The following is a 204,662-nucleotide window of genomic DNA, read 5'->3' as shown; positions in this document are numbered from 1 at the left end:
CAAGCTATTCCCCTCGGAGAGGTGGAGTACTTGCAGCACTGCGAGAGAGCTCTCGCAGCGCTGGTGGCGCGACTACACTCGCGAGTGTAGCCAAGGCCAAGGTGTTGGTCAGAGAGATAAGCTTTCAAGCTTACACAGAACTCTTCTTCAGGTCTGTGAAAAGCAATGTCTAAGCTCAAAAGCTCTGTCTCTCTCACCAACAAGTCCAACAAAAGATAATATCTCAGCCATTGCGTCTAATTTGATATACAATCATTGGGGGAAAAAAGACTTAAGTAGTTTCAAGTGTCCTGGTCCTGCACTCCACCTTAGGAAGTTTATGATTTTACAACTAAACATTCCACTTTAAAAAAAAAAGTTTCCTTTCCTCTAGTGTGTGTGAAAGGCCCCCACAAAGAGGAAACAGACAGCTAATACTGCAAGGAGTTCCATGTTAATAGTTCCTTTGCACTGACTGCCCCATTATGCCTGGGTCTGCCCACACCACCCAGAGTTCTTGACAGGATCAGGACACATGTGAGGTTGCAGGGGAAAAGGAACCTGACTATGCTGCAAGTGCTGTCAGATGCACAAAGGAAACAAGATGGAAAAAAATTCTTCTAATCTTTCAGTTTCAGTAATCTTAGGTATTGCTTCTTGTAACTGTAGAAAAAATGAGGCATAAGAGTGATTAAGACAACGTACCTTGAACAATTTGAACTAAAGTGTATATTAATCCAAGAATCTCAAAGAGATTTACAAACATTAATAAAGTAGGGTAAGAAATAATGATCTGGATTATCGGACACGTTAGTACTACTAATTTGCATATGCCTAGCATCATTCACCAGAAAATGTTAAAGTACTTTACAAACTTTAAGTAGTTTTACATCCTTGTTAAGTATTATTGTACCCATGTTATAGTTTAGTGACTTGAGACATAAAAAAGTGTAAGGTCAGGCTATGCCAAAAAGGTGTTAATGGCTGCCATCAAGAGAGTCTTTGATTCAAAGACACTCGTAGACCTAAGTGGTGGTGAGAATACTAACTGAAATGAGCAATTAATCTCCTTTATGTAGTAGAGACAGCTACAAAAACTGGAGGAACCACCCAAGGCAGGTGACAAGTCAGACCCAAGCCCTATGGACTGAGAGCGTTTCTCTGATTGCAAAGGCAGGGGCTAGGATATTGGATCTGAACCTGCATGCTGGAGCAACGAAGCCAGAAGACAAGTTCTGAGGCCTGGTATACACTACGAGTTTAGAGTAGCAGCCGTGTTAGTCTGTATCCGCAAAAAGAAGAACAGGAGTACTTGTGGCACCTTAGAGACTAACAAATTTATTAGAGCATAAGCTTTCGTGGACTACACTGGGCTGTAGTCCACGAAAGCTTATGCTCTAATAAATTTGTTAGTCTCTAAGGTGCCACAAGTACTCCTGTTCTTCTTCTTACTACGAGTTTAGGTCGACTTTAGCATCATTAAATCGAATTAAGCCTGGACACGTACACACGATGAAGCCCTTTCTTTCGACTTAAGGGGCCCTTTAAACCGGTTTCTTTACTCCACCTCCGACGAGGGGATTAGCGATAAAATCGGCCTTAGCGGGTCGGAATTGGAGTAGTGTGGACGGAATTCGACATTATTGGCCTCCGGGAGCTATCCCACAGTGCTTCATTGTGACCGCTCTGGACAGCACTCTCAACTCAGATACACTGACCAGGTAGACAGGAAAAGCCCCGCGAACTTTTGAATTTCATTTCCTGTTTGCCCAGCGTGGAGAGCACAGGTGACCACACAGAGCTCATCAGCACAGGTAACCATGATGGAGTCCCAGGATCGCAAAAAAGCTCCAGCATGGACCGAACGGGAGGTACGGGATCTGCTCGCCATATGGGGAGATGAATCAGTGCTAGCTGAACTCCGTAGCAGTAAATGAAATGGCAAAATATTAGAAAAGGTCTCCAAGGCCATGAAGGACAGAGGCCATAACAGGGACGCACAGCAGTGCCGCGTGAAAATTAAGGAGCTACGGCAAGCCTACCACAAAGCCAGAGAGGCAAACGGAAGGTCCAGGGCAGAGCCGCAAACATGCCGCTTCTACGCGGAGCTCCATGCCATGCTAGAGGGTGCAGCCACCACTACCCCAACCGTGTGCTATGACTCCGTCACTGGAGAAACACACAGGGAAGAGGGTTCAGGGTACGAGGAAGAGGAGGATGAAAATAATGTAGATAGCTCACAGCAGCAAGGAAGCGGAGAAACCAGTTTCCCCAACAGCCAGGATATGTTTTTCACCCTGGACCTGGAACCAGTAACCCCCGAACTCACCCAAGGCGTGCTCCCAGACCCTGAGGGCACACAGGGGACCTCTGGTGAGTGTACCTTTGTAAATATTACACGTGGTTTAAAAGCAAGCGTGTTTAATGATTAATGATTAATTTGCCCTGGCAATCGCGGCCAATACAGCTACTGGAAAAGTCTGTTAACGTGTATGGGGATGGAGCGGAAATCCTCCAAGGACATCTCCAGAAAGCTCTCCTTCATGTACTCCCAAAGCCTTTGCAAAAGGTTTCTGGGGAGGGCTGCCTTATCCCGTCCGCCATGGTAGGACACTTTACTACGCCAGGCCAGTAGCACGTAGTCTGGAATCATTGCATAACAAAGCATGGCAGCGTATGGTCCTGGTGTTTGCTGGCATGCAGACAACATCCATTCCTTATCACTCTTTGTTATCCTCAGGAGAGTGATATCATTCACGGTCACCTGGTTGAAATGGGAAGATTTTATTAAGGGGACATTCAGAGGTGCCCGTTCCTGCTCGGCTGAACAGAAATGTTCCCCGCTGTTAGCCACGCGGTGGGGGGGAGGGGTGAAGTGATCATCCCAGAGAATTAGGTGGGTGGGGAGGGGGTTAGTTGGGTTTGTGCTGCATGTTAACCAGGGAACCGCAGCCCCTCCTTTTACATTGCAAACCAATTTTAAATGGCCAACCCAACGGGTGCTTGGTATGGGAAATGAGAGTGCTACTGTTTGAAACCATTCCCACATGTTAAGAAGGTTAAAAAAGCCAAAAGACTGTGGCTTACCATGGCTGCCTGCAAGCCGAAATCTGTTGCCTGGCACTGCGTGAGTGATCTCTCACATCAAACTGGCAGGCCCTCAATATAAGAGGAAAAATGCGACCTTGTAACGAAAGCACATGTGCTGTGTAATGTGAACAGCAAAATTTAACGTGAAAGAGTGTACCCATTGTTCTCTAAAATGTGTCTTTTTTAACCACCTCTCCCTTCTCCTCCACCAGCTGCAAATGTTTCTCCTTCACAGAGGCTAGTGAAGATTAGAAGGAGAAAACGGCGGACTCGGGATGACATGTTCACGGAGCTCCAGATGTCCTCCCACGCTGAAAGAGCACAGCAGAATGCGTGGAGGCAGTCAATGTCAGACTACAGAAAAGCACAGTATGAACGAGAGGAGAGGTGGCGGGCTGAATCGCGGGAAGAACAGAGCAAGTGGCGGGCTGAAGATGATAGGTGGCGTCAGCTTGCAGACAGAAGGCAAGAGTCGATGCTCCGGCTGCTGGAGCATCAAACTGATATGCTCCAGCGTATGGTTGAGCTGCAGGAGAGGCAGCAGGAGCAGAGACCGCCGCTACAGCCCCTGTGTAACCAACAGCCCTCCTCCCCAAGTTCCATAGCCTCCTCACCCAGACGCCCAAGAACATGGCGGGGGGGCCTCCGGCCACCCAGTCACTCCACCCCAGATGATTGCCCGAGTATCAGAAGGCTGGCCTTCAATAAGAGTTAAAGTTTTAAACTGCAGTGTGTCCTTTTCCTTCCCTCCTCCCGCACCCATCCCGGGCTACCTTGGCAATTATCCCCCTAGTTGTGTGATGAATTAATAAAGAATGCATGAATGTCAAGTAACAATGACTTTATTGCCTCTGCAAGTGGTGCTCGAAGGGGGAGGGGAGGGTGGGATGGTTGGTTTACAGGGAAGTAGAGTGAACCGGGTGGGGAGGTGGGGCGGAGGGTTCATCAAGGAGAAACAAACAGAAGTTTCACACCGTAGCCTGGCCAGTCACAAAACTCGTTTTGAAAGCTTCTCTGATGCGCACCGCGCCCTGCTGTGCTCTTCTAACCGCCCTGGTGTCTGGCTGCGCATAATCAGCGGCCAGGCGATGTGCCTCAACCTCCCACCCCGCCATAAATGTCTCCCCCTTACTCTCACAGATATTGTGGAGCGCACAGCAAGCAGCAATAACAATGGGGATATTCTTTTCGCTGAGGTCTGAGCGAGTCAGTAAGCTGCGCCAGCGCGCTTTTAAACGTCCAAATGCACATTCCACCACCATTCGGCACTTGCTCAGCCTGTAGTTGAGCAGGTCCTGACTACTGTCCAGGCTGCCTGTGTACGCTTCATGAGCCATGGCATTAAGGGGTAGGCTGGGTCCCCCAGGATAACTATAGGCATTTCAACATCCCCAATGGTTATTTTCTGGTCCGGGAAGGAAGTCCCTTCCTCCAGCTTTTGAAACAGACCAGAGTGCCTGAAGACGCGAGCATCATGTACCTTTCCCGGCCATCCCGTTGATGTTGGTGAAACGTCCCTTGTGATCCACCAGGGCTTGCAGCAGCATTGAAAAGTACCCCTTGTGGTTTATGTACTCGGTGGCTTGATGCTCCGGTGCCAAGATAGGGATATGGGTTCCGTCTATCGCCCCACCACAGTTTGGGAATCCCATTGCAGCAAAGCCATCCACTATGGCCTGCACGTTTCCCAGAGTCACTACCCTTGATATCACCAGGTCTTTCATTGCCCTGGCAACTTGGATCACAGCAGCCCCCACAGTAGATTTGCCCACTCCAAATTGATTCCCGACTGACCGGTAGCTGTCTGGAGTTGCAAGCTTCCACAGGGCTATCGCCACTCGCTTCTCAACTGTGAGGGCTGCTCTCATCCTGGTATTCTGGCGCTTCAGGGCAGGGGAAAGCAAGTCACAAAGTTCTATGAAAGTGCCCTTACGCATGCGAAAGTATCGCAGCCACTGGGAATTGTCCCACACCTGCAGCACGATGCGGTCCCACCAGTCTGTGCTTGTTTCCCGGGCCCAGAATTGGCATTCCACGGCATGAACCTGCCCTAGTAACACCATGATTTGCACATTGCTGGGGCCTGTGCCTTGTGAGAGGTCTATGTCCATGTCAATTTCCTCATCACTCTCGTCGCCGCACTGCAATCGCCTCCTCGGCTGGTCCTGGTTTTGCTTTGGCATGTCCTGGTTCTGCATATACTCCAGGACAATGCGCGTGGTGTTCATAGTGCTCATAATTGCCGCGGTGATCTGAGCGGGCTCCAGGATCCCAGTGCTATGGCGTCTGGTCTGAAAAAAGGCGCGAAACTAGTATCTGACGGAGGGAGGGAGGGGTGAGTGACGACATGGCGTACAGGTACAGGGAATTAAAATCAACAAAGGTGGCTGTGCATCAGGGAGAAACACAAACAACTGTCACACAGAATGGCCCCTCCCAAAGATTGAACTCAAAACCCTGGATTTAGCAGGCCGTTGATTTCACGGAGGGAGGTGGAAGCAAATGAATACAGAACAAATCTGTTTTTTACATCAAGCTGGCAGACGACGGTGCAGTATGACTGATAGCCCTCGGCATCTTCTGTGTGCTTGGCAGAAAATTCTGGGCGCTTGGCAGAAAATAGCATACTACGACTGATAGCCATCATCGTCAAGACAGTTCGATAGGACTGAGCATGTCTGCCCAGGTGCCCATGATTGACAGCCACTGCAGTACGATGACGATGGATACTGGTCGTAATATACCATCTTCTACCAAAAGGCAAGGGGCTGCTGTTGTGTGCAATGCAGTCCCACGTCTGCCAGCCCGTCTGCCAGCAACCAGATCGCCGATGAAGGCTACCAGTCATACTGCACCTTCTACTGCCAAAAGGCAATTAGCTGCTGCTGTGTAGCAATGCAGTACCACGTCTGCCGGCACCCAGAGGACATATGGTGACGGTGAGCTGAGCTGAACTGAGCAGGCTCCATGCTTGGCGTGGTATGTTGTCTGCACAGGTAACCCAGGTAAAAAGGCGCCAATCGATTGTCTGCCTTTGCTCTGACAGAGGGGGAGGTGCCTGACGACATGTACCCAGAACCCCCCGCGACACTGTTTTGCATCATTCAGGCATTGGGATCTCAACCCAGAATTCCAATGGTCGGCGGAGACTGCGGGAACTGTGGGATAGCTACCCACAGTGCAATGCTCTGGAAGTCGACGCTAGCCTCGGTACTGTGGACACGGTCCGCCGACTTAATGCACTTAGAGCATTTTATGTCGGGGGGGACACAATCTGCTGTATACAACCGATTTCTATAAAACCGGCTTCTATAAATTCGACCTAATTTCGTAGTGTAGACATGTCTACACTACATGGTTAGGTTGATGTAAGCTGACTTGTGTCAACCTAGCTGTGCAAGTGTCTTCACTTAAATTTGACTCCCGCAGACATAAGTGCCTCTCTATGCTGATTTAGGGCCTGTCTACACTTACATTTTATAGCGCCCTAACTTGGTGGCTCAGGGGTGTGAAAACCCTGAGTGCAGCAAGTCTGAGCGCTTTAAAGCGCTAGTGTAGACAAACTCCGAGCACTGGAAGCTGTGCTCCCAGTGCTTGGAGCTAATCCCCTCGTGGAGGTGGATTACCAGGAGTGCTGAGCGAGCTCTCTCCCAGTGCTCATACGCAACCACACTTGCACTTCAAAGCGCTGCTACAAGCGCTTTGAAATTTCCATTGTAGACATGCCCTTAGTAACACCACCTCTCCGAGCAGCGTAGAGTCATGCTTACATTGACTTTTACTGGCTTTCAGGAGCTGTCCCACAATACAATCAATACAAATACTCCCGGTGAAGATGCACACCACTGACACAAGTAGCTAAGTATGCACACACACAAGCAATTTAATAACTTAAGTTAGGTTGACATAATTTTGTAGTGTAGACATGGCCCTTGAGAGGAAACAAATGGAGTTCTTTGACACAGAGCTCACTTGAGTGACACATCTGGGGATTTATGAGTAAGGAAACTGCTTGCTGTTGTTTATTTTTACTGTGTTCTGGGAAATTGGACTTTGTTAAAAATATTCCTAATATTACTGATTTCTCATCCCAATAGAAACAAACAGGCCATAGGCCCTGAATTACTTCCCAATTATTTTTCTGTTTATATTATCAAAAAGAAGATTATGGGGTGATTTGATTAGAGTATGAGAACCTTAATGGGGAGAAAATATCAGGTGCAAATGGGCTCTTTAACCTAGGGGCTGCTGTGTGCTAGAAAGTTAGGTCTGTTTAACTACATTGGTCAGGACTGTGAAATATGTCATGCCCTGTGTAGACACTGGTAGGTTAATAGAAGAATTCTGTCGACCTAGCTACTGGCTCTTGGAAAGATGGATTTACTACCATGATGGAAGAACCCCATCGCTGTAGTAAGTGTCTACGCTATAGAGTTACAGTGGCGCAGTTGCAGCAATGCAGCGGTGCTGCTGTAGGGTTTATATAGAAAATTAGGTCAGTTTAACTATGTCACTCGGGGGGTGTAAAAAGTCCACACACTTGAGTTGCATTGTTATGCTGACCTAAGTCCCTGTGTAGGCCATGCTAGATTGATGGAAGAAATCTTCTTGGCTGGGTCCCAAGGGGGCCCCCCCCCCCCCCCAAATGAAGCTGCGGACCGGGCCCCACTAACTCTAAATCCACCACTGGAGAAAGACATAACAAGAACCAATGGCTGGAAGTTAAAGCCAGACAAATTAAAATTAGAAATAAGGCATTAATTTTTAAAAGTAAGGGTGATTAACCATTGGAACAACAAATTTCTAAGGGATGTGGTGGATTCTCCATTCCTTAAAGTCTGGATGCCTTTCTGGAAGATATGCTTTTGTCAAACAAGTTATTAGGCTCAATACTGGATTGAAGTCTATGGCCCGTGTTATACAGGAGGTCAGACTAGATGATCTAATGGCCCTTCTGACCTTAAAAGTTTTGAACGTTGGTTAACTGCATGTAGGCAAAAAGATTGAAGTCTACACTTCAGCCCACCCCTTGCACAGTCGTAGCTGCTCAGCTGAACCATGCCTCCATCCCCCACAGGGCTGGCATCACCGCTTGCCCCCCTGCACATTCCTCTGCACTCCAGAAGGGGTGTATGCCCCACTTTTGTTGTTGTTGTTGTTGCAAAAGTGGGCATTTGGCCTGTATTGCTCTTGTATATGCAACCAGAGAATCTATATAATAGTGTGAGGTGAGGATAAGAAGTAACCCTTCTAAAACAGAAATCATAAATGCCAACGCTGGGGACCTGATTCTGTTCCAATCCGAATCAATGGGAGTAGTTTTGTCACTGTCACTCTTTTCACTGGAAGCAGGACCTAGAACAATCAGAATCAGCAGTTTCTTCCCTTTTCAGATGTTTTCCTACAGCAACCCACCTGCCATCTCTCAAGAGCCTAGAGAGAGAGAGTTCACTGGGGCTCTGGCAGCTTTAAACCTACCGACACACTGCAAAATCCTTCACAACAGTAGGGAAGTGCAGTGTGAAACCTGTGCCCAGTGACCAATCCCCTCCCCCCACCAAGAGAATGCGGTGCGTGCGGAGCAGGACTTAATGCTTCCCGGGAAAAGGTGTGGTGGCTATTTGCAGGCGTGATTCAGACGATGGCTGGCCCGAGGGCTGGCCGGCTGAGCGATTTGGTGCAGCTTCCACTATATTTGAAAAAAAGCCTTAACAATGAGCCCGAAATGCAGGCGCCGCCCCGGGGCCGAGGACGAAGCCAGCGCGTAGCAGCCCCTGCTGAGGGCACGACGCCTCCACCTGTGCGCGGGGCGCGCTCACCAAAATGGAGCGGCGGCGGCCGAGCCAGGCAGCAGCGAGCGAAGTTCCCTCCCGCAGCCAGCAGCCAACTCTCCCCGAGCCGGGGGGCGGAGCCACGAGGCAGAGAGAGGCTCAGGTCTGGGGAGCGCTGCACCAATACAAGCCAGCCCAGGAGAGCGGCTCCCTCCCTGTGTGTGACCCTCCCCCACGCTGTGCAGTCATGGCGTGTGAGGAAGGAGAAACTCTTCCAAGAGCTCACAGGGCGCCCTAGCAGCCCCCAGCCTGGTCACCTCCCATGCCCAGGAGAGGGTGAGAGCGCCCACACCCAAGCCGGACCTGCCCAGGCTCGCGGGGGCGGGCGCCCCCTCCCCAGGGCTCTGGTCTAAGGCAGTGCCTCCCCTCGCCCCCGGAGCGCGTCGCTGCGCCTGTTTCAATGGAGCCGCCTCACGTTCAGCCCGGGAGCAGCGTGGCAAGCTGCAGCCCCAGCATCGCCCCGTCCAGCCCCCCGAAAGGCAACACGCCTGGCAGCCTCCGGCACCGCCGTGTCCCCGGGGAGCCCAGGGCCCAGCTGCCAACTCGCCTCCCACCCTCCCGGGGGGGCGCCCTAGGCGCCGCTGGCCGGAGGCTCCCGCACCTGCGTTGAGTTTGCAGCCCTGAGGGGGTAGCTGGGCAGAGCCCAGCCCGGCTCCCCGGGAAGGGACCAGCCCGGGCACGTGGCCTGGCCCGTCCCTGCACCGAAAGCCCCGGGGCGGCTGCGGGCGGGGGGTTGCGCGGCAGCCTGGGAGGGGGGTTCAGGGCGATCGCTGCTGCTGACACCTTGTTACTTCCTGCTTCGCAACCCCAGGGCCCGACCCATCTCGGCGGAGGGATCCGCTCGCCTCCTCGAGCCTCCGCCCATTTCTGCTTCTGCTTTTTTTTTTTCTTTTGCAAGAAAATAATTTGACAGCGATTTGCTGACACTGGGATTTTGCATCAGCGATTACAAGAAAGAAACCCCCCAACAACCTCTCCCCCGATCACTAGACGGGGCGCGCAAAGGAGGATCATGCAAAAGGTAAGTCCAGGTTCTTGGAGCCTTTCCTAGCGTGGGGTTGCAAAGTGTGTGGGGAGGTGGGTGGATATTTCTACCACTCCTTCTTCGCTCCCAGTGCAATTGCTTAGGGGAGGGTGTATTGCATGGGGGAAGGGGAGGGAGGAGTATGTTTCCTGGCGGAGCGATATTTGTTTACAGGATGAGATCTGTACTGTAAGTAAAGTAGGACCGAGCAAAGGCAGTTCTGTAATAAATTAGTATTTAAATTGCACCATCAACGACCCCCAAAAAGGGAAAAATTGTGCCCAGTCCGGCCAGGTCTGTGCTCCCGGATCCTGCATGCACTTGTTGCAGATTTACACCAGGTAGGCAAATGCTTAACAAGTTTCATTTTGCATTAGCTGGGGCACCCCTAAATAAAGAAAAAGTTTGCAGCTCACTCTCGCTCTGTAGTGCTGAGTAGGCGAGGCCCTCCCTGCAGCCTCTTCCCTCTGTTGTAAGACATCCCAGCAGGGAGAAGAGGACAGCCGGGCTGGCAGTTTATTACAGTGTCCTGTGCTTGCGCCTTTTTTTGGGGTGGGGGTGGGGTGTGCGCGTATGTGCAGGCCTTAGGGAATGTAATTAAAGGAATGTATGTGATAAAGTTCTTAATCTGCAACCGAGAAACCGCAGGACTCCTTAGGGATGAATCTTTTCACAGGGTGCATTTGTGTCAATGCTGTGCTGTGGCAAGTTACTGTATGCGTGGATTTGGCACTTGATAATATGCTGCCATACCTGCCTACAGTGGAAAATAGAAAAACCTGAGATTTTCATCTTGGCCACTCCCTAAATCTCTGCCCTATGATTTCTCCTTGGCAAGTGACAAAAAATATTGCCTAAGATAAAAGTGTGCTTTTAAAATCAGGAAAATAATATGTTCCAGTACTTTGTGATTCCGAAAAACGTGGCTCTTAGAATTGCCTTTTTGCAGCCTGCCTGTAGAGGTTCCTCCCATATTCTATTCAGTGTCACATTCAGAGCTGCAATACTGAAAGTCCAGAGACTCTGGAGGCAGGCCCCAGAGTTTGAAAAATCCCTACTTCTCAGGCCAAATGCTTGACATTAAGTAGGGGTGTATGCTGAGGGCTTTGCATTTAAAAGGGGTTTGGGCTTGATGTGCACCCCTGAAAAGGGTTTTTAGGATTTAAAGTAATGAGGGCTGGTGGTGGTTGCTTCTTGGGGAAGTTGGAAAGGGATGTGGATTCAGGTTCTGAAACATTTTGCTGTAATTGTACTTTATCTTGCCCTATGAGATCACAATATAATGGCTTGGTTCCTACTTAATGGCCAGTAAATAGCTTGAAAATACTGGAGAAGAAATGGTACTTTGAATTAGCTGTACAGGGTGGCTGACAACATTCAAGTGATCTGTGTGTCGCATACTTGAAATATTAATTTGCTAACTTACTTCAATGTTTGTGAATCTGTTTCTAACAAGATCACATTTAAATTTTCTATCTGAGATTATTGTCTAAACGGGCTGTTGCAGCTGAATCACATGGTTGCATAAGAATTTATTTTTTTATATTTTTCTTCTTTGACAATTATATTATTGCTTTCCTCAGATAAGGAATGCACAGTAGACTGGTCACTGTCACTGAGTTTTAGCACATAACTACTTAATTTTGTGGTCTCTTGAAATGTGTGGAGTAAAGAGCAGAACTGTACACCAGATGTCTAAATACGAGACAGATGTTTTACAAGTAAAATTAATAATCAGTTAACCAGTTAATAAATGCATAATGCTTTCTTCCTCCTTTGCTTGCTTTATAGATTAGTTTTTCATGTGTCAGTCAGTTACCTACACTTGACTCTTCACATGTAAACTTTGCAAATTTTGTATTTTAGGTCTAATAAATTAATACACCTTTGCTGTGCCAACAAATTGCTTAAGATAGGTGCAGATCCTTACAGACTGAAATAACAGAGCATTAGAAAATGTGAATAATAATGAAACTATTTGTGAGAAAATGTTGTGATTATTTTAGTTGCCAGAGACATACAAGTTTAACCAGTGATTAACTGGTTAAACTTGTATGTCTCTGGCAACTAAAATATTACTTTAAGACATGAATATGGAGTGAGCCCTGCACAGGGGTCCACTCATGTGGAGAACTTTGCGGGGTCAGAGCCTAAATATTTTCCTTTTTTTCAAAACCTGTAAATATGTTTTGTGCCTTAATTAAATAACCTATCTTTATGGTATCAGTGTACGGATGAACTATTTGTATGCGTAGTTTTCATGCACAGAACATTTTTTTGTATCATTTATTTAATTTGTGGTCTTGACTGGACATTAATTGGCCTGGAGCAGAGCTATTTCTCTGACGTCCTAGGTATTACAATCTTATGGGTATTTTAGATAGATGAAAGAAAGTTCAGGCATTTATTACATTTCAAGGCCTTGACTGCCATGCTACTATGGGCCACTCCTTTTGAGGTATGTTCACTTTTGTATAAGGTTTGTTAAGGCATACATTTAACATCAAATGTACTACTTGGTTCAAACACTCTATATACGTTATGAGACTTTGAAGATGTGAATTTAAAAGGCTTTGTTATAAATAAAGGGAGTATACAGCTTAACAAATAGGCTTGTTTTTATTTAGTTAAATGATTTCCTCTATCACATGAAAAAGTTGCATTATAAACTTTCCTTAGGGTAACATTTGTGAATTACCAATTAACACTGTTATTTCCATAATTTTTATATATGTGTATTTTGAGAGAATTAAAAGTCAATACATAAGACATGCACACAAGTTATGTAATTAACTAATATCTTTTTTTATCCTTTCTGCTATGCTTGAATAACAGTGTATGTTTATGTAACAAAATGAAGCCAGAGAACTTCAGCAAGAAACTGAGCAGTGTTCAGACATCAGACTACCTAGTCAAACTGATGAGTGACAGACTGTATATAAAAGAAAAGATGTGAATAATGTAGCTTTAAGGACAAAAGTGTTTTTTAAAAATGAGCTGTGCAGTGGGAATTTTTACATGAGTATGCAGTGCAGAATCAGGCCTTAAGTGAAATGATAGGGCCAATCTTGATCACATTGTTGTAATGTGTATTCTGCCATTGACTTCAGTGCAGGAGCAGGCTGTTGAATAGTTCACTAGATGTCCTGCCCTGCTGTTTGACCCATTTGAAAATGATGTGGTATTCAAGTAAATAAACCAGAGCATGACTAAATTCTTTGTCTGATGTTAAGTGATTCATTTTGCATTGGGATGGACTCAGGCTTTATTTCCTATTCATTTATTGTTTTAGGTCTGTATATTGCTCTTGGTCACATGCCTCCAAGTGCATTACAATGATGTTTCAGTTTAGGTTTATTTTTGTGGAAGGCACATCCATTTAACTAGGAAGGTAGTTCCTAGGTTTTTAAACTTAAATTCCATCAGTTTAATTTTTCTGGCTAGTTTAGTCTTTTCAGGAATCCAAGAAAGTAACTATCATTATTAGATTGTTAGATTGTTTAATGTAATTGCCTCCATAACAGGTGGAGAATAGGAGAAAAATGTAAGGATGGTACTCTTATATGTCCTGTGTACTTCATGGAGTAATTCAGTATTGAGACATTTTTATTAATGAGAGAACATCAACATTTTTCTAAAACTTGATGATAAACTCCCTGTTTTTGCAACATATTTTGCTGTTTGACTAGCTGCATTTAGGCTAGGGACAGCCGTTCAATATAAGCTCCACCCTCTTTTTTTTTCACCTACCCATGCTCCTTAAAGGTTGGGAGCTTTGAACCCGCACAGTTTTCATGGAGGTTCCTTGTCAGATCCTTGAGCTCATGTTCTCGGCCCTTCCTTATGTACTGGCTTGGTTTTGTCAATATCCAGTCAGATTTCTCCCACTTTCTGCTTGTATTTTGATGGAATGATTTAGTTCTGAGTTTAAACCCCAAATACCTTATTTTAAAACTATGGTAATAGCGCAGTATAAGGCTTACTCTGTTGTGAATAGTTTAAAATTTGGTTTTAAATTTGCCAGGGAATGAAAAATTTAAAAACTTAAGTTATTTTGGCAAAACATTTGAGAAGAATATTTGTGCTCTCTTTTGATAGTTCAGCATACAGTAGCTAAGCAAAACACTGTTCTCAGGTCTGTACTGGCACTGGTATATGAAGATGTCTGTGTGACATGGCAATGCCATTTAAAAGACACTGCCTTACTGTATAAAAGATGTGTTATTAGCTCCATTGAAAACATGAATTTAAAAAAATGAAGGTGTGATAGTTATGAAAGAGTAGTTTTCATTTCTGCCTCCCCTTCCCCCCCCCCCCCCAAAAAAAAACCCTCCTGGGACAGTATTGGCACCAATGACAAAGCTTAATCAAAATTTCATGTTTAAAACTCTAAAATATTGTTTGACACTGTCTGTTAGATATAGTTAAAAATACAATCTTTGCACATATACTAATTCTCTCTTTGTGACTTCCATCCTACAAATGTTTAACCACTTGAATAACTTTATTCATGTGAGTAGTACCGTTGACTTTAATTAAGTGAATAGTCCCACTAAAGTTACACAGATGCTGGAGTGTTTGCCGGATGGGGGTCTTCAGTTTAAACTAAATATCCAAGGAAGCAAATTCCAGGTATTTAGCCACATACAGTGCTATAAAACTTGTTCGTAAATCATGTTTAGCCTTGAGAAATGTATTAATATTCTCTTAATCAATTTCAGGGTAATGGGGGAAATTCTGCCTTCTAAGAGAAACAGAACATAGCACATTCAAATATATTTTAAGAAGGGCTGCTCTTCCTTTAGAGGGTATGGCTGAATAGGATAGTTTAAAAAAAAAAAAAAACACCTTACTTTTCCTTAACCTTTTTCTGGGAGAAAATAACTGAAGAGATCCAATGTGGTTGCTCTTCAGTGGCACATAGGAGTGTGTAGCACTTATGTACAATATTCTACAGTCCCATTCTACGTTGTTGGGAGCATGTTTGCCCCTAGCTCTTAGGCAGGTGAGGGGAACAGCTTGCCCATTCATAGAATGTATAGATCTAGGCAGTTGAGTCTGGCCCTGGCAAGAGAATGGAATGGGGGATCCAATTGGTCAATGAATCTGCATAGGTCTGGATCCCTAAACTCTACTAAGGCAAGTACAAGTTTAATATTCATGTCCAGCAACTTGCTCTGAAGGAGTGAGTAATGGTCATATTGACACTGGGTCATTGAAAGTGGTAGTAGGTAGTATAGAAAGAATAATAGTGGACTCTATTTCCAGTGCAGTACTCTTTATTTACACTGCCCCAATTAGCTGTGTCTAGGAACTTCAGTGACCCTCCAGGCCAGGGCAGAATTTGTCCCCCAAAAGTACTGTATTATATTCTGCCCTTAAAATAGGCTTGGTAGAATTATTAATATTATCCACCAAAACTATATAAAAAAGGTTTATTTTTAAGCACTTTTTTCTATTATGTATTTAAATTTTCACAGTTGTGGGGAAATTATGGGGCGTTCAGACAATGGGGACATCAGAGAATAATTATTTAATGACATTCAATGTTGAGATTAAAAAAGCTAAAGCTTTATAACTATTAAAACACGAATTGGCAACATCATGTCAAAATATACATAGTAAATCATCTTAAATCAAGTGCAATAAATTCTCAAGCACCATTTTTCTTACTTTGCATATCTGTAAATTTTGATTATTATCAATGGAAATATTTTTCCTCAGTCTGTGTTTGTATGGTGAAATCAGTATTTATCTACATTCTTCAATTAAAAAAATCTAATATTTCCAAGCCCAAATATGTATACTTAGTTTTGCCAACTCTCATGAGTTTGTTGTGAGTCTCATGATATTTTGTGAATCTGTTAAAGTCCGAGCTCCTGCAGTGCTGTGAATATATGATCTCGGCTTTCATTATTTAAAAAGAAAAAAAATATTGTAGACCTCATGGTTGCAGAGACAAGCTGAAAAATGTGACCTGAGACTGTCCTAAAGGCTCAAAACCAAGAAGGCAAATGAAGAGAGTTCACAATTATTATTTTTTTAAAATCTTGTGATTTTTTTTTTTAAGCCAGTCTCATGTTTTTTTGGGGCCTGGCCCATGATTTTTGAATGCATGGGGTTGTCAGTACTGTATCCTGCAGTATTCTACAACAGTAGTCCAAAACACTTCATCTTACAATAGAGATACTGCAGCATTCTGGATGATTTCTGTAGTATTTTTATAAGTGCATTTTGAGGTTCAAAGTGAAATTAGTTTTGTGGTTTTAGCTTACTTTGTAATGAAGTGTGATACAGATCACGCAAACAGCCCACCTAAGTTTGCATAGTTGTCTAGTTCTGTGTTACAGAAAGACCCAAGATACTGCTATTATGTAGACTTGTATGAAAAGGTATTTTTTTCCCCACATCACTGTTGGAAAATTTGTCAAATTTTTATCTGGAGCACTGGGTTCTTCAGTACTCTTCACTGGCATAGCCTGCCTGTGGGTAGGTCATTTTCTCAGCCATATGGGCACAAACAAATATTAAATTTTCCCTTCCTGAAAATAAGAGACAATTGTTAATATCTCACATTTTCTAGTGTTTAACATTTTAGACTAAATAGAAAACAGTCTTTTTCCCCCCCTTGTCAGCTGCTCATTCTAAGATTTCTGAAAGAGGCTGAGTTGTGATGTGTCCTTGAAGTGCTGCATGGAAAAAAATTGCAATACTTTGACTCCATTGTCTCTATACTGAAGCAGCATTGCTGTTTTTTGATATCTGGATTTTTTTTTTAAGATACCTTATGCATGCCAATGGGTGGAGGGAAAGTTGTGGCTGATAGCAGGATATTTTTTTGGGCCCTATGATAAAACTGTCGAAATATAGTGTTGGGAATATATTAATTTGGTAGGCAAGTACAAGTCTAGCAGCAGCTTACCCTAAGCAGTGAGGGATGGTCATACTGACAACTGGGTCTTTGAGAGTGGTAGTGACTAAGTGTAGAAAGAATAATAGAATATCCTTAGGGATTCTGTATTTACATTGCTCCTGATTAGACATCCCACTTTTTAAGGTTGTGTGTATGTTTGGGGTTACAGAGCTTACACCATATTAATTTCTCTGTAAAGCAAAAGAATACTGTAGAGGTTTCCATGATAGTCATGTGAAAATGACCTTGCTTTCCTGCCCTCTAAAGCAACGAGATAACTATAGAGATACTTTACATTTTTGTTATGTTTAAACACATCCAGGATTTTCTTCTTAAATTTTATATCTACAGAAAAAAAAGTTGCATAACACTTTTCTGACCAAAATAAGAAAATGTGCTGCATCCCTTCATTTCCCCCCTTCTTCTAATTGATGTGGGGAGTTTGCATTTTCCCCACTCTCCCCCTGTGTGTGTGTGGAAATGTTAGCATTCTCTTTTTATATAAACAATCTCGGGGTTGATGTGGTAAAATGTGGATGCGGAAATCTATCTAAGTCCAAAGGTACAATAGAAACTTTTGCTGGTATAGCAGTGTCAGTTAGGGAAATGTTTTTTCTTTTTGTTTTTTGGGTGTCGTTTCTGTACCAGCAAAAGCCCTACTGTAGAAGCAGTTATACCAGCATAAAAGTGCTTTTGCATGTATGGTTTATTTCACTCACCAAACTGGGATAAGCTGAACTGGCAAAAAGGACTTTCTTGCTAGTATAAGCTGCATGTACACTAGGAAGATTTTGCAGGTAAAGATCTGCCAGTACAGAAACTTTTAAGCGTAGACTAGGCTTAAGCAGAAGTTCTGTTCTGTCTGAACAGAGTAATGGCTGTCTCCCCAGATGTGTAATGTTGGATAGGTGAATAAGGTAAATATCTAACACAGTGATTCTGCAGTGGGAATATTCATGTGTGTATAATTAAGTCCATGCTTACTTTTTTGCAGGGTCATGTCTTTAACTATGTACTGTATCCATAGAAATTGTGAAATAAATATATTTATTTGAAAAGCTTCACTTGAAGTTGAGTAACCTTCTGCTATTCATACAGAATTAAAATGGTCATCAGTTTGCATATGAGACAATGTGTAGTATTCAGTGTCATCATATATCCCGTTTAAGTGACTTCAAATGCTTGGTTATTGTATTGTATGTGAAAAATAAAAAAACCCAAATTGGGAAATACTGTATTCATTTCTGAAAATGTAGAAGTGAAGACAACTGTTTTAAGGCATAAAAGTTACAATCAATTAATATTCAGTTTGGTCACAGATTATTCACTGTACTCAGACTAGTTAGCAGTATATGAAGAAAGACTACATACATTGTAAATGACCCTGCATATTCATTGGCAAATCTGGGACCCATAACTCAGAAGGGTTGCAGCATCACCAGTGGTAGCAATGGTGCAAAATGTAGTGAGGACAGCAGTAGGATATTTTTTACTGCCATCATGTCCCGCCCATTTGTACCATCAGTGGGTCTCCACTGGTGGAAAATTACAATTCTTGGTTTTTCTAGTGTAGACACAATCTTTGTTAATAGATTAAACCTGCATAGTTATTCACTCTTTCAGACGAAGATTAATTTGTCTCTTTTTAGTAATGATATCTATTTATTGAATAAGAAATTAAACTTGACTTATTTTTTATATGAAGTAATAGTTTTACTTCTGCCCCCAAACTATAAAACTTAGAAGGTCCCAGCCAGCCAAATATGGATTTTTCTTTACCTCCCAGGTAGGCTGATGGAGCCCTCATGTCCACAAGGCCATTACTTTGGCTGTATTATGAGATCCTTAAATCTCTTGCCAGTCATATCATTTTAGTTTGCCTTTTCTCTTGTTTCGTGTCATCCCGGTTTTTAGGAGCTGTACTTACCTTGCAGACAGGCAGTCTTCCTTGAGATGGAGGCAGAACTTGCCATTTGTAATATGTGAGAGAGCATTTCATGTTGTTTTCCTTCTCTGAAGGCTGAAAGTCTCACCTTTGTGATGGCTCCTAGACCACAGTAGAACTTTAAAAAAGAGTTCCAGGATCAAAAACAAGACTCCCAGGATCACTACCAAACCTGGGGCTATTATGTAGCTGTACGAAGGGCTGTCCTCTTGGTCATCTAACAGCCATTTTTCATTATGTTTAAAACGGCATCAGCAGTTTTGTTGTTGCTTCACACGCTTGGTGTGTCAGGTGCAAAATAGTTTCATTCCTGACCCATGTGCTATATTTGTGTGTGTTTTCACCTTTGAAGTATAGATACTCCATGTTTCAAAGGAACACCAGTGTACTTCAATATACCACCACAAAAAGCAGCAGTAAGTGTTAACACACATTGTATGGTGCAGGTCTCAACAAGGGCTGAAATTTTAGTTGTCTATTCAGCATCCAGTACTGTACAAACTCAACTAAATGTCTCCCACGTAGGTAGCTGCCTGTGTGTTTGTTCTTCTCTGTTTTAGTAGCTGCAATTTCAGTATATACTTCCAGAATTATTACTTTTTTTGTTGTTGCTCATTTCCAATCAGAGATTAAAGATAACTGATGGAAATACACTAATTGTGATTTCCCAGTAATAGTTCAAAAGTGTCTATAATCTGTTTGTTTTCTTAAATGGTTTTTCTACAGACATGGTCTATATTGTGGGATGTGTGGGGTTTTTTATTTGTAAATTTTATATTGCTCAATATATAGATTGAGCCAACAAACAAGTCCTGGAAAAAATAGGTCAGAAAAACACCTTAGAGATTGACATATGTCTTGTAGACATGGTAAAAACATGAACCAAAGTGCTTCATAGAACATATCTGAGGTCCAAGTTTGATGCTTCTAAATTGCTTCTGCAACATAGTTGATGTGATCATCAACACCCAGATCACAGTAGGGCAGGGAGCGCTAATTTGTACATGAATTCGGGTGCCTATACTGGCATTTTTGCCTCCTCTCCAAAGGAATACCACCTGCCATTCCATTGCTTCAAGGTAGGGCAGTTTGTAGGAACATGGCAATCAATACTGTTGGATGTCTTTGAACATGAGCAATGATGAGTCTGTAATAAAAGCAGTGCATCAGCAGGAATGAGAGGGATTTATATACACCTCCCAAACTCGATGCAATGACAGTAGGCACTGCATTTGCCAGACCATGAAAGCTTGATAAACTTCTGTGGCTGAACATAGAAATGTAGGGCTGGAAGGGATCTTGTGAGAACAGTTAGTCCATCACTCTGCATTGAAGCAGGACCAAGTATGTGTAGCTCATCCCTGCTAGGTGTTCGTCCAACCTGTTCTTATAAACCTCCAGTTAGATGGGTTCCACAACCCCCTTTGACAGCAGTAGATTGGCACAACCTGCCCCCTTTTTTATTTCAGATTTCTTTCTTGGGTTGGATATGAACTCGCAGTGCGTGGGGTGACACTCAGATTTGATGACTATAACATACCATGGGAGCCATGCATGTCCAACAACATCTGGGAGGTCTGGTTCTAAATCAGCAGACAACTTTTTCAAATGTAAAGTTGTTGTGAATAGGAGTTGCTGGCATTATATTACACCATGTTTATAAGTATTATTTGGATCTGGCTATATGTCAATCTTTGGTTTCAAGGGTGTACTGGTAATTAGAGCTGGAAAATTTGTGAAAACTGTAGTAAAGCTCTTCCCCCTTTCACTTCTCTCTCCCCCCCCCCCCCCCACTGCGTGATCAGTAATAGTGCTGAGTCTTTGTACCTTTTCATCAGAAGATCTAAACCCACTTTGTACTATTACAAGGCAGGAATTCCCAATGTGGTAACACAGCGGGTGGCACTCCACGTCTAATGGGCAATAACCTGATCAGCCATGGATCTCTATAAAATAATAACGTTGCCTTTTTTAGTACAGTTAAAAATAGAGAAGGGGAAGCGAAGTACATTAGGAGGGGAGGAGAAGAACCTTTTTTTTTTTTTTTTTTTTTTTTTTGAAATTGAGCTCTTGAAAAACCAGATTATAGTGAACTTTAACTGAAACATTCCTAAAGGTGTTGTTATAATAATAAAAAGGAAGGACTATGGGAATATGCCTATTGGGGAAAATGAAAGGATGATTTCTTTGTTCATATGTTTGAAAATCACAGATGCATTACAGAGGATGAATTTTATACTTGATCTTGCTTATGGTAAAAACAAGAGGTTTTAGAGCTATGTTTTAAAAGCAAACATTGATTTAAGAAATAATGCACCTAAATAGAAAATTCCATAGAAAAATTGTAAAATGACATAGAGTTGAATTGCTGCCCTGACTGTTGGTGAATAGTACCTTACTTCTCAAATAGTCCCACAGACATAGTCTGGCTACTTGCAAAGTAAAGTACTACAAAACATGAGCAAGGATGAAAGAATCTGGTCCTAAACTATTTATTTTTAATATGCATTTTTTGTAATCCAGGTTTTAATAAGAATTTTTAATATGAATATTTAATATATATGAGTGAATCATACACACATTGATTCCACTAATCATAATGGCTTGAAAAAAGGCATTGCAGTCTCTCAGACTGGGTGATCTCTGTACTAACAGAGCTATGTTCTGATGTTTATGTTGAGATGTTATGGGGACTTTCTCAGAATAATTTGGATCCAATTTATTGAGTTGATTTAAAAGAAGAAAATCCAAATAACCCTTTAAGTGATGGCCCAAAACTAGGGAAGTGGTAATCCAGACTTGGAAGAAGTGTGCATGTAGAGCCTTATCCAACACTTTGACTTCAGTGTGTTTTGGATTGGGCCCACAGGGCCCAATTTTGTAATCTTTACTTATCTGAAGTAGTCTTTCCTCATATGAATAGTTCCGTGGACTTCACATGAGTAAGGATTTACAGCATCGGGTCCATAGGTTAGTGCTTCTGTTACATGCGTAATTATAGCTGTTTCTTTTAGCTGCAGCAGTGTTACTGCCTACTTTGTAATTATATTCTATAATTTACCTAAAGATAAACTGTCAAGTTTAAACCCCACACTGTGCTTACCATAAATGTTGTCTTCACATGTAGCACTTAACTTCTAGATTCTTCCAGGGAATCTTTAAAACTAATCCTTTTAAGGCATAAGAAATAAGAGAACAAAAGAACAACACAACTTATTCTAAGTTCCATCAACTGTAAAGCTGTATGTACCAGCTCTAACAGCATATAGTGCGTGCGGCTAGTATTATTTCTGTTAGCAGTAAACCAAGTTCATATTTTTTAGAGATGTACGTACTTCACATATGTATTGTGCAGTTTAGCTCTTGAAACTTCTAGCTGAATGTTGACAATCAGTTCAGTTCATTCAATAGCAGGGCCAGCTGTAAGCAACAGCAGATACTATCTCTGCTGGGATCCCCCTATTATACAGCAGCCCTTCAAAGGAAGCAGGACAAAAATATTTTTTCACAGTCTAGTGGTGGGCACGATGGCACCTGTTCTGCTTTTTGTAGGGAATCTAATAAACTTTAGGCCAGCCCTGTACGGTATTAAGCTCTTGAATCTGCTCTGTTGAAGTCGGTGGGAGTTTTGTTGTTGATTTTTAGAAGGAGGAGGATTTGGCCTTCTGGATCAGATTAAAAAAATAAGAAAGAGAGCCTCAATTTTCATGTGAATGAAACAAACTTTCAGATTGAGTCAGTGACACACATACTATGTGTGAAGTACTGGTAAGTCACTGCTTACTGTAAATCTTTATGATGCTTGGCAGATGTATATCTGTACTAAACTACAGTTAGATGACTTTGTAGATTGGGGAACTTAAGTAAATATTATTTCCACTGTATATTCAAGTTAAAAATACTCTGAGACATGTAATTTACTGAGCTAATGGCAGAAAGAAGTCTTTCAGCTATCTCAGTGTTGCTTTCTGTCTTAACCTGTGAAACTGTGGTATGAAAGTTAATAAATTATGCAACAAAGTTTTTAGAAACTTGTGCTTACATGTTATTAGTACTGAACATTGTTCTGCCTGTCCTGTGTAGGTAGGCTTAATTTTTATTGGGAAGTCTTCCATCTGCTTTAGTGTAAAACACCAAATTCTGATGTCATGGTAGCAGTGCTGCAGTTATAGAGGAGCTCTGTTTGTTTCTATTATAAACTCCTGTTTTCATTTGCCAAGTTGAAACTTTAGGAAAATTACTCTTTAGTGCACAACAGGTGTACATGGCAGTTTACAAATACTTAAAGCAAAGTCCCTGCTTGGAGGAATTTACATTTGAAAAAATACTTTTTATGCAGTGGAAAGTTTTTGGTCAAATTGCGTGGCTGCTTTTGAGTTATCGGAGCGTGATAAAAGTAACTTTCACGCTTCCAAAAATTTTCAGTGGTATATTTTGAATTCATCTAGACTTAGTTTAGATCAGTTCTAAGTTTTGTTTAAATTTTTAGTTAGAGAGTTTAATCACCCATGGATCCTCACATCTCTTCCAGTCTTCATAATTTCTGTCATTATTTTGATCAGTTGCCTCAAGTTGTCCTTACTCAGTTGTTAACTTCAGCTATATTTGTTACAAAATCTCTTCGACTGAGATTAGAGTGGACTATGACAAATTACTTTGGGGAGGAAGTAATTCAAACATCCCTTTGAAGGCCGAGGGCCAAGATCATTGTTGGCATAATTGGGTGTAATTCTGTTGAAGTTACACCTGCCAACACTAGAGGTTTGGCGCAGTTCTCAATCTGATCTGGTTGTACGGCAATGATAAAGTTCTCTGAAGATCAGGAATGCGAGGTTGAAACAAGTGGTGAAGTTCATTTTAATGTTTTGGTTTATCTTGCACAATCTCATTGAAATTTGACACCAGTCTACATATCTGCGTGAGATCCTGGAACTAGAAACAGAGTTCCATCCTTCCCATCTCTCCTCTTTTCCCCCTTAGGATTTTGTACAGAAATCAGATGACATTTTATCTCGGGCCCTGTGCAGATCTACTTGCCGTATTATTAACACGGTGCTAGTGCTATATTGTATATTCACTTCTACACATTGAAATAAAAGCAAGTGCATTTATTTCCCTGAGACAATCAAAATATCTGATGAAGTACACTTAAATTGCTAATTGCAACTTAAACACACACACTTGTGGGCTCATTTGAATCTCGTACGATAACGGCACATTGGAAAACAAGGCTTAATCTAAAACCCATTGTCATCAATAGATTTAAGTTGGTTTTAGATCAGGCCCTCAGTGCATAAAAAATCAAGGATTTTCATTCTTGCATAGTTTCTAATTTTAGATCACTCCTTTAGCCTAGCTTTCTTTCAGCAGCAACCATATGGGAAAAATAAGGTAGGAGGAAATTTAGATATATTCACATAAGAGAGAGCACGAGTGTGCAGACGCATATCCCTGGGTAGTCTCTGAATATCGTTGTGTAGGAGGAAGCTATCTAGGCCGAATGTTAGATTTATCCTTCATGTTTGTTTATTTAAACTGTAAAGTGCTTGGATGCTCTTGGAACAGGCACAATATAAAAATGTAGACAAATAATAATTTTGCTCCGCTAGAGTTTAAAGGAGTAATGTTTAATTTTGTCCTCTTCAAGAATAAATTATTGGAACAGGGATTAAAAATATTCCCAGATGATATCCCATCGTTATGTCCATCACAGGAGTTTATTATGTTGACAGACTGCCATGGGTAAAAATCAGACAGTTTTAAGTATGAAAATATATTTGTTGTGAATTTAGTGTTAGTAAAAGGTGCCAGATTGACAGTTCTGGAAGCCGAAGTCCTGTTTCTCCTTGGAACAGGTGCAGCAGTGCCAGCTCACACAGCTGCTCAATCCTGACTTGGAGGCGTGACTTCCGGGGGTGAGAGTCAATAACTCAGTTTGTGTCCATTTAAATCCTCTGAAAACGTGGTGGTGGTTTGTGATGTGCGCACTACTTCACAGGAAACTGTATTGAAACTACTTAAAATCATTTTACGTAGGCCATCTAAGAAATATCTGGTACCACCAGTTGCAACTTTTGGTTCTCACCAACTGGCCGGGGGGTGGGACCCCAGCAACCCTACACCATTGCAAGTCTCACCGATGCATTCTGTCCTGTAGTCCCTCCTTGTCTCAATTGTAATGGTGCAGCTGAATAGTTGCCATTCCTTCTGCAAATCTGTTGTGGACTTTTAGTGAAGTGCAATAGACCACTAAGTGGTCCTCAATTGGTAAAAACTTTGAGTCATTACTGCCCTGGATTGGATTTGGACCAGTGATTTGGAGGTAGAGATCTAAAATTTAAGAGCCAGTGGGGACTTAATTTCCCTGAAACTATTTTTTGCAGTTTTGGCTGAAAATTAATACAACATGGAGCACATATGGAAATGGCAGATGCTGGGTTTTTTACTCATTTCTCTGATTTCTGAAATTAAGCAGAAAGGAGGTTGGAAGATCCTGCACAGAAATCAGGTGATACAAGTTATTGTACAGTCATGTGCTCAACCAGTCATTTTAATCTAGGCACATATCTAATAACCTGAATCCCAACAGAAAATTGGGTTGCAGAAGGGAAAGATGAACCAAATGGGATAAACCGATAAAGAAAAAAATCGTTGTTATAACTTTATATATAATATAAACTGTAACTCTCTACTTTGCTACTGAGTGCTACTATTTTTTATATTTCTCACCTTGTTCTTTATGTAAGAAAATAATTTGTATTGTGGTCATTTCTGTTTATTTTTATTTTGATAAAATGTTGGTAACTGAAAATTAGGTTACACGACCACAGTATTCCCTGTCTATATTACAAAATTTGCCATATCAGGACACTGTGTGGAACATTATTTGGTCTTACCTATGTAGACAGAATATGAATTCACTAGAGTTGCATCTACTTATGCCAGTGGTGAATTTGACTCTGAGGCTGAAATATGGTTCCAGACCATGGTTATGATGACATAGGCTTTATCTTGCTATTTGTCTGTGCATGGAGCCAGTGGCATTCAGCATTGGTGCAGTGGTGCATCTGGGCACAGCCAATTGGGGCCATGGTTTGTCCTATTTGACAAGCAAATCTTCTGTCTTAAGGTACAGTAATATGTAATTTATTGACATATTAAATTCTGTAGTATAGACTGGCCTTAAATATCTATTGTAAAAACAACTTGACCTCCCTTTTAATACCACAAGCATGGATATTAAACTGGTACTAATCCTTTCCCCTTTCTTTTTGTATTAATTTTGAGGCAGATACTGTACCAGTTCAAAGCATGCTTTATCCAACTCACAGATATTAAAGTCGTATCTATGATTTTGTAATTGAAAAACATGTATAGTGTGTGATGATTTTGTTTTATATGTTTATATTTCTGCTAAATATACAGTTGTAAACAAAATAAACTCAGAAAACTGTTATAGAAAAAGAAAATTTGGGTAGACTTGGAAGCCAATGGATTTCTACTATACAAAAATATTGACACATTTACAGAAGTTTTTCTTTTCCTTCTTTTTTTTGTTCCTTTTTAAAAATTATGAACCTCTAATTTTTGTGTGTATTGCAGTTTGGCCCTTTCTGCTAGATTGAGCCTCTTATATTTAAAAAAAAAAAAAAGTTTGATTTATAAAACAGTGCATGGAGAGGAGGTGCAAAAATCCTATTAAAAATGGCAGTTCTGCACCTACTGTATTCTCTTAGAACCAGGCTCAATATATTTTAAACTCAGCCTTTTAAAAATTATGAGAATGTTTCTAAAATATCACAATAAATCCATAAAATTAGAACTTGGGTTGTTAGAATACACCAGAATTCAGCTAATGCTTGTTCAGAATCCCCATTGTTTGCCTCAAATATTAAACTAAATTAGCCCATTTTAGAGCTGCTTATTGCCATTGAAAAGTTACAAATTTGAGTCTTGTGGCATTGCATGAGAGTATCGAAAGGCAGAGTTTTGACTCCCACAGAGTGAGCGTATTTGTAGGTGTATAAGCACACGTGAATAAACATACATACACACATGTTCATAAGCTTCTATTGTACTTCATCGTAGCTAGCTGCTCTGCTTAGCACACATTACGTTATTAAGAGGAACTTGTACATAGACATGCAAATAACTGTAGAATGTATTGTTCAGTTCGGCAGTGTTTTTACACGGTTGATGTATTCAGAAGCATGCAGCAGTAATGTTACATTGCAGATAAATGTGTCCTTGTGCTCATAAATGCCGAAATGAAGCTGAAGGGCTCGTGGAGCAAGATGTGTTTATAGTAGAGTGAAATGTTTTGTAGTAGAAAGATACCCCTTATTCAGTTCCAAAGGAATAGAAAAAGAAATGGTGAGTTCCCATGTGGGTGGAAAAGGGTCTGCATTCTTTAAAAAGAAAGTGTATAGACCTTTAAGGATTAGGGAATCAGGTGCCACTATCCCTGCTTCATAAAAAGCAGACTTCTCAGGCTGTAGAGGACTTTACGAGATAGGCTGTGGGAGAGAGCAGTGGGACAAATGCTTGTAGAAGCAGTGGGAGCGGACCTGCCTACTTAGACTTGACAGAAAGCAGGAGAGAAATTCAAACTTAGATGACATTTGCATACAGTATAAAATATCTGCCCCTGCCACACAATCATGTTTCCTGGTCAGTTATCCTCTCACACACTCAAGTTCATTAATCTATATTTTTTACATTCTCTTATGCCAATTCACCACCTGGTCTCTCCCTCACCGTCCACGATCTTCCCTTCCACTAGTGCATCCACATCCCTTTCCTGTCCCCACACAGAGTACAAATATTCCACCTGTATTTCAGAGATTGTTCTTATGCTTAGGTCCCCTCCTTTTGGAAGGTGGGGGTGACTACTCTGCTGCTATGTGACACCTCTTTCCTCCTACCAGCTGTGCTCCCTCAGCTCCTTCCTCCTTTACAAAGTCTGAACCAGAGAGCAGCTGAGGGTAGGGAGAGTGCTGATTAGAGAGTGTCTTGGCAACTGGCTTCACTGGTCATGGACTGAAAAAGCCAGTCTCAGGGGGGTGGCTGGAAGCCAGAGGCTGGTCTGGAAAGCTGGAGGTTTAGGTGGGTTTAGCTGAGAGCTGTGGAAAGTATGAAGGTGTGTTAGTTGAATAATCTGAACATTTGTGCTGTTTTTCTCCTCTTGAGAAGGGCGGTGTGTTTTTTTTTGGGGGGGGGGGGGGGCATTATTTATTTGTTGAATAATGACAGTGGTGAGTGTTGTCCTGAGGAGCTTACAGTTTAGAAATGGATGTCATGGTCCTGAAGTACTTTGTGAGCGATGAACTCTGCTGAATCAAACTACTTGAGTTGGGCCCAAAATTGTAGCCTGGTCACAGGCTGAGTCCTTCAGGTTTGCCTGATACGTGGATAATAATTCTATTAGCTTCTAAAATTCCTTCAGGAGCAATGCTGGCAGCCCTTGAGGTGATGTAGTAGCAGATGTGGAACCATGTGAGTCAATACTACTTCAAGCAGATGACAAATATGTGGTGCCTGGAGGGGAGGATGTCTGTGGTGGTCATTCCTAGTAACCAATATTGTATTTTTGTCTCTCTCATGCCAACTTGACACCGGAGGAAACCCCCACCCACTGAGCTGGTGAAATTGACTGCTGTGTGAGCGCACATGCACCTCAAAAACTTACCCCCAGCAGGTCTGTCCTATATTGACCCCCTGTCCTGTACCATCCCAGACCTTCTTTGTGTGAGTCCTTAAACCAGTCCCCTCCTGCATCTAGAGTCAAATCCACAGAATATCGGGAAAGGAGTGGGGCGTCAGTGGGCATTGCTTGGCTGGTAGATCTCTCTCTCTCTCTCTCTCTTCCTCCCCGCCTCCCTTCATGCACATCTTGCTAATGGCCACTAAAACTGCCCCCTAAATACTCCCACCGATGACTAATTTCTTGTTTTTTATTTTGAAAATCTGGTCACCCCAGGCATGTAGTGCAGTACAGCTTTACTTGACTCTGTTCTCTCATGCACCCCAAAACCTAGAAAAAATAGCTGTGGGGAGAGGTGGTGGAAGAGTTTCCGTGGGATCCCAGGGAATTGGGGAGCATGCCTTGGAACTGACATTTCCCCCTTCTGTGTCTCCTGACCTGAGTAGTTTGAGTTCACCTCTGCAGGGGAGAACTTGATCTTTAAATGTTTGTAAAGCACTTTAAGATCTTCTGATGAATGATGCTCCTATGTATGTGCAACATATTATTATTTTACCTTGTGTGCTGCTATAGCAGCTGGAATCAACAGGTTTGGGTTTGCTGACTATCCTACACCATAATCTTCAGAGGTTAGGAGGCAGGGCTTCTCCACTGAGATCCTGTGAGTCTGAAATACTCTAAGCCAGCATTTCCCAATCTTGGAACGCCGCTTGTGGAGGGAAAGCCCCTGGAGGGCCGGGCCGGTTTGTTTACCTGCCCCGTCCGCAGGTTCGGCCGATCGCGGGTCCCACTGGCCGTGGTTCGCTGCTCCAGGCCAATGGGAGCTGCTGGAAGCGGCGGCTAGCATATACTTCGGCCCGCACCTCTTCCCGCAGCCCCCATTGGCCTGGAGCAGAGAACCGTGGCCAGTGGGAGCAGCGATCAGCTGAACCTGTGGACTGGGCAGGTAAACAAACCGGCCCGGCCTGCCAGGGGCTTTCTCTCCACAAGCGACGTCCCAAGTTTGGGAAACACTGCTCTAAGCCTACTTGTTCATCAATGTAAATTGGCCCAGTAGATGGTCTAGATTTTTCTTCAGTAATTGGCCCAGACTTTTTTCAACGTTCTGTTGGTATAGGTGGTGGTAGGTTTTTTTATTTTTGTTTTGTTTTGTTTTTTTGTGATAGCATCTAGAGGCTCCCAACTGAGATTGGGGCTTCTTTATGCCATGCTCTGGACAAACACTTTGCTTAGCAAGAGTATCCCTGCCCTGAAGAGCTCACAATTTAAGTAGACAAGAAGAGAAAGAAAGTATTATTATCCAAGTTTACAGACTGGGTACAAAGTGACTTGCCAGAGGTCATGCAGGAAGACTGGCAGAGCCTGGAGTTGAATTTAGTTTCAGTCCTGCATTTCTGTCCAGTGCTTTAATCAAAGCATCATCCATCCTTCCTCACATCTCTATTTGTTGAATGTTGGAAGGCAGGTTAGTGAAATGTTCTGCAGCTTAGTTTGGGGTTTTATTGAGTAAAGTTGCCTTCAAGTTATATTTTTGTTCGCTATCCAGAGAGTTTTGGGCATAGCATAAATAAAATACAAATATTAACTGCATTCAGTTTGGAAAAATAGTGAGGGAATACTCAGTGTCCATCGTGTCTCCCTGATTTCAAAATTGTAATGAAAGCTACTTGTTGTGAATAGTGGTTGGCACAAAACTGGGTTAGCCAGCCATGATGCCCTTATTCTCTTAAAATATTTTTAGTGTCCATTATGCAATTATGTGTAACAATCCTGTAAAAGTTATTTTTGACAGATCCTACATGAATAACAAATATTAGCGATCCTTTCTTTTTTCTCTGCCATTTATACAAATACTTGTATCTTGTAATATCATAAGCACAATACCTTTTGTGTAAATGTGTGTTAGCATTTAGAAAGTAGAGAAAATACTGAAAGTATGACTTGTAAAAACTCATAAAGGGCAATACTGGAGAACATTTCCTCATAATACTTTTACTTTTGAAAATATATAATGTTTTATGAATTTGGCTAGTAGTTAATCTTAATTTTTTATTACAGTTTTCATGCTGGTTCCCTGAGCTCAAAAGAGGCAAAACTTAATGTTCAATATAGCATAAGAATAAATACCACTATAGTGGGGAGGGTTTTGCCTTTTAAAAAAATATTAATTAAATCAAAGTCTTAGTCTGAAATATTTTTAGTGGAGTAGTCATATTTAGTAAACTTTTGTATGTACTTTTTAAACTGTTTTTACCTTGGGCCAGACGTTTAAACGTATTTAGGCATTTAACTTCCATAAATACCTTTAAAAATGTACAATGATGTCTGTTTGCCTGCTGTAAATAAAAATAGAATGCACATAACAACCATTCGTACAGCAGAGAAGACATTTTCAACATTAAGGTGAATCTCTAAATCACTCATGTGGAGTACAATATGAGTAAAGTGTAAAATACTGAGCAGAATCACAGTACCAAACTCTGATTGTACTACATGCATGGAAGTCCGTGAAAAATCTAAACAGGGTTAGACTTTAGAAGACTGGAACAAAGATGATTCTGAGCTGAGCAATTCTGTTTATTGTAGGAAAAGAGAGCAGAATTAATCTATTTATTAAAAGTATCCTTTCTCGGGCTTGAATGTTTTTCATCACTAAAGTCTCACGTTTTTACAACCTCTGAGCAGATTCTGATCTCATCATGGAGTAAATACAGAGTAATTCTACTGATATTGGTGGAGTTACTCTATATTTACATCAATGTAACTAAGATCAGAACTTAGCCCCATTTTCTCATTGACTGGAGAAGCCAAATAGTTTCTCAAAAACAGTGGGAAACTGGCTGGCATTAACCCTAGATAAAGTGGGTTCACGTAGAAAAACTGTGGTTCCAACAGATCAGTGCCTGGGGAGTGCTAGGGCGAAAATGCCCCTGTATTGGTAAAATGTCTCCTATTACCAACCTTATTAGCATAGTATTAGACATAACATTAGTCAAAAAAACCCCTAACCTCTCGGCAGTCTGACCAAATCCTCCAGATATCCTCCGCTTCACCGCATCCACCGTAACATAAACAAGGAGTCAGATTCATATTTTTAGGACTAGTGGAGAAAAGACATTTAAATAGTTTGGGAACTGAAATAAGTGGGAGGCTGCTGTTTCATAACGTGAACTACAAAAGCAGCAAAGAGGTTGTTGTCAGTTACTGTGAAAACTGAGTTAGTAATGACGGTTCAGCATTGTTGGCACAAGAACATCTTGTAAAGGAAAAGATAGAAATTACAGAAGTGTTTTTCAGTATCATTCTTGTAGTCAGTGAGGGATTTTAATAGGTAAGAAATTTAGGATTTGATTAATTTTAATTTGAAGAAAAATAATAAATCGATAACATTGAACAACATTCTTATGCTTTGGCCATTTGTAAACTGTTTTTTGTCTTTTTTTTGCATTATGATAGTTTATTTTGAGACATCAACTTTGGAACAAAGCAACAAGCTTGGCTATATAGAGACTTTATTAGTTTTAAAATTGCACTGAAAATATATGAATGCAAACTTTGAAGTCGTTGTGACACTCACTATCTTGTCTTAAGCCTGCGTCAAGATTTCACACCAAAGAGTGCAGTCATGAGATAAGCTGGCCTGTTGCTCGCTGCTGCGTCTTTCTTTTTTTAATTGCAACATCTTTGTTTTTAGAAAACCTCTAGGGACACTGTTAATGGCAATTCCGTGGGATTGGGCCTCAGTTTTTACCCTGTCAGCAGCCTTTGTCTGATGGAAAAAAATTATAAAATGCACATACCAAAGTATTATAAAAAGAACAGGAGTACTTGTGGCACCTTAGAGACTAACAAATTTATGTGAGCATAAGCTTTCGTGGGCTAAAACCCACTTCATTGGATGCATGCAGTGGAAAATACAGTAGGAAGACACCCACCCACCCATGAAACAATCGGTGTTACCATACACAGGTAACACCCATTGTTTCATAGTGTGTGTGTGTGTGTGTGTGTGTGTGTGTGTGTACTGTATTTTCCACTGCATGCATCCAGTGAAGTGGGTTTTAGCCCACAAAAGCTTATGCTCAAATAAATTTGTTAGTCTCTAAGGTGCCACAAGTATTCCTGTTCTTTTTGCGGATACAGACTAATACGGCTGCTACTCTGAAACCTGTTAAAGTATTATAGTGTACATGAATACTAGAAGTATAGTAAATAAGTCTTTAATACACTTCTTACTTTATTTGATTGTTCACAGTAAAGTTGTGGCACCACGCCCACTGACCAGTCGTTCAAAAATCTTGTCCTGAATCCTTATCCTGATACCGAAATGCTGTAGAATCAGTAATGTAATTTTTGTTTGAAAGAATGAAAAGCAAAGAGGAGAGATAGTAACAGGAAATGGAGATGTAAACTGAGCATGCTTCTCAAAAGCTTTTAGAAAAATGCCAGTTATTTTGCAAATGATGACGCTATCTTGAATTTATTATATTAGTCTTTTAAAGTCTTTATAAAAAAGAATGTGTGCGCTGTAATGAGTGTCACTACATTACTAGCTTTTACAGTGATGCTTTGGTTAAAATTTTACCCAGACTGATTACAGTAAATGGTCTAAAATGGTTTCTGTTTTATCAATGACTTGATTTGGTGGGAAGAAATGAGAGCTATAGCTTTATTTAGCAGCATTTTCCTTTTCTGAAGGATAGTTTATTTTCTCCCCTCCCACCTAAAGCAGATTCTTTCAGGTGTTTGAAGTTTAAAGCCCATGTGTGTTGCCAGATGAAAACCTTTGTACCCAAGACAAGTGTAATCAGTTTCTTTACATGTGGTAATCCTGTTTTGGTATAACATTGTAATGAAATGTGTACGTGTTAAAGTGCAATAATACAATATCATTTAAAATTCACATTCCAGAAGTAGTAGGTAACTTGATGACATCTTTGGCGGGAAAATAATGGTTTAACCCATTTCTGTCCTCTGGTTATGTGTTTCCCATGGCCGAACCTTTTCAGGCTGCTACTTTTGCTTTTACTGGAAAGCCATACCCTGTGAATGCATATAGGATGATGCAGATTCCTATATAGAATGCACACTGACCACCCTGCAGAACCAAAAGAGTAGTTAATTATACTTTGTCTATCTTTGCATTTAAATGCAGTCTACAAACTTTCTCCATGCAAAGAGTTTGAAACAGTCACATTTTTAAAACTACAGACATATGAAAACAGACTATAAAACAAATTCCTATTTCAGGCAATTCTTGACAAGTAAAAATTAAAAAATTATAGACTATTAAATTATTAGGCAGTTTTAATACTATGTAAGGAAGATTTATGTTGTGATGAATAAATATTGCTGTAACCCAATTCAGAACTTGTCAAATCCAGGTTTATAAGGCTAAAATATAAGGGATACTTTATTATTTAAGAGGAACATTTTTAGTGATATTCTTTGCTTTTTTTCCCCCCTCTCCTTGAGTTGGGATGTTTAAGGGTTGCTTTCAGCAAAACTATCTTCTGTAGATTCTATTTGTGAGGCACATTAAAGAATGACTCCATAGTCAAGGGTTCATTATGGCAAACACTTACTGCCAAGCGTATTTCCACTGACTTCAGTTGAACGCTCTCAACTCCCCAGAATTAGCTCAATACACTTGGTTGTAAAACAAACCTTTTTTGCCTTAGAAGTAACATGTCAACTAGATAAAATTAAATATTCCTTTGGCCTACATATATACCCTCAATGTCTCTTTTTTAAGACTCAAATTTACTTTTGTCCTGCACAAACCCTAGTGTGATCTCACTTTGTTATTATTTACGTCAGAGTGCTTGACTGGTAAGAAAAAGTTACTTGCCAAATCTGTGATGCATCATTTTGAATAGAGCTAGGCAAATATCACCAAAAAAAGTCTGAGATTAATCAAAATCTAATTCATTTAGGCTACACTGACACATTCTTGTATTTGCTCTTCACAGATATTCAGGCAATTTAGTTTTATTCATATGAATACTTGCAAAAAGCTAGCTTTATGCTCAGACATTCAAGTACTTGTGAATAGCAAATGTTAATCTTGTGCAAATATTCACACTGGAAATAATATATTTCGTATGGAGTGATGGGTTTCCCATCATCCCTCCCATAGCCTTGAGGCAGTAAATTAAGCAAGCTACACAGCGTTCAGACCATACTCTCTGCAACTAGGACTATATATACACATGTAAATAAGTAAAAAGCAACAGAGGGTCCTGTGGCACCTTTGAGACTAACAGAAGTCTGTTACTTCTGTTAGTCTCAAAGGTGCCACAGGACCCTCTGTTGCTTTTTACAGATTCAGACTAACACGGCTACCCCTCTGATACTTGACACCATGTAAATAAGTGTGAGCCGAAAGAAAACTAAATTTAAATGATGAACCTAGTCAATAAATCTTGTAGTGGAGTATTTTCCCCCCCCCCCCTCCCCGGAATAATAAGGTAAGAGGAAATCAAGGCAAGGCCTGTGTAGCCCAGAAAGGAAAAGGTTTAAAGTGTTACAGTATATACTTTCCTGGTCCTGTTTATCTGCTACTCACATCATGACTCTTCAAGCACTTTTCCTGATAGGATGAGCACAATACTTATCAGATAACAGAGACAATGCCACATGACTTGCGTGACAAGCTATAACTAACCAACACAAGTCAGGTTTAGAATGTTGTATCAGATAGTCCGTGACCTGTTCACAATCAGTTTTTTTTTTTTTTAAATCTTAAACTGTCAAATATGAATACATTCAAGAATATTCTGTAAATAGGGAAAGGGCAAAACTAGTTGAGCATATCTTATGCTATTATTTATTTCCTCAGCTTTAATTATGACCCCCCCCCCTTTTTTTTTTTAACTCCAGTGTTTAGTCTTTGTTTCACTTTTGGGCTTTAGCAGACAGTATTTTGCCTACATTTTTATCCTCAAGTCATTTTTTTCCCTGCTAATAATGTAGTCACTAGTCAGATTGTTTACAAAATGAGGACATCCTCTTGGACTGAATGTGTAAACACTAAAGTATGCATGTGTGTGTGTGTGGAAGAGAGGTTTTCGCAAATTTTATTTAATGATAACAAGATAGGCAAAATACATAAAGCTGTGTTTAAATAAAGTTAGAATAATGGCATAACTTAATAGCAAGAAATTTCACTGTTAAGGAATGAATCGTAGTATCAGCCTTTTTGACACAAACATAATTTCAGGATGGAATATGAGTCTTGAGAGAAGGTTGGTGCGTGGGATGGGGACTCACCATGCCAGTGGACTAGAAGAGTTTCAGACCAAGGAATGGAAGGGGATTGTTGATAAGACTACTAAACGTTTTTCTTCTTGATCACTGGCTTATTTCCAATTTAAGGGCCGGATCATGATCTGACCTACCTGGTCATTTGCGGGGATACAGTCATAGGAGGGATGCACTCATAGTACTAGGGTTGCCAGGTGTCCGGTTTTCGACTGGAACGCCTGGTCGAAAAGGGACCCTGGCGGCTCCAGTCAGCCCTGCCAACCGGGCTATTAAAAGTCCGGTCGGTGGTGCAGTGGGGCTAAGGCAGGTTCCCTGCCTGCCTTGGCTCCGCGCGGCTCCTGGAAGCAGTGGCATGTCCCCTCTCCAGCTCCTACACGTAGAGGCAGCCAGGGGACTCTGCACGCTGCCTGCGCCCCAAGTGCTGGCTCCACAGCTCCCATTGGTCGGGAACTGCGGCCAATAGGAGCTGCGGGAGTCTGCACCCCAACCCCCTGTCCCAGCCTTGATCCCCCTCCCGCCCTCGGAACCCCTCGATCCCAGCCCGGAGCACCCTCCTGCACCCCCAAACCCCTTATCCGCAGCCCCACGTTAGAGCCTGCATCCCCAGCCGGAGCCCTCCCCCTTCCCCCCCCACCACCCTCGCATCCCAACCCACTGCCTCAGCCTGGAGCCTTCTCCCACACCCTGAACTCTTCATTTTTGGCTCCACCCCAGAGCCCTCATCCCCTCCCGCACCGCAACCTTCTAATCCAGCCCAGTGAAAATGAGCGAGTGAGGGTGGGGAGAGTGAGCGACAGAGGGAGGGAGGATGGAGTGAATAGGGGGCGGGGCAAGGGTGTTTAGTTTTGTGCCAGTAGAAAGCTGGCAACCCTAACTCATATATAGGCTCTCTGAACCTGGGTCTGATGCTGTAGGAGTAAGTGGATGCTATGCCCAGTCTCTTCCCTTCCGAAGTGAATGGGCAGAAGCTTGGCTCCTCACTCCAGCCTGGTGCAGGGGATAGTAATCTGCTAATGGTAAGGAATCCTATCTCTCTGAGGCCCAGTTTCTTCCCTGCATTGCTCCTAGAGTGCTGCACATCGTTCTGGACATTGTTCAGGGAAAATTGTATGAGCACAATCAAGCCCTTAGTCTTTAGTAACCACAAGTTGTACCATCCAGAGAATTCTTGGTGATATGTTAAAGACGTGAATAGTCTCAATCCATTTCCTGGCAGCTAGGTGTTCACATCCTCAAGCCCACTATTGCCCTGGCACTGATACTTGGGGAAATCTCTCCTGGCCACTGAGACTAACCTATCCTCTCACCGATAGAGGGAGTCCCTCTAAGTGAGGGTTGTTCGTATTGCCCTGGAGGGGTGCTGTGCAAGTGAAACATTCTTGCTGCATCTATTCTGGACAGGAAACTCCAGCACAGTCAGCCTGGTACCTTTCTTGATGGCTAAATTCTGTCAAAATGGGGGTTGGGTGGCGAGGAAAGTAACATTGTCATGTTTGGAAGCTCACAATTTGATATCTTTTAAAAGTTTTACCCATCTGTTGCTGAGGAAAATTTGATTCCTGTAGTTTGATTATTTTATTTTTAATTCCAAATAACCTCTTACCTCATGTCAGTAGGGTTTGCAAATCAAAAACAGATGTGAACATACCATTACATTTGGGTGAGCTGTGCTAATCTAATGCTAGCTACTGTTTCCTGCTTAGGGCTTCTTCCCCATCCTTGTATATGGCGCATATACAGTACTGTGCATAGTCAGACTCCATTTGGAAACGAAATATAGCAATGTGTAGTAGCCACTGCTCAAAGTTTAATATTTCATCCATTGATATTTTACTGCATACTCCTTTTTATAAGCTTGTCGTGAAGAGATGGGCTTGTTTACAGAGGGTGATTCCTAAGCTCTGGGGTTGACATCAGGAGTATGGTAAGATTCTGTCCATTTAAATTTGCATGATCACAGGTTTTCATATAGCTTCCCATGTGCCTTCCTCTGTCACTTCATTTAAAAATTTCTCATAGGGAGAGTCTCACAGCTGGGGTACCACCTATGCTGCCTGTCCTTCACAAGATACTTACATAGCAGATTCTGCAGGAACTACAGAGTGAAACTGATCCAATCTTGGGTCAGTCCAACTCTGATGTTCCTGCCAGGCTATGGGACAGGTTTGGATTAAGGGCCTTGCATTTTTTTTGAAGACTCCATAGACTGATCTTCCATCAGCAACTCATTGACTGGCTTTAGCCTTGCTTGCAGCAGCGGAACTGAAGAGACAACAGGCTGCAGCCATTTTTCAGTCATTTTCCTTCAGCATCTTTGGGCTCCGCAGATTTTATGGCCTTCCATTCCTTGGGAAGCCTCTCTGTGGTAGAAGCACAGACTTCTGCTGGAGGGGAAGGAGGAGAGATTAACATTCCTCTCTTCTTTTCTCACTCTCTTTTTCCATCCCGTGGGCAATGGAGAACTATGAATGTGCTGCAAGGAGCACTTCTCATGGCTAGACAAGAAGACCACAGAGAACTGACAAGATAATATCAGTTTCACATTACTGATTACACAGAAGAATTGGGAGCACAGAACTCCAGAACAGGAGTGTGCCAAGGTGCTGCAAGGTCAGAGGGAAACATGGAAGGACAGATGCAAACTGGGTTGTATCGAGGGTATATCCCTGCAGTCTAGGAACAGCACTTCGATTTTTTTTTGGGCCAACTTTGGTTTTGTGCTTATGGTGCTAGCAGGGCTGGGAGTGCACTCAGACTCTAGGGGAATAACATACCTCTCATCACAAGGTAACCTCCCTTCACCTTAGACTCCTGAAGGAAGGTTGTGCAGTGAAACCAGGAGCAGAAAAGGGATTTTTAGTAGGGTGTTCTAAGTGCAGAGGCTCTTGCCTCTAGAATGTGATTTCTTCCATTCCAGGGGCTTGGGTTTACTTTCTTTGAGTATGATGCAAGGACTATCTCTTAATTCAGGCCTTTCCTGAGTAGTGGTGTAAATTTCTTTTGTGGGCTGGGGAGTTCTGTGTTAAGCAGAGTTGTTAAAAAAGCCCTTACTGGCATTGAAGGTGAAGCTTAGATCATAAATGCATGTACCGAGATAATGATTGATATCACTCCCCATTATAAGGTCAGGAGTTCTTGGTTTCATTTTGTGAGGTTGGCAGGGAGGGAGGGAGATCTTTCAAACACATGGTTGTAAACTGGTGCTGCCACTGTAGTAGTTGCTATAGGTGGAACTCCCCTTCTCTGTCTTCCACCAGCATTTTCCCATGCACCTTTAGAGATAGGATATGTTGCCCCTCAATAGGACATGGAGAGATAGCTCAGTGGTTTGAGTATTGGCCTGCTAAACTGGTTGTGAGTTCAATCCTTGAGGGGGCCACTTAGGGATGTGGGGCAAAATCAGTACTTGGTCCTGCTAGTGAAGGCAGGGGCTGGACTCGATGACCTTTCAGGGTCCCTTCCCATTCTATGAGATAGGTATATCTCCATATATATTTTTTTATTTTTTAAAGAAGAGACAAGGCCAAGATGTTGCTGTACCATGTCAGGGTGCCACAGCTACAACAGCCCCCAGCAGTACCTCCCTGCCCAGCACTGAGATCAGAGTCTGTACTGGGAGGGAGCCTGAAGCCCCATTACCTGCAGAGGATATCTCCATTACTACAGCAGGGAAAACTGCATGTTTTGCAACTGATCCAAGCATTTCCCCCGGCCACACACACACCAGCTATGGTAGATAGTCCCTATTTAGGAACCAGAGGGAGGGGGTGCATTCTCCCAATGGACCACTGCCAGGAGACCCCACTCCCCATCTAACCAATAGCCCCCACAGCCAGAGGTCACAGGATAACCCGCCTGCCATTATGGCTGTTGGTTTCAGCGGTAGCTGCCCTATATGGCAGGGGTTCTCAACTTTTTTCTTTGAGTCTCTTCCCCCCCCCTCCCCCCCACATGCTATAAAAACTCCATGGCCCACCTGTGGCACAACATCTGGTTTTCTGCATATAAAAGCCAGGGCCGGCATCAGGGGTTAGCAAGCGGGGCATTTGCTTGGGGCCCCATGCCACAGGGGCACCTGTGAAGCTAATCTGCTCAGGCTTTGGCTTCAACCCCCAGTGGTGGGTCTGAAGGCCTCGGGCTTCAGGTCCATGCAGTGGGGCTTCAGCAAATCTAATGCTGGCCCTGCTTGGCAGACCCCCTGAAACTTTTTCACGGCCCCCCAGGGTACCCTGGACCCTGGTTGAGAACCACTGCTATACAGGAGCCACCTGGAGGATCTAAGGCTCTGGGGAGTGGGAAGTATGATGGCTTAGAGGTGGAAGGGTTGTTGCATTTGGATGGGGTGGGCGTAAAAGGATTGTTGGATTTGAGGGTTGGATGAGTATGTAAATAATGTGTGGTGTGTTTTATTTTATTATTATTTTTTTTTATACCAATTAATAGTTTGGGGTTTTTTTGAGAGCAAGGGAGGATGGGGCTGTTTTATCCGGGGAATATCACATGTATCCCTGAATGAGATATGAATCTTATGGAACTCCTTGTTGGTATTTTGGCAGCACGTCACTGACCAAGGCAAAGTGTGATAAGGACAAAATCTGAGAGTAGAGGTCAAAATCTCCTAACTAGGTATAAATTGTGGGGAGGGGAAAGGATTTCTTCTGCTCTCTGAGGAGCAAGTGAGGTTTAAATAGTCCATATTGCATACTGGATTAAGAGTCGATAGACCATATGTTTCCTCTGCAGAGATGCCAGCCCTCACTAATTTTCCATAATCCTCCCACTTTTTACATGTAATTACAAAGTTACTAATTCAGCATAAATCTACTAATTTTGCAAACATGCACACACGTGTGTTACTCCTCACCACTCGTGACAAAAACAGCAGATAACGCCATGACAGTGCGGGGGGTGGGGGGTGGGGAAGGAAGCATTCTTCTCCATCAACCTGGAGCACATGCACAGACTGCGTGGTGAAGGCCTGATCGGAGGCAAGTTGCAGTGATTTTGAATGGGTTGGGGCACTGCTGGATTCACCACCCAAGTGAAAGGCTATGTGCTGCACGCTAGCTGTTCTGTGTGGGCTCTGCTGGACTATGTTAATGCACTCTTGGTACCTAGAGCACACCAGCAGGGTACACATGGGCAGTTAGTTCTGCACACAACCTGTGGCCTGGATGGTGAATCTAGCAGTACCCCAAACTCCACTGACAGTCCCTGTGTCTTGCCTCCTCTCAGACCTGCACTATACAGTCTATGGGGGAGGAGAATCCAGAGGGGGCAGGAAGAGGCAGCAGAGGAGGAGAGGGGGATGTGACAAAGGAGGGATAAGAGGAGAAGAATCATCCCAGGAAGGAGGCCCAGGCCTGGGACTGGCCAAAGTAATTAAGGGCCCTTGGCAGCATAGGAGGACAGCTTTCCTAGGGCTGTTCCTCCTTCTTTGGGGGTGGGGGTCAGGGACACGACGGGGAGGGAGTCTGGGCCCCCTCCCTTGGCCGTAGACAGGGTGAGGAGAGGTCCTGGTTTCTCTGGGGAGAGGGGAGCATGGGAGAGAGAGGTCTCAATTTCTCTGGAGGAGGAGAGGAGAGAAGCAGGAGAGAGAGGTCTAAGCAACCTTCCTAATTTCTCCCTAATTTTTCTTTTCATAAACATCCCTAAAAGTGTCAGAACAAGTGTCCCTGACGCATCAGAAACTCCTACATCTTGTATAGGTTGAGCTCCCCAGCTCAGTCTCATCCAAGCTCACATTTCAGTCTGGTTTTGGGAAAACAAGGACACCTCTGTCCTACTAACAAAGGTACACCTTGGCTGCCACATGATGTGGCATTGCAAGTCAAACAGCCTCTTAACCTCAGGTCCGTCTGTACATGCCTCCTTATACATGAGAATTGGTGGAATAGAGACATGTGGTGCTCTGAAAGAGACCGCCTTCAGGGTAGAAGAGCAACTTCCCAGAGCTACTCATAATTAATTCCATCCACTTCTGTCAGTCAACAACATTTTGCTGTATCAAAGGCTTTGGACAGACCTGGAAGACAGCATGGACACATGGCTTTTGCTTATTAGTAGAAGAAGATTGATCACTGAGACAATACGGCAGTGGTTCCCAAACTTTAACAACCTGTGAACCCCTTTCACTAAAATATCAAGTCTCATGGACCCTTTCCTAAAAATGAACATTTCCAGGGATTTTCTCCTTTTACCTGAGTATAAATTATAAAAGCAGTGAGCTTGGAAATATAAAATTTGTTTTTATGACATGCTTATTACACACTGTTATTATTATTTATCATTACAGTATTTTTATTACATTATGAAAACAGCAACAATCTTCCAAGATCTCACTTTCGTAGCTTGTATCACTTTGAATAAGTCTGTTATAAGACAAGGCTCCTATGTTTCATCAAGGAGTATCAGATGTGTGAGTATCAGTGGCTATTGAAGGTTGTCTCCATGAGTATGCATTCATTCCCCTATATCACTTGCATCAGATCTCAATCATGGCTGCCAATCTTCGTGTGTGTGTGTGTGTGTGTGTGTGTGTTTAAATCTTGCTCTTACATGGACAGAACAGCTGATCCTCATTTAGAGAAAATAAAATTATAGTGAAGGCCACTTGTTTACTCTTGTCTGGTAACAGCAAAAACAAATGATCGGTTCCTAACAACAAAAATGGGTGAGTAGTGCAAGTGATAACTAAAAAGAGGAAATAGTGACAATGAATTTAGTCTATGAAGGATGAGGAAACAGCATTCATAATATGAAGCATTTTTAATACTTAGTGTTGTTAGTGTACATTTTTTCATCTTCACGGTGCTTTACAAAAATGAATAGTCACAGCACCCCTGCTAGATAGGAAACTGGTACTGTTTCCATTTTACAGATGGGAAATTTGAGGGACAGAATGGTTAAGGGATCTGCCTTTTCAGAGGTTCTTAGCACCTGCAGCTCCCATTGACTTCAGTTGGAATTGTGGATGGTTGGCATCTTAAAGTGTGAAGCCCTAGCTACTTGTCTGAAGTCATAGTTGTCAGAGCTGGGAGTACACCTCAGCATTTCTTAGCTCATAGTCTGGTGCTCAGAGTGGGGAACACTAATTGTCACACACATGAAATGGGGAGTTACAAATTAAGACAGACTAAAAAACTTGATATAGTCTCTTTATTTAAAAAACAAAAACCCTCATGATTTTGGGGCCAGTCTCATGACTTTTTTTAATTTTGAGGATTTTGTTTTCTCAGTACATGGTATGTTAGTTTATTTAAAAAATTACTATGTTTAATAACTGGTTGCTTATACATGGACTGTGCCTTAGGCTGTAGTTGGAGTGTTGCATATCAGGATTTAGATGCATTGACGGGGATTTGTAGAAACATCTACAATATATGACACGAGTACCTCTGGCCAATTCTGTGAGTCCCTCATCTTCATAATTACATAATTTAGCTACGTATATTTCATGTGATGGTTGTGTGTTTTATTAGATTGACATATCTAGTCATAAAATTGCACCATTTGACCTTCCAACCCCTTTCTGGGAGGGGAATCTCTTCCCGTATTTCTTACAGAGCATTTTGTAACAAAAATTCTTATTACTTTTATATCCAGGATTGCAAGACCATTGCAGGGGATTCGATTCCCTAACGCTATCTAATTAATTTGAGGGTAGAAATCGCCCTTTTCCTAACTTATATAAAAAAATCTAATAATATTTTATATCTGAATTGCAAGGCTTGTATGCTGCTGCTGATTTGCTTTCAGATGGTGGTAAAAGATTTTCTTTATTGCAAATGGAATCAGGATGTTTTGACTTACTGTATTCTGAATAGGGTGAGAAGATGCGCATGGTATGCAAAATATTTGTCCATAAAAACCCACACACTGCTAGTGCAAATTGTTCACCCTGCCTCTGTTCCCAGTTTCTCTCCTCCCCCTGTAAACTACACTGTGCCAAAAATAATGATATTCATTTACTTGTATATTGTATCTCTGTCTCCAATCCTTTGTCTGTTCTTGGGCAGGGGCTGTCTCTATCTCTGGGTATTCCTACACTGCAAGTGAAAGTCTGATTGCAGCATACCCATGTTGGCTTTAATCTAGCTGGCAGAAATAACAATGGTAGTGAAGATGTGGCAGTATGGGACAGCCACCCAAGTACAAGCCTGCAGGCGATTCTGGATATGTACTTGGGTTGCTGGCCTACACTGGGGTCCATGTCGTCACTTTCATTGTGCTTTTCATTTTCACTGCTTTTGTTGTCCATGCTTGCTAGATTAAAACTAGTGCAGGTATGTCAGCCCATGCTACAATTACACCTTAATTTGCATTGTAGACATACCCTGTGTTTGTACAGTGTCCATCATAATCCTTTGGTAACTACAGTAATGTAATTTGTTGTTATTAATAAGTATACAAAATGTAGGCTTTGATCCTGTGAGCTAACTTGTGCTGGTAGACTGTTACATGAAACCCAGGTGAAGTAAATGGATCTGCTTGCAGGCACAAGGATCTTCTCATGTACATGAGATCTTTAATTCCTAGAATAATGGAGGCCAGTATTTAGGTTTAAGAAGACTAAGATAACTATACTCTTCTGATGCAGGGGGAAAATGAATACTAAAACTATAAAATATTTCAGTTAATCCTGGTGAATATCTTGGAACTTGAGTCCTTGATAAAGTAACAAATAAGGTTAATGTATTTTTGAAGCATTTACAAAAACAAAACAAAAAAATAGTTAAGCTATGTTAACTCTCAACATTTTTGTTTTTGTTCCCCTGTTAAATAATCACTTCAGATTTGAAATATTGCAAGAGAGGCTGAGTAGTAGTAGGCATAGGACTTGCAGTTCTAAGCTGAAACCTGCCTTTTCTGTTACCGGAGTGCTGAGGAGAGGTAAAGTTTGCTGACTAATAGTGTTAATACTTGGAAATAAAAGGTAACCTTCAGTCAACTTTCAGTATCTAACCCAGACATTCAGCAGTTTCATGGTGAGGAATGACGTGGGAGGTGTGCAAGTGAATGTCAAAAATCCTAGAATTGGGCTTACATTCTTATTTCAAGTTATATTTGCTGTATACTGACTTTAAGTACTGGAATCCTAAAGTCAGAACAATGAACAGTTAGAATTGTTTTGGATAGGAACTGATGCAGAAGAATTGTTTTATTAATTTGATCATTAATTTGATAATCCGCCACCACCCAGTGCTGTCACTTCTGTACCTAATGTTATCTTTTCTGATTCCCTCAAATCTATATAGTTTATATGCCACTCATGACTTCCTGTTTGTTTTTTGGCTGTTGGAGTGCATTGTGTGAAGTGAATAGCCCTGATGCTCAGATCCAGCTAATCGCCTAAACTCCTCAGTACCACAGGTTCAAATCCCTGTATAATAAACTCAGCCCTTTTTTCTTCCAAATTAGATTGAGTTCTTCTTCGAGTGCTTGCCCATGTCGATTCCATTCTAGGTGTGCATGTGCACAGTTGTCGGAAACTTTAGCCTTAACAGTATCCGTAGGGCCAGCTGTGGCGCTCAGGCCTCAGTATATCAGGCGCCACTGGCCTGATGCCTTCTCAGTTCCTTCTTACTGCCCATGATGATTGGTTGGAATGCCTGGTCTTGCTTAGCAAGAGCATTAGCGGTTCTTCACTGTTCAGATCGTTCTCCTTTTGTTGTTTAGTACGTGATTAGTTAGTTGTTAAGTGTTTTAGTAGTAGGTTAGTAGTTAGAGTCCTGACTGGAACTTTGTCCTGGAGCGGGACATGCCCCACTCCCCAGGCTTTAAGCCATGTTCTGAGTGCAGCAGGCCGATGCCCATCAGTGACCCTCATGAGAGTTGTCTGAAGTGCCTGGGGGAGTCCCATTGAAAAGACAAGTGCCGGATCTGCAAACATTTTCATCCCTGAACTCAAAAAGAGCGAGACATTCGGTTAAGGGCCCTCCTCATGAAGGCTGCTCTGCGCCTGGCATCGGAGCCCTTGCACTCTGACTCCACGCCTGGTATTTCAGCATCAGCCCTCAGTGCACTGCTGGCACTGGGATCCGCCCAGCACCGTTCCCCCTTGCCAGTACCAAAGAAGCAGTCTGTCGTGTGGTCCGCAGGCACCACACAAGGGAACTTCGGGCAAAGGACCTGAGCTAGGCTTTGTGTCTGCCATGGAGGCTCTCGGGGGCACTGCTGTGGTCGGACCCCCTAGCCGAGCCAAGGACCCATCTCTGACTCTGGGGAGCAGTAGGGGGTCCCAGCCCATCGCAGAGCCATCTGCGCCTGAGGTGGGCCCGGCAGCCAAAGAACAGTTAGGCTGACCGGCACCACAGACACCTCGTTGCGTGGCGGATCCCGCCAAGACACCAGCTCAGACGACCACGCCGGTGACAAGCCACCCCCAGCACAGCTGGCACCGGCTTTGGAGCAGAGGGCCCAGTCTGAAGTGGTGATCTCAAGGGAGGCCCCGGCGACCATGGAGCAGTCCCCGTTGCAGCAAGGGGATGCCCTTCCGGCGGTGCAGTCATCCTCCTCATCCCTGTATGAGGAGGTGGTGGGGCGCTCGCAAACTGATAGGCCTCCCCCACCCCCCGGTGACTTCAGGGAGCACCAAGCCCTACTTAAAAGGGTGGCAGCCAACCTGAACTTGGAGGTTGAGGAGCTAGCTGAGGAGCACAATGACCTCTTCAATGTCATTCTGTCGTCTGCCCCAGCCCGGGTCGCATTGCCCGTTAACCCAGGGGTCCTAAAGATTCCCAAGTTGGTGTGGCTGACAATCTTCCATTCTGCCCACATCCAAGAAGGCGGAAAAGAAGTACTGTGTCTCCACAAAGGGGTTTGAATACCTATACACGCACCCTCCTGTGGGGTCCCTGGTCGTGTCTGCCGTCAATGAAAGGGCCAGGCGAGTGGCACCCCCAAAAATAAAGATGCCAAGAGGCTGGACTTGTGTGTCAGAAAAATTTATTCCACAGCAAGCCTCCAATTTAGGGTCTCTAACCATCAGGCCCTACTTGGCAGATACAATTTCAACCTGTGGGACTCTGTCGGAAAGTACAAAGCAAGCCTCCCAGAGGATCAGGCGCAGGAGTTCGCCACTCTCCTAGAGGAGAGTGTCCAGTAGGCAGGAGTGTCCTCCAGATGGCCTGGGACGCCATGGACTCGGCATCCAGGGTAGTCGCCTCTGCAATAGCCATGAGGCGTAGCTCCTGGTTACAGACCTATGGGCTGTCCCAGGCAATGCAATCCATCCTCCAGGACCTCCTGTTCGAGGGAACAGGGCTCTTCTTGGAGCTGACTGATGCTAGAGTCCCAGGCCACCCTCTGCTCCTTAGGCCTACATACTCCTCAGCATGCCAGAAAACTGTTCTGCCCCCCGCCGCCTCTGCTGTCGTCGAGGTCTTGGGGTATGCCTCGTACTGGCTCCTACAAAAAGGAGGACAAAGACAGGGGTTTTAAGCGATGCTACCGGTCATCCTCTCATCCACCTGCCCAGCCTGATCCTTCCAGGGATCAAGGCAGTGAGAAGCAGTTATTTTGAGGGTGCACCCGAAGACGGCGCCCCAGTCACTGCACTGGATCCATTCCCCGTCTTCCTCAACTGCCTCCGCCCTTTCCAGTCGGCCTGGTCCCATATCACCTCGAACCGCTGAGTGTTCGTCATCGTCTCGTCTGGCTATACCCTGCAGTTTATAGCCGACCAACCCTTCCACCCCCTTTCCCTGTCCCTTGTCAGGGACCCTTCTCACGAGCAACTCTTCGTTCAGGAGGTCAAAAACCTCCTGTGCCTAGGGGCAGTGGAAGAGGTTCCCCAAGACATGGAAGGAAGAGGATTTTACTCCCGCTACTCAGGGGCGTAGCCAGGTTCTAACATCAGGGGGAGCGAACACATAAAAAAAGGCACCACCCGACATATCAAATTACTAATTACATCCACTCCCTCCCACTTCCTGCCCCCCTCAAAGCCCCAACACCCCCTGCTCGTTGTCCCCTGACTGCCTCCAGAACCCCACTCCCTAACTGCCCCCCTAGAACTCTACCTGTCCCCTGACTGCCCCGACCCTTATCCACACCCCTGCCCCCAGACAGACCCCCAGGACTCCCACACCTATCCAACCGCTCCCTGCCCCCGACAGGAACCCCAATATACACCAAGACACACCCCATAATCCAAAGTGTGTGTGTGTGGGGGGGCGAGGGACCACACACCGCTCCTGCCATTGAGGGTACATGGGCAGCTGCTTCTGCTCTAGCACCTGGCTTTAGTGTTTAGCCAGAAGCCTTTGCGAGCAGGCAGAGGGATACTGCTAGAGTCTGGTTCAAACAGACTTAGCAGAGAACACAACAATAGCACTGCCTCTGCCCTCCCAGCACCGAGCCCCTCAACAAGAGAGGCGGAGCCGTGCTTAATACAATGCATGGGGTGGGGAGGGAGGAGTACAGACAAAGGGATGGGCATGGAGAAAAACCACAGAGACGGAGAGAAGGAGAAAGTGAGGAAGAAGGAGAAGCCAGGAGGCTGTGTCTCTGGAGGGAAGGCCTGGGGGAGGGGCATTTGGCTGCAGCATGTTAATGAGACCCTTGCAAACACAAGGGAAAGAAGCGGGGAAGGGATTGTGTCTGGGCAGAGGACACGAGTGGGGCTACTCACTCAGTCTCCCCTGTGGGACTGGATAGCAGGGCCCAGGAAATGAAAATCTCTTAACCACACAGAATTGTTAACTGCTCCCAAATCCTTTTTTGCCATGGCTGCAAATTTAGAAGAGCTTAAGCTGTAAGATGCATGAACTTCCTCAATAAATATCTCTTGTGCGGTGCCTCAAGCAGGTTTGCATTGTATTACCCAGATGAAAAGCCCAGCATAGAAAGCTTGCAACTTTCCCAGCTCTTTCAGCAATGTTTGGGGCCTTCGAATCACTCGGGATGCATCTTCCAGCCCTTCTCCACACCCCCATCCTCAGAAAGTTCCCCCCCCCCACCATCCAACCCTCTCCCTGCTCCCTGACTGCCCCCCGGGACTCCCCTTACCACTTTGCAGCTCCAGCCGCAGGCTGCCACTGGAGCCAGTGTTAAACATGCTGCCAGCACACAGCCCCTCCCCTGCGGTGTGCTGAGACGGGGGGGGGGGGCGAGGGAGGAGGGAGTCTGGCTGCTGGAGGCCCAATGGGAGCGGCTCAACTCGGCCCAGGCGGCCAATCAGCAGTGCCGCACTCTGCATGGGGGGGGGGGAAAGGGGAGAGGGGAAAAATCCCGGACCTTTTCTACTAAGGCTCCATGTGCTCAGTGGGGGAGCGGCCGCTCCCCTTGCTCCCCCCCCAGCTACACTACTGCCGTTACTTCCTCATTCTGAAGGCGAAAGGGGGCCTCAGACCTATTATAGACCTGCGCTGCCTCAATGAGTCTCTCAAAAAATGAAAGAAGAACAGGAGTACTTGTGGCACCTTAGAGACTAACAAATTTATTAGAGCATAAGCTTTCGTGGACTACAGCCCACTTCTTCGGATGCATAGTGGGCTGTAGTCCACGAAAGCTTATGCTCTAATAAATTTGTTAGTCTCTAAGGTGCCACAAGTACTCCTGTTCTTCTTTTTGCGGATACAGACTAACACGGCTGTTACTCTGAAACCTGTCAAAAAATGAAGTTTCGTATGGTCTCCCTGACCTCCATCATCCCGTCCCTGGATCTGGGAGACTGATACGCCCTCCTTGATTTTAAAGGACGCGTACTTCTATATTCAGGGCTGGCTCCAGGGTTTTGGCCGCCCCAAGCAGCCACAAAAAAAAAAAAAAAAAGCCGCAATCTGCGGCGGCAATTCGGCGGAAGGTCCTTCGCTCCTAGCGGGAGTGAGGGACCGTCCGCCGAATTGCAGCCGATTAGCTGGACCTGCCGCCCCTGTCCGGAGTGGCCGCCCCAAGCACCAGCTTGGCAAGCTGGTGCCTGGAGCCGACCCTGCTATATTCCTGGGGCACCGGCGTTTCCACTGTTTCACATTGGGCCAGCACCATTTCCAGTTCACGGTGATGCCCTTTGGTCTCTCGTCGGCCCCAAGAGTGTTCACAAAGTGTATAATGCCAGTGGCCACTTTCCTGTGGTGTCGGGTAGTCCAAATTTACCCATACCTTGCTGACTGGTTGATAACTGGCCAGTTCTCAGATCAGGTGCAGAGGCATCTCGATCTGGTCTGTTTCACCTGCTGCAACCTGGGCCTAATAATAAATGACAAAAAGTCGACCCTCATCCCAGTGCAATGTATAGAATTCATTGGGGCTGTACTTGACTCCACTCAAGCCGGAGCCTTCCTCCCCAGGACGCGGTTCCAAGCCAGGGTGGACTCATCTCATCTGTGTGTGCCCAATCACTCACCACCGCCCACATGTGACCCAACGGTCTCAGGTACATAGCAGCAAGCATTTACATGGTCCGGCACGCGTGACTCTGCCTCAGGTCCCTACAGGCGTGGCTGGTGTCAGTCTATGCCCCCAACCGGCACAGTGTGGACCGGGTGATAAGGATTCCGGACAGTGTACTGTTGTCTCTTAACTGGTGGCAAGATCCTGCGTCGGTGCTGAAGGGAGTCTGATGTACACCTTCCCTCTGGTGCAATTGCTGTCCAGGGTCCTCAGGAAGATCAAGCAGGACAGGGCAAAGGTCATCCTCATAGCGCTGGCATCGCCATGCTAACACTGGTTCAGCACTCTGCTGGACCTGTCACTGGTGACCCTGTTCCGGATGGTTCTCAGGTCAGACCTGTTGTCCCAGAACCACGGCAGTCTCCTGCAACCAGACCTGGCGGCACTTCATCTGATGGTTTGGCTGCTGCGTGGCTAAATGTTCCAGAATGGCAGCGAGTCTGGTTGGGCAGTAGAAAGCCCTCCACCAGGGCCACCTGTCTGGCCAAATGGAAGTGCTTCACTTGCTGGATGGCAAATAAGAGGCTCTGTCCCAAGCGAGCCACATTGCAGATCATTCTAGATTACCTCCTGCACCTCAAGCTTCAGGGCTTGTCGCTCTCATCTATCAAGGTCCATCTAGCGATCATCTCGGCCTTCCACCCACTGCTTGAAGGCAGGTTGGTTTTCTCTCAGGATATCACAGCCAGATTTCTCAAGGGCCTGGAGTGCCTCTACCCACACGTCAGGGATCCTGTTCCTCTGTGGGACTTCGGTCTGGTGCTGTCACGGCTCATGGGTCTCCCCCCCCCCCCCCTCCCCCCACCTTGGAACCTTCGGCTTCCTGCTCTCTCCTCCTCTCCTGGAAGGCCGCGGTCATGTTGGCCTGCTGGGTATCTGAGATTCGGGCGCTCACCTCAGAGCCGCCTTACACGGCCTTCTACAAGGACAATATCCACCTAAGACCGCACCTAGCCTTCCTTCCTAAGGTGGGGTCTCAGTTTTATTTGAGCCAAGAAATTACTGGTCTTCTGTCCAAAGCCACATAAGTCGGAAGAGGAGCGCGGGCTACATGCCCTGGATGTCAGGAGGGCTGTGGCCTTTTACATTGAAAGGACCTAGCCATTCCGCAAGTCAATGCAATTATTCGTTGCTGTGGCCAACAGGATGAAAGGTCAACCTGTTTCCGCTCAGAGAATTTCCTCGTGGATCTCTGCCTGCATTCGCTTTTGCTATGATCTAGCAAAGGTGTCGCTCCCGGAGAAAGTCAAGGCCCACTCTACCAGGGTGCAAGTCTCTTTGGCAGTCTTTTTGGCGCTGAAGGGCGGCCACCTGGTTGTCGGTCCATACCTTCACGTCCCACTAGGAGCTTACCCAGCAGGCCCTGGACGATGCTGGCTTCGGTAGAGCAGTACTGCAAGCCGCCAAGCAGTGAACTCCGAGTCCACCTCCATAGATACTGCTTGTGAGTCACCTAGAATGGAATCAACATGAACAAGCACTTGAAGAAAAAACATTTACCTACTTTTCGTAACTGTTGCTCTTTGAGATGTGTTCCTCATGTCCATTCCATTACTGCCTTCCTGCCCCTCTGTTGGCGTTGTCGACAAGAAGAAACTGAGAAGGTGTAGAGCCGGCGGTGCCTGATATGCCGTGGCATAAGCGCGGCACTCCAGAGGGTGCCACAGTCGGCCCTACGGATACCGCTAAGGCAAAAATCTCTGACAGCTGGGCACGTGGGCGAACGCACACCTAGAATGGAATGGACATGAGCAACATATCTGGAAGTACAACAGATATGAACGTTTTTTTTTTCTGTGTGGTTACCTATGTATATGTGTGGATGTCCATAAAAGAGCCAAAAAATTAACTGCATGTCAGAGCTGTATGGGCATGAAAGAGCCAAACATACTTGTTGAAAGTTGTGGGAGTTTGCCCTGCTGTCCAGTCAAATTTCCCCCTTTGCATCCACTGTTGGGCAGTTTAGTATATGCTTTTTAGGTTCCACCCTCAGCCCCAGCAGTGGCTGCATTCCAGTAGTGATATATGTATATAGTTAGTGGAGTGATGTAGTGGGCCTTCAGGTAAAAGGTACCATGTAAATATATAAATAGTAGTATTTTACACTTTTTTTTTTTTTTTTTGGCAGGATGGTCTTTTCTTTGCTAATTGTTCTGTCATTCCATGTCAGAAAGGTTTTCCTTGTATTCTATCATCTCTTTATTCAGCCCTTCTAACTCCCCTGCCCTCTGTTTTTAATATGATTTCCTCTCTGGCCTTGTTAACTTTAGAGAATGTTACCGTTCTGAGAGCCATACTGACCACCTAGATTTACAGGGGTCATCGCAACAAATTATTTGATAGCCTCAGAATGCGGCCACCAACTCTTGCTGGTGGCCGCACTGACACTTTCCCTAAAATTATTTGTTTTTCTTATATTAATAAAGTGATATGCACACATGTACATCCAAATCATTGTAATTTATTTATGCAAGTGGTCTTTTTCTTCCAGACTCAATAATAAAAATAATGTACAGTTATCTCTATTCTTACTGGACCTAGCAGAATAAAAACACAAATAAGGTGCTTTGCATGTTCTTGTATTTTTTTTTTATTGTTGTTTCTTTTGCTTTTTTGGTAAAAGTGGTAGTACAACTATTCTGAAGTAAATTTAAAAATGCTTTGACATCATAGAAGAAGTCCAGATAATAATGAAAAACATATCTGGGCGGCTTGGGTCTGGGGAGGGGAGAGGAGGGTAGGCACAGCTGTGGCTGCAGCTGGCCTGGGGGAGCGGGTGGCGGGGCTTGGAACTTTGGCCGGCCCTGAGGTCCTCTGGCTAGGGGGTGGGGGTGCTCCAGGCTTCAGCCAGTCCGGGGCTCCTCCGGGCAGTGGTGGGGTTAGGTGGTGGGATGGGGACACTCAGGGCTTCAGCCAGCCTGGGGGTCCTCCAGCTGAGCGGGAGAGTGCGGGACTTCTTTGGGTGGTGGGCTTGTGGCTCCAGCCGTTGGGGGGGGGAGGAGGAGAGGGGCAGGGGGTTCCGGGGGTCCAGCTGCCATGGGTGGGGTGGGCGGAAGGGGTGGAGTTGGGGGCTAGCCTTCCCAAAGGGGGGCTCCACCCTCTGCCCGTGCGTCCGCCACTTGCCTCCTGACTCCCCTTGCCTGCCGCTTGCCTCCTGTGTCCCTCTTCACCCCCCCAACCGCCGCTTGCCTCCTCTCACCCCTGTCCACTGCGAGAACCCCTGCTCGCTGGTGGCTCATCGCTCACCTCCTCACTCCCACGCTTGCAGCCAGACCCCCTCTCTCCTACCCGCCTCATCCTGCTGCTGGCTCGCCGCTTGCCTCCTTTCTCCCTCGCCACTCACCTCCTTGCTCGCTCGTCTCCTCACCCCCCCCTCGCCTCCTCACCTTGCTCCTTAAGCGTTGTGTGTCCCACCTGTGTCTCCAGAGAGGTGGCGCAGGGAGGAAAGGGAAGCCGTGTTCCCTCTAATTTTTCCTATTCATGTGTGAAATGGATTTTATGTGCACCAACATGGAGGTGATGTCATACATCACCTTCATATTGGTGCACATAACAAAATTCAGTTGATGGGGGTGGGGCCGAGTGGTTCGGAGTGTGGGAGGGGTCTCAGGGCTGTGGCAGAGGGTTGTGGTACAGTGGTTTGCGGGCTCTGGGGTGGAGCCGGGGATGAGGGGTGCAGGAGGGTACTCCGGGTCTACGGCAGGGAGAGAAGACTCCCCGCAGCTCTCTTTCCCCGCAGCAGCAGCACTTGGGCTGTGGGGGGAGAGGCACCTCTCTCCGCCACAGCAGCTCCGGGGCTGGGGCTGCAGGATAGGCGCCCCTTTGCTCCAGCAGGGCCGGGCTCGGGGAGGGGTGCCTGGGCTGGGGCTGGGTTCGGGCCAGAGGAGGGATACCGGTGCCAGGGCTGGGTTTGGTCTTGGGGAGGGGCGCCTGGGCTGGGCTACTCTGGCCGAGTCTGGGGCTATGCCGCCCCAGCTCCAGCAGGACCAGGCTGCAGTAGAGTTTGGGCTGGTGGAGGGGCGCCCTGGCCGCAGCAGATTGGGGGAGGGGCGTGTTCCTTGAGCGCTCGCGCGGTGCTGAAGAGGCTGCTGCGCAGCTTACAGGGAACTAAGGGGGGCGATGCTTCCCCCACCCAGGAAACTGCCGTGGCCGCAAGGAAACCCTCTGGTGGCTGCATGCGGCCACGGTGGCCGCATTTGAGAAATGGTGACCTAAAATGCTTGTAAATCATGTCACATGTACATGTGTGTGTTCCTAGAACCGTGTAGATTAAGCTTGCTTTCAGAAGGTCTACTGAACTGGTTTAGTGCTAATGTGTGCACAAAATAGCTAAAATGGTTCAGCTAGTCCTCCTGCTGGTGTCCCACAGTGCATAGGTGACCTTTTTAATCTTCCATTATTCACTACCTCTGGAAGGTTCCAAGAGGGCATTGCAATTGACATGGTTTAAAACAGCAGAGCTGATGTGCAACTGGTGTTCTTAAATTGAAACATCATGGCTGATATGGACAAAATAAAAGGTTTGTACTCAAACTGGGTTGTTCCAGCTGATTCAGTTACAAGGGGTTTGTTTGTTGCTCTGAGTTACAGCCCAAAATATCATGATTAAAAATCAGATTAAAACAGTAAATAAATTACATTTTTGCCTGCTTTTGGATATTTCTCACCTTGTATGGGGAAGCTCTCCACCCCTAACTTGTGGGAGATAATTTCAGGATCAAAAATAACCTTAAATATACACAAAATATGGCTTCCCTGTTCACTGCTTGGAAGGGGCTGCACTTACTCTCTCCTATCGTATGTAAGAGGAGGTGGCACTCAGTGACTCATAATTCCCCCTCCCCATCCCTAACAAGACAGCTATCTCACTCATATTCTCCCTTCATGATCCCCTATAATAGCCAGTCCCCCATCTACCTCATTAACTTGCCCTCTTATCTTTCCCTCTCTTAACCTTCTGTCTCCTACCACAGGTTCTCTCTCTGCCGCACCATATTTCCCTGCATCCTCCTAGTCTGCCTCCTATTTCCTCCCCTACTTGCCCCCCCTCCCCACCTCCCCGGGTCATTTCCCTGCTCATCCCTGCACATCCTCTTTCTTAGCACATTTTCCCTTGTTGCTGCCCCCATGGTCTCATTCCTGAAACGCCGCATTCTCCTGTCCTCTGCCTGGCGTTTGTACGGAGACCGAGGAGCCACCATCTTCCCTCTGTTAGCCCCATTTCAGCCAATGGAAGATGGCATCCATCTTTGCTGGGAGCAGCTTCACTTTCCTCTAGAAAGGTCAGAGACATGGTAGCTAGATAGCTAAGGGCAGCCTATAGCTTTGGTCCTGTTGACAGTAATGAGAGATGCTGTCCCCTTTGGATAAGGGCAGATTTCATAGGGTTGAAGCCAGCAGTCAGAAATTCATGAGAACCCTTTTAAAAAACAAAACAAAACAGAAATTGAGATTTACAATAAAACTGTGAGAGTGGGTAATGCTGCATTGTGTTGGTGGGTGCCAGACTTGCCACCAGAGCACTTTTCCTTCCTCTCACCAGTGGTCTTTTATTCTTGTCTCTTTCCAGAGCCTGGGGCCCTTGTAAATCTTAATTCTGGTTGTGCAAGTTCCACTTGGGGGCCTCGCTGACAAGTTGGTCAGAAGTATGAAAGCATTATAAGAAACACTGTGAGATGAAATCACTTTGTTCATTGAAATTGCACTGTGGGATTTTGGAAGGAACTGGCAAGGAAACAACAGTGACCGGGACTTCCTGTCCCCACTAGTTTGGGCTTGATGAGTTGCAGCGCCAAGGTTACTTGTCTTAACATGTCAGAATTAGATTACTGATTAATACTGATCATCTGAAAAGTGTTACATTTATGTATATTCAGATTATTTTTAAAAGCCATTAATGGCTGGGAGGTACTGTGTTAATGCATTTTGCAGTAACACTCTGTTTTGCAAACTTTTTTTTTTTAATGGGTCCTGGCAATGAAAAACTCTGATTTAGTAAACCTACAGTGTAGTAAGTAAATAGAGTAGTAATGGCCTGTTACTGCATGATGAAAGTTATTAGGAATTTAACTAGACGTTCTTGGGAGCAGGATTGGGGCCTAACTAAGCAAGTGTTTTCTGACTAAATGGATATACTGTAGCTTGTTTTATTTTGTTGGTTGGTTAATTCAAAGGAACACAAAAATCTTTTACTACGCTGTTTTGAATAATTCCCCTAAACATATGATATGTTTTTGTCCCCACAGAAGCCAGCTCAGGAAGACATTAGAAAGTTGATCTCAATAATACAACAACAGGTAACTTAAGTTACAGTTTTATTTTCTTTGCTACAAATTATGGAGAATCTGTGGCAAGTATTGAAAAAAAATTCTTTCTTCTGCACTTGGGAAAACTCACAGATCCATTATTTTCTAAATTTTCTAACTTGAATACATGAAGATAGCTGCCTCCAACGTGAATTTAGAGAGCTAAGTAAAAGTTGCTTCATTTCTCCCCACTGCCCTTCACCCATAGATGCTGAGCACTTGCAGCTCCCATTGACAACAATGGAAATGTGGATGCTCAAGTCTTTTGGAGAAACAAACCACTTAAGTGCCTAAATGTGGAGTTAGATGTCTAACTTCAGGCAGTCAAGTTGGAAAATATGCCCTATATAATTACAAGTAATATCCTAAGAAATGTGAATAGGTTAATAGCTTTCCTGTTGAGCAAATTATAGGAAAACTACAAGGGAACGTGTTTAACATCAGTGGCTGAGAGGACTAGACATGACGTTTCTCCACAAATTTAGTATATCTTTGGTATATTTAAATAAGTACCAGGTTATGAAAGAACAGAGTTTATGCGGTTCTGCTTTTAATGTAGAAATGGAATATCCACTTCCCCCTTCCCATCTTTGTCTCACTAGCTTTCCCAAGTTTAAATGTCATGAGTATTCTGTTATGAAATATTGGGTGGGGGAATTAGGACCCTGTTTAAGATTCTTATCTTGACTTTTTTACCCAAATGGACGGTTTTATTATGGATTATCGGGCCCAACTATACTGTAAACTGTTTAGGTATCTAAAATTTCTGTAACCTTATTTGCTCTAGTCACTGAATAGTTGACACTGACTTCAGTTTCTTATAAAATGTTGATAAAGATGTGGAAATTAAACAGAGCCATTTTCAGTTTTTGCCTGCAAAGCACACTGATAGGCAGTTTTCCCCCTGTGTTTGTAATGCACATGTAATATAGGGAGGTGGTGTGGTATAGCTATAAGGGATTTAAAATGGAGCTGGAAGGTAGGAACTTCTAAGTTTTAACTGTGGCCCCACCAATGACCGTCCCTGTGGCCTTCGGTAACACACTTTAGTTCTTTGAGTCAGTTTGTCCATCAGTGAAATGGTAGTAATCCTATTTCTTTTTTTCTCAGGGTGTTGCAATAATTAGTTTAATTATTTGCAAAATGCTGTGCACATGAATGATGCTGTTATATAAGAGGCAGCTGTCATTACCATTACTATGGAGAGGGAGCAACCTCTTCATAATTAAGCCTGCATGTTCATTTTCATTAGAAACCCCTGCTCCTAAATACCACAAAAAAAGAAATATCTTCCTTTGAACTGGTAGGTGAGTGAGGTCTTTGGCTGTTTTTCCCCCCCCCCCCCATGGATTTCAAAGTAAGTCAGAACAAGGATTATTTACTTACAACGCCAAAGTAACAAACATGTTCACCAGTTTCCAAAAAATCTTTTTTTTGTCACTTGCAGCCAAAACCCCTCCAAAAACACAAAAGTCAGGAAAATGCAGAGAGAGATAAAATTTAGTTGGCGAAGATTTCACCCCTAGTATGGGAAGGTAGGAGTGAGTGCCTCTACCCCAGGCTTTACGCCCAATCCACGTTCAGGCTGTCTTTAAAGAATAAGTAATATCAGAGACAATAACTTTGCTGAGGTGAAATTAAGGTTGATAGAACGTATAAGTAATTAATGATAAAAATCCTTACAAGAAAGTTGGACCTAACTGTGGAGAAAACAAACCAATTGGAGATGACAGAAAGTGTTACTTGTGGATGCTGCTATGAGAGAACTTAGTGTCAGTGAGGAATCCAAGAGTACTTCTAAATTATGGACTGATTTGACCAATTGTGGGTCTGTACCTTTAATCAAAGGAGATTGCACTGTGGCAGCTAACCCTTCAAAATGTTTTCCTCTGCCCAGCAGTATCAGCTCAGTTTTGCTCAGGTTCAGCTTCAGCCAACTGTTTTCATTAATGAGCTGATCTTATTGAAGCACTGAGCCGTCTTGGTGGTAAGTCACCACCTAACCTTTCCCTCAATAAAGTAAATAGATTGAGTTTCTTAAGTCTCACACTAGAAGGCCTATTGAGACTTCAAATCATTCTTCTTATACTTTTGATGCTTTCTAGTTTTTTAAATACAGTTTTTGAAGTAAAAACACCAGAACTGGACACAGTTTTCCATTAATGTTTTCACTAATACCATATACAGAGGTAATACCACCTCCCTACTTCTCTTGCTTATGCATCCAAGGTTCATGTTCATCGTCTTAGCAACCACTTTGCACTGGGAACTCATGTTCACCTGATTATTTACCATTGCCACTAAAGTATGTCACCACAGCAGCCGGGAGGCTGCTTCCCAGCATGGGTAGACAGATGTGCTAGCTCGAGCAGAGCTAGCGTACTGAAAATAGCAGTGTGGCTGTAGTGGCATGGATGGCGGGGGGTCAGGCAGGTTTATAGTTGGGAGTAGCCTGAGTTGCTGTGGCTACCGCGCTATTTTTAGTGTGCTAGCTCAAGTAGAGCTAGTGCAACTGCCTGCCCATACTGGGAAGCACCATCCCAACTTCTGTGGTGAGATACCCTAAGTCCTTTTCAGTGTCACACTTCATTCCACAATACAGTCCCCTGTCTTGTAAGTGTGACCTATGCTTTTTATTCCTAGAGATATGACCTTGCATTTGGCTGTATTAAAACCTATGTTCAAATAAGCCCACTGAACAAGAGATCTAGATTGATCTGTATAACTGACCTGTCCCTATCATTATTTACTGAACCAGCAATTTGTGCATCATCTGCAAGTTTTACGACTATTGATTTTATATTTTCTTCTAGGTCATTGATAAAGATATTAAATAGCATTTGGTCAAGAATATATCCCGGCAGGATCCCACAATTAACAATAAAAGAAACAAAAGAGGGGAAATGGGAAGTTGGGATTGCTAAAGGGCATAGTTAAGATAGTTTGGGTATCTTGGTTGAATTTCCATATCTTCAGATATTTGGATTTCTTGTAAATTTAACCATAACTCTGAATCTTCTGGCTTTGTCTTTTTAATACAGTAGTTTGTTTTTTTCCTTTTGCTAACTACAGCATTCTTCTAAGGAATTTTATTCATATTACTCATGTGTGCTATCAACCTTAACTTCACCTTTACAAAAAAAATTTGTTTAGTAAAATATAGTAATTAAAGTTTAAATAATAAATTCCTACTTCAGACGGTCTATTGTGGATCAAATGGTTACTTAGCTTGCAGATTTTCTAAAACCAAATAATATATTTTAACATATACCACATTTTTGCTCTTTAACAATGAGGAATATGGAAACTTTTCACTTCAGGTCTGTTTTTTTAGGTAGCACAAAACTCTTATTACTTAAGCCGTTCAAACTTGTTCTGCTGCTATAAGGTGTGCAGACAGGTTTTTCTCCCCAACAGGATAACTGTAACATAATTGCTTATATTAGTGCTCTCTTTGCTGCTTGATTTCAAATAGAGTGCTGAATTCTACAATGTGATGTTCCTATTATTATTAATTTACCGGTGCTCATCACCATAGTATTATTTGAATGCTTTGTAAATATTAGAAAGTTAAAGCTCACAATATCTGTGATGTAGGGAGGTGTTATCCTCAGTATAAAGATGGGCAAACTGAGGCACATAGAGGTTGAGTGACTTGCTTAGAGCAACCCCGGAAGTTTGTGCACAGCTGCTAATAGCAGAATCTTAACCCCAAAGTAATCTTTCAGTGGGTATTCTGTGCTTTTACAGACGTCTTGCAGGTTCATACCTCAAATTAATTTTTTATTCCATTATTGAATGCCGATATTTTACTTTGACCCTACCTCTCCTTTTTTGAAAATTTGAGTCTAATTATAATAGCAACAAGTTGCATATTTTCCTGTAGAAGTAGAAACAAATGTTCATTGGTCCTTATCTGAAGCTGTATAAAGAGAAGAATGTCAACTTGTTAGTCTTCATCATGTCACTCTTAAACATCCTTCAAATTTGTCTAATAGCTTTGGGGAAAAAAATCCTGTGACCCAATTTCCTTTCTCTCCCTGCTTTTTCTGCTGGCTTCCAACTTGAGATATCACCCTTTCTGTAGTTTTTGGAAGGACCGATGAAGCCAGTGACTCCATCTCCCTTCACTGGAAGCTTTCTTTGAAGTCCAATGAACTTCACAGTCAATCCCACAAACCAGCTGAGTTTAAGAAGCACATCTTGTCTCAGTGATGTCCTGTAGCCATCAGTTTTAAAACATCTAAAAGGTGCTTAGAATTTCTGTGTCATGTGATATGTAACTCGTTCATGTATCGTCCCTTGGATGGACCATGTCACCTAGAAAACTTACTGTTACACTAAGTTATAATACAGAAGGTGCTGCAGAACCTTAAGTGTTGTCTGCTTTATCTCCATGGTAATTCACAAATGCACATTCCGTGTATCAGTTAGTCAGAGGGACTAACTGGTTTTGAGGTCAGAGGGACTAACTGGTTTTGAGTTTTGATCTGAGGGTGGGAACCAGACTGAGACAGTATTTATTTCTGTGACTTCCTGGCATGGTATTAGGGAATGAAAGGGATAAGATGGGATATTCTGAATACCCTAATAAAGGTTGGAGTTTTGAACTACACCTCGCTATTCTAAGACTACTTGAAAGACTAAAGCTGGCAAACATTTGTACTTTCTCCAGACTGAACTGGCTCCAAGGAGTCATCTATAGAGTCGTCTGAGTTTCAGCAAGAGGCTTTGGTAAGACCTATTATGGAAATAGGTTTAGATAAGAGATGTCTTAGTTGACAGTGGGGAGTGATTTCAGGCCTTGGCACAAGAATTGCAAGCTCTGATTACTTGAACTAAAAGACATAAGAATATAAGAACAGCCATACTGGGTCAGACCAAAGGTCCGTCTAGCCCAATAGCCTGTCTTCTGACAGTGGCCAATGCCAGGTGCTTCAGAAGGAATGAACAGAACAGGTAATCGTCAAGTGATCCATTCCCTGTCACCCGTTCCCAGCTTCTGGCAAAGAGAAACTAGGGACATCATCCCTGCTCATTCTGGCTAATAGCCATTGATGGACCTAACCTCCATGAATTTTTTGAACCCTGTTATATAGTCCTGGCCTTCACAACATACCCAGGCAAAGAGTTTCACAGGTTGACTGTGTATTGTGTGAAGAAATACTTCCTTTTTGTTTGTTTTAATACTGTTGCCTATTAATTTCATTTGATGACCCCGGTTCTTGTGTTATGAGAAGGAGTAAATAACACTTCCTTATTTACTTTCTCCACAGCAGTCACAATTTTATAGACTTCTATCACAGTCCACCCCTTAGTCGTCTCTTTTCCAAGCTGAAACGTCCCAGGTTTACTAGTCTCTCCTCATAATGAAGCTGTTCCATACCCCCAATCATTTTTGTTGCCCTTTTCTGAACCTTTTCCAATTCTAATATATCTTTTTTGAGATTGGGTGACCACATCTGCACGCAGTATTCATGATGTGGGAGTACCATGGATTTATATAGAGGCAATATGATATTTTCTGTCTTATTATCTATCCCTTTCCTAATGATTCCCAACCTTCTGTTAGCTTTTTTGACTGCCGCTGCACATTTTATTGGATGTTTTCAGAGAACTATTCACAATGACTCCAAGATCTCTTTCTTGAGTGGTAAAAGCTAATTTAGACCCCATATTTGTATATGTATAGTTGGGATTATGTTTTCTAATGTGTATTACTTTGCATTTACAAACATTGAATTTCATCTGCCATTTTGTTGCCCAGTCACCCGGTTTTGTGAGATCCCTTTGTAACTTTTCACAGTTTGCTTTGGACTTAATCATCTTGAGTAGTTTTGTATCATCTGCAAATGTTGCCACCTCACTGTTAACCCTTTGTCCAGATCATTTATGAATGGAGGAGAATGTTAAGACACTCAGATATTGCAGTGTTAGTGCTGGTATGAGAACCTAGATAGATACATTCTTTCAGTTGTGAGTAAGTAACAGGCTGTTGTATTTGCTGGTGCAATTACTAGAGTAAAACATGATCACACTCACTAAGTCTGAGCATTACATTAGAGCAAGTGATTTGTTTTTGGTGAAGAAGAGTTATATTTTAAGGATTTTGTTTGTATATTCAGTGTGTTTCCTTGTGGTATAATGTGTTCCCCTCCTTGTTTGTAGTTCCCTCTTCTCTTGTACTTGCTTATATTGTATCTCTTCTGTTGAATTAAAATAATATTATTTTTCATAAAGAGCAACCTGAAGGAATAGCTATTTAAGGTAGGAGAGAAACTTTCTCCTGTGTCCTTTGAAACATGTCACTGTTACAGCATAAAGGAATCAGGGAACCCGCTGCTTTGCCCAGAGAAACAAGGGAGGGAAACAGTATTTTAAAAAAAAAAGGCCAGTCCCTGAGAGTATTGCTTCCAAATGAAAGTGATTAATGTTTGCTTTTTTTATGGGTTCAGCTAATGTGGCCATGGCTGGGTATCTGGAAATAAAAAAGCCAACAAGGCTGTTAATGTGACTGGTGAGTTCTGCCAGATTATATAGTCTTTTGAATGATAAGGTAATATGGTGAAACATGAATGAGGGGAAAGTCTGCTTTTGCTCAGGATGAAGGTAGAGGAACCTTTCATTTGTAGTGTAATTCTTAGAGCAGGAATTCTGGGAGTCAGGGCATATGGATCCTCTTCCCAGGTAGGCTAATGACGCTGGGCAAGTCACTTAACTTGTCCCTGTCTTATTTTCCACCTCTGTAAAAGAAATGTAATACTTACCTCAGAAGGACATGGTGAAGCTAGGTTAATGTTTACAAGCCATTTTGTGGTCTTCTGTTGAAAGATGTCTTACATGTACAAAGAGTATTACTATAAATACTAAATGTATTTATTTTTTTTAAATGAAAACAATACTGGAATGTATGAGATTTGTGGAGTTTGGAAAACCATGACACATTATTTAAAGGATTGGTTAGAAAATTGGAGGCAGAGGGCAGTGTGAAAAGAGGATGAAATTAGAAATATTTTCTGATTGAACACTGGGCACCTAATAAGGGTGAGGAAGAAATTGTCAGTTTTTGCTAGAGATGAGTGAATTGTTTCAGAACAACTTATCTTATTGCCTCCTTTTTTTAAAGTCCATCTTGTAGCTTTTCTGAGTGTGGTAAAAGGGAACAGAATGTTCACCAATATAGAAGAATACATCATAGAGGAAGCTGCTGCTCACACTTTTTGTTTGAAGAAAATGTAACAAACCAGGAACTGCTATACTGTAGGTCCTTTTTCATAAATAGGAAATACATGAAACCACAAGACGCAGTGTCAGAGCAATGCTAAGTGCCTGGCTGGAACCCAAAAACAAATTCATCATTAAAAGGGACAGCGACATGAGTTAAAAAGGATGCTATGTAATATAATAATGATCTGGTTGCCAAGTTGTGGATTGACTGTCTGTTAAACTTGCTGCCCGGATCTGAACCCCGTGAGATTGAAACATTGGTCTGAATAAGAACATGAATTGATTGGATGCTCAGTAACTTTGATAGTCCAGGAATCTTATTAGAACAAGTAAGCACTCTTTTTGGATATAGGAACAATCACCTGCTCCCCCTCTAATGATCCAGAGGTGTTCCTGATTGGCAAATGGTTGCTCTTTTGACCTGTTATCTGTGTTAACTAGTAAAAGCCACCCAAAGTACTGCTACGTAGGCTTGCCATAGCTGACTTAAATACATTAAAAATCCCAGAAAGGATTTTATGGCTGGTGACTCTGATAGCAACAAATTCAGGGTACACTTAAGGTTTTCAACAATAAGGGCTTATCTACAGTTAAAATGCTACAGCAGTGCAGAATTCTTCGGAAGAATTTTTCTGGTGACCTAGCACTGTCTATACTGGGGGTTGGCTTGGCATTTGTAGTGTAGACATACTTTATGGCAGTAGTTCTCTACCTGTGGTCTGTGGACCCTGGGGGTCTGTAGACTATATCTAATGGGTCTATGAAAGACACTGACTGAACAGAATTTAACTATATATACAGACAATAGATTTCCAAAGGGGTCCGCACCTCCCTTTGAAAATTTGTAGGGGTCTGCAAATGAAAAAAGGTTGAGAACCAGTGCTCTGTGTTGGTCTGTACTGGGAACTTACACTGACATAGTTGCATCTCTCAGGCGTGTGAAAATCTATACCCCTGAGAGATGAAGCTATGCTGACCTAACCCCTGGTGTAGACAGTGCTAGGTTGATGGAAGAATTCCACACTCCTAGGGGAACCCCTCCTGTCTTGATAGTGCTGGCTATAAAATTGGGAGAAGCTAGTGATTTTTTTTTCTTTGCTGAATCTTCCTGTTTTTAGTTCATGACTTAAATAATTGTCTTTTCTTCTTTAAATCTTGTCCACACACCCACATGGAAAAGGGCATCTGCACAAAGAGCAGACATATTGTTTTTCAGTGTGTTAAAAGGAATGAGGTGAATCTTGCATCAATCCAAGTGTCTTTCTGTAAAAGGCATGTTCAAGTATAAGAGGTATCTTAAAAGGAAAATGAAGTGTTGAGCACTCAATGAAAAATTGATGATCGAGAGAGGTGTCTGCGTGTGAAGTAAATACAATTTGATAAGTGTAAAATTAAGAGCAATATGCCATCTTATGAATATTCACCTGTTTTGAAATTAGGCTTCTAAGCTGATTGTAATAAATGATTGCTATAACCACTTCTTGCCTGCTGTTTTGTGAACTGCATATATTTGAACAGGCCATGATTTCAAGATGGAGAAATGGGGAATGAATGGCACCAGGCTAGAAAAGCGTGAAAAAGTTATATTTTTGTTTACAGTACTTTTGATTTAGAAGTTTATCTTAAATAGGACCGAGTCTGTGCATTCTGGCTGAAAGAAAAATTGATGGGCAATTGTCTGAAGATAAGTTTCAGAGTAACAGCCATGTTAGTCTGAATCAGCAAAAAGAACAGGAGTACTTGTGGCACCTTAGAATGGAACATATATTGAGGAGATATATATACACATACAGAGAGCATGAAAAGGTGGAATTTGTCTTACCAACTCTGAGAGGCCAATTAAGTAAGAGGGAAAAAAACCTTCTGAAGTGATAATCGAGCTAGCCCAGTACAGACACTTTGATAAGAAGTGTGAGAATACTTACATGGGGAGATGGATTCAATGTTTGTAATGGCTCAGGCATTCCCAGTCTCTGTTCAGGCCCAAGTTGATTGTATCTAGTTTGCATATCAATTCCAGCTCAGTAGTTTCTCATTGGAGTCTGTTTTTGAAGCTTTTCTGTTGCAAAATTGCCACCCGCAGGTCTGTCATTGAATGACCAGACAGGTTAAAGTGTTCTCCCACTGGTTTTTGAGTATTATGATTAATTCTTTTGCATAGATATTGTCCGGTTTGGCCAATGTACATGGCAGAGGGGCATTGCTGGCACATGATGGCATATATCACATTGGTAGACGTGCAGGTGAACGAGCCCCTGATGCTATGGCTGATGTGATTAGGCCCTATGATGATGTCACTTGAATAGATATGTGGACAGAGTTGGCATCAGGCTTTGTTGCAAGGATAGGTTCCTGGGTCAGTGTTTTTGTTCAGTGATGTGTGGTTGCTGGTGAGTATTTGCTTCAGGTTGGGGGGTTGTCTGTAAGCGAGGACAGGTCTGTCTCCCAAGATCTGTGAGAGTGAGGGATCATCTTTCGGGATAGGTTGTAGATCTTTGATGATGCGCTGGTGAGGTTTTAGTTGGGGGCTGAAGGTAACCGCTAGTGGTGGTCTGTTATTTTCTTTGTTGGGCCTGTCTTGTAGGAGGTGACTTCTGGGTACTCGCCTGGCTCTGTCAATGTGTTTTTTCACTTCAGCAGGTGGGTATTGTAATTTTAAGAATGCTTGATAGAGATCTTGTAGGTTCTTGTCTCTGAGGGATTGGAGCAAATGTGGTTGTATCTTAAAGCTTGGCTGTAGACAATGGATCGTGTGGTGTGTCCTGGATGGAAGCTGGAGGCATGCAGGTAAGTATAGTGGTCAGTAGGTTTCCGGTATAGGGTGATATTTATGTGACCATCGCTTATTAGCACAGTAGTGTCCAGGAAATGAACTGCTTGTGTGGATTGATCTAGGCTGAGGTTGATGATGGGATGGAAATTACTGAAATGGTGGAATTCCCCAAGAGCTTCTTTTCCATGGGTCCAGATGATGATGTCATCAATGTAGCACAAGTAGAGTAGGGGCGTTAGGGGACGAGAGCTAAGGAAGCGTTGTTCTAAGTTAGCCATAAAAATGTTGGCATACTGTGGGGCCATGCGGGTACCCATAGCAGTGCCGCTGACTTGAAGGTATATTTTGTCCCCAAATGTGAAATACTTGTGGGTGAGGACAAAGTCTGAAGATAGTTGTTGTTCTCTTCCCAACCCACACCCTGATATAATCTTGCTTTTCAGTATCCCTTTCAATTTTGTTTTTTTATGAGCACATTTCAGTAAGAAAATGTTCTCTGGGTGGGTGGAGGGAGTTAAGTTCCTTTTATGATGAGAAGACGCAGATAGCACACATGCTATGTGCATTCTCACTGATTTGGGGCTATGTGGAATCAGGCTAACAGACGATGCTTAACTCTGTTATTAATGCCAGTGTTTACATTTTCATACCAAATAAGTAGAAATAATTTTTTTTGTTAGTTATATGAAAACATGCAGTGCTAGAAAAAAGTTAGTATGAGTTAGGAAGATACAGTATGTTCATTCTAACTAAGAACTTAAAGAAGTGGGCTGTAGTCCACGAAAGCTTATGCTCTAATAAATTTGTTAGTCTCTAAGGTGCCACAAGTCCTCCTGTTCTTCTTTTTAAGAACTTAATACTGGCTCTGTGTGGTGAGCATACCAGGCCCTTCACGGTCCCCTGATAGAAGCCCCACAATCCTACTACACTGTGACCCAGGAAAGGAGGTGGGTCCTCTGGGCCTGCCTAAACAGGCCTCATGTAAACAACCAATCAGAGCCCAGCAGGCTCTGATAAAAAGGCCTTAGCAGGGCAGTTCTTGGCTGGGACCAGAGGGACAAGGCAGGTATTCCCCTCTGGCCAAAGGCGCTTGAGAGAGAACCAGTTTGTTTCGGTTGTATTTGCTTAAGCTGCGTGAGAGAGGACTTGAAAACTTTAACCCTAAGAAAAGGAGTCAGGTGGGAAGAGGCCCGCGGAAGTAGCAGCAATTAATTGAAGTGAGCGATAGGGTCCCTGGATTGGAACCTGGAGAAGTGGGCAGGCCCAGGTTCCCCCACTAACCACTGGTGAAATGGTGTAAATCCCAAGAAGGAGACAAGGTTTGTTTGGAAGCTCGAGCAAAGGGCTGCATTTAAAGGGCCCAGAGCTGGGGCTGAAGACTGGTAAGGACAGATACAGCTTTGTTAGATTTTTGTTAACCCAGAAGGTGTTCATTTGGATTGTGTGACCCAGCAAGAGGGTTGAGCCACTGAAGATTTGCCAAGGGAGGCTGATAATCTTCAGGGGGCATGCAGCAGCAGGAGGGAGTCGCTTAAGAGGTGAATGTCCCCTGTTTACACTCTGCCACTGACTCGCTGGAACAGTTAGAGTTCCAAATTACACCTCATGGAACTCAGATGGGTTACGTGCCTGTGTAATCAGTGCCTAGTTTGGCTGGCTGTGTGAACTTGTGGGACATAACCTCCTCAGTCTGTCTGTCTATCTGTAAAACTCACAGCCCTTCTCTAAAGATTCCATCTGTGTAGGGTTCTCATGTGTAGGGGTTCTTCTTACCAGGAGACTGGTGTAACTCCTATAGCTTGTCATGATTTTTGACCTTTGAGGGCAACAGTAGTAGCATGTGTGCCACCCTCTGCAGAGCACTGCAGTCACTTTTATCTGGACCACAGTTGGTAAAGGAGTCTATCCTTTGTTGGCCGTTGCTCCAACCTCTTCACCAGATCCCAATGGTGCTTCATTGAATATTCTGTTAATAGCTGTACCTTGCCTTCCAGTCAGTTGCTAATTGTTTGTAGTCTTTGCCTCAGGTACTTTGGCACATTTCTGCAGTGCTAATGAATTGAATGGTCATGTGGGAGATCTGGATTTTGTTTTTGGTCTGGCCTGGAAGTACTGTGGAGACCCAGAAAGCTGTTCCAAAATAGGGAATTCAGAGGCCTACTCAGAGTCACTGAGCTGGAAAGATGGTAGCTGTGCTGTGATACTGCATTGGTGGCGACTGTACAGTGACAGAAAATGGAATTCTCTTGCTCTGACATACCAAGAAAGGCAAAGGACCACACAGTCTTAGTTGAAGGGGAGGGGAAAAAAGTTTCTATTAAGTGACATTCTGTAAATTCCCCCATCTTCGAGGTGCAGCATCTATGGAATAGAGAACGAGGATCTGATGCCCTGGTGTTTCCCCAATTCTATGTTGTTCCTAACTTTTTTTCCCTTTTCCATAATTACTCACAGGAATTTGATCCCAGTTATCAGTAGTCAGTTTCTATTTTTTTGCAGGAATGATGGTGTTCAGTCTTTGAATTCCTTCAGAAGAGAAACAGGTTAATGGTTGATGCCTTCTGCCATTACGCTATGCAGTGTTGTTGTAGCATTGTCAGTCCTAGGATATTAGATAGACAAGATGGGTAAGGTAATATATTTTATTGGACCCACTTCTGTTAGTGGGAGGGAAGCTTTCAAGCTTACATTGAAGAAGAGTTCGGTGTAAGCTCAAAAGCTTGTCTCTCCCACCAACAGAAGTTGGTCCAGTAAAAGTTATTAGCTCACCCACCTTGCCATTACACTGTTATAGTTGCCTAGTAGCCAGAGGGAGCCATATAAGAGAGTGAATACACCCTTAATTGAATAAGCATCTGTATAAGAGAAATTAAAAGGATTTCATTACTAGAAGGCCAGGAATACACTACAAAATTATGTCGAGCTAAGTTATGTTGGCATACATCTGCCGCAGTTGTTACATCGTTTGTGCACGTGCACACTTGGCTCCTTGTGTTAGCAGTGCATGCCCTCACCAGAGGTGCTTGTATCTGTGCAGTGCATGATGGGTAAGTATCCCACTGTGCAGCTTGCCACTGTGCAGCACAGGGTGTTTTGGGAAGCCTTTGCAATGCCGGACAGAGCCGATACAAGTCACACACGGGTGACTGGGAGCAAGGGGTCAACTTCCTATAATACAGCATTCTTCATGCTATAATTTCATTTGCATGCCATAATATTTTGCACCGTCTTTTCAAAACTCCCACAAACCTGCATGTCCACCATCTCTGACAGAAGCGTGGAGCCTGCACAGGTCTGCACTATTTTCATGAGCGTTTCAAGCACAGGACACAGGATCCTGTAGTATTTGCGGAGCCGCTGGGAACATGACAGTTCCTTGGAGGCTAGATTGTTGTGGGAGATTGAAATAATTCAAGGTTGTTGGTGACGTTCACGGAGCAACTGGAGATGATGGAACATGGATTTGGGGCCTGAGAAACAGGCACCTACTGATGGGATCGCATTGCGATGCAGGTTAGCAGAACAAGCAGTGGTAGCAGAACTTTCAGATACACAAGGCCACATTTCTAGATCTGTGTGCTGAACTCTCCCTCGCCCTCCAGCACAGGGACACCAAAATGAAAGCCTCACTGACAGCTGAAAAGCAAGTGATGATTGCACTGTGGAAACTTGCAATACCAGATTACTACCTGAGAGTCGGGAAATCCACCGCAGGGGCCATTGTCATGCAAGTGTGCAGGGCCATTAATCGCCTCCTGCTAGGCAGGACTGTGACTCTGGGCAATGTTTAGGACATAGTGGATGGTTTTGCAGCAATAGGCTTCCCAAATTGCAGTGGGGCGGTAGATGGCATGCATATCCCTATTTTAGCAGCAGACCACATTGCCACAGGGTACATCAGCAGTACTTTTCTATGGTAATGCAAGCACTGATGGATCACTGGGGATACTTTACTGACATTAATGTGGGCAGTCAGGGAATCTGCATGACATATGCACCTTTAAGAACACATGACTGTTCAGAAAGCTGCAAGCAGGGACTTTCTTTCCTGACTGGTAGATTACCTTTGAGAATGTTGAAACTCCAATAATGATCCTGGGAGACCCAGCCTACCCCTTGTTCCCGTGGCTCCTAAAGCTGTGTGTTGGCCACCTTGACAGCACCAAGAATGCTTCAACTGCAGGCTCAGCAGGTGCAGAATGACAGTTGAATGTGCCTTTGGTCATTTGAAGGATCACTGGCGTGGTTTACGTACAAGATTGGACTTCAGTGAGAAAAATAGCCCAATGGTCATAGCTGTCTGCTGTGTCCTGCATAATATCTGTCAAGCAAAGGGGGGAAGTTTCCACAGGGGTGGAGGGCAGAGGTGGAGCGGCTGTCTGCTGAATTGGAACAGACAACAGATACAAGGGCTTTTAGAAGAGTTATGTGGCTCAGAGAGACTTTGAAAGAACATTTTAATAGCGAGCCAGAGTATGGGTATTGCTGTAGTGTGCTCTACATGCCCTTGCTTTTTGCAGCTCGGTATAAATCTTGTTGTGATTGCTCTGTATGTAGGAATATAACATTGTCCGTACTCCTATATTGTCTGTGTAGGATGTTACGGGTTCAGTGACAAAGTGAAGTAACAGGAAATCGGTGAGTGTCAGACCTGCTTAGCACCAGACAGCATATGTTGTGAACTAATAAAGATGAAGTTTGTACCCCCCCCCAAAAGTATTCTGTAACATGAACCAGGCAATTTAAAAAAAAACATTTAAAACTTCATAAATTAAGGGAACAGACCTTATGAAGGGGAAAGAACAGTCATTTCCATTTCAGGTACATGTACACTGACCGTGGCTTTCATGGGTCAGTGTATGTGAAGCTGTGATTGTCTGTACTGTCCCACTGCCCCAGATGGAGTGGTAAGGCTAGTGCATCGACCCCTGATACCACGTGGAATGTTGAAGGGGGGTATCGGGATATTGAGTTCTTTATGGGCTGCAGAGGGAGGTGAGCACGGGATTGTTGAACCTGCAGGTCTACCAGAGTCTGCAGCATCTCTTTGCTGTCTGAGAAGCACAAACATCTCCTGCTGTGTATCCCTCTCCTTTTCCTGCACCTTTCTCCCTCCACTCTCTTTCTCCATGCTGTCTGCAATGGTGATACTCCAGGCCCTGGTCTCATTCTCTCATACAACAATGGCTTGCAGGATCTCCTGGAGCACATCATCCCGAGTCCTCTTCTTTCTCCTCCTTATCTGGCTCAGGCATTTGGCAGGTGTGGAGAGGGAGAGCCTGAAGGCCACAATGGCAGCAATTGCAGATACAATAGAGGTACCCATTATCAGTGTATTCACAATGGAAATAGAAACGTAAGATACCGAGCTCACTCCCCTTGCTCCCCAGAAGTTGTAAGCACTACCATCTCACTTCTCTTTGGGATTGATAGAGCACAGTGCCAGTCACAGCACCAGCCATGGTGAGTATGGCCCTCGGGAGGCTTGGGAACATGAGGGGGGAATAGCTTGCTGGCATAATTATAGTTGTGTAGGGCAGTGGAACTGAAGACTGGCACTGTTTTCCACAGGCGCTGGTGATTTCAGCTGGTATCTCGGTCCTGAGGGAAACAGGCAGAGAGACCACAACTGCTGCTGGTATCTCGATGCCACCCGGGCCAATATGCTGCTAGCCTGTGTACTGCAATGGTGCCTGCCGAAGTAATTGCTGAGTGGCGTGGGAAAGTTCTACCACAGTGAAAGAAATAAGGCAGCCCTCCCCAGAAACCTTCGGCAGAGGATTGCAGACTACATCCGTGAAAGTTTCATAGAGATCTCTATGGAGGCTTCATAGGACATCCCAGTGCACATAAACAAACTGCTCCACGTGGCCCCTCTGCCTAGCTCTACAGGAGAATGAAAAACAGATAGCAACTCTACCTCTTGTGGTTGTTCCACTACTACTTCCAGCACAAGTAAAAGAAAAAAGTAAATCAACAGATGTGTCCTGCTACTTCGGGGGTGCCATCCCTGTAATTTCAAAGCAAACTGCATACTTACCAGAGGTTCCTTCCCCTGCATCGGGCTTGCTTGTGCTCGATTATCGGGACTGGCTGGACTGCGGTGGAGTCAAAAATGTGTCCTGGCACGTTGTGGCACTGGATCTCCTGGTTGCCTATCCCCCTACGCTTCCTCTTCCTTGTCCTCCTCCTCCTCGCTGTTCATGGCAGGGGCCTGTGACTTGGGCTCCTTAGAAGTATCCAGAGTGCTCTTGGGGGTGGGGTCGGGTTTGGGATCTCTGGTGAGGATGGCTTGCAGCTCTTTGTAAAAGTGACAGGTCTGTGGCTCTCTACCAGCCTCCCTTACCTTCTGGTGTGCCTGCCGCAGCTCCTTGGCTTTCATGTGGCGCTGCTGCTGGCCCCTGTTGTAACCCTTCTTCTGCATCCCCTGAATAATTGCTTGTAGATGTCCGTGCTTCTTCGTCTGGACCAGAGCTGTGCCTCCACAGCCCTTCTCCCCACAGGCCCAAGAGATGCAATTCCTCCTGTGTACTTCAGGAAGGAGCAGGTCTGCAGCATGTAGCTGACATGGTCAACTGGGCAGTTACACACAACACTGGAGAGCTGCTATGTGTGCTTGCCAAGCTGGGCAAAAGGAAATTCAAAAATTTGCCGGGCTTTAAAGGGGAGAAGCGGCTTCCTGTCTACCTGACCCCTGGGCAGCGGAGTTCCCAATGGTGACCAGAGAGGTCAGTGTGGGACAGCTCATAGAGGCCAGTAACAGTTGACGTAATTAATGCAGCGTCTACACTGCACCGAACCTAACTACATCGACTGTGACATAGTGCTGCTCTTGGAGATAGTGTTAAGACAGTGGGATGCAAATTTAAATGAAGACGCATCCACAGCTAGTTCAACATAAACTGCCTTGCGTCGACCTAACTGTGTAATGTAGACCAGGCCTTAGATTTTGTAACATCTTTGTCACTTTTTTCCCCCACTTACCTAACGCTGTCATTTTCTTTCTTAAAAGAGACCCCAGTTTGAAACTTATGGCTCATTTGAAGTCCAAACCACAACAACTTCTACAGTTGATGGTAGGTTGTTGCAGAGAAAAGAAAATTCTAATTTTAGCTGGCAATGGTGAGGTTTCTACCATGCTGTCACAAATGTGCTAATTTTTTTAATGTAGCTTGAAAAGAGCAGAGTTGGTTTGTTCACTTTATTTGATAGATTTGTGGTTTTTGCCCTTCATTTGGTCTTTGTTTAAATAAAAAAAAAACCCACATTTTTTTAGATGTAGGATGTTTAATACTTACTGGCATTCTCTTAGATGCCTGTGAAAGGACTGAATGCCTACCCCATCATCAGCAGAGCACAGAGACCCCTGAGTTAGTGTTCAAACTCACACCCTTTTTGGAGTTTCTTTGTTGGTAAAACTTAGCCTAAGATTCCTCAGTGAGGTTAGCTGTTATGAGTTTCTCTTCAGGGTCACCGCTATTCTACTTCAATCTCCCTTTTAGCCCAGGTGGCATTAACAAGTGCCACAACGAGTTAACAGAACTCCAGCTGCTCTGTGTAGGGTTCTAACGCCTGGATCAATGAAAGAGTCCTGTCACCCTGTTATAATACCATTCTTTAGATGCTGCTCTAAGTAGCATTTCCTATATAATATATGGAGATATACCTATCTCATAGAACTGGAAGGGACCTTGAAAGGTCATTGAGTCCAGTCCCCTGCCTTCACTAGCAGGACCAAGTACCGATTTTGCCCCAGATCCCTAAATGGCCCCCTCAAGGATTGCACTCACAACCCTGGGTTTAGCAGGCCGATGCTCAAACCACTGAGCTATCCCTCCTTGTTTCCTTTGTTTCTCCCTCTTTTGCTACTGAAGAACTGGTCGGAGATGCCTCTGAGATCTCTTGGAATACTTGTCCAATCAGCAGGAGTCAAATGTATCCTTTTCTCTGAGCTTCTTATCTTAGTCAAGTGAAGACCAGCCCAGTCTATATTATAGCCTTGTTTGTATACCCCCGTGCCATTTGCAGACTTGCTTCCATTTTATCAGTAGGGTTGTTGTGTGCAGGTGAATTGAGGAGAAGAGAGAAAGGAAGATAGAATAAAGAACTCTGCCAACTCTTGACATTTTTACAGTACCTGGTTGTTACTTAGGTTGAGAACCACTGATCTAATTTAAGCTATTTACCATTGTGGGCCACCTGTGCAGCTCTCTGTGTGTTATGTGAGGCCTCATCCACACAATATATATATACTACCTGTATAGCCCTCAGGATGTCACATGGGCTGCAACTGTGTGCTGATTGGACTGCAGGTTGAGAACCACTGAATTAGATAGTTCCTGCTCCGAAGAGCTAAAAGTCTTTTAATTATATAGGTGTAGTTCCTGGCAGTGAGAGGAGGGGCTTATTCTTGATTGGGGGCCTCTTGGCACTACTGCAGTACAAATAATAATAGGTTAATGATTACAACAATCAAATTAAATAATTGCTCTGTATGGCTCTTTACTTTTCATATAAAGATACTCTGGAGTGGCCATAATCCTGCAACGAACCCTGAAATGGGAAAGAACATATGATTTCTATTAAGAAAGCACAAATGGATAACTTCTTGGATTTTCTTCTAAGAAGGATAACTAATGTGATAATTTGTTTGAGAGGCACTTATCTCCATGGGATTGATTTGTTCTTCAAGTGCTTGCTCATGTCGATTCCGTTCTAGGTGTGTGCCAGCCCACGTGCACAGTTGTCGGAGAGTTCTGCCTTAGCGGTATATGTAGGGTCGGCTGTGGTGTCCCCTTGAGTGCCGCACTCATGTGTCAGTATATTAGGCGCCACGGAACTTACGCCCTCTCAGTTCCTTCTTACTGCTCATGATGGTGGGTTGGAGTGCCTTGTCTTGCAGATCAAAAGAGCAATAGCGGTTCTTTACAGCCTTTTGTTCTCTTAACTGTACACGGTTTGTAAGTAGTTAGCCTTTAGGAGAGTTAGGTTAGTGTACTTAGAGTCCTGGCTGGGACTTCATCCCCCAGTGGGGCCTGCCCTGCTCTCCCGGCTTCGTCATGCTCGACATGCAGCAGGCCGATGCCTATCCGCGATCCCCATGATAGTTGTCTGAAGTGCCTGGGGGAATCCCACAGAAAAGACAAGTGTTGGATTTGTAGAAACTTCTGATCTCGAACGCAGAAGGAGTGGGATATCCGCTTGAGGGTCCTCCTCATGGAGGCTCTGCTGTGGACCCCACGCCAGAGCCCTCCGCTGTGGACCCCATGCTGAGTCCTTCTGCTTTGGTGCGGAGCGCACTGCCGTGATCGGGCTCCACCCGGCACCTTTGCCGGTGCTGAAGAAGCGGGAAAAGAAGAGGCAGCCCTCAGCACCAAAGAACAAGGGGACTTCGGGCAAAGGACATGTGTCAGGCCTTGCACCTGCTTTGGGGCTTCACGGAGGTACCGCGGAGGTCAGACCCCCCTCCCCAAGCCCGACCAGGGATCCACCCCGGGAAGCAGCAGGGGTCCCCACCTCTCCAAGAGCCATCAGTGCCCAAGGCAGCCCTGGTGGCCAAAGACCAAAGGAGCCGATCGGCACTGCAGGCACCGTACCAGGTGGCGGACTCGGCTAATGCCCCCGGCACCGAAGGGCAAGCTGTTTGTGATGCAGCCTCAGAGGATGGCGGAGCACCCCCAGTCGCTGGACCATAGGCACAGGTTCTTATCTCTGCGACCTCTGACCCCGGCACCGTATCCTGGCTCTCTAGCTAGAAGACCCAGGTCCTTGACACGCTCTCCACCTATTAGGCATGGGACTCCGGAGTTGAGGCATCAGTCTCTGTATTGCTGTCATGGGCGAGCATCTAGCCACAGGTCCCCTAGGCCTCAGTTGCCCTCCCTCTGGTGGTCTCCTAGACATCAGTCCTTGCCCAGGAGGGGCCGTTCACCGTCACGGCACTGGTCCCCCTGGTACCATTCCTCCAGCAGTCGTCATTACTCACCCTCGCCTCGCCGGTTGCTGACCAGAGTCAGCACACAGACTCAGGCCTTGACAGCTCCACTGTGGTCGCTGGAAGAACAGTGGTCTGAGTCAGACTGAGAGTTCAGCCCTTCACCTCAAAGCGGGGATTCACCACCAACGCAGGAGACTGGTGCGGCACCTGCCACTGTTACTTCGCAACAAGGGCAGTGGCCCTCCCAGTGGCCGTACTGGAATCCGTGGGGTGTACCTGGGGTGCCAGTCCCGTACTTCCACCAGCCCTCCCTGGCAGCCTGGGATAAACTGGCCTTGGCACCGCAGTCAGAGCATGGTGCCAAATCCACTGCGGGGGCAGAGCAAGGGTCCCCGGTGCCTAGGAGCCCCTCCCCGCACAAGGAATGGGAACAAACTCTTCTACAGGCGGCGCAGTCATCGTCGTCATCCCCGGATGAGGAGGTGACCGGGCCGTCACATGCAAGCAGTCCCCTGGACAACATTAAGGAGCACCAACCCCTCTTTAAAAGGGTGGCTGAGAACCTGAACTTACCAATAGAAGAGGTCATGGAGGATGCTGCCGACCTCTTCAACATTACTTCAGCTACCACCCCTGTCCAGGTCGCATTGCTCGTTCACCCGGAGGTCCTCAGCATTGCCAAGTCACTGTAGCAAAACCCCTTGTCTATTCCACTGACTTCCAAGAAAGCAGAAAAGAAATACTATGTCCCTATGAAAGGTTTTGAATATCTGTACACGCTCCCCCCAGCGGCATACCTGGTTGTGTCCGCGGTGAACAAAAGGGGGACACAGTGCCATGTTAGTGTCCCCCCAAAAATAAGGGACTTATAAACCTTTCTGCCAAATAAATATGATGGCCAGTCTTCAACGTAGGGTGTCGAACTACCAGGCCCTGTTGGTCAGGTATAATTTCAACCTGTGAGACTCGCTGAATAAATTAAAGGAGGTGCTCCTGCAGGATTATGCCCAGGAGTTCCCTGCGCTGGTGGATGATGGCATGGCAGTGGCCAGGGGAGTCCTGTAAATGGCCTGGGATGCTACTGACTTGGTGGCCAGGGTGGTCGCATCTGTGGTGGCCATGAGATGCAGCTCCTGGTTGCAGTCTTCTGGGTTGTCCCAAGAGATGCAGGCCACTATCCAGGTCCTCCCGCTTGAGGGAATGGAGCTCTTCTCTGAGCTCACAGACGCGAGGCTGCACGGCCTTAAAGACTTGCGTGCCACCCTCTGCTCCTCAGGCCTTCACACCCCTCAGCAGGCCAGGAAGCTGTTCCACCCTCCACCACTGTCTTCTCTGCACTGTAGGTCCTGGGGAGCTCCTAGATAGTGTTCCTACAGGAGGAAGGACAAGGGGCCTAAACAGAAGTATACTTCATCTTCCTGCTTGGCTGCCCAACCTGACCTTTCCAGAAACCAGGGAGGCCAGAAGCAGTTGTTTTGAGGGTGCACCCGAGGACAATGTCCCAGTCAGTCTGCTGGATCCATCCCTCTTTTTCCTCAACCGCCTCCACCCTTTCTGATTGGCCTGGTCCCATATCACCTTGGACCATTGGGTGCTCGACATGAATTTGTCAGGCTATACCCTACAGTTTGTAGCCAGCCCTCCTTCCCACCCCCTTTCCCTGTCCCTCTTCGGGGATCCTTCTCATGAGCAATTGCTGGTCCAAGAGGTTGAAAACCACCTGTACCTGGGGACAGTGGAGGAAGTCCTTCAGGACAGGTCGGGGGGAAAAGAGTCTACTACCATTATTTCCTAATCCTGAAAGCAAAAGGAAGGCTTAGACCCATCCTGGACCTGCGTTATCTCAACAAGTCTCTCAAGGAGTTGAAATTAGGCATGGTCTTCCTGGCCTCCATCATCCACTCCTTGGGTCCAGGAGACTGGTATGCTTCCCTCGATGTAAAGGATGCATACTTCTATATTCCTGGGGCACCGGCGTTCCCTCCGTTTCATGTTGGGCCATCGCCATTTCCAGTTTACGGCGATGCCCTATAGTTTCTCATTGGCCCAGAGAGTGTTCACAAAGTGTACAGCGCCAGTGGCTGCTTACCTGAGACGTTGAGGAGTCAGAATTTGTCCATACCTCGACGACTGGTTGATAAAGGTCTGGTCCCGAGATCAGGGGCAAAGGCATCTCGATCTGGTTTGTTCCACCTGTCGTGACCTAGGGTTGGTAATAAATGAGAAAAAGTCAACCGTAACCCTAGTGCAACGCATAGAATTTATCAGGGCAGTCCTCGACTCAACTCGGGCCAGGGCCTTCCTCCCCGAGACCCGGTTACAGGCCATGGTAGACCTCATCTCGTCTGTGAGAGTCCACCCACTCGCCACTGCTCACACGTGCCTGAGATTGGTGGGTCACGTGGCGGTATGCACTTATGTGGTCAGGCACGCACGGCTCCACCTCAGGCCCCTGCAGGTGTGGCTGGCGGGCTTCCAACCAGCACAGCATGGACCGGGTGGTCAGGATTCCGGACAGTGTGTTGTTATCGCTCACGTGGTGGTAGGATCCCACATCGGAGCTGAAAAGGGGTCCCCTTCGCAGCTCCATCCCCATCATCGACAATCATCTCAGGCTCCCCATCCCTGGTCCGAGGCATCTATCTGGGCACTCTCAGCACGCAAGGTCGTTGGTCCAGATGCATATCAACGTCAGGGAGCTCAGGGCAGTTCGCCTGGCCTGCCAAGCTTTCCTGCCTCAATTGCAGGGCATGGTGGTGCCAGTCCTGACTGACAATATGGCGACTGTCTTCTATATCAACAGGCAGGGCAGAGCCAGGTCGTCTGTCCTCTGCCAGGAAGTCCTCCGGCTCTGGGACTTCTATCTACAGCACAATATCCATCTCGTAGCCGCTCACCTCCCTGGGGCCAAGAAGGCCTGGGCAGATCACTTCAGCAGACCTTCTTGTCTCGCCACAAGTGGTCCCTCTATCCGGACATGGTCAGCTTGCCTGAGCGAGCCTCGATGTAATTGATCCTGGACTACCTTCTGCATCTCAAACTCCAAGGCCTGTCCCTTTCATACATCTTAGCCTTCCATCTGCTGCTCTTGGGTAGGTCGGCTTTTGCCCAGGACATGATGGCCAGGTCTCTCAAGGGCCTCGAGAGCCTCTGCCTGCATGTCAGGGACCCCGTCCCCCGGTGGGACCTGAATCTTGTGCTGTCACAGCTCATGGGTCCCTCCGTCAAGCTTTTGGCTTCCTGCTCTCTCCTTCTGTCCTGGAAGGTGGCATTCCTCGTTGCAGTGACCTCTGCCTGCCAGGTCTCGGAGATTAGAGTGCTCACCCCAGAACTGCTCTATTCAGTCTTCTACAAGGACGAGGTCCAGCTCAGACCACACCTGGCTTTCCTGCCCAAGGTGGTCTCCCAGTGTCTGGCTCATACTAAATTTTCTTATCTTTTTCCCAGAGCCACATAAGTCAGAGGAGGAGCATAGGCTACATTCCCTAGATGTCAGGCGGGCATTAGCTTTCTACTTGTGAGGACCAAGCCATTCCATAAGTTGATGCAATTGTTCGTTGCAGTGGCCAACAGGACAAAAGGCCGGTGAGTGTCTGTGCAAAGAATTTCTTTGTGGATCACTGCCTGCATTCATTGCCACTACGACCAAGTGAAGGTGCCACCCCGACGATTGTGACCGACCACTCGACCAGGGCGCGGGCCTCTTTGGCAGCCTTTCTGGCCCAAGAGCCTATTTATGACATCTGCAGGGCGGTCATCTGGTCATCTGTCCATACGTTCATGTCCCGCTACATGCTGACCTAGCAGGCCCGGGACGATGCTGGCTTTGGTAGGGCAGTACTACAAGCCGCCAGACTGTGAACTCCGAGCCCGCCTCCAAGGATACTGCTTTTGAGTCACCTAGAATGGAATTGATATGAGCAAGCACTCTAAGAAGAAAAAACGGTTACACCTTTTGTAACTGTTACTCTTTGAGATGTGGGGTTCATGTCCATTCCATTACCCACCCTCCTGCCCCTCTGTCGGAGTTACCGGCAAGAAGGAACTGAGAGGGCATAGGGTTTGTGACGCCTAATATACTGATGCATGAGCGCAGCACTCAAGGGGGCGCTGTAGCCCACCCTACAGATACTGCTAAGGCAAAGGTCTCCGACTGTGCATGTGGGCACGCACACACCTAGAATGGAATGGTTGTGAGCAACACATCTCGAAGTACAACAGTTACAAAAGGTGAGTAACCATTTTTTTTAATTAACTTGGGCTATCTGCAGATTAAATAGTCCGTATAAATAGGAAAACAATGGGGACTGCATCGGTAGTGTTTGTATTGCAGGAGAGTTGACTCATGTAAATCAAGAGCTGCAGGGCTGCCATTTTACCCTAGTTCTGGCATAAGTGCAAGTTAGTTTCTAGTTGTGAATCTCTCCTGCTCTGCTTTAGTACACAGTTCTTATCCTCAGGAATAAGTTTGTAGAGGATACCCTGTAATACTACTAATAATAATTAATAATACTTAGCTCTTGTAAAGCCCCTTTCGTCTGAGGGTGAAAATGTTAGTTACACAACACCGCTATAACCAGTGTCATTGAGCCAGTTTGTGACAGTGCACTACACTGGTGTTTCCCTCATGGCCCATCAGTGTCAACAGAATTTAAGTTTCCATTTAAAAGTAAATGTTACTAACCCTAAACATTGCAAATATCTCCGCTGAAGAGGATCCAGTGTAAGTGCCAAGTCTGCAGACAGAATGAAATAACTTTCAGGGGCAAATGATAACTCTTGTTAGCTAGCAACAGTGGAATCTCTCTGGTTCCTTGTATGGGAAGACTTTGGATGGAGGAGTTAGGCAGGGGCATCATTTGCTGTGGGTTGACCCTGCCCCCTGACCTTGGTTTGCCTCCCACTCCTGAGTTTTCATAGGTCTATATGCACCATTGTCCTTTACTACCCCCCCCCCCCGCCCCGCTGCCCTCTGAATTTTTCTGAAATGACACACCTGGAGTTAGGTGTGGCTGGGGCAAGGCAGAGTATTGGCTTGTAGATCCACCACTGCTGCTACTAGGATCCATAGCGCTAAGCCCCACAAATAAAGGGGATTATACCATCTCAGGTTTTTGTTGCATTGCTATGGAGCAAGCTGTAGAAGCACGGTTCTGCAGTTTTCTGATGTAGAACATGGGAATTGTCATACCAAAACAGACCAGCAAAGCACGAGTATCCTGTCGCTGGTAGTTTGTTGTAACAGAGGCTTTAAAGTGCAATTAACCTTATGGTGGGCAGTTATGGAGTGAAGTTGCCCATAGGGGAAGTTCCAAACCTAGTCAGTTAATGTTTGCCTTATGACCTGCTACGTATGAGGTTTATATATAATATAAAAAATGTGTGTGTACCCACACCTATCTAATGAAACTGTGGATATTTTCATTAGCTACATATATGACTAATCCTTTTCTGTATCTTACTAAGCTCAGTGATAGCTTGTGGCAGGCAGTACTATTGAGTTCATAGGAAATACTTTTTTTTTTTTTTTATCAGTTTAAAATTTTTTACCATTCAACGTAATTGAATATTCCCTTGTTTTTGATCAGGAAAGTGGATAAATAGGAGCACCTGATTGTCTAAACCATTCTTTATTTTAAATACCTCTACCGTGCCTTTTGTCGTGTCTATAAACTAACAATCCCAAACTTTTCAGTCTCTCTCCGTATGAAAGTCATTTCATGTCTCTAATAACTATCTGCCTCTGAATGCCTTTTGACATGAAGAATTGTTCTGTGTAGCTTGAAAGCTTGTACCTTCCACCAGCAGAAGTTGGTCCTATAAAAGATATTACCTCACCTACCTTGTCTCTGTCATATTATGGGACCAACACAGCTGCAACAACACTTTGAACCCTCTTCTACTTCTGCTGTATTCCTTTTGAGATAGTGACCAGAACTGAACACAATATTCAAATTGAGGGCATACCAATGATTTTATGTAATTCTATTATAATATTTTCAGTATTATTTTTAATCTCATTCCTCATACAGCCTAACATTTTATGCACTATATTTTCCTCCTTAAGCAATACCATTGCACTTTTAACAGCAGTTTTCATTTAGTAGTTTACACTGATGCCCAGGCCTTCTTACTGAGTTGTTACATTGAGTTTAGAACTCAGCAATACATAGGAGTAGTTCAGATTATTCCTTTCAGTTTCAATATATATTACTTGTAACTTGTTTAATTTCATCTGCCATTATGCTGCTGATTGGCTTAACTTTATGAGGGGTCTTAGAAATTCCTCCCACTTTCCGCTAATTTTGACTAACTTTAAATAATTGTGTATAATCTGCAAATTCAGCCACCTCACTGTTTTTCCCTTTTCCAGATCACTTAGGAATATATTCACACTCTTAACCTTTGCATGTTGAAAACTGATGATTTGTTCTTACTCTATGTTCTGTATCTTAGCCAGTTTCTAATCCATGTCAATATTTTACCTCTTGCCTCAAGGCAACTCGGTTTCCTTAATAGCCTTTTTCGGGGATTTTGTCAAATGATTTTTGAAAGTCGGATCCATTGTTTTTTCTTCATCCATTCTTTTGTTTACGAGCCTAAACAAATATGAAAGAGAGAAGAAAAAATTACTGTAGTATGGATTCAGAAGGTTGAGAAGCCCAGGAAGACAGGCAGGAAATGTTTATCCACTTGAGAACCATTTAAACCATGTCCTTTGAGTCTTCATTTCTCTCCTGCTTTCAAGATACCCTTGCTTGACTTTTCAATTGTAGGCACCTTATACACTAGCCCTTCCACCTCCCATAGTTCTGAATTTGCTTTGGATGCACAGAAGTCCTTGAGGATCTTGCTTCCATCTTTCAAAGTATTCTTTTCAAAAGTAATTCTCCTTCCTTTATAGCTGGCCTGCCTGAAGAATAGTCATGGCTTTCATAGAATACAAGCAGGTCCTTCACCTTTTCCCTCCTCACATTAGATAAGCAAACCACCTGCTTTGGCTAAAATGACTCCCATTGTTTTTTCTTCACCCAAGGCTAGGCCATCTGTCTATGCTTAGACATCTGTAGCGAAGTCGAGACTCACCAGCGTGGCGCCTCCTGCTCGTCTTCTGGGAATTAGCTCTTTTCCAGCGTATGGAGTGCCCTCTAAAGGCCAGTGTCTCGCCTGCCATTGGCCCCAAGTCCCTCCTGGACCTCGGTGCCCTTTACCTCGGGGTTCTGCCCCAGCAGTACCCACACACACTGGGTCTCCCCTCCCAGGGGAATCCCCATCCCTCTACACCCAGCTTGCCTCAGTGGCTATTGCCAGTCATCATCTAGCTCCCGTTCACTGGGGCAACTCATCATTGACAAGAGGTTAGGACCAGCTGCCTCTGCCTATTCCCAGGCTGCACCTCTGTTGCCCCAGTACCTTTGTAGGCCTTCACCAAGGCCTGCAGCCTGGGGGTTTACCAGGCTGGAGCCCCCCAGCTCCTCTTGCCCTTCCCCAGCACTGCTCTACTTCAGGTACCCTGCTCCTAGGTAGCTAGCCCTCCCACTCCAGGGCTAGAGTGAGACTTCTCCTGCTTCTGTCCCCCAGCCCTCTTATAAGGACCACTGGGCCCTGATTGAGCTGGCCACACCTGTGGCTGCTTCCCCAATCAACCTAGCTGGGCTGCTTTTCACACCTGTTCTCCAGGAGTGGGGCAGCTGCCCCACTACAGCATCTTATTAGAATGTCACACTCATTCTCTTTGGAGAAACTTGTGGAGAAAGTCAAAAATATTCTTCTCTCAACCTCTGGAACCGGCGGTCAAGCTTGCTAATACACCAAACATTGTGGCTAACTCGAAAGAACATCTCAACTCCTCTTAGGCCTGACCCACACAGGTTTTTTTGTACTGTTAAAATTTTATCTGTCTAGAAACCTATATACTTAAAGTAGTACAACCCCCTAATATGGATCCAGTTATATTGGTGTATAAGTTCTTATGCTGGTATCGCTTATTCCTATAATAAGCTAAACTGATATAAGCACCTTCAATCTCTATGACATGGACCAAGACTTGGTATCTTGATCCATAATTCGACTGCCCTTATGGCAGTGAGCAGAGTATGTGGCCCTTCCACGTAGGACAGGCAGCAAAGGGATCCCCTGTTCAGGTAACTGGTAAGTTAAGATTTTGAAGACCGGCTGGCTTGAAATCATATCCCTATAATATCAGAAGCAACATTTCATTATTTCTCCCCCGTTATAGTCCAAGTAGGGGGTATTCTCAGGGGACCTGCCAAGATAACTGGGAAGAGTTGGAAAAAAAGGAGAATGCTAAACAGATTTTCAGAACTGGTAAGTATGTTTGTTTTATGCCAGGGAACTCTGGAGATAGTGGGCAGACCAGACCCATTTCTAGAGCAGCAACTATTCTGTTTTCATAGCATTCCAGGGGTATATAATTTCTAGACATATGCCTCTCTCTTACTATGAATAATAATGGCCTCTGTCTCTATCCCCAGAAAAACTGGACACCATTTTAATTGTTTTTCAAGACATTCAAGTGCTCTCAGCAGAGAAATTCTCCTACCTCTTTGCCATTTATTTTACAATATTTGAGGAACCTGGAGTTTGTTTGTTTATTTATTTCTTTATTTATTATTTGTATTACAGCACTACACTTTAGACTTGAAAAGGTTAAGTGAGTGTTATCCCATTTTTATGTCAGGGGAGTGGCTTTCATCTGTCCACCTAAAAAATAGATGACTTGACTATAGATCCAAATACAATTTACCTTTATAATCTTTTTATCTTTTATTTCTTAATATTGTCATATAAAACAAATATAAGGAAGTATTTCTTCACACAATGCGCGTCAACCTGTGGAACCTTTGCCAGGGGATGTTGTGAAGGCCAAAAATATAACAGGGTTAAAAAAAGAATTAGATAAGTTCATGGAGGATAGGTCCATCAATGGCAATTAACCAGAATGGGCCAAGGGATGCAACCCCATGCTCTGGGTGTCTCTAGCCTCTGATTGCCAGAAGCTCGGAGTGGACAACAGGATGGATCACTCGATGATTGCCTGTTTTGTTCATTCCCTCTGAAGCACCTGGTATTGGCAGCTGGGATAGATAACCCATTGGTCTGACCCAGTGTGGCCATTCTTCTCTATATACTCATTTGATACAAACCATTTTGCAAACTGCACATGCAAATTAATCAGGAAGGTGCCAATGTTTACTGGATGTTGTCCACAGGGAATATCTTCCCTCTGGTCCTAAAAAACCATTTCACCTGTAACAGACAAGAAGATTTGTTTTTCCTTTTACTGTATGAATATTTAAAGCAGTTTTCCTGTTACACTCATAAAACTGCACAAAACAGATTGCCTGAAAGATGTATGTGTAGGGTTGTACTTGTTTGAAATAAAAAAAATTCTCACTGAATTGCTGGGAATCTCCAGAAATGGCAGAGGGTTTGTTTCTCTTCTCCCTTATATAAAATATAAATTCCTTTCTCTATTTTTTTAAATCGTTGGCTGTCTTAGAAACCTGTACTGCTGCCTTTTTCCTCCCTCTCATTTCCATCCCCACTTGTGCCTCTCTGCTCCTTTCATTGTGTTTTCTTTCGACTCCTAGCTATGACACCTGTTAAAATGACCTTGGACTTTGGATAGACAGGCATATTTGCCTGCATTGTGTTCCTGCTGCTTTGCTCTGTGTGTGGGGTGTGTGTGTGTGTGTGTGTGTGTGTGTGGCGGGGGGGGGGGGATTTGTATTTGTGATAAATTTGCTTGTCACACTTGATATGCGGAGATCTGAAGAGTTTCTCTTCACTGAGTTTACACAGTTTGTAGTGCTAGAGAAAGTTGTTAAAGTTAGGTATGTCCAATTCACAGAGCAGATCAAGCAAACATGCTTAGAGGAATACTTACTATATTTTGTATCTGCCACTTTTGATTTAATGGGCACAATTTACATTAATTTCTATTAATTTGAATCTTGTGAATTCAGAAAAAAATATTAAATAGATTTTTAATCTACATACAATAATGCAAGATTATGCAATGGGCCCCATCAATGAGATGCTGAAAGAACACCAAGAGTTACTTTTACTTGTCATTTAAATACAATATGAGAGAGATGCTTCCCTCCCCTGCTTCCTGCCGCCTTTTATGTTCTTTGCAATATGAATTCACTAACACCTTATTTAAAAGTTATTTTTGTCAGCCAGACCTTTTCCTTCACATCTGACTCAGAGACAATGCACTCATTTCAGTAACGTTTTTTCATCTGACTTTGAGCAAAACTGAATAAAGTCTCATAATCAAATGGCTGCAAAAGGAATAACAATAGTTGGCTAGGAAAGGGAGTACTGTGCATTTGATTTTAAATATACTTTTCACTTATTTTTCTTAGTTTTCTGTAAACATTTTTTAAATACATAAAGTCATTAGATACTTGCTAGTAATATATGCGGAAACTGTATTAATACCAGTCACCCTGTACATGCAATATAATTAAGGAATTTTGGGTCTGATCCTACAATGCTGAGTGTCTTTGACTTGGGCAAGTAGATGGGATAGAGTAGGAGTTCATTCTCTCTTGCTTCTTCCCTTGAGTCCCCACCACCATTGCGGAGGTGGGGAGTGGTCAAAGATGATGGGGTAAGATTTGCGTAGATGTGGATGGAGCCTGCTTTTTACATGTTAGAAATGTTAAAGCTAATTCCCCACTCTGGCACTCCAAGTGCAGAAGGTGGGGGCCCAGGAGGATTGTAAAAATTAATACCGGCCACTCCAGGATTGTATTAAATTCCCAAGGTTACAGCTTTTCTCTGATCTTGGATTGGTAGATGCTGCCACCACCACCCAAGTGCAGAACCCCTTTGAGAGCCCAGGAAGGCGTACTTGGGAATTCCTTCCTATGGGGTACTCTCAAGCTCTTTCACCCCCCTCCCCTCTGGGGAAGAGCTGAGAAATAAAAACAAAGGAAATCAGCTGTTGCCACCAGCTAATTAAACAACATGCACAAACCTTGTAGGACACAAAAATCCAATTCTGTTCTTAAAAAAGATAAATTTTATTATTAATTTAAAAAAAAAAAGAGAAAATACATCTGGGAACTCAGGCTATTGCTAGATTTAAAAAAACAACAAGGATTAAGAACCAAGAATAGCTTTCTTAAGGTCCAGCTTAAAGGTTACAAGCAAAACAAAAGCATCTGGGGTTAGCACAGAGGAATCCACAAGCCATAAAGAAATAAAAGATAACCTAATTGTGTTTTCCTAGACATTTCCTGATCTACTTACATATCTGGGGTTTTAAATGAGTAGTTCTAGGTATGATACTGATGATTTTTTTCAGACCTGGCCCAAGGTTCTTAGAGCATAGCTCTGCCCTGTCCGCCTCTCCCTAGAGAACAGACAGACAGACAGACAAAAGGGGAGGTTTTTTTCTCAATTTTAAAGTTTTAGCCTTCCCATTGGCTTTTTTAGCCAGGGTAGCAGGGAGACTTTTTAACCCTTTACAGGTAGAGCAATTAGAGAACAGCTACTAAGAGGGATTTTATAGCTGCTGGCTGGCTGGATGTTCATAAAAGGGAGCTTCCCTGACCCTCTTTCATTTATCACAACATACATTTTTTAAAATCAGGCTCCAGTCACATCCGTGTGTGTGTGTGTGTGTGTGTGTGTGTAAGAGTGTGTATATACATATACTGTCTCTCTGCAGAAGTGGGGTACTATATTTGATAATTCAGAGATAATACAAAAGTTTTGGGGATTGCTGAAATGCTTACAAAAATTATTTATCTCGTAGCTCTGGTGAAAAATGTCAAGCACCTAGTACATTGTTATGTATGTTATAGGGTGACTATGGACAACTTGCTACACAATTTTAGCTCATGATATTATCTCTAATACATTCAGCATTTTGTTGTGGCTTCAGTCATTGCCAATTTTTATTTTTATTTTTCAAATATGCATTAGAAAAGAGCCCCAGAATATCTCAAAGATCCTGGAGAATTAGCTCAGACCCTTCCCTAGTGAAAACCAAACAAAAGAAGAAAATTGGTGTGAGAAGATATTGGGTCGCTGAGTTTTCCTTTGTAGAATTTGGTGGCTCTTGTATGGTCTTGAGAGAGATCTGTAAAATTACATTTGCTTCATTGGAGCTGGCTTTCCTGTAACTTGCACAAATTTACCACACTTTTCCACTGACAACACTTTATTTTAGTTTAATGTAACCATAAAGCCTAACAGATTATCTAGTCCAAAACCAGTTTTTATCAGAGTGGGCATCAGGAAAGTTTAATTGAATTTACCACCACTGTCCCTTGAAGGTTGCGCGGTGGTTACCCACGTGGTGGGTGATTTTCTCAGACTGCAACAAGAAACAGTTCTGTGGACGTCAGGGACTTGTAGGTACAGAAATGTTGTAGGGAAAGACAAATGGTCCTTACTATTGTCTGTGAGACATTCTCAAAGAGGAATGATAAACGGAGTGGTTCAATGTGATCCCCTGGTTAAAAAATAGCTTACTCTGGGGGGCGGGAGGGAAAGTATATTAATTTTTTTTCTTTGGTATAAACTGTTTTTTGTATTGTAGAAGGAACTCTTGCTTTTTACAGCAAATGTACAGCCATGCAGTTCTTACTTCTATGGATTTGTCCACACAAGGAAGTTATTTTAAATTAAAATAGGGTTTGAATTTAAAATGGAATAGCTATTCCTAATTAACTCCCAGGGTAGACATGTTTATTGCAGAATAAAAGTGCCTTGTTCCAAATAATCGTAATCCATGTCTTAATTAGCTTAATCCACGGTGTGCATACCTCACAGAGAAGGGTTAGTGGGAGACTGGAAGCTGTTAGCCCACCTGGTTGTATGTGGGGGGATGTCAGGTATTTCTGTTATCTGACCTGGTGGATGCACTGGTTGATTTATTTAAGGTAAGGAGGCCCAAGGCACTGGAAGAAAGGGAAGGTGGGGGAAAGGCATAGAGAGAGACACTGACACACGCACCGCCTGGGAAGAGGCAAACAGGAGCCAGGTCTCTAGGATGAAAGCTCTGGGAGAGGCATCATTCTGTACAAGAGCAGCAAAGAACTCTGCAGAGCCCAGGGCGGGGTAAAGAGTCTGCATAGGAGTGAGCTGAGGTAGGAGCTGTGAAGAAGGCCTAGAGAGAGGCCAAGGTAAGAAGCATTTCAGGTATGAAGCTAGGGGTCAGAGGAAACGGACAGTAGCTACTTGATTACAGGATCCCTGGGCTGGAACCCAGAATTGAGGGAGGGCCTGGGTTCCCATACAGGCCCACTGAGGACGGTAGCGTGAAAACCTCCTGATAGAGGTTAGGCCATGTCTACACTACAGGGACTCTAGTGGCATAGATACAGAGCTGTAGCTGTGCTGCCATAATGGCATACTGTAGACACAGACTCCGTGTCAGAAGGGGTTTTTCTCATCACTGTAGGAACTCTACCTCGGCAAGTGATGGTAGCTTGGTTGACAGAAGCAATTCTTCTGTTGGTTGACCTAGCGGCATCTGCACTGGATGTTAGATCAGTATTGCTACAGCTCTCAGGAGTATGGATTTTTCACAGAAATACAAGATCAACTTCTAAGCATAATGAATGTGTAAGGTGCAATATAAAGGCACAAGTATTCATTGTTAAATGAGTTCTAGAAAGTAACATAAATCCCGATTACACTTTTCAGCTAGGTGCTAGCTAATGTATGATATAGTTGCGTATAAACAGAAATGTTCTCCATGACCCTCTCTTCTCCAGCATTTAGTGGTAAAGATATGCATTCTCTGTGGCTTTTTACAAATACTGCTTCATAACATTCTGTTGCTATAGGAACATTTATGATGTTCTTATCTCAAACATTCCTTGAGCAACAAACTGTAAAGTTGCAGATTATTGGGGGTATGGTGTGGTGTGTGTGTTTGACACAACTGCGTGAATTTGCAAAGAAGGAAGCTCTTGTGACACAGTTTTATCTCAGAAGCATCTAAAAAACTAAGCTGCTTAAAAAGTAGACGCATACAATTAGTTTTTGTTTTTTTTAAGAGAATGAATGAAAAATTGTCTTTCAGTGTTTCTCAAAAATATTTAATTGTGAGTAGTGCCTTACCAATTTGGACATGGATGAGAGGCAGCTAGCTGAACTTCAATCTGGATAAGGCCAGGGTGATGTAGGTAGGTTAGGGGGGGAGCAATCAGAAGACATGGCAAGGATTATACTTGGGCCCTTTTATTGAAAATATGTATCTACCATTTGCTACCTGCATACATAGTTTGTGAGTGTCTTTGCATCCCCAACTGCTATTAAGCGATCATGTAACAGCAGTGAGTGAGGAATGTTATTGTTTCATGATGGTCTTGTGAGGAAATTGTCAGATTTTTTATTTTATTTCCTTATGAAGACCTTGCTACTGTAATCCATGCCGATGTTACCTTAGGACTGGACAGCTGCAATGCGCGATATGTAAGGCTACAACTTAAATCAACCCCAAAATTAAAGTTGATGGCGAATGTTATGCTCTTGTTAAGAGGCCTGTCTCAGGAGATGTAACACCAGTGCTCCATGACCTACACTGACGTCCTGTTGGTTTCAGAGTGGATTTTAGGATGTTAGTTTTGATTGATAAAAGACGTAGCTGCCTGGGACCTGCCTGCTTGAGTGATTCCCTCCTTATGCTGTTGCAGCTGCAGTCAGTGGAGGTGCTCAACCTGGGGTCCCTTCATTTTAAAAGTTGCCAACTGACTATTTTCTTTGGGAGGCCCTCATTTTGGGAACGGTTTTTCACTCTGATGTCAACTTAGCACTTGTGGAAAAGGTGGGGTATCTGAGTTTTGTTTGTTTTTCACTCTCTGATTAGTCATTTTCTGGTTTTGAGGGTGTGGAAAAGCTGCTGGCTTTATCTTTTGTATGATTGTATTTTTAATTTATGTACGTGTCTAGATCATGAGATAAGCATTTTTGTATTTATAAATGAGCCATTTCAGATACATTTAGTGCAAAGGAAGTACTTGTGATGGGGCCATCATTTTCTAAGTTACTGAGGCACACAAGTGTAACATTAAATACATTCAGAAATAAACAATACAAATGTCTTGTTTCCTGTCTGATTATGGAATGTCATAAATTGTTCGAGGATTACCTTTTATTTATTTGAGTTGGGAATTGCATCAAGAGCAATGTACACATCTGCAGAACTGTGATGTGAGAGCTGTAAATAAAGTGGTTTCTAATTCAAATACAGGTGAACCACAGAACAGTTTTATTTCTTTACTATAACTAAAACACTGCTTATTTTTTAATAAATAACTTAACATTTTTTTTTTTTAAAGCAGGGAATATTCCTTTTCCTCCCAATTACATTTACCTTGGAATAGTCCATAGCTACTCACAAGTGACTGTGCAGTGCTCCAGACCTCTCTTTCATGTTCGTTAGGGCTCCCAGTTCTGTCTGTTGCTGATATTATCAAGTGCTCCTTTGCGTTGCTTTCGCTATAAAAAGTGCCATGAACCACATATGAGCAGTTTTTAGAACTATGCAAACCGTAAACGAGAGCAAGATCCATCTAAAAATAGGAGTAAAAACATAATCGGGGGAACCCTAGCAATTATATGATAAAATGTTGAAATGCAGGCAAGCAGATATTATTTAGAATAGATTATTTTTTTGACCAGGCAAGGAAAAAACTACAACCCTACCCCCAGTGCCCCTTGTGGTTTTATGCTGTAATGGAATGTCCTATATGCAGTGCAAGCGTGTCTCTCTTTTGAAGATGAAGATTCTACAGTAACTCCTCGCTTAAATTATAGTTATGTTCCTGAAAAATGCGACTTTAAGCGAAACGATGTTAAGTGAATTCAGTTTCCCCATAAGAATTAATGTAAATGGGGGGGAGGGGGAGGTTAGGTTCCAGGGAAATTTTTTTCACCAGACAAAAAACTATATATTTTATAGATATACACATAGTATACGTTTTAAACAAACAATTTAATACTGTTCACAGCTATGATGATTGTGAAGCTTGGTTGAGGTGGTGAAGTCAGAGGGTGGAAGAGGGTGGGATATTTCCCAGGGAATGCCTTGCTGCTAAATGATGAACTAGCACTTGGCTGAGCCTTCAAGGGTTAACACATTGTTAATATAGACTCTCATCAAGGCAGCACGAACAGGAGGGAGGGGAGACAGCATAGCAGACAGAGACAGACACACAGTTTGTGTGTGGGGGAGAGAGAGAGAGAGATGCACACTGCCTCTTTAAGTAAGCTGACCCGCTCTTAAGTGCATTGTCTTTTTAAGTGGATCAGCCTGCTGCCCCAGGCTCTCTGTGTCTCTCTTCCTCCATCCGAGTCCCCTCCCTGCTCTATATGGAGAAGGGGTAAGTGGGGTGCAGGAGCAGGGGGGAGGGGAACACCCTGACATTAGTGTCCCCCCCCACCCCACCACAGCAAGCAGGAGTCTCTGGGAGCAGCTCCAAGGCAGAGGGCAGGAGCAGCACATGGCAGTGGGGGGAGGGACAGCTGAACTGCCGGCAATTGATAGCCTGCTGGGCGGCTGCAGAACAGGGAACTTGGGGGAGCGGGGAGCTGATAGGGGGGCTGCCGGTCCACCCTGGTTCCAAGCCCCCACCAGCTAGCTGCAACGGGCTGCTCTTCCTGCAAGCAGTGGACAAAGCAGGCGGCTGCCAAATGACATTAGAAGGGAGCATTGCACAACTTTAAACGAGCATGTTCCCTAATTGATCAGCAGTGTAACAACGAAACAACGTTAACCAGGACGACTTTAAGTGAGGAGTTACTGTACAGCCCAAGGTAACAACATCCCTTTAGGAAGAAGGAGGTGCTCAGAATGATGGTGTGCTGTGCTGTATTGGGTTTCAGTCATAGGTGCTGGAACTAAGGGTCCTGGGGGAGCTGCTGCACCCCCTGGCTTGAAGTGGTTTCCATCATATGTAGGGTTTACAGTTTTGGTTCAATGGCTCTCAGCACCCCCATTACACAAATTGTGTCAGCACCCTTGCTTCAGGGATGTCTCCTAAACAAATAGCAATTTAGGACTGCTCAGTGAATTGAGTTGATTACATTTGTTACTATACTGTTACTTGCAGTGTCTGCTGAGCACCCTCGGTTCTCACTGACTTCTGTGGTTGCACTTTACAGGATCAGGACCTTAGTGCTTTTGTTCGTTTTGGGAACAGATTGGCCAAATGCTGTGTACATTTAGTCACAAAAAGCAGTTTTGTTGGAACACTTTGGTCTGGTTTTCTAATTTTTGACATCTGCTTTGTTCATATTAAATACTCTGCAAAGAGCTGAATGTGCGTTCGGTTCCTGTCTCCTGTGATGAATGAATCAGTTATTTTTATCATTTCTGCACAAGATAGTGAGATGTCATAACATTTTGCATTTTCAGAACAATTAATCCACTGCATTTTCTGAAGATCTCTTTGGCAAAGTGGTAAACCTCAGAATGCATAATATGCATGCACTGATTTAATCAAGTCCAATAATCCCATTTTCAGATTTGTTTATTGACATGAGCGTTTTTGTTCAGATGGTGTAGTAATCATTGAGGATTACTGTTGGTTTGACTTGAATCTACATCCTTTTAAGTATTCAGTTTGTGGGATGACAGAGGGTTTTCTCACCTCTCCTCCATTCCCAACGTTCTGTACTGAGGGGCAAACCTCTCCCCCCTCACAGATTGGAGGCAGAGCAAAGATTGATAGACAGCCTGAGGTCAGAGCCACCCCTCTGGAGAACCCCAGACTTCTCTGCCTCCACTCTTGAGCAGATAGCAGACCAGGAGTCTCCTCTTGCAGAACCTTTCAAGATAGCACTACCAAAAAGATAAGAAAAAGCAGGTCTGTCTTTTGTCTGGGGGCTTGAGTCAGGTTTGCCTTGGACCCTGTCCTAGGTGTCAGATTACTGCTGGAATATACTTGTTTTCCACTTCTCTATTGGCCCATTGCAGATAAGGAGAGGAAAAAATAGCTGCAAATGCTCCTCAAGTTTTACCCTTTCCTGACCAAGGACACTAGGACTGGTCTGTCCCAACTGCAGAGAGGAACCTGCAACCACACCAAAAGGCAACATGGGGGCAGGCAAGGTCCCCCTGTCACCCTTCAAACATAGGACCTAACCCTCTCAGCCAGTGTGAGGACCAGGTCCTTGCTGAACTAGGGAATTAGGCCACGGAGGACCATCCTACACCTCATCTTCCAGCCCATTCCAAGAGGTAGTGCAAACAGATCCCATAATAGGTCTGGAACCTTTCAGCCTCATGGGATGAACTGTTAATCTCAGTTGGTCCCTTTAGCCATGGAGCAGTAGTAGCTCATACAGGGACCATCACCCTCCTTAACCTCAGTGGTAAAGTAAGGAAGTGGCTCTACTTCTAGTGTGGGCAGACAGGCGGGCTACATGCCGGTGGAGCCTTTACCGACAAAGGAAATGGAAAAAAATGCTTCTCAAAGCTCCTTCCCCTCTGTGGGGACATTCAGTGGAACACTTGTGGAAGTTCCTCCCTCTACCTAAATTATAATGGCCCATGTCCAACAAGATCTCTTATCTAAGGATGTCAAGTATCAGGGGGTAACCGTATTGGTCTGTATCCACAAAAACAACAAGGAGTCCGGTGGCACTTTAACAGATTTATTTGGGCATAAGCTTTCATGGGTAAAAACCCACTTCTTTAGATGCCTGGAGTGAAAATTACAGATGCAGGCATTATTATACTGACACATGAAGAGAAGGGAGGTACCTTACAAGTGGAGAACCAGTGTTGACAGGGCCAATTCAATCAGGGTGGATGTAGTCCACTCCCAATAATTGATGAGGAGGTGTCAACACCAGGAGAGGGAAAGTTGCTTTTGTAGTGAGCCAGCCATTCCCAGTTCCTATTCAAGCCCAAATTAATGGTGTTAAATTTGCAAATGAATTTCAGTTCTGCAGTTTCTCTTTGAAGTCTGGTTTTGGGCTTTTTTTTCCTCAAGTATGGCTACTTCTAAATCTGTTCTAGAATATCTAGGGAGATTGATGTGTTCTCCCACTGGCTTTTGTATGTTACCATTCCTGATGTCAGATTTGTGTCCATTTATTCTTTTATGTAGAGACTGTCCGGTTTGGCCAATGTATATGGCAGAGGGGCATTGCTGGCACATGATGGCATATATCACATTGGCAGATGTGCAGGTGAATGAGTCCCTGTTGATGTGGTTGGGTCTTCTGATAGTGTCGCTAGAGTAGATATGGGGGCAGAGTAGGCAACGAGGTTTGTTACAGGGATTGGTTCCTGGCTTAGTGTTTCTGTGGTGTGGTGTGTAGTTGCTGGTGAGTATTTGCTTCAGGTTGGGGGGCTGTCTGTAAGCGAGGACTGGCCTGCCTCCCAAGGTCTGTGAGAGTGAGGGATTGTTTTCCAGGATAGGTTGTAGATCGTTGATGTTGTGCTGGAGAGATTTTAGCTGGGGGCTGTATGTGATGGCCAGTTGTGTTCTGTTATTTTCCTTGTTGGGCCTGTCCTGTAGTAGGTGACTTCTGGGTACCTGTCTCGCTCTGTCAGTCTGTTTCCTCACTTCTCCAGGTGGGTATTGTAGTTTTAAGAATGCTTGATAAAGATCTTGTAGGTGTTTGTCTCTGTCTGAGGAATTGAAGCAAATTTGGTTGTATCTTAGGGCTTGGCTGTAGACAATGGATCGTGTGACGTGTCCTGGATGGAAGCTGGAGGCAGGTAAGTAAATATAGCGGTCAGTAGGTTTCCGGTGTAGGGTGGTGTTTGTGACCATCACTTATTTGCACTGTAGTGTCCAGGAAGTGGATCTCTTGTGTGGACTGGTCCAGGCTGAGGTTGATGGTGGGGAGGAAATTGTTGAAATCCAGGTGGAATTATTCAAGAGCCTCCTTCCCATGGGTCCATATGATGAAGATGTCATCAATGTAGCACATGCAGAGGAGGGGTACTAGGGGACGAGAGCTGAGGAAGTGTTGTTCTAAGTCAGCCATAAAAATGTTGGCATACTGTGGGGCCATGCGGGTACCCATAGCAGTGCCGCTGACTTGAAGGTATAAGTTGTCCTCAAATCTGAAATGGTTACGGGTGAGGACAAAGTGTTAAAGCTCAGCTACCAGGCTTGCCATGGCCTCATCAGGGATACTGTTCCTGACAGCTTGTAGTCCATCCTCATGTGGAATATTGGTGTAAAGAGCTTCTACATCCATGGTGGCCAGGATGGTGTTTTCAGGAAGAACACCAATGCATTGTAGTTTCCTCAGGAAGTCGGTGGTGTCTCGAAGATAGCTGGGAGTGCTGGTAGCGTAGGGTCTGAGGAGAGAGTCCAAATAGCCAGATAATCCTGCTGTAAGAGTGCCAATGCCTGAGATGATGGGGCGTCCAGTGTTTCCAGGTTTATGGATCTTGGGTAGCAGATAGTATACCCCTGATTGGGGCTCTAGGGGTGTGTCTGTGTAGATTTGTTCCTGTGCTGTAGCAGGGAGTTTCTTGAGCAGATGGTGTAGTTTCTTTTGGTACTCCTCAGTGAGATTGGAGGATAGTAGCCTGTAGAATGTAGTGTTGGAGAGTTGCCTGGTAGCCTCCTGTTTGTAATCCGACCTGTTCATTATGACTACAGCACTGCCTTTGTCAGACCCTCTGATTATAATGTCAGAGTTGTTTCTGAGGCTGTGGATGGCGTTGCGTACTGTACGGCTGAAGTTATGGGGCAAGTGATGCTGTTTGTTCACAATTTCAGCCTGTGCACGTCTGTGGAAGCACTCTATGTAGAAGTCCAGTCTGTCATTTTGACCATCAGGAGGAGTCCACTGATGGGTGGAGACTTCAGAAATTTGCCATGTGTGAGCAACTTCTATCTTGGACAAGTGGGTACTAGAGTCAGTTCAAATTGACCAACCTCCCTCCCCCCCAAAAGACAAGTTCACAGTGTCACCTATGCCAGCGGGTGTGGTCCAAATTGGAGAAAAGGAAGAGTATAAGATGCTAGACCTCAGGGCCATTGCATTAGGACGTCTCCATTTTCAACTGAGAGTTGATCAACGTTATGTAATCATCCACACATACACTGCTACTACAATGGCATAGGTCAACCAATAAGGGGAAATGAAGAAGGCAGATTTTATTCTCCCTTGTTAGTTGACGTATGCCACTGCAGTGGTGGTGTCTGTGTGAATGAATACTGACTTGCTCAGAACATCACCTTCTCTCTCGCTCTTTCTGAAAGCTATCCACATACAGGAGAGGGAGAACATAGTGGTGGAGTGGCTCAGCAGGAGGGAGACCTGGACATGAAGAAGTGGAGTCAGAATCCTTCAGTATTTCAGGAGGTGTCAAAAAAAAGTTCAAGGGTCCAGTCCTAGGCCTTGTCTACACAGAGAGCTTTAAACCAGATTAAGTAGAGTTAATCCAGTTTGTAAATGCTTGCATTCGCACAACGTAGTTCATTGTAGAGCACTGTCTCCGCATTTTTTTGTGAGCTCTGAGTATTTCAGTGTGCTCTAAGTTCAGTGTAAATTGAGTTAATTTTTTTCTGTTTGTGTTCACCCAATGCTGCTGCCCGCTACTTTGTCAGTCCTCCAACTGCTATCCCACACCACTTTGCAGACAGCTGTTTCTGACCTATTTACCTCTGTGCTGTTTCCCATTTAAAAACTGGCACAGGGCCAGAATTTGCCCATTTGCGCCTAGATATGAGTATCTCAGCATTGCTGAGACATTACTCCAGAGTCCTTACAACGTACCTCAAGCAGCTGCTTGGGGTTGTGCTGAGACCGCCGATCTCATTGCCTTCTAGAGAGAAGCATTGGTGCAGCACGCTCTTGTGGCCAGCCACTGGAATAAAGATATTTTTGTGCACATTGCTAAGCAGGTGTCCTGGTTCTGACCCTGCAGACACCAACCAATGCAGGATAGAAAGCAAACCGCTCAGGAGGACTTGCTTTAGAACCAAGGATACCAGGAAAAGGTCTGACAGTGGAAATGTAACCTTCCTATTATTTAAGGAGCTGCACAGGATTTTGATCAGTTACACGACTACTGAACCCAAAAAGGTTATGGTCTCTGCTCCCCTATTCTTACCACCACCAAGGACGAACTGGAAGAGTCGTTGGAGGTAGACAATGAGGAGGCCAGTGAAGAGCTGTCCCTGGAAAGGCAGGATCTCTTTGGGACTCAGGACTCTGTTCTCAATTAACATGAGGTAGACATTTAGCATTGCATGACCATAAAAAAAAAAAAAAAAAAAGGCTGTAGCTCCCCACTATATATAACATTCATTCTTACAGGAAAAGAGCTTTATCTTAGGGTTAGCAAAGCTTTTAATGGCTTTAAACAATCTTACATAGAAAAAAAACCTGGGAACAGTGAATATTTTAGACAATCTGAGCAGACCCCTGTATATTTTTCTCTGCACTTTCACCAGGAGTGCAGGGGAAATGAAACAGAATCTAAGACTGAAAAATTGCTCCGTTTTGGTCTGGATATTATGTGGGATAGCTGCATGGTAAATCCCCCAGGTATAGTTTTGCAATTCCCTTTCACTCTAGTGTTTCTGGGGGAACCATCTTGGTGAATAACATCACAGCGTATCTTGCTGGTCTGCCCTTTGTCTTTTTGAATAAGGCTATTCCCTGTCTCCTACTAGTCACCTGTCTCAGCATAATGTCATTGAGAGTCAGGACAACCTAAAGAGGATGTAGAGGGGATTACTATCCAGCTCGCCCTCAGATGTCCCCTGCTGTCCCCTCCAATACTATAAGTGCCTCAAAGGCCTAGCAAAACTGAGAACATAATTCCCATCCCAGCCCCAAGACCCAACAGCAAACCCAAACAGCATATACTGCAGTCAAAAATCCCAATCTAGCCCTCCTCCACCATGCAAACACACTATTTACCATTACTGAGGTTCCTCCAAGACTGGCAAGAATCTCAGGGAGGGAAGGTCAGAAATGCATATAAAATGCTATTGTAGCCTCTCCTGAATATGAGCAATAATAGTGTGTGGTGGGATTTGTTTTTGTTTTTTCTTGCTCCAACCATGGTGCCTGCAGTGGCCAGACCCTAAAAGACAGGGCTTTTATCAACAGCTGAGTGGCTGGCTAACTTGAGGCAGAAGAAATGAAAAACTCAGGATGAAATGTTCTCAGACCTCATTGCAGACTTCCCCCCCCCCAAAATGGGGAGATGGAGGGTTGTACTTCTGGTCAGAGAGAGAAAAAGAAATGGAGCTCTCCAGAGCAAGTGTTGGAGTGGCCAGGGATTTCTTTGCCTTGGGGAATATAGAAAGACCATGAGGTTCTTCACAAGGAGATGAGAGCCTGAAGCAGAAGCAGTCGATGCTCTATCTCAGAGGTGACCACAGGACCTACTTTATGCCTTTCCTCTTCTGGAAAGGGCAGTAAACAGAATCTAAAGGAATAGGCCAGTCATCCTGATTGCCTCAGGCTGGCCTCAGAGACCATGGTTCTTGGACTTAGGTTACAGCTGGAACCCTCTCTCTGAAACGACAGCCTCAGAAGGAATTCCAACCCAAGAACTGATCCACTGCCAAAATCTGCATTTGCTAAAATTAGCATTGTGAAAGCTGAAAGGGGAGAACTGAGGTATCTGGGATACTTGGAGAGATTTCTTGATACATATTTGGTATCCTGAAAAGCATCTACCAACGAGATATATTGGATCAGTCGGACTAAATTCTGATACCGGTGCTACAAAAGGTGGATTAATAACAAGACAGCCACTGTAAAGGATGCCTTAAGAGTTTCTACAGGATGGGCTACCAAACAGCTTCAAACCCAACACATTAGGGAGACATGTTGTGAGAGTCGTGATCAAAAATCTGCTTTGGTTCATTACAATTGAAGACCCCATCAAAAGATTCCTTAGCAACACTTGACACAGGTTTTTGGAGCACGAATTTGGTGCTAGATGCCTTAACCAGATAACTGTTTGAGCCACTACACTGTTTCAACCTTCTCTCTCGCGTGCACATGCTCTCTCTCTCTCGCTCTGTCTCTCGATGTGGCTTTCTTTGTAGCTAGGAATGTATTGGAACTTGGACTCATCTGTGTATTTTCTATTATGACAAAGGCCCACATTTTTAAAAGGTATTTAGGCATTACTGCTGTCAACGTTGCAATACCGAAGTCTCATTTTCATAAGGGATTTAGGCACTTAGGAGTCTAAATTCCAATGACAGTGGGATTTAGGCTCTTAGTGTGTCAAACCCTTTTGAAAATGAAATGTGTATATATTGAGTTTTATGTTCTGGAGTTCTCCACTGAGGGGACAGTCTTGGCTGCAGGCTCTCTGTCAATCTTTGCTCTGCCTCTAACCACCTTGGAGCGGGGGCATGCCCTGTAGTGTACAGATTGTCTAACATTTAGAGTGTTAGAAGGAAAATTCACAGGTGAGAAGGAAATTTTCCTTTTGGGATTTTTTTAGTTGTAATTCTTAAGACCGGGACAATAAAAATATTCAGTGCCTGAAGAAACTTATATTAAGGCTGTATTTTTCTATTGTTCTTGTTTAAAAATAAGTATTAGTTCATTTTTAAAATATCTTCGTATGCTTGGTGCTTACTGGAATTTCAAGATGCATATAATCTGTATTTGTTTTAAAGAGCTTGTTTTTCACTGTAATTTTTTATTCAAGAGCGTTGTGTTGATTTTTTTCATGCAAATATTCAATTAATAATTTGCATGGATTTTCAAAAAGATGCATTATCTGAGTCCCTGCTGCTTATATCAATTCTAAAGCACTCTGCAGAGAGCAAATCCTGGAACTTGTAAGGAATACAGGATTTGGTCTTGGGAGAACAATGGAGGTTCTTAGAAGTGGTACTAATGTATAGCGGTTGGACAGTAGAAAAGAAATGACGTACTTATCCATCTCTGTAATCTTTATCGTTAAATTGTATCCATTCAGAGGCAATACCAGCATTTATTGGGATATCGGCTGCCATTGCTTTTGCATGGCTCTGATTTTATAGTGAAGGCTGAAGAGTAGTTCTCATAGATTTATACTGCTGCTGTCCTGAAGGTTGGCATGTAATATTCCCTCCCCCTTTACCCCCCTTCCAGGGACATAAGGAACTGTAGAGGTTCCAGTGTGACTACACCATGTTGGTGTTCCAGGGAAATATGCAATTGCTCAGCCTCTGCAGCAGAAAGTGTAGCACGGCCTGCCCTCTCATTTCGGTTGCAGCTGTTTTTATTTACTGTTTAGTTTTGTTAGTCTTACTCAGAGCAACTGCACTCCCCATGTTGCCTCTGCGAAGGAAAGGGCTTCTTAGAAATGGCACTGTTTGCTGTGTACATAAAACGTGGCGGAACTAATTAAGAAAAAGTGTGGGTGATGGCTATTCATTCTCCCCTATTTCCAGCCAGGCATCTTAGAAGTATGCTTCAAAAAAACACAGACCAAGCGTGAATGAAGAATATAAGGAGAAAAGCCACAATGTTTCTTTTCTTTCAAGGAGCACGTAATAAATTAGACATCAGGTCTGAGAACTGGGCTCTCGTTGATTATTTAAATAGCATTCTCTTTTCTGTGCATCTCATCAGCTGGCGCACAAATCTGATGTGGGAATTGATGTTGTAGGGCAGGGGTTCTCAAACTGGGGGTCGGGACCCCTCAGGGGGTCGCAAAGTTATTACATGGTGGGTCGCAAGCTGTCAGCCTCCACCCCACACCCTGCTTTACATCCAGCACTTATAACGGTGTTAAATATATATAAAAAAAATTTTAATTTATAAGGGGGGGGGTCGTACTCAAAGGCTTGCTATGTGAAAGGGGTCACCAGTACAAAGGTTTGAGAGCCACTGTTTTAGGGGGTATGGATTTGGGTTCCATGGATTCAGGGGGTGCTAAGTGTCCATCTGCTCACTCTTCCCCACCTCATAAAAAGCAAACAAATCTAAGTACTTAATCTCAAAAGACAACATATTCTGAAGAGAGAGGTCAGATTGCTTTCATGTCCTCATCAAACGCAGTCTGAATTTGATTTGGAAGACAGTTTACAGGGATGAGATTAGTTATATGATTGATACATAGCAATGCATTTATTTATTGTAAGGTCCTGAGCAAGTTAAGATGACCTCTAGGGTTCCTTTTAAAAAATTTCTAAGACAGGATAAAAATGCTTTTCTTACACCAGAACTTCTGCAACACTTTGATTATGGGGAAGTGTAGTCCTGAGAAGTATAGCTCTCTTAATAGGCTCACTCTGAAACTTTACAATAGCCAACTAAAACAAGTCCAGAAAAATGTTCATATAAAAATAGCCTATTCTATTCTCTAGAGATATAGTAGAAAAGAAAGAGTTAGGAAAAATGAGATGAAGGAAATTGTTGGTACTTGCAATATGATTGCTTCCAAAGCACGAGATCAGAATCTTTCACAGATTGTGAAATCTGGCCCAGTTCTAAGCACCCGAGAACACTGACTGGGGATCCCCTCAACTAAGACAGTGCTTAAATGAGGTATGTTGTCTGATTCTTATGGAAGAGGTGAGAGCTTCTCTTTCAATGTTTGCAAAAGACCTACAGGAACTGTTTAAAGCAACAATTTTTAGAGGCCTGTTTAGATGCAGACGTGGGAGTTGGCAGATTTTAACAATTCTAATGCCTCAAGAGAAGAGAGAAAAAAAGATAAATGGAATATAGAAGATATTACAGCAACCAGCCAAACAGCTCAGGCAAACCAGACTTTAGAATGTCTATTGCCACAGCTCTGCAACCAAAACTTTGATGAGGTCCAGTTGGCTCAGATCCATTTGATTGTAGGATGATTATACATTTCTTTTAGAACAGGGTCTCTGTGACCTCAGACAAGTGGTCAGTCAAAATTACAGAGAATATATTTACATTCTGCATTTTAGATGAACCAGTTTCTTACTTTCATGCAAAGTATTGTGCCAGAAGAGCCAGATAACCCAGCAATGTGAAAATGCTGAGAAAATATTTTAGATATTAGATCGATATCCCCTACTTCTCTTGTGAATGTGTGTATACGCAGGACCTTGTTTCTGAATTAATTTAATTACTAACAAATTTCATCCTGTGTTGGATTGCTTGTCTCTATCTCCCTGCTTTTCCATTCTGCCATTCATTAAATCCTCCCAGGATATCAGATAAAACTTCCCACCAGTTTACAGTTGGGGAAAAGGAGTAAAGTTCCAAGCAATTAGTCTTTTCAAGGCTCTTTCTTGATGGCTTGTTTTATTGTCCGCAAATCAGTTGCACAAAAAAAAAGCAATTTAAAACACAGCAAAAATGTCTCTAAGCTTTACCAACATTAAGGGTCTAAAAGAAGAGAGGAAACCCTTTGATCCAGCTTTTCTTCCTTTTATACTCCACCCTCAGCTGTCACATGACAGGCAGGGACTTGTTAACCTTCTACAGACTGCATCACCTTTATCTTGTCACATAATCTCAATGGCAACCTTAATTGTGGCATTTTCTAACTTTTGAGTACTTGACTTTGAAACCTTAATATTTTATCATTGTGTGTAATATACATATATATATATTGCTCTCTTCTTTTTCCTCTCATTTATAAGGATGTTTAGTTCTACTCTTTCAGTCAAATGTTCTTTAATCATGACCCAGCAATTTAGATAATCAGATGCTCTATGTAGCCTTTTATTGTAATAGAAATAATGGCAAAAATACCAGCAAAAAACCTCCAAATCTCAATGAGTCAAACCTGCCATCAGTGAAGTTGATCAGAATTGTGGGAAGACTGCCAAATGTATTTGTATGCATTCCTGGTCATTAGATGCCATTTTAAAAAAGGACATTGCACTTCAGTATTTACCTTTTATCTTTTGCCATTGGCATTTGTGATATTCTCTATATACATAGAATTGGAAATACTGTAGTAAACTTAGATGCTGTGTGCAGATGGTAGATGTCCAGTTTTTAATGGAAGCCTGTGTAGATTTATTCCACACGAGCAGAGAAAATTTGTACCAACATTTTCTTATTCTTTGCTGATCCTTAGAGTTCTGCAGACTACTGTTGCTTTTGCATAAAATTTTGTTACATAACTGCAGAAGTGGATTTATGATTGAGGAAGCTGGAGCACGGTCGTACTTGGAAAAATGAAATAGTAAATGAAAACTTAAGTTTTTTCCCCAAAGTCATGAGTCTTTCACGGGTGTTAAATAGCACACAATTCATGATGGTCAACGAGGAAGTTGAAATGTCTCCCACCTCTTCTCTGGTGGAACGTGTCTTAAAGCATTTTGCCTCTGGGTGATCTGTCCTTAACTTCAAGGTTTTAAGAACATAATTTCCAATCTACATACTTATCTCCTTACATATTATCCGCACATGCATTTCGCAAAGATGATGACGACCACTGTGAGACAGGTTTCAGTAGAACACTTACATAACGCTCTTTGGTAAACTAAAATGTAAATACCAGATCCAGGGGATCCCTGTAACCCTTACCCTGTGCCCTCTGCCAGTTGGCATCAAGAGGTCTTTGGGTCACAGCGATTTATAAACTCTCTAATTATGTTAATTCATTTTGGCTTTCTATGAATGGCTAGGCGTCTCGCTCTTTGCATCCTTAATGAAGGGCTTTATTTTGGAAAATTTGACTTGTGTTTCTTTTACATTTATATTCATGTCAGCTGCATCTAAAAGCTTTTTATGTATCCCAGTAATATAAGTACAGTATACAAGGCCCCCATCCTTACTACATCTGATTCTTTTTGAAGACCAACATCTATCTATTGCACTGCCCACTGCAAACCAAGATGACATGTACACTCACTAAAAATAAAAAAGGGGGGGGGGGGGTTGGGGGGGGGAGTTATGGTCCAAATCTTCAAAAGTGTTAGTGATCTTTGTGTACCTCAATTTTTGGGTACCCAATTTTCAGAAAGTTCTGAGTAAGTATCCTCTGAAAATCAGTCACTTTAAAGTGGTTTCAGGTGAATCATCCAGAATGACTTGTCACTTTTGAAAACATAATCGTATATGCTGTTTCCCATTTCCTCCTAACCTCTTCTGTATTTCACCTGTCTGTCCCTATAATGTGAGTTCCTCAGGATAGGAACCTTTTGTTCTTGTTTGTCTTGAAAAATCCTAGCATTTTGCAAGTACAATCATAAGCAATACATAAGTATAGAAAATGATTAATTTTAAAATTATAATGTAATATGACTCTTTAACAGCATATATACTTGTGGAAGCTAAGAAAAAGACAATCCATACTCAAGCTTCAGGCATAATCAGATCACCTGCAGGGGTCAAGAAGGAACATGAACATTGCCCAGTTGGCTAAGTGCATTAGAGATATTTGCCTGGCACTAAAACAAGTGTTGGTCATTGCTAGAGGCAGGATACTAACTGGTGGCATCTGAAAGGGAGAAGACATTCAAAACTGTGCCCAGCCCCAGTTAGCAGCAGTGAATAGAGCTCATACTATGTCTGACAAAAAGGATAGGCAAAGTCTAGCCTGCCTTCCTGGAGGAGTCTCCACTGCAGTGGCTTGATCTAGTTTGGCAAATCATCTCTTCTAAAAATTAGGATTTCAAGAATAGGAATAAATAAAAGATAAGCCTTAGGGAAAACCTGATGAATTCCCCTATAATGTACATATCTTACAGGAGGCAAATTTACGGCACAATCCCTGGCATAAAGCTCAGTAGAGAGGGCTACAAAACTGTTTACGTAAACATTCTCTACACCCAGATCACTAGAGGTCATTCGCCATCCCCCCCAAAAAAGAGTTCAAATACTACTACTTCCATTGCTCAGATGGGCAGCAGCATAATGGAGAATATTAAAAACCATCTTGTTTGTATCAACGGTGAACCAATCTTTTATTAAATCCTATCTGGTTCTTCAACAGTTGGGAAACGTGCCACTCAAGCCCCTTCTCTAAGGCTGTAGTAACGATCTTTTGCATCCACATTTTGAAGCAATCCTGTAATTTTATCTTAACCTTGTATATGAGTAATACAATAAAGATTTCACTTGCAGTGCTTAGAATTATTTGATTCATCTGAAAGTAAAGAAGCAATGTAACAACAAAGATGACAAATGAGAGAGTCACAGAAATGCCCCCAATTTCTTTTGGAATGAAGAAACTATCTCTTTTTTCACTAAATTGAGTTAATAATCTTGACTAGAAATTAACCTCTTCCATTTGGATTACAAGAACATTGGTAATTCTATGAAAAGCTTAAATTAACTGGCCAGTTTGAGAACATTTTGTTTATTATCTATCAAAAGAAGAGGAAATTCTCCCCATATATATTTTCTCTTTTTTAGCAGCTTTCCAGAGATGATGATCGGTTATTTTTCAAAAATAGATTTAAATGGAGAAAATGTTAGATTCTTTTCCCCCACCCAATCCAATAATTTCTAAACTTAGTTAGGATGTTCTAGTTCCTCTTAAAGAATAAAAACAGGAACTGCTTATGATGTCAGCAGCCACATGAGACTACAACAACCTTTCATACTTCACTGGAACAAGGAGCTTTGCTGTAAAAGAAGACACACTATTTTTTCAGGGTGTGTGAAACTACTGAACACTTGCATCATTAATTTTTAAAAACGTATTTTAAAAAATGAGTAGATTTCATGATATCCAGACTTGAAAATCGGATTATCCCACTTAGCATTTTGCTTCCCCTCCAGCCTCTCTTCAACTCTGGAATTATTATAGCTGCCAATGTTCCCATGATCCTCCAGAATTAGGGCTTTAATGCTCTATATCTTTTTTTATGTTGAGTTACGAACCTTTGAGATGGTGTGCAGCACTGGGCCTGGTTCTAACAGCCATCCTGAACTATCAAGAACAGAAAAAAATATGTTTCCAATCTTAATGGTCGTGAGATATACGGTATTGAAATGGTCACTGTTCCCTTGGACCAATAGAGGTATTTTGGCACCGTCCAAGACTTAAAAGAGCAACTCCCAGACCTCGGACCAAATTTTCACTACCTGTTCCTGACAGCAAATCTTCCAGTTGCATTACCATGTTCCTACATGTCCTCAAGGTTGACAAATGAATTTCTATTTAGGAAAAATAAAACGTCTTTGGCTCCCTTCCTCACACCTGTGTCCTGTTCGCTCCCTGTCTCACGGCTGACCCAGATAGCATCTTTTCATGGTGTTACATGATCTCCATTCTGTTTATGCACTATGTTTACTTCTGATATGTTTATTGTATATGCAAAAAAGAAGCTGGGAGTGGAGAACTAGCTACAAGAAGCATTGTGGGAGTGAACCCGGTGTCAGAGTAGCATAGAGAAATGTAATATAGCCTTGAATAAGGAAATCCTATTACTCTTCCACTGATGCAAAGTATAAAGCAAATTCAAAATGCCTTTAGTATATGGAAAAGAATGAGGGAGAGCGTCAGAAGATCAGTATCCCATGAGTTTCAGTTTAACCATTATTGAATACTAGTAGCTGAAAGCCCATGCTGTTGCACAGATGTGGCAATTGGGCCACGTAATCCACCATCTGTGTAGTCTCTCTCATACAACCCATGAAATTTGTTGCATGCAAATTACTTGTAGAATAGAGGTGGTGATTGGTTGAGTTACCTCTGCTATCACAATGGTTTAGGACTCTTGGCATGGAATAAATATATGCTATACTACAGCTGTACTCTGAACGGGTGTAATTGTAAAGTCAAAATAACTGAGAACAAACTGGATAGTAAGATTGTGAACCCAGTGATAATTCAGCCTGGTGATATTTTAACAAAAAGCTTCCAACCTAGCTTGTAGCTGTTTCCATCACGTCACATTGACTCCAGGCATTCTGGGCTTCAGAGTAGAGTGACAATTCTGGAATCTTATTATATAGGCACAAAACTTCATATTCTAATATCAGAAACAAATACACTATGTCCCCTTCTGTCAGATTGAAGGGTAGTGAAGCATGATCAAGACACATTAATGAGCCGTTTCCAGTTTAGGGGAGGAGCAAGGAAGCACCTATATACACACAAACTTCTTGATTTAAGTTTTATAAAAATATTGTTTGGATTGCTGAGAGAAGTCTTACATTATTTATTTATTCTTTGTTAAATTATGACAGCATGTTTATTGCTGTACAAGACAAAATACAGAAGGTCCTGCTGCCAAGGAATTTACAATCTTTAAAACTCTATTGCTTGTTAGTGAAATTAATTAAAAATGCCAGATGAATCCTACAGATCCTGTCCAGCATGGAGGCCTTTTTGCACCTGTCTTCCAAAGTATGGAAATATATATTGTTTCAGTCCTCTCTTTCATGCTAACTCTTAATTATGAGAAATCGCACCTATAAAAGTGTGTAGACATTTGATTAATATGACTGCTGAAAAACCTGATATACAATGGATAATACGTACGATCTGATTACATTTTGATTCATAGCCATGCAGAGCATTGGGCAGTTTAGGTCCTTACTTTACTTTAGTAGCTCTGTGGCTTAATGGGTCTGCTTGCCTCAGCTTTCTCTGTCCTTCAATCTTATGTTAATTCTCCATTAGCTTTGTAGAAATCGAAACCCGACTGGCATACAGTACTGTTCCCCAGCCTCCCCACTCAGTTTTTAACACTGAATTATTTTTGAATTAATATTTTGCTCTGGAATTTAAATGGGAACCAAACAGGCAGCTGTATAGGTCTATAAATGTGACCCATCTATTATTTATACATCTAGAATAATTCAGCAAGTGTGTTTTTAAGAGTCTGGTTTTTGTACATAAAGCTGGGAAGGATACAGGACCATCTCCCTAAAGAACTGCCAACTGCCCCACTTTCCACATTGTGATTAAAACATTTGGATCCAATGATTGTCTGATAATCTAATTTAGAGAGGATAGAAAAGCAAGGTCTCCTTTTTTTGAGAGCCCACAATTTTGAAATATTCTCCCATTTAATGTACGCCAGAATTAATTTGTGGCATCCTTCCCGGGAAGACTGAAGATTTATTTTCTTTTTAATTTGTGTGAATGGGGGGAAGGGAGTTGGAATATATGATGGTTATTTTGGTGTGCTTGGGATAGAACTGTTTGTGTTTTATAACAGTGGTTCTCAAACTATGGTCTGTGGACTACCACTGTTATATGGAACTTCTCCTGTGGTCTTCAGAATGGAATATTTATACAATCAAGCAGTACGGGGACTAGTAGCTTGGGAAGAGAGTTGAGGTGAAAACCTGATCCCCATTTAAATCTATTGAATTCCCATCCAAAGGGGCTAAGATTTCACCCACAGTCTTTAAGAGGATATTTCTCTTGCCAAGTAACTTGCAGAAATAGTGGTGATGGCAGTGTTACTCTTTTTAATTATTTATCTCTGTATATTTAATGCTCTCATCGTTAGGCTATCTCTGTAGTACCAAAATGTCCGATAGGTGACTGTAGAAATGTATTTTGCAGAATGTAGAAGCTGAAGTTGTAGCATACAGTGATTCTAGGATTTTTTTGAGCATTGGCTCATTTTTTTGCCATTTTGGTAGCTATTGATTGTTGTCCTATTGTTAAGACACGCCAGGGCTTTCAGGCATGAGCTCTTAAATAAAAAGTAGTTATTATTTTTATTTCTTTCATAGGTAGGGAAGTAAACTCTGTTATTACACTTTCAAAAGTTTCTCAGTTAATTTATCAGAGATCAGGTTCCTCAGTGCTTCTAGAGTCTAATTAATGGCTTGTAATAGGGAAAAACGCTGCTCTCTATTTAGTGCTCAGTCCTGTGAAGTGCTGCATACTTTCCCCTCCTGTTGAAGCCAGTGTAAGGTGAGGGTGCTCACACCATGCAGGATCAAGCCCGTAAGTCATTAGTTCTAGAAGCCTCAAGATATTTTCAGAAATACTGCTCTTGCAGGGATGTGTGTTGATATTAATATAGATGTGAAGGAATAGTTTAGCTTCTTAAGCAAATGAGAGCTCATTTTACAATTTATTTCTATAGTTACTGAATTCTCTACTCGCTCTGTGACTCAGTAGTTGGCATAATAATATAATATTTCATAATAACTTTTTCAGGTTGGTACACAAGTAATCAGTATCTGCGTGACAGTGATGGCGACATTGTAGACTATACACAAGAGGACCACATGCCCCACCTCCCAAGCTGGAGGTAAGTTGTAAGGTCTGCTGCAGAGAGAGAGTGTCTGCGAACATATATGAGACATTCAGGCTTACTTCTTAAATACAAACCTTTTTATGTTTTTGACAATGTTTTCTGATACCCTGGCACGTTATGGGCCAACTCCTCACTTCCTGCTTACAGCCATAATAAATGGGGTCTGATGGATGTTCCAGGGAGATGGAATTCCCTCTTGACCATAATGCTAGTTGCAGTGATGCTGCAGTAGATAGTAATGTCTGCTGCCCTGGCACTCCCCTCTCAAATGTAGGTTTTGGCCAGTAAATTCATTTTTGTAAATAAATTATGTTGATATTCTCTGCCGCCTTGAGAAGAATTATACATGCTTTAATACTCTCTCGTATTTTTGAAATTGTAATAGTCTGTTAGTACTTAATTATCTGTGGAGGACACTTGGGCTACACTCATTAGTTGTGTCAGTAATATGACTCATAACCAGTGACTAAAAAAGAATATTTGTCACCTCAAAAAAATTAACAGGCATGAGAATTCTTACAGAATGCAACACAAACCAGTGCTATTAATAAACAGAGAGAGCTGCCTAACCCATTTTTATGCTATATATACAGCAAAAATACCAGGTATTCTCTTGTACTCTCTGTATGTTATGGAAGCACCTGCTCACTGTTCCATAGTTAGGTGTTAGATATACATTCCTGTTTTTCTCTAACAGTAGGTGGCTTATCGGTGTGAAGAATACACCATGTTTATGCCCTTTGAATATTCTGTGTAGGTTTTGTTTCTCTTCATAATTTTTAATAGGAAGTCTTTGAAGCTTTGCTGTGGCTGAAATCTCTCCTGGGCTGGCTGACCTTTTGTGGTTGACTGGTATCCCGCCCCCCCATCTTCACCCCCCCCCCCAAAGTCCATCTACAAAAATTTGGTAGGGAGGTGTATTCTGAGATTATCTGGTCCAATGGATCAGTTTTTTTGGAGGTAATACTGTTATCCTACTATGGAGAAGGTTCTATGGACTGCACCTGGCATAAGAGTTTGTGCAGCATTGTATAAACATGTGTTGTTTATGTGCAACTGGTGATGGTTAAAATGTTCCTCATCAGCACCTGCACTTCTGCCCCCGCATGTCAGCCTCTTCCCCCCCCCCCCCCCCCGAGAATTAAATCTTAAAACATTAATACACAATCTTTGGTGGGGAGCAGTTAGGTTTGGGAGAAGGATGGGTTGAGAGGGCAGAGATAAGCTTGCAGCATAATGATAATGTATGTAGATGCCTGTGTGTAGTAGTAACTCTAACTGCTTCGCAACAAGTTTGTGTGTGTGTGTGTGTGTGTGTGTGTGTGTGTGTGTGTGTGTGTATAGAGAGAGAGAGAGAGTGTGATCATTCCCATCCACAAAATGATAGACATCCCAAGAACACACAAATGTATTTTCTTTTTTTAATTGCATCCAAAACAGTACAGACATTTTTAAATCAGTTAATTCCCACTGAATTACAGTTCTCATTTGTCATCCTTATCTTGTAAGCATTCAGGATAAACCAGTCTGCTAAAATATTAAGGAATTGATGGACAACCTGGGGGAGTGGGGGGGAGGGAGAGGGCAGAATGGAAGTTAAACTTGGTACCTACTAGATACATCAAGAGGTTGCTTATGACAAATACGTGCTGTTACCACTTGACAATTTGGACAGCTTGATTTGTCTTAGCAATTACTAAAAGTCCATACAGAAGATGAGTAAATGACTCTGTGTGTACAGAGGTGATTGGTGTAACTGCTCTTCTGATTTTATTGTCACTTTAACAAGCACACTAGCCTTGCATATTACTCCTCAGAGATATACACAATGCTGTATCTTCAACCCAATAGCAGACTTCTTGTTCTTCATTCCACACCACTGTAAAGATAATATGGAATAAAACAAGCCCTGATGTTGTGTGGCGGCGTTGGAGCCACTATGTTAATTCTGAATCAGAATTAAATCATACTGTCCCCCATCTTCCCCCATCCCTACTACAACTCAGTGCTGGCACTTGGATTCCAAGCCACACTTCCTTTCAGTTGTGTTATCAGACATAGTAGAGCCATCTGTGATATCTTCAGGAGTTTGTGAATTAGAGTTTACTATACATGTGTATGTTATCTCTGACTAGCAGACTGGGAACACTAGAAATGAGTCTCTTTCTCATAGTTTAGTCCAGGGGTCGCAACCTTTCAGAAGTGGTGTGTCGAGTCTTCATTTATTCACTCTAATTTAAGGTTTTGCGTGCCAGTAATACATGTTAACGTTTTTATAAGTCTATAATATATAACTAAACTATTGTTGTATGTAAAGTAAATAAGGTGTTTAAAATGTTTAAGAAGCTTCATTTAAAATTAAATTAAAATGCAGAGCCCTCTGGACCGGTGGCCAGGACCCGGGCACTGAGAGTGCCACTGAAAATCAGCTCATGTGCCGCCTTTGGCACGCGTGCCATATGTTGCCTACCCTTGGTTTAGTCTCTGGTTAAAAACTGCACCTGAGCGCTATATATGGCCAGCTAAGTAAAAGTAAGTGTGTGTGTGTGTGTGTGTAAAGGAGAGGTTTTGGAAGCACACCTTCATTGATGAAGCAAAGTGATTTTACAAGAGAACTGTAGAAACACTATAATGGGATGAAATAAAGGAATAGTGGGATGAGATGAAGGAATCCAATTGCTATGGAATAGCCCAACTGCTACAGCTGTTCATAAGATTATATCTTTTTCCCCATTAGGTTGTTGTTACATCAAAGGAAACAGCAAAAGTTGTGTAGAGTGCACTTAAACTATTTCTCTCTCACTTCACAGGTACCTGGCATAGTGAATCTATTGTTTTCGTTTAAGATTTGTGTTTTGGACTTTTTCAAAGATGTGAAGCAGCATTAATCTGAAATTGGAATTGCAAACAGACCAGAAGGAATTAGTCCTTGTAATGTAAATGGACAAGCTGAATAATAACAAATTCTAGCAATTTTTTCCCCGTACTTGGAATATCTCAGGGTCTACAAGTTTATGGTTTTTGTGCCTGTAAGATCAGGATAAAGGTGACCAAAAATGGGGGACCAGCAGTTGTACAAACCTAACCACACTGCCAACAGCAATGAGAATTTGTATTACCAACCACACCAAATGAACTCTCTCCCCCCTTTAAATCACAGCTATGGAACATCAGGCATGGATGCTTCTCAGGCTTCTCCCCTCTCTCCCCAATTCCCCCAGGATTCAAGAGACAGCATAGCTTTGAATGTAGGTTCAAAAAACATTGGGTCAGTGGACTCCTCTAGACAAACAAGTTGGACACATACTGGCTCAGGAAACCACGTTCCAGTAAGGAACAATCAGAATGCCATGTGGAGCCCGTTAGGGCAGAGTGAATCTGCTGATGGATACCAATATTCCTATTCTCAAGCCAATGAACTTCGGTCACAAAAACTTACTAGTGGAGTTTTACATAAATTGGACTCCTTTACGCAAGTATTCGCTAACCAAAATTTAAGAATTCAAGTCAACAATATGGCTCAGGTCTTGCATGCTCAGTCTTCAGTGATGGATAATGCCAGCGACAGTGCACTTAGACAGCTGCTGTCTCAGAAGCCTGCTGTTGAGCAACAATCTGTAACTTCCACTGTGCAAAGATATCAGCAAGGGCCACAGCAAGTACACCAGAATTTTGCAAGCACTCAGCAAAAGCAGCAAATGCAAGTCATGCAGCACCAACAACAGTTGTATTATGATTACCAGCAACACTTATCTCAGCTACAAATGCATTCTGCAATGCAACAAGGACAACCACATGTGCAACAAATGCAGTCTCAGCAGCTGTTACCGCAACAGATACAACAGTTGCAGCAGACTCAATATTATATGCAGCAACAGCCGCAGCAGGGACAGCAGCGGCTCTCAATACAAGAGATCCAGCAGCAGCAGCAACAAAGTCGGCAGCAACAGCAGAGGCAGTGTCCAATGCAAATAGCTCAGTATTATCAAACACAACCAGTTATGCAGCAGTTACAGTTGCAGCAGCAGCAGCAGCAACAACAACAACAGATGCAACTGCATCTTCCTGCCTATCATAGGGATTCTGACCCAAAAACTGTGCATGAAACACACCAGTACTCCCAGGATCAAGCTCATCCTGTACAGCTTATACAGTTGGGGACAATGCCTCAGTATTTCTACCAGGATCCACAGCAGCAGTATAGGCATTTGTATCCACAAAGTGTATTGCAACAACAGCAGCAACAAGAAGACACCGATGCGCAAAAGCAATACCAGAATGACAATAGGTCTCAAGTTCTGATGAACTCCCACGTTGGTCTGAGTGTGGCAGAGGCACTAGAGGATACTACACGGCAGGAAATTAATTCTGTAGGTAACGCTGGCTCTCATCGAACTCTTTTAGCACCATCGGGTATCCATCTAAATAACAAAGGGTCCCAGCAAGAGTCTCCTAGTGCTATTTGGCCTCAGGTATGTAATGATTTAGATTTCCATTCACGCAGGCTTGTTTTGAATAATGACTGTACTACACACAAATGAAATAACTGCAGGGGAGTCAATGGGTCAGGGCATGGGCAGAGCTGAGCTGTTTCAAGGGACTGGAAATGGGTCTTTCACCTCTAGGTCACTGATTTACATGGGGGGCTCCCGAGCTGCCAGCCTCCACTCCAAACCCTGCTTTGCCTCCAGCATTTATAATGAATGGTGTTAAATTTATAAAAAAGTGTTTTTAATGTATAAGGGGGGTCATGCTCAGAGACTTGCTATGTGAAAGGGGTCACCAGTACAAAAGTGTGAGAGCCACTGCTCTAGGCTGAGTTATTACCAGCAGGTGGCTATTCATTGGCCAGTGTGAAATGAGTTTGGCAGTGTCAGTCCAGTTCCTGATGGACAGATATCCCAAGCTCAAAAAATGCTACCAGATTTGTCAATAGTTTGCAGCTTTCCTGGTAGCTCCTCAGAAATAGCAAGGACACAGACCCTCCATTATGCTATCACATAATCAGGGCTGAGGAGCATGTTAGCAGGTAAGTGTAGGGCAACTTGTACTGACATTGCTCAGAGGCATACCCATTTTGTGGATAAATGTAGGATGGCATTCTCCAAGGCTGTCTCAGAGCCTTTTACCATCACTTACTTCATTGACATAAAAAAATGTAAAAATAATTAAATAATAATAATAGAACTGTGAAGACTCTTTATGTTGCTATTGCTTGAAAAATACTTTTTCTTTTTTCCCCTCTGATAGCAGATTCAACTGTCTGATGGCAGACTGCAGCAGCCACTGACCCCTGAACCAAGGTATTATGAGTTTGGCCTAGATTTCTTAGTGAAATTATGTTATGGTTAAATATGAATGAGCTCTGCAATTGAATAGAGGTGTTCTCAGCTGGTTTTGGAAACTATTATGTGAAGCCATGGTTAAGGATGTACACACTAGATGTAAAATTGTGCGATCTCTGCAGCAATACATTTAAATTACTTTGGAGTGTTCTTTTTCTTTAAAATAAGTTAAGGCAGGGGGACAGCATGCTTTTAATGCTGCTCAGATTTACGCAGTGGATCAATGCTATATTGTTTAGACTTCCATCTTTGGCAGCAAATGTCACCAAGGAATCCATTAGTTTTTCTAAAGGCCCATCAGTACTATGAGGAGAACCACATGCTAGCACAATTCTCTGCCAGTTAGTGGCTCTCATGTTCTGGCGCTCTTTTTTTGTTATTGCTAGATGGGTAGGGAAACATGAGTCACTAAAATACAGTTCTGGTTCTAGGCCGTAATGGTCTATATTGTGGACCACATCTTGAGACTTTCAAGATGGTCCGGGTGACCAGGTGTCCAGTTTTCGACTGGAACACCTGGTCGAAAAGCGACCCTGGCGGCTCTGGTCAGCACCACCGACCGGGCCGTTAAAAGTCAAGTCGGTGGTGCTGCAGTGCTAAGGCAGGCTAGTCCCTACCTCTCTTGGCTCTGCGCTGCGCCCCGGAAGCAGCTAGCAGGTCCAGCTCCTAGGTGGGGGGGCCATGAGGCTCCGCGTGCTGCCCCGGCCCCGAGCTCCGCATTCCCATTGGCCAGGAACCTCCACCAATGGGAGCCGCGGGGGCGTTCCTGCGGGCAAGAGCAGTGTGCAGAGACACCTGCCGTGCCTCCGCCTAGGAGCTGGACCCGCTGGCCACTTCCAGGGCACAGCACGGAGTCAGGACAGGCAGGGAGCCTGCCTTAGCCCCCCTGCTGCGCCGCGACTGGGAGCTGCCAGAGGTAAGCCTGTGCCCCTGCCCAGGCCTGAGCCCCCCTATACCCGGAGCCCCCTCCTGCACCTCAAACCCCTCATTTCCGGCCCCACCCCAGAGCCTCCACCCCCAGATGGAGCCCTCATCCCCCCCTGCACCCCACCCCAAAGCCCCCTCCCACACCCTGAACCCCTCATTTATGGCCCTACCCCAGAGCCCACCTGCCTCAACCTGCAGTCTCCTCCCACACATTGAGCCCCCCAGCCCCACCCCAGAGCCCGCACCCCCAGACAGCCCTCACTTCCTCCAACCCCCTGTCCCAGCCCAGAGCCCCCTCCCACACCCTGAATCCCTCTGTCCCACTCCCCAGCCTGCAGCCCCCTCCTGCATCCCAAACCCCTCATCCCTGGTCCAATCCTAGAGCCCGCCCCCCCCAAGCTGGAGCCCCCACACCCCAGCCCGGAGCCCCCTCCCACATCCTGAACCCCTCAATTTTGGCCCCACCCTGGAGCCCACACCCCCAGTTACAGCGCTCACCCCAATCCCATGCCTCAGCCCAGTGAAAGTGAGTGAGGGTAGGGGAGAGCAAGCCTCTGAGGGAGGGGGAATGTAGTGAGTGCGGGGCAAGACTTCAGGGAAGGGGGGCGGGGCCTCAGGGAAGGGGCAGGGCTAGGTGTTTGGTTTTGTGCAATGAGAAAGTTGGCAACTCTACTTGAGAGAGAGTGTCCTGTTTACCACTTTCTTTCCCCTCCAGTTTGGGAATCAATGAGCTAGGCTATAGCACATATCTCTTTAAGTCTATATCCTGGTTTCTTTGCTTACCTACCTGAAAGAAGTGCTTTATGGCTTAATTACAATTTAATTACAAATTGCTTTTGAAATCCTCAGATAAAAGGCTCTTAGTGAAAGGGAACATCTGGCAAACTGATTTTTCCTTTATCTCCCTGTAAAAACAGTGGCCCAAACAAAGGAACGTTTCCTGAGAGATCCCATATAAAGAGCAAGCTAACATGTTCAATATGCTTGAAGGAATTTAAGAGTTTACCAGCACTGAATGGTCACATGAGATCACATGGAGGAGTAAGAGCATCTCCTAATTTTAAACAGGTAGCCATTCATTTTACTTTATTTGGCTCTCTTCTTTTCATGTTGATGTTTGCTGCTTGCTTTGCTTTTCTGTCAACATTTTTTTCCCCAATTTTGTTTCAGTTATGCTACCCTCTACATTAGTGGAAACATGTATAGTTGTGCCTATACATAGGCCAAGAGCCTTTCTTAAAGGTGACTGTCAAAGGGGAGAAAAAAATGTTTTGTGCCTGTGTTTTTGTAAAGAATAAAGAAGCCCTGCAAAACTAAATTTTATTTTTCTATTTGTTTCATACATTAGAAATTTCAGGAATGACAAGTCTGTCTTCCTTATTTTTAGCTGGACTCCTTGGGTGACTGACAAATGTTGGAAATGCTTTCAAGTCTTAATTAAAGGATCAGGAGTGTTGAATCTTTTTAACAGAGAGCTTTTCTCTCAAATGTTGAGTTAAACAGATGTTAACAAAAAACAAACACAAAATGAGTTTAATTGTCCTGAATAAAAATAACTTATCCTCTCAATCAGGTTTTTCTGCCTTGGTATCTCTGATGGCATAATCATACTAGTTTTTCTGTTGTCTATTGTCTTCTGTGTTAGACAAGATCTGAATTTCTAATGCAAAAAACAAATATTTTTGAAAAGAGATGTTTTTACCTTCTACTTTCAGCATAAAGAAGCAATAAAAAGCACAAACCTATTTTTCCTCTTTGCAGGTCATCTTTAAAAGAAATGTTGTATGGTTCTTTATCACTGAAGCTGAATCCTATGTATAAGTCATAATTATTTGGCCAATTTTATTCAGGCCAAATATGCAATCTGAGAAGGGGCGCTACTGTTTGTTTCACACCAGAGCCATTTCTTTCCAGATCACGATGAATACATTTTCATACTATTTTTATAGTCTGTAAATCCAATAGGAACCCTCTAACTGAGGCTGAAAGCCTGTAATTGTCTGTACAGGATGAAGGAGAGAAACCACCACCACAGCAGCCGCCTAAAGAGGTGGATAGCCTCGCACCTATCGTCATGCCCGTTTCTGTCCCTGTAAAGCTTCTGTCGCCTGAGCCCAGTGCGCAGCCCGCTACCAACAGTACCACAGTTAAAGACAAGCCTGCCAATTCTGTGTCAGATGACGAGATGCCCGTTCTCATGAGGATGACTTACTCTCCACCGTGCAGTCCAAAAGTGGCCACCCCCTGCTCATCTTCTGTGAGTGCTGCCCTTCTTGCTACTAACTGTGCTGTGATGCTTTTAAATCCCTTTGGTTTTAGTGCAATTACATTTTTAAGATATATACATACACACATACTCTGGGATAGTTTAATAAATCAGCGTGGCTCACACCTAGCAGCGAAAGGTGAAGGCCTGTAGTACCTTGTCAGTAATTCCTCTTCTGTCATCCAGGAATATTAATTTCATCCTTCGTGGAAGATCAATACTCAGAAATAAAACAAACCATTTGAAACATTAGTGCAGGGATTTTCCATCCCACTAAAACAAAGGGATTTATTACCTTTCGTTTTTTTACTATTTGTGCTTCTTTGTGTTTGTTTTGTTGCTTAAATGCAGCAGCTACTTTCTTCCTGTTCTGAAGTAAAATATATTTGTGTATCTTTTTTGCGGTAGATTAAATAGCACTGTATGGTACTTACTGAAGCGGTACGTTCTAATAAGAAGCTGCGCGGTGTTGCCTGGCCACAGGCACATACAATGGGATCATCTTTTTTTTCTTTTCCCCCCTTCAGCATGTATCTTAACTATGTGTTAAAACATTGGGACTTCATAAACCCAAAAGGAAAAGTAATGATGATTCGTATTTTCTGACTTTCATTTAACTCATAAATCTGATATCACCAGACACTAGGTGAAAAGCGCATTAGACGTGAATAAGACAGAGACTGTAGGACTTCAGTGAAGCATGCACTAAAGCTTTTTGCTGAATGAGGGCTTAGCAAACAGTTTAATTTACTACACTTTCTAGTGCAACAACATTAGAAATCTGCCACACGAGGTGTGACTACTGCCCATACAGTGAAAAGTAGAACGTCTACCTCTCTCTCTCTCGCTCGCTCGTTGAGTGGCCTATTGGGGATAACATGAACACTTGTCAGTGATCTCTAAAAATATTTGTGGATTTATTCCCCCCCCACACACACACACTTTTTTTTTTTTTTAATGAATTTCCCTCCTTTTTCTTTTAGCTAGTGCACACTTCCACCTTCTGTAGTAACACTGAAGTCAGCATCTCTGCATTTGCTGATAGCTCAGCAGTGTAGTTTCTCCTTTCTATTTCTAATCTCCTGAGAGGGATGGCTGAAGCCTTGAGCTCCACTATGTGCTGTGTGCAGATTTCCTCTGGAGGTTCTGGGCCAGATGTTTAGCATTGTGCATGCACATTTACCACAATTGCGTATGCAGTTGCAGTGACTGAGTCTGCATTGGCCGGTTAGGCATCTGATTGGCCACTTGTGCACTCCGCCACCCAGGATTATGCATGCCATCCTGTTTATTACATGTGCAAATTATGAACACACAGTTCTGAACTCTGGACCCCGTTTTTTTTTTTATACTAGCAGTGGAAATGTATTGGAGTAGTGAAGGAGCTACATTCCCTTAGAGATAGGGTGAGCAGATTTCTGTTGATCTAAGGAACAGTAACTGTTTTGCTTCAATCACATTGTGTCTCAAGCCTTAAAATGAAGGGGTCCCAAGGATTGATTTGTAAAGTCAGTTTTTTTTAGTGAATGCCTTTTTAATGAAAGCAAAAGGAAACTAAATACCCTGCAACAGCAGTGCACAGTGAAGTGAATCAAATAGTAAATGGGCATTCCATTGTGTCCCAGTGTTAAACATTTAGGTTTTTATAGAGTACTAGAGAATGCATCCAGTGCTGGATCTAAGCAACAGTGTCTGGAACTTCAGGGAATTAGAGAGCTAATTCTGAGCTGTGAGGCCAAGAACATCGGGGACCTATTTAATATTCAGTGTGAAGATTTTTCGAAAATGCCATATTGCATTTCCTATACTGAGAGTGCCCTTAACCATTTGATGTAGTGGCATAGAGAGCAATGGCTCATGGGAATTTAGTCTTAGTGCCTTATTTCACTCCAGCAGGAGCTGAGTACCAGGTATTCTGAATTAAAAATAATAAAAAAAAATACTACCCCTTAAACAAAAAAGATATAAATAATAATCTGCTCTGTACTTTTTTTGGCTTAATTTACCAAGGTTTCTAGTCAAAGAGGTAGATACGGAGCAAATAGTAAAACTGAGGGTCCTTCTCCCACCCCCAAATTGAAGACTGACTGTTATAATGAAGAGGTGATCAAAGGAGGCTCAAAAGTTCTGTTTTCTCATTCTGGGTACAATAGCACAAATACCTGGACATGTAACTTTTGCTCACATGAGGCGTTCCAATGACTTCAGTGTATGAGAAAAGTAGTTATAGGAGGGAAAAGGCAGAAATGTTTCTACTGTTACTACACAGAGAAAGTCACTAGCAAAATAAAACATTTGTCAGATGAAGGAAAAAAACAGCGAGAAAAGTTCCATTTTGACTTCATGGGGACTATTCATGTGAATAAGTTACTCGTGTGCATAAATTTTTTTTGCAAGACCAGGTTCCAATACTACTGACATGGAAGCTGTTACAAATAAAACACAGCAACTGATTTGTACCCTTTATATTTCTGAATTCCATCATCCATACTGTTCCAGTTTTTTTATTTAAAACTGGTAAACAGAGTTTTAAAAAAAATTATGCAAAGCATAAAATGGAAAGTTTAAGAAACTATAGTTAGCGTTTGTATTACAGTAGTGTCTAAGGTCCCCAATGGAAATTGAGGTGGCATTGTACAAAACCTAGTGAGACAGAGAATCTCTGCCCCAAAGAGCTTACGGTCTGAATAAACACACACAAGATGGGAGTGAGGACAGAGGCTCCTAGAGGTAAACTGTCTCACTCTAGGTCAGTGGCTGAGTTGGGAATAGCTCCCACATTCCAGGGTCCCAGCCAGTGCCCTAGCTTTTGTACCACGCTGCCTCTTTGCAAAAAGGAAGGAGCAAACACTTAATTTGAGGTTCTGATCAGACTTCTGCTATATTTCTTGATTTCCCCCCGCCCCATCTTTTCTTTCTCCTTTTTGACCACTGGATGTTCACCATCATGACTGACTCTGTAGTACATGCCTATGTTTCACACTCCCCTGTGATTTTTCATTGCTTTCAATGTTTTTACACAGTCCTCCTTAAAGATACATTTTCCTGCAAAAGAAAAATATGTTCAGAACTTAAATTTTTGGGGAGGAAAAATCACCAGATGTTGGAAGGGATATAGCCATGATCTAACAGAGAGGGCAGGACCTCTGCAATAGAGAACATTTCCACAAGCTGGAATGTGTTAACAGCAGGAATAAAAGGTGACAGTGTTAATCTTCTTTTAACATACTTTTTATTGGGTGAGTATGCTTGTCAAGAACCACCCATGGTGTTTAGATATATTATCTAAACATGTTGAGTAATAATTTATTTTTATATAGTAGTAATATTAACCAGATGATATAGAAATTTTCGTATATCTTTATCTAGCCAAGAAATTCTCTCCCTCCCCCCCATGTTTATCATAAATGAGATCTTAAAACCTAAGCACCTGAAAGTAGTATTTTTAAAACTAAGAATGTGTACCATCATTGTGTGCGTTCTTAAAAAGCTACCTAACCATTTGCCCTGAAAATCAGATTTCAGACTTGCATAACCCCAATTGCTGTCACGTTTTATAGACCAGGGTGGTACAGTGTTAAATGTCTTTAATCTCCAAATTATTGGAATGTATAATGCTGTTATGTCCCCAGTTCTCATCTGCTACCATTTTCCCTGCCAAGAAAGGAGAAAATTAATACAAGATTCCTTGCAGCTGGATTCCACCCAGCAGATGGAAATGTAGTGATAAGAGACAAAGAAATTGACTTTATTACATTTTTTTCCCTCTCCTGCCAGTGACAATGCTGCATTTATTCCATTGAGCTCAAATGTGTCCATCCTACTAAAGCCAAGTAGATGTATTGGAAAACATTTAACTTACTAATAAACTCAGACATTGGGAGGTAGATGGAGCAACTCCCAGATGACCAATATAAATTCTGTGTAGTTGGAAATAAGTGTGAATGTGAGGGGTGCTGGTAAAAAATGCTGCATTGACATCTTGGAGCCAGGTCCTGTCTTTAGCCACTAAACACTGGCAGTGGCAAAGGCCACTCTTTTACTGGCCTAGCCAGCTTTTTACAGTCCTTCTCTGACCTGGAGTGATGATTTCTGAAGCTGGAAAGGTAATGAATTCTTTCTGTCTTAAGATTACCAACTAGTACCAGTTGTAGTGTTGGTATTTTGTCACACAGGCACCTGTTGGCTTAAAAAAAAAAAAAAAACCTGGACTGAAACTGTCAGACTTATTCCCTGTAGGGCCCTGAACAGCCATCAGTTGATAACAGCTTTCCGGTCACCATTGGCTGTGGGAAATTATAGGTAATGTAACCCAAACTAATCATAGCTGTATATTTGAATGTTATAAATTTTCATTTAGGAACTTGGCAGAAAACAGCATCAAAGTGCTACAAAATTGGAAGAAGACTTCAAATCCCTGCAGGACAAGAAAAAATATCGACATAGACCTGAACCACTCTTCATACCTCCTCCTTCCTTCAACTTCAGTGCATCCTACTCAGGAGCTACTCTGTATCAAAGCCAACTTCGCTCTCCCCGCATTCTAGGAGACCATCTCCTGGACAGGACACATGCGTTTCCTCCCTATACCCCACCACCTATGCTTAGCCCAGTACGCCAAGGATCTGGGCTCTTCAGCAGCGTTATCACATCTCATAATGCATCTCACCCCCAGCTGCCGCTTACTCCTTTGACACCCACTCCACGGGTGCTCCTATGTCGATCTAGTAAGTATTTTATTTAATGTAACACTTTCTCTGAGCCCAAATCCACATCTTACATAAAACACTATTATGTTATGTTATATTCCCTGTGTGCTTTCTGTTTTGAAATAATCATCTTTGGAGAAGGACAAGACATATACACAAACTACTGTTACTTTTCCTGTTCAACAAAGTCTGTTTTTCCAGATGCGTACATCTCTTCTAGATATTACAGTGTTGGGTTTAAACTAGGAAATGGACAGGTTAATTTCAAATGGAAAGATCAGAACATATTTATTTCAAAGGACACAGTGTTTATAACTAAAGTGGAGCCTGCTCAAATGGGCCAAGTGGGACACACCTGTTTTGGGATTTGACAGTTTGGTTTTAAGCATTTATTCAGTTCAGGAGAAGAAATTTTTTATTATAACATCAAGCTACATGACTGCGGTAGCAAATATTTTGTTTAAAGCCCAACATACATATATCTAGACACGGTTAGTTTTTTATATATATATATATATATATATATATATATATATATATATATATATATATATATATATAAAAAAAACACTAATATAGCATAAGCATAGAAAAGATCTTTAAGGTGTGTATGGGGGATAATCTATATTAGCTATACTGGAAGAGTCTGTCCAAGGTAGAAATAACATCTTAAAGTGTGATTAAGTAACTTAGAAATGATCCCCAGTATGTTAGAGAACTTAATTTACTTTCTATTATAAATTAACTGTGCAAGCAAAGCAATTCCTCAAAATTGCCAGAGACACATTTATGTTTGTGTAGTGTTGCAAAACCTATAAACTAGGTATTTAGCAGCATGGTTCAGGTGATGAATTAAGATTTTACTTACTGGATCATTAAATTTATCCTGTAACCCAAAAGAAAAATAGGTGTTTTTCAATTATCTTCTGTCTTGGATCCTTGAAGATCCCCCCCCATGTTTTACAATTTTACATCCACATTTTCTTCCCAGCCACCAGCCTTCTGGTCAAAAAACACTAGATGATGCACCCTTCATAGTCCATCAGTAGTCCTCAGTTATCCTGACATGTTGCTGTTCTGTTCTATCCCCTCTCCTTGCTTCCCCTTCTATATTCCCATCTTCTGCGATCAGTCCCCTTAATAGATTAAAAAAATTGACTGCTAGCTTTCTCAAGTTAGCAAAATGGATAAATCAAGTTGCCTCTTTGATATGTTCTCTAGTAGGCACTGAATTCCAATTTATAAAACTGTATTATTGGCAGTCCTAGTCCTCTATCCTGCAACATCTCCTCTTCCTTCATGCTCTTTCTAGAAGATGATCAGAACTTGGTTTTGGCCTTCTCCTAATTCTAGGAAGTAGTCCAGGGCCAGCTGAACCTTCTGTCACCATTGTACCCCCCTTAATCTCTGGTCCTTGGTTTCTTCAGAGATACAGTAACAAGGTGACAGCTGATCTGGATTTTGGGGGTTTGGCTGTGGTGTTTTTTCTTTTTTTTTTTTCCCTTTTGTTTGTTTTGTTTTTGTAACTGTGTTGTATTTCACTGATTTGCAAAATCACCTATACAGTGCCATAAATACATTCTCAATGCTTTACTAACAGAATGTTAGTACATGTTTCCTGACCCATATTTTACAATTTAAACAAGTCACAGGACAATAGATCACTTAAGGGAGTCTGTGGGGGTTATTGATGAGAAAAGGAAGTAGGAGAGATTTATGGAAGAATTAATTTTAAAGAGGTATTTGGAGGAGGAGGAGGAGTGTGTGCACTTAGCATATGGTAACGGGAGACCATACTAGGCATGGGTGGCAGCATGATAGGAGGTACAAAGCTAACATGTACAACCAAGTGTGTAGATTATAAAGAAAATCGTTCAGCATGACCATCAGTGTGGAAATTGGTGCTATTGAAAATTGCAGCTAAGCCCAGCTGCACTGTACCTAGTTTCTTAAGCCCCCTGGTACATTCAGGCCAATGCACCAACTATAGCCTGATGTTTCATTGATTTCTATGGAACACTTAATAGAAGGATAGCAACACAACGGGGGGCAGTGGAGGACCAAACACGATGTCCTAGTTAAGAAAATAGCTTTCTAAACAGAAAATCAAATCCCTGTTTCTGTTTCAGATAGTATTGATGGAAGCAGCATTCCAGTGACTCCAGGGCCTGGAGAACAGACTGTTGATATAGAACCGTAAGAAACATTTATCAATGTGTATCACTTTACAGCCTACTTCAGCCAGCTCACCCTCTCTCATCTAGAGAATGTGGTCTTGTATATTTTGAACAAGGCAGGTAATATCATACTTCTTGGCTGGAGGCACTCAAGGCTATACCAGTGTAAACATTGGCTGGGTCACTGACAGCAGAAAGTCTGCCAGAGATGAGATTGTGGCACTGCAAACCAGCCATGGCTTCAGGGGAGAGCTATAAAGGGCCAGTGAAGTCACAAAAGTAGCTGGTGCTGGCTTGAAAAGAGTGTGACCACTGCATTCGGGCAGCGTGTTGATTCAGTACTTGCCCTGGCAGCCCTCCTATGGAGTTCTGGGAGATGTTAAACTTCCCTCCCTCGTGAGATACCAAGAGAGGACAGAGACAGTGTTATCACCGCCAGCCTTCTCCTGAGGTGTGTCATCCCCTATGGGGCAGGGAGGTATAACTGACTGCATCTGGCCTGTTCACAATACTGTAATGATATCCATAATCTCTCTCTCTTCTGGGACTTAAAACCTGCTTCCCAGTCCAATTAAACTGTGTTGGAATTGTCCACAGCTTTTTGAACATTAGGTCTTTATAATACGCTATTTGCCTCAGTGAGAGCAGAGTTTACTGAATATTATGTTGTAAGATAGTCTGACACCATTTCACGTCAGACCATTGTGACGTGTGACGCGAGGACCTCTTGATGCCCACGGGCAGAGGGCACAGGGCTTCCACAGGTTTACAGGGATCCCCTGGCTTTACCAAAATGGATCATGTGTCATGCTGGTGGTCATAATCATTGCAAAATGTACGTGCAGATAATGTGTAAGGAGTTATATATGCATGCTGAAAATTATGTCTTTAAGGCCTTGGCGTTAAAGGCTGGTCACTCAGAGGTAGCATGCATTGAGACAGACTTCTCCAAGTGGGAGACACTTATCTCCCTGGCTGACCATTGTATTATCTTGCACTGGAAATCTACTTGCATATTGAATCAAGTGTTAATGAATAGATTGTGAGTGCTGCAGGAAAAAAACAAAAACAGCAGGGATTATCCTGTTTACAAGTAAAGACAATGAATTTTTGGGAGTGTGACGGGTATGGAGGTGCACCTGGGATCCTTCAGGCTGTGAAGACAAGCTGCCAGTGGGCTTGATCTAATGAAAGGACGGTCTCAGACATCCTGGTTTAAAACACTGGGGAAAAGGACTTGGGATGAGCTATCCTGTAGGAGACGGGAATATTTTATGAGTTAAGTTTAGGCTCTAGCAAGCATGTTATAAGTTTGTTTTATATGTAACCATTTGTTTCTGATATTCTTTCTTAGTATCATTTGAATCTCTGTTCTTTGGTAATAAACATATTCTTGTTTTCACTATAAATATATCTAAGTGCTGTGTGTTAAGTGGATGGCTATCTTGAGTTATAACTAGTAATTTTTGTGTACTATTCCTTTAGGAGTAGTGAATCTGTGAATTTTGTGAGTGTTCAGTGGAACAAGGGCTGGGCACTCCAGAGGGATCTTGGAGGTTGGTGTGTACCTATTGCTTGCCTGCAGAGGACAGTGGAGCCCATGGGGAGTACTTGTTCTGTTTGTGGCCTGGGTTGTCAGGGAGCTGACTACTGGCAGGTACAGACAAGGCTCACTCATGCTAAAGGTGCCTCACAATCCTGGGTATTCCTGGGGAGCGTCTAAACTGTGTAATTATATTTTGTTTGGCATTAAATAAAAGGTAATCTTACTCTTTTCTCTGTAAATCTTACAGCTGAGATCTGTCTTTATTTCTTTATAGACAGATCAATATTGGATCAAGATTCCAGGCTGATATTCCTGAACTTCAAGACCGATCATCAATGGGGAGAGATATGCACAAGGCAACTTTGGTTTGGAAACCATGTCCAGAACTGGAAAACAAAGTCTTCCAACGAAGAGGTACTGTATTTTGCCATCTGAATTGTTTACTGAAAACACTATATTCAGTATAGAAATCTCCACTTATTTCTCACTCTCATACTTTTTTTTTACTTTGAAAAGGTTATACAGATGTTGCAATATCTGATCACTTTTAATTTGATGCATTTGAGAATTGTTACAGAAAAGTGCAATGCAAACATCAAGAACTGTGTGCGCATTTCAGAATGAAAACTTTACACTCTATTGTGTTTGAGTTGGCTTTGCAGAATCCTTGGTTTTAGGGATCTGGCTGACATGTTGCAGTATTTAACAGGATCCCTTTTGTTTCTGACAGTGGAAGACCTTTTAAATATGTGCTGTTCAAGCGTGTTACCTGGTGGAGGAACTAACTCAGAATATGCATTGCACTCCCTCTTTGAGTCCAAAGGGGATATTATGGTAAGATAAGAAGCTGAAGAGAAAGGTTCACTTCTCCTTTACCTTGGCAGCATGGGAAAATGAAGGTTATTTACTTGTATTTACTCTGCATATTGCCACTTATAGATTTTGCACTGCCTGGTGCACCTTAAAGGTAGAACCTTATCCAAGCAGTATCTGTTAGAGCTCGCATGTGCCCCCTCTCCTCCCTCAGTGTCTCTGAACATTATGAGGTTGAGCTATATAAGGGAGCACTGCACCCTCTACTGCCTCAGTTCCTGCCACCGCCAACCCAGAGAAACCGCTGTAGGACTTTGAGAAAGAGGGGAAGATGGGGTGGGGGGGGTGAGGGGGTGTGTGAATATGCAGAATAGTCTTGAAGAATTCTGGTTAAGCGTAACCTTCCTTTCTTCTGCGAGTGGCTTTGCATATCCCTGTTTGTGGGTAAGTTCTGTAAGCAGTGCTGAAAACTCAGGAGAGTGAAACAGAGTCCTAATTAAAGGACTGAAGTGCTGATGTACCAAATTTAGCATCCACACTTGAAGCAAAATCCAAAGCATAATGTTTAGTAAAGGTATGCATGGGCACAGACTTTCTAATGTGCTGGGGGGTGCTCAACCCCCAGCTCTATCCCAGGCCCCGCCCCCACTCCACCCCTTCCTCCAGGGCCTCACCCCCACCTTTTCCCGCCCTTGCTCCATCCCTGCCCTGCCTCTTCCCACCCCTGTTTCACTCCCTCCCCCCAGTGCGCCACACCCTCACTCCTCCCCCCTCTCCCAAAGCAGCCTGCACGGGGAGGGCGAGGGAAGCACTGATCAGTGGGGCCTGCCGGCGGGTGGCAAACAGTGGGAGGGAGGATGGGAGCTGATGGGGGGTGGGGGCTGCCAGTGGGTGCTCAGAACCCACCATTTTCCCCCTGCTCCAACCCTAGAGCACCCACAGAGTCGGCACCTATGAAAGTATGGACTCACTTCCAAGTAGTAGCCATACAGATTTCTCCAATAGGAACATGTTTAAGGCAAGCAAAAGATGCTGCCCTATCCCTAGTAGAATGAGATCTTCAACAGTAGGCACAGGGACTGCTGCTAACTTGTAACATTTAATGAAACGTTGTTTAACCCCTCTGGAAATAGTTTTAGGAGATACTCTATGAGCCATATGGGTTTTAGTATAAGAAACAAATAACCTAGATGACTTGCTAAAACTTAGTTCTGTTTCAGAGTAGCAGCCGTGTTAGTCTGTATCCGCAAAAAGAAGAACAGGAGTACTTGTGGCACCTTAGAGACTAACAAATTTATTAGAGCATAAGCTTTCGTGGACTACAGCCCACTTCTTCGGATGCATATCTATGCTCTAATAAATTTGTTAGTCTCTAAGGTGCCACAAGTACTCCTGTTCTTCTTTTTTTAGTTCTGTTTAAATCATATGCTAAAATCCCTTCTAGCATCTAAAGTATATAACACAGATTCCCTTTTATTAGCATGTGACTTTGAGAAAAATTCTGGTAAATTAATAGACAGATATGAAACTCAGATACAGTTTTTAGTGGAAACCTGAGATCAGGTCTAAGAACCACTTTGTTCTTATAAAAAATAGTAAATGGCAGATCAGCCATCAAAGGATAAAATTCGCTCAACCCTCTGGCTGATGCTATACCAATAATAAACACAGTTTTAATAGATAAGTAAAATAAAAAATACTCTGCCAAAGGTTTAAAAGGCAGCTTCACGAGCATAGATAGAACCAAATTAAAATCCCGTTGTGGAACTGGTTCCCTCGAAAGGGTATATATATTAGATAACTCCTTCATAAGCCTTTAAATTGTATCACACACAAATATTGGTCCTTGCCCTGTCACTTTAGCAACCTGTCACTTTAGCAACCAATTGTCCAAATATGGGTTAACAAAGATGCATAGTTTTCAGAGATGGATCGCTACTACAAAAAGGTACTTTGAAGACTCCTGGCATTGGGAAAAGGCTAAATGGAAGAAACTTGTACTGAAAATGTCTTTGTGTCACTACAAAATGAAGATGGAAAGGATGATTTGTCCAGAGAGAAATATGCATCCTTTAAATCAAGAGTTGCGAACCAATCCATAATTGAAAGCAAAGGAATTGTGGAGGCCTGGGTTAGCATTCAAAACTGGAACTTCCAAGTGAACCTGTTCAATTTTCTTAAATCTAAAATTGGATGGAAATCTCCATCTTCCCCCCCCCCCCCCCGCACCCCCCGTACCAAGAAGTATTTTAAATAAACCCTTGACCTATAGATATGTAGATACTTCTTTGACTGCACCTGTCAGGATCAATTTTTAAACTTCTGACAGAAGAATAATCGTGAGAGAAGGTGTCCTGAAAAGTGAAGGATTAGGGGAGAATAGGTAACTTTTAAAATTGTATTGTATAGCCCTTTTCTATAATTACTAGGACCCTCTTTTCCAAGGTAATAGACCTCCAAATGTCAGTGAAATGGGCTAGCTTGTCTCCATACAAAGAAAGGGAGGCATCCTTGCCAATTGCTCCACAACTCTTAATCCTCAGGTCAAAGCTCAGACCTTAGGTCTGGATTGGAGAGCAGTCAGCTGGACAGACGATGCCTTCGACATCTTGACGGGTTTAATAGGAGAATCCAACAAAACAGGAATAGGAGCCAGAACCGACAAAAACCCTAATCCCTGGGATCGTTTAGGCATTTTATTCTTGCTAGTCAAAGCAACTGGAGCTGAAACAGGCCTCTTAGTCTTCAGCTCTGGTGATCTCCCAGAACCCAACAGTTAGCAGCAAGAGCTTCTTTAAGCAGGAGCGCTAGCAGTCTGTGTTGTGTCTCCTGTAAAGGTCTGGGAAATAGAAGGACAGGGGCCTTCCCCAAGGCACTTAAGGCACCTAACATGATTGTCTGGCACTGGGAAGACATCCAGGCATGAAGCACCACTCTTAAAACCTGGCTGCTGCTGTTTCTTCAGTTCCACTGTTACAAAGAACCGACCCTACAAACTCTGCTAGCTAACTACACTGTAGCTGCCTTAAACTACACTTAACACTAAAACAAACAACTATTGCAAACTATCCAAAGGTACTGAATAGGAGAGAACCCCGAATCTGATAGACACTTCCATCTGGCACAGTGGCTGGAAGGTACTGAGACAGTAGAGGCCGCAGCGCCGCCTTGTGTAAGCTCACTATCGGAACGTTTGGAGATGCTATAGGAAGCCGCAGGAAGGGGCGCCACAAGCTATAGCAGCCAGTGCTTGGAGAAGGTTCTACCATTAGGCTGCACTGGGCAGTGCAAAACCCATAAGCGGGCATGTGCAGAGCCAGTCGAAGCAGAATAACAAGTTGTTCTTCGAGTGCTTGCTCATGTCGATTCCATTCTAGGTGTGTGCGCGCCCACGTGTGCAGCCGTTGGAGGTTTTTGCTTTAGTGGTACCCGTAGGGCCGGCTGTAGCACCCATGCCGTGGTATGTTAGGCACTGCTGGCCCTCGCCCTCTCAGCTCATTCTTCAGAGCGCCTTTCTTGCTTGTCAAGAGCAAGGGGTTTTCTTCCATCGGACTTTGGTCCTTTGTTAATTGTAGTTAGTGTTAAGTAGTGTAGTTAGCTGTTAGCTAAGGTCCCTGCTGAGACTTTGCTCCAGGCGGGGCATGCCCCAAGCTCCCAGGTTTAAGCCCTGCTCTGTCTGCGGCAGGCCTATGCCTGTGAGTGTCCCCACGACAGCTGCCGTAAGTGCTCAGGGGAATTACACATTAAGGAATGTTGCTGGAAATGTAAGAACTTTTATGGTACCCAGAAGGAGAGGGACATTCGCCTCAGAGCCCTTCTGATGGAGTCCACTCTCCGCCCGGCTTCCAAACCCTCTGCGCAGGCCACACCAAGTACTTTGGCCTCCATGCGCAGTGCGCCACTGGCGCCCAGCTCCTCTCGGCACTGTTCGTACATTGCTACAACGCGGCCATTCCGTAAGTCAACACAGTTGTTTGTTGCTGTCACGGACAGGATGAAGGGCTGCCCAGTGTCAGCCCAGAGAATTTCGTCTTGGATCACTGCATGCATCCGCCAGTGCTACGAGCTGGCAAAAGTGGCCCCGCCAGTGATTGTGACAGCTCATTGCACTAGAGCGCAGGCGTCTTCGGCAGCCTTTCTGGCACAGGTGCTGATTCAAGGGTTCTGTCGGGCTGCCACCTGGTCGTCTGTCCATATGTTCGCGTTGCACTACGCGCTGACTCAGCAGGTGTGAGACGACGTCAGCTTTGGCAGAGCTGTAGTACAAGCTGCACGACGGTGAACTCTGAGCCCACCTCCATTGATACTGCTTGTGAGTCACCTAGAATGGAATCGAAATGAGCAAGCACTCGAAGAAGAAAAAATGGTTACCTGCCTTTCGTAACTTGTTCTTTGAGATGTGTTGCTCATGTCCATTCCATTACCCGCCCTCCTGCTCCTCTGTCGGAGTTGTTGGCAAGAAGGAACTGAGAGGGCGTGGGCCGGCAGTGCCTAATATACCGTAATGGGCGCGGCACGCCAGAGGGCGCTACAGCCGGCCCTAAGGGTACCACTAAGGCAAAAATCTCCGATGGCCGCACACGTGGGCGCGCGCACACCTAGAATGGAATCGACATGAGCAGCACATCTCGAAGTACAACAGTTACGAAAGGTAGGTAACCGGGTTTTTTTATTAAATGGCTTAGATTTCGCCACACAAAAGAACTTTTCTGATAGATTGGCAGTGATGCCATGAACCTGTCCTGTAATCATGCTGGGGGCTGACCACGTCCTTTCATTGTTAATAAATTAAATCTCAAGGCAGAGCCTTTCTAGAAGTTTATTGTACTGCTTGGGTGACTAATAGCACTTAGTCCTTGGCTTTGTGTAGGCATTCTCCTGTGCTGACATTACCCAAGGTTTCTCTTCATTTCAATGGAAAGACCCACAGGACTCAGTCTTCTTCCATCTCCTGTGAAACCTTGTCAAATCTTTGTTTAATTGTCCAGAATTGTAGTGTGTTATTGCTTGCTGTTCTCGTGTCGATAATTCACTTAGAGTTGAACGTTTGGAGGATGATGGTGTTATAGTAGCATCCAAAGGGCTGTACAAACAAATAGAAAAATAAAGTCCCTCTCCAAATAACTTACCATCTAATTTAAGGCAAGATGCAACCAGTGAAGGTAACAACCAGGAGGAGGAAATAGGGAAGGGAAGATGAGGGGAATTGTAGAACAATCACTTGGTTACATAGGCTAGTTGTGTGCACAACTGAGTTGTTCTGAGTAAAGGATATTTATTTTTGTTTCTGTAAAAATAAATAATATCCTCTTAACACTGGCCGCACATCAGCCTGGCCATCTTTAGTTGATTAGTTGGGGATGATTTCTTGTAGGGGAGGAAGCATAAGTAGGTCTTGGAGAGTAATTTGATGATGATTTTTAGTATAAGGAAGTAAAAAATAAACCCAGTTGATTCTGAATCCTGTCCCATACTGTAATACTTGTTAAGCTTGTTCTGTGCACATTTATACAAAGTAAATAACTGAGGGGTTTTTTTTAATTCTGTTCTTCTGTGTTTGTTTTGTAGGTTGCCCTGGAAATGCTGCTGTTGAGGAAGCCAGTAAGATTGAAGTGTCATCCTTTGGCAAATTACCATTATGCTGGTAGGTGTTTCTTAACAATCTGTATGTATGTATTTACATTTATAAAAAAGCACAGGGCAAGCACACATAATTTTGAGTAAAATTAAAGCTACAGGCCACCTGATTCTTTTATTCTTTCTCTTTGTTTAGAGTAATGGAGGTTTTTCCTCTCTTTGGCATAATTTCTGGTCAGGTTTTTGTAACCAGACAGTACTTGGCTACATTAATACTACTTTGGTTTGTTTCATGTCAAGGAAAAAAAGATGGTGAAATAAACTATGTTAATTTGGTATATTAATCTGTAAACTATGCTGGTGTATAAAATAAAGATTCTAAATAAAGAGTTGATGCTACAAAAAACATCTGGTAGCACCTCGAATTATCATCTCCTATAACTAAAAGGGAAAATTCTTAATAATGGAGAGATGAATCTTTAGATTGCAAGAATACTCTTCCTTGTTTTTTGTGGGTTTTTGGTACATCATTGTTCTTAATAGATATTTGTAACAATTTAGGCTAATTTCTGCCATTAATTAAGATCCAAAACTGATTGAAATTCTTGGCGTTCTTGTTAAAGATCTAGCTTGCTGTGTAACTTGGGGCTGGTCCCTTAGCCTCTTTATACCGAAGTGTTATTGTTGTACAATCTTACCTTCCTCATATGGAGGTTGTGATGCTTAAATATTTGTAAGGACATTTATGGTCATTTCATGAAAAGTGCAAAGTTCAGCTTAGAGTATAACACTTGCAAGAGTTTTCACAGTTACTGAATGCAGATTCATTGTTTGCATAGATCTAGCCTAAAACAAACAGATTTAGCTCTTCTACTTAAGAATCATAATGGGAGTCTCCTCTTGTTCATAGTTTGAAAATACTTTGTGATACATATACCCTGGCCAGCTATTTAGATGTATGTGCTGTTACTAAAGATTACACGATAAAAACGATAGGTGAGGGCAGGTCCCTTCTCACCCCACAACCTCACATCCTGTGTCTAAGCCAACCCAGGTTCTATAGTAAGATTTCTTGTCTGAGCCTAGCCATTGTCTCCAGCTTGCACTCAAAAGGAAACAATCCAGGAATCTCCTGATGCTTGGATAATCAAAATGTACGAGGCCAAATTCTGGCTTCGGGTCAGAGCCCATTGTGCTACCTAGGTAGTGCAGATGAGCCCAATTTTGTCTGTGGCAACCCAGGGTAGAGCTCTCCACTGGTATAATGTTTGCAGCCTGGCACGTATGCCAGCTGCCATCCCAAAATAGGGGCATGAAGAGTTACACTGTATTATGGTGATTCTCCACTGGTGTAACTTGGAGCAATCCCTAGGTTGCTCTAAAACACCAGGAAACACTCATACTGTCCCAGTTTATCAGGCAGCTCCATGATTGCCATGCCTCTGCTCTTGGCCAAATGGAGCTTAGATGCAGGGGGAAGTCTGGTCCACAGTTTCTCTCCTTTTAAGGATAAATTAACAGCTTGAAATTCATTATGAAAGTATGTGTGCAGTCTTAACAAGATTAGGAACTAAAAAGACACTGTGCCTTTATGTGGGTGCTGTTTGGATGGAAGGGGGGTGGCAGGTGCTTTTCCTGAGCAGTTCCTTTGAGTGGAAGATTCTCTGTCCCACCAAGAGAAAACCAATGGTCATTCCCACAGAAGACTGAAGAGAGAAAATTGTCAATTATTTTTTTCTTGCAGAAGAGATACTTCTATTGCAAGAGAAGTCCCTACTCTGTTACTTGGTTACTGCCAGTGATGTCTGCAGCCCTGGTCTCTAGTCACCTAATATTGTTTGGATCTGTAATTAGCCGATAAGAGTGAAATAAAGATCAGAATCTTGGTTAAAGGCTGGGAAATGCTAGATTTTAAGAATTCATCTTCATTCAAACAAATTTCTATCATTTTATGCAAGCGGGTTCACAATGACAAAGGCAACACACGAGGAGGCTCTTGTTTTCTTCACATTCCTCACAAGATAGAATTCCAGTTAAATGCTAATAACTGTCAACTAGTAGTACAGCTGTGGGCATCCGAGTACCCTGTTTTTTGCCAGGTGGAGTGAAGGGACCAGAATTTCTCAAGCAGACAAAGAAACCTGAACATTAGAGTCAGTACAGTACATGATGAATTATAATCTCTCCAATCCAAGTTTAAACCCCATTAAAATACAAAAAGCCAAAGTACAAAACTGCTCTCTGAAGTTCTTCAATGCACTATACAGTTGTATCTCATATTGACAATCCCTTTCTGGTTAGTTACAGGGTTTAAATGGTAGTTTATTTGGTGATTATTGGTCAGTCAGCTGCTCTAGGCATATGGGATTTGTTATTGCAGGAAAATAATCTAACTGCAAAAATTAGTTGAATTCAAACTTTATATGTTTAGTGGCATTTGGATTAATAAATTGTATGTTTTGGTCCGTGTTCTCTCTTCCCCCCCCCCCCCCCCCCATATAAATTTGATTTATCACGGCTCCTTGGTGCCTATGTATACATTAAAGCAGAGCTAGATCAAAACAGAAACAGTTCTGACTCATGAAAATGCAAACAATTCCCCAAATATGAGAGATTCATAATCCCCCTTAAAATACATTTCAGGCAAAAGAATGAGTGAGTAAGTGGGCTTTGAACTGTACTTCGAAAGTCAGACGTCGTCAGGCTAATGAGGGAAAGAAATTTCAGGGGGTAGCCGTGTTAGTCTGTATTTACAAAAACAACAAGGAGTCTGGTGGCACCTTAAAGACTAACGGATTTATTTGGGCATAAGCTTTTGTGGGTAAAAATGTCACTTCTTCAGATGCATAGAGTGAAAGTTACAGATGCAGGCATTATATACTGACACATGGAGAGCAGGGAGTTACTTCGCAAGTGGAGAACCAGTGTTGACAGGGCCAATTCAATCAGGGTGGATGTAGTCCACTCCCAATAATAGATGAGGAGGTGTCAATTCCAGGAGAGGAAAAGCTGCTTCTGTAATGAGCCAGCCACTCCCAGTCTCTATTCAAGCCCAGATTAATGGTGGTAAATTTGCAAATGAATTTTAGTTCTGCTGTTTCTCTTTGAAGTCTGTTTCTGAAGTTTTTTTGTTCAATGATAGTGACTTTTAAATCTGTAATAGAATGACCAGGGAGATTGAAGTGTTCACTTACTGGCTTGTGTATGTTACCATTCCTGATGTCCGATTTGTGTCCATTTATTCTTTTGCGGAGGGACTGTCCGGTTTGGCCAATGTACATGGCAGAGGAGCATTGCTGGCACATGATGTCATATATAACATTAGTGGATGTGCAGGTGAATGAGCCCTTGATGGTATGGCTGATGTGGTTGGGTCCTCTGATGGTGTCGCCAGAGTAGATATGGGGACAGAGTAGGCAATGAGGTTTGCTACAGGGATTGGTTCCTGGGTTGGTGTTTCTGTGGTGTGGTGTGTGGTTGCTGGTGAGTATTTGCTTCAGGTTGGGGGGTTGTCTGTAAGCGAGGACTGGCCTGCCTCCCAAGGTCTGGGAGAGTGAGGGATCATTTTCCAGGATAGGATGTAGATCGTGGATAATGCGCTGGAGAGGTTTTAGCTGGGGGCTGTATGTGATGGCCAGTGGTGTTCTGTTAATGTCCTTGTTGGGCCTGTCCTGTAGTAGGTGATTTCTGGGTACCTGTCTTGCTCTGTCAATCTGTTTCCTCACTTCCCCAGGTGGGTATTGTAGTTTTACCAATGCTTGATAAAGATCTTGTAGGTGTTTGTCTCTGTCTGAGGGGTTGGAGCAAATTCGGTTCTATCTTAGGGCTTGGCTGTAGACAATGGATCGTGTGATATGTCTTGGATGGAAGCTGGAGGCATGTAGGTAAGTATAGCGGTCAGTAGGTTTCTGGTATAGGGTGGTGTTTATGCGACCATCACTTATTTGCACTGTAGTGTCCAGGAAGTGGATCTCTTGTGTGGTCTGGTCCAGGCTGAGGTTGATGGTGGGGTGGAAATTGTTGAAGGAAATATGAAATTTTAGAGCTCCTCACCCATCCACCAAGAATGGTGGACATTCTAAACTGAGGACTATTAGCCATAACACTCCAGTTTGTTTATTTTAGAGACAATTGTGACATTCAGAAAGAGGTGGTCTCTAAAATAGTCCAGATCCAAAACAAAAGCTCTGTTATAGTCCTTTGAGCTGCACCAGGATTTTGTTTGTTTGGGCATTGGAACTTCTCAACTCTGCAGTGCTCTCACTTTAGGAATACATAAGAGAGACAGACCACATTAAACAGCAATGTGCTCCTATCAGAGTCTGTAGACATCTAATACATAGGGCACTTTTTGTATGTAGGCCATATACCATGTTATGTGTTCCTCATGCTACACATAGTGGGCCTGAATTGGCCCACTGAAATGATTGACTCAGAACCAGTGCTTCCTTCTCTCTCCCCCTCCCCCCCATTTTGCAGAAGAGCTTTACTGTCAGTCAGTCAGTGCAGTAACCATCTCCGTATGGCAAATACAATGGAATATAGGATGAATTGCTGAAATATAAAGACCTGCTTTAAAAACTGATCTGTATTCCAAGGTCTCAGTTCTATCTTACTGCATTGCAGATCCTCTATACGCACTCTGTTTCCCACAGCCAGCAAGTACAAAGTCAGTTTCCCAGCAACCAGAGTTAAAAACAGCTTTTCTCCTGTTACTTTTCCTACAGAGGTTTTATCCTAGTTAATTAGGCTGCTTTAATTAATCCTAATATTCATATTAGGGCCCCTGCTGATAACACCACAACTTCCAGGAAACAATACAAAGCCTGAATCCCCCTAGGTGTACAGTAAATTAACCTTTAGTTCATTGTAATAATTCATAAGAAAAGAAGAGACAAGAAGGAGTTTGCTGAAGCTCATGCTTCAGCATCTTTTTTAAAAAGCATTAAAGATGTACTAGTTTAAGTAATAACTCACAGCAGTTTTCATACCAAGATCTCAAAAGAGCAATAAAAAATAACTAAACTTCACTACGTTCCACTGAGATAAGTATTGTTCCCATTTTAACAGATTAATAAAGTGAGGCACAGAAGGGTGGAGTAGTAAATTTGCACAAGACCACGTCAGGTAAACAAGCAGAGAGACTAGAGTGATGAGCTGCTCAAGGGGAGAATTAGGCGTATATGAAGGTTATGCAAATAGGGGAAAATACTAAGTAGTAGAGATCCAGAATTGGAGAAATGGCTGCATACAAAGCAATGAGTCAGAAGACAATCCTGAGGGGATAACAGAACAATGAATGAAACTCATCCTGTGAGGTCAGTCCCATTGTACAAGGGCCATACAAAAAGATTTCATATAAACGTATATAGAAATTGCTAATATTGCTTTCTACCTGATATGAGAAATTCCTTCAGAGAACAAGAGGATAAATATCACTGAAGAGAAGCGAAATGCTGTCTCAGTCGTCACAACTGAAGATTGGGAAGATAGGTGTTCTAGGTCTACTCTTTTCAGTTAATAAAATTGAGGCACTGTTTCTTCGATTAAGAATGTCAAAAGGGAGGTGCAGGAGCAAATTGATAAGTATAGGATGAAACTGAAAAGCAATAAAAACTGAAAGTTGATAAAAGGATATACATTTTTATACAAGGCATAATTAGTCCATGGAGCGCAGTGCCACAGGATGGCAGAAAGAACTTAGTAGAACTCAGAAAAGGGTGATATATATAATGAGAACATCCACAGTTGTATTACACAGGATTTTTTAAAGTGCTAAAAACCCTGAAGTTTTGGAACATAAACCAACTACTAACAGAGTTAAGAAGCAACATCGGACATGGGCAGATTATCCTACAACTGTCCACTATAAGGTTTCTTGCACCTTCCTCTGAAACATTTAGTGCTGTCCACTTGCAGAGAGAATACTGGTCTGATCCAGGAGAGCAGCTTCTGTGTTCCTCCTTTTTGACTAATACCCACTAAGGATTTCAGCGAGAGCACCAACTCGCCTTAAGTGGTCCATACTAGATTTCAGCACTGATATTCAGAGATTAAAATTTATTTTTTCCTGGGCAGTCAATCTAGCAAAGTAAATACATAATAATAATACTTGGTGCCTTCCATCCCAGCATCTCAAAGCACGTTTCCATTTCTGCCACACTCCTATGAAGTTGTTAAGTACCATCCCCATTTTGGAGATGGAAGGGACTGAATCACAGAGAAACAATTTGTCCAGGATCTCTAAATGAATGTTTCATGGCAGGGATTACAAGCAAGCAGTCCCGACTCCCAGTCCCCTGCCCTAACAGACTGACTATCATACGAACAAAGATGGAGGCTGGCAATTAGAGGACAAGTTGTTTATAATTATTTCATTTGTTTTAGGATCTGACATGTGGACACCTCTAGAAAGAAGGCTGTTTAACAAAGCATTATCCACTTACAGCAAAGATTTTATTTTTGTACAGAAAATGGTAAGGAGGCTTCTCTTTTGGTGTTTGCCATTTATAATCTTTTGCTCTTTATTTGCCACATTCAGTTTGAATCTGACCTCCTGCTCTTCACCCCTTAGTGATGGACTGACTCATTGCAATCACAGAACCAATGGAAGTTAGAGATTGCATGATGAATGAAGAATTCAGCTCACTGTGTGTGCGTGCGTGTGCGCACACGCACCAATATGACATTAGAAATTTAGTTACATTTTCAAGTAACAATAAACTCTAGTGTTCATGCTCAGTCTGTTTTTAAAACCTAAATCTGTCAACATGACTCTCAGAAGCCTGAACAGAACAGCACAAGACAAAAATAAATGGCGGAAACTGGTTGACACCCTGTGCACCTGAGAGTGTGGGAGGAGAAAGAAAGAAAGAAAACTCAGGCATAACTAAAAGGATTTTCATTGGGCCACCAAAAAATACCTTTCCAGCCTAGTCAAATTTTAGTCCATTGGGGCCTAGACTGGGTCTGAGGGGGCTGATACTTCAAGGTGTTGAGAGCTCTTGGTACCTTAGATTGGACCTGTGCTTCTGTGTCAGCCGATTATCCAAGTTTCATGTAACACTGAGTTAGTGTCTCTCAGTATAGTAACTTTTTAGGATCAGATCATGAAATTATGGCACCAGGTCACTGTGGTGATGAAACACCACACTTAGTATCCAAGAGATAATAAAGGCGGTATGTTCTGGGGCATGTTTTTGGTATTCTACCCCCAAAGAAGGAAAGATGGGAAGCTGACATCTCTCTGGGGGCAGAACTGAGGTATCTCAATTGTCATTATCCATGCTCAAAATGTTTGGGTTTGTGTAAGTTAAACTTTAATTCTAAGTTTCGTGGTTTCTAATGGTTGTTTTGCTTAGAGGGAGTGGGGTGTTACACCACCACAATATTCTTCTGAGAATTTTTACCCGTCAGTTACTGCTGTGTACCATCAGTCAACACTGATAGAGCCCCGCCCGGATAGAAAAATGTGTATCCACATCCAGTCCCCAAAACTTGTCTACCCCCTCCCCCTTTTCTTCCACAGACCCGTCCCCCCGGCCAGGCCAGGCCAGCATAGAGCCCAGCTGGGTGGCCCTAGGGAGACACTGCAGACCTTCCACCTGCCCACAAGGGGCGGGCTGAGAGCAGCCCCCAGTCGTGTCCCCACCCCCCAGGCTCCAACCCAGCTCCGGTGGGGGTGGGTTCATGTGCCCTGGAGCCTCAGCCCAGCCACAGTAAGAGCTGGGCAGGCAGCTGTGAGCAACCACGATGCGGACCCTCCCCCCACCCTGGGTGGGGAGCCTCGGGGGCAGGGCCATGGGCCGGGGGGCTGCTCAGGCTCCCTGTCCAGGGCAAGTGGAGGGTCCACTGCGGCTGGAGCCAGGTCGGGGAGAGCCATGCAGGTAGCGGTGAGCCTAGGTCCCTCCACCTGCTCTGGTGAGTCTGTGCTACAGCTCCACAGCCCTGTGCAGATACAAAATTTGTATCCGCATCCGAGCTGCTATCCGCAAAAATGGTCCACGGATATAAAGCGGATACCCACGGATTTGCAGGGCTCTAAACACCGTAGTGGAGTTTTTGCCTGAGAGTATCTTATAGGAGTGTTCACAGAGCAACCACATTAAAACTCAGATTTGTAGTTTATCTTGGACTGCAGAAATGAAAAAAGACTGGGCTGTCAGAAATTGTTGTCTGTTGTTTTTATTATTTTTGTTTTTCATAGACAGGTAAAAACAAAATAGCCATTTTAACATTTTGTTATTGAAATATTTGTATTATTGCTTGACACTATAGGTTAAGTCTAAGACAGTTGCACAGTGTGTGGAATACTACTATACTTGGAAGAAAATCATGCGTCTGGGACGGAAACACAGAACACGTCTAGCAGAAATAAGAGATGAATGCCTGGTGAGCCTTAAAAAATAAACATAAAACTGTAACACCTGTAAAAAAAAAAAAAAAAAAAAAAAAAAATTATGTGTGTGCATGTGTGGAAGAGGGCAGGGCGTGTAATGCAGTTTCATTCATCTTTCTAATGGTGGAAACTGAAATGTATTCATGATACAAGCACTTCTACCACTGTATATCAAATTCTGGTCTAGAAACATGCATGTCCTATGTATGCTTTTGCTGCTGGTAGCACTGTAACAGAAAAATATGTGCACACTTTCCTAGATGCATGCATATGTGTATGTGGATATGTATAAAATTGCTACTGTAATTTTCAGTGTATGAAAAGTTGGATAGTTACTCCTATAGACTATTGGCTTGTGTCTTTGGAGAGGTAATTTACCTACACTGGCAAGAAAGTCTTAGTTTGCATGTGAGTTCAGTGCCACTGTTATTTGAGCATTCTTAAAGTAGACACTTCTTTTAGCAGGTAATTTTGCTAGAGTGTGTGTGTGCATGTTATATATTGCCACCCAGATCAATATGAAGCATTGCATGCTGGGATATTTAGACACAACAGCTTTATAATAAAGATGAGGGCAGTTTTGTGTCATATTGTAGAACTCCATGCAGCTATGGATAGATGATCATTTTGTTATGAATAAGACATGGAAAGTCCTCCATTGTGGGACAAATAAAAATGTTACAGCAAGAACCCTGAAGGAAGAGACTGATGCTGTGTTTCAGAACTGTCACTAGTTTTATGCCTTTCCTTTATTCTTGTATGAAATTTTTAGTCTTCCTTAAATTTAATTTTAATTTCAGACAAGCGGGGAAGAGGAAGATTTAGAGGATGAGGAGGAGATGGAAGAAGAAAGAAAATCTGTAAAGGAAGAGGAAAGTGAAATGCAGAAATCTCCTGAACCACCACCTATAGGTCTTGGTGCACCTGTAGACCTGCCACCCCTTCAAAGTCTTACGTTTTCTGCAGCCTCTTTTATCTGTGAAATGCCAAACTGTGGTGCTGTAAGTGTATTTGATATCTTTAAAGCATATGGGGGCAGTATTGTGATGGACTCAGGAGATTAAGGTTCTGCTTTTGGCCTTGCCACTCGTCTGCTGGGCAAGTCATTTCACCTCTCTGTGTCTTAGATTTCCCATCTATAAAAGAGGGCTAAAATACTTAGTCCCTTTTAAAGTACTTTGAGATGTATGGATGAAAAGCTCCATATAAGATCTAGGTATTCTTGCATATTAGAAGGATAATATAATGAAATAACCGGGAATGCCACTCATTATGGTACATTTCTGTTTCTATAATAAGTAAATCTTTAACTTCAACTAGGGATAATTGAGAACAGAATTGGCTAAATGTGTTGTTTGTATCATTAACCAGTGCAGTTGTTTATAGATCAATATAATGTAAATTAAATGTATTTCTCTTTCTGAGCTGCTGGTCTAATGGAGTTTGGTTTTTTCCTTAGGTGTTCAGCTCCAGACAAGCACTAAATGGCCACGCTCGCATTCATGGTGGTACAAACCAGGTGACAAAACCACGATGCACTGGTCCAGGTACAAAGCAAAAGTCTGGCACGCAGAGTGGATACTGCTCAGTCAAGAGTTCCCCTGCCCACAGCACAACAAGTGGCGAGACAGACCCAACAACAATTTTTCCTTGTAAAGAGTGTGGCAAGTAAGAGAATATATCTGTCTATAATAGTAATGAAAGTTTGTCTGCTCATGTTCCAAAGAAATAGAACTTCAACAAGTTTCTAGTAATTATTTATTTTTCCCATGGTTGCTTCAAAGGAGTATTAGTTTCCTTTGACATATTGTGACATTTTCCTTTCCCCATCCACCAAAAAACAACAAAAAACAGCCATTGGAATGCGCCCACAAGCCACCTACCCTAATCTGTTTTGAGAAACTGCTTTGGATATCATTTGAGAGCTTTGGACAGTTTGCCTACTGCATTCAGTCTCTTTCAATTTCCTGGTAGTCCCTATGCAAGAGTTATGCTTCCTGGTTCCAGCAGAGGGAGGCAGATAACCCTAGCATTTTTGTTGATATCAAAGTCTCCTCATTTGGGTTCTGTTTCCAGGAGGGGTAAAACACTCAGTTGGCTCAACTGATATAGTTTCTGTTCAGCTGATGTGGTGTTCTGGACATCTGAAGTGTTGGAAATATAATACATAAAATCAATACAGCCACATCAAGTGACTTGGCTACGTCTGTACCTGCCCACAAAGGTTGAAGTCTTAAAAGCCACTTTCATGAAAGTGTCACATAAAGCAGACATTTTGGGTGCAGATACTAATCAAATCTTGAAAAGTTTTCAAAATTGCAAAGTCTAATACTATTCCAGGATAAACCAGCTGAGCAGTTTAATAGTATCAATGTCTCTACTCTAAGTAGCTGGGTTTTGAAACGTTAGGATTTCAATTCTGTATTCCGTGGGCAGTCTTCACAGAACTCTTCACTTCAGCAAAAGTCAACCATGATTTTGGGAAGCCTGACTGATGATTGTTGTGTTTGGAGTTGGCAGTGCTGCAGTAGATTGATGTGATATCCTAGGAGGGGGTAGCTAAAAAGCATAAATTAACCCTTCCAAAAGAGGGAGGAAGGATGCTCCAGCAGTTAGGGCACTAGCCGGGGACTCCCAAAACTTGGATTCAGTTTCCTGTTCCACCACTGACTTCCTGTGTGACTGTGAGCAAATCAAGTAGGGTGGGATTCACAAAGGTATATAGGTGCCTAAATACTTTATGAATCCCACCCTTAGTCTCTTTCTGCCTCAGTTTTCACATCTGTAAAATGGGGATATTAGCGCACTCTTACCTGATAGGGGTGTTTGGAGGATAAATGTATTGACAATTGTGAGGCACTCAGATACAGCAGCAATTGGGTTCATATAAATGTTTAAATGAAGAAAGCATACAATTGTCTGTATTATTATTAGATTGCAGAAACCTGATGATCGCTCCCTGAAATCCTCCAAGTTGTACATAGATTTCTCTTCACCATCATCTCTTTCAAGACAAGGAAGCAAAGCACATCAGTGTGTTTTTGAATAAAGGCAATAGGATGTCATCTGAAATGTTCTTTCTTCTCTTGAAATTTTAGGGTGTTTTTCAAAATCAAAAGTCGCAATGCTCATATGAAGACCCACAGACAACAGGAAGAACAGCAAAGGCAGAAGGCTCAGAAAGCTGCTGTTGCAGCAGAAATGGCAGCCACTATTGCAAGAACTACTGGGCCAGTTGGACATGATGTGATCCCTCTGGATCACTTGAGTTTGATTAAACACGTTGAGCATGTAGATGACCTTGAAGATGATGTTGTTCCGGAGTTAGGAGATGTCATGGAAGAGACTGAAGTCATGAATGCTGACCTCTTGTTGGATGATGAAGATGCAGATTTACTTCAGGATGATGCTGAGTTGTAAATGTAGAGTTGTCACATGCAGACAGCTACTGAAAACATCCTGAATGTATCAGTCAGGAAACCTGGACAACCTGTTTATTTCCCATTGATTTTAAACTACCTGTTTAAAAATGGTAATTCTTTTATCCAGGTCTAGGGAAAAGATATGCTTCCCACCCATTTTTTAATCAGTTTGTTTGTTGGGGGAAAAATAAATAATTGGCACAAATATTCTTATAAGGTGTTTTATCTGGGTTCTGCTTCACTGAGATTATTCAAAACCACAAATATAACAGAGAAATTCATGTTTCTATTTCCATTTCTTTCCAGCCTTTTTATGGGAGGAACTTTAATCTTTAACTCTTCAGAAATTTCTTATTCTCAGTTCAGTATAACCTGGACTGTTTCATTTTACATGTCTCATTTTGGTTCTATTTACCAGGAAGGAGCTATTGTTGTGCACTTCTGACTGGATTAATTGCCTACAATGGATCTTGCAGTGTTTTTCTGATAGTACTCCATATTTGTTGGAGATGCTGACTTGATGTGTTCTTCTGTTTTGCATTCTTGTTGTATCTGTAACAAAAAGAAATCTGACTAAATATGAAATAATTACAAGAGTGACTATCATCCATTCAGCAGAACACTGCTCAACCTGTACCTGTTAGTCTGCTTGCAAAATATATTGTTTATACTGTACATTTTAGAGCTTCCATTTTAATAGGATTCAAAAGAGAGAGATCCACTGGTTTCTGAATGACCTAGTCTGAGAATTGAAGATGATTCTATAGTGGTTCACTTCAGTTAAAGTGTGGCAGAAACTCACATCCTCTAATTGGAACACTGGATTAGGAGCCCTGCCTTTGTAATTGGGCAGAACTGGAGATACCGTCTATTGTGACAATAAATCACGCTGTTCAATAGCTATCCCAGAGGTTTTAGAGGTTTTGTACAGTCGAGCAGTGCAGGAGCATGTTCCAGAAGACAGTAAATATCAAGAGACATTCTTTCCCCACAGACAGAAGGGGGGAGGGATGTTGTTGATATATCTACTCTTTCAAAAGAACACTTCTGGAAATTTTAACTGCCCCCCTCCCCCACTTTTTTTTTTCTTTGGCCAAGATCTGCACACAAGATCTCTCTAACCTTATCTGTATTGACCTTGGTTTGGCACATTCTCCACAGATGCATACACAGTACTGGATTCATAAAGTTGCACCTAAACCACATGCAGGATTAGACAGTGCTTGGATGCATGACCTTTCATTACTAAGGGGCAGTTTTTGAGCTCTTCTTGATATAAAATGCTATAAATGTTTAGGAGGCTTCACTGATAACACTGATGCTCTCGTGAATCCTGCATAGGAGAACAGTACTGCAAATTTTATAACACATTTGTATGTAAATCATTTCAGATCTTCCCCATTCCTTCCATTTTTTTACAATAAGAATATTTCATTCATTTGCCACAATATCTGACAATTTGTGGCATCATAAAATGTAGTCTTAACCAGAGCAAGCAAGATGTTGGGCCTGGTTCTCCACAGTCGTTCCCTTGTATACTTACACCTGTACAAAATGAATACAAAATGGGGGTAGAATACTATCAAATAATAGTGTTTCTTCACTCACCATAGACAGGTGTAAATGACCATGCAAGGTGCAAAGGCTGTGAGAATCAGGACCGGTGTCTACACAGGATTATTACTTGAGTAAAGAGACCATTTTTGTGTTAAAGCCAAACATACAAGGCCAAATCCTCAAGTTCTTACTCAGAGTCAAATGCCCTGCTAATCAAGAATGACCCTTGTAGGTAAGTTGAAACCACTCATCATTTTAAAGTTGCAAGTTTCCTGTGAATTCTTTTGTTGGTGGGTGGAGTTTCCTCCCCTCCCACCCCCCTTTCTGTGAAACAACAGATGGTTTCACCCACTATGTCAGGATATCTGACAGAAGGCCTTATGTCCCTGCACTTCCAATTGACTCTGCCATGCCCTGGAGCATTCTGGACTCCGGGCAGTCCACAGAAGTTTAGACTCTTGTGAGTGGAGTCTACAGACATTTAAGTATTTGCAGGATCAGGGCCTGTATATGCAGTAACTAGCATTGGAGTCTGTGGGCTTAAAGTGGAAAGAGTTGACTAGAGCCCATCCTCTCTCCTCCCCTCCAAACTTATGGAACTTTGAACCCTAAGGGCTCCTCTGTGAAGGGACTTCTTCAGTAGAGTTGGAGAGAATGTGGAAGTGGCACTCCTCATATGTTGGTAGGAAGGAGTCTGCATATAGAGAGTCTTGAAGGGACAATCCTGCCGAACTCAGGCAAAACTTTAATTGCCGTCAATGGGAGTTTTGCCGGAAGAAGAATTGAGTACAAATATTGTAGAAATTTTTGGATTTGACCCCCACAGATTAAAAAAAAAAAAAAAAAAAAACCCATCTGGGTTCCTTCTAACTAAAGATTTGCCAGATGTCTGTGTTAAATCCACATAACTATCCCCTAGATCTCCAAGATGAAACAGGCATACTTTAATTTTACACCCATGATAAAAATTAGTTGAAAATAACCAAAGAAATTGCATATAAAGAATGCAGATTCCTGAAATAGTATTAAATAAGTTAGGCCTCAAACACTGACTCCATATTCTTAAAATGTTGCACAGTCTGATGTTCTACAGATGCTGTTCTGCCTAGATGTATCTAAATGTGGTTTCGTTTTATTTCAGAAAAGTTGTTTTCTTGCTAATAGTTGCTGATGCAAAACTATGTATTATGGGATGGTTTCACTATTGGATTTAGTCCTTTGGTAAAGTCTGTACATAGAAAATCAATATATTTTATGAAAAAAATCATCTTATTTTCAAATATATTTAACTGATATATTTTATTAGAAGGTTGTAAATATTTTAGGAGCTCTAGTGTAAAAATATATATATACTTTTGGGTGGGAAAGCAATGGAAATAAAAACTACATATTTAATGTAGTTTGTGATCTCTTCCAGATATAGCTTCATATTATTAGCATCTGATTTGCATGCAATTTAACTTCAGGATGTAACTTATTCAGATTTGCACTAGGATGGCTTAATTTCACAACTTAATATTTGTTTTGGTTTTTTTGATGGTTTTTGTTTGGATTCCATATACTTGGTACATATCAAAAAGCACTATGTATAGAATATTCAGTACTATTTCTTTTGTAACAAATAATTGTTGTATTTGTAAATCAAAGGGTTTTATGTAACAGTTTGCCAAAAAGAGGACAGTATTTTCTAGTGAATTTTATACTTTTGATAAAATGTAGTTTGTTGGGTTTTGCTACCGTGATGAAAATTTCTTTTAAATAAATTAATCTGTTAAAAAATTGGGGGGTTGACAACAAAGTTATATATATGTAATAATATACACATAGTTTACTTTATAGATGCTTTTAAAAAGAGCATTCCTTAATTCTGCTATATGGCACTGGTAAGGCCGCAGCTGGAGTACTGTGTCCATTTCTGGGTCCCAACCTTTAGGAAAGATGTGGAAAAATGGGAGGGAGTCCAGAGGAGAGTAACAAAAAATATGATAAAAGGTTTAGAAAACCTGACCTATGATGAAAGGTTACAAAAACTGGGCATGTTTAGTCTTAAGAAAAGAAGACTATGGGAAGGAGGGTGACCGGATACATCTTTAAAAATATTAAGGACTGATATAAAGAGGACTGTGATCAATTGTTCTCCATGTCCACTGAAGGTAGGACAAAGTCCTGCAGCAAAGGAGATTTAAGTTAGATATTAGGGAAAACTTTCTAACTACAAGGGTAGTTAAGCTCTGGAACTGTGGAATCCCCATGGGAAGTTTTTTAAAACATGTTGGTAAGCACCTGTCAGGGATGGTCTAGGTTTACTCTGTCCTTCCACAGTGTAGATAGCTGGACTTGATGGTCCCTTCCAGATCTACATTTCTAAGATTCTCTGATTCTATATCTGGTAACTAGGATTCCTAAATCATTCCAGTAAAAAGTGTTTTGTTTCCCCTGCCTCCTCCCCATATTAGTGTTAACATTTTTTGGTATAGTTAGTCACAGTAAGTCTTTTCTCTCTAATACTTCTATTTCTAATATTTTAAAATTCTGAGGTGCCATAGCCCTAAAACAAACAATAGTGTATTTAATCTTGTTTTGGAAACAAATCTGTCAAATAACTAAAGATCTTTGTCCTATCTTACATCTGGTATAGTCTTGTCTAAACATTTCTGCTGCTGACATATGCTTACTTGGATATTTTGGAATGTTCTACAACTAGAATCCAAATCCAGAAAGAGTTTCTCTTTACTTCTTTCTCACTCCCTTGAAAATTCCATATCAAAGGCCCTAAAACTGCATTCCTTGTATATCTGAAACTCCCATTGTTAATATATTACTATATTTTTTTCTGGAAATGATGGAAAAAATGATTTTTTTTAGGAGGGATGTGGTTAAGGAGCATCTAGTAACCTGTCAAAGAATAGGGAGGTCATTCCATGATGTGGTGGCATGAAAACAGCCCAGAGCAAGGTGTGAAAGTTCAATTGTAATCATGTTTGGCTGAGTACAGAGTTTATTGGGTTAAGAAATTTGCACATGCTCAGGGGCTCTATAAAGGGAGAAATGTGTGTGCACCTATATATTTAATCACTATTTGTGTAAATCACTTTGAACAAACAGTGCGGTTTGTCTTATTTCAGTCTAGTGAAGTATGAGAATTAGTTGTGTCAGTTTCAAAAGCTTTTCACAGAGTTCTAATACAGCTATAAATCATTTAGGCAAATGTAGCTGCTTTTACTTTTGATTGTGTTGTCTTAAGTTTGTAGTTAATCGCATGCCGGAGCTTGGGTACGTACAGATAAGGTCCCTGTGCACTGCTGACTGTTGCAAAGTCTGTCATTGTTCCTACGTTGCACTAGTGACGATGGCCTCCAGCGCTGTTATGCAAGGTCCATTCTAAACATAAGGAGACCAGTGCTGGCCTAAAGCGATTGTAATCGAAGCTCTGAAAGAGCAGGTGACCAGCGCGCGCTGCTGGGCAAAGCGCACCATAACGGAGAGGATACGGGAGAGACAAAATGTGTTTGTGGGATCCCGGTGGCGCTGAGAAGCTTTTGAGCCGCATTCCGCGTGTCCCGGCTCGAGACGAGCTGGAACCGATTGTTTAGCGGCCTTAACACGCAGCTCAAGGACCCCTCGGGATCAGCCGGCCGAGCAGCAGCCCCAGGCCCCGCCCCAGCGTGGGATCCTCACAGGCAGCGCCGCTCGGGGACGGGCGCCTCTAGCGGGGGCAAGCACGGGACACAGTGCGCAGGCGCGTATTGGAAAATGGGGCCGTGGCCCAGCCTGGGCGGCAGGAGTCCCTGGCTCGCGGCTGGCGAAGGGACGATGGGGTGCAAGGCGGGGCAGCCGCCCAGGGGCCTCTCAGCCTTTGGCAGGGAGCTGCTGAGCCTTCCCCGCGGGCTCCGCCACGGCTGGGGGGCCTGAGGCCGACGCTCTGCTCAGGCGGGGGGCGCTGGCGGTGCCGCCGCAGGCTTTGGGGCGGGGCCTGTTCTGTGTCACGTGGGCGGGGCCTGGCTCCTGCTACTCGAACGCGAGTTACAGGCGGGAGGGCGAACTCTATGGTAGCAGGTTGCGAGTGGAGCCGCTCTATCCTTCCGGGGTCAGCTCTACGGCGCGGTGGCTGCCGGAAGTTGCCGGGGTAGGCGGGGCTGTGGGCAAGATGGCGGCGTGGGGAGGCGTGAGCCGCTTGTGGCGGCGGTGCTGCCAGGTACCGGGGGCGCGGGACGGGCAGCAGCGACAGGGCGCGCGCACCCCAGGGACTTCCCCGCTCCGCGTCCAGCCGCCCCAGTGCTCAGCGCTCTCCTGACCCGAGCCCTCGGCTGCGCCTCAGCCCCCGCCGGGTCCCGGGCTGGAGCAGCCGCCGCCCTTCGCGCGCTGCCGGACGCGAGCTAGGGCCCTGCCCCGTGCCGGGGCTGCAGCCCTGGGGGCTCTCGGCTCTGCTGTACGTACCCGCAGCGGGGCTCGGGCTTCTCGGCTGGCGCCCAGGGTGCCGCGCCAGCTGGGCCAAGAACTGAGCGGCCACCGCCGGTGTAGTGCGAAAAGCTGCTTTGCATCTTCCTTTGCCACTTAGGGTGTAGTGAGCATGCTCAGTATCTTCTGCTGAAGCCATTGCCCTTCCCCCTGCCCTTACTTGGCAACAGGTTCCTCGGACTGCTTTGTACAGGGATTAAAAGCAGGGCCGGTTCTAACTTTTTTGCTGCCCCAGGCAAAAAAGAAGAGCGCCGCCCCGCCGTAACATCCTCCCACCCCCAGCGCCGGGCCAACCAAACCCCCGCCCCGAGCGCCGGGTCGCCCAAACCCCCCAGCGCCTCGCTGGGCTGGCCAAACCCCCGCCCCCCAAGCGCCGGGCCAGGCCGCCCAAACCCCCGGCGCGCTGCCCCGCTAAACAAAAACACCGCAAGCACCCCCCGCCACCCCAACATTGGCCACTTCTTATAAGGTGCCACCCCAAGCACATGCTTGGTCGGCTGGTGCCTAGAGCCAGCCCTGGTTAAAAGGGGGCAGATCGGCAGGGGATGGCCTGAGTCTGAGCAGGGGGTGGAAATTGACTGGTCAGGGGGTTCAAGCAGTTGGAGGCAGGCTTAGGATAGGGGCTGAAAGGCAAAATCAGTTAGGGGGATAGGCACTGGGGTTAAGCCCAGGGGTGAGGCACTGTCAGAGGGCAAAACTGGGGCAAAGTAGGTGACTGTTACCCCGGTGGACCGAGACATCAGTGTTTTCAAAAGTGGGAGAAGGAGCAGAGGGACTTTTTCATATCCCCTCCCACAGGACAGCGCCTCTCAGAATGGGCTTCCCAAGGCTGGGTTCTTAAAGGCAAAGGCATCCCAAGGCATAGTCACCGCAGCTCCTCTCAGTGTGATGTAATCTGCTGAGGTGCTTAGGGAGACTTGATTTGGTGAAATATTTTACATATAGCCCTGAAAAACAAAGAATCCGTTATCAGTTTATATGACTGCATAAAGTCTCATAGCAGTTCATAAATTTGTCTTATTTGCTGCTGGGATTCTCTAAATTACTCTTAGCACTTCATCATTTACCTTTGTTATTGTGCTATTTAATTTATACATATTTTCAATGAGTATTTGTTATTAAAATATAAGTACGTACTTGCTAGTAGTTTTAGCAATGACATCTGTCTTTCTAGTATTGCACTTGCTATGTTTTGTTAGCATAGTAAATGAAGCTGCAAAATAAATGATGTTTAAATGACTTCACTCTATTAAGAGGTAATTGATGCTTATGTACACCAGGCAGGGTTGTTTGGAAGCTGAAGACTTCATGTTTCCATCCAACAACAGTCAAGTTTTAGCAAATTAGGACACGTCACCAAAAAAGAACAACCGTACGTATCAGTAACTGCTACTGATTACAATTTGCTACCCCGGTCCAGTAGCAGATTAGGTCAGATAGCAACTGCTGCTAGTAGCAAATTACATCAGTTAGCAGTTTTTCACACTACACTTGCTCATGGCATCTGGCCCAGAGAGCTGCACAGAGACCATCACCTTGAGGGGTTGGGTAGCACCCAGGAGCCCAGCCTGCCAGGGCTGTACAAAGGCAGAGCAAATAGGCAGCCCCGCTCCAAGAGTTGACAGTCTTTTACCCCTGTTTCTAAGTTTTATGTTTGTTTCATTCTAAGTTAAAGTCCAAGACCTGGACCATGTTCAGTTAATACTGAGTAGCCGGCTGTGCTGCGGAAGCCCTGCTTGAATTTCTCAGGTTCTTCGCTTTGGCTAATAGTGTTTGACTTCCGTGTCAATGCAGATGACTCCTGTGGATTGACTCAGGAATTTGTAGCTAACATGACAATCATGGGAATGTCTGCTCTACTCATGTCATTGGCCACATCTGGGCTGGAGTTGGGGGTTATAGCTTTGGGTATAAAAAAGGTGTTCTTAACTTGGATTAGTAATTTAGGTTCAACTCCAGGCTCTCCTATAGGCTTTAACCTAAACTACAAATGAGTTGAAAGCAGAGTTGCTGTGTCTTCTATGCTATTTTAATCCAAGTTAAGAACACCCTTTGGAGGAGGGGTAGGGTAGATATACCCTTTATCCAAGACTATTGATTTAGGGCTGTATCTATCCAGGTTGAGCAAAAGTCCTGTTTCAGTGGTCCAGCCTTGTAGAGTATCTATCAGGGTCCATCACAGATTGCTTTCTGGAAGTGTACTCTTTCTAAAAGACAACTTTAGCTATGAATTGGTTGGATTTTATAATCTATTGTTCATGGCACTGATATAGTGGCCCCCAAAAGCCATCTCCCAGTCGTGCCCTGGCATGGTTACTGTGGCTTACAGATTACTTGGTGGGTGAAGCAAAGAGATGACTAGCATGTGGGAAGTATCTAACTGAGAAAATGAATTTTGAAATTTATGCTGTGGAAGTGAGAGAGAAAGATTTGGGACTAGGCTACTTGAGGGACTGCTGTTTTACCTATCTAATTTCTGCAACAATTGAGGTCAGAGAAGATGCTTGAGTTCTCTCAAGTTTGAGAGTAAATTACCAGTTGGGGTTCCCCATTAAGTCCCTCTACTTTGGAATTTGCTTTCTTCCTGAGTCAGCCAGAGTCTGGACTTGTTAACATTCCAAGCTCCAAGGTTTGCTTTTTTCCTGCGGTGCGTATGGGGGGAGGACAAAGTTGAGGCTCTTTTGGATGACTGTTGTTAGGAGAGGACCAATTTTGTTTTAGCCAGGAGGTTCAGCCTATATATGGAATTTGAATTTGTACTGCAGTTTGTTAGAGTGTCTGTAGCCTTGTGGGATGGCCAGCTTTTGAAATAAATTAAAAAATATTTGACTTAAATTGTAGAATAAATGGAACTATTACAAAACTTATATTTTAATATGTGCTGAATGTCCCTCCCACTATATGTATTCACCAATTTACCTTACAGTCCAACTTTTAACACATTTTCAGATTACCATCAGTTTTATATAGCAGAAGCACATGACTATGTACTGTCCCTGTACACATTATTAGCACAATGCAAGAAAGGAAAAAGTGTGCAGGAATAATGCTTTACACATTTAAATAATGTTAAAAAGGCTATAACGTTTGGTACCACGAAGGAACACAACTCCCCAGGCTGAAGATTTAAAAACAAAGCTTGATGAAACAGTAGATCACTTTAAACACTGAATCGACTACAAATGTTTGTGTCTAGAATGAAGTTTTAAAAACATCAATTGCAAAAAATGGAATGTGTGGAAGAATATAAATCTGCCATTCAGTCAATTAAAAGGGATAAACAATGCACCAAGGTGTAAACGTAATACCTATTGTGAACTTGAGATGCCCACTCTTGTTTTGAGGAGAGGAAGGACATTAATTATCAAACATCTTCTCTTCTCATTCATTTTATATGGACAATCAACTTTCTCATTAATTTCAACATATTCTGCTATGTAATATTCTGTAGTTATGAAAGTTAGTGTGAGGCTTACAGTAGCACATGGTGAATATAACGTGTATATATATTTACATACAAACAACTATATTAAGATTGCAGAGTCAGAAGTTAGAAAACGTTGGAATTAAGGTTGCCTGTACAATCTTAATTTGGCCCCCTTGTGTATATGCGTTATAATAGTCTTTACTTACATTATCACCGTTTTTTCTGCAGGACCCCTGCCTCATTCAGTGCCCAGGTTAGACGGTGCTAACTGTATGGGTGGCTATTCAGTATATCTTTTATACTCATTCAGTGTGCAGTCCCATTCAATATTTCTGCATGCCATTCATGCGCTTTTTTGTGGTACTTATCACAAATGTTAATGAACTTATCTTCACAAAACCATTGTAAGCTAGGGAGGTGGCATTATCCCTATTGTAGGACAGGTGATGAACTAAGGCATAGAGAATTTACAGCCAAAACTGTCAGGTATTCACTACAATCAGGAGACTTGATTTCTCAAAGTAGTTAGCATTTTTATAGCATTTCATATGTTCAATGCACAGCTCTAATTGACTTTAGCTGCAGTTGTGAGTGCTCAGCTCTTCTGCAAATCTGACTCCAGGTGTCTCAAGTTGGGTACTTTGAAATAAGGAACACAATTTGTAGCCACCTGTGAATGTTTTGGTTGAAGTGACTTGTCAGCATTACGTAAGAACTCCATGGAAGAGGCTGAAATACTATTCAGTTCTCCAAGGTGATATTCAACCGCTTAAACTGAAAAACCCTCCTTTCTTTCCCTTACAGTCTTTCCTCATTCACTACACACCTCCTAACGTCTGTAGCAAATGAGAGAGGTGCTGCAGACAACAGCTTCATTCACGACACAAGCCCGATTCATTCCCTGAACACAATTTATAGTGTGGAGTGAATGAGCCAGGGGTCTTGTGGGAAAAAATAGCATGTGATCATGTAATTAAAGACTAGATACACAAGGGGACACATTACAGTTGCATGGAAAACCTTAACTCTAGCATGTCTGTCCTCCCTTTTAAGTGCTTGACTTTGGAATATTAACTTTCTTTTAAAATAGATTTTTGCATGTAATTTCCTATTTAAAAACAAAACAAAACTGAAAAACCAGAACCATATTGACCTAGCTTGGATCAATAGCAGGCTTGGAATGTTTAGATACATAGCACAGGTCTCTACCATTTGAGCTAATGAAGTAACTGGTGGTAGTAGCAGGTTTTTCTCCTCTTGTGTGGACCATCCACTAGAGGGAGATGATACTTGCCAGTGGGTTTCACAGCTGTTTGCTAGGCAGCAGAGGAGAATTTGGACTCAGGAATCCTGGATTCTGTTCCAGATTCTGGAAGTGAGTGTGCTTTTGCTGTAACAGACTCTTCTTTCCCTGCCTGTCCTATTCTGCCCCTGTGAAGCCTATCTCTGTGACTCCCCTTCTCCCCCTAAATTCCAGTGAGGCATCATCCTTTTCCTCCTGGGTGCTAGCAGGGGGACCATTGAGAGTATAGGTGAGACAGTCTCCTTGCTCTGAGTTCCACTGCCCCAGCATGTGGGTACTGAGAGCAACAATGGTTGGACGAGTCCTGCTTAGCCCCTGGAGCCCTGGACTGGAACAGGCCAAGTCACTCTGGGGATGTTGCCTGCTCAGTCTGGTTGGCCCATAGGAGCTATATGGGGTGGAGAGTGCTCACTAGAGATAGAATCTTACCTGATAATTTACCTGCTAAATTCTAACACGTCGCTACTGAGCCTTTGCAAACTCTGATTTTTCAGAGACAAGTAACTTGGCCAAATTTGGTGAATTGTCACAGGGACACAGTTAGCAAAGTCTGTAATTGTACTGTGAAATACTGTATGTATTGCTATATCCTGCATTCAGAAATGGAATGACATCACATGCTCGAGTCCATTATTGTGCTAATAAAATCAGTAATCTTCAATTTTTGTATTGAGTTCTAACTCAGAGATATTCTTATAATTATGCCTTTGTATCGTTGGTAATCAATTAGTTTCTTCCTCAGTCCTCTTATTTGCCGGTGATTATGTAGGTAGGCATATTTAGTAGGAAATGAGTTCATATATTTTTTGTATGCATGTAATGGTAATGTATTGACAAGTAAAGTAACTGTTAACCCAAAACATTTTTGTGTGTGAGCTAGTCAGATTTGCATTTCCAACACACAAACTTAAATGTGGAATTTCTGCACAGATTAAAGGTAATTTCCATATTACGTTAGTTTTGAATCCTTCTAGACAGATACCATACAAATTAATTAAACTAGTCATTTTATGATGTGTTCAGCTGAGGGCAACATTCACTATGAACCCTAGGTGTAAATGGACTTTGTTTAGGAATCAGTGACGTTTATTCAGGCCTGTGCACTGGAATAGCAGCTGCTGCCTTTTTATACCCATCATGCAGCCATTCCAAACTACTCGGTCTACGTTCCCTTCAGTGCCATCATCTTTGGAGCAAGAACGAAACTCCTCTAACCAGTCTGTGTCTCATTGCTCTGCACCAACACTATGCACACACTATGCATTTAATCTTTCATATGCTAAGTTCTTTGTGGTACCTCCAGACTTATATTTATATATTTTAGTCTAGAAAACAATAACTAGCTTTTAACAAATCTACATTAAGCCGATAACTTTTAATTTGAAAGACGCCAGCTGATGATTTAACTTATTTTCACAGAGAATAGGGACTTTTCCTGTAAATTACTCAAGCAGAGATACGCCAGAGCAATATCGTTTTCTTCTGTAAGTATAACATTTAACAATGAAGTCTGAAAAACCCTGAGCTCTTAATTTATAATTATGTTAAATGTGGTCTTTTCTCCCTCCTCCCATCTAGAAACAAGGACTTGTTGTGGGTTCAGTTCTCAGGATTCCACACTGATTTACACCATCATAAGGACAATTCTTTGGTATGTGACTAAATAGACCCTGTACTTATTATATACATTCTCAGTAACAAAGCAAATACACAAACTCAGACTTATTTTAGCATAGGTGAGTATTTTTTTAATTATGCAAAATCCCATTAAGAAAAGAATATTTATAGTATGAGTTGAATTATTACTCATTGGGGTCTCATTTTCAATGAGGTCCTAGGGTTACAGTCTGCATGTAGAATAGAAATGTAGTATTCTTGTGGAAAGTCCTTTCATTTTAAAATACGTATGGTACATATTTTAAAAGAAGAAATTTTAATTCCCATTTTATTTATGTTTCATCTTATCCTGATGGAGGGAGTCCTGTGTATTTCTCTTCTGCTACAGAGAGAATTGCCAACAGTGCAGGGCCTGAGAAGGTGACTCTTCTCCAGTGCCAAAAAAAGTAATAGACTGGTTTTAGGGAAGAATCTGCTGAGTTCTACTCTTAACTTCAACTATTGCAAGCCTTACTACATTTTTTTCCCTGAGTCATCTTGAAGAGCCCTCACCCTCCTGATCAAGAACTTTTACCATAGTAGCTTCTGAATGCTCAAAATTTAGAGGCCTGGTCTACGCTAGAAAATTAAGTTGGTTTAACTATGTCACTCAGGAGTGTAGTTAAGTATGCTCAGCCTAATTAAGCCAACCTAACCCCTAGTGTAGACAGCTTCCATTGTTCTTCCATAGACCTAAATACTGCCTCTTGGTGAGGTGGATTATCTGTATCTACAAGAGAATCTAGACCAATGGGCTTAGCTGGAGTGCACAGCTCTGCCATCCTTGACAGAATTGGTAATAGTGGCCAATTAGCCACAGGTTGACAAAACTAAAAAGTACAATTAGGTTGAGCTGCCTATAGTATTTTCCCCCATATAGGATAGTAGGGTGTACAAGATAAATGTGTATTGTATTAATTAATTAAGGGTAGTATAGAGTTATCACCTAACTTGTCTTTTTCTTACAAAATGTAGGTATCCATTTCAGATGAACCGGACACATTATACAGGAAATTATCAGTTTTAGTTAAAGGCCATGATAAAGCTGTGTTGGACAGTTATGAATATTTTGCAGTGCTTGCTGCTAAAGAACTTGGCATCTCCATTGAAAAAGTGTAAGTCTAGGTGACCTGGTCTCAGCTGCTACTTGTAAAACACCACCCCTTATGGCATCCATAGTTATAGATTTTTGAGGTATGGAATTTACTTTCGCTAAGTGTTTCAGAAGTGAAAGATGTACACTGATGGTATTTTTTAACTAATTTGAAGCCATTGGGATATTTCCCTGACCAGTTGTTTTAATTATTTTCCTTGTTATAAAATCCTACACGAGTTGTTTTTTTTTAAAGTTGGTTTTACACAGTGCCTTTCACACAGCAATAGGATACAATAATAGTTCAAGGACCATACAGCCAAAAGCCACAGCTGTTACACACACAGCACTATGTTAAACAGCAAAACATTTATAGAAAAGGGAATCTTGCCCAGGGTTGTGTGTGTTTTTTTTAAAGTACCATTTCAAACTTGCTGTAAGGACAGCATCACTGACTGTGCAAGCAGCCCCCTAGGTATCATTATCACCTTGCTGAATTTAGTGGGCCTGTTTTTCCCCCCGGGTCTTTTAATAATTATTAAGCCAAAATATAGCTGTGATACCAAAATACACTGGTACTTTTCACACTGCCTCATTCACTTGTGCAAATGTCAATTAAAGCAGGGATCCTGGCATTAAGTCCTGGTGGGTTATGTAGATAATGAAAACAGTGGTTTGATCTAAAAGGGGTATGAATGTGATTTAAAATATGAAATAATGTGTTTAAATGATTGTGCATGTTAGACATGAACCTCCCAAGAAGATAGAACGATTCACCCTTCTGAAGTCAATACACATTTTCAAGAAGCACAGAGTTCAGTATGAAATGAGGACACATTATAGATGCTTGGAGGTGAGTGAGTGTATTTGGGGGAAGGAGAGAGCTCAAATAGAACTTCACATATAGAAAATGCAGTTTTGTCAAGTATTTAATGTTTGACACTCACTAAAATTCCTGAAATGTGTGTACTGATTTTACATTTAACCCCAGCGTGCAGAACTTCCTAATCCTGTCTCAGTAGATACTAAAGAGAATACTTGTTATATTTCATGCACCTTATATTAAAATAATACTACTGAAAAGTATGGTTCTGAGCACACCATTTTCCACATCGTATCTTTTATATTAATTAAAAAATTAGAACAAAATGGCAGATAAACCATCCCACAGTTGCCTTTAAAAATAACTACCTTCCTCTTAAAAACCAGAAAAAACCTGGCCACCACCCATGTCTGTTGAGGGGAAGAGATTGTCAATTAATGTACGTTTGTAGTGTGCTTAGCATAGTAGGGCCCTGACCTAGTTTAGGATGCTAGGATGTTATATAATACCCAGAGGCAGCCTTTCTAAATATAGGCTGCACTAATCAAACTACAAGTTAATTGCAGAAGGATCTGTAGGTAAACAAAGGTGTATGTGTTTCTACAGTTGCAGAATACGGGTGTTAAGCAAACCCCTAGTCTGGGAGTACCTTCTCCTACTAACTCTGCATGAGTGCAAAGATGATGCTAATCTTTTGCCTGTGGTGAAGGGAAAGTTGACCCTGAGTGCTCTAGGTTTTCTAACTCTGAGGAAATTTTCCTATCAGTGTATGCCTATATCATTATACAGTGATATGTTAATAGCAGAAAATATGGCTACTTTTATTTTTAAAACATTTTCTGTGTTGTTCTAGTTAAAACATTTAACTGGCAGTACAGCTGATGTCTATTTGGAATACATCCAAAGAAATTTACCTGAAGGGGTTGCCATGGAAATAAAAAAGGTATAATTGAATTGCTTTCTTGAATTTCTAGTAAGAGCTGTGGGATGAGTCAAGTTTTAAGATGAATCAGATGACAAATGGTAGCTGTTGATATCTGCTGGGACTAACAGCAAGTGTAATTTCTGGAATGTGCAGCGGGAGGGGGAGAGAGGAGAACATGCAGAGATTCAGGGCTGGAGAGCAAGGGATCCAAACAGTGGAAAGCACAAGATGAAGAGGGGATGGAAGCTGTGCTATTCTTAAAATGGCTTCTGCCACTTGGTGGCCTTTCATGTACCTGAATAAGTATTTGTAATTTGATTTAGGTAAATATTAATACAGCAAAATAATTTATTCTGAATGAGGGAATTGTCACATTTAAGGTGCAGATTGGTAGGTATAATTGTTTGTTTTGTTTTTAGACCAAATTAGAGAAACTACCTGAACATATTCAGAAGCCAATTTGGGACAAGCTACCTTCAGTAGAAGAAACTACAAGCACGTCATGAGCTCTTCATCTACTAAAGCTTTTTCACATGTTAGCAACGGAAGCTCAACCTGTGCCTGTTAACATTTTAAACAAAGCATCTTCTCACAGGAGTTACCCTCTATCCAACCTCAAACCCTGTCCTAATTTTACAAAGAATACTTAAAAATTATGATGAGACAGGTCATTTGCTACCCTAATTATCAGTGAGTTAGGATCCCAGCTCCAGGCCACTAGCAGAAAGACTGGACTGTGAAAATGTTTTGTCTGTTTTTCTTTTTTCTAAGTCTTATGTGGCCAGAACTTGGTAAATGTACATGAACAGGTCATGATGTACGGTAATGGTTTATTTGTGCATAAACACCACAGGATTTGTGAATTTACTGTCACTGAGGCTGATATTTGAAGCACATATCTCAGAGTTCTTATGACCCATTAAATTTTATTTAAAATATTTATTGCTGGGATAGTCTCCTGAAAAAGATTACATTTATCTTCTCTTGTTATACTTGGCAAGCTGACAGTAAAAGCACATTGAAGAGAACTTTCAGGACTTGTTTTAGTATTCATCACTCAGCTGAGCAGGTGGGGCACTTACAGGTCAGGTCAGTTTCTGCTGGGAAGCAAAATCAGTAAGACTGGGTATTTTTTAAAACTTTTTTGTTGTATACACTTTGAACTATGTTGTCAAATACCACCCAGGAAATCTCAGATCAGACACAAACACTATTATCAAGCAGCAACTGAGTCTCCCTAGGATCCTTTCTTGATACAATGGCAAAGAGCAAACTCTCTAGCTACTTGCCAGTTCCCCCAAAATATCTGCATCACAAACTGAATACAGCATTTCTCCCATGCTTGTATAGTAAGGGCTTGTCTACACATACAGCATTGCAGCAGTGCTTAGGGAAGACATTGCCCCTGGTGATGAGCTTCTCCAGTCACTGTATGTACTCCGTCTGAGGTGGTAGCTATGTTGATGGGAGACCTGTTAACATAGTGCTGTCTACAGCAGGAGTTCGGTTAGTAAACTGCATTGCGCAGAACACCACAGTTATACTGACATAAGTCTGTAGTGTAGACCAAGCCTAAGAAAGAGCATTTGTAAAATTATCTTTAACAGCATCATCTGATGATGTGTTATAATGGTATTAACTTGGTCTCAACACAAGTGTATTAATTGCAGCTGTAAAAGGCTTTTTTCCATGGGGGCCCTGAAAATGGGGCTCTTACACTACAACCTACAGTCAGTTCTATGTGGAAGCTCATCCTTTCCCCCCCTTTTCTTCCATGGAGCTTGAGAGGGCTTCCTGAAGAAGTGGGTGAATGATTAGCACATTAGCCTACAATGCAGACTTAGTTGGATTCCCTTCTCTTCTACAGCCAGAGAGAGCTGGTAAATAACTTACTCTACACTTCAGCAGGCCTACAGGAGTGGAGCTGGGACCTGGACTGCTGGGGTGCAGCAACAGAAGGAAGGGTATGAAGGAGCCACAAGAACTGCTGTGGGGAGTGACTACTAGCAGAGCTGGCCAAAACTGAGGCTTTCCAAGTTTGAGAAATTGGCATTTTTAATCTTTTTGTTCTAATTTGGAATGAAACCCAATATTGAAATTTCTTGAAACCACAAATACCCCATAAGCGTTTTTTTAAACAATTTGCTCCCTGGGATCAACAGCTGCTGAGTGAAACTGCTATTACCCAGCAGTTCTAGCCATAATAATGGTCCTTTAGAATAGAAGGTTTTTTTTTGTGTGTGGTTTGGAGGAGATGGAATGGTGGGGGCTGCAGTGAATTGAAAGAAGGCTCTAAGAAGAGGGAGATTAGCAAGCTTTTGATACTGGTTAATTGTGTCCAGGATAAGCCTGCTCTTGTTATCAGTTCAAAAACAGTTACCTATATTTTGTTTCTACTTACAAGCTGGCAGGGAACATTTAAGGCAACAAAATGTTTTATGGAGCTCAAATAGGTTATAGTAGGAAGTAAATTCTTGAGGCCTTAGTGGCCCAATGGGATAATGAGCTAGCTTCTTCTAGCAGCAAATGATTGTTTACATCACACCTAAACAATAGTTGGCTGGCCTCATCTTTTTGCTCACAGGCCCACCGTGAAATTTAGCATTCTACTTGGGCCCAAGATTAGAATAGTGAGGTACCTGTCAGTCAGAAGAAAGTGTATTAATAGATCATGGGGGTTCTAGAAGCACTAGAGAGCTACTAGCGGACAAACCCAGTCCCCTGCCAGGGAAAGGTCAATCTGCTTCAGCAGAGTAGATGTAAAAAGCACGAGGAGCTCTGCACACCATGTGACTCTTGCAACTATTCATCTCACCAACCTCAAGTTATTTAAAATCACACAGCCTTTATTGTAACACCTAGCAAGAGATTCAACTGAGGGGCTGTGCTTTAAAAACAGAAGTAAGTAAGTGGAAGGAAGGAGGACTTTTGGACCCCTACAGTCACTAGAGTGTAGTGTACAAACACACTCCTTTCTCTATGAGCAGACTCCTTTTCTGCCACAACCCACTGTGTGTTGGGAAAAAGGAGAACCTTACTCAATTGTATGGCGGGGAGGGCTCTGATCTCATTGGCCATTTTCAGGGGGAGGAAAGTAATGTAACTTTCAGGGCACAGTCTTTTTTCTTTATATGTGACCTCTTAAAAGAGCTGTCAGACAGGAAGAGCTCAATAACTTTAGCCCTCAAGTACATTCTATGTTCCTTCCATTCCTAGCTGAGTGATGGGAAACAACACAGATTCCAACCCCTACTACTCTGCTAAACACAGGCAACAGGCGCTGTGGGGAGATAGTTTGGGGGAAGTTCTGCTGTAGCGCTCTTAGTAGAAAAAGAGCTAAGATGGAGGGAAATCAAACAATTAAATTAGTGTGTCAATAAAGCACACTGTGCCAGCCACAAAGCTTCATTTACTGAATGGCCTTGATTTTGCTAGCTACTCAGGATATTCACATCAAACTCATTATCAACAAATCTGTTTGAAATGTATGTTTTTTCTGTCATCTGTTCAGCTGTCAGGAATACATCTAGAATAAAGGTGGGATCTTTTAATCTCTTAGGCCTTGTCTACACTACGAGAGTAGTTCGATTTTACTTGCATCGAATTTTTGTAATCGATATTGCAAAGTCGAACGTGTGTGTCCACACTAAGGACAGTAATTCGACTTTGTGCGTCCACACTAACGGTGATAGCGTCGACATTCGAAGCGGTGCACTGTGGTCAGCTATCCCACAGTTCCCGCAGTCCCCTCTGCCCATTGGAATTCTGGGTGTAGCCGGCAATGCCTTCTGGGTAACAAAATGAGTCGAGGGTGCTTTTGGGAAACTGTCGTCATCCGTCCATCACTCCCGCCCTCCCTCCCTGAAAGCGCCGGCGGGAAAACAGTTCGCGCGCTTTTCCAGTCATTGACAGCGCGGACGCCACTGTACTCCGAGCATGGAGCCCGCTGCGACCATCGCTGCAGTTGTGGCCGCTCTCAACGTCTCGCAGCTTATCATAAAGGTTTCCCTGAGGCAGATGCAGAAAAGTCAGGCAAGGAGGCTACGGCACCGCGGTGATGTCCTGAAGTCTGAGAGTAGCACAGACCTGTCAGAAAGCAGGCGACCCAGCGCCGAGGACATCACAGTGGCAATGGGTCATGTTGATGCCGTGGAACGGCGATTCTGGGCACGGGAGACAAGCACTGAGTGGTGGGACCGCATAGTGCTGCAGGTCTGGGATGAATCCCAGTGGCTGCGAAACTTTCGCATGCGGAAGGGAACTTTCCTGGAACTTTGTGAGTTGCTGTCCCCTGCCCTGAAGCGCAGTGACACCCGGTTGCGAGCTGCACTGAGTGTACAGAAGCGAGTGGCCATAGCCCTGTGGAAGCTTGCAACGCCAGACAGCTACCGGTCAGTCGCGAACCAGTTTGGGGTGGGCAAATCTACCGTGGGGGTTGTTGTGATGCAAGTAGCGAAGGCAATCGTTGATGTACTGCTGCCAAAGGTAGTGACCCTGGGAAACGTGGAGGCGATCATAGATGGCTTCGCAGCGATGGGATTCCCAAACTGCGGTGGGGCCATAGATGGAACTCACATCCCTATCCTGGCACCGGACCACCAGGCCACCCAGTACATTAACCGAAAGGGATACTTTTCCATGGTGCTGCAAGCACTGGTGGACCACAGGGGACGTTTTACCAACATCTACGTGGGATGGCCGGGCAAGGTTCATGACGCTCGTGTTTTCAGGAACTCTGGTCTGTTTAGACGGCTGCAACAAGGTATTTACTTCCCGGACCACAAAATAACTGTTGGGGATGTGGAGATGCCTATAGTCATCCTCGGGGACCCAGCCTACCCGCTAATGCCCTGGCTCATGAAGCCCTATACTGGCGCCCTGGACACTGAAAAAGAACTCTTCAACTACCGGCTGAGCAAGTGCAGAATGGTGGTGGAGTGTGCTTTTGGCCGTCTCAAGGGGAGATGGAGAAGCTTACTGACTCGCTGTGATCTCAGCGAAACCAATATCCCCATTGTTATAGCAGCTTGCTGTGTGCTCCACAATCTCTGTGAGAGCAAGGGGGAGACCTTTATGGCGGGGTGGGAGGTTGAGGAAAATAGCCTGGCTGGTGATTACTCACAGCCAGACAGCCGGGCGATTAGAAGAGACCAGCGGGAAGCGCTGTGCATCCGGGAGGCTTTGAAAGCAAAGTTCCTGAGTGAGCAGGGTAACCTGTGATTTTATAGTTTGTGTACTGAGAAGCTAAACCTGCCCCCGTTTCTTTACCCAGGTAATGTTGACTATCCTATCCAGTTACATACCCCCTTCACCCCCCCTCCAACACACGTGTCGAAATAAAAATAGTTCTACTTTGTTAAAGCACACCGTTTTCTTTAATACTGTTTTAGCGGGAATTTTTTAAAACTGGGACGCAGACTGTGGTGCGGGGCGGGTCTAGTGTTGTGATGCGAATGCAGCTTCTAAACTCAAGGATTGACAGGCTCCGCTGCGGTGGGATGCTTGTTTCAACGGAGCCTGTCACCCCTCCTGATCGGGACTGTGTGTATGGGAGGTCTATTTGACTTTGTGGCAGGGGGAGGACGGTTACAGATCCCATGCTGTGTGGCTCTGTGATCCTGTCTAAGGACCGGCGCTTAAGATCTGTAACTGCCCTCCCCCGCCACAAAGTCACAGAGCAACCCACCCCCCCCAACATTACATCAAAACAACCTCCCAGACTAACCGGGGCAACTAGTCACTGCATCACTGCACTGTGTATGTGCCCTGCTGCTGTGCCTGCCCCCGACTATGTACCCTGCCAAAGGAGACTGTCCTGTCCAATTTCCAACCCCCTTTCCCCTCCTCCTCCAAAAGAACATGATTGAAACAGTAGTTAACAGAAACGAATTTTTTATTATCAACTACACATGGCATTGGGAGGTGAAACTTGGACGTGGGCTTGTGTCAGGCGGGAAGGAAAGAACTTTTCAAATTTTGGGAAATGAGAGCCTTCTGCTACTAGAGCTCTCTGCAGGGGTGGAGTGAGAGTTAGCAGGGACTCTGCCGCCTCTCCTTCTTTGCACTTTGGGTGAGGTGGGTATGGGACTTGGTGGCGGGGGAGGGTGGTTAGAGATGGACTGCAGCGGGGCTCTGTCCTCCTGCCTCCGTTCCTGCAGAACATCCACAAGGCGCCGGAGTGTGTCCGTTTGCTCCCTCAGTAGTCCAAGCAGCGTTAGAGTCGCCTGCTGGTCTTCCTGCCGCCACCTCTCCTCCCGATCCATGTTGGCTTGGTGCATTCGGGTCAAGTTCTCCCGCCACTGGGTCTGCTGTGCTGCCTGGGCTTGGGAAGAGGCCATAAGCTCAGAGAACATGTCCTCCCGTGTCCTCTTCTTCCTACGCCTAATCCGCGCTAGCCTCTGGGAGTGTGATTCCAGGCTAGGTTGTGAGACAGTCGCAGACGGGGCTGTGGAAATGGGAAAAAGGGAGTGAATTCCTCTGAAAGATAAATGTAGTTGTGAACAAAGAACATAGTCTTTCTCTGTGAACAAGACCATGCACAGCACCTTTCACATGCGCACTCAGCACAAGGTCGAATTCTCGGCCTTCGCATTCTGTGCCTGGGGTCTTGAACAGCACATTTGAGAAGCGAGGCAGCACAACGGAATTTCTGTTGCAGGCAGACATGGTAAGCCGTACACTTGTGGCAGTTTAAAACTTTTATATTACCACTGGCCTCATTTCACATTTAAATCAATGTCAGTCCCTGCTGCCAGCAATCCGGCAAGCGGGAACTCTGCCCCTGTCCCACCCCCTCGCGGCTGTCCCCGGGAACGATCCCTTTCGGCTGCCCCTCTCCCGCCTCCACCGCGTGGCTGCAAACCAGCGGTGACAGTTCTGTAAAGGAACGGGAAAGCAGTCCCAACACTAACATTCCCCTACCTAATTAAAAGCAGGTCACCATGGCCGACATCACCCTGATGAGGATCTCCGAGAGCGACAAAGAGAGAATGCTCCGGGAAAGCCTCCAAAGACCAGGGCCGTATGCCGCCCTGCTGTGCAGAGCAATGATCCCCGAGTACCTGATAATCTCGTGGCGCGGCAACGTGTCGTACTTCGGAGGACCCAATAAGGCCGCTCTCCCCAAGAACCTCATGCAACGGCTTTCAAGTTACCTCCAGGAGAGCTTCATCGAGATGTCCCAGGAGGATTACTGCTCTATCCCCGCACATATAGACCGCATTTTACTGTAGCTGCAGTAGCAGGGAATACACAGTAGAGCGGCTTGTGCAGGACAATCACTGAAAACCGGACATTGCTAGATTTCTTTTCAAAACTTGCACTGCCCCTTACTAAACCGTTAAGCGCCTAGGGCACACTAATCATGAACAACCCATTCTTTTAATTGTTAATATTCCTGTTTTGTTAAAAATAAATGTTTAGATGTTTACAACACTTACTGGCTGATCCTTCACCAGATTCTGTGTCCGGGGTAATGGCTGGGGACGCTTCGTAGGGGATCTCTGTAAGGGTGATGAAGAGATCCTGGCTGTCGGGGAAATCAGCGTTGTGAGAGCTGCCAACTGCCTCGCCCTCCTCATCTCCTTCCTCATCTTCCCCGTCCCCTAACATGTCTGAGGAACCGGCCGTGGACAGTATCCCATCCTCAGAGTCCACGGTCACTGGTGGGGTAGTGGTGGCGGCAGCACCGAGGATGGAATGCAGTGCCTCGTAGAAACGGGATGTCTGGGGATGGGATCCGGAGCGTCCGTTTGCCTCTTTGGTCTTCTGGTAGCCTTGTCTCAGCTCCTTGATTTTCACGCGGCACTGCGTTGCATCCCGGCTGTATCCTCTCTCTGCCATGTCTTTAGAGATCTTCTCGTAGATCTTTGCATTCCTTCTTTTGGATCGCAGCTCGGAAAGCACGGACTCATCGCCCCACACAGCGATGAGATCCAAGACTTCACGATCAGTCCATGCTGGGGCTCTCTTTCTATTCACAGACTGCATGGCCATCACTGCTGGAGAGCTCTGCATCGTTGCCAGTGCTGCTGTGCTCGCCACGATGTCCAGACAGGAAATGAGATTCAAACTGGCCAGACAGGAAAAGGAATTCAAATTCAAATTTTCCCGGGGCTTTTCCTGTGTGGCTGGTCAGAGCATCCGAGCTCGCACTGCTGTCCAGAGCGTCAACAGAGTGGTGCACTGTGGGATAGCTCCCGGAGCTATTAGCGTCGATTTCCATCCACACCTAGCCTAATTCGACATGGCCATGTCGAATTTAGCGCTACTCCCCTCGTCGGGGAGGAGTACAGAAGTCGAATTAAAGAGACCTCTATGTCGAACTAAATAGCATCGCAGTGTGGACGGGTGCAGGGTTAATTCGATTTAACGGCGCTAACTTCGACATAAACGCCTAGTGTAGACCAGGCCTTATTAACTAAAACCAAACAGACACTAGGTCTTTAGGACACAAAAATAAATAGAACATGAAAAAGACAAAACTACTGATATTTTATCTACCTAATGTAAGTACAGAGACAAAGGACTTTTGGGAGGGGTGGGGGAGTTAGTCTACTGAGATCAGATTCTCTAGGCCAGGGGTGGGCAAACATTTTGGCCTGAGGGCCATATGGGGTTCCCAAACTATATGGAGGGCTGAGTACGGAAGGCTGTGCCTCCCCAAAGCCTGGCCCCCGCCCCCTGACTGCCCCCCTCAGAACCCTTGACCCATCCAACCCCCCTGCTCCTTGTCCCCTGACTGCCCCCTCCTGGAACCCCCACCCCTAATCGCTCCCCCAGTACTCCACCCCCATCCAACCAGCCCCTGCTCCCTATCCCAACCCCATCCACACCCCCTGACAGGCCCCCCAGGACTCCATGCCTATCCAACCCCTTGCCCCGCTCCGACCATGCCACTCAAAGCCTGGCCGGAGCCAGCAGGCCCGCCACCCAAAGCACTGGTTGTACGGCGAGCTGAGGCTGCGAGGGAGGGAGGACAGCAAGGGAGGGGCCAGGGGCTAGCCTCCCGGCCGGGAGCTCAAAACCCCAGCAGGATGGTCCCACGGGCTGGATGTGGCCCACGGGCCGTAGTTTGCCCAACACTGCTCTAGGCAGTGGTTCTCAACCTTTGGGCCACTGTCCTCCAGAGGGATTGTGAAACTTTTTTCTGGGGATATACAATTGTTTTACAGAATCTAAGCTTTCATTTAAAAATGGTTCTAGCCTTTCTGGTTGGGAAGGGAACCTGAATGGAAATAGCTGTAGGAATTAGTATAATAGAATAATTATCAGAGGGGTAGCCGTGTTAGTCTGAATCTGTAAAAAGCAACAGAGGGTCCTGTGGCACCTTTAAGACTAACAGAAGTATTGGGAGCATAAGCTTTCGTGGGTAAGAACCTCACTTCTTCAGATGCAAGAAGTGAGGTTCTTACCCATGAAAGCTTATGCTCCCAATACTTCTGTTAGTCTTAAAGGTGCCACAGGACCCTCTGTTGCTTTATAATAGAATATATAGTCTTTTCAATAAGGTGAATGAATGTGCTATAGGCAAAACTGGTAGCCTACAGTTAAGGTAGCCAGACACTTTCCATTATAAGACCTTGTTTTCAGTTCCAACTGAAGAAGGGAGAGCTAGATTAGATGAGAAGCCATTTGGGAGGGTGGGGAACCAAGACTGGGAGCAAGCAGGAGAGAGAGGCCAGAGTGTAAGACTAAGAACATCTGGGCAAGGAGACAGACTGAGATTAAAAGCTTGAGGAGTGGAGAATGGGGCTAGGATAAACAGGTTGGAGGTACAGAATGGGTCAAGGTTAGGGGAAAAACAGACAGATCCTAGTAAAAAATAGTTACCTACCTCTCGTAACTTGTCCTTCGAATTGTGTTGCTCATGTCCATTCCAATAGGGGTGTGTGTGCACCGCGTGCATGATCGTCGGGTCAGCTGTGGAGACCCCTGGAGTGGCACCTTCATGGCGGTGTATATAGCTTCCTGCCAACCCACCGCCTGCTCAGTTCCTTGTTACCACCAGTGACAGTCATTGGAGCAGCTCAGTCTCTTGCATTCACAAGTGGCTACCTAGTGGTTCCCTTTTCTTATTTATAGTTTAACTGAGTTGTAGTCACAGTAGTTGTATAGTAGTTTATAGTTAGTTAAGCTTACTTTGCGGGGCTCCCCCCCACAGTTTTCCCCAGGCACCGTGGCATGCCTTGGTCACAGGCGTTTAAGGCGTGTGAGAGGTATGCGAAACCTATGCCCAGAGGCGATCCGCACGCTGCTGGTCTTAAGTGCCTAGGAGGAAATCATCAGACAAGTGCCCAATTTGCAGGCGCTTTAGACCCAGGACTAAAAGAGAGCAGGACTATCGTTTAAAGCTCCTCCTGATGGAGTCAGCCCTCAGCCGGTACTGGAAACGGCACTAGCATCATCGGTGCAGGATGCCCCGACACCGAGGAAGCACTCCTCCAAGGAGCATCGGCACCACTCCCCGGCTCGTATGGCCAGCTCTAGTAGGTGGCACCGCTCACAGTCCCCAGTGCTGCATAAGAAAAACAAGGCATACACGGATCATTCCCCTGTTAAGAAGCTGTGACGTTATTGACATAAACTGGGACCATATAGATCATTGTTGCAACCAAGGTCCTGTAGTGGCACACAAATCTTGTATAAAGGGGGTCAAATGGGGTGACTCCAGACTCCATGTTGCTGTAATTTTCCACAGTAAGAACAAAGAGGTAATCTTACACCTGGAAAAGACTATATAAGGCTGATGCCTGATCTCCATCTTGTCTTCAATCCTGCTTCTTACCTCTGGAGGAACTTTGCTACAAGCTGAAGCTTTGAACAAAGGACTGAGGACCCATCCCAGCGGGGGATGTATTCCAGAGACTTGATTTGAACCTGCAGTTTATTCCATCGCTGCTGCAAGCCTGAACCAAGAACTTTGCCATTACTGTATGTAATTGATTCCATTTAACCAATTCTAACTCTCATCTCTATCTTTTTCCTTTTATGAATAAACCTTTAGATTTTAGATTCTAAAGGATCGGCGACAGCGTGATTTGTGGGTAAGATCTGATTTGTATATTGACCTGGGTCTGGGGCTTGGTCCTTTGGGATCAGGAGAACCTTTTTCTTTTACTGGGGTATTGGTTTTCATAACCATTTGCCCCCATAACGAGTGGTACTGGTGGTAATACTGGGAAACTGGAGTATCTAAGGAGATTGCTTGTGAGACTTGCAGTTAGCCAGTGGGGTGAGACTGAAGTCCTCTTAGTCTGGCTGGTGGTTTGCCTTAGAGGTGGAAAAAACCCCAGCCTTGGGCTGTAACTGCCCTATTTGAGCAATTTGTCCTGAGTTGGCACTCTCAGTTGGGTTCCGCCAGAACCGCATTGTCACAGAAGCCGTGAGGGGATTCCAGCGGGGTGCGTCCCATGGCGGGACACCCATGGCCTGGCCCTCAAGACCTGGCACCATTGACTCCGGCCCCAACCAGAGGTCTGTCGAATCCGGTGCCGGTGGACTCCCTGACTCGGGAGGATTTGGAGGAAGAGCTCGACCTTCCCTCCATGATGGATACCTACGAGGCAGCACGGGACCTTATTGCCATGACGGCACAGTCTCCAGCCCAGCAGATGCAAGCTCCGGCACCACTCCAGCTGTCGGCCCAAGTTCAGGCACCATCAGCGGCATCTATAACGGTGCCGCATGTGGCACCACCTCCGGCACCCTTCACGGCACCACCGCCTGTTCATCATTGGGGCAAGCCCACAATGTTACAGCGCTGCTCCCCATCACCACAGTACTGCTCCCCGGCACTGTCAGGCTCCACCCCCACCATGGTTGGGCTCAGAGTACTCTTCTGAGTCGGAGGCTGAGTCTTCGGTCTCCCGACACAGCAGTACCGCTTGCAGTCCCAGCACCGCAGAGTCGTGGACTCATTAGCACCGGTGGTATCCTGGCCACCCCAGTCGCACGGCACAGTACAATGGCCCTTTTGAACTCCTTGGGTCTATCGTCAGACTCAGGGTCAGGGCTCCAGGGCCGCATCAGTGGCATCCACACCATGTGCTCCCACCTCAGCAATGTCGGTGGCATGCCACACCCCTAGGACTCCAGAGGACCCTGTACGGGACAAGGATTCTGGGCCTTCAGCACCACCCAGTTGTACTGGAGCCACCTCCAGTCACGGGAGGGACCTATGCACCCGACCCAGCCTCTAGGGAGCCAGAATGTCAGGAAGACCCAGTTCCACAGGCTTCCTCCTTGCCAGACAAGACGTCTACCGGCGATGGACACCAAGACCTTCTCAGGAGGGTGGCCCTAAACCTAAACCTCCAGGTGGAGGTCACAGAGGAGTCGGACCCGATGGTGGACATCCTTGCCCCGAAGGGTCCATCTAAGGTGGCCTTGCTCCGATAAGAACGATCCAGAACACTACTAGGGTGCTCTGGCAGACCCTGGCCTCGATACCACCCACTGCTAAAGGGGTGAAGAGATGTTATTTTGTGCCACAGAAAGGGTATGAACCCCTTTTCACACACCCCCCACCCGGGACTCTAGTGGTCGATGCGGCAAATCACAAGATGTGACAGGGCCAGCCAGGTCCTGCTCCAAAGTCACAGGACGCTAAGAAGCTGGACCTTTTCGGCCGAAAGGTTAACTCGACCAGTGGACTCCTGCTTTGAGTGGCCAACCAGCAAGCAGCACTCAGCCGCTATGCTTTCAATTCCTGGAGTGCATTAGCAAAGTTTCAGGAATTGCTCCCGGCTGACTCATGCAAGGAGTTTAATGCACTTCTAGAGGAGGGCAGGGTGGTCTCAAGAACCTCCCTCCAGGCTGCGTTACATGCAGCAGACTCGGTGGCTCGGACTATGGCCACCGCCATTACAATGAGACACAGCGCATGGCTGCAGGCGTTGGGTATACCACCAGAGGTCCAGAACACTATCCAGGACTTGCCCTTTGACTGTGTGGGCTTGTTTGCCCAAAATACGGACTAATCGCTTGCACAGACTTAAGGACTCACGGGTGACTCAAGTCTTTGGGAATCCACACCCCTGAGCCCCAAAGAAAGCAATTTAAGCCTCAGCCCCCGTCCCGCTTCTGTTCCAGGCCCCCAAGGCGAGACTCGTCCAGAAGACGGGCAGGAATAATAGGAGGTGCCCGCCAGTCCTCCTCAGGCCGAGGCCAGGGTGCTTCGAAACTGCCCCCTGGCCTGAAGCCAAACTTTTGAAGATGCGCCTGACGGAACACCAGTACTGAGCTCAGATCCTTACCCCCTCTTTGTGAATTGACTGCCCACTTCTACCGTGCTTGGTCCCAGATCACATCAGATTACTGGGATCTGAGCACAGTGGACATGGGATATTCTATTAAATTCTGTTCCCTCCCACCCCCCTTCCCTGTACCGCTTCAGGGACCCTTCTCACGAACAACTTCTGCAGGAGGTACAATCACTCCTTGCTCTAGGGGCAATAGAGGAGGTTCCTCAGGAGTTCAGGGGCAAGGGGTTCTACTCCTGCTATTTCCTCATCCCCAAGGCCAAGAGTGGGCTCCGGCCTATCCTGGATCTGCGAGACCTCAACACATTCATAAAGAAAGTGAAGTTTTGCATGTTCTCCCTGGCCTCCATCATTCCTTTCCTGGATCCGGGGGATTGGCACGCCACCCTCGACTTGAAAGATGTGTACTTTTATATCTCCGTTATCCCGGCCCACAATTTCTTGACTTTGCAGTCAGCGGCCAGCACTACCAGTTCAGGATGCTCCCGTTTGGGCTCTCGGCAGCCCCCTGGGTATTCATGAAGTGTATGTGTCTCTCTGGCTCGGGCCACCTTCCTCAGGCTGGGCCTAATATTGAACTTGCCCAAATCCACACTAGCCCCAACACAGAATAGAATTCATAGGACTGACACAAGCCAGGGCGTTCCTGCCTGAGCCGTGCTTCCAAGCACTCAGGGACATCGAGAACCTTCACCGATTCCCCATGACGACGACCAGAAAATGCACGAAACTGCTGGGGCATATGGCGGCTTGCACATACATGGTCCAGTATGCCGGATTGCGCCTTCGGCCTCTCCAGGCATGGTTGGCGCAAGTGCACAGGCTCAGCAGGGACCCACTGGACAGATTAGTTACCCTCCCTCCTCACATTCTTGAGTCTCTCTGCTGATGGCTGCGGCCACAAGTGGTCCATGTGGGAATAACCTTTGCCAAACCCCAACCTACACTATCGCTGGTCACGGACACCTCGGCGCTCAGTTGGGGAGCGCATCTGGGCAATATCAGAACCCAAGGCCTATAGTCCCATGCAGAACTATCGCTGCATATCAATGTAAGGGAGCTGAGGGCGGTTCGTCTGGCATGCCAAGCGTTCCAGGCCTATCTTCAGGGCGCACGTGTTGGTGCTGACGAACACCACCACAGCAATGTTCTATATAAACGAACAGGGTGGTGCTTGCTCCTCTCCCGTGCCAGGAAGCCCTTGGGGACTTTTGCATCGCCCACTCAATACACCTAGCGGCGTCGTACTTTCTGGGAGTGCAAAACGTACTAACCAATCGCCTCAGCCGCTTGTTTCATGGTCAAGAATGGTTCCTCAGAGCGGACATCGCGCCCTTGATTTTCCAAAGGTGGGACTTTCCCCACATAGACCTGTTCATGACACGGAGCAACAAGAAGTGCCAGCAGTTCTGCTCCTTTCTGAACCACAGCCCAGGCTCCATTGCAAACACCTTTCACGGACAAGTCACCTGCTGTACGCATTCGCACCCTTCCCTCTCATACACAAAGTTCTCCTTCAGGCTTGTCGGGACACGGCTTCCTTGATCCTCATAGTCCTGGGGAGGGCGGGTGGGGGAGACAACAATATTTCCTATCTATCCATTTTCAAATTGGTGGAACAGTAGCAGGTATTTGCTAAAGAGCCTGCTGGGTCCTGGAGCACCTCATTAATGACATTACAGCCTAAATATTAATATGATTATCACTAATCCATTAAATTTTAAAACTAAACATCCTTTTCATGATTTTTAGCAATCTTAAGACAGGAAATGGGACTAAAGTTAACAAAAAAAGTAAAACCTAACAGCTGTTTCAGTCATCTCATTTATGAAAGTAAACTCATTAGTAGGAAATTGGATGATCCTTATTCCCAATTTGATGAAAAGTTGCCTATGAATTGGGAAAACACCCAAATTTGGTATTTATGTAAGAAATACCATATGCGGCAGATGGAACGATTAGGGAAAAGAGTGTGCATTTCAGTCAGCTGTTTCCCCCCAGAAATGTTTACTACTCTATTCCCTAATATAAAACATGCCAAAACTCAGATTAGATTTTGCTATTTATCTCCCACACAGATGCCTTACAATGTGACAATGGTAACTTGGCAAATATTTGTACCAGCATTTCTGAACATCTTTTGGACTGATGGAAAGTCTTCAAATCACATTGTAAACTATAGTACCCAAGTGTTGGTAACGGCAGGTTTGAAGGAAAAAATACATATTTTCTATCATTTACATCAGTCCTTCCATCACAAATAGCATGACAAAATAGCACCCACGTTATTCTACAATACACAGAAATTTGAGGCCAAATTCGGCTCTGTTACACCTATGAAATTCCTCTGACTGTCATGGAGTTCCACAGCCGTAAGCCATAGCTGAGAGCATAATTTAGCAGATTATGCAACATGAACATAATACATTAAGCAAAAAATAGCTACTAGTTTCTCCATATGCATTTTCAATAAGGATTGCTATTGCAAGGTTTCCATACATTACAAAGTCTAATACCTATGCATTATTTTGTAATGTGAGAGTCAATGTTATAGTCACCTGTTTCATAGATACCAAGGTTGAAATCCTGGCCCCATGGAAATCAATGGAAGAAATACTACTGACTATAGAGCCAGAATTTAACAAACAGATGTGAGGATCAATGAATACTAATGAAAGCCACAGACTTGACAGCTCTGGTGCCTGAAGTTCTCTATCGACAGTATGGTCAGTTAAAAGAAAAAAATCCTATACTTCATCACCAGTGTACCTGTATCTCAGCCCTCACCTGCCTCTGCTGCAGGTAGCTCCAGCCAGGCCTTTTCCTCTGGCTGCTATGGAGGACTTCTTTAGTCCCCTCTAGATACCCTGTAGGATCCTCAAAGATCTCGTTTCCCAGCTGCTCTGCCAGGGAACTAAAGAATCTCTATTTGTGCAGAGCAGCTGACACTGACCACCTACCCCTCTGAGTCTCTGCCTGAATTCTACAAGCTCAAGGAGCTCAGGCTACCAGTGTCAGGAGATAGACCAAATAAGTACGGGTCAGGGAACAGATATTTCCCTCCCTCCTAAAGAATGTACCCCCACCATGACAAACAGGCTTAAGTTGTTTGTTGGAGGGTGGGGAGGAGAGCAGTTCTTAAGCAAGCAACTGATCTAAAATTCCCAACAATGCAAGTGTTTAAAAAATGAGAACTGTGTCTGGAGACTTAAAACTCAGATTTCACCAATCTAATTTGGAAGTAGCAAATAAAGTCATATCAACTTTTGGAGAGACACAGCAAAAGGCTAATTTTGTTTTAAACACTTTGCTGTTTCTAATGCACCAATTGGAGACAGGACTCAGAGGGCCAGATTTTTAAATATCTTAACCAGTGAGTCACCATTATTTCATAACTTATTGAAACTTTAATCATTTTCATGCAGCTCAATTCCATTATCTTCACCAAAACCTAATAAAGGGCTGTCAGTAGTAGGCTACCCCGTAACATCGATTCACATAAAATGGCTTTTAGAAATTATATCTATTTGACTGTTGGTCCAGCTGATTAGCAGTTAAATGAAAATCATTAATACTAGTGTATCAGAGTATTAAGTGATATACAAGTAAGAACTGCATGTACTTTTACCCCTTCCTTCCCAAACCAGTATGTTCTGCCCAGTTCCATTTGTAAGATATATTATGAGGTGGCTGATCGTTCACCTTTCTGTTGAACATCCAGGCATATATCAGCCTTGATATACACCTCTACCCCGATATAACGCGACCCGATATAACATGAATTTGGACATAACGCAGTAAAGCAGTGCTTCGGGGTGGGGGGAGGGTGTGGGGGGAGAGGGGCTGCACACTCTGATGGATCAAAGCAAATTCGATACAACACGGTTTCACCTATAACGCAGTAAGATTTTTTGGCTCCCGTGGACAGAGTTATATTGAGGTAGAGGTGTATTAGTATAGATTACAAATCCTCTATACTCCTGAAGCCATACCTGAAAGCAACAGAGGACATAAATAGGCATGTAAACAAACCCATTATATGATCTTTCCACTAATGCTGATCTGCTTTCTCCAAAACTAAGAAAGACTACACTACAGATATCACATGCACAGTAAAAACCTCAGGGATCATCATACAAGAATTCTGGTTCTTATAAATAACTTAGTTTATTAAATCAAGTTAAAAAAACCATTCAGTCATAAAGGGTTGAAAGCAGATTCCCAAATGCAAATTTTCCCCACTTACACTGTTTTTCAGAGTACAATATTTCTATACAGCAAAGGGAGGGAAAAAAAGACAAGGCAGCATTAAGAGAATTTTATTTTTGCTTCCTTAAAAAAAACACTTACTTTTTACACTTACTGACTCAATGCTCCGTGCTCAACTTGCTAGGTGTATTTCAAAGTAATATTATTTAATAGAATAATAAATTGAAGAATTAAAAATCTATCCAACTAATATCATATAATATTATTTGACAGTATATAATCAACATTTCATATCCTTGTGATAGGTGTCCCTATCACATCAGATTTTGTGTTCGTTTCTTCTTTGAAACTTTTTTTTTAAATTACATACTAATTACTCTCAATCTCTTAGATATTAGAAAAGCAAGCTCTTGCTAATTGTAAATAATGAAAACTGTGAACAGCATTTTAATAAGTGCTATTAAAAATAAGGTGTTTTTTTCCCCCCAAACTGCTACAGGAAAATAAAAACTAGCATCTCACCTTTCTGTATAGAGGAAGTTGTTAATCCCTGCACTACAAAAGAGTTACATCATTACTGAATGAGTTTATCAAAACTAGTGGAGAGAGTTCTTTAGGATACTTATAATTTTGACTAGATGCTCCTTCAAACAGTGATGGTCCATCTGGTGAGAAATTAGAGATAAGAAGCAGAAAGATTAGTTTTGCTGCCAAAAAAAACTGCCATAAACTTTTCAAAGAAAACTGAGTTCTACAAAATAAAAAGGGGGGAGAAGAAGAGAGGAAATGAAAGATAAAATTTACCTTTTTACCTATCTTCTGCCAAAGTAGTCAGTGCACAAATCTCAGAAGATTATGGTAATCCTAGTACACTAAACAGAGTGTATGAATGTACATAGTGGCTTTTATAAACAATTGTCTTTTCACTTGCTTCTCATTCAAATCTGTATAACCAATTTGGTTTGTCTGATATTTTCTGTTAATGTATCACATCCTAATAGTCATGCAATATATCTGGGCTTGAAAAGTTAACCTCAGAAGTCCTCACCAAAACACTTTAAAAGAAGAAAACGGACATACAATAGGCCTAATCCTCCTTGCTGCTTGAAAACCCCTTTACAATATTTTTTGGGGGGAAAAATCCCTTCTCTCAATTTAGAGAAAATAAATTTTACTGTTATACTGAAACTATATCTGAAAAGACCCCTTGGGTTTTGTTTTTTATTTTGTTTTTTTCCAGTTGGTGCACTAGAAACAGGACACTGATAGCAAGAATGAACAGTTCTGTAAGTCATCAATTAAGCTGACTGTTTTAGTATGGATACTGTACTGTTTATTTTTATATAAATTTGGTATTAATAACTACTACTTCAGAACAGTATATCTCAGACAGCCTGTGCAAATGCTGTATTTTGGATCACAACAAAATAATGTTTTAAAGTTTAATTAATTTTTTTAAACAAAAAAATGCAGATGACAGGAAAACTTTCCCACTGAATATCAGTTTTAAAATAAGAGACACTACCTATTTATACACATACTTAGAACTATAAGTCATCACTGGCATTCTATTCTGTATTCTAATGTACAGTATTCATACTTCTTTCCTAAAAAGTTTGGTAGTACTTTGCAGAAAACTTAAGTGCTTCTACAATATTCTTATACTAACTGTACATTACAGTAATTAAAGTATAAGAAATTAAGAGTCATAATGAACATACCAAACTTTTGTTCCTTGAACTCAACAGAATTTCCAGCTTGAATTTCAGCTCTGCCATTCATAGTTTCCCCATAGCAAAAATTCCAAGAGTTCAAAATAGAGATCTCAATAGTGAAAACAAGTGAAATAGTTTCTAAATTTAGAAATTACTACTAGAACAAACGAAGGACATTATAGTAACTGACTCCAGAACTATTGTTTGGCATATACTGCAACACAAGATAAAGAACAGAAGCTTTAGTATTAAATTTCTCACCACATTTTCTCTTGGCTAAACTAGTTACTAAACACATGTACATTTGTCAGAAAAATTTGCCTAAATAATTTTTTAGACTGTAAAGGACAGAGAAATTATGGATGATAAAGTTTTTAAAATGTTCTCACCTCAGATAAGTCTTGTTGTAGGCTCTCCAAAAGGTCTGCATACCATCTCCAATTGGCCTCAAAGGGTGACTATGTTACCCTTTAGAAGATAATAATAGCATATTTTTTTCACCATACTACAAACAGAATTAGATTTAAAACCTATCAAGTCACTTAGCAGAGTAAGGTAGAGGTTAACACTATGTTTTATAAAATATGTATATAAAAGAAAATAAACCAAAACATGCACGAAAAGCTTTACTTAATAGTATAGTAAAGATCATGGCCAAAATGACTAATGTTTAATAAACCCATGCCCCAATATGCAACACTGAATATTAAATATTGTATAAATATTCTGATTTCTCAAGAATAAAATGTGAACGGTAAATATTAGCTTTCAGGAAAAGTTAAGTACATTGAGAATCAGAATTGCTATGAACCAGCTATAAATTTACTAATAAAAATATTGTACTTCAAGAATTTTGATAATGATTTACTGGAAGCCAGGTGTAAAGTGGGAAATACCCACCTATTTTTACGCTCTCATACCTCAATTTATTGCTTTCTTCATATATTACATTTTGCTTGCAGGCTTTGGACCCAGTGAAGGGATTGCTTAAGTTAAAAAGCCCCACCTGCACCAAACTGCTAAAAAATATTTAATTTAACCCTCAGCACAAAAGAACACAGCACGTTTTAAGGATTAAAATAATTTACAGACTGTGATCATCCTTGAAGTTAAACAGCACTGTTTCAAAATATTACAATTACATCTATAATTTCAACAGCAACAAGCAACACAAAATTACAGGTTTCACTATTTTGAAATCTATTTTTTTTCACATTAACAAAGTTAAATTAACTGTTAGGGTGATTATACAGTGATCCATACGTTTAACAGCATGAACAATTATGATTTTTAACAATACTGTGTGTTAGCATAGTTTGAAGTAACTGACATTTTAATTTGATTTTATGCTGTGGGTGATGCAAATGCATACACCAGTTGTACTATACAATTGGTCAAGTGTTCAGTTACACACTTTGTTTAGAAATTACAGTTACTTACACAACTGGACATTTAAACAATGAGGTCAAGCTGTGTATAAAGAACAATTATCATAACATTAAAAACAGTCCACAGCTGTTTTTTAAGTTCATTCATGAACTACTGACACTTTTCGAAATTAACATTCACAAATTTCTGTTTAACCATTACATTTAGTGTTTAAGGTAACTAGAGCCCTGCGTGGATACAAAAGGTGTATCCGCATCCAATCCGCAAAAATTGTCTGTGGATATCCGTGGATTTGCAGGGCTCTAAACAGATCCACAGGTCACTGCACAGCAGGGACACAGGGCTGTGTCAAGCCCCAACCCTCAATCACTCCCCACTCCCTGATTTCTCCCCAGAGACCTCCTGCCCTGTCCCCTGCTCCGCCCTTGCCGTACCTCCTTCCCCGCTCCTGACAGGGAGGCTACAATTCTGGGCCCTTCTATGCAGCACCGCCCTTCCCGTGGGGGGCACGGACGCCCCTATGCAGTTGCGGAGGCTCTAATGCACACAGCTATTACCGCCTGCTCATTTAAAGAACAAACACACCTTCAAAATGGCGCTAGGCTTACTCCCTTCTGGGAGTTGTAGTGCCCAGCTTGCTTGGAGGGAGGAGGTAAACTACAACTCCCAGAATGCTCAGCCCACTGCTGCATGATTTAGAGCGCGGAGGTGGAGCCTGCAGGCTGGGTGACAGCCTCTCCATTCCGGTGAGTGTGTGCTGCAGACCCCTGTGTGGATACAAAATTTGTATCCGCATCTGAGCTGCGAGCAGCAAAAATGGTCTGTGGATATCCGTGGATAGAAAGCAGATTCCCGCGGATGTGCAGGGCTCTACAGGTAACACTTCAAAATGTAGTACAGTATACTCTTCCCAAATATTAAGCAGTTGGCTGCATTTACTGTTATAAAATTTGTAAGTGATTTCAAACCCTTCAAAAGAGTTCATGTTTATACACACAAAGTCATAGCATTAAAACAAATTCACGTTCTACACTAAAAAAAGCTGCACACAACTGTCAAAAGAAATCAGTTTTGTATATTAAATGAAGGCTTGACCTATTGTAACAGACGTGTTTTTCCTTTTACGTTTAGTGTGCAGGAGTCAGTGTCCATAAAGCCTAGGCTTAAAAAGGATATGATTGAAAAAAGTCCAAGGAGTCACAGATTTTTTTTTTTAATATATGGCTTTTGCCAACTGATGTATGAGGGCTGCTGGAAAATATTAGTTGTCTAAGTTCAATTAATATTCTTTACCATCTTTAACGTTTTATAGGCAGTTCTTAGTCCAGCCATTTCAAATGGTTTTAAGATAACAAGAAAGCGCCCTGCTATACAATTTAAAGAATAAGCCTCTTTAATAGTGTCTGCCACCTGGTGGTCCAGGCCATCTCTGGCCCCGTCCAGGTGGCGGAGGGAATGGTACATCGGGTCCATTGGGAAAGCTGTGTAAAAGGATAAAATAATAATTGTTTTTTCCCCTCAAGATAACTGCTTTAAAATAACAAAAGAGTTACAACACTACATTACAATTTGGATTTAAACTTATTTTGTTCTTAGCAATCTCATGCATACTTAAAAGTCTTCCACAGCAGTTAAAATTACTACAACAATGGAATCTGAAATGTTTACATAGCATATGGCCCTTGATTTTAATACTTGCAAGAGACAGCTTTAAAATTACTGCAATTTTAGGTTTCAAATAAAATTAATTTTAAAAAGACAAAACAAAGAAACATTCTTACCTTCTTGGTGGAGGGAATCGACCTCTTGGCATCTGCAGCATCCCTCTGGCTCTGGAGTGGGGTGGCCTGCCTCTGAAGCCCATTGGTCCTGGTGGTGGTGGAGGAAGTCCATGTCTGCACAGACAAGTCCAATCAAACAATCTCATATTGCCTAAAAAAAAAAAAATAAAAAAAAAAAACACACACCACACTCTGGGTTTCTTCCTATGTAAACCAATTTCTCACTTAGAGAAACAGGACTACAGCACTACACATCCATCGTTTTTAAACAAACACCTTTCTATCAATGTTATCAAAACTAACCTTGGTGGTGGAAGTGAGAAAGGATCTCTCATCATTCCTCTCAGGGGTGGGAGTGATAAAAGAGGTGGCCCCCCTCTGCCTCCTCTTTGGCCTCGGGGGTCAGGATATGGATGCATTCTTCCTATCCCACGTCTGGAAAGACACTTGTTTTCAATACAGATCTGAAAGTTAAGTTGTATTTATTTCATTGTACAGTTATAATGATGCAATAATATAAAGTGAAGACTGTAAAAACCCATAGTAGGGACTGCTCCTGGAACTATTAAGAAGGGATGAATAAATTGTCTAACATTATTCAAAAGATGTATGTCTACTGCCAAGCTGCAAGAAAAAACATGACTACTTACTAATACTATACAACGTTTACTAAAATTAGAGATGGATGGAATGCCAAATGAATATAATGAAAATAAAGAGGTTTTATGTTTAATCAATCAGCTATTTGCAAGGAGTCTCTCGCCAGCTTCTTACCATCTTGTTCAAGGAAAGTTACATGTAATGTTACCTGTTTTCTATGGAGTGATTCTTTATTGGGCTACTGAAGTTAAGTGTTTGTAGCTTTTTAAATTTGTTTTTTCTTTTGTTAAAGCAACATATGGTTGAATAGGTTACTGGTTTCAATTTCTGCTTCTCATTTTGGGGTGACATTTACTAACCCTTTTTGCTTCATGTTTCTATAGGTTATAGTGGCCAGCAATTATAAGTGTTCTTTTTTCATGCAAGTCTAGTTCACTAGTGCTTACATACTATATGCTATAGACAACTGTAAGATAAATTCATTATAGCTCCCCTTTCCTACTTCCAAAAGATTTTGTGTTAAGCATAACTTTACAACCATGTAGAGAAATTTACATAGCTTGGTTCCATAAAGAAGAATTGTTTAGAGTAAATTTGTCTATGGAAGTAAATGAGAAGCAATGGCCTATGCTTCATATTCTTCATAGTGATATTACGATATGATTATGGCATAACTATTATGTATTTTATGCGATAGGTCATGTAAGATATCATTGAAAACGTTATGATTCACTGAATATGATTATCCTATTTGTATACATGTATCATTTTGGAATCTGAAATTAGGAATATTGTCTATGCATTTATTGCAAATGTGTTTACATCTGGGGAACGCCCACTAGACAGAATGCAACCAGTCTAGATGGCTGGTTGAAAATGGCCATTAGGGAAAACAATAGGTCTTAGAAGATGCTAATCTCCCACTGGGGAGCCCTCCTGAGGACGCTACAAACAGCCTCTGAGTCATGGCTGCTGTGTCCCTATAGGTGCATGTGACTAAGTCACCTGGTACTGGACTCCATCTTGGAATACCAGTGTTTTTCCACTGACCGGGCATGGAAACGAAGAGGGGAGAAAAAGGATTCCCACCATATGCAAAAGCTATTTAAGGCAGGGGAGTGACATCATCATGTTTCTTCACTGACTTCCTGCCCAAGAAGATTGCTGGAAACACCTGAGAAACAAAGACTGGACTAGGGGCTGAACCCAGGCTAGAGAGATTTCTAGCCTGTGTAAGGAATACCTGGAGTTTTAAGCTGCAAGCAAGTGCAGCTTGCTCTCAAGAATCTCTGCAAACTGCCTAAAACAACAATTAGGGTGATAATTTGCTAGTCATATCCAATCTTTTTAGTATATTAAGCTTAGATTGCGTTTTGTTTATTTGCTAGGTAATCTGCTTTGATCTGTTTGCTATCCCTTATAATCACTTAAAATCTATCTTTTGTAGTTAATAAACTTGTTTTTGTTTTGTCTAAAACCAGTGTGTGGAAATCATAACGGGGGGGACAGAAAGCTGTTGCATATCTTCCTCCACATTGAAAGGGGGCAAATTTCATGAGCTTATGCTGTACAGTTCCCTGTGCAGCCCAAGACAGTATAATTTTGGGTTTGCACTCCAGAAGGGGTGTGTGCCTTAGGAACTGGAAGTGCCTTAGCTGGGCCTTCCCATGCAGAGCTAATCTCAGCATCTGTGTATAGCTGCAGCTGGGTGTGTCCCTACCTGTATGTTTGCTGGAGGGGGCTTGAGGGCCTGTCACAGCAGTACAGTGTAAAGGGAGCCCAGACTGGTGAGTCAGTATGCAACAGTTCCAGGTGGCACCCCGGGAGGGGAACCCGTCACAGTAGGGTCACAAGGGAAGACAAAAAATAAGGAGCCTCCATATTCTGTAAGGCATGCTGGCCTTCCCAGTTAGGGTGAGATTGTGGAGTGAGACCTGAAGGGCAGATCCCACCTGCTGTGCTGCCTTGTTGCATCACTCAACCAAAGGGACAGTTCCTGAAAGAGGGCTTTGATTGGGTAACCATTGTCCCTGCAACAGACTCCGGGGTTGGCTGCTGGGGCACTGAACAGTTAACAAGAGAGTCATGAAGAGAAAAAGATGACCCCTTCCTGCTCTGCCCTCCACTGCAAAACACTACAGCAAGATGCTATTGTTGCTCTGCAATCCCTCTTTATGGTAAGACTCTTGGCTCTGGTTTTTTTTCCAAAACTACAATGGCTTTATGCTTGGGTGAGTTTTTCTTTTTGTAGATGTTAGGAATATTCTCCTTTTTCCTTCCCTCTCACCTTCACCACTGGCAATTGAGGGTGCTCTTCCTTGCATCTTCCTGGCATCCCCACTTCACAGGTGATGCTTGGAAGAAGTATGTTGTAGGGAGTGTTTAGTGCAAGAGGGCTGGGAGAAAAGATCCTTGAGTTTTAATCTCAACTCTTCTTCAGCAGATCACCTCTGTGCCTTTGGGCAAGTCATTCAACCTATGTCTGAATTTTCAAATCTGGGAAATGAATGTAATAATATTTTGACAATAATACTGTCTTTTTTTTTTTTTTTGTGAGAGCGAGAGCAGGTGCCCTTATCTGTCTAGCTGCAAGACCCCATGGTTTTGGTTTTGTGAGCCACTATTCTGCAAAACTGTCTATAGGGGAAATTCCTCCAGCGAGAATAGTGTCTTTTACAACAATCTCCCCACCAAGAGATCAGCAAGTCCCCGCTACCGACTCACTCCCACATCGGAGAAAGTTGCATTTGTGCTTTTATTTTCTCCTTCTACCACACACAGAAGTTTACACAGTTTAAGTCTCCTTAATGAAGAATTGCTTTTAGTAAATTTGCCCGTGGAGACATTGTAGCCTGATTTAGGGGTACTGATAATATTAATTTGGATAATATGGGGATTTATTAATTTAATTTTATCTTAATAATAATATTAATAATCATCGTCATCCATATTAATTAGTATGGGTTTTAGGCTCGCCAATCTGTTTGATCAGAAGATAAATGTTCTTGTCCTGAATCAGGCTCCACAGAATTTATAATGGACCCTTGGGGATATGACAGGAAGCTCACACTGAGACAGATATAGCCTTAAAGATTTTTTATTAAAATTAATAATAGTAAGTAAATGGTAAAATACCCAGAGTTACAACTATCAGAAGGGTCTGCGGCTGACAAAGTGGGTATTCACCCACGAAAGCTTATGCTCAATACATCTGTTAGTCTTAAAGGTGCCACAGGACTCTCTGTTGCTTTTTACAGTTACAAAGTTACAATTGCATTACTGCTATTCAAAAGATACATATGATAATATAGTATTATATGCAACAAAGCTTTGGTTAACATACTTACACCCTTCCTTGATAACCTGGTGGTAAGAGACACAGGAACAGACTTGTGGTTCAGGTTTCTCAATTCTTGAGTGAGGGATGCAGTGCTTAGAAAATGCTAAGAGCTATCAAAGCTGACTAGGGTTTACTTGACTAACAAACTTAAATCAAAACCTAATAAACAAACTAAGAATAAAACATAGGGAAACCAAGCTTAGCCTAGTTCCTTTGAAACTTGAAGTTTAAGAAGAACAAGTATAGCCTACTAATAGTAGCAGTCATCGTAGATAGATAGAATAGATAGAGTGGAGGAAGTAAGTGAGAATAGAGATGGAGTAAAGTGAGAACTGGAGATACTCTATTGAGGTGGATTACCTCTTTTATAGGGAAAATGCCGGAAATCCTTCCTCTTATGCCCAAATTTCATTTCTCACCCACAGAAGTGTTAGGGTACACTTACCCTATAGGCTAGTATGCATGTGCGTATTGATGACAGGTATGTACGCACATCAGTCTCTTGTGGTGTACTTGTTAAGTCTGTGGGTACAACATTGAACCCCCCCCCCCCCCCGCTCCCCATGCCATTCTCCATTGTCTATTGGTTTAAATGAAAGGTCATGGACATAGGCGTGGGTACTCATCTATTTAGGTAACAAGATATAGGTCAACTTTGCTTTCTGAGTAAAAGGTCTTAATATAGATATGCTAACTTTGCTTTAGCTTAACATACAGGATATGGCCTGTAGGTCTCTTGCATTACAGCCAAACTTACTTTAATATAAATCTATAAACCTACTACAATAAACCAAATACTTAAACTATAAGAAAAGATATATATATATCTTGCAAGCAAGCAGGTTAGTCCTATAGGCTACAGACATAAGAGGGCCAATTGGACTATTTTACTTTTCAAGCTGTGGGACTGCAATGAAAGAGAAAGAATAAGCAGTTTCCATGTCCTTTAATTAAATTTGTATCTCTAAACATGCCTATTTCATTACTACATTAAGTGAGTATATAGACCTATATACACACCTTGTGCTACTATCCTGGTATAATTGTTAACACATCTGTAAGTACGACAGACAATACATCCACATTCAAAGTGCGACAAGTATTTAAGTGTTGTACTGTTATGAATGTTATCTGTCACACAAGATCAAAAAGACATTAATTTCAAAAGTAAATATGTCTTTGAGAAGTTCACAACTGAAAGCTTCATTTATGAAAATATAGATTAACTTAGATGAAGTGACCCTTAACTTCAACAATAGATTTCAAGGCTATCCCAACCATTCATCACTGTCTTTGAAAGCATTCCATTTTATTTGTAAAATTCAATGTTTACCTTAGGTGGACCAATCTATAACATATCATAAAACGCCCCTTCTTGAGAAAGTCAACAATGCAATAAAAAATTATTAGTTTGCCAAGTATTACCTCATGGGCCCAATGCCATTAATTGTTTTGCCTCGCATTTTCCCTCTGACATATGAAAGCTGTCCCTTGTTTCCAAAATCTCTGCCACCTCTTCCTCTGCCCCGACCTCTTGGTCCCCTGAATGTAAAGGCAGGAAACAAATGAAGGCAATTACCTTTGCTCTGATAACTAAATTACTACATCTCCATTAACAAACTGTTCCATATAAACTGCCCGCTGACACACTGCACAATGCTTATTAGTTTACATTTTTTAACTTGCATTCTACTTTTTTTAAACCATGCATTCTTCTCTGATTGTAATCCTGTTGCTGCATGGACATGATCCAAAGCTGACTAATGTCAATGGAAAAACACCCAATGATTTCAGTGGGCTTTGGATTAGGCCCTAATTGAGTACATGTTGAACAGCATTTATTACACTTCTACATTTGCCACAAATTAGAACAGTCATGATGAGAGCTACTGCACATGAATATTCTGGGGAACATGAGTTATCTACAGACAGAAATGTTCATTTTCTGTCAGTGAAATTCACTTTAGTAGAGGGGGTCACGTAAAGCTCTGCTCTGGGGCAAATTTTGCTTCATGTTTATACATTACCATGACCTTTTTCAGTTTTGTAGTTGAGACACCACCACTTTATATATAACAATCATGAGAATAAATATTAGCAATATGCTACAAAAATCAGGGAGTTGCAAACACATTTAAGGGACTGCCAAAACATCATTTTTGAATAAACGTCATACCGCAAGAAAAAGGATACCAGCATTTTCTACTTCATGTACTAGTTCTCAAATTTAGGAAAAAATGGAGAACACCAAATGGACTAATTCAGAGTCTACCAGAAGTTAATGTAACTTTCAAGATACCAGAAAGGAATTTTAGGGCCAGATTGGAAGTGGGCAACCACCAGGAAGGCAGCCACAGTTGAAAAGGGACATGGAAAATAAGATTGAATATGCCATACGTTTTCAAATTCTAACACAGTGTCACCGAAATATTGGGTCCACCTAGCTGAGAGCCAATAACAGCCAGACAGGGATAAGGAAGAGTTGCTTTATTCTGCAGAAGAAAGGAGAGCTTTTCACCTTGGTACAGAAACTCTGTCTTACACACATTTTACAGATCCTCTATACACATTCAGACAAAGGCCCTTACCGTGTTAACACTTGATTGGTGGTTGTCAGACCCGTGCTTTTGCTATCTGGTCAGTGAAAACCGGCTTGGGACCAGCTCCAACTACCTTAAGGCCTTGAAAGGGAAGACAGTTGAAAGTTCAGGCTACTGTGTACTTGAGGTGTCTGCTTCCCCCTAATGGCCGCTGCCTGACATAACGGCTGCTAGCTGTTAAGGGGGGGGGGGGGTCACTAGTAACTTTCACAATAGCACAGGAAAGCAAAGAGTAAAGCAAGCAGCTAGTGTTATATGGTACACAGAAGTTCTTAATGTAAGTATCTGACAAGGTTTTTTTTAATATAAGAATCTTAGATTAATATAAATTCACTAAACCAAGTACTTTTAGATAAAAATGGTTTCTCAAACTATTCTAAAAAAGTAATCTAGTCTACAGAAGAATTACACTTTGAATTTTTGGTGTTTTCATTTTATTTGAAACAGAATATGCATCCTGATTGGTTTCTTAGTAAATTGTCAATCTAGTTAAAGTGAAAATACAGCAATATACATCTCAGCAAACCATACACATGGCTCTTTTAGACTTATATGCAAACCCTTATAAAGAAACTAATGCCTGTGCTAGTTACTTTATTAGATGAATTTAAAATTTTACATTGTTTTATGTTTCAATGCCTTTTTGTGTACATAATTCTACATTTGTAAGTTCAATTTTCATGATAATGAGATTGCAGTACTTGTGTTAAGTGAATTGAAAAATAGTATTTCTTCTGGTTTTTTTTACAGTGCAAATACTTGTAATCAAAAATATAAAGTGAGCACTGTACACTTTGTATTCTGTGTGCAACTGAAATCAATATTTTTGAAAATGTAGAAAACATCCAAAAATATTTAAACAATAATAGAATACCATTTATTTAACGGTGCGATTAATTGCACGATTAATTTTTTTAATAGCTTGACAGCCTTACTATTCTGCAATCACTGTGCCTTTAAACCAGTAATTTCCAATTGTATTCTGTTGACCACTGGTGATGCACAGCCAGCAGACAGTTTATGTTGTCCTGGCTCCTCTTCCTGGTTTCCAAGTGCTTTTGCAGTTGTCTAGGCCAGGTTCTCAAATTGGAGGTCATGACCCCTCAGGGAGTCGCCAGGTTATTACATGGGGGGGTCGCAAGCTTTCAGCCTCCACCCCCAAACCCCACTTTGCCTCCAGCATTTATAATAGTGTTAAATATTTAATTTATGTTTTTAATTTATAAGGGGGGCTGCACTCAGAGGCTTGCTGTGTGAAAGGGGTCACCAGTACAAAAGTTTGAGAACCACGGGTCTAGGCTCTTCCTTCCTCATTACAAAGAAGCAAATGGAAGTAACAAGGTACCACCCTAGCTGCCTCTGTTAGGGACCACTTCTGCATAAAGGGAAATGGAAGCCCTCACAATACAGAGCTACCTGTGGAAATGAAATTTCCAGCCATCAGTAGAAAAGGAATGACCAAGGGAGAGGGGAACAAGATAGACAAGCAGTATATCCTGTGGAGCAGGGAAACACGAGGGAGAATAAATGAAGAACAAAATGCAAGAGCGTGATTAACTTTTTTCCAAAGGGAAAAGACCTCTCGTAGAAGACAACTAAAGAAACATAAATGATTTCCTAAAATTACTTTTCCTTATAAGCAATTTGTCACAGGAATGTTATGCATTTGCTAATGGGAGGGGAAGTGAGAGAGAAGGTGGTCCATGAGGCCCTACTAACATGTAAAACGAGTGCTACAAAATAAAAAAAATAAAAAATAAAGACTTTCAGCTGAAAGTCTGCTTTGGACAGGAATCTAATTGTGTAGCATCCCTCCTTTATTGTACACAAAGTATACCAATTGTGTTCGGTGGGCAGGGCCAGCTCTAGGCACCAGCAAAACAAGCTGGTGCTTGGGGCGGCACATTTTTAGGGGCGGCATGGCCGGCGCCAGAACGCTGCCCCTAAAAATGTGCCCCGGCCGCTCTAGCTCACCTCTGCTGCTGCTGCCACGGCGTGCGAAACAGCTGATTCACGCGCTGCTACTCGCCCTCCCTCCCAGGCTCTCAAACCTGGGAGGGAGGGGGAGAGTCCGAGTGGTCGTTTCGCGCGCCACTGCTCCCCCTCCCTCCCAGGCTTGGGCGCCTGGGAGGGAGGGGGAGAAGCGGCGCCCGCGCCGCGGCCACTCGGAGTTTCCCCCTCCCTCCCAGGCTCTCAAACCTGGGAGGGGGGGGAGACTCCGAGTGGCCGCGGCGCGGGCGCCGTTTCTCCCCTTCCCTCCCTCCTAGGCTTGAGAGCTTTGGGGTAGGAGGCAGGGCTGGGGATTTGGGGAAGGGGCGGAGTTGAGGCGGGGCGGGGTAATTAAAGAACGGGGGAAGGGGGGGGGCGGCCAAAATTGTTTTTGCTTTGGGCGGCAAAAATCCTAGAGCCAGCCCTGTCTGTGGGTATTTAATTTGAAGAAGTTACAAGACAGTGGAAAGTTCAAACTTTCAAATGGCTGGCTGGCTGCCTTATGGAAGATTTTTAAAAAAAAATAAAGTGTAGCTGTCTAGTGGCACACCTATTTGGAAAGAAATAACATTTTCCCCCAGATACGAAAAGTCTGCATTCAGATGAAGCAGAAAGGGTGAGGGCATAGGCGAGAACCAGGAACAAGGAGGAGAGAACACACAAGTGGATGCTACATTGGCTTGTAAAATGAAGTGGGGAAGAAGAAAAAAAAACAGGAGAGGAAAGACAAAATAGATAGCAAGAAGGAACTGACAACATTTAAGTTAGTGGAGTTTTATTTAATACACACTGCTTCATGTCTTTATACAGACACTCCCCCACTTACGCAAGCGGTCCGTTCTGGAACGCCTTGCGTAACTCGAATTTTGCGTAAGTCAGAAACGTATATCCGACAATTACACAAAAATAAACCCTACTGTTTCTAGCTTGCAGAACTTTTTCCGTACGGATTTGCGTAAGTCGGGTTTGCATAACCCGGGGGGCGTCTGTAGTATGTCTCTGGAAGATGTCCCACAGCTAGTGGGACATTAGGGAAGCTGTGCAGACAATGATAGCAGACTGCTGTTGCCGAATGAACTTAGTCACATGGCTGCTTACAGTTGGGCATGTAACCAGGTTAGCAGAGAAGATTTTTTTAAAATTTCAAATCCTTTTCTAGATTTTCTCTCCTGAAATTGACATTCAGGCTCAGACACATCAATACATTCTACTGAATCAAAGGTTTCAGAGTGGTAGCTGTGTTAGTCTGTATCAGCAAAAAGAATGAGGAGTACTTGTGGCACCTTAGAGACTAACAAATTTAACACTTCAACCTCCCTGGACACTCAATTACAGACCTAAAAGTCACAATTCTTCAACAAAAAACCTTCAAAAACAAACTCCAATGAGAAACTGCAGAACTGGAATTAATTTTCAAACTGGACGCCATTTAATAAGGCTTGAATAAAGACTGGGAGTGGATGGGTCATTACACAAACTAAAAACTATTTCCCCTTGCTAATTTTTCCCCTACTGTTACTCACACCTTCTTGTCAACTGTTGGAAATGGGCCATCCTGATTATCACTACAAACTTTTTTTTCTCCTGCTGATAATAGCACACCTTAACTGATCAGTCTTGTTAAGAGTTGGTATGGCAACCCCCATTTTTTCATGTTCTCTGTATATATACACATCTTCCTACTGTATTTTCCACTGCATGCATCTGATGAAGTGGGTTTTAGCCCACAAAAGCTTATGCCCAAATAAATTTGTTATTCTCTAAGGTGCCACAAGTACTCCTTTCTTTTTACTGAATCAAAGACAACTATAAAATACATACATAGGCAACAGTATACACCAGAAAATGACTAAAACATCAAATGTAAAGGAATAGAAACTGGAGTCATCCCAAAATGGCAACAAGAATAACTAATATATCATTTTACTGAGGTATAGTTAGGCCCCTAAAGAGTGCCAATTTAGACTATACTCAAAATACATTTTAAAATTACAATTAAAGATTGTAAATGCAATATAAATTCACTTTGGTTAGTGAGTTTAAAATATATTTATTGAATTGCAGTGGAATAAATACAAATAATATACAACTGAGAAATAGACAAAGGATAGCTTGTGGATAAGGCTATGGGAAAAGATTCAAGAGACCTGGATTCAACTCAGCTCTGCCAGAGACTTCATGTGTGACCTTGGGCAAATCATTTTTTCTTTCTATGCTTCAGCTCCCCATTTGTAAAAAGAGGTTAATACTTTTTTCCCCATCCTTCTTCTGTCTAGTGTATTTTTGACTGTGAGCTCTTCAGGGCAGGGACTCTCTCTTACTATGTATTTATACAGCGCCTAGCACAACAGCACCTTGATCTCTGTTGCAAGTCCAGGTGCTACCCTGCATTCCCTGTAAACTGTGTGTTTGGGCGGCCGCCCAGGAGAGATTCAAGTGCCATGCATTTGATTAGCAGAGCCAGGCATATCCAGCTGGCAGCATATGTTCATTGTAACTTAATCCTCCTTAAATTAACATACTGCCAACACTTTGCTCCTGAGTGAAAGCATTTTAATGTATACGCATTCATTTCACACCTTTAGTTGATTCACCTTAATTTTCCTGAGTGTACCATTGGAGGCAAGCCAAGTGTCTATGCTGCTCTACTACACAACACTTCCCAGCTGGAACAGTACAGAATGAATGGGGTCACATCAGTTCATTCAACTCCTCTCACATTTCTGACCAAGCATCTTGAGGAAAGCGCAGAACAGATGTGATGCTTCTCAGGAGAAACGAACCAGGAGAAAGGAGGGAATGAATGCAGTCTAGCAGCTGTACATAAGGCATCATCAGTGTAGGGCTAATAATACGAATAAACCAAACTAGGAGCAGTGCGTTGATAGCATAGTAATCCACTCCGCAGACGCAGAAGAACAGTAAGCATCTTTGTACCATTTTCTAATAAATCATCTAGTTCACTAAAAAAACAAGCGACAGGGGCATATCCACCGGCGCGCTTTGTGCTCCGAGGTCCGTGGGGTAGAGAGTAAAAGCTAGGAAAACGGGTTACTATTTAAACATTCACTCCCTCCCCCGCCAACAAACATCACATCACACCTCGCCCGGCGACCGCTCAGTGTAAATAGGTGGAGGGACGGGACAGAAGAGGCGGCATCCTATACAATCTGGGGCTCCCATTTCGAGAAGCCAGTGGGTTTTATACCAGCCATAGGACAGCCGGGCCAAGGCTCCTCGGGGGTGTTTTTTTGCTTACTCGCGGAACCCCCCCCCCCAGTTTCAGTGGAGCGACAGCGGCTGAGCGCCCCAGCGGGAGACACGCTGCCGGCGGGGACAACATCCAACCCGCCTCAGGCGCCGGGACACAGACGCTTCGGCCGGAGCGACTCCGGGTCCAAGCAGGGGTCTCCCGGCTGCCGCTGTTAGAGGGGGTGCGGGACGTGCCTGGGGAGGGGTCTGCGCGCTCGCTGGCCTCGGGGCTTGTAACCCCCCGGAGAGCCGGAGGAGGGGATCCGCCCTCAGTCACTGCTGAGGGGAACCAAGGGGGTAAGTGAGAAGTGGGGGCAGCCCCACTCACCGCTCAGGCCCGGTTGCACCGCGCGCTCCCGGGGAAGCGCCAGTCACAGCGGCCAAGGCCCCGCTCCCTGCGCTGCCCGGGCAAGCACCGAGTGTCTCTCGCAGCCCCGACACACAAAGAGCTTCTCAAAATGGCGCCCGAGCCGGACGGTGAGGTTGAGGTGGGAGGCTCCGCCCACCCCATGGCAGGGGCGGAGCTTCTCTCGGCTCGGCCCGGCCCGCGGGGGGGAACGTCACACCCTCCCCCACACCGCTTATTAACGCCTGCGGGCCCAGGCAGCACTGCCGAGCGGGCCGGGAGCGCCCCGCTCAGAGGAAGGGAGGGAGCCGATGTGGCTGCTCTCCCGGAGGTGGCGCTAACTAGTGCCCGTGAGGTCTGACTGCGAGGAGCCGCCCGCCCCTGCCCCCACGGCCGCCGAGCTTCCTCCGTGAAGGGTGGGAGCCGCTGAGTGGGGACCCCAGAGCCGCCTGCACTGCGCGGGCCTGCGCCCTGCTTGGCACCCAGGTGTCAGTGCCCCTCTCGCGACACTCCTGTCCTGGGGACTTGACTAGAGGCTGCAGGGCCAGCCCTAGCGTGGTAAATGGCAGGGCTGCCAGGAGAGGTCGTCATGGTACCCTCGCTGCTCCTGTCCTGTTGCTGCAGGAAATGTGAGAACCAGCTGGGCGCGCACCAGTTTTTTTTTTCACTCCCTCTCTCTCCATTTCCTACCAGCATCCAACTGCGCCGTCCCCGTGAGAATCCCATGCCCCTTATCTCTAGGAGGGTTCCGCCTTTCTTATCCTTGCCTGTTAAAAAGCCACTCCTAGCTCCTTCACTCTGGATGACAAGTGAGAATCCAAGAGCGCTATTTAGGCACGTCTCAGGCCAATTCTGCATCTCCTGCAAGCTGTCGGGACAATAGACTTGCTAGTTGTTGGTATATATGGCATAGCTGGCTGTGCCTTGACTCCTCTGTAACATAGCTGGAAGATAAGCATGCGTACAGCACAAGGATACTGAGACCCTGCACTTCACACACACACACTGCCACTTCTAGTCCAAGGATCCAAAGTAATTTGCAAACATTAATTATCATAATCACAACATTAGTATGCAGTAGGTATCACTGTTACTGACAGATTAAGTCCACTTCAGGTGAGACACAGAGAAATTAAGTAATTTAAGGAATGTCAGATGAGATCTCAGTGGTGGAACTGGAAACTGCAGAAATCTGGACTTCCCATCCCCTGTTCTAAACACTCGACCTGGGTCCCATTCTAGTGAAAAATTACTGTTTTTTATGCAAGTTATTTCCTACTCCCTATTTGTTTAGACTTCAGTCTAGCCTATGTTATTCCTTTATTAATATTCCAGGCTTAACCTACTACCAAAATGTCATTTGTTTTTTTTTATATTGCAGATGTCTGCATTAAAAGCAGTGTGAAAGGTAATTTTAGACTTGGGTATCCTAGATAATAGGTTCACCAGACATAGCACACTGAAAATCCCTCATGATTACAATCTATAGTCTGAAAACTGCTTTGTATAGTACTGTGCTAACTTTAAGGTAACAATAGATTCTTTTTTTTTCCAAAAGATTTTTATTTTCTCAAAATAAATTCAGATTAGTGGTGGATAATAAAGCAGAGGGACTACATTAAGAGAGTGAATTACATGCATTTAACTTAATATGTAGTAATTTCATATTGTGATGTGTCACTGCTTATGCATTAGGGCCATCCACATGTTGAATATGCATGAAGTACTGCACAGGAAATTAAATAAATTTGTAAACAATCAAGATTGAGTTTTGTCATTTTATTTTGTTTTCATTGTGATATCCACTTTCAAGTTAGAAATACAAAACCAAATTCTGTAAGTCACACCCCACACAACCCCAGTTGACGTCAAAGGAATTGCACAAGTGTAAGTCAAGGTAGTATTTGACCCACTGAGGCAAAAGCTATGTATAGACCTAAACAAATGTGAAGAAAGGATCCCCATATGAGGTCTAAATCCTTTTCTTTACCTTGAGACGCATAAGCAGTTTTTCCCAGGGAGCGTAGCATGGATCGGGTGTTCTAATTTTGAGAGAAAGATGCATGTATTTACCATCAAATAGTAATGTGCAATTTTTTTTTATATTTATTCCTTTGAAAGGTATAAAAGCTTGGAGCCATCTGGGTCTTGGTATGAGCAATTTTGAAGAGACAGCCAGCTCTGTCAAAAGATTCTTGACAATGTGTTACAAACAAATGGACTGATTGTACTTGGTTGGGGGGGGGGGGGGAATCTTCCATTCCTCTTGTAGACTTAAACCCAGCTCTTTACTATATATAGATCTAGGTTCAATTAAATTTATTCCTTCATGCTTTTAGCATCTTTTTTTGTTTCTTTTTTTAATTTTGACAAAAAAATGGCTCAATTCCTGACCATAAGATCTATATCTTTTATTTAGAAAGGTAAACTTGTTTTTGGTAATAATGTATGAGCCATGTTTATATCACAAATGCATTAATGCAAACATGACACCACATTTTGTATATTTTCACCCATTTTGTCACTGATAATTATTTTCAGCATCAGAGATGTAATTGATGGTTCTTTCAACCATCTTGATTACACTGGAGCTCTATTAGATTTCCATTTCTGAGTATTACATATTATGCTACGAATATGCAACTCAATATACATTCTTGTTCAATGGAAATTTAATTCATGTACTAGTTTCAGTATGTAGATTTTTGGATGGGGCAGATCTTTGTATCCACTGTGGAAAGGTCTTTGCAAATGTTGCTCCAGTGTTTATGTAACTTGTGGTAAGGGAAAATGTGGGGGTGGGGCTTATTTAGCTGATGGCTGGTAGCATGTCGAGCATCTACTATTGTTAGCTTTATGTAGATTCCGTGGGTGAAATTCTGACACCCTTGTAGAACTGGGTTCTTATATATTTGTTTTGTTTTTAATATTTGACTTATCAGTGAACTCAGACTTTGGATTCTCTCATATGGAGCTAACTACTGAATTTGATAAATCTGAGTTGGTGACTAAAGTTGTTGCAATATACTTTAGGTTACATTGAATAAAGAATTCTTTCACAAGGATACAAGTCAGTATTTAACATATTGAAATGACTTCAATGAACCCAATAGAATTGCTAAATCATTTTTTCTTTTTGTCATAATTTTATTTTTCTTAATTACAATAAAATAAAAATACTTTACAAGACACATAATAGAAGGCATATGATGGGAAGGAGCCATCATTGACAAGGATAAACAACATAGGAGGAAAATAATAAAATGTACAATACTTCTTTGAATAGGTCTACAAAGTCTAATCGAGGTTTCCAGGTTTGAGTAAAAGGGATTATATGTCTATATTTTTTCTGCTGCTATTTTTTCATACTCTTATATAATTATAATATTATTAAATCCCTTAGTAGGTGATCATTTTGGTATCTTTCCAATTTGTCATGGCATTACTCCTCAACTGTCTGCTAATTTTTTTATAAAGACATCTGCCAGTCTTTTTATCCATGTGTGGTTATGCCCATTATCAGTAAATTTGACATGCTTAACAAGGAAATATCTTGTGATTGCTGTAAGATGAAAAAACCTCACCAAAAATCCCTTAAAATAAGCTAGTCCGGGTGGAAAAAACAAAATAAAGTATTCAGTGAGTGTCTTATAAAATAAAAGATGTTATTGTTTCTATACTCAAGCCTGGGACTGTCATAGTTCACTACAGGGGGGTGACTTGGTTGGAGACAAAATGGAACAGTACACTAGTACTTCTAGATGATTTGAAATAACTGGAAATTTAAGACTCAGTTTCATTCAAGATGCTAAATCTACATTTAATTTTCCATAGAGGGAACTGCAAACTGATGGAAAAACAAAATTTGTTTTCTGGTTTTCCCTCATCCCCTCCAATTCAGAATTCAGTCCTTAATATTACACTTAGCTTTAGAGCAGGGGTTCTCAAACGGGGTTGGGACCCATCAGGGGGTCACGAGGTTATTACATGGGGGGGTCACGAGCTGTCAGCCTCCACCCCAAGCCCCGCTTTGCATCCAGCATTTATAATGGTGTTAAATATATAAAAAGTGTTTTTAATTTATAAGGGGGGTCACACTCAGAGGTTTGCTATGTGAAAGGGGTCACCAGTACAAAAGTTTGAGAACTACTGCTTAAGAGTATATACATCTGAGTAAGTTAAGAGTTTAATTGGTTAAGATTGACTTAAAAAATTGTACTAATCTTGAATCATATTACCAAAGGGAAAACCTATATAGGTCATTTTGGTTCATTTCCCCACAATGGCAATAGACACTAAACAGAGGATGTATCAGATACTGAACAGATATTAATTACATGACATCTTTCTAGAGTAAGAGATATGCCTTTCAAGTGTTGCATATGGGACTAACAACATCTGAAATAAGAGCTGATAAGAATTGCAAAACACTTTTGTTCATATAAGGAACTGTAAATGGAGATTGCAAGATGCAATGAGGAGTTTAATTTTTTCTGGAGATTTAGGGAACAGGCTAAATAGTACTCTTGTTCCTTTCTCCTATTTGAAACTTAAAAAGGGGAATTATGTGTGATGGCTAACATTTTGCATGGGGTCTAGGTTAAGATTCCTGAATCTGAGGCTCTAAGTTTCTGGTGTTATTTGAAACTTTTTTAATGGGGATCATTTAAAAATCTCATAATTCATCACTTTACTTGCATCTGTACCATTAAACATCTGCAGTGCTTTCCCTGTCAGCTTAGAGAACAGAAATGTCATTTTCTGGCCCTCTAGGATGTTCTGTACCCTACAAATCCTTTCAAAGGTGGTCAAATATTCCTCAGTGCAATCAGTTTCCTAGTAATGAGGGCACAATTTGTCCCAGCTGTGTGATCTCTGGAGAGGATTGCTTGCTGTTTGAGTTTTGTATCTGTGCCTCCAGCATCCTGCATTCGTGCTCTCTCTCTCAGGCTTCCGCTCCTCTAGCTCCATAGTTCACTAATGGACAGATATTTCTGCTGCCTCTTTCTGCTTCTCAGCTTCTAGGACTTTTTGGCACATTGTTTCTCTGCCTCCCGCTTTTGTTTTTCTGCCTCTCTGGTTGGCTTCTTCTTGCACTGCCCATTTCTCATTGGCTGCCCATGTCTGGAATTCCCATTCCTTTTCTGCCTTCATCGCCTCCATTCTGGCCAACTCTACCTTCATGGCTGTTTTGCTGAGGGCTGCATCATGGGTGGCTGGTGAACCCCCTGCTCCAAGGAGGCTAGCCCCAGGCCCCACCCCTCTGCCCGAGACCCCGCCTGCCAGAGCCCCAAGCCCTCCCTCCACGAAGCCCTGAGCCCTTCCCCGGAGCCCCGAGCCCCTCCCCTTCTGCAGCCGGCGGAGCCCCGGCTGTCCTGCCCCAGCCGCACCACTGGTTGACCCCTGTGCCACCAGCAGGCCTGAGCCACCCTGAGCTCCCTGTGGACATTCACATCCCTTCAATAATTTTGTATGCAAAGTGGCATCCATTGTGTTCACTTACAATGCTTAATTTACATCTGACAGAGAGACGAGTGAATAACCATCTTTCGTCTAACAGGATACCTGATCTCCACCTCTGCTGTGATATAGAATCTAAGAACATATGTTCAGTATTCATGCATAACTCTTTACATAGTATCGGTACAGACATTTAACAGTGTGTGACCCTGGCTTTTATTCAAAACATCACGACGTTTTTTGATGAACCAGAATGTACATATCAGAATCAGGATATTCTTGTGACACCCTTGCCATTTGGCATCGAGGGGTTCATGGGTCACACCATGCTATCGGTGCTTCTCTAGTTTTCTCCTGGCTTTTCTTGCTGTTTTCTGCTTCTGAAAAACAGACACACACAACTCCAACTGATGAATGACCCAGTCTTGGCATTTGCAATCAGTCCCCAAGGATGCCCATTAGCCTGCATGGCTCAGCCCTTACCCAGGGTTTGTAGTTGGCCAGTGCTTTCAGGGATGGTTTCTATTGTTTCAGCTATCTTACTCCATAAAGAAGCTTAATTGCTTCTTCCATTTAACTAGAATGAAGGGATGGCTAGCATGTCCATCAGGTTCAATGATTGCCCATAAATCAAGAGAAGTTTGCTGGCAATTACCAACATCCCCCCGGCATAATACATGTTTTGCCACACTAATCACTGATGTGCCTCCATCCTGTTTGAAGGACCACCTCTAGTGAACTGCTTGATACCTTTGCTGAGAATGCCATTAAAGACAAGGATTAAACTTTCAAATAGCAGTAGTGAGGTTTTTTCTATATTCTGTTCTTATACTGCAGATATTAATAAAGTACATTATCCTAAAACCGCTTTGAGATATTAATACTTATTCACCAGGCACTGGACTGAATGCACATAGATGAGTATTGAGACCATACCCTGTCCATATATGGCCTAACAGACATCAGACAGTAATGACTTTTGGCCTTTATAGTCTTGAAATGAACAGGAACCAGTGACTGAGAGGTGATAGGCTCTGACTCAATCCTTTAATCTTAAATAAGGCTACTTTTACTTTCAGTAGCGAGAGGGAGTAAATTGAGGTTAACCTTCCTACAGTCAATTGATAATTTCTTCTCTTTGCAGTGGCTAGAAGGCAGGTCTGCTGGCAAACTTTCCACAGGAGGGAAAGATATCAACGGATCACAGGATAATTAGTTACAATTTTATAACCGTGTGGTACTAAAAGTAAAAGTAGTTTTGGTTAGGTCTTGACCCCACATCCCATTGAAGGAAATAGGAATTTTCAGAGTGCATTAAATGCAAGGGCCTTTAGAAGAAAGGAATTGGGTTTCCATCTTCCATGGTCCAGCTATTGTAATTTTTAGCATAAACTTGTGAACTCAACTTGTAATTACTATCTGGGTTCCAGCAGTGAAATGCTGAAGGAGGTAATGTATTTAATATGATTCAAACAGGATCTTGTTTTGGTGTTGTTTTTTGATTTAAGGTGATCTGAACTTCTTTGCAGAGGATTCTCCTTTGTCCCCCCCTGCTGCACCCCATCTTCTTTAGTATATGGATTTTCCCATGACATATGTAGCCTTCAGCACAAAAGACTGGAAATCTAGGGCCCAATCCTGCAAGCCTCTAACCTGACAAGTCTTTACATGAGAAGCCCTTATGTCAGCAGTCCTCTTGCAGTGCTTACATGGGTGTTTGGAGGATTAGGTTTTAGTCAGCTTACTTTAGAGTAGGTTTAGATTATTTCTTCTTTTAGATCTAAATGAGGATCAGAATTAACACTGTATTAACCTCAAAGGATACCACAGTTCCAGATTGCCTTGGCATTTTTCACATAGGACCAGGAAAACCCCTAGTAAGGGCCTCCTCCTGTCAAAGACAGTTTTACTATTTTCTTCAGTGAGAACAGGATCAGCCCTTATTGTATGATGTTTGAGCAGACCCATTAGAACTGAGGTTCTGCAAGTGTATCCATTACAACCCATTATTTTCAGAGTTCTTATCATTCATCTTTTAAAAAATAAGTTATGACCAAATTGGGAGAAAAAGTCTCAGCTTCAAAGCAATTAAAAAAAACAACAATTGAAAGAAAATCCTTTTAGCCATTTTAAAATCGTCAGAGTTTAAATTACTCATGGATCCAATCTGGAATGTTTGGATCTGGATCCAAAGCCAGGAACGTTCAATTCTGGGATTTTGGTTCAGATTCATCTCTCATCTTAATAGGTGATTTGGGGACAGAGTCTGCTGTGTCAATCTCTTTGGGTCTTATACACTATTTACAATGTTATTATTGTATATATTATGTAAAGTGTTGCAGGCAGAGTTCTGATTTGGATATAGGACTGTCAGGTAAAGCTGACAAGTTCTTACCTGAATGAATTGAAAATAAGGGGCCCAGTCTTGAAACCCTTGCTCACACATGCAGTCCTCGCTTGTGCGAAACATCCATTTAGCTTAATGGGATGACTTACATGAGTAAGGACTACTTGTTTGAGAAATATCTGCAGTATCACATTGACGACGTCTGTAATTAATAGAAATGGAAGTACTCTGCTTTTATGGTACTATAAGTACTTATTGTAAAGCAATGATAGTAACTCAGATTCCAGTGTTCTCATCAACTGTGTCAAATGGTACAAATTAGAAGTTTTATATTGTAATATATGAGGTGGGAGGTGATACTATTCTAAGCTCCATTCATAACAGCATAAAAATCCCAATACTGGCTGCCGCCCATACTGCACAGATCTTTGTAATATAATTGACCTCTTCTTGCTTGCATGCTTTGGTCAGCAGTGAAATAATATTGATAAATGATATTTAGATAGTTAACATTAGGTTTCAGAGTTAACATCCACTGAGCTAAAAAGGGTGTGACGTTGCAGTCTATATGGTTTTATAACAATATGCTAATGAGTGAATATAATGTAACTGGAGTATGCTTCATGCCAAAGGTCTCTTGTAAGGTATCATTACAAAGCTTATTATCTACTGAGTGTGATCATCCTATTTGTATAAATGTACCACTCTTGTATCTGAAACTAGAAATACGAAATATAGTTCTGAGGGCCTATTGTAATTATGCAAAGTGTGGGCCATTAATGGTGGTTTGGAATCTTGATGACTCCCATTAACCAGGACCATTGTCTGCAGATGGCTGTGTTTTACCTGTAAGTCTTCCTGTATACTTGTGTGCTGGCAAGTGGGCAATGAAGTCTTGCAGTGACATGTGATCATGTCACTTGAACTGGAATCCATCTTTAATCTGGCGTCTTTCCATTGAGAAGGAGGAGGTGGGAATCCAGAGAGGGACAAAGGATTCCCGTCTTATGCAAAAGATATATAAAGGGGTGGAACAGAACAAAGGGATGGGAGGAGCCATCATGAAGAATCCCCTAGCTACCACCTGAGCTGGAACAAGAGCTGTACCGGGGAAAGAATTGTGCCCAGGCCTGGAAGGTGTCCAGTCTGAGGAAAAAACTTACTGAAGCATCTCTGAGGGTGAGATTATCTGCATTCAGTTTGATTAGACATAGATTTGCGCCTTTTATTTTATTTTGTTTGGTGACTTACTTTGTTCTGTCTGTTACTACTTGGAACCACTTAAATCCTACTTTCTGTATTTAATAAAATCACGTTTTACTTATTAATTAACTTAGAGTATGTATTAATACCTGGGGGAGCAAACAACTGTGCATATCTCCGTATCAGTGTTACAGAAGGCAAACAATTTATGAGTAAAACGGATTTATTTGTGTTTAGACCCCATTGGG

The 204,662-nt window shown here is 43.1% G+C and overlaps 4 protein-coding genes across 34 annotated transcripts; 2 read left to right on the top strand and 2 right to left on the bottom strand.

Moving 5' to 3' along the window:
• The first annotated feature begins 8,921 nt into the window (after positions 1–8,921).
• On the top strand, positions 8,922–145,884 carry TRERF1 (transcriptional regulating factor 1). Of its 17 annotated transcripts, none has more exons than XM_065589496.1 (19): positions 8,922–9,176; positions 9,799–9,921; positions 56,391–56,441; positions 96,058–96,113; positions 110,400–110,493; positions 113,310–114,971; positions 115,750–115,802; positions 117,689–117,839; positions 118,780–119,028; positions 123,398–123,764; positions 125,876–125,942; positions 127,744–127,883; positions 128,200–128,303; positions 133,851–133,926; positions 140,247–140,335; positions 142,137–142,250; positions 143,058–143,258; positions 143,717–143,925; positions 145,356–145,884. In XM_065589496.1, exons 6-19 carry the CDS (start codon positions 113,556–113,558, stop codon positions 145,675–145,677), a joined length of 3,558 nt encoding a protein of 1,185 aa, XP_065445568.1. In that variant the 5' UTR covers positions 8,922–9,176; positions 9,799–9,921; positions 56,391–56,441; positions 96,058–96,113; positions 110,400–110,493; positions 113,310–113,555; the 3' UTR covers positions 145,678–145,884. The 17 variants fall into 17 exon arrangements, with proteins under 17 accessions (XP_065445568.1, XP_065445575.1, XP_065445567.1 ...); XM_065589503.1 differs by having other exon boundaries at positions 9,037–9,176; positions 9,712–9,921; positions 115,753–115,802; XM_065589495.1 differs by having other exon boundaries at positions 9,037–9,176; positions 9,712–9,921.
• A 5,085-nt stretch (positions 145,885–150,969) lies between these two features.
• On the top strand, positions 150,970–161,859 carry MRPS10 (mitochondrial ribosomal protein S10). Its single transcript, XM_005301239.5, has 7 exons — positions 150,970–151,431; positions 157,844–157,908; positions 158,003–158,075; positions 159,056–159,195; positions 159,918–160,026; positions 160,850–160,939; positions 161,341–161,859. The coding sequence occupies exons 1-7, from the start codon at positions 151,384–151,386 to the stop codon at positions 161,425–161,427; spliced, it is 612 nt and encodes a 203-aa protein (XP_005301296.1). The 5' UTR covers positions 150,970–151,383; the 3' UTR covers positions 161,428–161,859.
• Positions 161,860–166,796: 4,937 nt separating this feature from the next.
• On the bottom strand, positions 166,797–169,079 carry LOC135982507 (uncharacterized). The gene is made up of 2 exons (XM_065589511.1): positions 168,361–169,079; positions 166,797–167,366 (listed from the first exon to the last, which is right to left on the bottom strand). The coding sequence occupies exons 1-2, from the start codon at positions 168,935–168,937 to the stop codon at positions 166,891–166,893; spliced, it is 1,053 nt and encodes a 350-aa protein (XP_065445583.1). The 5' UTR covers positions 168,938–169,079; the 3' UTR covers positions 166,797–166,890.
• Positions 169,080–178,337: 9,258 nt separating this feature from the next.
• On the bottom strand, positions 178,338–195,566 carry LOC101940567 (uncharacterized). Of its 15 annotated transcripts, XR_010599903.1 has the most exons (9): positions 195,387–195,526; positions 189,806–189,898; positions 189,633–189,709; positions 188,643–188,866; positions 183,581–183,712; positions 183,278–183,428; positions 180,497–180,575; positions 179,197–179,264; positions 178,338–179,057 (listed from the first exon to the last, which is right to left on the bottom strand). XR_010599903.1 is itself a non-coding variant. In XM_065589512.1 (7 exons), the coding sequence occupies exons 4-7, from the start codon at positions 188,678–188,680 to the stop codon at positions 182,890–182,892; spliced, it is 372 nt and encodes a 123-aa protein (XP_065445584.1). In that variant the 5' UTR covers positions 188,681–188,866; positions 189,633–189,709; positions 189,806–189,898; positions 195,387–195,534; the 3' UTR covers positions 180,959–182,889. The 15 variants fall into 15 exon arrangements, 4 of the variants coding, with proteins under 4 accessions (XP_065445584.1, XP_065445585.1, XP_065445586.1 ...); XR_010599905.1 differs by lacking the exons at positions 178,338–179,057; positions 179,197–179,264; positions 180,497–180,575 and adding exons at positions 180,959–182,977; positions 194,401–194,844 and having other exon boundaries at positions 183,278–183,391; positions 183,581–183,741; positions 195,387–195,534; XR_010599899.1 differs by lacking the exons at positions 178,338–179,057; positions 179,197–179,264; positions 180,497–180,575 and adding exons at positions 180,959–182,977; positions 194,401–194,844 and having other exon boundaries at positions 183,581–183,741; positions 195,387–195,518.
• Positions 195,567–204,662: the final 9,096 nt, after the last annotated feature.

Source organism: Chrysemys picta, chromosome 3 (assembly GCF_011386835.1).
Source record: "Chrysemys picta bellii isolate R12L10 chromosome 3, ASM1138683v2, whole genome shotgun sequence".
Classification (NCBI taxonomy): domain Eukaryota; kingdom Metazoa; phylum Chordata; order Testudines; family Emydidae; genus Chrysemys; species Chrysemys picta.
Note: the sequence above shows the minus strand (reverse complement) of the source record. Positions and strands in the feature narration are given on the sequence as shown.

What these genes read in the sequence shown, in the direction of transcription:
- TRERF1 (XM_065589496.1), top strand. Translation starts at nt 113,556, where the DNA reads ATGGGGGACCAGCAGTTGTACAAACCTAACCACACTGCCAACAGCAAT. An exon ending in CCACTGACCCCTGAACCAAG is followed by an intron (nt 115,803 to 117,688) that starts GTATTATGAGTT and finishes CTGTAAAAACAG; the next exon opens with TGGCCCAAACAAAGGAACGT. An exon ending in CAAAGTCTTCCAACGAAGAG is followed by an intron (nt 127,884 to 128,199) that starts GTACTGTATTTT and finishes TGTTTCTGACAG; the next exon opens with TGGAAGACCTTTTAAATATG.
- MRPS10 (XM_005301239.5), top strand. Translation starts at nt 151,384, where the DNA reads ATGGCGGCGTGGGGAGGCGTGAGCCGCTTGTGGCGGCGGTGCTGCCAG. An exon ending in GAGCAATATCGTTTTCTTCT is followed by an intron (nt 157,909 to 158,002) that starts GTAAGTATAACA and finishes CCTCCCATCTAG; the next exon opens with AAACAAGGACTTGTTGTGGG. An exon ending in TTGCCATGGAAATAAAAAAG is followed by an intron (nt 160,940 to 161,340) that starts GTATAATTGAAT and finishes TTTTGTTTTTAG; the next exon opens with ACCAAATTAGAGAAACTACC.
- LOC135982507 (XM_065589511.1), bottom strand. Translation starts at nt 168,937, where the DNA reads ATGCAGAGCTCTCCAGCAGTGATGGCCATGCAGTCTGTGAATAGAAAG. An exon ending in ATCTGGTGAAGGATCAGCCA is followed by an intron (nt 167,367 to 168,360) that starts GTAAGTGTTGTA and finishes CCATTTCCACAG; the next exon opens with CCCCGTCTGCGACTGTCTCA.
- LOC101940567 (XM_065589512.1), bottom strand. Translation starts at nt 188,680, where the DNA reads ATGCGAGGCAAAACAATTAATGGCATTGGGCCCATGAG. An exon ending in TTCTCACTTCCACCACCAAG is followed by an intron (nt 183,392 to 183,580) that starts GTTAGTTTTGAT and finishes TTGTCTGTGCAG; the next exon opens with ACATGGACTTCCTCCACCAC. An exon ending in CGATTCCCTCCACCAAGAAG is followed by an intron (nt 182,978 to 183,277) that starts GTAAGAATGTTT and finishes CCTTTTACACAG; the next exon opens with CTTTCCCAATGGACCCGATG.